The following is a 248,965-nucleotide window of genomic DNA, read 5'->3' as shown; positions in this document are numbered from 1 at the left end:
CTCTCTCTCTCTCTCTCTCTCTCTCTCTCTCTCTCTCTCTCTCTCTCTCTCTCTCTCTCTCTCTCTCTCTCTCTCTCTCTCTCTCTCTCTCTCACTCGCTCTCTCTCTCTCTCTCGCTCTCTGTGGGACTGTTTCCATTCTGAAACATCCTCCCCAGTCTTATAACTCAAGACTGAGAAGTACTGCCTTGAATGAAAAAATAGCACAGTCTCTTTTTTTTTAGGTTTGACTTTTTCAGTGTTTTTCCCTGTGTTTAATAAGTGCTTAGGTTTCATCTCTTGTGCGAGACAAAAGCACTGGAGAGTAATAAGAATATGTAGCTTGGCCAAAGCAATTTCTTTCAAATCAAACCAAATCAAACTATATTTGTCACATGCGTCGAATACAACAAGTGTAGACTTTACCGTGAAACGCTTACTTACAAGCCCTTAACCAACAGTGCAGTTCAAGAAGAGTTAAGAAAATATTCACCAAGTAGACTAAAATAAAAAGTAATAATAAAAAGTAACACAATAACAATAACAATATCAATAACGAGGCTATATACAGGGGGCACCGGTATTTCAATGTACATTTGACCTTTGTTGTTAATCCCATTGTCAACTGCTATAGCAAGACTTTGGACAATGGGCTTTCTTGCCGTTAATCAACCTAAACATTACACAAAACATGAAATAGGCAAACAATGCTGTTGTATTGTGATTTCAAATCCTAATTTTACATCATACTATAGTGTTTTTGTAATATACTGTACCATATATTCTAATTTCAAGGTGTTTTTACAGTATGTGTTCAATAAGTATTTGTTTGTCGGCTTTGTGGAATGTCAAGGTCTGAAATGTCTTCAGGCCATCTCAGTTAATGTAAGTCGACAGTCAGACAGATATCGATAAGATTATATTGCAGAGTTCGAATCATATCTTGGTTGCATTTAATCCTCCAATATGTAGGTCCTTACAGCAAGGATCTCTACACAGTACCGCTTTCATAATCGTTCATGTTAGCTCAGCTTTTCTTTGCAGAACTCCATATGTCGAAACGAGCTCATTTTAAGTTGCCTTACCATTATGTAAAGAAAACAGTTAGGTACATATCTATTCATGTACTCAGCATTATAAATAGGCATTTCAACCCCCATCTACATTCCCTTTGACTAAGGCTTGATTTTATCACAGCCTCACCAGGCCTATAGGTTTTGAATGTGCAAAGGCTTGCAATGACGGTGATTGTCAGTAGCAGACACACACACACACACACACACACACACACACACACACACACACACACACACACACACACACACACACACACACACACACACACACACACACACACACACACACACACACACACACACACACACACACACACACACACACACACACACACACACACGATTAGCTGCCTGCAGATGTATGGGATCAAAGTACACACATTAGCAGCCACATAGCTCAACTGGTGGTTTCCTTGTTAAGCACAGATGTTAATCCACAGGAAGTCTGATTTAAACATAGTGTCCCATATTCAACAGCCGACCACAGCACCACTCAGTACTACAGTCTTAGAGAGAGACACAGTCAGGGAGGACAGATGAGAATGGGAGATGGTCACCTCACCTCTGTAGGGACGTACTGAATCCCCATTCACTGAAACAGCAGACCAGACCTGTGAGGCCCTAGCAGTGGATTCCTAGTCCAAGCTTGGTGTGAGTGGATCCACCCACGTAATGTCATTCTACTTGTGTGAAGTGCTTCATATTGCAAACGATTATCCCTGGCTCTCGGGTTTCAAAATAAAAGTTTGACAGAGTGGTGTAACATGGACACTCGATAGAAGTTTGATGCCTTTTCTCGTCAATCATAGTGGTGCTCCAGGTTAGTACTGATAGGGGGAGTTTTTCAAGAAACAAAAATACCTAACATTGAAGGTTTAAAGAAAAAAATATTGTCACTGTAAAATGCACTTTACAAAAATTCACGCAAAATTTGCAAAATTTTCTTTAAGTCCATAAGCGGACATTTCTTTTCAGGTAAGGTAAAGGGTTTGAATGGGTTATACTGGGATTGAGTTATCTTAGTATTGAGTTCCCAATGCCAAGTCAATGTACAAATGTAATTAATAATCATTCATGAATTAACCTGTTCCAATGACTTAACTTCCAATTTGTTTTTGCAATCGTACAAAAAAACGTAATTACATAAATGAAATGATTAACAAGAGTTGCACATTCTGTATATGTTATTTGGTATTTAAATAACTTATTTGGGGGCTTTTCATATCGACTGTAATTATTAGCTGTACTATACACATAGCAATACCTTCCTGCATATTGCTTTAGCTAGTGAAAAGCTACAGTGTGTAATGTAAAGTATAAGTGTACAAATGATTTTCTTTGGTTTCAACTATCTAATGATTGTCTATAAAGATTTGCTTGTGTATTGAAACAAAAAATGATGTCTATAACTATGTCATTCTGAAATATAATAAAACCCTTTCTTGCCACCCTGTGTTTGTATACACACACACACACACACACACAGGAATGACACAGTGCCCGTCTCTCTGGATAACCCATGGAATAGAATGAGATTCTAGATCTGTGTTTGTACCTATAGAATGAGATTCTAGATCTGTGTTTATACCCATAGAAATAGAACGAGATTCTAGATCTGTGATTACATCCATAGTAATAGAATGAGATTCTAGATCTGTGATTATACCCATAGAAATAGAATGAGATTCTAGATGTGTTTATATCTATAGAAATAGAATGAGATTCTAGATCTGTGTTTATACCCATAGAAATAGAATGAGATTCTAGATGTGTTTATACCTATAGAAATAGAATGTGATTCTAGATCTGTATTTATACCCATAGAAATAGAATGAGATTCTAGATCTGTGTTTATACCCATAGAAATAGAATGAGATTACCCATGGCTTTGGTAGGAATGTTTCACATAGAGACTATGACTACAATACAGCTGCTATCACTAAAAGTGAGTTAGAGGACCGTTATACAGTATGTGTCTAAGTCTGTCACTAGACTGTAGCTGTTACACAATTTGACATACAGCTGATAATTATTTTTTTAAATTTTATAACTAATTTCATGCAATTCTACTTGTTTTGCCATGGGGCGGAGAGACAAATGTGCAGTTGTACAGTTCCTTTTCTGCAATTCTACACATTTTGACATGACGTATGCCATGTTAATATGATATCTGAGTGAGAATGACTAACTAAATCAATGCGGGCCCCCTGGAGGTCAGGGCTCCTGGGCACGTGCTCCTTGTGCCCGATCGGTAATTTGGCCATGATTACTACAAGTTTGGACAGCTGGGTAGACTAATATACCAACACTGCAAATTCCAGTTAACCTTCAATATTTTTGCACATGACATATTATAATATAAAATTCATGACATTATTATACACATATCCCAACATTGTAATATATAAGGCTCTTCAATAACTCACACATTTGTGTAAGCCTCATTACAGTTTCGAAATGTGTCAGTGTACAGCCTTAACATGAGATAACAACCCAACATAACAGATTAACCGGAATGACATTTACTTTCACGGGTGGCCTACGCCTCCAGCCTTCTGGGCGGACCCGCTGGGTGATATCTCAATAACCCAGCTCTCAGCATCGATAAACCAGCAGTTTTTAAAGCAAACAACCCAACTAAGTGACAATCAAATAACCCAGCATTTTGTGGTGTGACATAAAAAGATAATTGCTGATGTACAACCAAATTTCAACATTTTGTATATTCTACAGTCGTGGCCAAAAGTTTTGAGAATGACTCGAATATTAATTTTCACAAAGTCTGCTGCCTCAGTTTGTATGATGGCAATTTGCATATACTCCAGAACGTTATGAAGAGTGATCAGATGAATTGCAATTAATTACAAAGTCCCTCTTTGCCATGCAAATAAACTGAATCCCCCAAAAACATTTCCACTGCATTTCAGCCCTGCCACAAAAGGACCAGCTGACATCATGTCAGTGATTCTCTCGTTAACACAGGTGTGAGTGTTGACGAGGACAAGGCTGGAGATCACTCTGTCATGCTGATTGAGTTCGAATAACAGACTGGAAGCTTCAAAAGGAGGGTGGTGCTTAGAATCATTGCTCTTCCTCTGTCAATCATGGTTACCTGCAAGGAAACATGTGCCGTCATTGCTTTGCACAAAAAGGGCTTCACAGGCAAGGATATTGCTGCCAGTAAGATTGCAGCTAAATCAACCATTTATCGGATCATCAAGAACTTCAAGGAGAGCGGTTCAATTGTGGTGAAGAAGGCTTCAGGGCGCCCAAGAAAGTCCAGCAAGCACCAGGACCATCTCCTAAAGTTGATTCAGCTGCGGGATCGGGGCACCACCAGTACAGAGCTTGCTCAGGTATGGCAGCAGGCAGGTGGGAGTGCATCTGCATGCACAGTGAGGCGAAGATGTTTGGAGGATGGCCTGGTGTCAAGAAGGGCAGCAAAGAAGCAACTTCTCTCCAGGAAAAACATCAGGGACCGACTGATATTCTGCAAAAGGTACAGGGATTGGACTGCTGAGGACTGGTGTAAAGTAATTTTCTCTGATGAATCACCTTTCCGATTGTTTGGGGCATCTGGAAAAAAGCTTGTCCGGAGAAGACAAGATGAGCACTACCATCAGTCTTGTGTCATGCCAACAGTAAAGCATCCTGAGACCATTCATGTGTGGGGTTGTTTCTCAGTCAAGGGAGTGGGCTCACTCACAATTTTGCCTAAGAACACAGCCATGAATAAAGAATGGTACCAACACATCCCCGGAGAGCAACTTCTCCCAACCATCCAGGAACAGTTTGGTGACGAACAATGCCTTTTCCAGCATGATGGAGCACCTTGCCATTTGGCAAAAGTGATAACTAAGTGGCTCGGGGAACAAAACATCGATATTTTGGGTCCATGGCCAGGAAACACCCCAGACCTTAATCCCATTGAGAACTTGTGGTCAATCCTCAAGAGGCAGGTGGACAAACAAAACTCCATAAATTCTGCCAAAATCCAAGCATTGATTAAGCAAGAATGGTCAGGATGTGGCCCAGAAGTTAATTGACAGCATGCCAGTATTCCATAGTAACATCTGTCAAAAATATCTAAAGACACAGAGGCAGCAAACTTTGTGGAAATAAATATTTGTGTCATTCTCAAAACTTTTGTCCACGACTGTACCACTATAACATTCAACAATAGTAAGTCAAATCAAATTTTATTTGTCACATACACATGCTTTGTCACGCCCTGACCTTAGAGATACTTTTTATGTCTCTATTTGTTTTGGTCAGGGTGTGATTTTGGGTGGGTATTCTATGATCTTTCTTTCTATTATTTGTATTTCTATGTTTTGGCCGGGTAGGGTTCTCAATCAGGGACAGCTGTCTATCGTTGTCTCTGATTGAGAACCATACTTAGGTAGCCCTTTTTCCCACCTGTCTTTGTGGGAAGTTTACTTTGTTTGTGGCACTTAGCCCTTAAGCTTCACGGTTGTTTTGCATTGTTTATTGTTTTTGTCGGCGTCATTTTCAAATAAAAGGAATATGTACGCTCACCACACTGCGCTTTGGTCCCGTTCTTTCGACGGCCGTGACATGGTTAGCAGATGTTAAAACCTTTCAGTGCTACCCATCCCGGATCCGGGAGCATCCTCATCAAAAAAGCTGACTAGCATAGCCTAGCCTAATGGGACAGGGATATCATATAATATAATTTCATGAAATCACAAGTCCACTACAGCAAATGAAAGATAAACATCTTGTGAATCCAGCCATCATTTCCGATTTTTTAAAGGTTTTACAGCGAAAACACAATATGTATTTATATTAGCTAACCACAATAGCGAAACACACAATGCCATGTTTTCACCATGTTTCCACCGCATAGGTAGCTTTCACAAAACCCAGAAATAGAGATAAAATTAATCACTAACCTTGAACAACTTCATCAGATGACAGTCTTCTAACATCATGTTATACAATACATTTATGTTTTGTTCGAAAATGTGCATATTTGAGGTATAAATCGTAGTTTTACATTGCAGCCACCATCACAAATAGCACCAAAGCAGCCAGAATAATTACAGAGAGCAACGTGAAATACATAAATACTCATCATAAAACATTTATGAAAAATACATCAAATGTAGAGCAAATTAAAGATAAACATCTTGTGAATCCAGCCAATATTTCAGATTTTTTAAGTGTTTTACAGCGAAAACACAATATAGAATTATATTAGCTTACCACAATAGCCAAACACACAAAGCCATTTATTCACCGCCAACATAGCTTTCGCAAAAACCAGCAATAGAGATAAAATTAATCACTAACCTTTGGACAACTTCATCAGATGACAGTCTTATAACATCATGTTATACAATACATTTATGTTTTGTTCGAAAATGTGCATATTTAGAGCTGCAAATCGTGGTTATACATTGTGAATACGTAGCAACAATTCACCAGAATGTCCGGAGATATTTTGGACAGTCACCTAATCTAACCAAAGAACTCATTATAAACTTTACATAAAAATACTTGTTGTATGTCAAATGAAAGATACATTGGTTCTTAATGCAACCGCTGTGTTAGATTTTTTAAAATAACTTTACTACAACATACAGCATGCGTTATTGTGAGACAGCGCTCACCTATTCTCCGCCGTCTTGGAGCCAACATATTACACAAACATACGAAATAACATCAGAAATATTCTCTTACTTTTGCTGATCTTCCATCAGAATGTTGTGCAAGGAGTCCTATTTCCAGAATAAATCGTTGTTTGGTTTTAGAATGTCCATTTCTTCTGTCGAATTAGCAACTTTGGCTAGCATTGTGGCGCGAACATGCCCATCAACTCTTGGCGCCTGGAACGAAAAATTCCAAAATTCCCAATAAACATTGAATAAACTGGTCAAACTCGGTTGAAAATCCTACTTTATGATGTTCTTCTCATATGAATCCAATAAAATCAGAGCCGGAGCAATTCGTAGTGTATACCGAACGCTTTTCAGAAGACAATGTGAGGTTCCCCGGCGCGCAGCTAAATACTGACGATAGGGCGGACCTGTCCCTCCAAAAGCTCCTATTCGGCCTCACATCAAGCTAGACACCCCATTCAACCTTCTACTGCCTGTTGACATCTAGTGGAAGGCGTATGAAGTGCATACAGATCCATAAATAAAAGCCAGTTGAATAGGCAGCCTGACACAGAGCCTCATTTTCAGAATTTTCACTTCCTATATGGAAGTTTGCTGCCAAATGAGTTCTGTTTTACTCACAGATATAATTCAAACAGTTTTAGAAACTTCAGTGTGTTTTCTATCCAATAGTAATAATAATGTGCATATTGTATGATCTAGAACAGAGTACGAGGCCGTTTAATTTGGGCACGATTTTCTCCAAAGTGAAAACAGCGACCCCCTATTCACAAGAAGTTAATGCGAGTGTACCGAAATGCTTGTGCTTCTAGTTCCGACAATGCAGTAATATCCAACGAGTAATCTAACCTAACAATTTCACAACAATTACCCTATACACACAAGTGTAAAGGAATGAATAAGAATATGTACATAAAAAAATATATGAATGAGTGATGGTATAGAAAGGCATAGGCAAGATACAGTGGATGGTATGGAGTACAGTATATACATATGAGATGAGTAATCTAGGGTATGTAAACATTATATAAAGTGGCATTGTTTAAAGTGGCCAGTGATACATTACATCAAGATGGCAAGATGCAGTGGATGGTATGGAGTACAGTATATACATATGAGATGAGTAATCTAGGGTATGTAAACATTATATAAAGTGGCATTGTTTCAAGTGGCCAGTGATTCATTACATCAAGATGGCAAGATGCAGTGGATGGAATGGAGTACAGTATATACATATGAGATGAGTAATCTAGGGTATGTAAACATTATATAAAGTGGCATTGTTTAAAGTGGCTAGTGATACATTTATTACATCAATTTGTCCAGTGGCTGTAGTGGAGTCGGTATGTTGGCAGCAGCCACTCAATGTTAGTGATGGCTGTTTAACAATCTAATGGCCTTGAGATTTAAGCTGTTTTTCAGTCTCTCTGTCCCTGCTTTGATGCATCTGTAATGACCTCGCCTTCTGGATGATAGCAGGGTGAACAGGCAGTGGCTCGGGTGGTTGTTGTCCTTGATGATCTTTTTGGCCTTCCTGTGACATCGGGTGGTGTAGGTGTCCTGGAGGGCAGGTAGTTTGCCCCCGGTGATGTGTTGTGCAGACCTCACTACCCTCTGGAGAGCCTTAAGGTTATGGGCGGAGAAGTTGTCGTACCAGGCGGTGATACAGCCCGACAGGATGCTCTCGATTGTGCATCTGTAAAAGTTTGTGAGTGTTTTTGGTGTCAAGCCGAATTTCTTCAGCCTCCTGAGGTTGAAGAGGCGCTGCTAAGGTTGAAGAGGCGCTGCTGCGCCTTCTTTACCACGCTGTCTGTGTGGTTGGGCCATTTCAGTTTGTCCGTGATGTGTACGCCGAGGAACTTCAAACTTTCTACCCTCTCCACTACTGTGAGACCCCGATTGAGTTAAAAAAAACAACAATGTGCTCAGGGCCGGCACTGAGGCTAATGTCTCAGTGTCACGCCCTAGCCTTAGTTATCTTTGTTTTCTTTATTATTTTAGTTAGCTCAGAGTGTGACATGGGGAATGTATGTGCTTTTTGGATTGTCTAGGGTTTTGTACATTTAATGGGTCAGAGTCTTGTCTAGGTGTTTGTATGTCTATGGCTGCCTAGATTGGTTCTCAATTAGAGGCAGCTGTGGTTCATTGTCTCTGATTGAGAGCCATATTTAAGGCAGCCATAGGCATTTGGGTTTTGTGGGTAATTGTCTATGTTCTATGTTGCATGTGTGCACTTAGTTCGTTTTAGCTTTACGATCGTTTGTTTTTGTTCGTTTAGTAAGTGTTTGTTTTTCTTCATTAAAAGAAGATGTCTATTTTCCACGCTGCGCCTTGGTCCACTCATTCGTCTCATAATGATCGTGACACTCAGTGTACTCAATCTGGGTCCAGCAGGAGCTTTTCCAGTTGTATCTGGTCACGTGATCAAGAGAAAGCTGTGGTCAGTTAGAGGGAGAGATGCTGTGGCTATATGTTCCTCCTGTCGCCTTACTGCAGACCTGAGGAGTAGAGGGAGTAGCGTTTCCCAAACTAGGGGTCACGAACCCATGTGGGGTCACTTGATTTGAAAATGGGGTCGCGAGACAAACTGTGAAATAAAATAAATGTCACGGATCCCTCTGGAACTTTCATTGTGCACACCTGTCCCCTATTCCCACTGATTGTATTTGTGTGTATGTGCCCTTTGTTCACCATGGTGGTGTAGATTATTGTTACAATGTCCGTTGGTGCGTGTGAGTACCTGTGCTGTGTGTTTTGGGCTTCCGTGCCCTTGTGGATTGCGCAGATCATTACGGGTCTCGTCCCGTGTGTTAATCATTGTGCGTGCGTGTATTATTTATTCTAGATACTCCTCGCTCTTTTGTTTGGGTTTCAACCCTGTGTTTTGTGTACGTGTTTGTTTGGTCTTCATCCCCGTGCCTTTACACGGCACGCCGGAAATTTGGGCTGAATAAAAATAAATATTACGCATTCCTGCGCCTGTCTCCCGAATCTCTTCATACAAGCGTGACAATAAACTAAATTGTGTTTGGTTCATAGAACTGCGGTTACATCAGTAACCTCTGGTAGCTGCTAGATGTGGTTGTAATGAACACCTGTTTCTGTTGTCTTCCTATAAATGTGTCTCTGTCTTTTAAACCGTTTAAGCTACGGAATATTATGACCCCATCACTGAAAGATAAGACTCGGTTTCCCTCTACAATGGCCACAAGCCGCGCAGGACTCATCAGAAAAGAGTGGACAAGACCAGGCACTAAATCAGACTGGCTTCAATGATGATGTTCTTTTCTACACAGAGATCCTAAAAAATGTATGCCTGATGATCTTCTGAACTTCCCAATACTTTTCTGATGCATTTCAGTCACTTCAAACCATACTGGCTTCAGATTGAAATAATGTCAAAAGTACTGTCAGAATGATTTGTAATAGACTGTAATAGCTCCAAGGAAAAAGTAAACATTGCCTGTTGATTACATAACTTATTGTACATGGTGGGGTCGCAGACGTTTTCTGATTTCAAAATAGGTCCGCGGGCCAAAAAAATTTGAGAACCCCTGGAGTAGAGATACTGGACACACACACTCACTGTACACTTAAGTGGGATGGGTAAAGGTTGGAGTTCCACTCACTCTCTAGTCCTTTTGACTAAGTGGACTTGCATCCCCTCAGGTAATTCGCATTTAGGCCTAATAAGCACCTTGCACTCCTTTATTTACTGTACCTTACCACCTGACTATCTTGACTGAGCATGTCTGAGGTAGGCCTATCAATCACCATCTGCAGGATACCTGGACTGCACGCAAATGTAGGCAAATAAAATGTGCCCATTTGGGGATATGATAGTATTTTTTTGATTGGCTTAACACACCACAACTAATGAGCTGTGGAGCTTCTCAAAGTAATGTTTTCTTCACCTCAAACAGCAAGCAAACAAAGTCTTTTTTTTTTTTTTTTTTTTTACATCCATTGGTAATGACAATGGTTCCTCAATGTATTTGAAAAATCTTTTCAACTCTCTCCCTTTCGACAACCACTCAGTGTGAAAGTGAAAAAATGTCTTGCTCTGATCCAGCAGAAACACTGTAAAGTTTGTCTGGTGGTGTATGAACGGACCAAGGCGCAGCGGGTGTTGAATCCATAATGAATTTATTAGACATGACGAACACTGACACGAACTATACTTGGATATTTACAAAATAACAAACAAACAACGTAGACTGACCTGAACATGCAAACTACATATAACGAAGCACGCATGAACAGGAAAGAACGAACGAGACGAGACAGTACCGCGTGGTGCAATAAACACAGACACAGCGACACAACCACCCACAAACAAACAATGTGAAAACACCTACCTTAATATGACTCTCAATCAGAGGAAATGAAAACCACCTGCCTCTAATTGAGAGCCATATCAGGTCACCCTTAAACAAACATAGAAACACATAACATAGACTACCCACCCAAACTCACGCCCTGACCGTCAACCACATACAAAATAACAGAAAACCGGTCAGGAACGTGACAAACACCATAAAATAGGCCTACCTGATTACTTCTTATCCATTGTGCAAATAGCCTACAGTTGTGTTTGCTGAGCTCGCTGGTGCTGAAACTCTGAGGGCCCATAATATTATACAATGCTGCAAGTTTTTCTAGCGCAAGCTTCCGGCTGGTCCCAAGTTATATATTCTACCTGCAGGCTGCAATGTTTTTATTTGTTGGCTTTATGTAGGCTATTTTTACATAATTGGCAATGTCAATAGAAGTTACTTTTTGTATCATAGTAGTTTGTATCATTTTCATTTAGATTTGGATAAAATTTTGATGAAGCACATGACAATCATTTTGAGATATGAAGACGCTATTATCAAAGAAATTAGACTGTTCCATGAAAATGTGCGTGTGAAAACCAGAACTGTCATGCTGATCGGTAGAAATGGTAAGATAAATTGTCATTCCACATAAGAAAGGTTGCCGACTCCTCCTGTAGCCTATTAATGGCAACTTCAGGAGAATCTGCAAAAGCCAGCGGGAGTAGGAGGCGGATGGGAGGGTCAGGTTAAGTTTTTCTTCTTCTGGTTATCTTGACCTCTGGCTCCCTCTTGAGTCATTTGTGTCTTATTTCATCAAACAGTGGTTTCAAAGCATCAGACAAGCTCAATGAATATAGTTGGTTTTATTAAAACACATAGGGTGTGTCTATATATGGAAAAATACACTTTTAAAATTTCGACCAATCGGTTGACCAATATTTTTTTTAGTCGGGGACAGCCCTAAACTGTTAATTGCTAGTGACTTTTGAGAAAATGATACAGACAAACCTTAACCTACAAATGGGCACATTTACTAGGTTTAGGGGGGCCTTGCAGCGGGACACATTCTCTGGTACAGTCCAATCTGTCTTTGGTCCATGGCCATTCATACTGTACTGAATACCAGTGTAACTGTTAATGTGGATATATTCAATTAAACAACCAATTTGTACTCTTTCTCTGCTACTGTATGAAGAACTCCCTATTATTTTTCTCACTTCCTCTGTCAGATTGTTACTGCTGATGATCTACATATTGCATGGTTTGAAACTTAACGTAATATTTTTAACATATAATACTATACTGTAATAATAACCACCAACATACACAGTAAAATCATTTTTTTTTAAAAGGTCAAACTGAAATTAATAAATCTCCAAAATTACAAAAAACAAATATCATCATGGCTGCCTCTCTCCTGCATGTAAATCCACATGCAATACACCCTCTAGACTTAAGCTGCAATCATTTCATCAGAGATAATGAAATGATAACTCAGATTGATTCAGACGATGACAGAACATCAGTCTATGAACTCCCATTAGCTTGAAGAGGCACTATCTTTCCTGTTGGTTTGTGGCCTCTCTCTCTCCTCCTGCTCGGCCTGTCTGTCTGTCTGTCTGTCTGAGTATTATCATGGCTGCCTCTCTCCTGCATTAAGTTAAGGCTGCAATATGTAACTTTTTTTATGACCCAACCAAATTCATGTAGAAATTTGAGTGATAGATCTGTCATTCTCATTGAAAGCAAGTCTAAGAAGCGGTAATTCTGTTCTATGTGCACTATTTCTATACTTCCCGTTCTTACGTTTAGTCTTTGTGTCTTTTACTTCCGGTTTTGTGCACCAGCTTCAAACAGCAGAAAATACAACATTTCTGGTTATTGAAAATATATTTCACAGCGGTTTAGATGGTACAATGATTGCGCAATGATTCTTGTTTTGTTACATAAACAGAAATTAGGCGAACTATTGAAAGTTTAGCTATCATGAAATGACGGAGCGATTTCTGCGTATTGCACCTTTAATACACTCTTTGGACTTAAGATGTTATCCTTTCAGCAAAGAGCATATATGATCATTCAGATTGATTCACACTATGACAGATCATCAGTCTATGGGCATGGAGAGGCAATTCTCACTTTGAAATTCGACGTTTGGAAGAACTTTGACATTTGACGTTTGAGAAACATGAATGTCTAATTTTGACGTGCGAATGTGAGAGCTTGTTGATCTTAGCTTTTGGTTTGTGCCCTCTCTCTCTCTCTCTCTCTCTCTCTCTCTCTCTCCCACTCTATGTCTGTTCATGGCTGTCACTCTCCTGCCATGATCATGATAGCACCAAACAAAGTCTCAACACATGGAACTCACCTTCATGACCCATAATCACTGTGATGAAGTTGAAAAGCACTCAAACATCTAAGCTGAAAGCACTCAAATTTGCAAGCTAGTTTGCCAGGGGCGGTGTGCGGCAGTTGCCAAGGACCTTAAGTAAAAAGTCCTTTGCACTGCTTTGAAAAAAACTCTTATGTCTTCTTTTTTTCTCTTTTTGACTGGTGGCACATCCATTGCTAACTTGCTGACCCTATGATGAAGACAAGGACAGGTATTGTGCAATTCATTCTGTAGCTAGCCAGTATTCTTGCCCTCAAAACATTCACTATAAGTTTTTCACACAACCAGAACTACCCAGAATTAGCGAGTTAAATAAAACTTGACACAGCTAAAAATGATAAAACACTGTAAATGTAACGCTAACTAGCTACTAGCCAGGAGAAAGCTTATATTTGCTCACATTCGTTCTAACACATCAAAATATACTCAAATGCATATACTTTTTAACTTAAACATACTTTGTTTTTGCCAACAACGACTTTACCCAGAGTAATGAGTGAGTAATGATGGTGATGCTGCACACTGTGCTTTTTCTCTCACTCACCCACTGCTTCTAACAACCCAGAGTGAGAACAAGCAGTCAATAGCGTTCTGGTGAAGTTATTTTTTATTGGTGGGGGGGCCTGATTCTAACATTGGGGGGGACATGGGGACATGTCCCCCCAGCTCCTTCACTCTTGCTGTAAAATGAAAGCGGGTCATAACAGAATGAGAACACACCAAATGTGGTCTGTTGCTGTACACACAGTGACGCTGTTTTGCACCTAAACTCACTGCAAATAAGCCTATGTGCTGAACTTTTTTTCCACGTTCAGTAATCTGACACCGCTGCTGGCTCTAAAAAAATCTCAGCCGAAGGATGGACTCGCAACTTCATTTGCAGTAATAGTCCGGCGAGAACAGACGAGAGGGACCGAACGGGAGGCGAAAACCGTGTGCGAAAAAAACAACTCGTGGTGGCGCCGGGTGCCTGAGTTTCTGAATAGGTGTCCGTTTCAAATGATATCAAAGCAAGAAGTTTCACTTTGCACAGGTGGATGGGTGACTACCGGTCTCGGCGGCGCTTTGTGAGGAGGAGATTATGAAGAATTTCAGCAACAGTCCCCTTCACAACAACCAGACTCCAAACCACGTTAGAGATCGGAAAAACAAAAAGTTCGGCTTTCTCTCAGCGGTTCCGTTGCGTTTTTCCCTGAGAGGTTATGGTCTCTGTATGGCTACTCTTTTTCTCTTCTGTTTTGGGTCTCTGTTTTACCAGTTGAATGGAGGACCCCCCAATATTCTGCTGGACATCCGACAGTATCTCGGTAAGAATTTACGCAGTTTTCATTTTGTTTCGAATCACTCTTCTGATGGTGCTGAGGCTATTGAGTAGCCTAGTGTTTTGCAACATTATACCAAGTATACCATTAAAGTTGTTTCGACTCTTTAGCAGGCTACACCACTCTTTGAGGACGTGTTACAGCAAGTTTACTGTTGCATACTGTTACCACTCGTCACCTCTGGCTATACATAATCGTTTTTTTATTTTGTATATATTAGCCCGATTCGAGGCCAATGGGTCCACTTAGATTAATGACCCAGAGACAGTGTAAATGTAAATATGTTTGTTGTGAGATCGATTGCATTATGCCTGTGCGACAATGTCACATCGATTCCAATTGGTGAATGAAGATGCACCTAATTTGTGTGCGCACACAAAGTATTGTAATTTGTAGGTAATGACAGTGATTCTTTGGTTGAGCAGTTGAGGGACATGTTATGGTAACCTAGCCCCGACAACTGTAAAGATGAATACTGTGTTACCTTGGTGTTTCTGTAAACGGGCTGATGCGCACTCTGGACTGTCACATAGCTTTGGTGAGTGACAAAACGGAGACAGGAAGCACCAGATGAAGCGCTGTATTCACATGCAACTTCTTGGAACCCGTCAATCAGTCACTTGTGATCTGCTTCTGATTAATCATCGGTATTCAACCATCATTAATTTCTTTCCAATGACATTCGGTGTCAAAAGACCATTGTGAAACGTTTTAAAATCATGTATGTGGGCTACCCATAGTCAGTGTGTGTTGGGCTCAGTGTTAGATCAATGTTCAGATTCTCATGGTCAGACTTGAGGCCTATTAATTCTCTTTGCACACAATTTCTTTCTACATTTACATTTGAGTAATTTAGCAGATGCTCTTATCCAGAACATTTAGTGAATTCATCTTAAGATAGCTAGGTGAGACAACCACATATCCCGGTCATAGTGAGTACATTTGTTCTCAATAATGTACCTATCAGCAAAGTAAGTGCTGGGGGGAGGGGTGGGGGGGTGTTGCTGTGAGAATATTTAAGATACACTTGGAAGAGGTAGGGTTTCAGATGTTTTCAGAAGATGGACAGGGACACTGCGGTCCTACCTTCAGGGGGAAGCTGGTTCCACCATTGAGGTGCCAGGTCAGAGTGGGATGAGCGGGAGCTGCCTTCTCGTAGGGGTGGGAGGGCAAGAGACCAGAGGTAACAGAACGGAGTACTTGGGTTGGGATGTAGGGTTTTTTAAGCACAGCCTGAAGGTAGGGAGGGGAAGTTCCTCTTGCTGCTTTGTAGGCAGGTGCCATGGTTTTGTAGTGGATGCGAGCTTTGACTGGAAGCCAGTGGAGTGTGCGTAGGAGCAGGGTGACATGGGTGAACTTGGGAAGATGAAACACCAGGCTGGCTGCAGCGTTCTGGATAAATTGAATGGGTTTGATGGCACAAGCGGGGATCCCAGCCGACAACAAGTTGCAGTAGTCCAGACGGGAGATGACAAGTGCCTGGATTAGGACCTGCTCCGCTTCCTGTGTGAAGTAGAGTCGTACTCTACGGACGTTGTAGCGCATGACCCTGCAGGATCGAGTCGCTGCTCTGATGTTTGCAGAGAACAACAGGGTGTTGTCCAGGGTTAAGCCAAGGTTCTTTGCACTCAGTTAGGGGGACACGTTGGAGTTGTCAACCGTGATGGAGTGGGAAGACCTTCCCCGGGAGGAATAGCAGCTCCGTTTGTCGAGGTTCAGCCGACATCCAAGCTGAGAGATATGCCAGGGATGCGTGTTGCCACCTGAGTTTCAGAAGGGGGAAGGAGAAAATGTGTTGAGTGTCATCCACATAGCAATGATAGGAGAGACCATGTGTTGATATGACAGCACCGAGTCACTTGGTGTATGAGAAGAGGAGAGGGCCTAGAACCAAGCCCTGGGGGACACCAGTAGTAAGAGTATGTGGTGCAGACACAGATCCTTTCCACGTCACCTGGTACAACCAGCCTGCCAGGTAGGATACAATCCAAGAGTGTGCAGAGCCTGAGACACCCAGCCCTGAGACATTGGAGAGGAAGATCTGATGGTTCACAGTGTCGAAGGCAGAGGATAGATCTCGGAAATAAATAGTACCAGATAGGGGTTCTTTGGATTGTAACCATAGCAGAACCCTTTTTGGTGCCATGGGCTATAGAACACTTTTCTGAAGGTGAATTATTAAACAAAGAATCATGCTGATAAGGTTCTAAATGGAACCTGTATGGTGCTATAAAGAACCTTTTCCTAAGGTTCTATAAAGAACCATAATGTTTTTCTTCCATATAGCACAAAAAAAGGGTTCTGCTATGGTTTCAACCCTTTTTGGGGCTATAGAGAACACTGTTTTATCATTCTTCATGGAACCTTTATGGAGAATGGTTCTATACAGGGTTTTCTATTCTGGTCAGCCATATTATATTGTTACAATTCCATAGGTGTTATTGTGTTCATTCACAAGTTGAATCAAGTGAGCTACCTCTGGAACAGCTTGGGGTCCCAGAGGAGAGAATTGAGAACCACTGACTGATTTAGTCAACTGTTCTCAATTGTCACAAGGCCATACGCACGACTTTCACAAGACACAGTCACCGGCCATAGTCATACAGTATGTAATAGCACAACACAACACATTAGACAAACTGGAATGACACTCTCACTCAAGGTTGCACAAACAGAGCTGTGTGCAAACCACGACATAAAATATTCTAATGAGCCACCTGTCCTAGATTTTGAATTATCACTAAAAGAGCAAAGAACCGTTTTGTGAACCGCAAATAACCATTGAAGAACTCAGAGGGTTGTTTGAGTCATTACGGTTCCACATAAAATACATCACCCTTCCAAATGAACCCTCATTTTTTTGGTGTGTACAAAACCAGCCTCAAGCCCTGAGGTGACTTCATATCAGCGGGTCACACACAGCACAGTCTGTGTGTGTGTGTGTGTGTGTGTGTGCGTGTGCTACATCCATATGTGTGTGTGTCTGGATTTGTTCTGCACTACTCGTGTGTTCTGTTCTTTTTGTTCTATAGGTTTGGATGAACTGATAAACATCTGGAACAGAACCAGAGGCATTCACCACACAGGCACTAATCCCTCTGGGTCAGATTGATTTTCCTTCACACGCACAGACACACACACACAAACACACTGACTTCAACACACTCAAAAACAGATGGCCACACGAAAACAGTTACACGAGGACAGTCTTCCCTTGCATCCAGATAATCTCCAGACACACAGATGTGTGGAAATTAAAGGGAACCTAGCTAGAAAGATGAATGAAGTCATGGTCCAGAGCATTTTCCAGAAAGCCCAGGCGTCTGTCTAGGTCTACCTCTGGGCCTGTCAAACACTGGGCTACTATAAGGGGCTTCCAGGGGTTGGGGGAACATTATGTAATGGTTACATAACTACACCGCTGATGCATTGGGGTAATGATTAATCACTTACTGGGGAATCTGGGAATCTATAATTTGTTCTAGATCATTTCCATGTAAAAGGACCCATGAGCACCAACACGTGAAGTTCATAGGAGAATGTCAAATGAAAGCCAAGAGTCTATATTTTTGAGAAATTAAGGCATACAGTAATGAACTATTTCAACCATTTTCCATCTCACAAATTTGGAATAAGCAAGCGCTTCGATTTCTTGTTAAACAGATGAAAAAGGGGTCTTAGAAAACGTCTTCCAGAAAAAGTCTTCCAAGGTATTAGAAATACGTCAAAACACAATCGCGTTGACGTAAAAGACCCCTGCCAACTAATATCAACACGTGTATTTCATTTCGGATAGTTTTTTTTCTGCCTTCTGTAAGTTTAATACACATTTCCTTGTGCCTTGAAACCCCACATATCTTTAAGATATTGTCCATTTTCTCCCCTATTGAGGGAGGATAATGAAAGTAAAGGTAGACCTATCAATTAGTTATGGTGTTTTTACCGATATCAATTTTGTTCATGAATTATTAAGTGATTAAAACTCAAAATAATAATACACAAATCTGCAAAGGAGGATATTGCATATTTCTGCCTTTCGGTACCTATTTACATTCATATCCATAATTATGTATTTCTGTGTAGTACAGATCAGGGACCCATGATGAAATCCCGTTACCGCAATTCTGTCATTGGGTGTAAATCCAATTCACTTATTGCAATTCAATAACTAAAAGACATGGAATTGCCCTCTACATATATTACACATTGGGGGAGGGGGAGGGGGGGGGGCAAGAGCAGAGACATTTGGAGAAAGTGCTTCCACAAGTAGATTGTTCATGGAGCACATTTGGCTGTTGCTGTAAGAGCTTCTTCTAGTGTTCTTTAAGGTCACTCAACACAAGGGATGGCAGAATCTCAAAGTTTCAGTTTGCTTTTTTGTCTTGCTCTTGCTCTCTGTCCTTTTTTTGTCTCCTTTCTTCTCCCTCCTTCTCTTTCCTCTTCCCTCCTATCACTTCTCTCTCTCACTCTCTCTCTCTCTCTCTCTCTCTCCTGCTCCCTCTCTTTCCCCCTCCCTCCCCCTGTGGGTTTGTGACAGATGTGATTAACTGAGCCAGGTGAGGGGAGGGAAAATAACACACCTCCCAGGCTGGAATAAAGCTGGAATAAATGGGAAAAATGGGAATTCTGTGGTAATAATGCATTATTGTGTGGTTGTCCCTCAGTGTCACAGAGTGATTTGTATCACAGTGCAGGCCAGCAGGCTTTAATGGGAGTCGGGCGATCCGGCTGATTTATTTACCTTCAGCCGCCCGTGTTACTTTTGGCTGCGCTGTGCCGAGGAGTGTGTGAGAATTCCTGGCGGGGTCCTGACTGTGTGTGTGTGTGTGTTTGGTATGTTTTTCTCTTTGAGTCATACCGAGGCAGGATTGTGTGTTTGAGAATGAGAGTGTGTGTGTGTGTGTATGTATGTGTGTGGGGGTGCGTGTCTCGCTCACTCACTTAGAGGTACTGTAGGAGGAACAGGCCCTGTTTTGTTTGGGCCAGTGGGGAGGTCGGTGTTTGAGGTTGTCACTCAATTCATCGCCGTGGTAACCTACCTCCCCTCCTCTCCGTTCCCTCTCATTAACACACACACACAAACGGATCGGGCCCCAAAATCTCCCTCTAATTCAATTATTTCTGTGGAACGTGCCAAGCAGCCACCACAGATCCGCTTTTTAGATTGTGGTGTCATTTTGATGGAAGATAGTTTGGGCAATTTGCCAAAGTACTGTACAGTTCACTCAGCGGAAGAGAAATGTCAAACGATGTGGGTTCTGAAAGTGAAGCATCAGAGGAATCAGAAGCCTAATGTCTGGGCCAGTGTTGGAAAGTAAGAGCAAGTGTTGAAACATTAGGCTACTCCATCCATCCACTACTCATATGTCACACAAGTGCATATTAACTGACTCTTAGTCATAGTGTGTCATACTGTCAAATCATAGTGTAAAAAAAAACGTATCGTCAAATTAAATCAAATGTTATTTGTCACATGCGCCAAATACAACGGGTGTAGACCTTACAGTGAAATGCCTACTTACAAAAAAAAATATTGAAATAAAAGTAACAAATAATTAAAGAGCAGCTGTAAAATAACAACAGCGAGGCGATATAGTCTCACTATAGGCCGGACGGTGTCGGTGTGTGTGAGAATGGTGCGTGTGTGCAAGCGTGCATGTGCGTGTCTGAGTGTATTTCTGTGTGAGTGCGTATGTTCCTGTGTGTGTTTGTGTGCGCTTGCCTAGGGCGTGTATACGTGTCTGAATGTATTTCTCAGAGGCGTCTCATTGATATGTTAGGTAGGAAGTGTTGCACCAATATTGCATTTTTATAAGCCTGTTATATTAAATGAAGTACCCTTCATGGAGAATTGAATCAATGAAATGAATGAATAAAGATTTGATAAAGTGCCAAAATTCTGCATTTTGACATGTGCACCCTCTATCAAATCAAATCAAATGTATTTATAAAGCCCTTCTTACATCAGCTGATATCTCAAAGTGCTGTACAGAAACCCAGCCTAAAACCCCAAACAGCAAGCAATGCAGGTGTAGAAGCACGGTGGCTGGGAAAATCTCCCTAGGAAGAAACCTAGAGAGGAACCAGGCTATGAGGGGTGGCCAGTCCTCTTCTGGCTGTGCCGGATGGAGATTATAACAGAACATGGCCAAGATGTTCAAATGTTCATAGATGACCAGCAGGGTCAAATAATAATAATCACAGTGGTTGTCGAGGGTGCAACAGGTCCGTAAATGTCAGTTGGCTTTTCATAGCCGATCATTCAGAGTATCTCTACTGCTCCTGCTGTCTCTAGAGAGTTGAAAACAGCAGGTCTGGGATAGGTAACACGTTCGGTGAACAGGTCAGGGTTCCATAGCCGCAGGCAGAGCAGTTGAAACTGGAGCAGCAGCAAGGCCAGGTGGACTGGGGACAGCAAGGAGTCATCAGCCCAGATAGTTCTGAGGCATGGTCCTAGGGCTCAAGTCCTCAGAGAGAGAAAGAAAGAAAGCGCATACTTAAATTCACACAGGACACCAGATAAGACATGAGAAATACTCCAGATATAACAGACTGACCCTAGCCCCCGACACAAACTACTGCAGCATAAATACTGGAGGCTGAGACAGGAGGGGTCGGGAGATGCACATTTGTGGCCTGCTGGAGGTCATTTTACAAGGCTCTGGCAGTGCTCCCCCTTGCACAAAGGCGGAGGTAGCGGTCCTGCTGCTGGTTTGTTGCCCTCCTACGGCCTCCTCCACGTCTCCTGATGTACTGGCCTGTCTCCTGGTAGCGCCTCCATGCTCTGAACACTACGCTGACAGACACAGCAAACCTTCTTGCCACAGCTCGCATTGATGTGCCATCCTGGATGAGCTGCACTACCTGAGCCACTTGTGTAGGTTGTAGACTCCGTCTCATGCTACCACTAGAGTGAAAGCACCGCCAGCATTCAAAAGTGACCAAAACATCAGCCAGGAAGCATAGGAACGGAGAAGTGGTCTGTGGTCACCACCTGCAGAATCACTCCTTTATTGGGGGTGTCTTGCTAATTGCCTATAATTTCCAACTTTTGTCTATTCCATTTGCACAACAGCATGTGAAATTTATTGTCAATCAGTGTTGCTTCCTAAGTGGACAGTTTGATTTCACAGAAGTGTGATTGACTTGGAGTTACATTGTGTTGTTTAAGTGTTCCCTTTATTTTTTTTGAGCAGTGTATTTTCTCTGTAATATTGTGAAACTATTCCGTTAACAAATACGTGCCTTCGGAAAGTATGCAGACCCCTTGACTTAACCAAATTTTTATGTTACAGCTTTATTCTAAAATTGATCAAATAAAATCTCAGCAATCTACAATCTATACCCCATAATGACAAAGCGAAAACAGGTTTTCTAAAGTTTTTGCAAATATAAAAAACCCTGAAATACCGTATTTACATTAGTATTCAGACCCTTTGCTGTTAGACACGAAATTGAGGTCAGGTGTATCTTATTTCCATGGATCATCCTTGAGATGTTTCTACAACTTGATTGGACTGTGGTAAATTAAATTGATCGGACAGGATTTGGAAAGGCACATACTTGCCTATATAAGGTCCCGCAGTTGACAGTGAATATTAGAGCAAAAAACCAAGCCATGAGTTCGAAGAAAGTGTCCTTATAGCTCCGAGACAGGATTGTGTCGAGGCACAGATCTGGGGAAGGGTACCGAAAAATATCTGTAGCATTGAAGGACCCCAAGAACACAGTGGCCTCCATCATTCTTAAATGCAAGAAGTTTGGAACCACGAATACTCTTCCTAGAGCTGGCCGCCCGGCCAAACTGAGTAATTGGGGGAGAAAGGCCTTGGTCAGGTAGGTGACCAAGAGCCCGATGGTCACTCTGACAGAGCTCTAGAGTTCCTCTGTGGAGATGGGAGAACTTTCCAGAAGGAGAATCATGACCTTTATGGTAGAGTGACCAAACGGAAGCCTCTCCTCAGTAAATTGCACATGACAGCCTTTTGATTCATATGTTGATGATGTAAAGAATATTTGCTGGTCTGTGGTGTGTAATGAGGAGCAAGCAGATGCTGCACTGTACACATTTATGAAACAACTTATTCTAGTTACTAATAAACACGCACCCGTTAAGAAAGTGACTGTAAAAACTGTTAAATCCCCTTGGATTGATGAGGAATTGAAAAATTGTATGTTTGAGAGGGATGAGGCAAAAGGTATGGCAATTAAGTCTGGCAGCCCAACTGATTGGCAAATGTACTGCAAATTTAAGAAATCATGTGACAAAAAAAAAAAAAATGCACTATGAAACAAAGATAAATTATATAAAGAATGATAGTAAAAATCTTTGGGGCATTTTAAATGAAATTCTGGGGGGAAAAGCCACCTCGGCTCCTTCATTTATTGAATCAGATGGCTCATTCATCAAAGCCCACTGATATTGCAAACTACTTTAATGACTTTTTCATTGGCAAGATAAGCAAAATTAGGGATGACATGCCATCAACATCAAGTATATCGGACCAAATTATGAAAGACAATTGTACTTTTGAATTCTGTAAAGTCAGTGTCTATCAACAATGACAAGCCACCAGGGTCTGACAATCCTAGATGGAAAATTACTGAGGATAATAGCAGACGATATTGCCACTCCTATTTGCCACATCTTCAATTTAAGCCTACTAGAGAGCGGGTGCCTTCAGGCCTGGAGGGAAGCTAAAGTCATTCCGCTACCCAAGAATAGTAAAGCCCCCTTTACTGGCTGAAATAGCCGACCAATCAGCCTGTTACCAATCCTTAGTAAACTTCTGGGAAGAAAATCAGATACAATGCTATTTTCCAGTAAACAAGTTGACAACAGAATTTCAGCATGCTTATAGGGAAGGGCACTCAACAAGCACAGCACTTACACAAATGACTGATGATTGGTTGAGAGATTGATGATAAAACGATTGTGGGGGCTGTCTTGTTAGACTTCAGTGCAGCTTTTGACATTATTGATCATAGTCTGCTGCTGGAAAGACGTATGTGTTTTGGCTTTACACCCTCTGCTATAATGTGGATAAAGAGTTCCTTGTCTAACAGAACACAGAGGGTGTTCTTTAAGGGAAGCCTATCAAATATAATCCAGTTAGAATCAGGAATTCCCCAGGGTAGCTGTTTAGGCCCCTTGCTTTTTAAATTTTTTACTAACGACATGCCACTGACTTTGAGTAAAGCCAGAGTTTCTATGTATGCGGATGACTCAACACTATACATGTCAGCTACTACAGCGACTGAAATGACTGCAACACTCAACAAAGAGCTGCAGTTAGTTTCAGAGTGGGTGGCAAGGTATAAGTTAGCCCTAAATATTTCTGAAACTTAAAGCATTGCATTTGGAACAAAACACTCACTAAACCCTAACTAAATATTGTAAAAAATAAATGTGGAAATTGAGCAAGTTGAGATGACTAAACTGCTTGGAGTAACCCTAGATTGTAAACTGTCATGGTCCAAACATATTGATGCATTAGTAGCTAAGATGGGGAGAAGTGTGTCTATAATAAAGCGATGCTCTGCTTTCTTAACAACACTATGAATAAGGCAGGTCCTACAGGCCCTAGTTTTGTCGCACCTTGACTACTGTTCAGTCGTGTGGTCAGGTGCCACAAAAAAAGGCACAGCTGGCCCTCGGATGTACACAGGGAGCTAATTTTAATAATATGCATGTCAATCTCACCTGGCTGAAAGTGGAGGAGCGATTGACTTCATCACTACTTTTATTTATGAGAGGTATTGAAATGTTGAATGCACCGAGCTGTCTGTCTAAACTACTGGCACACAGCTCGGACACCAACGCATACCCCACAAGACATGCCACAAGAGGTCTCTTCATAGTTCCCTTTTCACAGTCCCCAGGTCCGAAGTTTACATATACTCAATTAGTTTTTCGTAGCATTGCCTTTAAATTGTTTAACTTGGGTCAAACATTTTGGGTAGCCTTCCACAAGCTTCCCACAATGAGTTGGGTGCATTTTGGCCCATTCCTCCTGACTGATGTCTTGTGATGTTGCTTCAATATATCTCCATAATTTTCCATCCTCATGATGCTATCTATTTTGTGAAGTGCACCAGTCCCTCTTGCAGCAAAGCACCCCCACAACATGATGCTGCCACCCCTGTGCTTCACGGTTGGGATGGTGTTCTTCGGCTTGCAAGCCATCCCTTTTTCCTCCAAACATAACAATGGTCATTATGGCCAAACAGTTCTATTTGTGTTTCATCAGACCAAAGGACATTTCTCCAAAAAGTATGATCTTTGTCCCCATGTGCAGTTGCAAACCGTAGTCTGTCCTTTTTTTACGGCGGTTTTGGAGCAGTGGCGTCTTCCCTGCTGAGTATCCTTTCAGGTTATGTCGATATAGGAGTCGTTTTACTGTGGATATAGATACTTTTGTACCTGTTTCCTCCAGCACTCTCACAATGTCCTTTGCTGTTGTTCTGGGATTGATTTGCACTTTTCGCACCAAAGTACATTCATCTCTAGGAGACAAAATGCGTCTCATTCCTGAGCGGTATGACAGTTGCGTGGTCCCATGGTGTTTATACTTGCATACAATTGTTTGTACAGATGAACATGGTACCTTCAGGCGTTTGGAATTTGCTCCCAAGGATGAACCAGACTTGTGGAGGTCTACAATTTTGTTTTTGAGGTCCTGGCTAATATCTTTGGATTTTCCCATGATGTCAAGCAAAGAGGCACTGAGTTTGAAGTTAGGCCTTGAAATACATTCACAGGTACATCTCCAATTGACTGTCATGATGTCAATTAGCCTATCAGAAGCTTCTAAAGCCATGACATAATTTTCTGGAATTTTCCAAGCTGTTTAAAGTCACAGTCATTTTAGTGTATGTAAACTTCTGACCGACTGGAATTGTGATACAGTGAAATAATCTGTCTGTAAACAATTGTTGTAAAAATGACTTGTGTCATGCACAAAGTAGATGTTCTAACCGACTTGCAAAAACTATAGTTTGTTCACAAGAAATGTGTGTAGTGGTTGAAATGACTCCAACCTAAATGTATGTAAACTTCCGACTTCAACTGTATATATTTTTTGACATTGATCATCTAATAGTCAAATCATATTGTAAAAGCAGGTGAGCTGGTTCTACACTCTTTGGCAATTTTCTGTTTTTTTTTTGTGGTGGAAAACTTAGAGGATTGAGCATAACACTTCAACCCTGTTACCCATAGATAGACAGGCTAGAAATGTTTCAACAAAACTCTGAGGCTTGCATCCGATTGCCACTCCATGTTGCAAACAACAAGCTTCCATTCCCCTTGTCACAAGGGTTTATGGCTGATTTGGGTTGCATTCATAAATTCACTCCGGAGTGTTAGAGTACGCTCAGAGTGCGCTCTGGACGTTCATAAATTCAGAAGGTTGTGTAACAGTCCTGACCTATTTATGTTAGTTTTTATGTGTTTTTGGTCAGGGCATGTGTTTTGGGTGGGCAGTCTATGTTACCTGTTTCTATGTTGGTTTCGGTTTGCCTGGTATGGCTCTTGATTAGAGGCAGGTGGTTTGCATTTTCCTCTAATCAAGAGTCATATTTAGGTAGGGCATTATCACTGTGTGTTGGTGGGTGATTGTCTCCTGTGATGTCTTCGTCGTTGTCGATGTGTTTCACTTACGGGACTGTTTGGCTGTTCGTGTGTTTCGATGTAACGTTCCTGTCCGTGAGTTTACGTTTGTTATGTGAGTTTATGTTCAGGTTCCGTTCTACGTCGTTTGTTATTTTGTAAGTTTTGAAAGTGTTTGTTTTCGTTGTCATCGGTGTTCGTTATAAAATAAAGATGGCATATTTCCCAGACTCCGCATTTTGGTCAGAAGATCCTTCTCTCCTCACCTCATCTGGGTATGAGGAGAGCGACAGTAATTACAGAATCACCCACCAAAATACAGAGACCAAGCGGTATGGGAAAAATGCTCGACGGAGCAACAAGGACTTTTGGACTTGGGAGGAGATCCTGTCTGGTAGAGGACCCTGGGCGCAAACTGGAGGAAATCGCTGCTCTCGTGAGAAGAGGGAGGCAGCCACAGCCCAGGAGCGCTGGTATGAGGAGGCAGCTAGGAGACGTGGATGGAAGCCGGAGATTCAAGCTCGTAACCGGAATTATGAGGGGACACGTCTTGCACGGAAGCCCGAAAAGCCCGTGAGTAACTCCCAAAAATTTCTTGGGGGGGGGCTAAGGGGTTGTGGGCCAAGGGCAGGTAGGAGACCTGCGCCCACTTCCCAGGCTAACCGTGGAGAGCGGGAGTACGGGCAGACACCGTGTTACGCAGTAGAGCGCACGGTGTCTCCTGTACGTGTGCATAGCCCAGTGCGGGTTATTCCACCTCCCCGCACTGGTAGGGCTAGATTGGGCATTGAGCCAGGTGTCATGAGGCCGGCTCAACGCGTCTGGTCTCCAGTGCGTCTCCTCGGGCCGGCATACATGGCACCTGCCTTACGCATGGTTTCCCCGGTTCGCCTGCATAGCCCAGTGCGGGCTATTCCACCTCGCCGCACTGGCAGGGCGACCGGGAGCATTCAACCAGGTAAGGTTGGGCAGGCTCAATGCTCAAGAGAGCCAGTACGCCTGCACGGTCCGGTATTTCCGGCGCCACCTCCCCGCCCCAGCCTAGTACCTACAGTGCCTATATTACGCACTAGGCTACCAGTGCATTTCCAGAGCCCTGTTCCTCCTCCACGCACTCTCTCTATAGTGCGTGTATCCAGTTCGGTGCCTCCAGTTCCGGCCCCACGCACTAAGCCACCTGTGCGTCTCCCAAGTCCTGTACACACTGTCACTTCTCCCCGTACTAGTCCTGAGGTGCGTGCCCTCAGCCAGGTGCCACCAGTGCCGGTACCACGCACCAGGTATAGAGTACGCTTTGAGAGTTCAGTGTGCCCTGTCTCTGCTCCCCGCACTAGTAGGAAGGTGCTTATCATTAGCACGGTGCCTCCAGTTCCGGCACCACGCACCAGGTCTACAGTGCGCCATATCCGGCCAGAGCCATCCGTCTCCCCAGCGCCATCTGAGCCATCCGTCTCCCCAGCGCCATCTGAGCCATCCGTCTCCCCAGCGCCATCTGAGCCATCCGTCTCCCCAGCGCCATCTGAGCCATCTGTCTCCTCAGCGCCATCTGAGCCATCCGTCTCCCCAGCGCCATCTGAGCCATCCGTCTGCCAGGAGCCTGCAAAGCCGCCCGTCTGCCATGAGCCTGCAAAGCCGCCCGTCTGCCATGAGCCTGCAAAGCCGCCCGTCTGCCATGAGCCTACAGAGCCGTCAGCCAGACAGGAGCCGCTAGAGCCGTCAGCCAGACAGGAGCCGCTAGAGCCGTCAGCCAGACAGGATCTGCCAGAGCCGCCAACCAGACAGGATCTGCCAGAGCCGCCAACCAGACAGGATCTGCCAGAGCCGCCAACCAGACAGGATCTGCCAGAGCCGCTAACCAGACAGGATCTGCCAGAGCCGCCAGCGAGCCATGAGCAGCCAGAGCCGTCAGTGAGCCATGAGCAGCCAGAGCCGTCAGTGAGCCATGAGCAGCCAGAGCCGTCAGTGAGCCATGAGCAGCCAGAGCCGTCAAAGAGCCATGAGCAGCCAGAGCCGTCAGTGAGCCATGAGCAGCCAGAGCCGTCAGAGAGCCATGAGCAGCCAGAGCCGTCAGAGCGCCATGAGCGTCGTGAGCCGTCAGCCTGCCATGAGCGTCGAGAGCCGTCAGCCTGCCATGAGCGTCGAGAGCCGTCAGCCTGCCATGAGCGTCGAGAGCCGTCAGCCTGCCATGAGCGTAGAGAGCCGTCAGCCTGCCATGAGCGTAGAGAGCCGTCAGTCTGCCATGAGCGTCGAGAGCCGTCAGCCAGCATGGACCTGCCAGAGCCGTCCAAACAGGACCTGCCAGAGTCCTTCAGCCGGGATCTGCCCCTTGTCCCGGTGTTGCCCCTTGTCCCGGTGCTGCCCCTTGTCCCGGTGCTGCCCCTTGTCCCGGTGCTGCCCCTTGTCCCGGTGCTGCCCCTTGTCCCGGTGCTGCCCCTTGTCCCGGTGCTGCCCCTTGTCCCGGTGCTGCCCTTTGTCCCGGTGCTGCCCCTTGTCCCGGTGCTGCCCCTTGTCCCGGTGCTGCCCCTTGTCCCGGTGCTGCCCCTTGTCCCGGTGCTGCCCCTTATTCCAGTGATGGTCCTTATCCTGGTGCTGCCCCTTGTTTTTGTGCTGCCCCTTGTCCCGGTGCTACCCCTTGTCCCGGTGCTGCCCCTTGTTCCGGTGCTAGCTGATTATTTAGGGGAAGGTAATGTTTGGGTGGTCAGTGGTAGGGGTAGACAGAAGAGGGGAGTGACTATGGTGGGATGGGGACAGCGTCCGGAACCGGAACCACCACCGTGGTCAACTGCCCACCCGGACCCTCCCCTGGACTTTGTGCTGGTGCGCCCGGCGTTCGCACCTTGGGGGGGGGGGTACTGTAACAGTCCTGACCTATTTATGTTAGTTTTTATGTGTTTTTGGTCAGGGCATGTGTTTTGGGTGGGCAGTCTATGTTACCTGTTTCTATGTTGGTTTCGGTTTGCCTGGTATGGCTCTTGATTAGAGGCAGGTGGTTTGCATTTTCCTCTAATCAAGAGTCATATTTAGGTAGGGCATTATCACTGTGTGTTGGTGGGTGATTGTCTCCTGTGATGTCTTCGTCGTTGTCGATGTGTTTCACTTACGGGACTGTTTGGCTGTTCGTGTGTTTCGATGTAACGTTCCTGTCCGTGAGTTTACGTTTGTTATGTGAGTTTATGTTCAGGTTCCGTTCTACGTCGTTTGTTATTTTGTAAGTTTTGAAAGTGTTTGTTTTCGTTGTCATCGGTGTTCGTTATAAAATAAAGATGGCATATTTCCCAGACTCCGCATTTTGGTCAGAAGATCCTTCTCTCCTCACCTCATCTGAGGATGAGGAAAGCGACAGCTATGACAGGTTGTCAGATTGTCAATTCATAATTCAGAGAGTTTCGCTCTCGGAGCGTTCAGAGCTCACACTTGACGCTCTTGTATTTGGTGTTTTATTAGGATCCCCATTATTGTTTGCGAAAGCAGTAGATACACTTCCGGGGTCCACACAAAACATGACATATGACATAATATTATGGCATTACATTAATAGACAAGAACAGCTCAAGGACAGAACTACATCAATTTAAAAGGCACACGTAGCCTACATATCAATACATTCACACAAACTATCTAGGTCAAATTGGGGAGAGCCGTTGTTTTTTAATTATGAATTAAAAAAACTTTATTTAATAGCCTGTTATGGTTGGGGCTTCCGCTAGCGGAACGTTTCGACAACATCCAGTGAAATTGCAGAGCACGAAATACATTTTTTTAAATTAGAAGTATTTTACTTTCATACAATCACAAGTGCAATGCACCAAATTAAAGCTTGACTTCTTGTTAATCCAGCCACCGTGTCAGATTTCAAAAAGGCTTTACTGTGAAAGAAAACCATGCTATTATCTGAGGACAGCACCCCATCAAACAAACACATGACAATCATAATTCAAACCGCCAGGCGCGACACAAAACTCAGAAATAACGATATAATTCATACCTTACGTTTGAAGATCTACGAAGATGTAATATTGGCACTCCAATATGTCCCATAAACATCACAAATGGTCCTTTTGTTAGATACATTCCGTTGTTATATCTCCAAAATGTAAATTTATTTGGCGCGTTTGATTCAGAAAAACACCGGTTCCAACTTGCCCAACATGACTACCATTTATCTAATAAATTACCTGTAATCTTGGTCCAAACATTTCAAACAACTTTCCTAATCCATCTTTAGGTCTTTTAAAAGGTAAATAATCGTTAAAGTTAAGACGGACTATACCGTATTCAATAGCTGATAAAATGAAAGTGGAGCGAGCTTCAGGTCAGGCGCCCCAAACAAAGGAGTACACTAGGCTGGACCCTCGTTCTGAATAGCCGTACTTCTTCATTTCTCTAAAGAAAAACATCAACCAATTTCTAAAGACTGTTGACATCTAGTGGACGCAATAGGAACTGCAACCCTGTGCCACATAAATCTAGGTTCCCATAGAAAACAATTGAAAACACAGTGACCTCCAAAAAATAAATCCTGGATGGTTTGTCCTCTGGGTTTCGCCTGCCAAATAAGTTCCGTTATACTCACAGACATTATTTTAACAGTTTTGGAATCTTTAGAGGGTGTTCTATCCAAATCTATCATCTATTATATGCATATCCTAGCTTCTGGGCCTGAGTAGCAGGCAGTTTACTTTGGGCATGCTTTTCATCAGGAAGTGAAAATAGTGCCCTGTACCCTAGTGAAGTTAAGGTAACACCAAGAAATGTAGTTTCCTCAACTTGTTCAATAGCCACACCGTTTATTACCAGATTTAGCTGATCTGTAGAATTTAGGGAAGGATGTGTACCAAATACAATGCTCTTAGTTTATCCCTGGTCACCCATTCCAAAACAGACTGCAACTCTTTGTTAAGGGTTTCAGTGACTTCCTTATCTGTTGTTGCTGATGCGTATGTTTGAATCATCAGCATACATGAACACATATGCCTTTTTTTAATGCCAGTGGCAGGTCATCGGTAAAAACACAAAAGAGTAGAGGGCCTAGAGAGCTTCCCTGCACTACAGCAGACTTTACATGTTTGACATTAGAGAATATTCCATTAAAGAAAACATTTTGAGTTCTATTAGATAGATAATTCTGAATCAATGATATGGCTGAGGTTGGAAAAGCCACATCAAATAGGTTCTCTCAACAACAGGTTATGGTCAATAATGTCAAAGGCTGCACTGAAATCTAATAGTACAGCTCCCACAATCTTCTTATTATCAATTTATTTCAACCAATCATCAGTCATTTGTGTCAGTGCAGTACATGTTGAGTGCCCCCAGCTTGCTAGCTACTTCGAGTCACAAATGAGAGAACACCTGATTCTGAACATTTTACTCACCCTAGTAGGTAACCAAGTGGGTTAGTGACTTTAACTGTGTTACTGGCAACAATTTTATTCAGTTTTTAGTCGAGTTTAGGGCATTTGTAAGTTCCTCAACTATTCTGTGCTCTGGCACTCTCAAACCAGAGTGCTCCGAAATCGGAGTAGAGTTCCAGAGGGAATTTACGAACAAACAATTAAGATGAAATTGTCAACCCTGTCACTTTATTTGGCACTTTATAGGCAGTTACTCTAGTATTTTTTAAATTGAAGATGGGAAGACATCTATTTTTATGAAGTTGAACATGTGCTATTCATGACAGAATGTTAAAATTAGGTGAAATCAAAAGCTTTTTTTGACCAAGTTACACTTCGACCCGAGTGTGTGTTTACGTGTGTGTGTGTGTGTGTGTGTGTGAGTGTGTGTGTGTGAGTGTGTGTGGACCCTACCACAGAGGCCAGCGGAGGGTGTATGTTATATTTTGAAATGCCTCCTCCATTAATCATAAGAGTTGGGTGAGCTTACACTGTCAGAGTCTCACAAGCTGTCGCAGTGAGCAGTGCTCTTAACCCAATACACACACACACACGCCCTAACACCACCTGGCCAGTATTGTCCAGACTGTATAGGCGATGTTCGGGATTAAATAGACTGTTGTTTATAGGAACATACAGAGGGGTCTCTTTCTCCTTCTTCCTGACCCAGACCTCTCCGAGCCACCAGAACAAGTCAGCAATGGCGGAGGAGAATGAGAACATTTTGGTTTGGAATCCACTCACTCTTTATCCAAATTTCCTACTTTTGCTCTCTCTCGCTTAGGCAATTTCATGTCAAATCAGTAGTCTTTAGTTTGGCCGCCAACCATTTCGGATAAACACCCAACTAAAATACCAGCAATGCCACTCAACTGTGACGGGGAACACCAGTAAAAAGAGAAAGAAGGGAGAGAGAAAAAAAAGAGAGAGTTAGAAGAAGAAAGAGAAAGTGTGTGAGGATTCCCACTGTGACCGAGGACACACACTAACACACGAGCACGTCTAATTGAACACAGTTAATAACAACATCACGCACTGGAGTAAAACCCCGCTGACACATGACCGTCACACACTAGAGTAGAACCCCGCTGACACATGACCGTCACACACTAGAGTAAACCCCGCTGACACATGACCGTCACACACTAGAGTAAACCCCGCTGACACATGACCGTCACACACTAGAGTAAACACCCCTGACACTTGACCGTCACACACTAGAGTAGAACCCCGCTGACACATGACCGTCACACAATAGAGTAGAACCCCGCTGACACATGACCGTCACACACTAGAGTAGAACCACGCTGACACATGACCGTCACACACTAGAGTAAACCCCGCTGACACATGACCGTCATACATGGCTGAGTATCAACACATACACACATGACCATCACACAGGGTTGAGTATCAACACACACACACACACACATGACCGTCACACAGGGCTGAGTATCAACACACACACATGACCGTCACACAGGGCTGAGTATCAACACACACACACACACATGACCGTCACACAGGGCTGAGTATCAACACACACACATACACACATGACCATCACACAGGGTTGAGTATCAACACACACACACACACATGACCGTCACACAGGGCTGAGTATCAACACATACACACATGACCGTCACACAGGGCTGAATATCAACACACACACATGACCGTCACACAGGGCTGAGTATCAACACATACACATGACCGTCACACAGGCCTGAGTATCAACACACACACACACACATGACCGTCACACAGGGCTGAGTATCAACACACACACACACACATGACCGTCACACAGGGCTGAGTATCAATACACACACATAACCGTCACACAGGGCTGAGTATCAACACACACACACACATGACCGTCACACAGGGCTGAGTATCAACACACACACACACACACACACATGACCGTCACACAGGGCTGAGTATCAACACACACACATGACCGTCACACAGGGCTGAGTATCAACACACACACATGCCCGTCACACAGAGCTGAGTATCAACACACACACATGACCGTCACACAGAGCTGAGTATCAACACACACACATGACCGTCACACAGGGCTGAGTATCAATACACACACATGACCGTCACACAGGGCTGAGTATCAACACACACACATGACCGTCACACAGAGCTGAGTATCAACACACACACATGACCGTCACACAGGGCTGAGTATCAATACACACACATGACCGTCACACAGGGCTGAGTATCAACACACACACATGACCGTCACACAGGGCTGATTAGACTGACGTAATCTGTGTTGAACTCACACACACTTTCACTTTCTTACACATTTTGTATGTTCTAGGCTACCCCCAGCTGATTCTGACGTTGACTATAGGCTTGACAAACACACATATACGCACTCAATGAGTTTTGGTGGGTGGCCCTCTCTTGGCAGGTTTGTTGTGGTGACATATTCTTTCCATTTTTAATAATGGATTTAATGGTGCTCTGTGGGATGTTCAGTTTCTGATATTTTTTTATAACCCTACACTGATCTGTACTTCTCCACAACTTTGTCCCTGACCTGTTTGGAGAGCTCCTTGGTCTTCATGATGCTGCTTGCTTGGTGGTGCCGCTTGCTTAGTGGTGTTGCAGACTCTGGGGTTTTCAGAACAGGTGTATATATACTGAGATCATGTGACAGATCAGTTGACACTTAGATTGCACACAGGTGGACTTTATTTAACTAATGTGACTTCTGAAGGTAATTGGTTGCACCAGATCTTATTTAGGGGCTTCATAGCAAAAGCGGTGAATACATACGCACGCACCACTTTTCCGTTTGTATTTATTTTTTAAACAACTTATTTTTTTCATTTCACTACATCAATTTTGAATGTCCATTAAATTAAATCCAAATAAAATCCATTTAAATTACAGGTTGTAATGCAACAAAATATGAAAAACACCAAGGGGATGAATATTTTTGCAAGGTACTGTAGTCAACTGCCAATGTTAACTTTTTCTATTGGGGCTATGACAGTCGATTACAAATCTGTCTGACAGTACTTTTGACATTATTTCAATCTGAAGACAGTATTGTTTGAAGTGACTGAAATGCATCAGAATGTTTTTGGGAAGTTTGGAAGAACATCAGGCAATTATTTTGTATGATCATCATTGAACATCATCATTGAAGCCAGTCTGATTTAGTGCCTGGTCTTGTCCATTCTTTTCTGATGAGTCCTGCGTGGCTTGTGGCCATTGTAGAGGGAAACCGAGTCTTATCTTTCAGTGATGGGGTCATAAAGTTCCGTAGCTTAAACTTTTCAAAAGATAGAGACACATTTGTAGGAAGAAAACAGAAACTGCTCTGTTTATACATTCGCATCTAGCGACTACCGGAGGTTCTATGAACCAAGCTCAATTTATTCATTTCAGAGTTTCTCTCGCAACCCCATTTTCAAATCAGGACCCCTAGTTTGGGAAACGCTGCAGTGGACAGGCACAAGCAAAGCCTTGTTGAGCCAGCCGGTCACGTAAGTGTGATTTTTGCCACTGACTTGGCCTTCTCCGCTCCACTACTACACACACCAGCAGGACCATTCCACACTTCATGTCTAAGGATATTAAAAACAACATGATGATTATACTCATGTATATTTGATTCCCCCATACTGACAGATTTAGTGTTGGAGCCTCTATAACTGGAGGAAAGGGTGCCATCTCATTGGACCAGACCTAGGCGTCACACAGGTTTTAGGTTTCTGTAGAAATGGATTGGCCTGGTCAATGATCGGTTCAGTTGTCATTCAGGACCTCAGGATGCCCAGTAGGGTTGACAGTTGTCGACCAGTCTGGATTCTGTGTGAGGGTTGCCAAGGAATGAGATTGATGGAAAATCCAATTTTCAAGAGGGCCGACGGAGCTCCAGGAGGCAGTGCCTTTTGGCATCGGCCAGTTGTTCTTGTGTTTCAGCAGCAGACTTAGCAACCTTATCCTGACCTGTAGGATAGGGATTTGGCTCCTGTTGTGTACAGTCCAGAGGAATGGCATTACATATTGACTATGGCATTACATATTAATCTGACTTAAAACCAAGGTTGTTTGTCAATATTTTCAAGTTGCTTCTTGTACCTGTCTCCTTTCTTTCTTTCTTTCTTTCTTTCTTTCTTTCTTTCTTTCTTTCTTTCTTTCTTTCTTTCTTTCTTTCTTTCTTTCATACGTATTAACCTGGCAGGTTAAACCAAGCCAAGCAACGGCTTCCTCTATATTGTCTTCACAAAAGTCTCCAGTCAGATTAGTTTGCGATCTATAGAGGAAGGAAAGGAGGCAGGTTTAAACTGTTGAGACACACCCCAAGTGTATGTGCATTATTTTACCTTTATTTTAACAGGGAGTCCCCACTGAGATCAAGGACTCTTTTGCAAGGGAGCCCTAGTCTCGAAAACCCGACCCTACGCAAACCAGTGACTAGGATCTGGTATCAATGATGGAGTCTTTTGGCATAGAGGAACTACGTCACTACTTTATCTGCTTGAATAAAATACAGAATATTAGCTAGCAAGATGGAGATCACGGTGGGTATTTTTAATGAGTGCATTTCACAAGTGGCTAGTTTGCATTATCTACCTTAACTAAAACCACTGCAAAGATTTTGCCTGCAAATGTTGTAAAACCACTGCAAACGAAGCCAGACCCTCGTCATTGTGTTGCCATGGGTTGGGTTTCGAGACTAAGGGAACCGTGCACACACACAATTGACAAAATACAGAATACGATATAATACAAATATACAAAATTATAAAAACACTCAATGAAAACAATCACATTCCTCAGCAAAGAGGTCCCCAATCAGCATTTTTAACTCCCCGAGGGGCACCAGTACATCCAATTGAAGGGAACCCTGTAGACTGTTCTATACATGGGGTGCAAAGAACTGATTTACCTTACTTTTAGGAGACCGAAGGGATTTCCAGAGTTAGCCATCCCTGGTAACTCGGATGTCTAAAAGTTATTATTGATGTTAGGTGTGGCTTGAGTTTTTGTAAGAGAGCTGAACCTATTTCTATAGAAGCCCATTTTTATTCGGAACTTCTTCACTAACTCATCGATATGATTTCTAAAAGACAGCTTGCCTTCTTTTAAAAACATCCCACGGTCACAGAGTGAACACACTGGACATCAAACAGTCCAAAAATCAGCTTGTTTTAACTACATTCTGTGGTAACGTCTCCTGTTTGGGAAAACAACAAGCGGCCCTCCCTAATGTGCAGCGGCTGATGCTCTGTTTGTTGACCTGGTTTTTTGTGCACATGCTGTTTTGTTAACCCGGTTTAGGGGTCATCAAAGAGGGAATGTGCTTCACACGACTCGCTCTGGGCTGGGAGAGCTGCCTGTGTGCCTGCCAGAGAGAGAGCCAGGTGTCAGTCGGGTAGGATGGATTTTTGTTGTTGTCCGTTTTCGTTTTTTTTCTTGCAAAAATTGTTAAGGCAGGTTAGAGGGGTTTGAGGAGTGTAAGCTGATCCTAGGTCTGTGCTTAAGGGCATTTTTTTTACGAGGAAGAGAAGCGAAGACAATGATAACTTACATCCAGAGTGACGATGACAGTGATTCAATGGTTCACAATGGCGATCTTCCACTTCTTTCACCAGGAGCCCGAGCTCACTGTGACTGCAGAAAGTTCTGTTTTTCCTCTGTGTACTGTTGTATATGCCTGCTTTCCTTGTTCATCATCATCAGAGTGCATTTTTTTTATGGTGCATGTGGAGCTGTGACTCAACCTCATGATTCAATAATTGGCATAATTAGAACATCCAATGAATAATGAATGGCTCCATTCTCTGGAGGTTACTAATGCTCTCGCTGGGTATGGCATGGGCCAATGCAGTAACATTGTAATAACGCTGTAATAACACACTGGGTCATTATGATCCATTACTGCATTATGTTTTCAGTGTTAGGAAGGGAAAGCTTCAGGCTGTTAACTGTTATGGCTGTTTAAGGTTTGATGAACGATGACGGACAGAAGTCATAAAACTCTGTGTGGAATCGTGTGACTGACTAAATAGCCCGGCTATAGCCTCTTCTAAATAGCCTACTGTTTTCAAACTTGACAACGAATGAACACATACATAAAGACAATTGTTGAAAGTTAGAAAATGTGAAGTTATTTCGGCAGTGTAGTTGAAAAGTAGTTGAAAAGTAGTTGAACAGTAGTTGAAAAGTAGTTGAAAAGTAGTTGAACAGTAGTTGAACAGTAGTTGAAAAGTAGTTGAAAAGTAGTTGAAAAGTAGTTGAACAGTAGTTGAAAAGTAGTTGAAAAGTAGTTGAACAGTAGTTGAAAAGTAGTTGAACAGTAATTGAAAAGTAGTTGAAAAGTAGTTGAAAAGTAGTTGAAAAGTAGAGCTCTGCTCTCCGTTTTAGAGTGGCTCTCTTCAGCCAAGGAATGCCGGCACAGTTTTCTTTGGGTTGATGAGAGTGTTAGGTGTGGTATTTCACGACTGCCAGATTGAAAACTCTCTGCACAACCCTTTCCAACTGTCCAAAACAGGCCACCAGAAAAAAAACTCTGCTTCCTCCACATATGAAGAAGCAGTCAAATACTTTGTCCAAGTGAACAAATCAGCATTAACCCCAAGAAAACGCAGATTTATTGAGAGTGTTGCAATTTGAAAACTCCCCTACAGCGCCCATCAAGTCTTTTCACCACATCATTTAGGCTTTGGACCTCGATCATTCTGGAAAGAACTGAACAGAATGAGCAGTACATAAAACACTTGTCTGCAAAATCATAAAATATTTCGCCTGTTTAATAGTATGTTTTTTTTCTTATTTTCTTAATACAAACTCTTTGTAGAGAGTCTGTGTTGAGGCCCATATGGAGGTGTGGGTACTGGGTAGAGTTTTGCCCCCAGACTGTGTGCTGTTGTCTAGGGTTGCCAGGGCACTGACAACGGCTGGTTGTGGTGGCATCAATGGCAGTGGTAGTGGATTAGAGGGTGGGTGGCAACAGGTCTGCGGTTAAAGGGTGGGACCTGGCTGGCTGTGCCATCATCAGTCATAGCCTTTGGGGAACAGCCAGGGGTCTGCTGCTTTACTGAACGGCTTTGACTGGCTTTATAGAAAAGCCTGCATGTTGACATGATCTTTGAACAGTCAATATTCAATGCATTGAATATTTGACATAAACAAGTTTATTTTGTCTTTAGATCAATCCCATTATCATATTAATGATCACTCTGTTTCTTAAGGCCCTTGTGAAGAACTAACTGAACCTATTTGGGAAGTTTGGTTTGTTGACTTTGGCTGGTGTTTAAATGCTCCACATTCCTCTGTTTATAGCCATGAAATGCCCACAACATGTTGAGCTGCTGTATCCATAGAACGCCACAGAGCCTAGGCCTGTCATCAAACCCTTGGCTCATGTCAAAGCATTCATCATAGCCAAGTCACTGATGCCCGTTTGTTTACAATTTAAACATTTGCATTCTGGATGTTTCTCCATGGTTGGAGTATATATAGAATGGGGTGGGGGTCGAGCTAGGCTATTTCGTAACGGTCTCTAAATAGAGGCCGGCCGATTATGATTTTTCAACGCCAATACCGATACCGATTATTGGAGGACCAAAAAAGCAGATACCGATTAATCGGACGATTTTTATATATATATTTGTAATAAATGACAATTACAACAATACTGAATGAACACTTTTATTTTAACTTAATATAATACATAAATAAAATGACTTTAGTCTCAAATAAATAATGAAACATGTTAAATTTGGTTTAAATAATGCAAAAACACAGTGTTAGTGAAGAAAGTTAAAGTGCCATATGTGCCATGTAAGAAAGCTAACGTTTAAGTTCCTTGCTCAGAACATGAGAACGTATGAAATCTGGTGGTTCCTTTTAACATGAGTCTTATAGTCCCAGTTAAGACGTTTTAGGTTGTAGTTATTATAGGAATTATAGGACTATTTCTCGCTATACCATTTGTATTTCATATACCTTTGACTATTGGATGTTCTTATAGGCACTTTAGTATTGCCAGCCTAATCTCGGGAGTTGATAAGCTTGAAGTCATTAACAGCGCTGTGCATCTCAGCATTGCTAAGAGCTGCTGTTTGAATGAATGCTTACGAGTCTGCTGCTACCTACCACCGCTCAGTCCGACTGCTCTATCAAATCATATACTTAATTATAATATAATAAACACACAGAAATACACGCCTTTGGTCATTTATATGGTCAAATCTGGAAACTATCATTTCGAAAACAAAACGTTTATTCTTTCAGTGAAATACGGAACTGATCCGTATTTTATCGAACGAATGGCAACCCGAAGTCTAAATATTACCAGAGGTGGGACCAGGTCATTGTTTTACAAGTCACAAGTAAGTCTCAAGTCTTAGCACTCAAGTCCCAAGTCAAGACAGGCAAGTATCAAGTCAAGTCTAAAGTCCTAAACTTTGAGTTTCGAGTCATAATGTGCTCTTCACCAAATGTAATACCATTTCAAATTTTTAACAAGAGTAATAGTATATTACATTTACGCAAATCATGAATGCTTTTAAAAATATCTATATATTTATTACTTTCCAAATAAACGTTATATTTCCATGGAAATACATGGGTAGCCATGAGAAAGACACACCCCCCCCAATAGTGATCGACTATCAAGGATCGCTATGGGGCGCAATAGGCTTGTACACAATCGCCCAACCTTAACACACACACACACACACACACACACACACACACACACACACACACACACACACACACACACACACACACACACACACACACACACACACACACACACACACACACACACACACACACACACACACACACACACACACACACACACACTCTCTCTCTCTGTGTGGTTACAGTAGGCTAACGTATGTCAATGGTTTTAGGAACAGCAGTAACATCAGGCAGGATTTAGGCTACGAACTGCCTAGCCAGTTTTAGCTCAATCTTGGGTGCAATGATCACGTTCCCGCCCTGACTGACTGTGTGGAGGCTCATTGATTTAACGTTACGTTAGCCAACATGATACACCAGTAAAGTAATCAAATATATAGCTGTCGGCTATATTAGCCACAACTTACCGTTCTTTGTGCAGCTTCAAATGTCGAACAAAGTTGGAAATTGTTGAGCCTCCGTCTGTAATTTTCTTCCTGCATGTTTTGCAAGTTGCAATCCGTTTTTTTGTTGATACAGCTTCGTCTTTGTATATAATTATGGGTATCATCTTTCCAAGGGCTTCATCTGAATTCACCCGCCGACGTTCCTCTGCACTACCACGCACAACTTTTTCTCAGCTGGCACAATTTGATTGGTTGTTGTCCGATTCAAACTGTAATCCGTTAAATGAAGAGTTGATGCGCTGCACACCTTTTTTAATAGCATCATTTTTAATATTTGGGCTTGGGGAGGGTGTCAAGTCAGGTCGAGTCCCCCCACCATTTCTCCTTCACCCAAATCCAGATAGCTGATGTTCTGAAAGAGCTGCAAAATCTGGACCCTTACAAATCACCCGGGCCAGACAATCTGGACCGTCTCTTTCTAAAATTAACCCCTATTAGTAGCCTGTTCAACCTCTTTCGTTTCGTCTGAGATTCCCAAAGATGGAAAGCTGCCGCGGTCATCCCCCTCTTCAAAGGGAGTGACACTCTAGACCCAAACTGCTACAGACCTATATCTATCCTACCCTGTCTTTCCAAGGTCTTCGAAAGCCAAGTTAACAAAGAGATGACCAAATCCCACCGTACCTACTCCGTTATGCAATCTGGTTTCAGAGCTGGTCATGGGTGCACCTCAGCCACGCTCAAGGTCCTAAACGACATCATAATCTGCATCGATAAGAAATATTGCTGCGCAGCCGTATTCTTCGACCTGGCCAAGGCTTTCGACTCTGTCAATCACCACATTTTTATTGGCCGACTCGACGGCCTTGGTTTCTCAAATGACTGCTTCGCCTGGTTTACCAACTACTTCTCTGATAGAGTTCAGTGTGTCAAATCGGAGGGCCTGTTGTCCGGATCTCTGGCAGTCTCTATGGGGGTGCCACAGGGTTCAATCCTCGGGCCGACTCTCTTCTCTGTATACATCAATGATGTTGCTCTTGCTGCTGGTGATTCTCTGATACACCTCTACGCAGACGACACCATTCTGTATACTTCTGGCCCCTCTTTAGACACTGTGTTAACTAACCTCCAAACGAGCTTCAATGCCATACAACTCTCCTTCCGTGGCCTCCAACTGCTCTTAAAAGCAAGTAAAACTAAATGCATGCTATTCAACCGATCACTGCCCGCACCTGATCGCCCGTCCAGCATCACTACTCTGGACGGCTTCCTATATCGCAACAAAGCACCCTTCACTCATGCTGCCAAACATACCCTCGTAAAACTGACCATCCTACCCATCCTCGACTTCGGTGATGTCATCTATAAAATATCCTCCAACACTCTACTCAACAAACCGCTTTGTCACCAAAGCCCCATACACTACCCACCATTGCTACCTGCACGCTCTCGTTGGTTGGCCCTCGCTTCATACTCGTCGCCAAACCCACTGGCTACAGGTTATCTACAAGTCTCTGCTAGGTAAAGCCCGCCTTATCTCAGCTCACTGGTCACCACAGCAGCACCCACTCGTAAAACGCGTTTCAACAGGTATATCTCACTGGTCACCCCCAAAGCCAATTCCTCCTTTGGTCGTCTTTCCTTCCAGTTCTCTGCTGCCAATGACTGGAACGAACTGCAAAAATCTCTGAAGCTGGAAACACTTATCTCCCTCACTAGCTTTAAGCACCAGCTGTCAGAGCAGCTCACAGATTACTGCACCTGTACATAGCCCATCTATAATTTAGCCAAAACAACTACCTCTTCTCCTACTGTATTTATTTATTTATTTTGCTCCTTTGCACCCCATTATTTCTATTTCTACTTTGCACATTCTTCTACCATTCCAGTGTTTTACTTGCTATATTGTATTTACCTCGCCACCATGGCCTTTTTTGCCTTTACCTCCCTTATCTCACCTCATTTGCTCACATTGTATATACACTTATTTTTCTACTGTATTATTGACTGTATGTTTTGTTTATTCCATGTGTAACTCTGTGTTGTTGTATGTGTCAAATTGCTATGCTTTATCTTGGCCAGGTCACAGTTGCAAATGAGAACTTGTTCTCAACTAGCCTACCTGGTTAAATAAAGGTGAAATAAAAAAATAAGGCTCAAGTCCAAGTCAAGTCACGAGTCATTGGTGTTAAAGTCAAAGTCGAGTCTGAACTATTAGATTTTTAGCAGCCAGGAAATGGCGGAGCGATTTCTTTATAGTGCATCTTTAATAAGTGATTGGTAGTTAATAAATGTGCTGTTAAGTGGGAGCATCGCCGCTGTACCTTGTCATAGGTTCTCTGCCTATCTTTATGCCATGGCACGGTAACCACAAGCCTGTCTGCTATACTAATTTAATGCCCATGACAAAAATATAGAGATCTAAAATAGCAACCTTAAATATACAGTAGGGCAGATAGAATAGCGATGCCCAGCCCATGTTGTTAAACCGCTAGTTGCTGGTTTGGGGAAATGTAACACTGGGCACTTTTTAAGTTTTATTTAGCTTACCCAATCCCCTCTCTGGTTCTCTTTGTTAGAGGAGAGCCAACCAAGTTGTTTTCCAGTATTCTATGGACGTCAGCTGGGAGACTTGTCTTGTCCAAATATTTATATTCATTCATTTGTCACAGAGGTTTTTTGTGAATGAAGAAAACTGAAATGATACTGTTGCCTACATAGTATGGCCAGTTCTGAAGAATTTGATAATACCCTAACATGTGTGGAATCTTATTTGTGCTTGGCATCAAGGCTATAACATTACATTGCCAGTTGTAGTGACTTTGAAAGCATTGAGGGTCATTTTAAGAAAGTCTTTAAGGCTTCTCTCCTCTGTTGGTGTTCCAAGTGTTTGAAGATGAAACTCAGGACCATTGCGCATTTGGCCCCTCTGTGTGTGTGTGTGTGCGTATCCTTGTGTGTTCGTGCTTGTGCCCCCTCAGGAATAATCACTCCCTAATGAAGCGTGACTCTCTGCTGAGATTAAGGAAATGTTTTTACATGAACTCAGGAATGTTAGGAAAATGGAAAAAGTCTGGACAGTTTACCATTTCCCCATCCCCCTCTCTCTCTAAAGTACCACACTGCTCTACTGAAACAGCCACCTGTTCACCAGTTCAGATGGACTTGACTATTCTTTTCAGGCTCTGTGTTATTCTGTGTAAATGGGGTACAGGTAGTACTTGGTTGCAGGCGACACTAGTATCATTGTCTGCAGATGCTCAAGCTCAGCATTTCAGTGTGTTGTAGCGTTCCAGCTCAAAGGCTGCCTGCTGAGGTTCTGGTTGCTAAGGTTCTGGTTGTATTCTGTGTAACAGCAGCAGACCAGTTTTGTGGCCACTGGCTTTGCCCTGTGTTTAGTCTGAGTGATGTCCTCTCCATGTGCACTGTGTGTGTACGTGTACGACTGGAGTGACGCTTGGTGGTGTGGAGACGACTGCTTGTCCCACTTGCTTTTCTCTCTCTCTTTCTGTCTCTCACTCGCACACTCTCTTTCTCTCTCTCTCTGCACTGTCTTACCACTGTGTGATGAACATGGCCCTCTTGCTCTACTGCGCTGGTGGTATGACACCTTCTCTAGGCCGCTAGCAGACGAATACACCAGGTTCTCACTCTCTGTTCTTTCCGTTTCCCTGCAGACCTTTACCCGGTCTCTATTGTCAAATTAAGCAATGACAACATTTAATATAATATGATATTTAATGACCACAACTCTAAACACTTCTGCGTTACTGTCCAAACACACACACTATGACCCAGCCCACCTTATTTATCCTACAGCAGAGGAGATTTTTATTTAAAAAATTCAACACTGCAAGTTTTTTGTTGTTGAGTAGCTCAAGTCAGACTGCTGCCTGCCAACCTAAATACTGAGGAACATAGAGAAACATCCAATAAAACTGTCAGGCAGCCCACCTCCAAACACAACTTTATGTAACGGCCCTTTAGTTCCGCCTGTCAATCATATAAAAAACGTGATTATTTTGTGTCTGTCACCTCAACTCTCATCTTCACAAGAGGAGACTAAATCAAATTGAGGCTACCACTATAGTAACACAAGTGCTACTTTGACATACTGTTGTGGATTAATTATCAAACTGCCTTGCGGTAGTGTGTCACGCCCTGACCTTAGAGAGCTTTTTTATGTCTCTATTTGGTTTGGTCAGGGTGTGATTTGGGGTGGGCATTCTATGTTCTTTAGTTCTATTATTTGTATTTCTATGTTTTGGCCAGGTATGGTTCTCAATCAGGGGCAGCTGTCTATCGTTGTCCCTGATTGGGAACCATACTTAGGTAGCCCTTTTCCCTCCTTTCTGTGTGGGAAGTTGTCTTTGTTTGTGGCACTATAGCCTTAAGCTTCACGGTCGTTTTTGTATTGTTTATTGTTTTTGTCGGCGTCATCCTAATAAAAAGGAATATGTACGCTCACCACACTGCGCTTTGGTCCTCTTCATTCGACGGCCGTGACATAGTGTAGCAGAATTGTAACCAATACTACAGAAAAACAATTTAAATTACAGTAACAGATTGACAGTAACTATGGTAGGTTCTCAGAGGGGGAACTCTGAGGTAGTTCTGTTGGAATGTGTTCCTTCTCTGTGGAAAGCAAACTTCATCATCCAAAACGGTCACCTCAGTCTGAAAATGTGCTCACAGCACAGGTGAGGAAATGAACACTCGCGTACAAATCAGGTCAAATCAAATTGTATTTGTCATATGCGCCGAATACAACCTTACATCAAAATGCTTACTTCCAAGCCCTTAACCAACCATGCAGTTTTAAGAAAAATACACGTTAAGTAAAAAATAGATAAGGAAAAAAGTATAAATAAAAGTAATAAATAATTAAAGAGCAGCAGTAAAATAACAATAGCGAGGCGATATACAGGGGGTACCGGTACAGAGTCGATGTGCGGGGGCACCGGTTAGTTGAGGTAATTGAGGTAATATACAGGGTAATTCCACGATAATAGAATGATACGGGGACTCAGATTTTTCTATGTAAACATATGCCAAACAAAAATCATTGATTATAAAAGTGAAACAAACTATACAACTCCATGCACTATTACTTTCAACAATTTCCCCATAACATTTTACAAAAATACATTTAGCATCATGGGTCTCTGATCTGTACTATACAGAAATGCATAATTCTTAATCTCATTCTCTTCATCAATCAATCAATCAAGTTTATTTTATATAGCCCTTCGTACATCAGCTAATATCTCAAAGTGCTGTACAGAAACCCAGCCTAAAACCCCAAACAGCTAGTAATGCAGGTGTAGAAGCACGGTGGCTAGGAAAAACTCCCTAGAAAGGCCAAAACCTAGGAAGAAACCTAGAGAGGAACCAGGCTATGAGGGGTGGCCAGTCCTCTTCTGGCTGTGCCGGGTGGAGATTATAACAGAACTATGCCAAGATGTTCAAAAATGTTCATAAGTGACAAGCATGGTCAAATAATAATCATGAATGAATGTCAGTTGGCTTTTCGTAGCCGATCATTAAGAGTTGAAAACAGCAGGTCTGGGACAGGTGGCGGTTCCATAACCGCAGGCAGAACAGTTGAAACTGGAATAGCAGCAAGGCCAGGCGGACTGGGGACAGCAAGGAGTCACCACGCCCGGTAGTCCCGACGTATGGTCCTAGGGCTCAGGTCCTCCGAGAGAAAGAAAGAGAGAAGGAGAAAATTAGAGAGAGCCAAGATTTTCAAAATGTTCATAAATGACAAGCATGGTCAAATAATTATCAGGAATAAATGTCAGTTGGCTTTTCATAGCCGATCATTAAGAGTTGAAAACAGCAGGTCTGGGACAGGTAGGGGTTCCGTAACCGCAGGCAGAACAGTTGAAACTGGAATAGCAGCAAGGCCAGGCGGACTGGGGACAGCAAGGAGTCATCATGCCCGGTAGTCCTGACGTATGGTCCTAGGGCTCAGGTTCTCAGAGAGAGAGAAAGAAAGAGAGAACGAGAGAATTAGAGAGAGCATACTTAAATTCACACAGGACACTGGATAAGACAGGAGAAGTACTCCAGGTATAAGCAACTGACCCTAGCCCCCCGACACATAAACTACTGCAGCATAAATACTGGAGGCTGAGACAGGAGCGGTCAGGAGACACTGTGGCCCCATCCGAAGATACCCCCGGACAGGGCCAAACAGGAAGGATTCATGGTGGTGTATCCTGAATAGGTACACAAAGGTAGACAAATGGTACATCCTCCTTTGCATTTTGGGGTATTATTCTACACACTGTCTATTATTCTAATAAGCTACACCCCCAGACAAGGCCAAATTTGGTTGGTCCGGACTGGACCAAATCTGTACCAATCATATACATCTATATTTCACAACTTTGGACAGCACAGTACAGTATCGTAGAGTACAGTGCAGCACAGTATGGTATAGTATAGAAGAGTTCAGTATAGTTCAGTATGGTAAAGTACAATAGAGTATAGTTCAGTACAGTAAATTATACTGCACTCTACTCTAGCGTGCGCAACTGTACTGCTCGCTTCAAGGCAAGCCACACTGAAGCATGCATGAGAACACCAGCTGTTCCAGACGACTGTGTTATCACGCTCTCCGTATCCGATGTGAGCAAGACCAATAAACAGGTGGTTCACATTCACAATGCCGCAGGGCCAGACGGATTACAAGAGCATGTACTCCGAGCATGCGCGGACCAACAGGCAAGTGTCTTCACTGACATTAAACCTCTCCTTGACTGAGTCTGTAATACCTAAATTTTTCAATCAGACCACCATAGTCCCTGTGCCCAAGAAAGCAAAGGTAACCTGCCTAAATGACTACCACCCCGTAGCACTCACGTCAGTGACTCACATCAACATCATCATCTCGGAAACCCTAGACCCACTCCAATACGCAAACCACCCCAACAGATCTACAGATGTCTCAATCTCAATTGCACTCCACACTGCCCTTTCCCACCTGGACGAAAGGAACACCTATGTGAGAATGCTGTTCATTAATTATAGATCAGCGTTAGTGCCCACAAAGCTCATCACTAAGCTAAGGACCCTGGGACTAAACACCTCCCACTGCAACAGAATCCTGGACTTCCTGTCAGGCCACCCCCAGGTGGTAAGGATTGGAAACAACACACCAGCCACGCTGATCCTCAACACCGGGGCCCCTCAGGGGTGCGTGCTTAGTCCCCTCCTGTAGTTCCTGTTCACCCATGACTGCATGGCCAAGCACGACTCCAATACCATCATTAAGTTTGCTGACGACACAAGTACTGATCACCGACAACAATGAGACAGCCTATAGGGGGGAGGTCAGAGACCTGGCAGTGTGGGGCCAGGAAAACCACTTTTCCCTTAATGTGAGCAAATCGTGGACTACAGGAAAAGGAAGGAAGAACAGGCCCCCAATAACATCAACGGGGCTGTAGTGGAGGGGTTCGAGAGTTTCAAGAACAAACTATCATGGTCCAAACACACCAAGACAGTCGTAATGAGGGCACGACAACATATTTTTCACATCGGGAGACTGGAAAGATTTGTCATGGGTCCCCAGATCGTCAAAAAGTTTTACAGCTGCACCATCGAGAGCATCCTGATCGGTTGCATCACATCCTGGTATGGCAACTGCTCGGCACCCGACCATAAGGCGCTACAGAGGGTAGTGCGTAAGGCCCATTACGTCACTGGGGCTAAGCTTCCTACCATCCAGGACCTCTATACTAGGCGGTGTCAGAGGAAGACTGTACATTGACTCGGTACCGGTACCCCCTCAATATTGTTATTTTATTGTTGCTTTTTATTAAAAAAATTATTTAGTTTATTTAGTAAATATTTTCTTAACCAACAATGCAGTTCAAGAAATAGAGTTAAGGGCTTGTAAGTAAGCATTTCACCGTAAGGTCTACTACTATTCATGATACATTCGCAAAACTCATTGGATTGTTAAATTGTGAAAAACTGAGTTTAAATGTATTTGGCTAAGGTGTATGTAACCTTCCGACTTCAACTGTACCTTCTATTCTAATACAGTTGTGATACCGTACAGGTGAGCAGATAGGATTTGAGTAATCAAGGAAAGGCAAAGTGAGACAAAGCCCTAGTAGCCATCTTGTGGTTATGTCTCTCGCCCTGAGAACTAAAGTACTGTTATCCTAGCCCAACCAATATGTAGAATAATGGACACTGCTTTGTGGGTATGAATAGCTGTTGAAAACCAGGGTTGTATCCTTTTTATTTATTTATTTATTTATCCTTTATTTAACTAGGTAAGTCAGTTAAAACTTGTTATGGCTGCAATCCCGTTAACTGGATGATACAACAACAGCCAGTGAAAGTGCAGGGAGACAAATTCAAACAACAGAAATCTCATAATAAAAATTCCTCAAACATACATGTATGTATTTTATACCATTTTAAAGGTAATCTTGTTGTTAATCCCAACTAACTGTCCGATTTCAAATAGGCTTTACAGCGAAAGCACCACAAACGATTATGTTAGGTCACCGCAAAATCACAGAAAAACACAGCCATTTTTCCAGCCAAAGACAGGAGTCACAAAAAGCAGAGATAAAATGAATCACTAACCTTTGATGATCTTCATCAGATGACACTCATAGGACTTCATGTTACACAATACATATGTTTTGTTCGATAAAGTTCATATTTATATCCAAAAACCTCAGTTTACATTGGCGCCTTGTTCAGAAATGCCTCCAACATATCCGGAGAAATTGCAGAGAGCCACGTCAAATAACATAAATACTCATCATAAACTTTGATGAAAGATACATGTTTTACATAGAATTAAAGATACACTTGTTCTTAATGCAACCGCTGTGTCAGATTTCAAAAAGCTTTACGGCAAAAGCACAATATTCAATAATCTGAGAACAGTGTTCAGCCACAAAAGGAAGCCAAAGTCCTGTGGAAGTGGGAGTCCTGGGAGTTACCCGCCAAATTGTGCAGTCAACAAAACTCATAAATAGTATTATAAATCTTCACTTACCTTTGCTGATCTTCGTCGGAATGCACTCCCAGGACTCCCACTTCCACAAGAAATGTTTGTTTTGTTCGGTAATGTCCATCATTTATGTCCAAATAGCTATTTTTCTTAGCGTGTTTGGTAAACAAATCCAAACCCTAACCAGGACGACGCTGGGCCAATTGTGCGCCGCCCTATGGCTGATCCTAAGTCAGCCATACTGGTATTTATTTTTCTGTCTTGTCTCATCCCTGCAGCTCCCCAATGGGCTCGGGAGAGGCGAAGGTGGAGTAGTGCGCTTAACCTGTTAGCCAGCTGCACCAATGTGTTTGAGGAAACACTGTTCAACTGGCACCGGCCCGTCACAAGAAATCGCTAGAGCGCGATGAGCTTAGTAAAACCCCACCAGCCAAAACCTCCCCTAACGACATTGGGCCAATTCTGTGCCGTCCTATGGGACTCCCGGCCACAGGCCAGGAATGAACCCGGGTCTGTAGTAATGCCTCTAGCACTGTGATGCAGTTGCTTAGACCTCTGCGCCACTCGGGAGGACTATTTAAAAAAATATATTATTAAGAGTCCCTCCAGGATTTCGCAAAACTTTTTGGTGATTTCTGCAGCCGCAGATGCGTGATTTTGCAGCATCTTTTCTGAAATTCTGCCATACATTTTGCAATGGTTTTTCTTTCACGTTCATTTCATATGAAGCCTTAAAAAGTAATATGTGCTCAGTTATAGGACGATTTTAAGTGGGATACAATTAGAAACATTTAAAGTGCTGCATGTTGTTTATTTTCCTAAGCAAACAGCTCTTTTTCTGAACAAAAAAAAGGGGTGGAAGCTAGCTCAGAGTTCCAACATTAAAAAAATGCATGCCCCCATAATCTGTAGGTACTAAAAAATATTAAACTAGGACAAAAGAAACACCGGTGGTCCAATCTGTAATTAAGACATATTATATAAGGTCATCTTTCATGAAAACAATTAGACAAATATTTTGGGCTGTTTCTTTTTTTTAACAAACACATATTTTTCTGCACATAACAAGAGGTGGGGGTGACCAAGGTCCTAGCTCATCTAGGCCTATATCTCAATGTAATCATCCATTTCATCCTCCGTCTCATCCTCCCTATCCTCCTCCATATCAATTGCTCCACTGTGGAGTCGTTGGTTGTGGTACATGAAGACCAAGGCTCGTAGGTTGTTGTTGGAGGTTGATCGCCTACGGCTGGACAACACAAGCTTGTAGATACTGTTGCTTCGCTCAGCATCAGCTGAGTTTGAGAATGCATATTTGTAGCGTTTGGCCAGGGTGCTCAGCACAGGAAGTCTCACTTGATTTCCATCCCAGAAGATATCCAAATCCACCACCCCACTCACTGTGGCTCTAAGTGCTGCTGGTCCTACATTGGTCAAGTAGGCATCCAGTTCATCTCGTGACACCTTACTGAAGCCTGTAATAGCCTTGTAGCTGGACACTCTGTCATCCATAAACGCAATGTGACGTTGATCAAACACCCTAACGTCTTGGAGGAGCTCCAGGGCAGGCTGACTATCTGACAGTTTGCCATGGAGTTTTTCCTCCGCATTGCTGTATGCCTCTTCAACGGTGCTCAAGATTTTTGTTTTCACAGCAAAGGGTACGTCGTCAACTGCGACAAAGCAGTGTGAACAAGCCTCCTACTGTAGTTCTTTGACGGCTGCAATGTTCATCTGCAAGTCCTCTAAATAGTGAAAGATCTTTGTTGTCACGGGCGTCTGCTCTGGAAGATGTCGAGAAGCTGCAGGACGACTTTGAACATGTCTGCCATGATGTTCAGCTGAATCTGCAGCGACTGAACCTGCTCTTGGTCTTGTAGCATCTTATGGGAGTTTCTCTACAGACTGTTGGGGCACCTCGGGCCACACACCTGTGAATGACAAGGAATACAAAAGAGGAACATAAGAAATATAACTTATACTCACTGTGAAATGCCATCACAGCTTTCAAAAAATGTAGGCCACTTTTTTCTCCATAATTACAATGATATAAATGACAATGACTTAAGCAATTGTAGAATGCAAGTAGATTTAAATCATACCTGTATTTCCATCTCTATGAACCCCTTGTAGAGGCCTAACAGCTGTGAGTGGTACTGCACTGCTGAGAACCATGAGTTCCAGCGGGTTGCACATGGATTGGGAGCCATAGTTGCTCTCTTCCGTCCTGCCAGTTTGGTGGTGAGGAAGGTAAAGGTATCTTATTCTGCGTGCTGGTAAAACATCTGCGAAAAAAGTAGCATGAATGCGTCCAGCTGATCAAACGTTTTGCAGAGAGCAATCCTTATCAGATTCATGATGGGAACCATGCATGTTATGGGCAGGGAGATGGGGAACAACGACTGAAGTGCAGCTCTGTCGGCTTTCTTCATGTACGCAGCATTGTCTGTGTCAAAGACAATGACGTCATCATTGGTGATCTTGTAATCTTGTAGACATTTCACCACCGCCGTGGAAACTTGTAACGTTCCTGACCTGTTTTATGTTGTTTTTGTATGTGTTTATGGTCAGGGCGTGTGTTTTGGGTGGGCAGTCTATGTTTTCTGTTTCTATGTTGGTTTTGGGCTGCCTGGTATGGCTCTTAATTAGAGGCAGGTGTTTTGCGTTTTCCTCTAATTAAGAGTCATATTTAGGTAGGGTGTTCTCACTGTTTGTTTGTGGGTGATTGTCTCCTGTGTCGTCAAATGTATGTACCATACGGGACTGTTTGGCTGTTCGTTTCGTTTTGATGTAGTCTGTTCCTGTCCGTGAGTTTTACGTTAGTTATGCAAGTTCATGTTCAGGTTTTTCGTCTACGTCGTTTTCTTGTTTTGTAATTTTGAAAGTGTTTGTTTTCGTGTTGCCATCGTGTCAAATAAAAGATGGCTTATTTCCCGAATGCTGCGTATTGGTCCACTGATCTTTCTCTCCTCTCCTCGTCCGAGGAAGAGGAGAACGACAGCCCTTACAGAATCACCCACCACGCTAGGACCAAGCGGCAAGGGAAAACTCAACGGAGTAAGGGACAGGAAAAGAAGGAGCAATGGACTTGGGACGATATATTGGACGGAAAAGGTTGCTACACATGGGAGGAGATCCTGGCTGGTAGGGATCGCCTCCCATGGGAACAGCTGGAGGCACTGAGGAGAGCAGAGGCTACCGGAGAGAGGAACCGGAGTTATGAGGGAACGCGTCTGGCACGGAAGCCCAAAAAGCCCGTAAGTAACACCCCAAAATTTCTTGGGGGGGGCTAAGAGGTAGTGGGCCAAGGGCAGGTAGGAGACCTGCGCCCACTTCCCAGGCTTACCGTGGAGAGCGGGAGTACGGGCAGGCGCCGTGTTACGCAGTAGAGCGCACGGTGTCTCCTGTACGAGTGCATAGCCCAGTGCGGGTTATTCCACCTCCCCGCACTGGCAGGGCTAGATTGGGTATTGAGCCAGGTGTCATGAGGCCGGCTCAACGCGTCTGGTCTCCAGTGCGTCTCCTCGGGCCGGCATACATGGCACCTGCCTTACGCATGGTTTCCCCGGTTCGCCTACATAGGCCGGTGCGGGTTATTCCACCTCCCCGCACTGGTCGGGTGACCGGGAGCATTCAACCAGGTAGGGTTGGGCAGGCTCAATGCTCAAGAGTGCCAGTACGCCTCCACGGTCCGGTATTTCCGGCGCCACCTCCCCGCCCCAGCCTAGTACCTACAGTGCCTACACTACGCACTAGGCTACCAGTGCGTCTCCTGAGCCCTGTTCCTCCTCCACGCACTCTCTCTGTAGTGCGTGTATCCAGTTCGGTGCCTCCAGTTCCGGCACCACGCACTAAGCCTCCTGTGCGTCTCCAGAGCCCTGTACACACTGTATCTTCTCCCCCTACTAATCCTGATGTGCTTGTCCTCAGCCCGTTGTCACCAGTGCCGGTACCTCGCATCAGTTATAGAGTGGGCTTTGAGAGTACAGTGTGCCCTGTCCCTGCTCCCCGCACTAGTAGGAAGGTGCTTATCCTTAGCCCGGTGCCTCCAGTTCCGGCACCACGCACCAGGTCTACAGTGCGCCGTATCCGGCCAGAGCCATCCGTCTCCCCAGCGCCATCTGAGCCATCCGTCTCCCCAGCGCCATCTGAGCCATCCGTCTCCCCAGCGCCATCTGAGCCATCCGTCTCCCCAGCGCCGTCTGAGCCATCCGTCTGCCATGAGCCTACAGAGCCGTCTGCCAGACAGGAGCCGCTAGAGCCGCACGCCAGACAGGAGCCGCTAGAGCCGCCCGCCAGACAGGATCTGCCAGAGCCGCCCGCCAGACAGGATCTGCCAGAGCCGCCAACCAGACAGGATCTGCCAGAGCCGCCAACCAGACAGGATCTGCCAGAGCCGCCAACCAGACAGGATCTGCCAGAGCCGCCAACCAGACAGGATCTGCCAGAGCCGCCAACCAGACAGGATCTGCCAGAGCCGCCAACCAGACAGGATCTGCCAGAGCCGCCAGCGAGCCATGAGCAGCCAGAGCCGCCAGAGAGCCATGAGCGTCGAGAGCCGTCAGCCTGCCATGAGCGTCGAGAACCGTCAGCCTGCCATGAGCCTCGAGAGCCGTCAGCCTGCCATGAGCGTCGAGAGCCGTCAGCCAGCCATGAGCGTCGAGAGCCGTCAGCCAGCCATGAGCGTCGAGAGCCGTTCAGTCAGGATCTGCCTGAGTATATCAGCCGGGACCTGCCCCTTGTCCCGGTGCTGCCCCTTGTCCCGGTGCTGCCCCTTATCCCGGTGCTGCCCCTTGTCCCGGTGCTGCCCCTTGTCCCGGTGCTGCCCCTTGTCCCGGTGCTGCCCCTTGTCCCGGTGCTGCCCCTTGTCCCGGTGCTGCCCCTTGTCCCGGTGCTGCCCCTTCTCCCGGTGCTGGCCGTTCATTTAGGGGATGTTAGTTTGAGGGTGGTCATTGGGAGGGGAAGACAGAAGCGGGGAGTGACTATGGTGGTGTGGGGACAGCGTCCAGAGCCTGAGCCACCACCGTGGTCAACTGCCCACCCAGACCCTCCCCTGGACTTTGTGCTGGTGCGCCCGGCGTTCGCACCTTGAGGGGGGGGTTCTGTAACGTTCCTGACCTGTTTTATGTTGTTTTTGTATGTGTTTATGGTCAGGGCGTGTGTTTTGGGTGGGCAGTCTATGTTTTCTGTTTCTATGTTGGTTTTGGGCTGCCTGGTATGGCTCTTAATTAGAGGCAGGTGTTTTGCGTTTTCCTCTAATTAAGAGTCATATTTAGGTAGGGTGTTCTCACTGTTTGTTTGTGGGTGATTGTCTCCTGTGTCGTCGAATGTATGTACCATACGGGACTGTTTGGCTGTTCGTTTCGTTTTGATGTAGTCTGTTCCTGTCCGTGAGTTTTACGTTAGTTATGCAAGTTCATGTTCAGGTTTTTCGTCTACGTCGTTTTCTTGTTTTGTAATTTTGAAAGTGTTTGTTTTCGTGTTGCCATCGTGTCAAATAAAAGATGGCTTATTTCCCGAATGCTGCGTATTGGTCCACTGATCTTTCTCTCCTCTCCTCGTCCGAGGAAGAGGAGAACGACAGCCCTTACAAAACTGTTGAATGGTCACACTGCTCCAGAAACACTGTCTCTGTCGAGGTAGGCAAGAATTCTCTCCGAGGTATCCTTTTCAAGTGGTGCGATGAGGATGTTAAGTACACATCTTCCTTCAACATCTGGAGTTTCATCGAAGATGACTGCCACTGGCTTCCCTGCGAGATGTTGCTTGAGTTCTTCCCTTCACCTTCAGGTAGACATCTCCCAAGTACTTTTCCTGTAGCTGGTGGTATCCAGGGATGGCACCTCCTTTGATGACTTTCTCCTTCAGAAACTGCCTCATGGAGGGGTGATCACTTTTGGAAAGGGGCATGTTGACTGCTGTGTAAGTGCGTACCCAATCTTCACAGGTCTGAAAAATAACAATTGCACCAATTAATTAGATAAAATATATATACATATCCGTGTGTCATAATCCACTCACACACACCTCTCCATCAGGCTTGGGGCTTGCTATCAACCTCGAGATGCACCTGTCACAGCCCGATCTATTTCACCCGTCTTGTGCTTGTCTCCACCCCCCACCAGGTGTCTCCCATTTGTCCCCATTATCCCCTGTGTATTTATACCAGTGTTTTCTGTTTGTCTGTTGCCAGTTTGTCTTGTCAGCGTGTTTACCCGTTTTCGAGTCTGTCTAGTCTTCCCGGGTTCTGAGCCTGCCTGCCGTTCTGTACCTCATTGACTCTGCCCTAAATGACTGAACTCTGCCTGCCCTTGACCTGCCCTGGCCTGTCCCCTTGAATAATAAATATTCCAGTGTTTAACACTTTTTGGGTTATTACATGATTCCATATGTGTTATTTCTTAGTGCTGATGTCTTCACTATTATTCTACAATGTAGAAAAAAGAAAAACACTAGAATGAGTGGGTGTGTCCAAACCTTTGACCAGCACTGCATATTTGAGGAAAGAAGCACCTTGCACTTGCTTGTATATAAAATAGGCTACATCGTTGACACATTGAACTGGCAGGGAAGTTTGAATGGCGAGAGCTTCTCTGGTGTGATGTGATCCCATTGGCAGGTGGTAAAAATGCATTAAAGGCGAAACCTCTGTGTTCCCTGCCCCCAATGTTTATGTTTACAATCAAATTTATTAGGCCAATGTTTCCAATCAAATATATGTCTTAAGTTTTCCTATCAGTCTAATGTGCATAAACATTGTGATTTGATAACAGCTGTAATGGTTATCCAATCACGTTCAAATCCTCTGTTCTCCTCAAGCTCATTGATGATAGAATGTCTCTTTGGCAAATGACAGTAGTGGCAAGTGGAATGTAATAGCTGAACGGAGACGGCAACCAGGCTAGATCCGATTCTCATCTCTGACAAGTTTTGGGTCGGATCTGGTCCACCTCGAATCAGGTACAGATTTTGTTTTTAATGAATAGGTCCTGTCGGGGTCGGGTAAGAATTGAATGTGTCCAATAAGGTTCGAGTCTCATTTTTTGGACCCGAGAAGACCTCAACTTGACTACTATGAATTCCGATTGTAGCCAATTTAGTTGCAGTCATTCTGTTACAGATTATGGGGCAATTCTGTTACCGATTTGTTTACAGAATGACACGTTTTAATTACTTAATAAATCATAAACCAAATGACTAGTAAAAACACTATAGGTAATTGTAACGACTCTCGTCGGTGGAAAGAGAGGAGGACCAAAGCGCAGCGTGGTACGTTTCCATATTTATTGAAACACTTTTTTCAATACGAACAAAAAACAATAAACAGACGAAAACCGACGAAGCTACAGTCCTGAACTAGAGAACATAAAACACATGAACGCACGAACAGGAACAATCACCCACAAACCAACAGTGAAAACAGGCTACCTTAATATGGTTCCCAATCAGAGACAATGACAAACACCTGCCTCTGATTGAGAACCATATTAGGCCAAACAACAAACCCAACATAGAAACACAAAACATAGAATGCCCACCCAGCTCACGTCCTGACCAACTAAACAAAGACTAAACAAAGGAAATAAGGTCAGGAACGTGACAGTAATTGATAGGCCTACCTTTCCTTGTTACTTCTGTGAACTTTAATTATCCTTCCTCATTAAAAATAACATTTTTTAAATATCTTAAAGAAATGTGAGTCTTTGGTAACAGAATGACAAGGCACTTTACAATATTTCATAAAATTACAGGAGGCAAATCATTTTTGCAGAACTAAATATAAATGTTGATATTAGTTGGCAGGGGTCTTTTCTTCAACATTATTGTGTTTTGATATACTGTATTTCTAATGCATTTTAAGACTTTTTCTGCTATATTTTTTCTAAGATCCCCTTTTCAATCCGTTCGACCAGAAATCAAAGCCTTTGCTTATTTCACATTTTTAAGATTTTTGGATTTATACGTATATGCCTTTATTTCTTAAAAATAGCTTTAATTTGACACCGTATTTTATTTGCTCCTATGAACCTCACATGTTAGTGCTTATGGAGCTTTTTATATGGAAATGCGCTCCACACACATACATACACACACACACACACACACACACACACACACACACACACACACACACACACACACACACACACACACACACACACACACACACACACACACACACACACACACACACCCTGAAAATGTACACACATAAAGCAAACAGCGCACACACACGCATACATATTATCACCTGGGTCTGGAAATGTACTGCTATACTCTTAAGACTCAGCTGGTCTCTCATTTCAGGTGGGTGATGGGATTTACTTAAAGCCTGGCTCCTTTGACAGACAGAGGGACTTGCCTCCTCCAATCGTCTCTCAATAAGAGCTTAAAACATAGAACTGCCCATTTTAAAGTTACAAGACAAGGAACTAATTTACCTGCTAAGTATTATCCACTCTGGTTACTAACCTCTGAACAAAAGAACCACAAAACCCCAGCTTAAACCTCCTTCCATAGTACGTTACATCCAAGCCCTCTTTTTATGCTGAATAAAGCCACTTTTATCCAGATATTTCAACAAGACATCTTGAGTGCTGCAGAACTTTAGTCCAAAGTTAACAACACTTCCTCTAAAGACACACAAACTCCCCTACTTCCAAGAAGCCATACCGTATTGATTGTAGGACAGAGGGTCATGTCCCTAATCTCACCCAATTGGTCCAGAGAGACCAGTGGTGTGTCTGGCTCTACCTGACAGTTGAGAGAGTGGGTGTTTGTCTGTCTCTGATCTGTAAGACCAAAAGCTCCGCCCTCTTCAGTCAGAAATGCTGAACGTAGAAGTGGCTCTTAACCACAGATCTAAGATCAGCTTAGCCTACTCCCTATCATATCCATAACTACTAGGGGTATGAAGACAAATCTGACCCTGTATCAGTGTTTAAGGACAACTTATACCCTACTCTGTCAGAAACATCCCACTGCAATTGCATTACCTAAGATTACAGTGAATGTAGGAATGTAAGCTGATTTTCAGTTGAATTGGGCCAACTTCCCGCCATAGAGGCATAATAAGAGGTCAAAGGTCATCTCAGAGCTCAGTATAAACTCTGGGTGAAGTGAACTGGTTGATTCTACCACTGAAGAAGCAGACATATTTTCCTCCTGCCAATACTGATCTGTAACACTCAAGCATGTACCCACACACACACTCGCACACACACACACACACACAATCCACCACTATTGCTGCGACCCTTTAAAAGACATCAAGATTTCTCTGGCCTGGTTTACTGGCCCTGATCCAGGTTGTGTAGCGTTTCCACTGGCCTGGTCCAGACTGGCCTGGCCCAGAACCACTACAGTCAGTCAGTCCACATCAGTACACAACAGTCCTTGATGCATGCGTGGGCTGGATCAGGGACTAGCACTGGCTCTGTCTGGTGCCAGCTGGACAGCTCTCGCCTGTAAATACATTTATCACTCGACAGCAAATTGTACAAATTCTTCACGCAAATTCTCACCCCTTGATTTGGTCAAGCCTAAGCAATGTCTAATGTTTCTCACTGTTTCTTACCGTGTCTCTATTTACTGCTCTGTCTCAATTTTTGTATATGTCTTTCCTCCTCAGCGAACCTCTCTCTTCCACTCTTTTTCTCTCTTTCTCTTGTTTCCTCTGTCGGCAGTGTGTGTTAATGTCTTCCTTGTGAAGTATTTCCTGGACAAGACAGTGCAGTAGCCTCCGGATCAGATGTGAAGTCTGTACAAGACTCTGATCCCACGCCAGTCACCCAGAGTACACTGACCACGCTGGCATTTGTTACACGCTCACACTCACTCACTCACTCACTCACTCACTCACTCACTCACTCACTCACTCACTCACTCACTCACCCACTCACACGCACCTATACAACAGCACAGCATTCCATTTCACTTACGTACACTATTATTTGTACAGTGAAGGTCATTGTCAGTCACGCAGAGACACAGTCACACACACACACACACACACACACACACACACACACACACACACACACACACACACACACACACACACACACACACACACACACACACACACACACACACACACACACACACACACACACACACACATACACTGGTTGACTTGGCTGTGTTTACGGCCAGCTGGAGAACAGCGACTGTCTCTAATCACTACATGCAGTTCCATTACACGCCCAGCCAGAGGATTACAAAACCATTGCCTGGAACTGCTGCACTGAATCCTCAGCATCCTTTTGCCCTCTCTCTCTCTCAGTGTGTGCGTGCTTGCATATGTAGGGCTTCATAACCGAACGGGTATGTGTCGTTTTTATTTGCGCGTCCATTCGATCCGTGAGGAATCTCGGCTCGACCTCACACCCCACGTCCAGCGCGAATCTGTGGCTGCGTAGGCTTGCTAATTACGGTTCGAGCTGACTATGAGCAAAGCGGTCATGAGCTGTCACAGTTACGTTTTATTGACTGTCTGTTTGTGTGAATGGCGGAGGTCTTATCGACTGGAGGAAGGAAGGAGAACATGTTGAAGCTTTGAATGTGTATATCCACTAAGGGACCACACTCTGGGGAGTATAAAACATACACAACATTGCTGAGGGATGACTCCTCTCCTAAACAACAGAGACCTAGGCCGGGATTCCATTAAGTCACGGGTTATAGGCATCGCGGCTTTTAAAGGCAATTCCGAATTGAGCCGACGTATGCAGCGTTTACTATGAATGGGATCTCCTTGAAAGCGGGATAATTGTCTTTTAAAAGCCTCAATGACTAAAACCCGCGATTGGATGGAATCCCGGCCCTACTCCATGTCAGTGCTACAGCTCTGAGCAGGGAGAGACTAACCACAGTTCGTTGTTGTTACATATGATACCAGACACCAAATGGACATAGTGTAGATACAGTAGGAGGTGATTAGAGAGAGCTCACTATGTAGACACAGTTTTGAATCATTCTCTACTTGATTTAGTCCATAGAGACAGAGAGTGAGAATTGACTGGAGTGAAGCTGTACTACAGTACTGTAGGTATTGTACAAATAGCTTCCTGAAACGTGAACAGTGAGAAAGCGTTGTCTTATGGATAGGACTGTAACAATACAACACTAGTTTGATGATGATTTTCTGGGGCCTGTCTGTAATTTGCAGCGCTAGGCTGGCTCTGTTGTAATCAGGTGTTTCGGTAAGACTGAAGCTAACCGCTAACCACTGCTAGCTAGCTCCAGCTAGGCCAACAGAGCTGAATTAGAGAGGATTGGTATGCAAGTCCACATTGAGCTGAAGCCGGCACTCACAAACATCGTGTGTAGCATAGTATGCACGCAGTGTGCACAAACACACACACTTACACACACACACACACACACACACACACACACACACACACACACACACACACACACACACACACACACACACACACACACACACACACACACACACACACACACACACACACACACACACACACTGTGAGAGGGCGTGTGTTACTGCTGGTCTATTTATATGTGTAAAAGATCCCAGTCTGCCAGCTAAATTAAGGGGTTGGAACAGCAGGAAAAACGTGTGTGTGGGTTCCTCTTCCCAAGCAATTCCTGGCATTCCCGGCTGCAATGCTCCGTGCATTCAGAAAGCCATAAGGCATTCACCCCGAAATGGTGACGTGTGTGTGTGTGTGTGTGTGTGTGTGTGTGTGTGTGTGTGTGTGTGTGTGTGTGTGTGTGTGTGTGTGTGTGTGTGTGTGTGTGTGTGTGTGTGTGTGTGTGTGTGTGTGTGTGTGTGTGTGGGGGTGTGTGTGTGTGTTCCTTGGGGGTTTGTGTGAGAGAGAGAGGGCGATGATCCCGTCCCCAAAAACAGGCGGCAATCCATCAGAGGCCTGTCATATTCCACTCATGAATATGAATGTTTATCTGCATGTCACCAACTGCATTATGTTGGTTTTATAGATCTTAGGATTGTTTACCCTCTCCACTTCAAAACGCTCTACATTTCCTCTCTATCTTTCTTTCTCTTTCCCAATCTATTCTCTTTCCTTCTCCTCCCTCTCTATTCTCTCTTGCTCTCTCTCTCTCTCGCCCCACCTCCTCTCTTTTCCTTCTCCTCCCTCTGTATTGTCTGTCACTCTCATTATTTCTCTCTCCTTTCATTGTTTCAGTCTTTGATTCCCTCAATCACCCTCCCTCTCTCCTCCCACTAGCACTGTAATTAAGCGGATCAGAGAGTTTGGCCTCCCTCTAACAGTAGAGTGGACAAACAGATTCCTACCTTTGTATTTTAAGACGAGACTAAAAGCATTTCACCCAGCCTTAAGGCCAGACAGCCTCGTGGACGCCTCACTAACACACACGGCACACTGATTACAGAGCAGCACAGGCTGTCCGCAAATGACCGTAGCCCATTGGCCTCGAACTTTTGCTGTTGACTTTCAATGAGTACAGTTGACCGCGAATGAACGCCTTTGAACGCTGATGAGAACCGTTGATCCCGAAAGAATGTCGTTGACCGTAGTTGACTGTGAATGGCCACGATTGACCTCATCAACCACTATAATTGATAGTAAATGAATGCTTTTGACCGGGATCATGGCGATATTAAATTAACAGTGTAGACTGAAGCTCAAACCATTGCCCTATTTCCATAAGGGAGTTATGGGTTAGGGATAGGGTGTTTTCCTCACTCTGACACTGTGCCACCTCCTATTAGCATGAATAAACAGGGGTGGCATGTGTACTCTGTGTGTTTGTTAGTACACTGCGTGCACTTGTGTGTATGTGTGCTGTATCTTTGCGGGCATAGGTGTGTGTATGTGTGTCAGTGGAGGCTGCTGAGGGGAGGACGGCTAATAACAATGGCTGCAACGAAACAAATGCAATGGCATCAAACACATAGGAACCATGGGTTTGATACCACTCCCCTGATTCCGCTCCAGCCATTACCACGAGTCCGTCCTCCCCAATGAAGGTGCCGCCAACCTCCTGTGATCTGTGTGCACTGTATCAGTGCGTGTAAGGCTCGGGGGTGGTGAGAGCCCATAGTGGGGGGTTGTCAGCCTACTCTTAAGCCCTATTCGCACGGGACTATATTACTAGAGAACGTTGGTATGTATTTTTTACCGCAGAATGTCCGTTATTCCAGAGGACGATTTGGACGGGATTGTTTTTTTCCCCAGACTGCCCCCTGTAAATTCTTTTTATTTTCAATAAATTGACAGTTATGGCGGAAGTCTGGAGTTTTTTTTTTTCTAGGCATGAAGATATTTTAACAAGTCTGGGCAATAACAGGCTACACTGAGAACTCGAGCTTGGTTCCCAAGTATCTAAACCGTCTTTGGTATAGTGTCGCCATAATAGTTGAATTGAGGAAGTGTGTCGGTATTTTAGCGAGCCGCAGTAGTAGAAAACGTCCTAACTGCACCCCGGCCTTCAGATGTGAGCTAAACGGAGCACTTGCACTTGATATGCGTTTTTAGGCTAGGGATGAGAACGTTAACGTGTCAATTCAAACGTTGAGCTCAGTTGTATGCTGTTTGCGATCTATTAACAGGAAGGGTATTAAATAGGGGCAATATTTTTTTAGGCTGAATCTGGCGATGTTCATATTCATTCGCACAAAACTTATCAATAAAAGCATTCACTGTGAAGGTTAATAGAGGGCTTGCAGTTGACCTAGAATGCCTCCTGGCGGCCATTTTGGAAGACCACCAAATTCATTCTTCTGACAACTACAGCCAAATGGCTACCCCAAACTGCATGATAACAGTGCCTAAAACTAGTTGAGTCATCACCAGAGTCATTTTCTGTGGAGTATTTTGCTGCTCTAACAAGGAAAGAAAGACAATGGGAAAAAATATGTTTACAGATTCCCTGCAATCATGAAACACCGTTGGTGACACCAATGAGATAAGAACGGTCAGAAAAGCGAAGAAACCTTTTTGCCCGTCAAGACGAGACAGCCGTCAATACAGGGTTTACTAGGGTCATTTCATGTCAAGTGAGATCATTTTCGAGTTTAGTTTCGCTGTTATGCTAACCAGGTGTTAACAACAACACTAAGTTACTGTAGACCAAATTAGCTAGCTCGATATCTTGTAGTCTATCTATTAGCATGTGTTGTGTGATTTTCAAGTTTTGGGGAAGCCATTTTTTCACCATAAAAATGCCCCGATATAACAAAGGATTGCATGCCTCTATCGTCGCATTTGCAGACAAATGTGAACATACAATTCCTAATGTGATGATTAGGTTGGATAGTGATAATTTATGGCTATTAATGTGCACGTAGAGGCATAGGCTTACAGGCTAAATCGGAGACGTTTTTTCCCCTTGTGGCCCTTTCTACGACACTTTATATGACTGAAGACATTAGCAGAATTTTTTTGTAATACGATGGTAGACTAGGCCTACTCAACTAACACTGGCAACAGATCAATACGAACAACCTCTTCTTGAAATCTAAGCCGAAAAGGGTTCATAAAAGAGGTCCAGATTTTGTCAAATGAACATTTAAAATCAATTTTTGCATTTTAGCTAACCCAAACTTTTTTCCTAACCTTCACCTAATCACCCTAACCTGCTGTGTAAATGATCCTAATCTGCTATGAAATGGCAAATATGATGTTCATTTTACACAATCTGGATCCGTTCTGGCCTTGACCAAAAATAGGGGGGACGCAAATTGTGCAATATGACGTCCAAATAGCCTGGAGGACATTACTGTCCCAAAAAACTCCAGTGGTTGTCATATATAAATACATACAGTGGCAAGAAAAAGTATGTGAAACCTTTAGAAATACCTGGATGTCTGCATTAATTGGTCATACAATTTGATCGGATCTTTATCTAGGTCACAACAATAGACAAACACAGTCTGCTTAAACTAATAACACACAAACAGAAGGAATTTTGGACCATTCCTCTTTACATAACTGTTTCAGTTCAGCAATATTCTTGGGGTCTCTGGTGTGAACCGCTCTCTCGAGGTCATGCCACAGCATCTCAAACGGGTTGAGGTCAGGACTCTGACTGGGCCACTCCAGAAGGTGTATTTTCTTCTGTAGAACCCATTTGTTGTTGATTTACTTCTGTGTTTTGTGTCACCCAACATCTGTTGAGCTTCACTTGGCAGACAGAGAGCCTAACAATCTACTGCAAAATGTCTTGATAAACTTGGGAATTCATTTTTCCGTCGATGATAGCAAGCTGTCCAGACCCCGAGGCAGCAAAGCAGCGCCAAACCATGATGCTCCCTCCACCATACTTTCCAGTTGGGATGAGGTTTTGATATCCATGAAATATTTTTCCAGTAGCACTGTGGAACATCCATTTCTGTAAGTCTTTAGCTGACACTCTAGGATTCTTCTTAACCTCATTAAGCATTCTGCGCTGTGCACTCGCAGTTATCTTTGCAGGACAGCCACTCCTAGGGAGAGTAGCAACAGTGCTGAACTTTCTCCATTTATAGACAATTTGTCTTACCGTGTACTGATGAACATCAAGGCTTTTAGAGATACTTTTGTAAACCCTTCCCAGCTTTATGCAAGTAAACAATTCTTCGTCTTAGGTCTTCTGAGATATCTTTTGTTCGAGGCATCAGGCAATGCTTCTTATGAATAGCAAACGTACATTTTGTGAGTGTTTTTTATAGGGCAAGGCAGCTCTAACCAACATATCCAATCTCATCTCATTGATTGGACTCCAGGTTAGCTGACTCCTGACTCCAATTAGCTTTTGGAGAAGTCATTAAGCCTAGGGTATCACGTACTTTTTCCAACCTACACTGTGAATTTTTAAATTATGTATTCAATATAGACAAGAAAAATACCATAATTATTAGTTTAAGCAACTATGTCGCCAGCAGCATACCACCCTGCATACCACTACTGGCTTGCTTCTGAAGCTAAGCAGGGTTGGTCCTGGTCAGTCCCTGGATGGGAGACCAGATGCTGCTGGAAGTGGTGTTGGAGGGCCAGTAGGAGGCACTCTTTCCTCTGGTCTAAAAAATATCCCAATGCCCCAGGGCAGTGATTGGGGACACTGCCCTGTGTAGGGTGCCGTCTTTCGGATGGGACGTTAAACGGGTGTCCTGACTCTCTGAGGTCATTAAAGATCCCATGGCACTTATCGTAAGAGTAGGGGTGTTAACCCCGGTGTCCTGGCTAAATTCCCAATCTGGCCCTCAAACCATCATGGTCACCTAATAATCCCCAATTTACAATTGGCTCATTCATCCCCCTCCTCTCCCCTGTAACTATTCCCCAGGTCGTTGCTGCAAATGAGAACGTGTTCTCAGTCAACTTACCTGGTAAAATAACGGTAAATAATAAATAAATAAATAAATATGTGTGTCTATTGTTGAAGATGAAGATCAGATTTTTCTTGCCACTGTGTGTATATATATATATGGTAACCCAATGATCATTTGATAACTTTTGATAACTTTATTCATAAGAGGAGGGAAACTGTATGGGCATTACAGCGTAGGACAAACCCCTCAATGGGATAGGACAACCTGATGTGTTGACTATGGTTGTTCCAGCCCAACAATAGATGCCATATTATATATGACACTTAAACACCTGAATGATTTAAACACAACCAAACGCCTAAGAGCCCCGATAGGTGACCTGAAGAAGTAATATTCTAACATCAGGTGTGCTCTGAATTGTTTATGTACTGTAGGTTCACCAGCTGACCTATAGGGCTCCCGGGTGCGCAGCAGTCTAAGGCACTGCATCTCATTGCAAGAGGAGTCACTATAGTACCTGGTTTGAATCCAGGCTGTATCACATCTGGCCGTAATTGGGAGTCCCATAGGGCGGTGTACAATTGGCTGGAGTAGGCCGTCATTGTAAATAAGAATTTTGTTCTTAACTTACTTGCCAGGTTATATAAATCAATCAAGACACCCATGTTAACTAGACACTGACTGAAGATGAGCAATGCTGAATCCTTTTCTACTTTGTTCTTTTCCAGATATGAACGGAGACATCCCTCAGTAATACGAGATAGTTGTCACTTGTCATATGCTGTGCTTTGGACAATCTAAATGATTATGTTGCGCCATTTAAGTAGAAAGCACCTTTGTCGTCATGACGACAAACTGTATGAATATATATAATGTAATTTGGAACGTGTAAGAAAGTCTATTGTTGATATTGTAAACATATTGGACTTTAATAATACACTATATTGTTGTATGGGTGAAATGAAAAGTATTTTGTCCTCTCTGCTTTGCCTAGCCCAATTGAAAAGTATTTCTTATAGGCCAACTATTGTCTTTATTTGACAATTGAAACACATTTAGCATAAACAATGTAATTGTTGTGGTAGTCTTAGGCAAACCATCTTCGTTACCACAGTGGCACCTCCAAGTGCCACTCAGACCTTCTGGGAGAGAAGTATCTGGCATTGAACTTGGTAGTAGTAGTAGTAGTTGCATGTTTTAAGCTAAAGATCCCTTCGTCTCTAGCTCCCACACATTTCACCACCTAGATTCTAAAGGTTGGATTTGCACTAAAACATTTCATGTCAGCACAAGGCATGTGCACAATATAGGATCATGATTAGCTTCATACATTGTCTACTGGTATCATTTTTTGATTGAGAAAATATAGCTGAACAATGCAAAACAGTGTGTGAGTTAAGCTATTCTCTACTTCAGATGCACAATGTCAATAGGTGCATTGCAAATAAGGCTAATGCCAGCATACTGTATTCCAGTGGTTCCCAAATTCGGTCCCTGAGTACCCCCGACAGACAGTTTTATTATAGCCCCGGCCAATCACACCTGATTCAACTTGTCAACTAATCATCAGGCCCTCAATGAGTTGAATCGGGTATGTTTGTCTGGGGATACAAGAAACATATTGTGCTGTTGGGAGTACTCAAGGGCTGGAGTTGGGATCCACTGCTGTAGGCCTATGGCTGCATTGGTGTTGCATGGCATTATCAACTGCAAAATGGGTTCACATGGCTGATATCCTGAAGAAATAGTGACAATCAAATAAATCTAATTGGAGAGCTTATGACTGAACAAAAAGGTCATGTTCATTTGAGAAAACAACACAGAAACACAGACAAACTAGAGAGAGGTTCCCTTCCCCTCTTTTTGGGCTCTCGAGTGGCGTCACTGGTTCGATTCCAGGCTGTATCACAACTGGCCGCGATTGGGAGTCCTATAAGGCGGTGCACAATTGGCCCAGCGTCATCCAGGTGAGACTTTGGCCGGGGTAGGCTGTCATTGTAAACAAGAATTTGTTCTTCACTGACTTGCCTAGTTAAATAAAGAATAAATAAATATATATATATATATATAATTTCAAAGTGTACAAGTAAGCTAACGCATATGAAAAGGTTAGACATTTTGGTAACAAGTAGGCTATTACTAAAGCATAATTTCAGGTGAATAAAATACAGTAATTACCCGAGGTTGCCAACCACATTCCACTGATCTACTGGGTGAGCAGACTAACGTTCCAGCCCAGCAATAGCACACTTCATTATTAACTAATTAGGTTTGATACGTTGAATCAGATGTGTTAGTGCTGAGCTGGAACAGAAGTGTGCACACCGAGCAGGTTTGGCCTGCTGCTGGCTTGCTTCTGAAGCTAAGCAGGGTTGGTCCTGGTCAGTCCCTGGATGGGAGACCAGATGCTGCTGGAAGTGGTGTTGGAGGGCCAGTAGGAGGCACTCTTTCCTCTGGTCTAAAAAATATCCCAATGCCCCAGGGCAGTGATTGGGGACACTGCCCTGTGTAGGGTGCCGTCTTTCGGATGGGACGTTAAACGGGTGTCCTGACTCTCTGAGGTCATTAAAGATCCCATGGCACTTATCGTAAGAGTAGGGGTGTTAACCCCGGTGTCCTGGCTAAATTCCCAATCTGGCCCTCAAACCATCATGGTCACCTAATAATCCCCAGTTTACAATTGGCTCATTCATCCCCCTCCTCTCCCCTGTAACTATTCCCCAGGTCGTTGCTGCAAATGAGAACGTGTTCTCAGTCAACTTACCTGGTAAAATAAATAAATAAATAAATTGGCTTAAATGTTGATTTTCCTGCCATGTAAAAATTACTGACATGGCAGATTCGGACGGGACTAATATGACAGATGTGGTGTTTTGTGCTCGTGCACATAATTACATTACCCGACCTCCCCCAGTAAAACTAATCCCATCCGAATAGGGCTTTAGTAAAGAGAGCCAGTGTGTTTACCTAATGCCAGTCCTCTCTAAAAGACTGCTTTATAACCCTGGCCCGAAAGGACGGAGAGAGACAGATTCAGCATCCCTTTCCCTCTCCCTCTCCCTCCTTCTATCCATTATCCCTCACCCCTTCTAGCCCTCCCTCTCTCCATCAGTGATTCCCTCCCTCCTTCCCTCTGTCCCAGCTGACAGAGAAGGGGACTAAATAAGCTTGGCAACACAGTACAGGCTCCAAGCCCTACTGAGCTGGTACTGTAAGGATCCCATGTTGTGAAGAGAGCTATGGCTAATGATTCCTAATCGCTGGGTTTTCACCCTTACTTTAGAACTTGTTTGTGTGTGTGTCTCTGTGTGTGTGTGTGACTGTGTGTGTCTGTGTTAGGGTTGTGGCGGTCATAGAATTTTGGATGACGGTAATTGTTCAGCCAAATGACCGAGGTCTCCATAATAAACCAACCGAATAGCAAATGAAAATATATACACACACTATATATACAAATGTATGTGGGCACCCCTTCAAATGAGTGGATTCGGCTATTTCAGCCACACCTGTTGCTGACATGTGTATAAAATCGAGCACACAGCATTGCAATCTCCATAGACAAACATTGAATGACCTTACTGAAAAGCTCAGTGACGTTCAAAGTGACATTGTCATAGGATACCACTTTTCCAACAAGTCAGTTTGTCAAATTTCTTCCCTACTAGATCTGCCCCGGTCAACTGTAAGTGCTGTTGAAGTGAAACGTCTAGGAGCAACAACGGCTCAGCCGCGAAGTGGTAGGCCACACAAGCTCACAGAACGGGACCGCTGAAGCACGTAGCTCCTCGGTTGCAACACTCACTACTAAGTTCCAAATTTCCTCTGGAAGCAACGTCAGCACAATAACTGTTTATCAGGAGCTTAATGAAATGGGTTTCCATGGTCGAGCAGCCACATACAAGCCTAAGATCACCATGCAGAATGCCAAGCGTCGACTGGAGTGGTGTAAAGCCCACCACCGTTGGACTCTGGAGCAGTGGAAATGCGTTCTCTGGAGTGGTGAATTATGCTTCACCATCTAGTAATCCGACAGACGAATTTGGGTTTGGCAGATGCCAGAAGAACGACACCTGGCCCTATGCATAGTGCCAACTGTAAAGTTTGGTGGAGGAGGAATAATGGTATGGGGCTGTTTTTCATAGTTCGGGCAATGCCCCTTAGTTCCAGTGAAGGAAATCTTAACTCTACAGCGTACAATGACATTCTAAACAATTATTTGCTTCTACCTTTGTGGCAACAGTTTGGGGAAGGCCCTTTCCTGTTTCAGTATGACAATATCCCTATGCACAAAACATGGTCCATTCAGAAATGGTTTGTCGAGATCGGTGTGGAAGAACTTGACCGGCCTGCACAGAGCTCTGACCTCATCCCCATCGAACACCTTTGGGATGAATTGGAACGCCTGCTACGAGCCAGGCCTAATCGCCCAACATCAGTGCTCGACCTCACTAATGCTCTTGTGGCTGAATGGAAGCAAGTTCCAACATCTAGTGGAAAGCATTCCCAGAAGAGTAGAGGCTCTTAAAGCAGCTAAGGGAGTACATATTCCATATTAATGCCCATGATTTTGGAATAAGATGTTCAACAAGCCATATATATATATATATATATACAGTTGAAGTCGGAAGATTACATAGCCTTAGGTTGGAGTCATTAAAACAAATTTTTCAACCACTCCACAAATTTCTTGTTAACAAACTATAGTTTTGGCAAGTCAGTTAGGACATCTACTTTGTGCATGACACAAGTAATTTTTCCAACAATTGTTTACAGACAGATTATTTCACTTATAATTCACTGTATCACAATTCCAGTGGGTCAGAAGTTTACATACACTAAGTTCACTGTGTCTTTAAACAGCTTGGAAAATTCCAGAAAATATGTCATGGCTTTAGAAGCTTCTGATAGGCTAATTGACATAATTTGAGCCAATTGGAGGTGTACCTGTGGATGTATTTCAAGGCCTACCTTCAAACGCAGTGCCTCTTTGCTTGACACCATGGGAAAATCAAAGGAAATCAGCCAAGACCTCAGGAAAAAAAATTGTAGACCTTCCAAGTCTGGCTCATCCTCGGGAGCAATTTCCAAACGCCTGAAGGTACCACGTTCATCTGTACAAACAATAGTGCGCAAGTATAAACACCATGGGACCACACAGCCATCATACTGCTCAGGAAGGAGACACGTTCTGTCTCCTAGAGATGAACATACTTTGGTGCGAAAAGTGCAAATCAATCCCAGAACAACAGCAAAGGACCTTGTTAAGATGCTGGAGGAAACGGGTACAAAAGTATTTATATCCACAGTAAAACGAGTCCTATATCGACATAACCTGAAAGGCCGCTCAGCAAGGAAGAAGCCACTACTCCAAAACCGCCATTAAAAAAGCCAGACTACGGTTTGCAACTCCACATGGGGGACAAATATCGTACTTTTTTGAGAAATGTCCTCTGGTCTGATGAAACAAAAATAGAACTGTTTGGCCATAATGACCATCGTTATGTTTGGAGGAAAAAGGGGGAGGCTTGCATGCCGGAGAACACCATCCCAACCGTGAAGCACGGGGGTGGCAGCATCATGCTGTGGGGTGCTTTGCTGCAAGAGGGACTGGTGCACTTCACAAAATAGATGGCATCATGAGGTAGGACATTTCTGTGGATATATTGAAGGATATATTGAAGCAACATCTCAAGACATCAGTCAGGAAGTTAAAGCTTGGTCGCAAATGGGTCTTCCAAATGTACAATGACCCCAAGCATACTTTCAAAGTTGTGGCAACATGGTGGTTTAAGGACAACAAAGTCAAGGTATTGGAGTGGCCATCACAAAGTCCTGACACCAATCCTATAGAAAATGTGTGGGCAGAACTGAAAAAAACTCAGGTACACCAGCTCTGTCAGGAGGAATGGGCCAAAATTCACCCAGCTTATTGTGAGATGCTTGTGGAAGGCTACCCAAAACTTTTGACCCAAGTTAAACAATTTAAAGGCAGTGCTACCAAGTACTAATTGAGTGTATGTAAACTTCTGACCCAGTGGGAATGTGATAAAATAAATAAAAGCTGAAATAAATCATTCTCTCTACTATTATTCTGACATTTCACATTCTTAAAATAAAGTGATGATCCTATCTGACCTAAGATAGGGAATATTTACTAGGATTAAATGTCAGGAATTGTGAAAAACTGAGTTTAAATGTATTTGGCTAAGGTGTATGTAAACTTCCGACTTCAACTGTATATGTGTGTGTATACAGTATATATGTATATAAAGTGTAATATTGGGACGCAAACTCAAAATTGAACACATTTAACCTGGTACATTATACTTAAAAAAGAAAAGCCGATAAGCATGTCTGTGAGGTGTATTCTTTTGTTTCAAAGTAAATGTGTTGAAGAGTACCAAGAAACATTCTGTGTGAGCCTGATTTGGCCCACTGCAGTAAAAGGTTTGATGATGGAGTCGTACACGGCCACACGGTCTTGGGTGAACAGGGAGTACAGGAGGAGACTTAGTGTTGCCCCTGTGTTGAGGACCGGCGTGTTGTTGCTTACCCTCACGTCCTGGGGGGCGGCCCGTTACGAAGTCCAGGATCCAGTTGTGAATGGAGGTGTCCAGTCCCAGTCCCAGGGTCCTGAGCTTGGTGATGAGGAATGCATGTTAAATGCTGAGCTCTAGTCAATCAACAGTATTCTTACATACAGTGGTTCCTCCTTTAAAAGTTTTGAGCTTACCCCACGGGACTTGGAGGTACCCAGCATCATGGCTTCATTGCTCCAGACCACCGCAAGGGGGAGTTAGAGCACTCATTATGCATTTGGGCAAGTCCGTATGAATTACAAGTAAACACTGCAGCAGTGTTTACCACTCCTGCTCCTGGGACATCAATGATTACACATTGTAACTATGCAATAGACTAGAAACATGATTTAAGTAAAGGCTGATTTGTAAGTCATATATACCGAATAAAAAAACGTACATCCTGCCAGCATGCCCACAAGCGAGCCACTCAGGAGGAGAATGGCGGCGAGGAACGAGATGGGAATAACAGTCCAGACTATTTGCTCGGAGACCGGCATAGTAATGTAATGAAACAAGCAGGGAGCGGTGAGTAAAAATCCCAGAACCACACGGGGGGACCTCGTGAATGACCTGCAGAGAGCTGGGACCAAATTAACAAAGCCTACCATCAGTTACACACTACGCCGCCAGGGACTCAAATCCTGCAGTGCCAGACGTGTCCCCCTGCTTAAGCCAGTACATGTCCAGGCCCGTCTGAAGTTTGCTAGAGAGCATTTGGATGATCCAGAAGAAGATTGGGAGAATGTCATATGGTCAGATGAAACCAAAATAGAAAAAAAAAATCAACTCGTCGTGTTTGGAGGACAAAGAATGCTGAGTTGCATCCAAAGAACACCATACCTTACTGTGAAGCATGGGGGTGGAAACATCATGCTTTGGGGCTGTTTTTCTGCAAAGGGACCAGGACGACTGATCCGTGTAAAGGAAAGAATGAATGGGGCCATGTATCGTGAGATTTTGAGTGAAAACCTCCTTCCATCAGCAAGGGCATTGAAGATGAAACGTGGCTGGGTCTTTCAGCATGACAATGATCCCAAACACACCGCCCGGGCAACGAAGGAGTGGGTTCGTAAAAATAATTTCAAGGTCCTGGAGTGGCCTAGACAGTCTCCAGATCTCAACCCCATAGAAAATCTTTGGAGGGAGTTGAAAGTCCGTGTTGCCCAGCAATCTTAATTTTAATTTGACTTTACAAACAACAAGAGGACTTAGCTGGAGTCTATTTCTTCGGAGCCTAGACCTGTATAAAATAACTTAACTGGCTGAGGTAGGCTTTGAGGCTTAACAATCTAATAGAAGTAGGATTTTTTTTATTAGGCCTATTTACAATTACAACTGGTTAAAAATGTAGCATCCTGCATAAAACAATAATTTAAAGAAAGTCTGCATGTTCGAACTTAAACAATGTAACTAATAATGAAAAGCCCACATTTGTAAATCCCAAAAGTAATTGGAAAGGTAGACAAAATTATTTGTGACATCGTGGTTACAGTAAAGAATGTAGCCCATCATGCATTTTAATCGCCCGGCTACTGTTGTGAAAATCCCCCAACTTGCAATGTATTCGATGCTTAAGTACTCTAAAGTGTTACATTTCTAACTCAAAACAGTATTTCTTCATCAACATCTTTATGCTTTTGTAAATCTTCTCGATCTTCTTCCTTTTTTTCTGTAGCAATTTTCAGCAAATTGCTCAAGGGCCACAGGTGATTCGTCTGTGAAGATGTTATTGAATGTCTCGCCAGCTTTGATCCATGCCTGGGCCTGCAGGACGCAAAGTTATTTGTTTGTCAGACGAATCATTGGGTCGAAACTACAGAACAGTACAAAACAAGCAAACACACATGGTTAATGTTCTGAGAATTAAATAATAAATATATATATATATATATATATATATATATATATATATATATATATATATATATATATATATATATATATATATATAAAACATCTCTTACCGAGCAAGTTTCTTCAACTGTGATTAGAGCAATGTTGATGTTGTGCCGTGATGCCCGCAGATTACAGATGGCCTTTGTCGATCGCTCATAATCTTCAATTAATCATTGAGTCAATGTCTTGAATAGTCATTGACTCACTCACGCGTTGAAAAGGGCAAGGAACGAGATGGAGTGACAATCCATGCCAGGCACACCTGTGAGCTCTGGAACTCCACCTCCGACAGGCAGAGTCAACATACCTGGTGGGTTCATTAGGTCGTTGGTTCACCCTGACATTTCCATTCCTCTTCTGACAACAGAACTTGACCAACTCACCAGGCACAGCAAGGGCCGCCTGAACCATTATGCTGTTCTGCTATTCCAAGGATGTGTAACCGAAGAGAGATACCACGAGTGGGCACAGAATACAACGCCTTCCCGCTGTGGACGTCTATTTCTGTACCGTTTCGTGCTGCTCTGAGACAAGCATTAAGAAACGAAAATGTTGAAATATTCCATGATATTCTTAAGATGTGTGTTGACTGAATATAAGCAAGTGATGTCTGCTAAATAATCAAGTTCGGTTTCTCCAGATTTAAAACAAAATAATTAACAAACTGACGTTATTTACAAATTAGTGAGAATGTCTCACCCCATGTTCAAGAATGGCCTTTTTCTCGCTCACTCTAAGTTAAATGAAAATGAAATCTCCAAAATATTGTTACTTTTTAAACAAAGCAATTATTATTATTATAATTATTAATTCATGTAGAATTATATAAAAGCCTCTTGGGATCTGTGAGAGTATTTGAGAATATCTAACGGAAAATGCCCCTTAGATATTCATTTAGAGTCCTCCAATCCTCTAAATGTAATTATTGGCGGAGCGTCACGTCATTGAAAAAAATATTTTTAGATATACTGTAGGCCTACGATAGGCGAAATGAGTCTCACTAGTGTTGAGTAATGTGCTGTTAAAAATGGTGTAGGTCTTATTTATTTAAAGAGCATATTGAAGTTAGAAGCAAAAGCCTACAACTATTTTAGCACCGTTTCGCGCTGCTCTGAGGCAAGCACGGGGACTGGTCTTGATAAGTCAATGAGATTTTTATTTTCACAAAATCTCCGTTTGGGTATTGGTTAGACAAGAATTAGAAAATTAAGGTGCAGAAATGTTAGGCTCTTAGTGTAACCTTTATTTAACTAGACAATTCAGTTAAGAACAAATTCTTATTTACAAGGACAGCCTACTCCTTCCTCCCGTACAGCGCCATATTTTCCATCCCAATCCTTACAGAAACAATGATTGTTAAATTTTTTGTTTTTCTCTGAATAGAAACACCATAATATTAATCAAATGAAATAAGCCAAATGTCTTAAAATCAATCTCATATACTATGTTATTACAAAAAAAGTTTTAAATTCTCTGGTAATGCCAATACGGTGTACTATCAAATGCTTCTCAAAGATGCCCTCTGGTGGTCAAACTAGCAATAACTTGCATTAACAGAAAAAATGGCTGACAAATAGATAACGTGCCACAGAATGCTGCAGCAGCCCGCAAGGTGTGCCGCAGTATGACCCAACTTTTAAATGAGGAACCACTAAGTGAATCTTTTTTTCAGGTGGGAGAGGGTAGCCAAATTAGTTAAATAAAATCAAGTAAAATTGTATTTGTCACATGCGCAGAATACAACAGGTGCCAACAGACCTTACAGTGAAATGCTTACTTACAAGCCCTTAACCAACAATGCAGTTAAGATAAGAAAATTAAGAAAATACAAAAAAAGGTAAGAGATAAGAATAACAAGTAATTAAAGAGCAGCAGTAAATAACAATAGCGGGGCTATATACAGGGGGTACCGGTACAGAGCCAATGTGCAGGGGCACCGGTGTCGAGGTAATTGAGGTAATATGTACATGAAGGTAGAGTTATTATAGTGACTATGCATAGATAACAGAGAGTAGCTGCAGCATAGAAGAGGGGGGGGGGGGGCAATGCAAATAGTCTGGGTAGCCATTTGATTAGCTGTTCAGGAGTCTTATGGCTTGGGGTTAGAAGCTGTTTAGAAGCCTCTTGGACCTAGACCTGGCCCTCCGGTACCGCTTTCCGTGAGGTAGCAAAGAGAACAGTCTATGACTAGGGTGGCTGGAGTCTTTGACAATTTTTAGGGCCTTCCTCTGACACCGCCTGGTATAGAGATGGCAGGAAGCTTGGCCCCGGTGATGTACTGGGCCGTACGCACCACCCTCTGTAGTGCCATGCGGTCGGAGGCTGAGCAGGTGCCAAATCACTGTCAAATCGCAGTTATGCCAAGATAGCAAGAACCAGGGTCTAGAATATGTTTCATAAGACACTCATTCTACAACACCTTGCTGTGAAAGTAGCTTGCCACTTAGTTGCCCCGTGGTCTTCAGTCAGTTCAGCTGTCCTACAACACAATATTATAACTGGCCAGTTTTGTTTTATTTTTTCTGTCCTTATGTCCACTGTTACATCTTTTCCAGGGGACAAATCCCAGAACTACTAATATCCCTATAGGTGTAGGCTACATGTAGACATTGCACAAACTTTGTCCAGCTTGAGTGTAGATACATTTAGCAACAAGATATCGATGTGTGTGTGTTCGTGTTACAAAGACAAAACATTTTCTGCTGTAAATAACGTATTGATGTGCTTATAAAGACAGTATGCCTACACTTACCTAGCAAAAACTACACTGAACAAAAATATAAACACAACATGCAACCATTTCAAAGATTCTTCTGAGTTACAGTTCTTATATGGAAATCAGTCAATTGAAATAAATTCATTAGGCCATAATAGATGGATTTCACAGATACCTTAAAGAAAAGTTAGGGGCCTGCATCAGAAAACAGTCAGTATCTGGTGTGACCACCATTTGCCTCATGCAGCATCTCCTTCGCATAGAGTTGATCAGGCTGTTGACTGTGGCCTGTGGAATGTTTTCCCGCTCCTCTTCAAAGGCTTTGTGAAGTTGCTGGATATTAGCGGGAACTGGAACACACTCTCGTACACATCGATCCAGAGCATCCCAACAGGATCAATGGGTGACATGTCTGGTGAGTATGCAGGCCATGGAAAAATAGGGACATTTTCAGCTTCCAGGAACAATTGTGTTCATTGTCTGTAGCTTATGCCAGCCCATACCATAACCCCACCATACCCCCACTAATCCCAACATTGACAAACCGCTCACCCACACAACGCCGTATGTCTGCCATCTGCCCGGTACAGTTGAAACCGGGACTAATCCATGAAGAGCACACTTCTCCAGCGTGCCAGTGGCCATCGAAAGTGAGACAGGTCAAGACCCTGGTGAGGACAATGAACACGCAGATGAGCTTCCCTGAGGCGGTTTCAGTCCGGGTGGCTAGTCTTCACCTTCTCCCGCAGGTGAAGAAGCCGAATATGTAGGTCCTGGGCTGGCATGGTTACACGTGGTCTGCGGTTGTGAGGCCGGTTGGAGGTATTGTCAAATTCTCTAAAACGGCTTATGGTAGAGATATTTTAATCCAATGATCTTGAAACAGCTCTGGTGGACATTCCTGCAGTCAACATGCCAATTGCATGCTTCCTTAAAACTTGAGACATCTGTGGCATTCTGTTGTGACACAACTGCACGTGTCTTTTTATTCTCCCCAGAACAAGATGTGTAATGATCATGCTGTTTAATCAGCTTCCTGATATGCCACACCTGTCAGGTGGATGGATTATCTTGGAAATGGAGAAATGCTCTATATTTAGATAAATAAGCTTTCTGTGTATGGAACATTTAATTTCAGCTCATGAAACATGGGACCAACACATTACATGTTGCGTTTAAATTTTGTTCCGTATAAGTTGTGTGTAGAGTACAACTTCAACTGTTTAACCAGAACTAGAATGGCATTCTATTTGTCTATTTGGCCAAATCTAAGGATTTGGCTGTCTAACCACACACTGACATGCATAGCTCTCTGGGTGAAATTCAGCGGGTGATGAAGTTGCTTGCATATACTGTATATAACGTACAGTATTACAGGTTATGAACAGGTTCAGTCAGGTGACAGGAGGGGCATGACACTCCATACTGGATAGGAAATAGTTTTCCTCAACCCATGGGTCCAGCAGACAGAGTTCAATAACTACAGGCAGATGTGAGATGCATGAGGATGGCACTCTTCTCATACCAATCTGTCGGCTACTGACCCATTCGGAGCTTCCTCCAGAAGAAAAAAGCAGTATGAGAAGAGAGCAAATTGCTCAACTTATGTAGGTATTCTAAACAAAGTGTTTCGATAACTTTCAAGTGTAACAGTTCCAAGCAGAATACACCACACTTCGCATAATACTTTTTAAAGTAATGTGCAAGTGTTACACTCATAAGGGCACAAGGCGAGACCCAGATGCAGACACACCTCGCTCCAGAGGAGGTAAACGGGGTTCTCGGGGAGCCGGGGTAGGCTGTATAAACTCGCCACAAATAGGGAAAAAGTGACTGGGTGGTTGGGGTTTCTCAGAGGTGGCAGGCTGCCTCTGAGCTAACTCCCTGATTTGCTCCATTACAGCCTTAAACCCTTGGTCGTGGTGTTCCGTCAAGGAACGGAACCCTTCCAGAAGGTCCTGAAACAACTTATCATGTCTCCCAATGGCGGCTCCCTGCAGGGAGACAGCTTGGTGGAGCTGGTCCAAGTCTGCTGGGTCTGTCATGGCCAGTTCGTACTATAAGGGCACAAGGCGAGACCCAGACGCAGACACAGGAGGCAGATGGTTAAGAGTCCAAGATGTTTATTAACAATCCAAAAGGGGGTAGGCAAGAGAATGGTCGTGGACAGGCAAAAGGTCAAAACCAGTTCAGAGTTCCAGAGGTACAGAACGGCAGGCAGGCTCGAGGTCAGGGCAGGCAGAATGGTCAGGCAGTCGGGAATGGAGTCCAGAAAAACAGGCAACGGTCAAAACCGGGAGGACTAGTAGAAGAGAATATAAAAGCAGGAGCAAGGGGAAAAACACGCTGGTTGGCTTGAACATACAAGACGAACTGACACAGAGAGACACAGGAAACACAGGGATAAATACACCAGGGGAAAACAGTGACACCTGGAGGGAGTGGAGACAATCACAAGGGACAGGTGAAACAGATCAAGGGTTGTGACAGCACTTGTCTTTCATCTTCTATTGTCATTCACAGCCGGTAGAGATAGAGTACCTATCAGCATTTTGTAGAGCGCTGCTGGGGCCACCTTGCCAAACATGTCAGTCATCATAGCTTCCTGTATGGTGTCCCGTATAAGACAGGGGTTCCCTGACATGTTTGAAGAATACACAGGGTCCCCCACCCCCTATTGATAGTACCATTCAATAACAACAAAAGATTATCAAAAGTAATAGATGTGCCATGTTTCCGCTGGGCAATTGGGCCTCATTGGCAAACATTGCCATGTAAGTCATCCGTAACCCAATCCTCCGGAAGATTTCTGACGTACTCGTAATTAACAACGTATTATTTTTTTCCTTTCATCTCGCAAATCTATGCTATTTACACTTTCTATTCAATTCTGTCACTGGAATAAATGTTTCTGAAGAATATCAATGCCACATAGGCTGTTTTCAAAAGGAGAAGTTTTTTTTTTAGGAGCAGTTGCTCTTTAACCTTGCACCATATGACAGGAAATGTATGTTTCCATAGTAAAGCTTCTCATCACATTCTCCTTTTATCATCAATGATATTAAAGAAAAACTCCTATCCTTCAGCTCCTACACATGACCATCATAACCTCACCTCCATGTTAGACATACGCGACCGCTCTTTTCCAGACAATACTCTCATTATATAATATTTATGGTTCTCCATGAAGACTATAGACAGATGTTGAAAGCTCGGGTTCTGAACTCTTATAATAACTGGAACCCCGCTGGGCACACACAGGTTAAATCAACGTTGTTTCCGCATCGTTTCAATGAAATGACGTTGAATCAACATGGAATAGACGTTGAAATGACGTCTGTGCACAGTGTGGTGTCTCCACTTGATTCTACTCACCCTGTCTCTAAGTTCTGTACCTGTCAGCACCTCCTGAATTGTTTTCTTCTCAAACTGATTTAGTATTACAGTAAGCATAAGCAGATTTCTTTCTCAGCCTGTTGTCATACAAAGTGATTGCCATAGAAGTGGTCCCTCAAAAGCCCTATTCCCACTATGAGATATGAAGGAGTCTGAGGAGCAGGGTGGTTAGAGAATTCAACTTTCCAACTCACATTACATCCTTGCCTTACCTTTCGTTGGGACTATCAAATATGATATTCTTGGTCCGTAGCTCAAATTGACAGTAAATATCACAGTAGCCATTAGCCCAGTAAGCACAAACTGTGAATATTCTACAATCCACATAAAGAAAATATGTGCATTTCCCCAACCGTGGTGTGTGTCCACTAAATAGAATTGTTGTGGGAAAAACTGTGTGATGACGTAGTGCACATCCAATTTTATTTTTCGCTTACGTTTTCATGTACCGAATAAAAATCTAAAGTTTAATGTGTTTCCATTGCATTTTCAACTCTACTGATAATTTTGTCACAAAAACGGTTGCGATTAAATAGCAAATGTGCCTACTCTGGTCTTGGCATGTGTGGTCTAGCCAACAGCTCGCAGATACAGTGTGGGTAGGCTATTCCACATGATGAGATTATTATGAGCAAGATTTTTTGTTGTTGTCAAATGGCAGTCAAGCATCGGTCATCATGTCACCAGAATAAGACCCTCGATATTATCAGTGGTGTAAAGTACTTAAGGAAAAATACTTAAGTCGTTTTTGGGGGTATCTGTACTCTACTTTTTATATTTTTGACAACTTTTACTTTTACTCCACTACATTCCTAAAGAAAATAATGTACTTTGTACTCGTTACATTTTGAATGTACTCGTTACATTTTGAATGCTTAGCAGGACAGGAAAATTGTCTAATTCACACACTTATCAAGAGAACATCCCTGGTATCCCTACTGCCTCTGATCTGGTGGACTCACTAAACACAGATGCTTCGTTTGTAAATTATGTCTGAGTGTTGAACTGTGACCCTGGCTATCCGTAAATTAAAAAACAAGAGAATTGTGTTGTCTGGTTTGCTTAATATAAGATATTTTAAATTATTTATACTTTTGATACTTAAGTACATTTAAAACCAAATACTTTTACTCAAGTATTATTTTACTGGGTGACTTTTACTTTTACTTGAGTAATTTTCTTTTACGGTGTCTTTACTCGTATGAAAATTGGGTACTTTTTCCACCACTGGGTATTATTGGAAGGAGCATCAAGATCACCGTGCACTTTCACCACCCTGTGAAGTTTATCAGGACTTATTTCATCTGTAGCCTAATAAACTGCATGATTTCCCGAGTCGTCGTGGGAGGACCACACACCATATCGTCACGTGACTCCAAGTTTACTTTGATATGATGGTTATTCTATCAATATTTGTGCATAAAGGTGTTTCCACCACCATTTCTCGCATGATACATTTTACTGCCACAAAAAGATTCCACCACGTCGAACGACACAAAGGATCTGTCAGCATTTATAAAATTCTAGTAAAACTTACTTCCTGTTTCCATCACAGTTTTCGCTGTGTTTTTTTTAAATACGATATGACTTTACACTCATAACAACTATGGATGGAAACGTGGTGAGTGACAAACTTTTCTTCTGAAACGTATTACACTATTGAATAATTAAACCAAAGCATATTACACTTTTGAATAATGCAACAATTCACAAGACTGTACTGTATGTACAGACAATTAAAGGGTATCCGTAGGCTACACTCGTTACGTTTTAGATTCAAGACAGCGTGTCTTCATTAAGTAACGTTAGCCTATCAAAAATGTACGATTATCCCTCTCACACGAATATAGAAGTACAGTAGGCCTACCTCTACAACATTACAACAAACCATGCTTCATGTCTATCAATTTCATGCAAAGCATTATATGTGGTAAAAGCAAATTACGATTGGAAAATGTGGGTATAAGTGAATTAACCGCGACAAACTGTTTTGTATGAAAGCCCACACCCGCCTCCACATTTTTTAAATAAAATGCCTCATGATTTGCCAACGTGAACAATTAGTCTGTGCTTCAGTCTAATCAACTGTAGCCAACTTATAACAACGACAGCTGCAAGTATCCTATAGAAAAGCCGATGCGCTCTCATACCATCTGGACGTGGCCAGGGGAAACGTAACGTCGTGTTTTTATAGCCTACGGTATGTATTTATAGCCTAAAATAGGCCCATTTTATTTGTGTTCTGAGAACATTTATAACCACACTTCGGGTGGCTAGACTAGCTAGGCCTTTTGAATTCAAAATGATTGACTGGAATGAATCAACACAATAGTGATGACATACTGTGTTGCGTATCTTTTTAATTACAGATGCAAAGGCCTACGCTATGCAACCAAGCATACATTGCGCTCAGCCCTGTTAGTTATTGTGTTCGTTTTTGCCCAGTCGCAGTTGTTGTCTCGTTGTCTTCGTAAAGGGTTTTAATATTTTCATCCTCCCGAGGGACAGGAGTTTTTCCAGATTTCTCTTTCTAACCATATGACCTGATTAGAAAAAGAATATGGTTCCATCATAGCACATATCATAGCCCATATAAAACCATTTTTTACAGCTGATGTATTACTATGTCGTACGCTACTACCAGATCTGGAGAAAATCTGGGCCCCAGGAAAACATTTCTTGTGGTGCCACCTCTGAAATCACCACACAATGTTACAAATGAAAAAAAACATCTCCTATTTGTATGATCTACATTCTACATGTTTTTGGTGGTGGGAACGGGCTTCCATAATTTTAAGTGCAATTTAACAGAATTGAACAGGCTGTTACTGCAATTTCAGGCAAAAACTCACTAAAAGAAGTCTAAAATATTAGGGAAATGTCTATACATTTCAGCTGTATCAAAAACATTGCTCTGCTATTACCATTTATACTGTCGGAGTGTTGGCTCAACAAGACAATTCTGTTTACACTGCCCTGCTTTTAAGGGGGGCAACTGTCGGGCAAGTGTCGTGCTCTAATTCCGGAGGTAGCGGTCGAGACATGGCAAGTATGCAAGTTTACATATGAGTAATATGTGTAGCCAACAGTATTTTTACCAAAAGTGTAGTAAGTGTGAAGAGGCTCATAGTGCCATAATTTCCCGAGAGTGTGAGTGCTGTGGTACAGTTGTGCAAGCTAGGGATGTCTGCTGGTTGCTGTGGAGATAAGATGGCATCGTGGGCCAGAAGGCGCTCCCGAGTGGCGCAGCCGTCTAAGGCACTGCATCTTAGCGCTAGAGGTGTCACTACAGACCCTGGTTTGATTCCAGGCTGTATCACAACTGGCCATGATCAGGAATCCCATAGGGAGGCGCACAATTGGCCCAGCGGCGCCCGGGTTAGGGTTTGGCCGGTGTAGGCCGTCATTGTAAATAAGAGTTTGTTATTAACTGACTTGCCTAGTTAAATGAAGGTTAAATTAAAAAATCATTCAAAAAAGGGGGGTCAGTGAGTCCGTGGTCCTTACTCTATTACCCCCTCTCATTCTGTGGCAGGCTGTGTGAACTGGGTTCATCACACACACACACACACACACACACACACTTACAGACTACAGCCCATGCTAGTCAATGGATCTGAATGTACTCCTTCTCCTTGTGGTATGCCCTCCTCTGACTGGACGGAATTTTTCACACCCTGTGTGTGTGTGTTTGTGTGTCAGTGTGTGTGTCAGTGTGTGTGTGTGTGTGTGTGTGTGTGTCAGTGTGTGTGTGTGTGTGTGTGTGTGTGTGTGTGTGTGTGTGTGTGTGTGTGTGTGTGTGTGTGTGTGTGTGTGTGTGTGTGTGTGTGTGTGTGTGTGTGTGTGTTAGTGTGTGTGTGCGGCGTCATCTCTCCAAAAGGTTTCTACAGTATGATGGATGATGTGAAAATGCTCTGTCAGTTGTCACAGCAAACTCTGTAGTTGGGGTAACTGCCTGTATGTGCTCCTCTCTAAATATTTCTATATTGAACATGTCTATTGTCTCTGACAGATATACAGTACACATGTATTATTATAGTAGTCCTATACATGCCTGGCTTTCAGTACCCCACCACATCATCTGCTTTCTTCATTGTGTCAGTAAGCTCATTGTGAGGTAACGAGGTGTTGAGGAGCTCAACAGATGTGGCTAGTACGCCCAGGCTAGTCGAGGCTATACTAGGCTAAGCTAGCACAGATTCCCCTGACACCAGTGAATACGGCTAGGAGAGTGAAGCCAGACTAGATCATCTATACGTACAGATAGCTAACCATCATTCAAGAGCTATCATCCCCTGTTGACACGATATACATTCTACACCTACGCATTGTATTCATCCTAGAAATTAACTGTGAAGGGGTCGTTCTACATAGATTCTCATCTGTTGTCCCGCAAATAAGCCCATGTCCAGGCTGAGGAGCCTCATATTCAACTAATTAGACAATCAATGTTTCTAGACATACGCATTCCTAGAAAGCTGTCATTTAGCATCCCATAGAGATGATCAATGACTTCATCTTTTATAGTAGAATACACCAAAGTTGTCTTTATTGTGAGCAGCTAAAAAAACACACGAAAAAACATGTGCAGCACACATAGTCTATGGACTTTATTTGGAACCATGGTGTATGTGTTTGTGTGTGTATGTGCGCGCGCGCGCGCGTGTGTGTGTGTGTGTGTGTGTGTGTGTGTGTGTGTGTGTGTGTGTGTGTGTGTGTGTGTGTGTGTGTACATTTCAGGAGGCTTTGTGATGTCATAGGTGTACCTGGTGGTCTACTTCAATGTGCACATCCTGTGGCTTCCGGTATGGGGCACTGTAAGGGACCATACCTCCCTACAAACACACATACACACACACACACACACACACTCCACCCCGCTCTCTCTGCCCTAAAAAGCAGTGACCACCAAACGTGGGAGTGCCTTATGGTACAATTAGGGTTTAACATGACACTGACCGTCTGTCCAGACCAGAGCGATGGTAACCCTGACAGCTGCTTCCTTCCGTCAGACCACTATTTATGTAAGACATGATGCATGCTGGGTAGCCAAGTCTCGACTCTGCCTAGATCCACTGTGTAATTAGGAAGACGTTTGGGGTTTCTATGACTCAAGCAACACGCTCACACCCACGTACGCTACACACATATGCACGCACACATGTACACACGCACGCACGCGCACACAACATGTTGGCATCATCATTTCATCTAGGATTAGGACAGCAATGTGGTTTCAACGGGGGGACATTACTGGAAATATGACACATACAGCATATCGTTTTATGGTAATAAGAAGGAATAGTACCTTGGGACGGTAGTTTACAGTAAAGTGGAGTATCATAACTGATGAATAGATACTATAGATGAGATAGCATCAGAATGACACCTCACTATGTCAGAGAGTACAACAAACTCAATAAAGACAATAATAAGTGTCTCATTCATGCATGGGCCCAGCACTCTCCAAAAGCCTAGTCGCACGTTGAGTATCTCCCTCACTCGTTTTCTTGCATATTTGATCTTTCATGATCCCTCCCTAACTTTGTTCTTCTCTCTTTCTCTCTTTTCACTACTCGCGCGTGCTCTCGATCTCCTCTCCTTAACCATCTCCCTATCTCCCCTCCCTCTCTCCCCTCTCTCTCTCCCTCGCTCCAGTGTAAGACTCGGCTCTAGCCTCTACACGTGCTCTCGATCTCCTCTCCTTAACCATCTCTCTATCTCCCCTCCCTCTCTCCCCTCTCTCTCTCCCTCGCTCCAGTGTAAGACTCGGCTCTAGCCTCTACACGTGCTCTCGATCTCCTCTCCTTAACCATCTCTCTATCTCCCCTCCCTCTCTCCCCTCTCTCTCTCCCTCGCTCCAGTGTAAGACTCGGCTCTAGCCTCTACACGTGCTCTCGATCTCCTCTCCTTAACCATCTCTCTATCTAGCTCCCCTCTCTCTCTCTGCCTCGCTCCAGTGTAAGACTCAGCTCTAGCTTCTACACAGGCTCTCTTTATGTGTGTGTGTTTGTTCTGCTCGGGAAGGTGCACGGACCCTGCTGTGTCAGCCTGGCGTTTAGGTCCAGGGGGTTCGCCGTGTGTGCACACAAGTGTGTGTGTGCTTGTGTGTGTGTGGGAAACCCTATATCCCCTCACTGAATGATCTCCCTCTTTTTCGGGTGGAAAGGGGAATTTTGATTCTGGCTATATGTAGTTCTGTGTCACGCCCTGGCCTTAGTATTATTTGTTTTCTTTATTATTTTAGTTAGGTCAGGGTGGGACATGGGGATTGTTTGTGTTTTGTCGGTTTTGGGTGATTATATGGTAAAGGGGGTGTTGGGTGTAGTGTATGGGTTTGTGTTGAGTGCATGTGTCTAGCTGTGTCTATGTTGGTTTAGTTGTCTAGGAGAGTCTATGGTTGCCTGAATGAGTTCCCAATTAGAGACAGCTGATTTCTGTTGTCTCTGATTGGGAGCCATATTTAGGGTAGCCATAGGCTTTCATTTGATTGTGGGTAATTGTCTATGTGATACGTTTGTAGCCTGTGTGTGCACATCGTTATTTAGCTTCACGATCGTTTATTGTTTTGGTTAGTTCGTAAGTGTGTTTGTTTCGTTTTTGCCTTCTTCATCAATAAAAGGAGATGGCTTATTTTCCTACTGCTGCGTTTTGGTCCGTCAATCCTCCACACGATCGTGACAGAATTACCCACCAATACAGGACCAAGCGGCATGTAAAGCGACAACAGGACCCACCTACACAGGATTCTTGGACATGGGAGGAGATACTGGATGGTAAGGGGCCGTGGGCACAACCGGGAGAATATCGCCTCCCTCGTGAAGAGCTGGAGGCAGCGAAAGCCGAGAGGAGGCGATATGAGGAGGCAGCACGGAAGCAAGGCTGGAGACCCGTGAGTAATACCCAAAAATTTCTTGGGGAGGGGCTCATGGGGAGTGTGGCGAGTCCAGATGGGAGAACTGCGTCAACTTCCCGTGCTACCCGTGAGGACTCTAAGAGGGAACCTGAGCCAGTCGGGCTGATATTGGAGGTGAGCAATGGGAATGATGCAGAGACTGTTAAGGATTTATTGGGGAGGGTGGAAGAGAGTGAAATGAGGGAGCTGCTGTGTTGGTGCGTGAGGCACAACATCCACCCGACAGAGCGTGTGCGGGATGTGAGGTTACCTGAGTCAGCTCTCCATGCTCGTCCTGATGGGCGTGCTAACCGTCTGGGAATGACAGTCCCACGAACCAGGTCTCCTGTACGCCTCCCTAGTCCTGCACCTCCTATATTAGCCCCATGTACTAACTCTCCTGTGACAGTCCCCAGCCCAGTACAACCAGTGCCTCCTCCACGCACTAGCCCTATGGTGCGTGTCTCCAGCCCTTTACCACCAGTGCCTAAATCACGCACCAAGCCTCCTGTGTGTACCCAGAGTCCTGTGCGTCCTGTTGCTGCTCCCCGCACTAGCCCTGAGATGCGTGTCCCCAGCCCGGTACCACCAGTTCCGGCACCACGCACTAGGCCTAATGTGCGCTCCCAGGGTCCAGTATGCCCTGTTCCTTCTCCCCGCACTAGCCCTGAGATGCGTGTCCCCAGCCCGGTACCACCAGTTCCGGCACCACGCACTAGGCCTAATGTGCGCTCCCAGGGTCCAGTATGCCCTGTTCCTTCTCCCCGCACTAGCCCTGAGATGCGTGTCCCCAGCCCGGTATCACCAGTTCCGGCACCACGCACTAGGCCTACAGTGCGCCTCAGCCGGCCAGAGTCTGCCGTCTGCACAGCGATGCCTGAACTGGCCGTCTACCCAGCGCCATCTGAGCCATCCGTCTACCCAGCGCCATCTGAGCCATCCGTCTACCCAGCGCCATCTGAGCCATCCGTCTACCCAGCGCCATCTGAGCCATCCGTCTACCCAGCGCCATCTGAGCCATCCGTCTACCCAGCGCCATCTGAGCCATCCGTCTACCCAGCGCCATCTGAGCCATCCGTCTACCCAGCGCCATCTGAGCCATCCGTCTACCCAGCGCCATCTGAGCCATCCGTCTACCCAGCGCCATCTGAGCCATCCGTCTACCCAGCGCCATCTGAGCCATCCGTCTGCCTCGAGCCATTAGAGCCGCCCGTCTGTCCCGAGCCGTCAGAGCCGTTCGTCAGTCAGGAGCCGCTAGAGCCGTTCGTCAGACAGGATCTGCCAGAGCCGCCAACCAGACAGGATCTGCCAGAGCCGCCAACCAGACAGGATCTGCCAGAGCCGCCAACCAGACAGGATCTGCCAGAGCCGCCAACCAGACAGGATCTGCCAGAGCCGCCAACCAGACAGGATCTGCCAGAGCCGCCAACCAGACAGGATCTGCCAGAGCCGCCAACCAGACAGGATATGCCAGAGCCGCCAACCAGACAGGTTCTGCCAGAGCCGCCATCCAGACAGGATCTGCCAGATCCGCCAGCCAGCCAGGAGCAGCCAGATCCGTCAGCCAGCCATGAGCAGCCAGATCCGTCAGCCAGCCATGAGCAGCCAGATCCGTCAGCTAGCCATGAGCAGCCAGATCCGTCAGCTAGCCATGAGCAGCCAGATCCGTCAGCCAGCCATGAGCAGCCAGATCCGTCAGCCAGCCATGAGCAGCCAGATCCGTCAGCCAGCCATGAGCAGCCAGATCCGTCAGCCAGCCATGAGCAGCCAGATCCGTCAGCCAGCCATGAGCAGCCAGATCCGTCAGCCAGCCATGAGCAGCCAGATCCGTCAGCTAGCCATGAGCAGCCAGATCCGTCAGCTAGCCATGAGCAGCCAGATCCGTCAGCCAGCCATGAGCAGCCAGATCCGTCAGCCAGCCATGAGCAGCCAGATCCGTCAGTTAGCCATGAGCAGCCAGATCCGTCAGCTAGCCATGAGCAGCCAGATCCGTCAGCTAGCCATGACCAGCCAGATCCGTCAGCCAGCCATGACCAGCCAGATCCGTCAGCCAGCCATGAGCAGCCAGATCCGTCAGCCAGCCATGAGCAGCCAGATCCGTCAGTTAGCCATGAGCAGCCAGATCCGTCAGCTAGCCATGAGCAGCCAGATCCGTCAGCTAGCCATGAGCAGCCAGATCCGTCAGCTAGCCATGAGCAGCCAGATCCGTCAGCCAGCCATGAGCAGCCAGATCCGTCAGCCAGCCATGAGCAGCCAGATCCGTCAGCCAGCCATGAGCAGCCAGATCCGTCAGCTAGCCATGAGCAGCCAGATCCGTCAGCCAGCCATGAGCAGCCAGATCCGTCAGTTAGCCATGAGCAGCCAGATCCGTCAGCTAGCCATGAGCAGCCAAATCCGTCAGCTAGCCATGACCAGCCAGATCCGTCAGCCAGCCATGAGCAGCCAGATCCGTCAGCCAGCCATGAGCAGCCAGATCCGTCAGCCAGCCATGAGCAGCCAGATCCGTCAGCCAGCCATGAGCAGCCAGATCCGTCAGTTAGCCATGAGCAGCCAGATCCGTCAGCTAGCCATGAGCAGCCAGATCCGTCAGCTAGCCATGAGCAGCCAGATCCGTCAGCCAGCCATGAGCAGCCAGATCCGTCAGCCAGCCATGAGCAGCCAGATCTGTCAGCCAGCCATGGGCCGTCCCTCAGTCCGGAGCTGCAGTCCCTCAGTCCGGAGCTGCCGTTCCTCAGTCCGGAGCTGCCCCTTATCCTGGTGCTGCCCCTTATCCTGGTGCTCTCCCTTATCCTGGTACTGCCCCTTAGTCCGGAGCTGCCCCTTAGTCCGGAGCTGCCCCTTAGTCCGGAGCTGCCCCTTAGTCCGGAGCTGCCCCTTAGTCCGGAACTGCCCCTTAATTCAGTGGGGTTAATGTGGAGGGGGGTCATTTGGAGGAAGCTACGGAGGCGGTTAGTGACTGTGGTGGGGTGGGGACCACGACCAGTGCCGGAGCCGCCACCGTGGAAGGAAGCCCACCCAGACCCTCCCCTAGACTGTGTGCTGGTGCGCTCGGAGTTCGCACCTTAAGGGGGGGGTTATGTCACGCCCTGGCCTTAGTATTATTTGTTTTCTTTATTATTTTAGTTAGGTCAGGGTGTGACATGGGGATTGTTTGTGTTTTGTCGGTTTTGGGTGATTATATGGTAAAGGGGGTGTTGGGTGTAGTGTATGGGTTTGTGTTGAGTGCATGTGTCTAGCTGTGTCTATGTTGGTTTAGTTGTCTAGGAGAGTCTATGGTTGCCTGAATGAGTTCCCAATTAGAGACAGCTGATTTCTGTTGTCTCTGATAGGGAGCCATATTTAGGGTAGCCATAGGCTTTCATTTGATTGTGGGTAATTGTCTATGTGATACGTTTGTAGCCTGTGTGTGCACATCGTTATTTAGCTTCACGATCGTTTATTGTTTTGGTTAGTTCGTAAGTGTGTTTGTTTCGTTTTTGCCTTCTTCATCAATAAAAGGAGATGGCTTATTTTCCTACTGCTGTGTTTTGGTCCGTCAATCCTCCACACGATCGTGACATTCTGTGTGTATGCATTGTGTGTGTTCTAGAGACAGGTGTTCCACTTCATCCTAGGTGTGGCATCCTGTTTCCTTACGGGGAGGGGAATAATAAGAACCCCCCCCCCCTATCAGGTGGACTCATACACACGCTGTACATAAAAACACGTGTACTCAAACACATACACACATGTGCATGCACATACACACACACACACACACACACACACACACGGACCATTGAATTTGACTGTCCTGAGCATAACCTCCTCTAATGGTATCTGATTGCTTTTATCTGTTCTCAACTGATCCAGGAGCTGTGAATTTTCATACAGCCTGCTGAGTGTGAGCCAATGCTCTCTGTCTGTCAGGAAATTGTAAAAGCTATAGAAACGTCCACAACCACCATGCTGAAGTCTTTAAAATCCTTAAGAGTCTAAGCCTGGGGTTCATCCCATTATGTCTGGCTAAAATCAAACAGTGCATTCCACAGTAAGAACCTCATCCCCAACGATCAAGCATGGTGGTGGTAGTGTGACGGTTTGGGGATGCTTTGCTGCCTCAGGAACTGGAGAATGTCAGGCCATCCGTCTGGTAACTGAAGCTGACGCGCAGCTGGGTCATGCAGCAAGACAATTATCCAAAACACACAATCAAGTCTGTATGAAAAGGGTTAAAAAACAACACATTTGAGGTTGTTGAATGGCCGAGTCAATGTCCAGACCTAATCCCAATTGAGATGTTGTGGCAGGACTTGAAACGAAACTGATGCTTGAAAGTCCACAAATGTCGCTGAGTTAAAGCAGTTCTGCGTTCCAGAGTGGGCCAGAATTCCTCCACAGCGATGTGAGAGACTGATCAACGACTACAGGAAGCGTTTGGTTGGAGTCATTACAGCTAAAGGAGGCACAACCAGTTATTGAGTGTAAGGGGGCAATTACTTTTTCACACAGGGGAACTGGGTGTTGCATAACTTTGTTAAATAAATAAAATTAGTATTCCTTTTGTTGTTTTTTGTAATCTCAGGTTCCCTTTATCTAAAATTAGGTTTCGGTTGAAGATCTGATAACATTCAGTATCAAAAATATGCAAAAATAGAGAAATTCTGATAGGGGGCATATACTTTTTCACGGCACTGTACATGAATAAACAAAAGAAAATCTAAATTAAGTTTGTTCTGAAGTATCTGTCCTATATCTGAGAGATCAGGAAACAATTTCTATATATTTTTGACATGTATTTAATTAACCACTTACAGTACCAGTCAAAAGTTTGAGACACCTACTCATTCAAGGGTTTTTCTTTATTTGTACTATTTTCTACATTGTAGAATAATAAGTGAAGACATCAAAACTATGAAATAACACATATGGAATCATGTAGTAACCAAAACAGTGTTAAACAAATCAAAATATATTTTATATTCTTCAAAGTACCACCCTTTGACTTGATGACAGCTTTGCACACTCTTGGCATTCTCTCATCCAGCTTCACCTGGAATGCTTTTCCAACAGTATTGAAGGAGTTCCACATATACTTGTTGGCTGCTTTTCCTTCACTCTGCGGTCCAACTCATCCCAAACCATCTCAATTGAGGTCGGATGATTGTGGAGGCCAGGTCATTTGATGCAGCACTCCATCACTCTCGGTCAAAGAGCCCTTACACAGCCTGGAGGTGTGTTGGGTCATTGTCCTGTGGAAAAACAAATGATAGTTCTCACTAAGCGCTAACCAGATGGGATGGTTGCAGAATGCTGTGGTAGCCATGCTGGTTAAGTGTGCCTTGAATTTTAAATTAATCACAGACAGTGTCACCAGCAAAGCACCCCCACACTTTCACACCACCTCCTCCATCAGACCAAAGGACATATTTCCTCCGATCTAATGTCTATTGCTCGTGTTTCTTTGCCCAAGCAAGTCCCTTATTATTATTGGTGTCCTTTAGTATTGGTTTCTTTGCAGCAATTTAACCATGAAGGCCTGATTCACGCAGTCTCCTCTGAACAGTTGATGTTGAGATGTGTCTCTTACTTGAACTCTGTGAAGCATTTATGTGGACTGCAATTTCTGAGGCTGCTAACTCTAATGAACTTATCCTCTGCAGCAGAGGTAACTCTGGGTTTTCCTTTCCTGTGGCGGTCCTCATGAGAGCCCTTTTCATCATAGCACTTGATGGTTTTTGCAACTGTAGCAGCGCCTCTTCAACCTCAGGAGGCTGAAGAAATGCGGCTTGTCACCAAAAACACTCACAAACCTTTACAGATGCACAATCAAGAGCATCCTGTCGAGCTGTATCACCGCCTGGTACGACAACTTCTCCGCCCATAACCTTAAGGCTCTCCAGAGGGTAGTGAGGTCTGCACAACGTGTCACCGGGGGCAAACTACCTGCCCTCCAGGACACCTACACCACCCGATGTCACAGGAAGGCCATAAAGATAATCTAGGACAACAACCACCCGAGCCACTGCCTGTTCACCCCGCTATCATCCAGAAGGCGAGGTCATTACAGATGCATCAAAGCAGGGACAGAGAGACTGAAAAACAGCTTCTATCTCAAGGCCAACAGACTGTTAAACAGCCATCACTAACATTGAGTGGCTGCTGCCAACATACTGACTCATCTCTAGCCACTTAAATAATGAAAAAATGTATGTAATAAATGTATCACTAGCCACTTTATATAATGTTTACATACCCTACATTACTCATCTCATATGTATATACTGTACTCTATACCATCTACTGCATCTTGCCTATGCCGTTTGGCCATCGCTCATTCATGTATTTTTATGTACATATTCTTATTCATTCCTTTACACTTGTGTGTATAAGGTAGTTGCTGTGAAATTGTTAGGTTAGATTACTTGTTAGATATTACTGCATGGTCCTAGAAACACAAACATTTCACAACACTCGCATTAACATATGCTAACCATGTGTATGTGACAAATAACATTTGATTTGATTTGAAATTCCACAAATTAGCGTTTAACAAGGCACACTTGTTAATGTGAATGCATTCCAGGTGAATACCTCATGATGCTGGTTGAGAGAATGCCAAGAGTGTGCAAAGCTGTCATCAAGGCAAAGTGTGGCTACTTTGAAGAATCTCAAGTATAAAATGTATTTTGATTTGTTTAACAGTTTTTTGGTTACTACATGATTCCATATGTGTTATTTCATAGTTTTGATGTCTTCACAATTATTCTACAACGTAGAAAATAGTCAAAATAAAGAAAAATCCTGGAATAAGTAGGTGTGTCCAAACTTGACTGGTGCTATATTTTCGGCACTAAACTATCTCCATATATACTTCCATAATTTTTTTTTTACTGGTACTGGCTACCTTACCTGGTACCGGCTACCTCTCGTGAGAGATTCATTTTTCCATAGAGGGGTCATATTGGTGTAGCCCAAACTGTTCAGACGCTACAGACAGAAGTTGGCAGATCGGCTGTACCAACATCAGATGAGTCCTGTGACACTTGTGGAGATCGTAGAGCAACCATCGTGCTCAGAGTGTCATCTTTCAACACAGGGGTCATAATATATATATATTTATTTTATTGAATATGTAAAACATACATTATACTTGCAGTAAAGCTGCTCCACAACTACATCACATTAGTCATCTAACAGCCTCCCATCTGGGGCGATACACAGAAGCAACCAGGGTTAATGCCTTGCTCATGGGCACGTCGACAGATCTCTCACCAGCCCTCCAAGATCCCCCCCACAGTTCCCCAAGAGCTGCTCCTCAACCATCCAAGACCCCCCCCCACCCGAGAAAAAAGAAATACAATAATTCCATTCCCCACCCCCAAGACCCCCCCCCCCCCATGCACCAATAAAATGAACAAAATCAATCAATCAATCAATCAATTTTATTTTATATAGCCCTTCGTACATCAGATAATATCTCGAAGTGCTGTACAGAAACCCAGCCTAAAACCCCAAACAGCTAGAATGCAGGTGTAGAAGCACGGTGGCTAGGAAAAACTCCCTAGAAAGGCCAAAACCTAGGAAGAAACCTAGAGAGGAACCAGGCTATGAGGGGTGGCCAGTCCTCTTCTGGCTGTGCCGGGTGGAGATTATAACAGAACTATGCCAAGATGTTCAAAAATGTTCATAAGTGACAAGCATGGTCAAATAATAATCATGAATAATTTTCAGTTGGCTTTTCATAGCTGATCATTAAGAGTTGAAAAACAACAGAAAAGAGAAAGAGAAAAAGAGAAAGAGAAAAGAGAAAAAGACAAAGGAAAACAGAAAACAACCATGCTAAAAATCTAAAACATCAAGGACAATAAAAATCATAAGCGGAAGGCCAACTGAATTTGTTTCAGTGCATGTATGGCACTATTTACATGTGTGTGTGTGTCCGTGTATGTGCACATGGGTCCATTTGAATGAGAGTGTGTGTATATTGCATGTGTACAAACACCTGCACGGCATCCGACTCATGCAAACCGGCATTAACTGTACCAACACTGCCCCTCAGTGTCATTCAAACTGACTTTTTGTTATGTTTTATTTTGACTTCATTTTTTTTACTTTTATCATTGATCGTCATTCTATCCCTCGCCCAGAAACTCCACTCCCACTTCTCTCCAATTCCACATCCCAACCTTCAGCTTCCCTCAGCCCATCCCACCTATCTCTCCTGGCCACCCTCTTCGGATTTCTCTGCGCCATATATCTTGCAACTATGCTGTGATGTTTAGCATACAATTTCAGTCTATATAATTGAGTAGAATCCACAGATTGCGAGTTGAAGATAAATACTTTGACTACGACTATTAGTATATTAGTAATTGACTGACCCGGCCTCTTCAGATCTCCCAACAGTTCTCTTTCTAGAGTCAATTTTAGATCAATGTTATGCATTTTCAGCCATTGCTGAACCTGAGACCAAAAACAGGCTACCTGAGGGCAATACCAAAATAAATGGTCTATTGATTCTGTATCCTCACAACAAAATCTGCAGAGCTTCGATGAGTGTATGCCCCAAATATTCAACATTTTGTTGGTGGCAAGAATTATATATAATAACTTTAGCTGAAAAGCACGAAGTCTTGAATCTTGTGTCAATCTCTTCCCAACTACAGTATTTTTGCAATCTGAATGGGACAGCTGTCAACATCCTGGTCCTCAAATTAAACTGGTATACTTTCCTATTTATGCTATTTTTATTCCTCTGCCAGTTTTGATCCTTTATATTGGTTAGACAGACCAGGTCCCTACCTCCTCCCGCTGCCACCCGCCTCCTCCATTTTTGGGGTAATGCTGTTATCAATTGGTTGTAATCCTGGAGCAGACCTTCCCATACAATTCTGAACTCCATGAAAGACATAACTCTACCATCACAATTTACAATATAATTTAAAAACAAAGTACCCTTTTCAAACATCTGTCCCATAAATACAGGTATTTTATCAACCATTAATATTTGTTCTATCTTTTCAGGGGGATGAAATTGAAATTGTAGCCAGCTCTGCAATGTACTTTTGAAAGCGAAATATTTTTTGCTCTTATGATTTGAAAAACAAATCATCAGGAGTAGGCAGCACCATAAGTAAGTGAGTAAACTGAGATATGACTAAGGAGTTAATCAGGGCAATTTTTCCATACATACATGCAGGATCTTGTCTGTTTTTCTATTGAAATTCATTGTGGAGAGCTCATTTATATATTTTGTGATATGAATACCAAGTGTGTCTACTTCACCATTAGTCCATCTTATAGGTAAATTGCAGGGTAATGTAAAAAATCGTTTTTTTTTAAGATTCAATACGTAATATTGTACACTTATCATAATTAGGTTTTAGTCCAGAGAGTCCAGAAAAATGATCTAGCTCTTCAATGAGACATTGCAGGGATCTAGCTTGCAGACTTAATATAAAACTTGGGTCATCGGTATACATGAATGCCTTTGTTTTATGCCTTGGATTTATAATCCTCTAATGTTTTTATTTCATCAGATTTTAATAGCTAGCATTTCTATGACCATAACGAATAGATATGGTGACATCGGACACCCTGTTTAACCCCCCTTGACAATTCAAAACTCTCTGAGAAGTAACCGCTATTTACTATTTTTTGGGGATGCATCGATATTAAATTTTTAGCCGATACGGACGATATCTGATATTTTCCTTGCCAAAAAAAACGATACCGATACCCGGTATTTAACATCTTAGGGTCCTTTTAAGCATTCTAGTACAGTTAAATAGTTAACACACACACACACACACATGGATGCAGCGGTCTAAGGCACTGCATCTCAGTGCAAGAGGCGTCACTACAGTCCCTGGTTTGAATCCAGACTGTATCACATCTGGCAGTGATTGGGAGTCCCATAGGCGGTGCACAATTGGCCCAGCGTTGTCCATGTTTGGCCGTGGTAGGCCGTCGTTGTAAATAAAAATGTGTTCTTAACTCACTTGCCTAGTTAAAGGTTACACACACACACCACACCACACTGACCAAAAAGTTATTTTGTTGTCATTTACGTATGTCCCCATTACCAGTAAAATTACCTATTTCTTTCACTTACTTGCTTTGCTGTTTCGTTGTTCATTTGTTCAATCGTTTCATTCTCAACCTGTCAGGTTGGTGGGTGTAGCTGGTTTATAAAGTCAGGCGCAGGAGAGCAGAGATGAGTGAAACAACGGACTTTACTCGACAGCACAAAGTAAACAATTTACAAAGTGCAAAAAGAACGGTTGCCGCAAAGCATGGGTGATAAACAGCACCCGGTACAAACCAGCCGGGTCATACCGACCTGAACAAATAACAATCACACACAAAGACATGGGGGAAACAGAGGGTTAAATACATGACCAATAATTGGGTAAACGAAAACCAGGTGTGTGGGAAAACGAGACAAAACAAATGGAAAATGACAAATGGATCGGCGATGGCTAGAAGACCGGTGACGTCGACCGCCGAACACCACCCGAACAAGGAGAGGCATCAACTTCGGCCGAAGTCGTGACACAACCAGGATTAATCATACATGTCAAGCAGTGAAGTTTCAGCTCTGTCTGTCTGTGGCCTCTCTTCCTCGGTGCCCACTGTCACTGTGTCCGTTTCCATCTTGTCCACCTGTGTGTGTAACATTTCACGTAAACACTTTTTTTTGTCTCTGCATCGAAGTAGCGGTCCTTAACCTAGCATCGAGCATGGTGGCAACACAGTGAAGTGGCTCAGAGAGAATGCCACCGAATCCCTTGTTCACAGCCTCGAGTACTTTTGTAAGTTTTAACCCCACGATCTGTCGGCAGTTTTGTTGAGCAGAGGTTTCAATGCCATGACAGAGGGTATCACATCTGCGGCAGACACAGTTGAATAGCTTATTTCTCGAGTTCGAATGGCCCTAGGAGTGTGTTAATTTTTCCAAGTTTCAAACATGTTTTGAAATGGCAGCAGCGGTATGAGAACCAGCACATTCTTGAGCATGCAATATGGCTTACCTTAGTACAAAGTCTTTGTCGACCCACTGTGCTGTACATGCATACTGTTTGTGAATTAAGTGTACAATTTCACATTGGTATTATCATAGGGGCTCACTAATTAACTATTCATCAAGGACACTGTCAAAGGCTACAATTCCTTTTGTCCTCGGTTGGTCCAGGTCACGGAAAGCTGAGGTGTAATTGTTGGAGTTGTATTTATTAATTTGCTCACATTTGTATGTCTGTGTGCTTGAACGTGTGCAAATGTTTGAGTTTTTGGGGACCACTTTATTTGGATAGTCTGTAGAGCATCTACAGACTATAAATTACATTTCGATTAACTATCTACTAATCCTAACACTAGCTCTAAACTTAACCCTAACATTAACCCTTACCCTAAACCTTATTCTAAACCTAACCCGAACCCTAACCTTAGTAGACAGTTGCTTATCAACAGATAGTATGAAAATCCGGATTATGATAATAAAGTGTGACCTGTTTTTGTGTCTACGGTAACAGCGTCAGGCAAACATGTCACTCCAGCTCCAACATTTCTGATGAGCACTTACTCAGCCAAACACATCCAGACCCCTCTTAATTAGTGTGTGTGTGTGTATGTGTTCGCCAAGTACTGTATATTTACACTACCGTTTAAAAGTTCGGGATGACTTAGAAATGTCCTTGTTTCTGAAAGAAAAGCAATTTTTTTTGTCCGTTAAAAGAACATCAAATTGATCAGAAATACAGTGTAGATATTGTTAATGTTTTAAGTTACTTTTGTAGCTGGAAACAGCTGATTTTTAATGGAATATCTACATAGGCGTACAGAGGCCCATTATCAGGAACCATCACTCCTGTGTTCCAATGGCACGTTGTGTTAGCTAATCCAAGTTTATCATTTTAAAAGACTAATTGATCATTAGAAAACCCTTTTACAATTATGTTAGCACAGCTGAAAACTGTTGTTCTGATTAAATGGGTCTTTCTTCTGAAACTCGTCAGTCTGTTCTTGTTCTGAGACATGAAGGCTATTCCATGCGAGAAATTGCCAAGAAACTGAAGATCTCGTACAATGCTGTGTACTACTCCCTTCACAGAACAGCGCAAACTGGCCCTAACCAGAATAGAAAAAGTGGGAGGCCCCAGTGCACAACTGAGCAAGAGGACAAGTACATTAGAGTGTCTAGTTTGAGAAACAGACGCCTCACAAGTCCTCAACTGGCAGCTTCATTAAATAGTACCCGCAAAACACCTCTCAATGTCAACAGTGAAGAGGCGACTCCGGGATGCTGGTCTTCTAGGCAGAGTTCCTCTGTCCAGTGTCTGTTCTTTTGCCCATCTTAATCTTTTCTTTTTATTGACCAGTCTGAGATATGGCTTTTTCTTTGCAACTCTGCCTAGAAGGCCAGCATCCCGGAGTTGCTTCTTCACTGTTGATGTTGAGACTGGGGCATAGACAGTAAACGTAATGCAGACAGAATATATCCACAAATAATTTTCTCATCCACATACACTATAAATAGCAAAAAATTAATTAATGAGGCTATGCATGGTACGGATGTATAAACAATTTACAATGGATGATGTGCAATAGAGCGTAACTATATATATGCAGTCAGTCAGTTGTAAAGGACACAGTTGTGTACACGTATTACAATTAAATTATTAACGGGCCACCACTTGCTTAAAGCAAGAAAGTATAAAATAGTTACAATTATTGTAACGGCTTTCCTCCTCCTCTTCATCCGAAGAGGAGGAGCAGGGATTCGACCAAAACGCAGCGTTGTGAAATGACATGATAATTTATTAGACAAGACGAACACTGACACGAAATACACTTGATAATATTACAAAATAACAAACGACGTAGACTGACCTGAACGTAAGAACTTACATGAAACGAAGAACGCACGAACCGGAAAAACAGACTACACAAAAGAACGAATGTACAAACAAACCGATACAGTCCCGTATGGTGCGACAAACACAAACACAGGAGACAACCACCCACAAACAAACAGTGTGAAAACACCTACCTTAATATGACTCTCAATCAGAGGAAATGAAAACCACCTGCCTCTAATTGAGAGCCATATCAGGTCACCCTTAAACAAACATAGAAACACATAACATAGACTACCCACCCAAACTCACGCCCTGACCGTCAAACACATACAAAATAACAGAAAAACCGGTCAGGAACGTGACAATTATAGCTACGGTTATAATTCTGAAGGCAATTAAGTTCTTAAAAGGACAAGGTGCAGATGCAGACACGGGAGGCAGATGGTTTGAGTCTCTGATATTTATTAGTATCCAAGGGGGCAGGCAAGAGAATGGGCGTGGACAGGCAAAATATCATAACAAGGTCAGAGTCCAGGAGGTACAGAGTGGCAGGCAGGCTCGAGGTCAGGGCAGACAGTATGGTCAGGCAGGCGGGTTCAGAGTCAAGGCAGGCAAAGGTCAAAACTGGGAGGACTAGCAAAAACAGAGAAAAGGAAAAAGCAGGAGCACAGAGTAACACGCTATTTGACTTGACAAAACAAGACGAACTGGCACAGACAGACAGAGAACACAGGTATAAGTACCCAGGGGATGATGGGGAAGATGGGCGACACCTGGAGGGGGTTGAGACAAGCACAAGGACAGGTGAAACAGATCAGGGTGTGACAGAAATAACCAGGGTGAAGTAATGAAAGTACAGGATGAATGAATAATAGAGATTGTCATGGCAAAAGGATGTAATAATATGATAGGGTACATAATCAGTCACAAACAGGGAATATGGATTAGAGGGCCTAAACTCAAACAAACATTTATTCTTGATATTTCAAATCCGTGGCTCTGTTTTAGTCATCGTCACTCTTCATCACAACCATATTGTGTCCATGTCTTTGACAGTCCGTCTGAGCACCATTTGGTTAAACTGGTTGCCGTGGAGCTGATACAGTAGGAGGAGCTTTGATGTAGATTCGAGGTGTGAGATGAGCAAAGGGGAAAGATGACTCCTGCTTTGGAGATTGCTGTGACTGCCACCCCCCCCCCCACCCCCCCCCCCCCCCCCCCTCTTCCCTTGTTCTCTGGCCAGTGAAGAGAGGTCCTTGTGTATTCTCATTTTGGTTGACGTCTGGCGTGGCTGAGTTCATTTGACACTCCTCTACACAGTACGGGGTGTAAAAAGGCAGGTGCATATTTGCAATAATGTGCAGAGGTACTGTAATGAGCAACATTACAGGACGTTGTGCAGAGAGTAAAGTCCGTGAATGGTCAGTGTCAGAGTGCGTAGTTTGAATCACCGCGGACTGGGTGGAGAGTTGGTACAAGCCACCGCCCTGGCAAAGAAGATTCTCTATCCTTTTCTCTCCCTCCCCTCCTCTATCACTTTCTCTCCCTCCTTCCCATTCTTTTCCTAAATTTCCCTATTTTCATTTCCTCACTGTACTGAATGTAGAGCAGCTGTTTTTCCTGACTCTGTGTTTGTGTGATCACATGACTCCAAACGGATTACGGGAGCTCTGTGGTTATTCAGTAGTCCTCTCTGATTCAGCCTGTATTTGGGACTCTTTTCACTCTCTCTGTCCCTCCCTTCATCCCCGTGTTCCCCTCATTTTCCTTCAAGAGGTTATCCATAGGCCTAGGGGGTCCCATGAGGTAAGGAGTAAGGGGAGTGGGTTGAGGAGAGGGCTGGTGATGCACATAACACACCACAGAAATGTTGTGTGTGAGAAACTTTGCTTGGCTCCTCCTCTTCCTCCTCTTCGCTCTGTGTTTCGGTCCCATGCAAATCAGACTGAAAGGATAGATAGGTAAACAGATAGTGAGGATTAAGCTTTAACTCATAGATATGTATCTACATCTCTCTGTGGCCTCGTTCTCATTCAGCAGACAATGCGGAGGGGTTGAGGGTATGTGTCCGTCTGCGAGTGTATTGTGTGTGTGTGTGTGTGTGTGTGTGTGTGTGTGTGTGTGTGTGTGTGTGTGTGTGTGTGTGTGTGTGTGTGTGTGTGTGTGTGTGTGTGTGTGTGTGTGTGTGTGTGTGTGTGTGCATATGTATTGAGCGCTGTTCGGTCAGTACTCGTTTCATTATCTGACTTGAATATGACTTGCACGTAACTTAATCATTTAACACATACATACGTTTTTACGTAGTAATTACACTATCCCTTTTAATTCATATGTCACAGTGATTCACTGGTACGTATGTTATGATGCTGGTAAAGGTTTGTCTTGCTTACATGCCACTGCCGCACGAAGCAGACACACACTTCCCAAAGCTCTGGAACTGCTAGTCAGAAAAAAGCTAGCTATTTATGAATACAAACAATGTTCTCCTCGTAAATCTGCAAAAACATAACAAAACAACATTATCTGTTTCAGTATAGCTAGTTAGTTAGCTAATTAATGATCTACTAGGTATCATCATCTGGATACTCTGATTTTATAAGACAGTTTTCCTATTTGGTTGACTTCGTCTGGTCAAGCAAGCAACTAGGTAGCTAGCTGACTGAATTGCTTTGTTTTCTAGCTAGCTAGCTAGTTATTTTTGATAACTTGATAACTGATTTTTGATTTCAATAAGAGAACAACAAGTGGCTGCCCATAATAGTCACACGGATTGAAAAATCATTGCGAAGAATATTGAGAATGACTGCAGTTTCAAGTCATTGTTTTCAATCTGTATGCATTGGTGCTAGCTAGATAGGTACCGAGCTAGCTAGCTATCCCAGAAGTTGCTAAGGGACAGATCGAAATTTCCTTTGGGGGAGGGGTGGTCCAAAATATGGGAGTGTTGTCAAACTTTGTTGCTTTGGGGAGAGTTGTGTGTTTTTTTTATTGGGCACAATTGATGGTAGTGTGTTTTTTCCTTAGTTTACATTCACTCTTCTGATCTTATTTTCCCTATAAACAATGGTTTGACTTACTTGTTTTTGATACCAGGATGTATCACAACTGGCCGTGACCGGGAGTCCCATAGGGCGGCACACAATTGGCCCAGCGTCGTCCGGGTTAGGGGAGAGTTTGGCCGGGTGGGCTTTACGTGCTCATCTCGCTCTAGCAACTCCCTGTGGCGGTCATCAGTTGAACGGTGTTTTCTCAGACACATTGGTGCAGCTGGCTCCTGGGTTGTGGGTGGGTGGTAAGGAGGGTGGTTTGTTGGGTCATATTTTGGAGGTCGCATGACTCAACCTTCGAATCTCCCAAGCCCGTTAGGGATTTGCAGCGATGAGATAAGATCGTAATTGAAATTGGGAGATAAAGTTAGTAAAATACTATATATATACAGTTGAAGTCGGAAGTTTACATACACCTTAGCCAAATATTTAATCCTAGTAAAAATTCCCTGTTTTAGTTCAGTTAGGATCACCACTTTATTTTAAGAATGTGAAATGTCAGAATAATGGTAGATATAATTATTTCTTTCAGCTTTTATTTCTTTCATCACATCCTCAGTGGGTCAGAAGTTTACATACACTCAATTAGTAATTGGTAGCATTGCATTTAAATTGTTTAACTTGGGTCAAACGTTTCAGGTAACCTTCCACAAACTTCCCACAACAAGTTGGGTGAATATTGTCCCATTCCTCCGGACAGAGCTGGTGTAACTGAGTCAGGTTTTTGGGCCTCCTTGCTCGCACACACTTTTTCAGTTCTGCCCACAAATGTTCTATAGGATTGAGGTTAGGGCTTTGTAATGGCCACTCCAATACCTTGACTTTGTTGTCCATAAGCCATTTTGCCACAACTTTAGAAGTATGTTTGGGGTCATTGTCCATTTGGAAGACCCATTTGCGACCAAGCTTTAACTTCCAAACTGATGTCTTGAGAGGTTGCTTCAATATATCAACATAATTTTTGTCCCTCATGATGACATCTATTTTGTGAAGTGGACCAGTCTCTCCTGCAGCAAAGCACCCCCACAACATGATGCTGCCACCCACGTGCTTCACGGTTGGGATGGTGTTCTTCAGCTTGCAAGCGTTCCCCTTTTTCCTCCAAACATAACGATGGTCATTATGGCCAAACAGTTATATTTGTGTTTCATCAGACCAGAGGACATTTCTCCAAAAACTACAATCTTTGTCCCCATGTGCAGTTAGTTACAAACCGTAGTCTGGCTTTTTTATGGCAGTTTTGGAGCAGATGCTTCTTCCTTGCTGAGCGGCCTTTCAGGTTATGTCGATATAGGACTCGTTTTACTGTGGATATAGATACTTTTGTACCTGTTTTTCCCAGCATTTTCACAAGGTCCTTTGCTGTTGTTCTGGGATTGATTTGCACTTTTCACACCAAAGTATGTTCATCTCTAGGAGACAACCAGATGGTTGTCCTTCTGGATGGTTCTCCCATCTCTGCAGAGGAACTCTGGAGCTCTGTCAGACTGACCATCGGGTTCTCCCATCACTGCAGAGGAACTCGGCCACCTTGGCCACCTTGCTCTGACATACACTGTCAACTGTCAGACCTTATATAGACAGGTGTGTGCCTTTCCAAATCATGTCCTATCAATTGAATATACCGCAGGTGGACTCCAATAAAGTTGTAGAAACATCTCAAGGATGATCAATGGAAACAGGATGCAACTGAGCTCAATGTCGAGTCTTAAAACTTATGTACACTGCTCAAAAAAATAGAGGAAACACTTAAACAACACAATGTAAGTCCAAGTCAATCACACTTCTGTGAAATCAAACTGTCCACTTAGGAAGCAACACTGATTGACAATAAATTTCACATGCTGTTGTGCAAATGGAATAGACAAAAGGTGGAAATTATAGGCAATTAGCAAGACACCCCCAAAAAAGGAGTGATTGGGCAGGTGGTGATCACAGACCACTTCTCAGTTCCTATGCTTCCTGGCTGATGTTTTGGTCACTTTTGAATGCTGGCGGTGCTCTCACTCTAGTGGTAGCATGAGACGGAGTCTACAACCCACACAAGTTGCTCAGGTAGTGCAGTTCATCCAGGATGGCACATCAGTGCGAGCTGTGGCAAAAAGGTTTGCTGTGTCTGTCAGCGTAGTGTCCAGAGCATGGAGGCGCTACCAGGAGACAGGCCAGTACATCAAGAGACGTGGAGGAGGCTGTAGGAGGGCAACAACCCAGCAGCAGGACCGCTACCTCCGCCTTTGTGCAAGGAGGTGCACTGCCAGCGCCCTGCAAAATGACCTCCAGCAGGCCACAAATGTGCATGTGTTTCTTAAAACCTTTTTGCTTTGTCATTATGGGGTATTATGTGTTGCTGATGATTTATTTTGTTTAAGCTATTTTAGAATAAGGCTGTAAAGTAGCAAACTGTGGAAAAAGTAAAGTGGTCTGAATACTTTCTGAAGGCACTGTATATACAGTACCTGTCAAAAGCTTGGACACACCTACTCATTCAAGGGCTTTTCTTTATTTTTACTATTTTCTACATTGTAGAATAATAGTGAAGACATCAAAACTATGAAATAACATTTATGGTACCATGTAGTAACCAAAAAACTGTTAAACAAATCAATTAGATTTTAGATTCTTCAGTGTTTCCACCCTTTGCCTTGATGACAGCTTTGCACACGCTTGGCATTCTCTCAACCAGCTTCATGAGGTAGTCACCTGGACTGCATTTAAATTAACAGGTGTGCCTTGTGAAATGTACATGTGTGGAATTTCTTTCGTTCTTAATGCGTTTGAGCCAATCAGTTGTGTTGTGACAAGGTAGGGGTAGCATGCAGAAGATAGCCCTTGTCAAAATACCAAGTCCATATATTGGCAAGAACAGCTCAAATGAGCACAGAGAAATGACAGTCAATCATTACTTTAAGACATGAAGGTCAGTCAATTCGGAAAACGTCAAGAACTTTGAAAGATTCTTCAAGTGGAGTCACAAAAACTATCAAGCGCTATGATGAAACTGTCTCTCATGAGGACCGCCACAGGAAAGGAAGACCCCGTTACCTTTGCTGCAGAGGATATGTTAATTTTGAGTTACCAGCCTCAGAAATTGCAGCCCAAATAATTGCTTCACAGAGTTCAAGTAACAGACACATCTCAACATCAACTGTTCAGGGGAGACTGCGTGAATCCAATTTTCATGGTCGAATTGCTGCAAAGAAACCACTACTAAAGGACACCAATAAGAAGAGACTTGCTTGGGTCAAGAAACACGAGCAACGGATGTTAGACCGGTGGAAATCTGTCCTTTGGTCTGATTAGTCTAAATTTTAGATTTTTGGATGCAACCGCTTTGTTTTTGTGAGACGCAGAGTAGGTGAACAGATGATCTCCGAATGTGTGGCTTGTGATAGAAAAATTACATATTTACCTGATTTGTTTGATATTAATAGTTAATGATTATATACTTAACAAATAGTAGTACATTTCTGTTCTGTTTAATTCTGTGTTTCTGTAAAGGGATGGTTTCTACTCTAGTTTCCTGCAGTTGAGCTGACAATGGTGGTAAAAACCTAAACCTAAACCTAAACCATTCCATAAACATAAACCTAAACCATTCCATAGACAAGATGGGGTGTGTGTGACCCGAGATAGAGACGGCCTGGAAGAGTTTAGAACGACGCCTCATTGTCTCATCATCATGGCATCTGGGAAATGGCATCTGGGAAACTAAGCCGGGTTGGAAGTAAAACAACATCCCCTGCAGATAACCAGGAGATGGACGAAGGTGGCTTATGGGGGGGTTGGAACCACGCTGACTAAGCATTTTTAGGTCCTATATAATATATTTTTGTTCATTTTCAGTTAGGCTCTCAGCCCAACAGTCATTATCGCAATAATTAATCGATATTGAATAAAGATGATTGTTTGAAGAAATTACAAATTCTCTCTCAGTTCTGAATTTCCAATGCATTTTCCCACCGTGAAGCATGGAAGATGAGGTGTGATGGTGAGGGCGTGCTTTGCTGGTGACACTGTCTGTGATTTATTTAGAATTCAAGGCACACTTAACCAGCATGGCAGCAATACGCCATACTATCTGGTTTGTGTTTAGTAGGACTATAATTTGTTTTTCAACAGGGCAATGACCCAACACACCTTCAGGCTGTGTAAGGGCTATTTGATCAAGAAGGAGTGTGCTGGAGTGCTGCATCAGATGACCTGGCCTCCACAATCCCCCTATCTCAACGCAATTGAGATTGTTTGGGATGAGTTGGACCGTAGAGTGAAGGAAAAGCAGCCAACAAGTGCTCAGCAAATGTGGTAACTGTTGGAAAAGCATTCCAGGTGAAGCTGGTTGAGAGAATGCCAAGAGTGTGCAAAGCTGTCATCAAGTCAAAGGGTGGCTACTTTGAAGAATCTCAAATATAAAATATATTTTGATTTGTTTAACACTTTTTTGGTTACTACGTGATTCCTTATGTGTTATTTCATAGTTTTGATGTCTTCACAATTATTCTACAATGTAGAAAATAGTAAAATAAAGAAAAACTCGAATGAGTAGGTGTGTCCAACTTTTGACTGGTACTGTATGTGAGAATGTCTCAAAATGTGGTCCCAGAAGCCTCTCAATGATTGGCATGACCAAAACACGTGTCCCACAGTCGCTGGACTTTGGTGGCGTCTCAAACACTTGGGGTCAACATTTGGATATATTGTTGCCAATTTCTCATTGGAGTGATGGAGACAGTGCAAAACTTTGAACTGAATGATCCTATCCATGCTTTATTCAAAATGATGAGGCGTGGATATGCCCAATACTATGTTGCCATATGTCACCGGGGAGTTTGCCACCCATGTCTTGTTCCCATGCAGATTTTGTATTTGTCAAGGAAGGAAGATTAATATTCTGTATTATGTCGTATAATCTGGAGATTGTGCAATTCAGGTACGGGTTAAAGATCTAAGCACCCCTTGACTGGACACTTAGCGGGCTCGAGTGCAAATGAAGGGAAATATAATTATTTTGCATGTACCTAAAAAAAAGTTTTTTTATATATATATTTTTTCGCCTTTTATTAACTAGGCAAGTCAGTTAAGAACAAATTCTTATTTTCAATGACGGCCTAGGAACAGGTAGGTAGTACAGTCATGTTAACAGATTTAATGTGACCTGCTAATGAAATGGGAAGAGACGACCACCTCAGGAAATCCTGCTTAGTGCGCTCCAGGAGTATTTTGAAGTCATGTTAAAACAGAGCCATACATGAGTGTGTGACCTTTATCCCCGAATAAGTAAAGACCTGATGCTCCACCCTAAATGGGAAATCGGCATACCCAATACCTTCTGCTAACTGATTAATTTTTGTTAGGTTTAACTACTAACCAGAGAATTTCCCAAAACTTTGTAGCATGTCCAAATAGAATCAAGCGAAATGCTGATTTAACCAACAATGCTTTAAGAAGTTTTAATAAAAATAAGTGTTATGGAAAAAATTGATAAATACAAAATAAAAGTAACATAATTAAACAGCAACAGTAAAATAACAATAGCGAGGCTATATACAGGGGGTACTGGTACAGAGTCAATGTGCAGGGGCACCGTTTTTTGGTCTTGGATGATTTCTTTTGATTTTCCCATGATGTCAAGCAAAGAGGCACTGAGTTTGAAGGTAGGCCTTGAAATACATCCACAGGTACACATCCATTTGACTCAAATGATGTCGATTAGCCTATCAGAAGCTTCTAAAGCCATGATATCATTTTCTGGAATTTTCCAAGCTGTTTAAAGGCACAGTCAACTGAGTGTATGTAAACTTCTGACCCACTGGAATTGTGATACAGTGAATTATAAGTGAAATAATCTGTCTGTAAACAATTGTTGGAAAAATTACTTGTGTCATGCACAAAGTAGATGTCCTAACCGACTTGCCAAAGCTATGGTTTGTTAAAAAGAACTTTGTAGATTGTTTGAAAAACGAGTTTTAACTTCCGACTTCCACTGTATATAAATAAAGTATTCAGACCCCTTGACTTTTTCCACATTTTGCTAGGGTTCAACCTTATTGTAAAAATTCCCTGATCAATCTACACACAATACCCCATAATGACAAAGCAAAAACAGGTTTGCTAATTTATCAAATAATAAAACTGAAATATCACATTTACATAAGTATTCTGAACCTTTACTCAGTACTTTGTTGAAGTACCTTTGCTATTCATTACAGCCTTGAGTCTTCTTGGGTAGGACGCTACATGCTTGGCACACCTGTATTTGGGGAGTTTCTCCAATTCTTCTCTGCAGATCCTCTCAAGCTTTGTGAGGTTGGATGGGGAGCGTTTCTGCACAGCTATTTTCAGTTCTCTCCAGAGATGTTTGACCGGGTTCAAGTCCGGGCTCTGGCTGGGCCACTCATGGACATTCAGAGACTTGTCTCGAAGCCACTCCTGCGTTGTCTTGACTGTGTGCTTATGGTCGTAGTCCTGTTGGAAGGTGAACCTTCTCCCCAGTCTGAGGTCCTGAGCTATCTAGAGCAGTTTTTCATGAAGAATCTCTCTGAAATTTGCTCCGTTCATCTCTACCTCCATCCTGACTAGTCTCCCATTCCCTGCCGCTGAAAAACATCCCCACAGCATGATGCTGACACCACCGTGCTTTACTGTAGGGATGGTGCCAAATTTCCTCCAGACATGACGCTTGGCATTCAGGCCAAAGAGTTCAATCTTGGTTTCATCAGACCAGAGAATCTTGTTTCTCATGATCTGAGAGTCTTTTAGGTGCCTTTTAGCAAACTCCATGCAGCCTGTCATGTGCCTTTTACTGAGGAGTGGCTTCCGTCTGGTCACTCTACCATAATGGCCTGATTGGTGGAGTGCTGCAGAAATGGTTGTCTTTCTGGAAGGTTCTCCCATCTCGACAGAAGAACTCTAGAGCTCTTTCCGAGTGACCATCAGGTTCTTGGTCACCTCCCTGACCAAAACCCTTCCCCCCCGATTGTGCCTTTCCAAATCATGTCCACTCAATTGCAATTACCACAGGTGTACTCCAATCAATTTGTAGAAACATCTCAAGGATAATCAATGGAAACAGGATGCATCTGAGCTCAATATCGGGTCTCATAACAAAGGGTCTGAATACTTATGTAAATAAGGCATTTTTGCTTTTTATTTTTAATACATTTGCAAAAATGTCCCCTTTTTTTCTTTTCATATTGTCATTATGGGATATTGTGTGTAGATTGCTGAGTTTTTTTATTTGTTTAATCCATTTTAAAATAAGGCTGTAACTTAACAAAATGTGGAAAAAGTCAAGGGGTCTGGATACTTTCCAAAGGCACTGTATATGCCATTTGGCAGACGCTTTTATCCAAAGCGACTGACAGTCATTCTTGCATACATTGTATGTATGGGTAGTCCCAGGAAGTTAAGTGTTCTGTGTTGATTTGCGATTATCTTCTATTCCTGTCACTGCTTAGCATTGACATTTAGTATTGCTCCTGAACTGTTTTTCCAATTCATAGCTTGTTTTCCTCATTCCAAAGCTTGTTACATTTTAAGAGACATTCTAGTCTAGAAGTCTGTGACATATAGCTAGATAAGTGAGGTCCCCATTCATCCACAGTCATACCTGTTCCTGTGGAAAAGTCTGACAGAGAAAAAAAGAGGGGAAAGCCAGAGAGACCCAAAAGCAGGACTCTGTTTACTTCCTTTAAATGGATTACACAAATATTACAGCCCGTAATATCTCTAGACGCTTGGCAATGGCAACAGGCAGGGAATAGGGACAGAACACACTCTGTATCTCTGTATCCTCTGTATCCTGGAGTCACTTTTCCGAGCAACCAAATTTCCCTCCTTTTTTCTGACATCACCTCAGGGTAGGAGGAGGGTAATAGGGTGTACTAGACCTCATGTGGTGGCCATCTCAGAAGACTTGGTTCACTTCAGTGTGATTCAATTGACTTGACTTGATTCCCTTAACTTGGTTCACTTGACCTAATTCAATTGGTTTGAATAGTGCTTGGTATTTTTTTTTGTCTTGTCTGAGCGTCATCTTTATTGGACACAAAAGCAACCTAGAAAGCAGTTTAATCTCTCCGTCAGCCGCACTACCCATGGCTCTCTATAAGTAATAGATGCTGGATCCCTATTTCATAGTCTCACACAGCTTTCTGCCAAATATCACAGGTCGTCTCCTAAAATTCCTTCACTTTACAGCTCTACTTCATCAGTGTTGACAAAGTAACAGGAGAGTGTTTTAAGTGTGTTTCATCTGGCCATCATCATTCCCAGTGTGCCCTGCTCTGTCCACTTCGTCCCAAGGCTGCTGGAGCCTCTCCATTCCTCATTGACACACTTGATACATTGATGTCTCTTTCTGTGTTCCTCCAAGCCACAAGTTTTATGTAGATTCCTCTGATTCACAGAATGGGTGTTTTCTTCCAAAGCCACCAAAGTCAACAGCAAAGATCACTTTGCTGGATCATCATCATCATCATCTCAGCCAAGCACTGTGTGTGTGTGTGTGTTAGACCTGGCACAACTTTAGTTTTAACTATGCTTTGTGGAAAGTAACTATTTTTTACAGGGGAACAAATAGTTACTTTGGAGGTGACTACAACTATTTGAATACAGATCCCCCCCCAAAATACTACTATTCAGATCTCAGAAAGTAACTGTCTTTGTACTATTTGAATACAAATATGAGGAAGCAACTACTTAAACAGTATATTTGAATACAGATCTCAAGAAGAGTACATTTGGATTGGCTGCTTTCAACTAATGACAGGGCTGGAGCTGAAAATGCATGTTGAAGGTAGAAATAGAATGAATAGAGCACACACAATTTCCTATACTATTCCAATTTATTTGACAGCCATTTTTTTTATATTATAGTTTTTTCACCATTATTTAACCAGGTAGGCTAGTTGAGAACAAGTTCTCATTTACAACTGCGACCTGGCCAATAATAAAGCAAAGCAGTTCGACACATACAACAACACAGAGTTACACATGGAATAAACAAACATATAGTCAATAATACACAAAAATATCTATATACAGTGTGTGCAAATGAGGTAAGATACTGTAAGGGAGGTAAGGCAATAAATAGGCCATGGTGGCAAAGTAATTACAATATACCAATTAAACACTGGAGTGATTGATGTGCAGAAGATGAATGTGCAAGTAGAGATACTGGGGTGCAAAGGAGCAAGATAAATATATAAATACAGTATGGGGATGAGGTAGTTGGATGGGCTATATTACAGATGGGCTATGTACAGGTGCAGTGATCTGTGAGCTGCTCTGACGGCTGGTGCTTAAAGCTAGTGAGGGAGATATGAGTCTCCAGCCTCAGTGATTTTTGCAGTTCGTTCCAGTCATTGGCAGCAGAGAACTGGAAGGAAAGGCGGCCAAAGGAGGAATTGGCTTGGGGGTGATTAGTGAGATATACCTGCTGGAGCGCGTGCTAAGGGTGGGTCCTGCTATGGTGACCAGTGAGCTGCGATAAGGCAGGGTTTTATCTAGCAGAGACTAGTAGATGACCTGGAGCCAGTGGGTTTGGCGACAAGTATGAAGCGAGCACCAGCCAACGAGAGCGTACAGGTCGCAATGGTGGGTAGTATATGGGGCTTTGGTGACAAAAGTGATAGGCTGCATCTAATTTGTTGAGCAGAGTGTTTGAGGCTATTTTGAAAATGACATCGCCGAAGTCGAGGATTGGTAGGATGGTCAGTTTTACGAGGGTATGTTTGGCGGCATGAGTGAAGGAGGCTTTGTTGCGAAATAGGATGCTGATTCTAAATTTAATTTTGGATTGGAGATACTTGATGTGAGTCTGAAAGGAGAGTTTACAGTTTAACCAGACACCTAGGTATTTGTAGTTGTCCACATATTCTAAGTCTACTCAGAACCGTCCAGAGTAGTGATGCTGGACGGACGGGCAGGTGCAGGCAGCGATCGGTTGAAGAGCATGCATTTAGTTTTACTTGAATTTAAGAGCTGTTGGAGGCAATGGAAGGAGAGTTGTATGGCATTGAAGCTCGTTTGGAGGTTAGTTAGCACAGTGTCCAAAGAAGGGCCAGAGGTATGCAGAATGGTGTCGTCTGCGTAGAGGTGGATCAGAGAATTGCCAGCAGAAGGAGCGACATCATTGATGTATACAGAGAAGAGAGTCGGCCCGAGAATTAAACCCTGTGGCCCCCCATAGAGACTGCCAGAGGTCCGGACAACAGGCCCTCCGATTTGACACACTGAACTCTATCTGAGGTAGTTGGTGAACCAGGCGAGGCCGTCATTTGAGAAACCAAGGCTATTTAGTCTGCCGATAAGAATGTGGTGATTGACAGTCGAAAGCCTTGGCCAGGTCGATGAATATGGCTGCACAGTAATGTCTCTTATGGATGGCAGTTATGATATCGTTTAGGACCTTGAGCGTGGCTGAGGTGCACCCATGACCAGCTCTGAAACCAGATTGCATAGGTACGGTGGGATTCGAAATGGTCGGTGAGCTGTTTGTTAACTTGGCTTTCGAAGACCTTAGAAAGGCAGGGCAGGATGGATATAGGTCTGTAACAGTTTGGCTCTAGAGTGTCTCCCCCTTTGAAGAGGGGGATGACCGCGGCAGCTTTCCAATCTTTGGGAATCTCAGACGATACGAAAGAGAAGTTGAACAGGCTACTAATAGGGATTGCAACAATTTTGGCAGATCATTATAGAAAGAGAGGGTCCAGATTGTTGATTTTGCAGCTCTTTCAGAACATCAGCTATCTGGATTTGGGTGAAGGAGAAATGGGGGAGTCTTGGGCGAGTTGCTGTGGGGGGTGGCGGGCAGTTGACCGGGGTAGAGGTAGCCAGGTGTAAAGCATGGCCAGCCGTAGAAACTTTGGATCTACAAAATAGATTTCTGTCTGAACATTTTGTAAATGTCCATTGTCCTGAATGTCCATTGCCCCAGGTGTACATAATAAAATCAAACCAATTAACCAAATATATTTTGTACAGATAAGTATGAATAAGTTGTGATGCTCAACTACTGTAGGACTCTATCAACATGCCACTGAAAAGGCTGAAAGCTGCAATTAATAATAAGATACCTTGAAATAGTGCAGAGTAATTCAAAGCCATTTGTCAACATTGCAAACAGCAAGTTGGATGCTTAGCAAAAACAACTTGCAACCTCTTTGTCCATCTGAGGGTGTGTTCTTGTTTCAAACACACACTACTACGCATACCATCTTTAAACGGATTGTTTACTCAGAATACAATACAATCTAACCTTTGCCTGTAGTTGATTCTAGAAGGCAGTCTGGGGTTATTTAGTTTCCTTTTGACACTTAATAGCCATATTTTGTTACTTTTAGCATTCCCAGTAACACTTAACATTACACTGCTCTTGTGCATGTGTAATAAAAATGTAATTACGTTTGGAGCAACGTTATTAGCATGTTGTTACGTAATACTTTGGTAATTACATTTAAATGGCATAGCAATGAGCGGAGTGTTTTTGTAACTACTGTGCACAAGAAGAATAGTGACTGTTCCTTATTACACTAATGTAATAACACCATTACTATGCAATTATAAAGTAATTTCAAAGTCCTATGTAACAACAACCTCCCAGAGCGCGAAGAACCTTGGCGTGATCCTGGACAACACCCTGTCGTTCTCAACTAACATCAAGGCGGTGGCCCGTTCCTGTAGGTTCATGCTCTACAACATCCGCAGAGTACGACCCTGCCTCACACAGGAAGCGGCGCAGGTCCTAATCCAGGCACTTGTCATCTCCCGTCTGGATTACTGCAACTCGCTGTTGGCTGGGCTCCCTGCCTGTGCCATTAAACCCCTACAACTCATCCAGAACGCCGCAGCCCGTCTGGTGTTCAACCTTCCCAAGTTCTCTCACGTCACCCCGCTCCTCCGCTCTCTCCACTGGCTTCCAGTTGAAGCTCGCATCCACTACAAGACCATGGTGCTTGCCTACGGAGCTGTGAGGGGAACGGCACCTCAGTACCTTCAGGCTCTGATCAGGCCCTACACCCAAACAAGGGCACTGCGTTCATCCACCTCTGGCCTGCTCGCCTCCCTACCACTGAGGAAGTACAGTTCCCGCTCAGCCCAGTCAAAACTGTTCGCTGCTTTGGCACCCCAATGGTGGAACAAACTCCCTCACGACGCCAGGACAGCGGAGTCAATCACCACCTTCCGGAGACACCTGAAACCCCACCTCTTCAAGGAATACCTAGGATAGGATAAAGCAATCCTTCTGCCCCCCCCCCCCTAAAAGATTTAGATGCACTATTGTAAAGTGGCTGTTCCACTGGATGTCATAAGGTGAATGCACCAATTTGTAAGTCGCTCTGGATAAGAGCGTCTGCTAAATGACTTAAATGTAATGTAAAATGTAACAACACTGTTGCTATTGTAATACTCAAAGTTACTACACATGTATAAGAACTGTATGTCAAGTGTTACGATATTACCTTAAGTCTCACTCGTTATGAAAATATATGTGTTAGTCATTTTGTAGCCGCAAAAGTGGTCTACTCTAATGTTGAGGTGATCCCTCATGTATTTAATTCATGGCTATAGGCCATATTAAGATTCACATCTAAGAGCCCTCCAAACCATGTGCTTATGATCACACAGTATATTCAGACTAATTCAACTAGCTGTTCTTCATCAAATATTTGTCACCCCGTCAAATAAATATATATATTTTTTGTTTTCAATCATTTGCATATATTCAATACCTTAAAATATGATTTTTCAAAATACTTTGAATATCAAAGAAAATAGTTACCTTTTAGTTTAAACTCTATTTCACTACCTTGAGTATTTAAAAAGTTGGTATTTCCAAATAAAGAACAAAATACAACTATTTTCTGCCCAGGTCTGCACTATCCATGATGTAAGTGTAGTTCACCAGGTATCATTTCCAGGTATAATTTCTGCCCAGTTCTGGTGTGTGTGATATACAGTGGTAACAAATGACATGCTGCCACTTTCTGAACCATCCTAACCCTGACATGGGTGTGTGTGAGTGTGTACATGTGTGTATGTGTGTATACGTATGTGCATGCATGTCTGCATAGGCTGGTGTGTGTGTATGTCCAAAGCAGAGTCACTCAGACTGAGCTCTGAGGCCAAATAAAAAGGTGAATGAATGAAGCAGAAAATGCATCTATAATAACAAACAGTTACTCCCTAAAAAAGAGAGACCCCGCCCTCGACCACTGGACCATGCGGGGGGAACCAGACCAGTACAGAGTGGGTGGAGACTCTAACCTTCACCCTAACTCCCCCCTGTAATTACAGAGATGGATTGAGCCACAGGTCTTAATGGAGGGCCACTCCCACACACCAATCAAATGGCTGGGTGACCACACAGAGACACACACCCACACAGACACTAGTCTCGGATATCTCCGACCTTGGAGCTACGTAAACCTATAGGCAACGGCACAAATGATTCTTTAGTTAGATTTTCTTTAAATCTAAAGGCACAACCTAGATTGAAGCCAATGTCTTAAGTAGTTGAACATGTTATTACTCCAACCTTGAAAAAGTGCCAAACTGACAGGTTTTAATGTTCGTTGAAAACAACTTTATATATCGAAGGTGCCTTTGATTTGACGGCCTGCACATGCGCAGTTTGAAGCGAGACGACCGTTAGACCCGATGACATGTTTCTACGCATGAGCTTAGCTAGCCAAGTGTGATCGGGGATTTCTATTGGAGAAGCAGTTTCTGCCTATCTTCCTACTGTATTGTCTTTGATTTCAGCTTCTCCCTAACATTTTGAATGGGGGATTTTTTGTTGTTGTTGATAAACAAGGACCCCAAACTTTTGAACGGTAGTGTACATTTTGTAAATGTTAGAATAACCCTTCTATACTAAAATGAAGGACATATTAGACAACGGCAACCTGTAAAACGTTACTATCTGGTATCTAGCAACTTATGCTAGCTAGCTACCTAGCATTGTTCAGCCCATAGCAAAGTACATACTGATCACACCACTCGCGTCACGTGCGTCACGTACGTCACGTATCGCGTTGCATGTGCACATACATGTTATTCAACCCTTGCACCCACACTGCTCGCGCGCCTCAGCGAGCGTCTGCGTGGCCAGGCGCTAAAATAGAACTTGGTTCTAAAATAGAACTTGGTTCTATTTGTGACGCTCAATGCGCTGCAAGTCCGGCCTCTCCCATCTCCTTATTGGTTTTTAGGAGCATATACCCACGTGGGTGATTGAAAGATGAACTGATGTCCACACTACAGTCGTTGTAGTAGTGCACCGTAAAGTTGGTTTCCAACCACCATATAAAGTTCAAAGAAGTAAAAAAGAAGTCTGAGGAAAAAGGAGAGATGACGAGAAAGGAATTCGGTTTACCGTTTTATCTGTGGATGAATTGACGGAGTAGAGGACCTTGTGCATTTCAGGTAAAAGAACAACCCAATGTTTATATCCCAGGACAAATGAGCTAGCAACAGCAAGCTAGATACAGTGCCTTGCAAAAGTATTCATCCCTCTTTGTTGTTTTTCCTATTTTGTTGCATTACAACTGTCACGGCCTGACCAGACTAGAGAGCTTTTTATTCTCTATGTTGGTTAGGTCGGGGTGTGATTAAGGGTGGGTTATCTAGGTGAATTAGATTTCTATGTTGGCCTGGTATGGTTCCCAATCAGAGGCAGCTGTTTATCGTTGTCTCTGATGTTTATCGTTGTCTCTGATTGCCGTTCATATTTAGGTAGCCATTTGCCCATTGTGCTTTGTGGGATCTTTTCTAGGTATAGTTGCCTGTGAGCACTACTCTGAGCTTCACGTTTCGTTTGTTCGCTTTATTGTTTTTGTTCTTTAAGTTTCTCTTCCATATAAAAGGATGGAAACATACTACGCTGCATCTTGGTCCACTCCTTATAACGATTGTGACAACAACCTATAATTTAAATGGATTTTTATTTGGATTTCGTGTATTGGACATACACAAAATATTCCTAATTGGTGAATTAAAATGAAGAAAAAAACGTGTTTAAATTATTATTTTTTTAATTGAAAAGTGGTGCGTGCATATGTATTCACACCCTTTGCTATGAAGCCCCTAAATAAGATCTGGTGCAACCATTTACCTTCAGATGTCACATATTTAGTTAGATTGCACACAGGTGGACTTTATTTAAGTGTCACAGGACCTCAGCATATATACACCTGTTCTGAAAGGCCCCAGAGTTTGCAACACCATTCAGCAAGGGGCACCATCAAGCAAGCGGCAACATGAAAACCAAGGAGCTCTCCAAACAGGTCAGGGACAAAATTGTGGAGTAGTATAGATTGGGGTTGGGTTATAAAAAAATATCAGATGCTTTGAACATCCCACGGAGCACCATTAAATCCATTATTAAAAACAGTAAAGAATATGGCACCACAACAAACCTGCCAGGAGAGGGCCCCCCCACCAAATCTCACAGACCAGGCAAGGAGGGCATTAGTCAGAGAGGCAACAAAGAGACCAAAGATAACCCTGAAGGAGCTGCAAAGCTCCACAGCGGAGATTGGAGTATCTGTCCTTAGGACACATTTAAGCCATACACTCCACAGAGCTGGGCTTTACGGAAGAGTGGACAGAAAAAAAGCCATTGCTAAAGAAAAAAATAAGCAAACATGTTTGGTGTTCACCAAAAGGCATGTGGGAGACTCACCAAACATATGGAAGAGGGCACTCTGGGCAGATGAGACTAAAATTGAGCTTTTTGGCCTTCAAGGAAAATGCTATGTCTGGCGCAAACCCAACACCTTTCATCGCCCCAAGAACACCATCCCCATTGTGAAGCATGGTGGTGGCAGCATCATGCCTTGGGGATGTTTTTCATCGGCAGGGACTGAGAAACTGGTCAGAATTGAAGGAATGATGGATGGCACTAAATACAGGGATATTCTTGAGGGAAACCTGTTTCAGTCTTCCAGAGATTTGAAACTGGGACAGAGGTTCACCTTCCAGCAGGACAATGACCCTAAGCATACTGCTAAAGCAACACTCAAGTGGTTTAAGGGGAAACATGTAAATATCTTGGAATGGCCTAGCCAAAGCCCAGACCTCAATCCAAAAGATTGCGGAACCGATCCAACTTGAAGGAGCTGGAGCAGTTTTGCCTTGAAGAATGGGCAAAAATCCCAGTGGCTAGATGTGCCAAGCTTATAGCGACATACCCCAAGAGATTTTCAGCTGTAATTTATGCAAAAGGTGGCTCTACAAATGATTGACTTTGGGGGGGTGAATAGTTATGCACGCTCAAGTTTTCAGTTTTTTTGTCTAATTTCTTTACTGTTTCACCCAAAAATATTTTGCATCTTCAAAGTGGCAGGAATTTTGTGTAAATCAAATGCTCACTACCCATTAGGAATCGGCTAGCTAATCAAATGTATGTTTTGGTTATCAATTAGCTAGTTAGCTAACTCTACTGCAGTATAATCCTTTCCCTTGCGTTCACTGAAGTTATTGTTTCTTCTTGGATGCCCTCTGTTTACATAAACCAATGTCAATCAGCCATGCATTCTACTGTAGCTAGGTACAGTACTATATATGCTCAGTTGCACGTTTCTTTCCTGCCACCTAATTTTGACAAGGCTTGAAGTAGACATTGATTAGTTAGGAACTCCTCTCACCTCTCCCGAACAGTGAAAATCATGTATTTTTTCAAATTGGATGATATTTCGATGAAACCAGTTCAAAGTAGAGTGGCCAAGTATGAAAAATGACTGTAGCTGGAACATTAATAAAGTTTGATCATAAAGTTACTGGTGTCAAACACTTGGATTCAGGAGGCAGACATTACCAATAATTTACTTCCAGCTTTATGCAACGTTACATAAAGCCGAAAATGTAATACGCTAATGGTAGTAATGGCTGCCCAGTGTTAGAAGCCTGACAAGGAGTACGGCATAGCTGGATATGTCTCCCGCTTCAATCTCGGGGTGACTGAAGTCAAGCTGGTACCCTTCCCCAGATCTGTGCCTCGACACAATCCTGTATCGGAGGTCTTTGACAATTCCTTTGACCTCATGGCTTGGTTTTTGCTTTGACATGCACTGTCAACTGTGGGACCTTGTATAGACAGGTGTGTGCCTTTCCAAATCATGTCCAATCAGTGGAATTTACTACAAGTGGACTCCAAGTTGTAGAAACATCTGCAGGATGATCAATGTAAACAGGATGCACCTGAGCTCAATTTTAAATCTCATATCAAAGGGTCTGAATACTGTATTAATAATACATTTGGCAACATTCTAAAAAGCTGTTTTCGCTTTGTCATTATGGGGTGTTGTGTGTAGATTGATGAGGATTTATTTTATGTGAAGGGGTCTGAATACTTTCCTAATGCACTGTATGTGTCTCCACACCTCGGCCTATGCTATTGATGGATTCAAGGTCGCTTTTATTGATCTCAGATTTTCAGTTTGTCAGTGTCAAAGTAGCCTGTCGTTTCGATCATTTGTGCATATTATAAAATAATCCAAAGTCTCCAGTCATGTAAAATGATGTAGAATTGCATGAAATGCGTTTGTAAATGGCCACATTTTTCCCGGACCCTAGGCTACTAAAATGTTTCCCATGTGTACAACTTCTGTAAGAGTCTATTCTCTACTGCTCTATGCCACGATGCAAATGTGATGCCATGCATGCAATTCTTTATTATAAATATTTTTTTATGCGTTCCTGTACCTCAGAGCTCCAGGTGAACCCCCTCTCGCACTCACTTTTAATTCCGGCACCACCCGATTTACACTTGTTATGAGGCCACTTGGACGTACATGTACTGCCAAATTCTCAAAAATGACTTTGGAGGCGGCTTATGGTAGAGAAATTAACATTAAATTATCTGGCAACAGCTCTGGTGGACATTTCTGAAGTCAGCATGCCAATTGCACTGTGGTTTTGTGTTGTGTGACAAAGCTGCACATTTCAGCGGCCTTTTATTGACCCCAGCACAACTTGCACCTGTGTAATGATCATGCGGTTTAATCAGCTTCTTGATATGCCACACCTGTCAGGTGGATGGATTATCTTGGCAAAAGAGAAATACTCTCTACCAGGGATGTAAACAAATTGCTGCACAAAATTTGAGAGAAGTACGATTGTTGTGCTTATGGAAAATTTATGGGAGAGTTTATTTCAGCTCATGAAACATGGGACCAACACTTTACATGTTGCAATTATATTTTTATTCAGTGATAATGCGAATGCAGAGGCACCAATACATTTTCTAGTACACTTATTTCATGCTGTTTTCATGTACATTCCCATATGTCTAGGCTTCTAAGGTGACTCCGGCTTTACTAATCATTGTGAAGAAGTGTATCAGTGAACTGTATTCTGTAATTAGTTACAAAAAAATTGAAACGCAATTGTGTGTTGATGCTCTTTGTCTGATATCCAGCAGTTCATGATCAGCTCTGTTGACCATGAGAACATTTTGGCAGAGAAAATGGTTTGAGTCATACTGTTTATGCTCGGGAATGACATGTGGCCCATTGTTTACCTTTTTTACCTGGCAGCGACCACAATGGTGTTTCAAACAACTGTCAGTCAAGACAAGCTCATGAATATAAGCTCCCCACCTACTCAGCCTGTTCTTTCAGGCTCCCTGATTGTTATAGATGAGAGAAAAGGTAACATTTTCTTCAATGCTGAGCAATAAGAAGACTGTGCGGGAAGTTTAATTGGATTCAAATTGAGAAGAAATAGCCTAAACCAGCAGACACATGGTCCTCCAGGAATTGAGTTTGACATCCATGATCAAATACAACAGAGAGCATGTACAAAAAACACGTTATTGTACAGGATGATATAATGGTGCATGGAGAAAACATGGCATGTGAAGGTGTCTCTTTTTTTTATCCTTCTCAGTCCCCTGGTGCAGTGGAACAATTCTTGTATCAATTCCCCCACAACCTCCATCCTCATATTCAGCAGAACACTCTGATCCACAGCCAGTCTGGGTAGCATACATACAGATGTTATAACATGACATAATCAGGTAACCAGAACAGCAGGTACAGGCTCATACTGTCCCCAAAACTTCAGCAAGTCTGAGGAGCATAAATATACAAATTACAACAAACTGTTATTACCCAAACCCACAGCCAGTCTGGAAAACATGCATACACACATACAGTACATACAGAGGTTATAACATGGCATAGCCAGTCATCACTGAAACCCTAGGCACTTGCAAAATGCAGTCATTAAAAACAACCTTCGTGATGTCTATCTTGCTAGCTACTAGTTCCTCTCCGTGTCCGGTGGATGTTTAAGCTAGGGCAATAAGCGCAAAGGCAGCGATGCCAGAACGTATTACAGGCTTCCCATTTCCGACTCCTCCCAGGTCCGTACTTACTCCGGAACTTGTACGTGTGTTAAATCAGTGTATTTGAGTGTGTGTGTGTATCTGTGTGTAATGTGCATCTGTGTGTCCATGTGTTCGTCTCTCGAGCCAGACGGCTTACTTTCGCAATTTTTGAACGCTTCAGTTTAAGACGTCTGGTTCGAGAGACTAACACATAGATACACATTACACACACTCATACACATATACATACTCAAATACACTGATTTACCACCCACCCACACAAATGAACGCTAATTAACACACTCCTACACACACACACACACACACAAACACATACACACACACTACACACACACACACACACACTACACACCCCCACCAACCACTATTTTGGGATGTAGCGCAACCAAACAACCTTGCAATATAAAACAGCAAACATATACTAGCCACACATGTTCACTGAGGCTTATAAAATGTAAGCATAGCTATGTGTGTTTAACTGGATGTGTTTTATACTGCTAGAGCTGACTGCTGTGATTCAGTGATCTAACATGCACTAGAAGCCTATATACAGTTCATATAGGATCCTCACTGATGCTTTACATTGGGGAGGGGGGGGAGGGCGTGTGTGTGAAAGAGAGAGAAATGACAGGTATAGCCTTCTGTCGACCATCGCTGACACACACACAATGATCTTGGTTGCGGCGTTGCAGGAATCTTGGAAACAGTACAGCGAGCTTCTGGAATGTGCCATGGCTGCAGAGTTCTGGAATGTTCTCCCATGTGGCACTCCAGACAGTGACTGCAGATTGGATCCTAAAGTAAAGGTTGTTAACCTCAGTTTTGTGGCTGTTCTCTAGCTAGCCGGTGTCCCAGCAGCCATTCCATTCCTATATGGTTTCGTCTCCCACTTTGGTCTATTTCAGGATGCCTTCCTTCCTGCGCCATACTTAGCTAAGTCCCCAATTTCATAAAGCAAATAAAATGGTTTATGCCGTTAAGTACATGGTTATGAAATTCCCAAACTCACTCAAGCATTCCTAACTGGGGCCAGGAACCCCAAAGAGAATATTCCAGCACCTAAAGGGATTTTTTGGGTCTGCCTCAGGGAAGGATTGTCCTCTCTCCTGAATACACTCTCCTTAACATAAACTTTTGATGCATGGTATTTGTCAGGTTCTGATTAAGACCAGCTTATGTCGATGTTGAGCATTGCTGAATGCATTAACAAACTGGCACCCAGGAAACAACTATGTTTCTGTGTTGTGTTATTCAGGTTGTCCAAGCTTGTGAATTTTGGAGAGTGAGCAAGTGACAGAAGCCCCAATCCAAGCTCTTTTGGTGTGTGTGTGTCTGTGTGTTGTTTAATGAATACTGTAATTATGACTTGCGATCAAAGGCTTTCGGAGAAATCAAATACACTATACAGTATGAATGCCCATGATTTGTTGATGTTCGACGAGAAGGTGTCCAAGTACTTTGTAGTATCATGTAAACTCAGCAATAAAAGAAACGTCCTCTCACTGTCAACTGTGTTTATTTTCAGCACACTTAAAATGTATATATTTGATATTTGTATGAACATAACAAGATTCATCAACTGAGACATAAACTGAACAAGTTCCACAGACATGTGACGAACAGAAATGGAATAATGTGTCCCTGAACAAAGGGGGGGTCAAAGTCAAAAGTAATGGTCAGCATCTGGTGTGGCCACCAGCTGCATTAAGTACTACAGTGCATCTCCTCCTCATGACCTGCACCAGATTTGCCAGTTCTTGCTGTGACATGTTACCCCACTTTTCCACCAAGGCACCTGAAAGTTCCCGGACATTTCTGGGGGAAATGACCCTAGACCTCACCCTCCGATCCAACAGGTCCCAGACGTGCTCAATGGGATTGAGATCCGAGCTCTTCGCTGGACATGGCAGAACACTGACATTCCTGTCTTGCAGGAAATCACGCACAGAACGAGCAGTATGGCTGGTGGCATTGTCATGCTGGAGGGTCATGTCAGGATGAGCCTGCAGGAAGGGTACCACATGAGGGAGAATGATGTCTTCCCTGTAACACACAGCGTTGAGATTGCCTGCAATGTAACGGTGTAACGCTCATTCCTTCAATGATAAACACGAATCTGACCATCACCCCATGTGAGACAAAACCGCGACTCGTCAGTGAAGAGCACTTTTTGCCAGTCCTGTCTGGTCCAGTGATGGTGGGTTTGTGCCCATAGGCGACGTTGTTGCCGATGATGTCTGGTGAGGACCTGCCTTACAACAGGCCTACAAGCCCTCAGTCCAGCCTCTCTCAGCCTATTGCGGACAGTCTGAGCACGGATGGAGGGATTGTGCGTTCCTGGTGTAACTCAAGCAGTTGTTGTTGCCATCCTGTACCTGTCCCGCAGGTGTGATGTTCGGATGTACCGATCCTGTGCAGGTATTGTTACACGTGTTCTGCCACTGCGAGGACGATCAGCTGTCCGTCCTGTCTCCCTGTAGCCCTGTCTTAGGCGTCTCACAGTACAGACATTGCAATTTATTTCCCTGGCCACATCTGCAGTCCTCATGCCTCCTTGCAGCATGCCTAAGGCACGTTCACGCAGATGAGCAGGGACCCTGGGCATCTTTCTTTTGGTGTTTTTCAGAGTCAGTAGAAAGGCCTCTTTAGTATCCTACGTTTTCATTACTGTGACCTTAATTGTCTACCGTCTGTAAGCTGTTAGTGTCTTAACGACCGTTCCACAGGTGCATGTTCATTAATTGTTTATGGTTCATTGAACAAGCATGGGAAACAGTGTTTAAACCCTTTACAATGAAGATCTGTGAAGTTATTTGGATTTTTTACGAATTATCTTTGAAAGACAGGGTCCTGAAAAAGGGGTTTCTTTTTTTGCTGAGTTTAGTATCTCGCCATGTAGTATCTATCTCACTCCCCCTCTCTCTTCTCTCCCTTTCCCTCTATTTGTATATTAGTGACCATGTTAAACCTCCACAGCCCAGACTGGAACCCAGTCTCTCTCTCTCAGAAAATACCAGTGCTGCATGTTGAATTCTGCTCCTGTGTCGCTTGGGTTGTTGCTGGCTGGGGAAGGATATGCTGGGCTCTGGGCCTTGTGGATCCATGCTGGATCACCTTGACGTTGGCGTCTTGGTATGGATGGATGTTTAATTTTAGTAGACTGTGATGCACATTGTTTGGATAGCTTTCAATACCCTGCATTGGCAAAGCTATTTTTCTTATTTTTTTATTTAACCAGGTAGGTCACTTGAGAACAAGTTCTCATTTACAACTGCGACCTGGCCAAGATAAAGCAAATCAGTGCGACAAAAATAACAACACAGAGTTACACATAAACAAATGTACAAATGATGTCAATTTGCCTATCAGAAGCTTCTAAAGCCATGACATAATTTTCTGGAATTTTCCAACCTTTTTAAAGGCACAGTCAACTTAGTGTATGTAAACTTCTGACCCACTGGAATTGTGATACAGTGAATTATAAGTGAAATAATCTGTCTGTAAACAATTGTTGGACAAATTACTTGTGTCATGCACAAAGTAGATGTCCTAACTGACTTGCCAAAACTATAGTTTGTTAACAAGAAATTTGTGGAGTGTTTGAAAAATTAGTTTTAATGACTCCAACCTAAGTGTATGTAAACTTCCAACGTCAACTGTAGATGTGCAGATGATGATGTACATGTACATGTACAGAGATACTGGGGTGCAAAAGAGCAAGAGGGTAAGTAATCATTTGGGGATGAGGTTGTCGGGTGTGCTATTTACAGATTGGCTATGTACAGGTAAAGTGATCGGTAAGCTACTCAGACCGCTGATGCTTAAAGTTCGAGAGGGAGATAGACCCCAGCTTCAGAGATTTTTGCAATTCGTTCCAGTCATTGGCAGCGGAGAACTGGAAGGATAGGCGGCCAAATAAAGTGTTTGCTTTGGGGATGACCCATGCAATGTACCTGCTGGAGCGCGTGCTACGTTTGGGTGTTGCTATGGTGACCAGTGAGTTGAGATAAGGCGGCGCTTTACCTAGCAGAGACTTATAGATGACCTGGAGCCAGTGGGTTTGGCGACGAATATATAGTGAGGGCCAGCCAACGAGAGCATACATGTCGCAGTGGTGGGTAGTATATGGGGCTTTGGTGACAAAACGGATGGCACTGTGATAGACTACATCCAGCTTGCTAGGTAGAGTGTTGGGGCCTATTTTGTAAATGACATCGCCGAAGTTAAGGACCGGTAGGATGGTCAGTTTTACGAGGTTATGTTTGGCGGCATGAGTGAAGGAGGCTTTGTTGCGAAATAGGAAGCCGATTCTATAATTAATTTTGGATTGGAGATGCTTAACGCGAGTCTGGAAGGAGAGTATACAGTCTAACCAGACACTTAGGTAATTGTAGTTGTCCACATATTCCAAGTCGGAACTGTCCAGAGTAGTGATGCTAGACGGGCGGAAGGGGGCGGGCAGCAATCGGTGGAAGAACATGCACTTAGTTTTACTAGCATTTAAAAGCAGTTGGAGGGCGTTGAAGCTTGCTTGGAGATTTATTAGCAGAGTGTCCAAAGAAGCGCCAGACCTGTACAGAATGGTGTCGTCTGCGTAGAGGTGGATCAGAGAATCACCAGCAGCTAGAGCGACGTTGTTGATATATACAGAGAAAAGAGTTAGCCCGAGAATTGAACCGTGTGGCACCCCCATGGAGACTGCCAGAGGTCTGGCCAACAGGCACTCCTTTTTGACACACTGAACTCTATCTGAGAAGTAGTTGGTGAAACAGGCGAGGCAGTCATTTGAGAAGCCAAGGCTATTGAGTCTGCCGATAAGAATGCTGTGATTGACAGAGTCGAAATCATTGGCCAGGTCGATGAATAGGGCTGCACAGCACTGTCTTTTATTGATGGCGGTTATGATATCGTTTGGACCTTGAGCGTGGCAGAGGTGCTCATGACCAGCTTGGAAACCAGATTGCATAGTGGAGAAGGTACGGTTATTATTTACAATGACGTCCTTGGAACGGTGGGTTAACTTCTAGTTCCTCCCAAACCCGGATCCGGGAGCACCCCCATCAGTAAAAAAGCTGACTTGCATAGCCTAGCATAGCGTCACAAGTAAATACTAGCATCTAAATATCATTAAATCACAAGTCCAAGACACCAGATGAAAGATACACATCTTGTGAATCCAGCCATAATTTCTGATTTTTGAAATGTTTTACAGGGAAGACACAATATGTAAATCTATTAGCTAACCACGTTAGCAAAAGACACCACTTTCTTACTCCACCATTTTTTTACTCCATCAGTAGCTATCACAAATTCGACCAAATAAAGATATAAATAGCCACTAACCAAGAAACAACTTCATCAGATGACAGTCTGATAACATATTTATTGTATAGCATATGTTTTGTTAGAAAAATTTGCATATTTCAGGTATAAATCATAGTTTACCATTGCAGCCACCATCACAACTCTCACCAAAGCGACTAGAATAACTACAGAGAGCAACGTGTATTACCTAATTACTCATCATAAAACATTTCTTAAAAATACACAGCGTACAGCAATTAAAAGACACAGATCTTGTGAATCCAGACAATATTTCAGATTTTCTAAGTGTTTTACAGCGAAAACACAATATAGCGTTATATTAGCTTACCACAATAGCAAACATCACAACAGCATTGATTCAAGGCAAAAATAGCGATAACGTATAAACCACCAAAATATATTAATTTTTTCACTAGCCTTCTCAGAATTCTTCAGATGACAGTCCTATAACATCATATTACACAATGCATATAGAGTTTGTTCGAAAATGTGCATATTTAGCGGCACAAATCGTGGTTATACAATGAGAATAGTGGCCAAAAATTCAAGCAATCTGTCCGGCGCCATCTTGGAGAGGCACCTATTCTAATCGAAAACTATTCATAAACAGGACTAAAAAATACAAGTTGGACAGCAAATGAAAGATAAATTAGTTCTTAATGCAATCGCTGTGTTCGATTTTTAAAATTAACGTTACTGCGCAATACAGCGTGCGCCAAAGCGAGACCGCACCATAATTCATGGCGGAATTATTATTTGACATTTGTCAACATAAGTACGAATTAACAGCATAAAGACTGCTTACTATTAGCTGAGCTTCCATCAGAATCTTGGGCAAGGTGTCCTTTCTCCAGAACAATCGTCTTTGGGTTGAAAGATGTCCTCTTCTCCTGTCGAAATAGCAGCTAACGATAGCCACCCACTGGAGACGTGTCCAACTCGTGAAAGCGCATGACAAAGAAATCCCAGAAAATCGCAATAAACTGCTATAAACTGCTATAAGTCGGTTTAAATTAACTACCTTATGATGTCTTTAACACCTATAACGAATAAAAACATGATCGGAGATATAGAACTACTAAAACGAAAGCGTTTGCAGGACGCCATTGTGATGTCTTCGTGCGCCAGGCGCACCGTTGAAAAGGACGGTACTTCCGTTCCACGGTCTTATATAGGGTCCCAGATTGCGCAATCCACTCCATTCAAATTCTCCCCGCTTACTTACATCTAGAGGAAGACGTATACAGTGCATGTAGCCCGATGGCTTACATGGGGACTTATAAACTGACCTCAGAACAGGGACCTCGATTTCTGAAATGTCACTCCCTGACAGGAAATGTGCTGCAGAATGAGTTCTGTTTCACTCAGATAAATAATTCAAACGGTTTTAGAAACTAGAGAGTGTTTTCTATCCAATAGTAATAATAATATGCATATTGTACGAGCAAGAATTGAGTACGAGGCAGTTTAATTTGGGAACTCATTTTTACAAAGTCGAAATGGCGCCCCCATAGGCTCAAGAGGTTAACTGCCTTGTTCAGGTGCAGAACGACAGATTTTTACCTTGTCAGCTCGAGGATTCAATCTTGCAACCTTACGGTTAACTAGTCCAACGCTCTAACCACCGGCCTCTCATTGCACTCCACGAGGAGCCTGCCTGTTACACGAATGCAGTAAGAAGCCAAGGTAAGTTGCTAGCTAGCATTAAACTTATCTTATAAAAAACAATCAATCAATCAATCATAATCACTAGTTAACTACACATGGTTGATGACATTACTACTTTATCTAGCGTGTCCTGCGTTGCGCATTCGCGAAAAAGCACTGTCGTTGCTCCAATGTGTACCTAACCATAAACATCAATGCCTTTCTTAAAATCAATACACAAGTATATATTTTTAAACCTGCATATTTAGTTAATATTGCCTGGTAACATGAATTTCTTTGTGTCACTTCTCTTGCAACAGAGTCAGGGTATATGCAGCAGTCTGGGCCGCCTGGCTCGTTGCGAACTGTGTGAAGACAATTTCTTCCTAACAAAGACAGCCAACTTCGCCAAACGGGATGATTTAACAAAAGTGCATTTGCGAAAAAAGCACAATCGTTGCACGACTGTACCTAACCATAAACATCAATGCCTTTCTTAAAATCAATACACAGAAGTATATATTTTTAAACCTGCATATTTAGCTAAAAGAAATCCAGGTTAGCAGGCAATATTAACCAGGTGAAATTGTGTCACCTCTCTTGCGTTCATTGCACGAGTATATGCAACAGTTTGGGCCGCCTGGCTCGTTGCAAACTAATTTGCCAGAATTTTACGTAATTATGACATAACATTGAAGGTTGTGCAATGTAACAGGAATATTTAGACTTATGGATGCTACCCGTTAGATAAAATTCGGAACGGTTCCGTATTTCACTGAAAGAATAAATGTTTTGTTTTCGAGATGATAGTTTCCGGATTCGACCATATTAATGACCTAAGGCTCGTATTTCTGTGTGTTATTATGTTATAAATAAGTCTATGATTTGATAGAGCAGTCTGACTGAGCGATGGTAGGCACCAGCAGGCTCGTAAGCATTCATTCAAACAGCAATTTTGTGCGTTTTTCCAGCAGCTCGTCGCTGTGCTTCAGGCCTTCAAGCCTGTTTATGACTTCAAGCCTATCAACTCCCGAGATTAGGCTGGTGTAACTAGCTAGCCATGTCAAATGGCTAGCTAGTTAGTGGGGTGCGCGCTAGTAGCGGTTCAAATGTCACTCGCTCTGAGACTTGGAGTAGTTGTTCCCCTTGCTCTGCATGGGTAACGCTGCTTCGAGGGTGGCTGTTGTCGATGTGTTCCTAGTTCGAGCTCAGGTAGAAGCGAGGAGAGGGACGGAAGCTATACTGTTACACTGGCAATACTAAAGTGCCTATAAGAACATCCAATAATCAAAGGTATATGAAATACAAAATCGTATAGAGAGAAATAGTCCTATAATAACTACAACCTAAAACTTCTTACCTGGGAATGTTGAAGACTCATGTTAAAAGGAACCACCAGCTTTCATATGTTCTCATGATCTGAGCAAGGAACTTAAACGTTAGCTTTCTTACATGGCACATATTGCACTTTTACTTTTTTCTCCAACACTTTGTTTTTGCATTATTTAAACCAAATTGAACATGTTTCATTATTTATTTGAGGCTAAATTGATTTTATTGATGTATTATATTAAGTTAAGCTAAGTGTTCATTCAGCATTGTTGTAATTGTCATTATTACAAATACATTTTAAAAATCGGTACCGGCTTTTTTTTTGGTCCTCCAATAATCGGTATCGGTATCGGCGTTGAAAAACCATAATCGGTCGACCTCTAATTACAATCTATTTACAGTATTTATACAACCACATTAATTAATCTAGCTTAAAATTTTCTGATGAGTAAACATACTAACTACATATGGGTAGCTAATTAGAAAAATAACAGTTAGGTTTGATGGCACCTCCTAACTTGCGGCACCCTTCATCTGTATCTCAGCCAGTAGCACTACCATGTGTCCCATGACAAATTAATCCTATTATCCTCTTGGCCACACAAACACACACAAACACACAAATACAGAAAGAGAGAGACACCTACACTCACCTCTCTGTAACTCTCTGTAAGGTGTTATCTGAGGGTCAAGGAACATCAACCTCTCTTCCTGTGTCACGATCGTGTGGCGGATTGACGGACCAAAATGCAGCATTTGGAAAATAAGCCATCTTCTTTTATTATACCACGAAGATGAACACGACACAAAAACACTTTAACAAAATAACAAAACAACAAAACGACCGTGAAGCTACAAACGTTGTGCACATACAAACAGGCTACAAACGTTCTTACATAGACAATTACCCACAACCAATGAGAGCCTATGGCTACCCTAAATAAGGCTCCCAATCAGAGACAACCGAAATCAGCTGTCTCTAATTGGGAACTCATTCAGGCAACCATAGACTCTCCTAGATAACTAACCAACATAGACAACTCTAGACATATACACTCAACACAAAACCATCTACTACACCCCATAACCCCTTTACCAAATAAACACCCAAAACCAACAAAACATAAACATTACCCATGTCACACCCTGACCTAACTAAAATAATAAAGAAAACCAATAATACTAAGGCCAGGGCGTGACATAACCCCCCCCTTGAGGCGCGAACTCCGGGCGCACCATACACAGTCTAGGGGAGGGTCTGGGTGGGCTTCCATCCACGGTGGCGGCTCCGGCTCTGGTCGCGGTCCCCACGTCACCACAGTACCTAAACACCTCCTAGGCTTCCTCCAAACGACCCCCCTCCACCTTAACCCCATTGCATTCAGGGGCAGTTCCGGACTAAGGGGCAGTACCAGGGTAAGAGGCAGTACCAGGGTCAGGGGCAGTACTAGGGTCAGGGACAGTACCAGGGTCAGGGGCAGTACCAGGGTAAGGGGCAGCACCAGGGTAAGGGGCAGCACCAGGGTAAGGGGCAGCTCCGGACTGAGGAATGGCAGCTCCGGACTGAGGGACTGCAGCTCCGGACTGAGGGACTGCAGCTCCGGACTGAGGGATGGCCCATGGCTGGCTGACGGATCTGGCTGCTCATGGCTAGCTGACGGATCTGGCTGCTCATGGCTAGCTGACGGATCTGGCTGCTCATGGCTAGCTGACGGATCTGGCTGCTCATGGCTAGCTGACGGATCTGGCTGCTCATGGCTGGCTGACTGATCTGGCTGCTCCTGTCTGGTTGGCGGCTCTGGCAGATCCTGTCTGGTTGGCGGCTCTGGCAGATCCTGTCTGACGGACGGCTCTAGCGGCTCCTGTCTGGCTGGCGGCTCTAGCGGCTCCTGTCTGGCGGACGGCTCAGTGGGCTCATGGCAGACGGGCGGCTTTGCAGGCTCATGGCAGACGGGCGGCTTTGCAGGCTCATTGCAGACGGATGGCTCAGATGGCGCTGGGGAGACGGATGGCTCAGATGGCGCTGGGGAGACGGATGGCTCAGATGGCGCTGGGGAGACGAGCAGTTCAGTCATCGCTGTGCAGACGGCAGACTCCTGCCGACTGAGGCGCACTGTAGGCCTGGTGCGTGGTGCCGGGACTGGTGGCACCGGGCTGGGGACACGCATCTCAGGGCTAGTGCGGGGAGCAGGAACAGGGCATACTGGACCCTGGGGACGCACATTAGGCCTAGTGCGTGGGGCCGGAACTGGTGGTACCGGACTGGGGACACACATCTCAGGGCTAATGCGGGGAGCAGCAACAGGATGCACAGGACTCTGGAGACGCACAAAAGGCTTAGTGCGTGGTGCCGGAATTGGTGATACCGGGCTGGAGACACGCACCATAGGACGAGTGCGTGGAGGAGGAACAGGGCTCTGGAGACACACTGGAAGCCTGTTACGTGGTGTAGGCACTGGTGGCACTGAACTGGGGCGGGGAGGTGGCGCCGGAAATACCGGACCGTGCAGGCGTATTGGCTCCCTTGAGCATTGAGCCTGACCAACCTTACCTGGTTGAATGCTCCCCGTTGCCCGACCAGTGCGGGGAGGTGGAATAACCCGCACCGGGCTATGTAGGCGAACCGGGGACACCATGCGTAAGGCTGGTGCCATGTAAACCGGCCCGAGGAGACGCACTGGTGGCCAGATATGTAGGGCCGGCTTCATGACATCCGGCTCAATACTCAATCTAGCCCTGCCAGTGCGGGGAGGTGGAATAACCCGCACCGGGCTATGCACACGTACAGGAGACACCGTGCGCTCTACTGCGTAACACGGTGTCTGCCCGTACTCTCGCTCTCCACGGTAATTACAGGGAGTAGGCGCAGGTTTCCTACCTGACTTCGCCACTCTCCCTTTAAGCCCCCCCCAAAGAAATTTTTTGGGTTTTCCCACAGGCTTCCTACCGCTTCGTCGTGCTGCCTCCATTCGCCGGTATCCCTCCTCGCACTGCGCCAGAGAATCCCAGGCGGGCTCCGGCACTCTCCCTGGGTTGATCGCCCACCTGTCGATCTCCTCCCACGTAGTGTAACCCAGATCCTTTGTAGGTTCCTTTTCCTGCCTCCGAGCTAGCTCCTCATATCGCCGCCTCTCTGCTTTCGCTGCCTCCAGCTCAGCTTTGGGGCGGTTATATTCTCCTGGTACCTCCCGGTCTAAAATTTCCTCCCATGTCCATAAATCCTTGTATTGCTCCTGTTGCCGCTGGTCATGCCGCTTGGTCCTATGGTGGGTAATTCTGTCACGATCGTGTGGCGGATTGACGGACCAAAATGCAGCATTTGGAAAATAAGCCATCTTCTTTTATTATACCACGAAGATGAACACGACACAAAAACACTTTAACAAAATAACAAAACAACAAAACGACCGTGAAGCTACAAACGTTGTGCACATACAAACAGGCTACAAACGTTCTTACATAGACAATTACCCACAACCAATGAGAGCCTATGGCTACCCTAAATAAGGCTCCCAATCAGAGACAACCGAAATCAGCTGTCTCTAATTGGGAACTCATTCAGGCAACCATAGACTCTCCTAGATAACTAACCAACATAGACAACTCTAGACATATACACTCAACACAAAACCATCTACTACACCCCATAACCCCTTTACCAAATAAACACCCAAAACCAACAAAACATAAACATTACCCATGTCACACCCTGACCTAACTAAAATAATAAAGAAAACCAATAATACTAAGGCCAGGGCGTGACATCCTGTGTGAACCCAAGCCCTTCTCCCCATCTCTCCCTTCCTCCCCCATCTCTCCCTTCCTCCCCCATGTCTCATGTTCTCCCCCATCTCTGCCTTCTCTACCTTCCTCCATCTCTCCCTTCTTCCCCATCTCCCTCTTCCTACCCCATCTCTGGCCTCAATTATTGAGTGTCATATTGAGTGTCATATAAGAAAGAGGGCTGTTCATCAAAGATCATCATGGCTCCAGTGTGAGAGGATGTATACCATAGAAGTTTCCACTCTAAACCGCCATGGAACTTATAGCCATAGCATGAAACCAAAGAATCCAACCATAGTTTAAGTCTATGTGGGCTGTGTTCAGTTGTGAATGCAGCCAAAATGGCTCTGATTTAGGTGACAATGAACAGCGGACTAAAGAAGAACACAACTCCATGGAGGCTCAGTAGATTCCACCGCTCCTGTCATTGTGGGTGGTGTGGGTGGATGGCAGCTGTCTGTTTTTACGAGCATGTGCCCTGGAAGAAATTAGTTCCAATCCCGATGCACAGAGCAAATGAGAAACATACAAAGGAGGTCGGCCCTTAAGATGAACGACAGGGAGGATCTGTCTCTCGTTTTCCCTACCCTGGAACGACCTCAGATACCTCTACACGACAAGCCTCCCTCAGCATTCCTCAGCAAGAATGCATGCGTGTGTGTGTGTGTGTGTGCAGCAGACACACCTGAGGGTGTGTGCACAGTGCAGCTGTCTCCATGTTAATATACTGTAGCAGCTGATAAACTAATGTACTAAAGAAGTGCTGTAGGAAGTCACGCTGGCACTATATAACTCAGACACCTGCAAGGATACTTGCTGGGATGTGTGTGTGTGTGTGTGTGTATGTGTGTGTGTGTGTGTGTGTGTGTGTGTGTGTGTGTGTGTGTGTGTGTGTGTGTGTGTGTGTGTGTGTGTGTGTGTGTGTGTGTGTGTGTGTGTGTGTGTGTGTGTGTGTGTGTGTGTGTGTGTGTGTGTGTGTGCGTGCGTGCGTGCGTGGTGTGTGTGTGATTCTGACACCAGGCCACTCTTTAGAGAACTAATGTACTAATGAGCCCAAGCCAAGAGAGAAGGCTTTGGTCGACATAGCTCAGACCAATGAATAATGAGTCTGTTCCTGTATGCATTAGAAGCGGTTTCAACGGTTGCACTCACTCTCCTAGGTGTCATCAAAGCATTATTGCCAGCAAGACTCAAGTAGAGGTTCTCCCTTCTCTTTATGTTTGAGAACTACCCTGCCGACCTCCCCTCTCTCTCTCAATTCAATTTCAGAAGTTTACATACACTAAGTTGCTGTGCCTTTAAACAGCTTGGGAAATTCCAGAAATGGCTTTAGAAGCTTCTGATAGGCAAATCAAATTGACATCATTTGAGTCAATTGGAGGTGTACCTGTGGATGTATTTCAAGGCCTACCTTCAAACCCAGTGCCTATTTGCTTGACATCATGGGAAAATCATAAAGAAATCATCCAAGACCTCAGAAAAAAATGTGTTGATCTCCACAAGTCTTTCTAATCGACCTGGCCGAGGTATCCTGGAAGGATATTGATCTCATCCTGTAACGGGTGACGCTCTCCTCATCCTCGGAAGAGGTGAGGAGAGAAGGATCTTCAGACCAAAACGCAGGCCCAGGGAAATAAGCCATCTTTATTATAAATTACGATGGCACACGAAACGAAACAAAACACTTTCCAAACTACAAAATAAGAAAACGACGTTGACGCAACCTGAACATAAACTTACATAATTAAACATAAACTTACGTACAGGAAAACAGACGACATCGAAACGAAACGAAACAAACAAACAAACGCTACAGTCCCATGTGGTACGAACAGACATACGGACACAGGAGACAATCACCCACAAACAAACAGTGAGAATGCCCTACCTAAATATGACTCTTAATTAGAGGCAAACGCAAACCACCTGCCTCTAATCAAGAGCCATACCAGGCAAACCAAAACCAACATAGAAACAGATAACATAGAATGCCCACCCAACCTCACGTCCTGACCAACTAACACACAAAAACTAACATAAATAGGTCAGGAACGTGACAGTACCCCCCCCACAAGGTGCGAACTCCGGACGCACCAGCACAAAGTCTAGGGGAGGGTCTGGGTGGGCATCTAACCACGGTGGTGGTTCAGGCTCGGGGCGCGGTTCCCACCCCACCATAATCCATCCTAACTTCCTCCCTCCAAGAATGTCCACCCTCTTTTGACCCCCACAAAATTCCCTTAACAACATATCTAATAGGGACAACACCGGGACAGAGAGATAAATCAAGAAAGAGGGATAGATAAGAATATAGAGATAGATGAAGATAGAGAGGGAGATTAGGATAGAGGGGCAACTCCGGACTGAAAGGCAGCTCCGGACAGAGAGACAGCTCTGGATTGATGGGCAGTTCTGGGTATCCAGCCTTTTCAGGCTGAAGGACAGCTCATGGCTGACTGACGAATCTCGATGCTCATGGCTGGCTGACGGCTCTCGACGCTCATGGCAGGCTGACGGCTCTCGACGCTCATGGCAGGCTGACGGCTCTCGACGCTCATGGCAGGCTGACGGCTCTCGACGCTCATGGCAGGCTGACGGCTCTCGACGCTCATGGCAGGCTGACGGCTCTGGCTGCTCATGGCGCTCTGACGGCTCTGGCTGCTCATGGCTCTCTGACGGCTCTGGCTGCTCATGGCGCTCTGACGGCTCTGGCTGCTCATGGCTCGCTGGCGGCTCTGGCAGATCCTGTCTGGTTGGCGGCTCTGGCAGATCCTGTCTGGTTGGTGGCTCTGGCAGATCCTGTCTGGTTGGCGGCTCTGGCAGATCCTGTCTGGTTGGCGGCTCTGGCAGATCCTGTCTGGTTGGCGGCTCTGGCAGATCCTGTCTGGTTGGCGGCTCTGGCAGATCCTGTCTGGCTGACGGCTCTAGCGGCTCCTGTCTGGCTGATGGCTCTAGCGGCTCCTGTCTGGCTGACGGCTCTGTAGGCTCATGGCAGACGGGCGGCTTTGCAGGCTCATGGCAGACGGGCGGCTTTGCAGGCTCCTGGCAGACGGATGGCTCAGACGGCGCTGGGGAGACGGATGGCTCAGATGGCGCTGGGGAGACGGATGGCTCAGATGGCGCTGGGGAGACGGATGGCTCAGATGGCGCTGGGGAGACGGATGGCTCAGATGGCGCTGGGGAGACGGATGGCTCTGGCCGGATATGGCGCACTGTAGACCTGGTGCGTGGTGCCAGAACTGGAGGCACCGTGCTAATGACAAGCACCTTCCTACTAGTGCGGGGAGCAGGGACAGGGCACACTGTATTCTCAAAGCCTACTCTATCCCTGATGCGTGGTACCGGCACTGGTGACGCCGGGCTGAGGACAAGCACATCAGGATTAGTAGGGGGAGAATATACAGTGTGTACAGGGCTCTGGAGACGCACTGGTAGCTTAGTGCGTGGGGCCGGAACTGGAGGCACCGGGCTAGATACACGCACTACAGGGAGAGTGCGTGGAGGAGGAACAGGGCTCAGGATACGCACTGGTAGCCTAGTGCGTAGTGTATACACTGTAGGTACTAGGCTGGGGCGGGGAGGTGGTGCCGGAAATACCGGACCGTGGAGGCGTACTGGCACTCTTGAGCATTGAACCTGCCCAACCTTACCTGGTTGAATGCTCCCGGTTGCCCGACCAGTGCGGGGAGGTGGAATAACCCGCACCGGCCTATGTAGGCGAACCGGGGAAACCATGCGTAAGGCAGGTGCCATGTATGCCGGCCCGAGGAGACGCACTGGAGACCAGACGCGTTGAGCCGGCCTCATGACACCTGGCTCAATACCCAATCTAGCCCTCCCAGTGCGGGGAGGTGGAATAACCCGCACTGGGCTATGCACTCGTACAGGAGACACCGTACAGGAGACACCTGCGTAACACGGCGCCTGCCCGTACTCCCGCTCTCCACGGTAAGCCTGGGAAGTGGGCGCAGGTCTCCTACCTGCCCTTGGCCCACTATCTCCTAGCCCCCCCCCAAGAAATTTTTGGGAATTACTCACGGGCTTTTTTGGCTTCCGTGCCAGACGCGTTCCCTCATAGCTCCGGTTCCTCTCCCCGGTAGCCTCTGCTCTCCTCCGTGCCTCCAGCTCAGCTTTGGGACGGCGATTTTCTCCTGCCTTAGCCCAGGGACCTTCTCCATTCATTATTTGCTCCCATGTCCAGAAATCCTTTCTCTCCTGTCCTTTACTCCGTTTAGTTTCCCTTTGCCGCTTGGTCTTAGCGTGTTGGTGGGTGATTCTGTAACGGGTGACGCTCTCCTCATCCTCGGAAGAGGTGAGGAGAGAAGGATCTTCAGACCAAAACGCAGGCTCAGGGAAATAAGCCATCTTTATTATAAATTACGATGGCACACGAAACGAAACAAAACACTTTCCAAACTACAAAATAAGAAAACGACGTTGACGCAACCTGAACATAAACTTACATAATTAAACATAAACTTACGTACAGGAAAACAGACGACATCGAAACGAAACGAAACAAACAAACAAACGCTACAGTCCCATGTGGTACGAACAGACATACGGACACAGGAGACAATCACCCACAAACAAACAGTGAGAATGCCCTACCTAAATATGACTCTTAATTAGAGGCAAACGCAAACCACCTGCCTCTAATCAAGAGCCATACCAGGCAAACCAAAACCAACATAGAAACAGATAACATAGAATGCCCACCCAACCTCACGTCCTGACCAACTAACACACAAAAACTAACATAAATAGGTCAGGAACGTGACACATCCCGTCAGTAGAGGATGCCTGGATATTTTTTTTAAATGCCTTCCTCACCATCTTGAATAAGCATGCCCCATTCAAGAAATTTAGAACCAGGAACAGATATAGCCCTTGGTTCTCTCCTGACCTGACTGCCCTTAACCAACAGAAAAACATCCTATGGCGTTCTGCATTAGCATCGAACAGCCCCCGTGATATGCAACTTTTCAGGGAAGCTAGAAACCAGTATACACAGGCAGTTAGAAAAGCCAAGGCTAGCTTTTTCAAGCAGAAATTTGCTTCCTGCAACACAAACTCAAAAAAGTTCTGGGACACTGTAAAGTCCATGGAGAATAAGAACACCTCCTCCCAGCTTCCAACTGCACTGAAGATAGGAAATACTGTCACCACCGACAAATCCACATAATTGAGAATTTCAATAAGCATTTTTCTACGGCTGGCCATGCTTTCCACCTGGCTACCCCTACCCCGGTCAACAGCACTGCCCTCCCCTCTGCTACTCGCCCAAGCCTTCCCCATTTCTCTTTCTCCCAAATACAGTCAGCTGATGTTCTGAAAGAGCTGCAAAATCTGGACCCTTACAAATCAGCCGGGCTAGATAATCTGGACCCTTTCTTCCTAAAACTATCTGCTGAAATTGTTGCCACCCCTATTACCAGCCTTTTCAACCTCTCTTTCGTGTCGTCTGAGATTCCCAAAGATTGGAGCTGCTGCGGTTATCCCCCTCTTCAAAGGGGGAGACACTCTAGACCCAAACTGCTACAGACCTATATCTATCCTACCCTGCCTTTCTAAGGTCTTCGAAAGCCAAGTCAACAAACAGATAACCGACCATCTCGAATCCCACCATACCTTCTCCGCTATGCAATCTGGTTTCAGAGCTGGTCATGGGTGCACCTCAGCCACGCTCAAGGTCATAAACGATATCTTAACCGCTATCGATAGGAAACAGTACTGTGCAGCCATATTCATTGACCTGGCCAAGGCTTTTGACTCTGTCAATCACCACATCCTCATCGGCAGACTCGACAGCCTTGGTTTCTCTAATGATTGCCTCGCCTGGTTCACCAACTACTTCTCTGATCGAGTTCAGTGTGTCAAATCGGAGGGTCTGTTGTCCGGACCTCTGGCAGTCTCTATGGGGGTGCCACAGGGTTCAATTCTTGGACCGACTCTCTTCTCTGTATACATCAATGATGTCGCTCTTGCTGCTGGTTAGTCTCTGATCTGGCCCTTCTTTTGACACTGTGTTAACAACCCTCCAGGCGAGCTTCCATGCCATACAACTCTCCTTCCGTGGCCTCCAATTGCTCTTAAATACAAGTAAAACTAAATGCATGCTCTTCAACCGATCGCTGCCTGCACCTGCCCGCCTGTCCAACATCACTACTCTGGACGGCTCTGACTTAGAATATGTGGACAACTACAAATACCTAGGTGTCTGGTTAGACTGTAAACTCTCCTTCCAGACTCACATCAAGCATCTCCAATCCAAAGTTAAATCTAGAATCGGCTTCCTATTCCGCAACAAAGCATCCTTCACTCATGCTGCCAAACATACCCTTGTAAAACTGACCATCCTACCAATCCTCGACTTCGGTGATGTCATTTACAAAATAGCCTCCAAAACCCTACTCAATAAATTGGATGCAGTCTATCACAGTGCCATCCGTTTTGTCACCAAAGCCCCATATACTACCCACCACTGCGACCTGTACGCTCTCGTTGGCTGGCCCTCGCTTCACACTCGTCGCCAAACCCACTGGCTCCAGGTCATCTACAAGACCCTGCTAGGTAAAGTCCCCCCTTATCTCAGCTCGCTGGTCACCATAGCAACGCCCACCCGTAGCACGCGCTCCAGCAGGTATATCTCTCTGGTCACCCCCAAAACCAATTCTTCCTTTGGCCGCCTCTCCTTCCAGTTCTCTGCTGCCAATGACTGGAACGAACTACAAAAATCTCTGAAACTGGAAACACTTATCTCCCTCACTAGCTTTAAGCACCAGCTGTCAGAGCAGCTCATAGATTACTGCACCTGTACATAGCCCATCTATAATTTAGCCCAAACAACTACCTCTTTACCTACTGTATTTATTTATTTTGCTCCTTTGCACCCCATTATTTCTATCTCTACTTTGCACCTTCTTCCACTGCAAACCAACCATTCCAGTGTTTTTTTTTTTTTTACTTGCTATATTGTATTTACTTCGCCACCATGGCCTTTTTATATTTTTATTTATTTATATATATATTTTGTTTGCCTTCACCTCCCTTATCTCACCTCACTTGCTCATATTGTATATAGACTTATTTTTCACTGTATTATTGACTGTATGTTTGTTTTACTCCATGTGTAACTATGTGTTGTTGTATGTGTCGAACTGCTTTGCTTTATCTTGTCCAGGTCGCAATTGTAAATGAGAACGTGTTCTCAATTTGCCTACCTGGTTAAATAAAGGTGAAATAAATAAAAAAAGTCTGGTTCATCCTTGGGAGAAATTTCCAAACACCTGAATGTACCATGTTCAACTGTACAACCAATAGTGCACAAGTATAAACACCATGGGACCACGCAGACATCATACCGCTCAGGAAGGAGAAGCGTTCTGTCTCCTAGAGATGAATGTACTTTGGTGCGAAAAGTGCAAATCAATCCCAGAACAACCGCAAAGGACCTTGTGAAGATGCTGGAGGAAACAGGTACAAAGGTATCTATATCCACAGTAAAACAAGTTCTATATCGACATAACCTGAAAGGCGGCCGCTCAGCAAGGAAGAAGCCACTGCTCCAAAACCGCCATAAAAAAGCCAGACTACGGTTTGCAACTGCACATGGTGACAAAGATCATACTTTTTGGAGAAATGTCCTCTGGTCTGATGAAACAAAAATGGCCATAATGGCCATTAAGACCATCGTTATGTTTGAAGGAAAAAGGGGGTGCTTGCAAGCCGAAGAACACTATCCCAACCGTGAAGAACGGAGGTGGCAGTATAATGTTGTGGGGGTGCTTTGCTGCAGGAGGGAGTGGTGCACTTCACAAAATAGATGGCATCATGAGGGAGGAAAATTATGTGGATATATTGAAGATACATCTCAAGACATCAGTCAGGAAGTTAAAGCTTGGTCGCAAGTGAGTCTTCCAAATGGACAATGACCCCAATCATACTTCCAAAGTTGTGACAAAATGGCTTAAGGACAACAAAGTCAAGGTATTGGAGTGGCCATCACAAAGCCCTGACCTCAATCCTATAGAAAATGTGTGGGCAGAACTGAAAAAGCATTTGCGAGCAAGGAGGCCTACAAACCTGACCCAGTTACACCAGCTCTGTCAGGAGGAATAGGACAAAATTCGCCCAACTTATTGTGGGAAGCCTGTGGAAGGCTACCCGAAACGTTTGACCCAAGTTAAACAATTTATAGGCAATGCTACCAAATACTAATTAAGTATATGTAAACTTCTGACCCACTGGGAATGTGATGAAAGAAATTAAAGCTGAAATAAATAATTTTCTATTATTCTGACATTTCACATTTTTTAAATAAAGTGGTGATCCTAACTGACCTAAGACAGGGATTTTTTACTCTGATTAAATGTCAGGAATTGTGGAAAACTAAGTTTAAAACTGAGTTTACATAAGGTGTATGTAAACTTCCGACTTCAACTATATATATATATATACACTGCTCAAAAAAATAAAGGGAACACTTAAACAACACAATGTAACTCCAAGTCAATCACACTTCTGTGAAATCAAACTGTCCACTTAGGAAGCAACACTGATTGACAATAAATTGCACATGCTGTTGTGCAAATGGAATAGATAAAAGGTGGAAATTATAGGCAATTAGCAAGACACCCCCCAAAAAAGGAGTGATTCTGCAGGTGGTGATCACAGACCACTTCTCAGTTCCTATGCTTCCTGTCTGATGTTTTGGTCACTTTTGAATGCTGGCGGTGCTCTCACTCTAGTGGTAGCATGAGACGGAGTCTACAACTCACACAAGTGGCTCAGGTAGTGCAGTTCATCCAGGATGGCACATCAATGCGAGCTGTGGCAAAAAAGTTTGCTGTGTCTGTCAGCGTAGTGTCCAGAGCATGGAGGCGCTACCAGGAGACAGGCCAGTACATCAGGTGACGTGAAGGAGGCCGTAGGAGGGCAATAACCCAGCAGCAGGACCGCTACCTCCGCCTTTGTGCAAGGAGGTGCACTGCCAGAGCCCTGCAAAATGACCTCCAGCAGGCCACAAATCACTTCACTGTTGACGTTGAGACTGGTGTTTTGTGGGTACTATTTAATGAAGCTGACATTTGAGGACTTGTGAAGTGTCTGTTTCTCAAAATAGATACACTAATGTACTTGTCCTCTTGCTCAGTTGTGCACCGGGGCCTCCCACTCCTCTTTCTATTCTGGTTAGAGTCAGTTTGAGCTGTTCTGTGAAGGGAGTAGTACACAGCGTTATACGAGATCTTCAGTTTCTTGGCAATTTCTCGCATGGAATGGCCTTCATTTCTCAGAACAAGAATACACTGGCCAGTTTTAGAAGAAAGTATTTTTTTCTGGCCCTTTTGAGCCATTAATCGAACCCACAAATGCTGATTCTCCAGAAGGAGAAGGACAGTTGTATTGCTTCTTTAATCTGTACAACATTTTTCAGCTGTGCTAACATAATTGCAGAAGGGTTTTCTAATGATCAATTAGCCTTTTAAAATCATAAACTTGCATTAGCTAACACAACGGGCCATTGGAACACATGAGTGATGTTTGCTGATAATGGGCCTCTGTACGGCTATGTAGATATTCCATAAAAAATTTGCCGTTTCCAGCTATAATTGTCATTAACAATGTCTACACTGTATTTCTGATCAATTTGATGTTATTGTAATGGACAAAAAAATGTGCTTTTCTTTCGAAAACAAGGACATTTCTAAGTGACCCCAAACTTTTGAACGTTACTGTATGTATTTAGTCCTTGCCTGTGAATGTTCTAAAGGTGATGGAAGTATAGTGTCTCTAGACAGGCTCCGCGCGCAGAGTGGAGAAGAAGAGGCCCGCTGTCTGAAGCCTTGGTCTGGAGTTGGAGAGCTGGCTGAAAGGAGAGCATAGATCCTCAATGTGAGGCGGCCTTGAAAGAGACCCTTTGTCCAAGATTAAATGGCTCCGCACTGGCAGATACTATATAAATGGGCTGTACAGTGGTTCCTCCTTTAAAAGTTGTGACTTTGCACCGCTGGACTTAGAGGTACCCAGCGTCACGGCTTCATTGCTCCAGACCACCACAAGGGGGAGTTAGAGCACTCATTATGCATTTCGGCCCCAAGATTTTTATGTAACCAATCATATCGAGTGGTTCCAATGATGAATTTTGACCCGAGCCACCCTTGCCTTTGTTGCGTTCTTCAACAAAGATGGCTGACAAAACATTACGGTGGAACCAGACGTAAGTTGTTATACCGTCATAATGAGTCAAGCCAAAAATGTACAATTGAGAGGAATATGTTAGTTAATGTAGAGACAAACGTTTGTGCGTATTTTTTGTCATAAAGTTAATTTACGAAAATTGCTAATTAGCAAGTTATCTGACTAGCTAACATTAGCCAGCTAGCTAGTGTTAGGTGAATGAATTTGTAATTCGTGTTGTTTTAGGGACTCCTGAGAAAACCAGCAAACCAGGCTGTTATCTTGTGAAACAGTGGATGTAAAGAATCTAACTAGCTAAAGTATTTACTGCAAATTGAATGTACAATTGTGTAAGCTTGCCTTGAAATGCAGCTGAAGTAACATAGCTAGCTAACTATTTACTTGCTTGTTGTGTAGTGGAGGATAAAAATAACTGTATGCCTATGGATGTGTAGCTAGCTACAGTATGTAGCCGATCTGTGTATGGACCCTAAAACGTTAGGTTCTGAACTAATATTCATACCAATCTATGAACCTCAGCCATCATAGTTCTTGTATCAACTTCAAGTCTGAATGGCATTAATGAAGCCTATGGATAGAGTAGAATATAATAACTTTATTGTGCCAAGGATGCAAGTCCTATATACACATGTACTGTAGTTATTACCATGCATGAGATTCCCACATTGTAGCCTGTACATTGAATATATTCACTGATCATATACTCTTCCTTAGCAAATAAAGGTGCGGTTCAGGTATTATTATAACTTCAGTCATATCAAACTCCATTCTTTGAATGATGCTGTGTCTGCATGTATGTATTACAATTATACACTTCAACAGTGTTTACCACTCCTGCTCCTGGAACATCAATGATTACACATTGTGACTATGCAACAGACTAGAAACATGATTGATTTGTAATTCATATATACAGAAAAAAACTATGCATATCTAACTCCCTTCATCTGCATTCATCTGAGGACACAGGATAGAATTTCAATGAGACACTTCATTTCAACCAGTGGAGAATGTGAAACGCTTTATTGAAAGAAGTTCATTATTCAGGTGTTATAAATACATGATACATGCATTATAATTATTGTAATGAAACAGCAGAGAGCAGGTCTCGAACCCTCGACCTTCTAGCCCGAAGTCCGGCGCGATATCGACTGGGCCGCAAAAGCATGCTCATGTGGCAAAGTCGATGTCCGCGCTTATAAACCCAGGGTCGTTACACTACTCCCTCCTTTCAAAGAGCGCGTCCTCACGCTAGCTTGCGACTCTACGTCTTACAGGAACGAGCTCACCGGCCAAGCACACGCACTGCCGTGGATGCAAGGTCCGATCACTTCTGACACCAGTGTAATGAAACAGGCAGGGAGCAGGTCTCGAACCCTCGACCTCCTAGCCCGAGGTCCGGCGCGCTATCGACTGTGCCGCAAAAACATGCTCAAGCGGCAGAGTCGATTTCCGCACTTATAAACCCAGGGTCGTTACATTATGATAATTGTAATATTATAAATACAAGTTCAAACTGTACTTAAATGCACATATGGTGTGCATTGAAGAAAGACGAGGTGGGGAGAGAGGTGTTGAAGACAGAAAGGGAAAGAGAACAGCGACAGACAGCATATGATTAATGAATTACAGTGCTACCCTAATATTCTCTCAGTTCATTACAATTACGGTGTCTCCTAACCAGCCTTGGGCCCCCAGTTGGATCGAAAGTTATCTTATTAAGAGCAGGTGAGGTGGCGATGACGGGACTGGCTTCCTATCTCACATCAAAACATACCTGCAGACGAGAGAGCTTGATTAAGCATTGTTTTTTTTATTCTAACACGGTCAGTCATCTTAAATCAGGAGGTGAAATGCAAAACTGACCTTGGATCATTAACTCTGGGACTACTACATCTCTGTCTGTATTTCAATGTAAAGCATCTCTTTAATAATACTTCCTGTTGACCCGACCAAGTGACATCTCACCTATGATCATGCTGTGCCCTCTATGTAGCCAGTTCAGATGCGGGAGGGGTTCACCAAAACAGCTGATATAGCCTAGAGGATTTAGGGAGAAGGGGGAGAGGGATGAAGTGAAGAAGAGAGACTGTTATTGTGTGTGTGTCTGGTCTCACCTGGTGTCCACACTAAGTGACTACAGAGTACTTTATGCTGAAAAACAGACACATGAGGACAAACAATAGAAGATAATGTCAATAGAAGATACTGTATGTGACGCAGTTACCTATCAGAGTGTACCTGAAACATTTAAATATAGAGGGCTATGTATCTCACCACTTGGATATTGCAAGGCTAACCCCCAGGGAAATCATGACTTAGCAGCAACAGATAGTCCAGTGACAGATAGTCCAGTTTATGTGGTGTAAATCTGAAAATTAACAGCTGACATCTTAAAGGTTTTTTAATTAATGCATGTGAGACAGGTTCCATGTACAACAAGACAGGCAGAGATGGAGAAAAAGAACACAAACAAGTTTACCTCTGGTTATTAACACTTTTGCTAGCAATAAAGCTTCCACGGCGGACAGTGAACATCTGGCAATATCTAAATTTTTGACCCCTTTGTCAGCTCGGTCTCTGAAAGTAAAGACAACAGCTTATTTGTTATAGATATGAAAACAATAACAGATATGACCATTCAATCTAATGCAGCAGATGTCATTTTTAGGATACGTCAAAACAGCCCAGTGCTGCTTACCTGAGATGCCATCTTCGTAGGATTCCGCTTTGACTTCCTTTGTGTCGGAAAAAAGTTGCTTCCAGAACAATTCTTTTTGATTGAAAATAAAAAAGGTTTTGCTCTCGACAAAAAGACACAAATGTACCTCAATAGCATATAACAATTTGCCTGTGAATAACCACACTTTCATACAGACGTGCTACTGTTTGCAGAATTCTTGACGCACGACCGAAGATGCTGCCATATCCTGCCAGCACGCCCACAAGCAAGCCATTCAGGAGCAGAATGATGACCCGTGAAAGAGGGAAAGGAAATAGATGGGAACAGCAATTTGTTGCAAGTTGGGGAGGAGGGCTAATAGCTGAACAATAGACTATTCAACCTTTACTAAAGAATAGTCTAATAGCCGAGCTAAGCGTGAAAAAAAAACTCCTATCACAGACCAGATTTGCCATAACGACCAAGGGGTAGCTTGTAATAAAGTAATGACTTTTCAAATAAGTTACCTTACATGTTATGTTGGCTGACAATTTGTTAACTATGCTCTCCTTACGAACCACATACCATATCATTACAGCAGTATGTACCGGGTATGTTAGCTAGCTACCTAACGTTAGTAGTTATACATCATACTTGCTATCTAACTATAGGCTATCTAACTACCCTCTTGACTTGATTATTCTCGTCATTCTTAGCTTAGCTAAATGGTATAGTCGTTGTGCTTTCTCAATGGACATTCGGGTGCTTTCGTAAATTCGCTCTGGCTAGCTACCGGCTGGACAATAGAACGGGCCGAAAAACGTCTTAAGAACGTTGGCTAAACTGGAACACTATGGCGAGCCCATAGCAAATTGATGTAATCGAACGTTCGCAGAGACAGTTTTAACTGGAGTGATGCTTAGAATTCCATAAAAAATGTAACCCTTTTTATTTTACCACTACAATGTGTTCGTCGGACGAAACTGGAAAAAAAACACTTGTGTAGAAAGTTAACATCCGCACCTCGATGGTGTCAACTGTGCGTATTGAAAAAGTAGGGAAAAAATCAAAACCTCTGACTATTTCTGGTCTTGCGATCGATTACAATGGTGCCTGTATAACAGTTTTGCTTCCGTCCCTCTCCTCGCCCCTACCTGGGCTCAAACCAGGGACCCTCTGCACACATAGACAACAGCCACCGTCGAAGCACTGTTAGCTTGGGTGCTTGACTGCCCTTGTAAGGCCAGAATGCTCAAATCAACCCTACTCCTCGGCCCGAATGTCCAGTGTGCGAAACGTCTGAATTTACAAACTGACAATTTTTCTCTGAATGGAAACACCATAATATTAATCAAATGAATTAAGCCAAATGTCTTAAAATCAATCTCATATACTATGTTATTACAAAAAAGGTTTTAAATTCTCTGGTAATGCCAATACGGTGTACTATCAAATGCTTCTCAAAGATGAACTCTGGTGGTCAAACCAGCAATAACGTTTAGTAACAGAAGAAATGGCTGAGAATGAAACGACGTGCCACAGAATGCTGCAGCAGCATGCAGGGTGTGCCGCAGTATGACCCAACTTCTAAAGGAGGAACCACTGTAACTCACTCATGACGACATTCCCACACTTTATGTGGACGTGAAGGCCTCTCTTTTTTTCTTAGAGGGATCGTGACTGACCACCCCCTAGGTGGCTATTGAAGATTGTTGTGGCTGGACATAGATTTTTTATTACACCTGTGGTCTGCCTGTCTGTCTGACATTTATTAAGTACTTTGGTCACCCTTGACTTGCGTTCACTAGCCTGTGAATCTGTGCTGCCAGTGGATTTGCCATAATACGACTGTTGGACTGTAGTCCCTCTGAATATTATCACATCCTACATATCTATACCTGTTTCTTCACAGGAGAGTCCACGTATCTCGATGACCATGGACCCCCAGCTCCCAGGGTAAGACCATTACTACAGCAGTCCCTCTTTATATTTCATCCCTCCATCTTTCTATACCTCAAACTACATCTTACCCATGCTCTGCACCCTCTTTCTCTTCCCCTCTCCTTGTGCTTGTCTTTATTTTACACTCCCCTTTTCTTTCCCCCCATCTCTCTCTGATGTGCTGCCCTGTGTTGTGTGCCAGTCCAGTCCAGGCAGGATAAGGGTGAGGTCTATGTCTGGAGGAGCTGTGAGTGAACTCACTCTAAATACTAAATACTGACAGACAGACACACTGGGGCCTTGTGTCTGGCCAGCTGCATCGGTCTGCCTCGATCTCACTTCTATTTCTTCTCACCCTTTCTATTTCTATCCTTTCTTTTTCAACCTTTATCCACAGTTTCTTTCATCCACTAGTTGCGCCCTTCTACCTACCACCTGTCTAGATCATCCTCTCTTTGATCCACCTCTCTTTCAGTCTCTTTTTCCTGTCTCACATTCTCCCTTCTCGCAGTCTCTGTGCTGCGGTGACAGATTTATCAATCCAACTCACAAATTGGATAATTACTGTGTTGTGTTCTTTTGGTGGGAGACACATTTCTGTGTTCGTGAACGTGTCTAGGCTAGCTATATTTGGCTATGTGTTCAGAGTTTATCGGGTGTGTGTGTGTGTGCTTGTGTGTGAGGAGAGGTCTGGCTACGTGTCTGTTTGGAGTTGACCTTAAGGTCTGGCTGTTTTGATTAATCCTGGCAACATCTGGCCCATGTTTATATGTTATTATGTTGACTTGGAGAGGTCTGTTGTAGTGTTGGCCACTAACCCAGGCTAACTTTGAGGTAAAGTACAAGCCATGGTATTTTCTATCTGAACAGGGGCTGGCGTGAACTGTGGCATAACTGTCTGGACTGTGGTGATCAGAAGGGCTGAGATGGACCAGGAGTTTTTCCTGACCACTTGACCAAGATAACATGGTCACATGGACAGGAATAACTGTGGATGAGAAAACTGGTGGCTGGCTCATATCAACCTTGCTTTTGTACTGCTAGGATTTAACGGAGAGGCTGTTGGCCATCTGGAAAGGCTGACTGGTCAGAGTCGGGATAAGCCAAAGGCAGCCAGGAACAGCTTGTCTGTTTCCTAAGTCATAATGATGAATCCAAACTATTTCTTTACCATAGAACACGGACACAGTAGCACTGCAATCTGTTAAATCACTGACTAGTGGGATTATAATGGAGAGAAAGGACTGATAGACTACTACTGTAAAGCCCTGTGCTCTTGTGTGGGCTATACTGGCTGGTACTGTATTACTAATTATACTTGTGGTTAACCCCCTCTTTTTCTTCCCTCCTTTCAGCTCAAAGTTTAGCCGCTAGCTACCATTAGCAACCACATCAGATGGTTTATACTGGGGTGGCTAAGCCCCTAGTTTTCCCTGCCCTCTGTGACGGCAACATTGCTATTAGCCGCGTCTGTCATTATGTCCTCCTCTCAGACAGTGATGGTAATGCTACGTTAGCGGCTAACGCTACGTGAGATGTGGCATCCTCTAATTTGCCCCTTAAACTGAAGTTGCTTGGCTATTTCTGACAGAGGCTTAGTTAAGTATACCTTAACTGGTTATGGCAAAGCATGTTCTTAATGGAAGGAATTTCTGTTTTGAAGGTATTTGAAAAGTGTAAAAAGAGCTAAACTTAAATAAAAGCAAAAGCCCTCAAACTATAAGGTGTAAGGAAACGCGCAACGGTATGCAAGTCTCTCGTGTTTTGGGACACATTTCCCTGAAATTGGCTGTTTGGATTCATGGCATGCACACGTATGAATTTAGCCCTGTATCTGAGCAAGACGAAAAACCCAAAATAACAAGTAGCGACTGTTTTCCTGTTTCTTAACATATTTCATTCCCCATTGGCCAGTATTGCAATAGTTTGCTTGTGCTCTTTTTTATTGTCTCAGATGTTCTCTAATGTGAGATGATGTTCCATTAACCGTGTAGCTCAGTGACTCCGCTCCACTCTGGGTAGGAAGGGAGAGGAAAGAGATAATCAGGCAGACAGCGGGTTAACAACAGGAAGTGTGGAGTACTCCAGCATGTCTTGCCCGAGATGTCGACATGCAGAGCAGCCAGGGATGAGAATCTCTGTGCCAGCAGTGATGTACACGCAGCACAGCCACGCTAACTCAAAACAGAAGTACTGCACACTATTCCCATGGTAGGCCGAGTTACAGGCCTGGCACTACGGTTTGTTTCTAGGAACTACAGTTAAGTGTGTGTCAGGAAGTAGTGTGTGTGTGTGTGTACAGTATGTGCTTAGTCACAGTCTGCTTGCTATTAATCTTTATTTGTAGATTGTATCTCAGCCATAAATACAATAACAGTTCTACCCCAGAGAGTCCAGACAGCTCTGCTCAACATGAGAATGTTCAAAACAATGACAAAATGCATTCTTATATAGGTCGTTGTCACTAAAACATCACAATAAGGTCAGATGTGCCTGCTGAGGGGCAAGGAGAACCCCAGTGCCGCTAAAACCATTGATGCCGTTTTCAGGGATTGTTAAATAAATGTATACTATTTGGTTGTTATATCATCACATCTTGAAGAGCATAGTCAGAACAACAAATATCCAATTATTCCGTGCGAAACAATTGCACACTTCAGGACGTATACAGGAAGTAACTGCATGCTTGTTGTGATCAGTAAACATCAATTGATCGTGTCATTTCAGATGCGTGAGGGTAGCGATCTATCAATATTGGCCACCATTAACTGGATGTTTGAGTGATATAAAAGCGAACTATACCTGACAAGTATGATGGCTCTGGCTGCTCCTGTCTGGCGGGCGGCTCTGGCTGCTCCTGTCTGGCGGGCGGCTCTGGCTGCTCCTGTCTGGCGGGCGGCTCTGGCTGCTCCTGTCTGGCGGGTGGCTCTGGCTGCTCCTGTCTGGCGGGCGGCTCTGGCTGCTCCTGTCTGGCGGGCGGCTCTGGCTGCTACTGTCTGGCGGGCGGCTCCTGTCTGGCGGGCGGCTCTTGCGGTTCCTGACTGACGTACGGCTCTGAAGGCTCAGGACAGACGGGCGGCTTTGAAGGCTCAGGACAGACGGGCGGCTTTGAAGGGTCAGGACAGACGGGCTGTTCAGACGGCGCTGGGCAGACGGATAGCGCAGACGGCACTGGGCAGACGGGCAGTGCAGGCGGCACTGGGCAGATGGGCAGTGCAGGCGGCACTGGGCAGACGGGCAGTGCAGGCGGCACTGGGCAGACGGCAGACTCTGGCCGACTGAGGCGCACAGTAGGCCTGGTGCGTGGTGCCGGAACTGGTGGTACCAGGCTAAAGACACGCACCTCAAGGCTAGTGCAGGGAGCAGCAACAGGGCGCACAGGGCTCTGGAGACGCACAGGAGGCTTGGTGCGTGGTGCCGGAACTGGTGGTACCGGGCTGGAGACACGCACCACAGGGCTAGTGCGTGGAGGAGGAACAGGGCTCTGGAGACGCACAGGAAGCCTGGTGCGTGGTGTTGGCACTGGTGGTACTGGGCTGGGGCGGGGAGGTGGCGCCGGATATACCGGACCGTGCAGGCGTACTGGCTCCCTTGAGCACTGAGCCTGCCCAACCTTACCTGGTTGAATGCTCCCCGTAGCCCGACCAGTGCGGGGAGGTGGAATAACCCGCACTGGGCTGTGTTGGCGAACCGGGGACACCATGCGTAAGGCTGGTGCCATGTATGCCGGCCCGAGGAGACGCACTGGAGACCAGACGCGTTGAGCCGGCTTCATGGCACCTGGCTCAATGCTCAATCTAGCCCGGCCAGTGCGGGTAGGTGGAATAACCCGCACCGGGCTAAGCACACGTACAGGAGACACCATGCGCTTTAACGCATAACACGGTGTCTGCCCGTACTTTCGCTCTCCACGGTAAGCTCGGGGAGTTGGCGCAGGTCTCCTACCTGACTTCGCCACACTCCCTTGTAGCCCCCGCCCCCCAAGAAATGTTTTGGGCTGACTCACAGGCTTCCTACCGCGTCGTCGTGCTGCCTCCATTCGCCGGTATCCCTCCTCACACTGCTCCAGAGAATCCCAGGCGGACTCCAAGAGCGACATCATTGATATATACAGAGAAAAGAGTCTTGAGTATTGAACCCTGTGGCACCCCCATAGAGTCTGCCAGAGGTCTGGACAACAGGCCCTCCGATTTGGGGGCTTGGGCAAGTTGCTGCAGAGCTGTTGGCCGGGGTAGGGGTAGACAGGTGGAAAGCATGGCCAGCCGGAAAGCATGGCCAGCCGTAGAAAAATGCTTATTGAAATGATCAGATATTTATTGGTGGTGACAGTGTTTCCTATCCTCAGTGCAGTGGGCAGCTGGGAGGAGGTGCTCTTATTCTCCATGGACTTTATAGTGTCCCAAAACTTTTGGGAATTAGTGCTACAGGAAGCAAATTTCTGTTTGAAAAAGCTAGCCTTATCTTTCCTAACTGACTGTGTATATTGTTTCCTGACTTCCCTGAAAAGTTGCATATCGCAGGGGCTATTCGATGCTGATGCAGAACGCCATGGGATGTTTTGCTGCTAGTCAAGGGCAGTCAAGTCTGGGGTGAACCAAGGGCTATATCTGTTCTTAGTTCTACATGTTTTTTATGGGGCATGCTTATTTAAGATGGTGAGGAAAGCACTTTTGAAGAGCAACCAGTCATCCTCTACTGACGAGATGAGGTCAATATCCTTCTAGGATACCCGGGCCAGGTCGATTAGAAAGGCCTGCTCACTGAAGTGTTTTAGGGAGCGTTTGACAGTGATGAGGGGTGGTCGTTTGAACGCAGACCCATTACGGACGCAGGCAATGAAGCAGTGAATCCGGTTGAAGACAGCAGAGGTGTATTTAGAGGGCAAGTTGGTCAGGATGATATCTAAGAGGGTGCCCATGGTTACCGATTTAGGGTTGTACCTGGTAGATTCCTTGATGATTTGTGTGAGATTGAGGGCATCTAGCTTAGATTATAGGACTGACGGGGTGTTACGCATTTCCCAGTTTAGGTCACCTAACAGTATGAACTCTGTAGATAGATGGATGGAAATCAATTCACATATGGTGTCCAGGGCACAGCTGGGGACGGGGGTCTATAACAAGCGGCAACGGTGAGAGACTTGTTTCTGAAAAGGTGGATTTTTTTAAGTAGAAACTCTAATTGTTTGGGTACAGACTTGGATAGTATGACAGAACTCTGCAGGCTATCTCTGCAGTAGATTGCAATACCTCCCCATTTGGCAGTCGGAAAATGTTGTAGTTGGGGATGGAAATTTAGGACATCCGGGTTGGCTGAGTGTGCTTAAGCAGTGAATAAAATAAACTTAGGGAGGAGGCTTCTAATGTTAACATGCATGAAACCAAGGCTTTTACGGTTACTGAAGTCAACAAATGAGAGTGCCTGGTAAATGGGAGTGATGCTGGGGGCTGCAGGGCCTGGGTTAACCTCTACATCACCAGAGGAGGAGTAGGATAAGGGTACGGCTAAAGGCTATCAGAACTGGTTGTCTAGTGTGTTCGGAACATAGTGTAAAGGAGCAGATTTCTGGGCGTGGAAGAATAGATTCAAGGCATAATGTACAGACAAGGGTATGGTAGGATGTGAGTACAGTGGAGGTGAACCTAGGCATTGAGTGACAATGAGAGGTTTTGTCTCTAGGGTCAACAGTTAAGCCGGGTGAGGTCACTGCATGTGTGTGGGGGGGGGGGGCGGAACAAAAAGGGCTATCTAAGGCATATTGGGCAGGGGTCTCTACAGTGAAATAAGACAATAATCACTAACCAAAACATCAATGGCAAGGCATATTGACATTAGGGAGAGGCATGTGTAGCTGAGTGATCATAGGGTCCTCTGAGTAGCAATAGATGAGTCAGGGAGCCGATTCAGTAGTCACTACTACACTAGGCGAGCTGGAGACACGGCGATTCAGACAGCTAGCGGGCCGGGGAAAGCAGATGGGCCTCCGGCGACGTCGCAGCGGAAGAGCCTGTTGAAACCACCTTGGACGGTTACGTCGGCAGACCAGTCATGATGGATTGGGGGGGCTCCGTGTCAGAACTAAAGGGTCCAGGCCAATTGGCAAAAGGTATTGTAGCCCAAAAATGGTCTGGTGGACCTCTTTGTCTAGCGGGGAGATGGGCCTAGCTCAAGGCTAACTGGAGCTTGCATCGGGACAGAGACGTTAGCCAGGAGTAGCCACTCGGATTGCAGCTTGCTAGCTGCGATGTTCTGGTGTAAAGGTTCAGAGCTTGCAGTGGGATTCCGAAGATGTGGTGGAGAAAAAGCAGTCCGATATGCTCTGGTTGATATCGCTCTGTGCAGACTGGCAGGTATTGACCAAGCTGAGGCTTGCTGGTGTCCGAGTTAACGGTGAGGACCGCTAGCAGTGGCTAACTGACTGGTAGTTAGTTAGCTGGCTAGCTTCTGATGGGGTTTCCAGTTCTAAAGTATAAAAATAGCAGATCCGTACCACATTGGGTGAGGTGGGTTGCAGGAGAGTATATTCAGTCTGTAGATGGTAAGTGAGATGAAAATATATACGAAAAAAACGAGGAAAGAAATCATATTTACTTGGGACAGGACAAGACAAAACACATGTCCGACTGCTACGCCATCTTGGAACATTTGTGGCTACATTGATTGATGGACCACGTCAAATTGGCTAGCTAGATAATAACATCAACATCTGACCAACCAGCTCGATTCGGTCTTGTGTAGCAAAATTTGAAATTGTGTTTTTTACACTGGATAAAAAGTAGAGACTCAGAGCTAGAAAATAATATATCATACACTTCAACAGAGGAACACTGGGGAAGTAATTCTGCTTTGAACGTTGATAAACTTGTAACCTCAATTTTGAGAAAAATGGCCCTTGAATGTTTTGGTAAACCTACTAGAGAGCTCTTCTTTGTCTACACCCATTCAGCATCGTTCACATCCTCTTAAGCAGTTAAGATGGCGCTGAAGAGGATGGCTGATGTTTTACATGCTCCTAAACAACTGTGCTTTTTTGTTAGTTTTTTTTTCGTTGCTTGTAACTTTTTTTGTACATAATGTTGCTGCTACCGTCTTTTATGACTGAAATGAGCTTCTGGACATTAGAACAGCGATTACTCAGCTTTTTCCTTTAACGAGTTTAACGAGTACTGCTCTCCCAGGAACAGGCCCAAATCTCCGTCATTTGCGCGAAGAAAAGACAGAGAAAAGGAGGACGCAGATCGGGCTGCCTTCTGAGATTCCGAAGGCAAGCGAGTAAACTCCCACTGCCATCCATTCAACTTGTTAACCTGTTAGGGGTGCAGCCCGACACCGGTACACTTATGACAACATCCAGCTCAAATGCAGGGCGCGAAATTCCAAAGATATTTTTTTTAAATATTTAACTTTCACACATTAACAAGTCCAGTACAGCATATGAAAGGTACACATCTTGTGAATCAAGCCAACATGTCCGATTTTTAAAATGTTTTACAGGGAAGACAAAATATGTAAATCTATTAGCTAACCACGTTAGCAAAAGACACCACTTTTCTTACTCCATCAGTTTCTTACTCCATCAGGTGCTATCACAAATTTGACCAAATAAAGATATAAATAGCCACTAACCAAGAAACAAATTCATCAGATGACAGTCTGATAACATATTTATTGTATAGCATATGTTTTGTTCGAAAAAATTGCATATTTCAGGTATAAACCATAGTTTACATTTCAGCTACAATCAGAAATTGCACCGAAAGCAGCCATAATATTTACAGACACCAACGTCAAATAGCTAATTACTCATCATAAAAAAATTCTGAAAAATACATAGTGTGCAGCAATTGAAAGACAGGCATCTTGTGGTTCCAAACAATATTTCCGATTTATTAAATGTTTTACAGCGAAAACAAAATGTTGCGCTATATTTGCGTAGCCACAATAGCCAGATACACTTGGGCGCCCATGACCAATTCACATGCACGACAGATATATGAAATAACATCATAAATTGGTTCTTACTTTTGCTGATCTTTCATCAGAATGTTGAACAAGGTGTCCTCTGTCCAGATGAGTCGTTGTTTGGATTCAGAATGGCACATTTCCCTCTTCACTTAGCATTGGCACTAGCCGAGTGGCACAAATCTCTCCGACGTAAACACAGTCAGAGGACGGAACACGGCAAAACTCCCGAAAAAATTTCAATCATCTGATTAAACTATATTGAAAAAACATACATTACGATGATATGTTCACATGTATCAAAAAAATTCAGAGCCGGGGATAGTTGTCGTCTATTACGGCAGCAAAACAGAAGGCAATGACACTTCCTTGTCGCGCGTTTCAGAGTAACGGAAGTGGACGGTCACGTCAAAGAAATAGCTTTTATTCCACCCTAGACCAAGATGAACACAAAATTTCTTCTCTCACATCCTGTTGACACCAAGAGGAAGGCGTATGGAGTGTAAGTAGACTCCTAAGTGTCATGGCCATATATAGGCATCAAGTTGAACAGAACACATATTTCTGACATTTCACTTCCTGGTCAGGGAAAGTGCTGCCAAATGAATTCAGTGTCACTCAGAGAAATAATTCCAACGGTTTTAGAAACTAGAGAGTGTTTTCTATCCAATATTAATAATAATATCCATATTGTACGAGCAAGAATTGAGTAGGAGGCCGTTTGAAATGGGCACGATATCACTGGCTACTCAACACATTCCCTTGCAGCCAGAAGAAGTTTTAACATGCAATCATCGGAAAATAAAATTGATGACCTACGATTACCCTACCAACGGGACATTAAGAACTGTAATATCTTACGTTTCACAGAGTCGTGGCTGAACGACGACACGTATAATATAGAGTTGGCGGAATTTTCCATGCACTGACAGAGAAGCTATGTCTGGTAAGACGAGGGGTGGGGTGTGTGTGTCTTTTGTCAATAACAGCTGGTGTGCGATGTCTAATATTAAAGAAGTCTCGAGGTATTGCTCGCCTGAGGTAGAATACCTTATGATAAGCTCTAGACCACACTATCTTCCAAGACAGTTCTCAAATATATTATTCGTTGCCGTCTATTTACTACCACAGACCGACGCTGGCACTAAGACTGCACTCAAACAGCTGTATAAGGCCATAAGCAAACAAGAAAATGCTGCTCCAGAAGCGGCGCTCCTAGTGGCCGAGGACTTTAATGCAGGCAAACTTAAAACAGTTTTACCAAATGTTTACCAGCATGTCACATGTGCAACCAGAGGGGGGAAAAAACTCGAGACCACCTTTACTCCACACACAGAGATGCATACAAAGCTCTCCCCCACCCTCCATTTGGCAAATCTGACCATAATTCTAAACTCCTGATTCCTGCTTACCAGCAAAAACTAAAGCAGGGAGTACCAGTGACTCGCTCAACACGGAAGTGGTCAGATGATGCGGATGCTACAGGACTGTTTTGCTAGCACAGACTTGAATATGTTCCGGGATTCATCCAATGGCATTGAGGAGTATACCACCTCAGTCATCGGCTTCATCAATAAGTGCATTGACGACGTCGTACGTACATATCCCAATCAGAATCCATGGATTACAGACAACATTCACATCGAGCTAAAGGCTAGAGCTGGCGCTTTCAAGGAGCGGGACACTAATCCAGACACTTATAAGATATCCCACTATGCCCTCAGACGAACCATCAAACAAGCAAAGCGTCAAGATTGACTCCTACTACACCGGCTCTGACGCTCGTTGGATGTGGCAGGGCTTGAAAACTATTATGGACTACAAAAGGGAAACCCAGACGCGAGCTGCCCAATGACGTGAGCCTACCAAACGAGCTAAATGCATTGTATGCTTGCTTTGAGGCAAGCAACACTGAAGCATGCACGAGAGCACTAGTTGTTCTGGATTACCAGGATGTGTACTCAAAGCATGCGCGATCAAACTGGCAAGTGTTTTCACTGACATTTTCAACCTCTCCCTGACTGAGTCTGTAATAACTATATGTTTCAAGCAGACCACCATAGTCCCTGTGCCTAAGGAAGCGAAGGTAACCTGCCTAAATGATTACCGCCCCGTCGCACTCACGTCGGTAGCCATGAAGTGCTTTGAAAGGCTGGTCATGGATCAAATCAACAGCATCGTCTCGGATACCCTAGACCCACTCCAATTCACATACCGGTCCAACAGATTCACAGATGATGCAATTGCACTCCACACTGCCCTTTCCCACCTGAACAAAAGGAACACCTATGTGAGAAAGCTGTTCATTGAACGCTGAGCTGTAGTCAACACCATAGTGCCCACAAAGCTCATTACTAAGCCAAGGACACTGGGACTAAAAATCTCCCTCTGCAACTGGATCCTAGACTTCCTGACGGGCCACCCCCAGGTGGTAAGGGTACGCAACAACACATCTGCCACACTGATACTCAACACTGGGGCCCCTCAGGGGTGTGTACTTAGTCCCCTCCTGTACACCCTGTTCACGACTGCGTGGCAAAACACGACTCCAACACCATCATTAAGATTGCTGACGACAACAGTGGTAGTCCTGGTCACCGAAAATGATCACCGATCACCGACATCAACAATGAGACAGCCTATAGGGAGGTCAGAGAACTTGCAGTGGGGTGCCAGGACAACAACCTCTCCCTCAATGTGAGCAAGACTAAGGAGCTGATTGTGGACTACAGGAAAAGGCAGGCCGAACAAGCCTCCATTAACGTCGACGGGGCTGTAGTGGAGTGGGTTGAGAGTTTCAACATGTGGTGTCCACATCACCAACAAACTATCATGATCCAAACACACCAAGAATGTTGTGAAGAGTGAAGAGTGCACGACAAAACCTTTTCCCCCTCAGGAGACTGAAAAGATTTGTCATGGGTCCCCAGATCCTCAAAATTTCTACAGTTGCACCATCGAGAGCATCCTGACCGGTTGCATCACCGCCTGGTATGGCAACTGCTCGGCATCTAACCGTAAGGCGCTACAGAGGGTAGTGTGTACGGCCCAGTACATCACTGGGGCCAAGCTTCCTGCCATCCAGGACCTATATAATAGGTGGTGTCAGAGGCAAGCCCATAAAATTGTCAGAGACTCCAGTCACCCACGTCAGACTGTTTTCTCTGCTACCGCAAGGCAAGCGGTACCGGAGTGCCAAGTCTAGGACCAAAAGGCTCCTTAACAGCTTCTACCCCAAGCCATAAGACTGTTCAACCATTATTCAAATGGCCACCGGACTATTACATTGACCCCACCCCCTCCGTTTGCTTTGTACACTGCTGCTACTCACTGTGTATTAAATATGCCTAGTCACTTCACACCTACCTACATGTACATATTACCTCAACTAACCTGTACCCCCGCACACTGACTCGGTACTGGTACCCCCTGTATATAGCCTCGTTATGTTATTGTGTTACTTTTTAACTTTAGTTTATTTAGTAAATATTTTCTTCACTCTTCTTGAACTGCATTGTTGTTTAAGGGCTTGTAAGTAAGCATTTCACGGTAAGGTCTACACTTGTTGTATTCTGCACATGTGACGAATACAGTTTAATTTGATTTGACTTTAAGCTTTAGCCCCAACCATCTCTTTGTCACGACGTCCGCCAAAGTCGGTCCCTCTCCTTGTTCGGGCGGCTTTCGGCGGTCGACGTCACCGACCCTCTAGCCATTGCCGATCCACTTTTCATTTTCCATTGGTTTTGTCTTGTCTTCCATCACACCTGGTTCCAATTCCATCAATTACATGTTGTGTATTTAACCCTCTGATGCCCCCCATGTCCTTGTCCGTAATTGTTTGTTGTCAGTGCTTGTGCACGTTATGTTCTGGTGTGCGTCGGGTTTTGTACCCATTTATTTCATTGTTCTGTACCCGGTGGGTTTTTATGATTAAACTGAGCCGTTGGAAACACAGTTTTGCTCTCCTCTGTCTGACTTCTCTGCTGCCTGTATGCACCCCTGACACTCTTTAATGATTCACATGAGGTCATGTACAAAACAACCAAAGATCAAGACTGAAGGCTGGTTTATACTGTCTATCGACAGTTGTCACAGTGACATCATGAACATTCAATTGTCGTCCGACATCAAACTTGTCATTGTTGTTATAAAAAAGGTATAAACACAAAAACTGAAGGCTGCATGATATCAGCAGCCTGGTGATCCAAAATAGTGCCCTGCTAGAGCTGACCCGGTCAACTGTAAGTGCTTTTATTGTGACGTGGAAACATCTAGGAGGAACCATGGCTCAGCCAAGAAGTGGTAGGCCACACCAGCACTCGGCAGTCCCGTTCTGTGAGCTTAAGTGCCTGTCCTCAGTTGCAATACTCACTACCGAGTTCCAAACTGCCTCTGGAAGCAATGTCAGCAAAATAAAATAAATACCTTATTTACATACTGTAAGTGTTCAGACCTTTTCCTGTAAGACTCAAAATTGAGCTTAGGTTCATCCTGTTTCAATTGATCATCCTTGAGATGTTTCTACAACTTGATTGTAGTCCACTTGTGGTAAATTCTATTGATTGGACATGATTTGGAAAGGCACACACCTGTTTATATACTTTAAGGTCCCACAGTTGACAGTGCACGTCAGAGCAAAAACCAAACCATGAGGTTGAAGGAATTATCCGTAGAGCGCCGAGACAGGATTTTGTCAAGGCACAGATCTGGGGAAGGGTACCAAACAATGTCTGCATCATTGAAGGTCCCCAACAACACAGTGTCTTCCATCATTCTTAAATGGAAGACGTTTGGAACCACCAAGACTATTCCTAGATCTGGCAGCCTTGCCAAACTGAGCAATGGGAAAAGAAGGGCCTTGGTCAGGCACGTCACCAAGAACCTGATAGTCACTCTGACAGAGCTCCAGAGTTCCTCTGTGGAGATGGGAGAACCTTGCAGAAGGACAACCATCTCCACAGCACTCCACCAATCAGATCAGGCCTTCATTGTGGAGTGACCAGATGGAAGCTACATGACAGCCCGCTTGGAGTTTGACAAAAGGCACGTAAAGGACTATTAGACCATAAGAAACAAGATTATCTGGTCCGATAAAACCAAGATTGAACTCTTTGGCCTGAATGCCAAGAGTAATGTCTGGAGGAAACCAGGCACCTCTCATCACCTGGCCAACACGATCCCTACTGTGAAGCATGGTGGTGGCAGCATCATGCTGTGGGAATGTTTTTCAGTGACAGGGATTGGGAGTCAGAGTCAAGGGAATGATGAATGGAGCAAAGTACAAAGAGATCCTTGATGAAATCCTGTTCCAGAGCGCCCAGGACCTCAGACTGGGGCGAAGGTTCACCTTCCAACAGGACATCGACCCTAACCACACAGACAAGACAACGCAGGAGTGGCTTCGGGACAAGTCTCTTGAATGACCTTGAGTGGCCCAGCCAGAGCCAAGACTTGAAAATCACTGGAAAGACCTGAAAATAGCTGTGCAGCGACGCTCCCCATCCGACCTGACAGAGCTTGACAGGATGTGCAGGGAAGAATGGGAGAAACTCCCCAAATACCGGTGTGCCAAACTTGTAGCGTCATACCCAAGAAGACTTGAGGCTGTAATCGTTGCCGAAGGTGCTTCAACAAAGTACTGAGTAAAGGGTCTGAATATTTCTGTAAATTATATATTTTTTAATAAATTTGCCAAAAATTCTTAAAACTTGTTTTTGCTTTGTCAATATGCGGTATTGTGTGTAGATTAATGAGGGGGGAAACACTATTTAATACATTTTAGAATAAGGCTGGAACTAAGGAGCCTGAACCATTATTCCTAGTCCACCAAACTTTACAGTTGGCACTATGCATTGGGGCAGGGAGCGTTCTCCTGGCATCCGCCAAACCCATATTCGTCCGTTGGACTGCCAGATGGTGAAGCGTGATTCATCACTCCAGAGAACATGTTTCCACTGCTACAGAGTCCATTGGCCGCAAGCTTTACACCCCTCCAGCCGACGCTTGGCATTGCGCATGGTGATCTTAGGCTTGTGTGCTGTTGCTCGGCCATGGAAATCTAATTCATGAAGCTCTCAGGCGAACAGTTCTTGTGCGAGTGTTGCAGCCGAGGACAGACGATTTTTACATGCTATGCGCTTCAGCACTCGGCGGTCATATTCTGTGAGTTTGTGAGGCCTACCACTTCGCGGCTGAGCAGTTGTTGCTCCTAGACTTTTCCACTTCACAATAACCGCACTTACTGATGACCGGGGCAGCTCTAGCAGGGCATAAATTGGATGAACTGACTTGTTGGAAAGGTGGCATCCTATGACGTGCCATGTTGAAAGTCACTGAGCTCTTCAGGATGGCCATTCTACTGCCAATGTTTGTCTATGGAGATTGCATGGAGGTGTGCTCAATTGTATACACCAGTCAGCAATGGGTGTGGCTGAAATAGCCGAATCCACTCATTTGAAGGGGTGTCCACATACTTTTGTATATATAGTGTATCTGCAGGATTGCAGGGCATCTGGGGTCGAGTGAGAACAGCCCATGGGAAGTCAGAGAGGAAGGACAGAGTGACAGTTGAGGGAAATGAGAGATCCAATCCCATTGTCAGTTTATTTCCATTTTCTTACCTGGTGTCACGTTTAAGTTCCACCTAACATCATTCTTAGCCTTTACCTTATTTTTCCTTCCCAAGGCAACAACAGTGGCATTGATGAACTAATTGTTCTTTGATTATATAGTTGTTCAATCTCCTCACTCAGCAGTGTGTGTTTTCTTGTGTTCCCCTTGCAGGTTCTGCCGTTCCCCAGTCAGGTGGTGTATAACCGCGTGGGGAAGTGTGGCAGCAGGACAGTGGTCATCCTACTGAGGTTGCTGGCAGAGAGACATCAGTTCAACCTTGTCTCCTCGGACATCCACAACAAGACACGCCTCACCAAACATGAACAGGTAAGACGGGGGTGGGGAGAGAGATACGGGTGGAGGGGGTGTACGTTAGTGATGTTTTCTGTAGCAACCGCCCAACTATATGTGATAAAGGGAAAATCTGAGGCCCGCACCCGACCCTAACCCACAAATCTAGAATACTTTTTTCTTGAACAATGACAGAGGAGTGGGGAGGGTTGCCTTGTTGTTTGATGACTGGAAGAAGCCACAATACATTTGTGCCTTTATTGAGTGATGTTCTAATGCTACCACTTTAAGCTGTAGATAAGCAGGCTACTGTATTGTCCATCCGTTTTTAAATGAGTAGGCTAAAGGGATGGGGATGTCTGTTCATGATTTCTGAGAGCATCTTAAGGACATCAGCACAGCATTTATAGAGGAAGTGCTGCGTGTGTTTAAAGCCGCATCCCTCGGAGGCGTGTTGAAATGCCAGGCTGTGCCACTGGAAATACCAACACAAATGCCAACGTCAATGATAACATGACTGAATGGCAGGATTTCTGAAGGATTAAAAAACGGTCATTCTCTCAGAGGGGAGGGATCCCTGGCTTTCTCATCCAATGGGTTTTGAGAAGTATGGGAGGGGAGGATGTGAGGATTATGCAATTGAGATTCTCCCTACATCTCTCTCTCTCTCTCTCTTGTTGTTCATCTTCCTTTATTCTAGTGGTATTTTGGGGAAATTAGAAAGCTAACTAGGCACTAGTTCATTAGTGCCAGACCGATAAAATATGCCCTCATATTCCCTTCTATAAATTACACTTCCTGCCGTCTAACACCAATGTAAGCAGGCATGGCTTGTTAGAGGCCCAGTGCAGTCAAAATTATGTTTTTTCTGTGTTTTGTATCATACTGTACAATAACTGATGAAACCAACACTGTAAAAATTGTTCATCAGTGTTATTTCCTGATAGTTGCTGGTTGAAAATAGCAGGCTTGCTTTGGCGGGTGTTTCGGCGTGCCTGGTGGCATTGCCAGGATGTAATTTGGTTAAAAGACCAATATCAAAGAGTTACAAACCTCTCTGCCAATAACGGCTAGTAATAACAGCTTTCAGTTTTCATCCTCCCCACTCAGACCCTTCCCAGACAGTACTAGCAAAATATTTTTTTGCTAAAACTATTCCAGTAAGGTACTTGTAATTGTTACTGATCAATTATTTGATATTGATATAAAAGAAAAACAGCTGCATTGACAGACTTTCTCAGACTCCTGAGAGAGGAAGAGAATGAGGATGAATAGCTGTGCTATTCTCTATGTGGTTTGGTTTCATATCCTCATAGGATTTATCCATCAGTGCTTAAGTGTACTGGAGAAATGTGTTTCTCATTATTTCAATCAGTTTTGAATGGTCAGTCAATGCTAAATACTTATAAACATTACTGACCCATTTAGATTTGAAGCCCATATTTAATTAAAGCTAATATTTAATAAACTGTTAGTTGTTTACTCATTCATCAAGCCTGAACGCGTGGCAGTACACAGTGTCAGAACACCGCAAGAATCATTAAGCCTCTGGAAAAGAGAGACGTAAAACACTTCTGTTAACGGTCTGCTAACACGTCCTCTCAGAGCAGCTGTGTGTGTGTGTGTGTGTGTGTGTGTGCGCGTGTTGACTTATGCAGATCCCGATTGCATGCGCTCTAAGTTTAGAGACGCTGGTCTCCTTAGCTCCAGTCTGGCTGGGGACTGGAGTGTTAGACCATTATCCTTTGGCAAGCCAGTGGCCTGCTAATGCATTTACCTAGAACCAATGCTCTCAGCCTGGGTAGCCGAGTAGCCGAGGTCCCCTAGACTCTGGAGCCCTACTTACCCACATTGCATAGTGACCTGTGTGTCTCTCTCTATAGCAGAGGTACAGGACCTGAGGGAGCGATGGGTTTATTTCAGCTTGGTCAATCATAGCAACACAACTTGTCTCTGAATTTGTCTGTGTTGCTGTGTGATGCTGTGTTCTCTCTCTCTCTCGCCAAATATGTTACACAGCAGACGCTGTTCTGCCACGGATCGCATGTACCTGTATACTAGCTACCACGGATACCCAAACATTGAGAAGGTCCTGCCGGACCTGGCTTGGAGTAGCAGACTTTTTCAATAATTTCCAATATATATATATATATATTTTTTAAAGAGGAATGTCTGACAGTTTTGCTGCGCTGATATTTTTATCAACATTGGTAATGTGCATAAGAGTACTGTGTGTGCCTTCACTGGCAAAATCAATGTCATAAACAATTGCGTTACCACTAAAACCAGATGTTGGTCGGTCTATGTATCCCTAGTTGCGCTCACTGAAATTGGCATATTTGCGCACGTTTTAAGGACACACCTTCCCATCTCAGCGCAAGTGAGCGGGTGTTAGACAGGCAAATTCCTGAACCTGTCGTAAGGAATGGAAAATGCTAGTGCACCACTTTTTAAATTACGAAATTGCTCACTAACGCGCGCCTTCTTACCGCCAGACGAAAATAGAGCCGTTGGTGTTAATTTGCAGCTAAACAAAAAAAAAAACAGCCTATGTTGCATCGATATTAGTCAGAAACATTGATTACATTTAAACTTTTATACTACAAAGTTTAAATAGCATACTTTTGGTCGTGAAGTCAGTATCTTCCTAAACGTAGATTTGTGACGTTGTGTTCCTAGATCCGTTGGATATTTGAGAGTTGGGTTTTGATTTCGATCATTCCCACTTGCCCACCACAAGCACGGGCTTGGCTTTATGTACGATAGTTTGACAGCTTGCTGAAGTTGTAGACATATTTCTTACCATTATAAGCGCAGCAATGCGCAACATGGTACTAGGCTGTCAGGACGCAACATGGTACTAGGCTGTAATCGCGAATGTTCTATTAGCGGAAAACACCATTATCAAAAGTGACCGCAAATGCATTTATGCATTTTTTTATATAAAAGCATTACATGCATTTTTATGGTGAATATTATCTTCCCCAAACTTGAAACTCACTCGCTGCTTGTGTATCCCACTTAGGCTCTACATTCCTTGTAAAACGGATTAATGTGCTATATTTTAAGAAGTTATTTGTCAACTTTAGTTGTGATACAAAACTTATTAAAACATGTAGGCCTATGGGCTAGGATACATGAGGTGTGCGACTATGATTCGAAAAAGTCGGGGGGGAAAGGCGTTGTTTCTTACGCTGGGCATCATTCACAAGTGGTAATAGCACATTGAGGTGGAACCTTCTAATTGATTTCTCTGCTGAAAGCAACATGTGAAATTAATGTGTAGTAAATCACAGCTATTCCATCATCGCCTATTAAGAGCACACAAAGGTTGAGTAAATATGGGTCTAAATGAACTCTGTGTTTGGTTCTGGTTCCATCCTGGAGAGAAATACTGTTTTTGATACAAGTATAGACTAGTAATAGTGCAGTCATTTCTCTCGATGTGTGTGTTCAGGTGGATCTTATGAGGAATATCAGCAACATTCCTCAGCCCTTCCTGTACACCAGACATGTCCACTTCCTCAACTTCACCAGGTAACTACAGCAGAGCACACCACATATGACAACTGACACAGTGATGCCCAGATCTCAATGGCACACATAATCACCTAAAACAGTGGAATGTACTATTCTTACTATGCCTGGACAAAGTTTATTTTTAAACAGTTTCTATAGTTTACATTTTCACAAAAGCCTATTTGGACAGGAAATTTCATTTTATGCGCGTCTCCTTATGATCTAGGGCCCAATACTGCCCCACTGTCGAAAGCCTTATACTGCGTGTGCACCGTATAAATGTGTGTCCATCCATCTGTCCCTCTGTCTGTCAGGTTCAGGATAGAGCAGCCCGTCTACATCAACATCATACGGGACCCCATTAACCGTTTCCTCTCCAACTACTTCTTCCGACGTTTCGGGGACTGGAGGGGTGAGCAGAACCACCTCATCCGAACACCAGGGATGAAGGATGATGAGAGATACCTGGTGAGATTCTTCCTTTATTGATAGAACTGTATCATCTTCTCTCCCTGCCTTTTTCCATCTGTCATGTTCGGGGCCAACAGCCTTTGCTCTCCTCGCCTTCTTTCCATCAGCAGCATCAGTATGAAGGCTAATGGTCCAGAATATTAATGAAGTCCAGTGTCATTCTGACTTCAACAGTAACTGTATGACTGAGTTATTGGCGGTGTACACAGTCCTTCCATGTCTCCATCTGTTCCATCGTTAGTCAGGCAGGGGCGAGTCTAGGATTTTTTTAGTGGGGTGGCAAGGGGGGGGGGGGGGGGGTCAAGAACCAGTCATGGGTGGCCATGGGAAATCAGCAAATTGTGTCACAAATAGCATTGGAAATGTGCTAAAACTACGATGCATTCTGTTGAATAATTGTTTTAACTGTTCAGTTGTATATGTCCTAATTTATTCAAATCCATTTGGAAATGAACATTCACTTTAGATACATCATCAGTGGTAACTGCCCCTCCAAGGATTTATTTTATCCCTCCAAGGACTTTTTTAGAACGCTTATTTAGGTCCACTGCGTTTCTACACCATTTAAAAGCTCTAAAATGCTATTTGGAGTACAGAAAAAAACAAGCAAAAATTAACCACTTTTTTTCTACTCACCATAATGGCATAATTTATAACTAATCAGGTGAGCCAAAGCATACTATACTGTATTAGTTACAGCCTTGTGGTATTGGATTTAGGGATCCCTGAAAGAGTTCCTTATAGCAGTTCTACAAAACAAAAACATAGGTATAGTACTTGAAGATAAAGGGTACGTGATGTGGCATGGGAAGGAAGGGTAACCAATTGTTTGCCCCTTGTGGGCTGTTGCCATCCCTCCCTCTCTACCATTCTCCTATCGTTCCTTGCTCTCAACCCAGAACTGCCCAGAACTCAATTACAGACTTGACTGAGTTAGACCACATCTGAAGGTTAGTTAGAGACCTGAACTCTGTCTCTGTCTCTGTCTGTCTGTGTCGTTTCCCCCCCGCGGTAGGCAACTCAATACTCTGTGGTGGGATTTGACGTCTCATGCTTTTCTAATGACATTTACTGCTTTCATTTAATCCTCAAACTGTCGTTCCTATGTGATTTGTGTGCGTTTTTCTTTGGAGTGGAGGTCCCATTTAAGTGAGGTTCAAAAGGTAAGACGTGCAGTGTCATTAAGGGTGGGCTTGATTGGTATAATCTGTGTAGATATAGTTTGTCAGCTGATATGCGATAGGAATTCCCCTTACTGCTCCTCCAATCACTCATGTTTGTGGGTAGACACACACACACCAGTGCGTTGTCAAAGGCCCTCACAACAACCATAAAACGCATTGAGCCGGCAACATTAGCAAACACACATAGTGAAGTGAATGTCATCGTAGCTGGAGTGAGTCTGAGTCTGACTGTTGGTAATTAAGTTCTGCTCAGCGTCCCAGGAGTACCGGAGCATGTGAGTTGAGTTATTAAAGAATGCAGCGCAAGAGGCCCCATCCTACAGTAAAGGGGGACTGGCGCTGTGCTACCCTGGCAGGCTCACCTGAATGTGTGCAGTGTGCGTGTGCGCGTGTGTGTATCCTGTTAGCACCCTAGCCTGGCCTATATGTCCCAGTGTGTGTGCTGAGTTGCTACTGTGTCAACACCCTTAGCCAGTCCAGTCTGAGCCATAGAATTCAGCAGGGTCTTTCCCCTCTCTTCCCCCTGTAGAGCAGCAGCAGAACAGCAGGCCAGCCTGGTGTACATTAGTCCAGCGGAGCCCTGCTCTGAGCACTGCTCTGTGACTACAGGAAGTGTCAATGAAAGAACACTGTCAGTTTCCTCAACCAGGCCTTGGCTCTACTAATGCATGTCTTATTGAAACATTCCTGTGGTAGACTTCGTACCTTTTCCATCGGCCCCACTCTCTCTTTACACACTAACACGCATGCACGCACGCACGCACACACACACACACACACACACATACTTATACACACCGTCATGTGAACATACGCACATTCTCTCTCTCATAAATACAGTCATGTGAACACGCACGCACACGCTTTTGTAGTGAGTTGTTTGGCTATGAATCATGTGTACCCCCCCCCCCCCCCCCCCCCACACACACACACACACACACAAACTTCAGAGAGGATGCCCTGGCGGACACACAGCATTGTTCATGTCAAGGCATGCCTTGCCTACGCATTAGATAGTGAAAGAGAAACAGTGTTGGACTTGCTCCCACAGTAACCAGTTGAGAGCGTAGCATGGCATGGCTCCCTGTGTGTGGGGGGGGACCAGCCAACGTTGCACGTGTAATTTCCTGTACGTACTCTTCCTCTGCCCTCACCTCTCCTTCACAGAAAGGTTTTCGTCTTCTTGTCCACAGTCTGTGATTACGGAGGGAAGGAGATGAGGCCCAGAAGGGCTTTAAGAATTGAGACACAGTTGTCGTGGAAATTCACAGGGACACTCAAAGTCAACCTTAAATTAATAATTGTTTGTTGTCAGCGTGCGGGACAGTTTCCAACCAACTCATTGCACCGTAGTACACATGTCAATCAGGAGCTCTGCCGGGGCAGACCCAGCAGTTGTCCGTGTATAGCCGTATATAAAGACAAGTTATATTTGCATGATTTAGCATAATTCATTAATCATTACTGTTTTTTTTTCATTCATGTGACGACCAATACTGTTTCATGACATGTGACAGACCAACACCTCACAAGGCTTCTTTCTCTCTATGCTTAGACCTTGAAACTGAGATATCTCTAGTTCGTTTTTCAAAACAAGATCTACCAAATTGCAGCTACTGAGAGTGAGGATTTGTACAGTCAGCCACTTGCGTAAACACAGAAATTGGTTATTTAGAAAAGCACATGAATAGAACACAGAAATTAGTTAAGAATAGCACAAGCATTAACATTGTTAAAAATTCCTCCTGTTTGCTGCCACTGGAATTTTCAGAGGCCATTTCATAGACACAGCAGAGTCAGATAATTAATAGATGACGTTCATTCCTTTATCCTGAGAGAGACAGACAGCGGTCTTAGCCAAAGGGTCTCTTGACAGTAACACAATGCTTGTGTGTTCTGCCAGTGTTCTGGGTTCTATTCAGTTCTTGTCGTTCATTTGAAGCCTCTTCCAGTTGTTCTGCTGGCTGTTGTCAGTGAACATGTAGGTACTAGGGATGCACAATATATCGGTGAACATATCGGAATGGCCGATATTAGCTAAAAATGGCAACATCGGTATCGGCCCGATGTCTAGTTTAACGCCGATGTTAAAAACCGATGTCAAAGCTGACGTGCATATAACGTATAACGTAGGTACATGACGTAATGACGCCACGTAAAATTTAGCGCTAAACGTGCATCACAGCTTTCCGAACCTAGCCCACAATGTCTGCTGTGTGGATCGAGCAGTCAACAAGTCAAGCAGTCATTTGAAAGAGCAAGAACATTTCAGCGAGACAACTCAGGCGAAATCCATTAACGCCAAGATAATGGAATTCATTGACCTTGACAATCAACCGTTCTCTGTCGTGGGTGAAGTTTGCTTTCGACCGACTGGTCGAGCACCGTTACACAGTGCCCTACCGGAGTTACACAGTAATAGCGTCACTGCTATTAGCTTCACGATATAGATACTATGGAATGTGGTTGGGTCTTTCGCGTGTCAAAATTGATACACACTAACACTGTCTTATAAATTAGGGTTATTTTAGATGATGACTCCAAGATTATGTCGTTTTACTTTGTTTTTGGGGAAGAACATTGTTTGCATCCATGAGCTTTTTTTTATGACCAGCACTGTAGGTGCGCGAGACAACGGTACCAGCGTCATAGCATACGTATCGATGAATCTTTGTGCCTTATGAAATACGAGTGATAGTGTAATAACTACTGAACTGAACGCATTCAAATATGTGACATGCAGTCATATTCAGGTCCTGATTGGTCAACAAGCTTATTCGACACGTCAAATAGTGTTATTTGACACGTATCTTTTTGGACACGCAAAGACCCAAATGGCGTTCCATAGAAATCCTGAGAATATTGCTTCCTGTGTTAACAGGTCAGTCAGTCCGAGAGGCTTATGGCCCACTGGTGGGCTACTGAAGAAATGAAATACTCTAAAACTATCATCGACAAAGACAGGAATAGACGGGTGTCTTTTTCTGTCATATTGCGTTGACTGCAGGGTTTGTGGGTTTAAGACAAAATGTATTATGTTTTTTGGTGGGAGGATTCGAGAGTTTTAAAAATTAAAGAGGGGGGGGAAGCGTAAGAATGAGCTTGGTCTGGTCTCAAAGCCCCAGTACATCTAGGTTTTATAGCGCTTCCGTTAGTGTTACATCATCGTGGCTTGGCCCCAGTCTGTCCCTGTGTGAATACAGGTGTCCACTCAAAGCTAATGAATGATTAATGAAGCTGATATGTCATGTTTCCTGCAAGGTCTGTGTCATGGGTTTTGATCTGACTGTACACCAGGTGTCCCAGTATCATTAACACCACAAGAACCCCAGACAGGACCAGAGCTGGGTGAGAGGTTGTAGTGTTTAACCCATTACTTCCTGCAACCCCCCGCTCGTTCTGGGCCCCGAGAACACAAGGCCTGGGCCTCTGGTTCTCATTCTCTCTGTCTGGGTGTTTCTGGCTTAGCTTACCCTCTGTGGTGAGGCGCCTAGGCTCCCGCTGTTAACTTGACAAATTGCAGTTTTCCAAGCAAAGCAGAGGACATTCTCACCGATCAGCATGTAGGCCACAGTGAAATAAACCAACAGAACACTCACACAAAAGACCTCCTGCTTTTTAAAATGATCAACACCCTTTTACCTGTACAGATTGGTACCTGGTTCAACTGAGAAACATTTTTTAAATGTTTTTATGTGTGTGTGTGTTTTTGAGTGTTGTGTTGTCCAGGTCCTGTTGCCGTCTATAAAGCTTACGTCACCTGACATGGGTTTAAACTCTTGTGTTTGTAGCAGAAAGAAAGAGAGAAAATGGCTGACTTCACTCCTTTATGTGTTTCTAATCTTTCTCGTTCTTTTTTAAAATTTGGTCTCAGTGGGCCTCCCTCGTTCAGTCCACTGGTTAAACAGAGAAGTGGTTTAGTGTTTCACTGCTACACTCCAGTGGCTCCCATTTTTTCACTGAGGCGGTGAGTTATTTTGACAGGAGGGAGAGAGGATGGGGGAATTGGATTGGGATGTTAGTAACATGGCCAACATAATGTGGCTAGCTGAGGAGACCAAAGGTTGCCATCGTTTCTGTTTGATTGGTCTGCATTACTAGTCAGTTAACTGTCATCATTCTGGACATATAATAATAGCATCAACCTCTAACTACATTTTGCTCTTGAGGTAACCTACACTCCCAGATGAGCTGATATCTGAATTGTAACCTTGTGGATATGAAGCTGCATGTCTTATTTTTAGGCTGTCAGAAAGTGGTTTGGAGCTAGACTGTCTTTACCAATGATAACCACGAGAAAAGCAGTACGAGTTCCTAAGAGAGAAAAATACTTGGTGAAGGGTTCCCCCTAGTGAGAGTAATGTAGAGTTATAGTAAAGCTGGAGATGGTTGTCTGACTTTCTGATTGTGTTTCTGATTGGCTGTCTCTTCTGTCTCCCTCCTGTCCAGGACATCAATGTCTGCATCCTGGAGAATTACCCAGAATGTTCCAACCCCAGACTCTTCTACATCATCCCTTATTTCTGTGGACAGCACCCACAGTGCAGGTAAGACGATCTGTATTGCATCAGAGAATCAGGCTCCAAATTTGGAGTCATGACATTTTATAATAGTCACACATTGTCCTGGCTGGTATTCATATTTTTGCGACTGATAATGTTTACTACATTATTAGTGGTATTAGAATTATCATTGGTTATCATTTCCTCTGGGTTGACAGATATTTTCTTCTGACTGTTGTTCTGTGTGTTTCAGAGAGCCGGGAGTATGGGCTCTGGAGAGGGCCAAACAGAACGTTCTAGAAAACTTTCTTATCGTGGGGATCCTAGAGGAGCTGGAAGATGTCCTGCTCCTTTTAGAGAGACTGTTACCTCACTACTTTACTGACGTACTCAACATTTACAAGAGCCCAGGTACACACGCAAGCACACCCTGGCCTGTGAACACCATGTTACACTCCGTTTAAATAATTCACATTTTAAAATAATAGTTCACTCCAAAATCAAAGTTTGTCAGAAGTTTCTTTTCATACCTCCAAAATGGTCTACAGCATTAGACGGCATTAGAAGAAAGGATAATTAGCGAAATACTACATCTTCAAATATAAGGAACTGGAACACAAAAGTACTCAATCAACATGGGTGATAAAACATAAAAGGTAAAACACAGAGGACATAGAAGGCGCAGTACGTGTGAATGTATTGTGATGAAAGGTGGGGGGGTTTGGTGTTTGGAAAAATGTGGAGTTAAGTGAGAAAAAGGATAGGGGTTGCCGACCCCAGAGCCCATGTGTGTTTGTGAGCAGGGGTTGTGAGAGAGAGCTTTCAATTTTGTGCAGATATGGGATATACATTTTAAAATAAATTATTCATATTTATTTATTTACTGTCCTATGATGATGGAATGGTCCCCAACTCTATACCTCAGACACCCACCTGAGTGACCCATACACTAAGGAGAAGTCCTTATTTGTTTTGATGGGCCTACTGTAAGTAGCCTATATGCAGCAAAATCAGAAGATGAATGTGGTCAGAGACCTACTAAAGCAGCACTGCCCCCTCAAGATTCTGAGCCTGCCTGGCAGAGTTGGTCTTACAGTACAAAGTCACAGCCCCCTGATGGGAGAGCATAATATGCAAGGAAATTCTCAAAGCTGCTAAGGAGAACCTTGACGACCTTATACCTAGCCAATGGGGATTCTGGTGGGGTGCCCCCACCCAGGTAGTGGCAGTGCTGGGAACACTAGCTGCAGTAACCCATGGGGAGGGGGTCACACTCCGACAATCAGAGAGGGGGCATATTATTGTGGACCCGTTGGCACAAAATCATCAAAGGTCTGACTGCACCGAGATGCTTGGGAATATGGTCACAACGGGGGACCACGTGTGGGTGTTTCAGGGGAAGGTGGTGGATCTGGTCTCCATCACCTAGGACTTGACAATGGTTAATCAAAGCTCCCCATTTTTGCCTGTTTTTGTTTACTTCTGCATGCCTTCTCATACAGCTGCAACTGTATATGCATTGGTAAATCAAGTTCTTCCTTGAGTTGGGCTCTGGGATGGAACAACTCTTGAGCATCTGAGTTCATGGTTGTTTGTAGGGGAAAGGGGTTGAGAATGTATGAGTGCGTGTGTCCCACAACTGTTGCTAGGGAGTAAAGATGTTGGGGACAATATAAGATGAATCACAATAATTGTTTGCTAAAAAAATAATTGCTTGCCAAAATGTAAGGTTACAATCCTTTGCATGTACTACCTACGTTACAAATATGAATTGTTAATTATAGAAATTAAGATGAGCAGGATTTATTTATTTATATATAATATGAATTGCTATATATCATACAAATTGAGATGAGGGAGATGGAAATGCTTTTGGCTGGATGGGTAGATTTAGAACTGCTATTTCATTATGGTAAATGGTGAAATAAGTATTGTCAGTTATAATTGCAATGGCTTAGCAGATAATAAGAAAAGACGGTCAGTATTTACCTGGCTAAAAGATAAGGATTATAATAGCTATTGTTTACAGGAAACCAATTCAACTATTTTAGATTAAGTTGTGTGGAGAAGGACAGTGGGTGTTGAATGTATTTCTCCCATGGGCAAAGAAATTCAAAAGGGGTGATGATATTAATTAACAGTTACAGACGAGCCACTCTTCTTTGAAAATATATATAATAATTGATCAACCCCACAAGCAATACGAGACTATTATTATGGTGGGAGATTATAATACGGTTTTAAATTGCTCTATGGACCGTGAAGGAAATCACACTACAAACTATCATCCTCATGAATGTCATGGATTAATGGATACAGTTGAAGTCGGAAGTTTACATACACCTTCTCCAAATACATTTAAACTCAGTTTTTCACAATTCCTGACATTTAATCCTAGTAGAAATTCCCTGTCTTAGGTCAGTTAGGATCACCACTTTATTTTAAGAATGTGAAATGTCAGAATAATAGTAGAGAGAATGATTTATTTCAGCTTATTTCTTTCATCACATTCCCAGTGGGTCATTAGTTTACATCGACTCAATTAGTATTTGGTAGCATTGCCTTTAAATTGTTTAACTCAGGTCAAACGTATCGGGTAGCCTTCCCTCAAGCTTCCCACAATAAATTGGGTGAATTTTGGCCCATTCCTCCTGATAGAGCTGTTGTAACTGAGTCAGGTTTGTAGGCCTCGTTGCACGCACACACTTTTTCAGTTCTGCCCACAAATTTTCAATAGGATTGAGGTCAGGGCTTTGTGATGGACACTCCAATACCTTGACTTTGTTGTCATTAAGCCATTTTGCCACAACTTTGGAAGTATGCTTTGGGTCATTGTCCATTTGGAAGATCCATTTGCGACCAAGCTTTAACTTCTTGACTGATATCTTGAGATGTTTCTTCAATATATCCACATATTTTTCACATGATGCCATCTATTTTGGGAAGTGCACCAGTCCCTCCTGAAGCAAAGCACCCCCACAACATGATGTTGCCACTCCTGTGCTTCACGTTTGGGATGGTGTTATTCGGCTTGCAAGCCTCCCCCTTTTTTCCCCCAAACATAACGATGGTCATTATGGTCAAACAGTTCTATTTTTGTTTCATCAGACCAGAGGACATTTCTCCAAAAAGTACGATATTTGTCCCCATGTGCAGTTGCAAACCATGGTGTGGCTTTTTTATGGCGGTTTTGGAGCAGTGTTGTTTTACTGTGGATATAGATACTTTTGTACCTGTTTCCTCCAGCATCTTCACAAAGTCCTTTGCTGTTGTTCTGGGATTGATTTGCACTTTTCGCACCAAAGTACGTTCATCTCTAGGAGACAGAACGCGTCTCCTTCCTGAGCAGTATGACGGTTGTGTGGTCCCATGGTGTTCATACTTGCGTACTATTGTTTGTACAGATGAACGTGGTACCTTCAGGCGCTTGGAAATTGCTCCCAAGGATGAACCAGACTTGTGGACGTCTACAAAAAACAATTCTGAGGTCTTGGCTGATTTCTTTTGATTTTCCCATGATGTCAAGCAAAGAGGCACTGAGTTTGAAGGTAGGCCTTGAAATATCCTGACCTAGTGAGATATACATGGCGGGGGCTCAATCAAGCTAGTCGTTTTGATTATGTCATTCTCTCTGGCACCAAAAGTTTAAAAAGTGTTGATAGGGGACAGAATGCGTTCGGACCATCACATAATTCGCATATTGATATTATCGCATATTATTGCATATTACTCTAACAAAATTTCCACGTGTGCGAGGATATTGGAAATTTTATTAAAACCTATTGGATAATAACTTGTTTTACTAGGACAGAAGAATTTACAACTGACTTTTTCCTGACATTTTATAGATCCCCTTATTGTATGGGACACTTTTAAATGTGCCTTTAGAGGCCATGCAATTCAGTACTCATCTCTAAAACAAAAGCAATTTAGGTCAAGTCCATATTAACAAAGGAAATGGAAGGAATAATTGTACAGTTAGATAGCAATAACAACTGTACCATAGAGGCTCAGAACAAGTTAAAGCAAAAACCAAAAGAAATGGAGGAACTTATTCAAGAAAGATCTAGTGTAATATATTATTCTTTTTAAAGCAAACTGTATGTTATTTGGGGAAAAATGCACCAAATTATAATTTTTTATCTTCAACATAGAAATGCTACCAAAAATAATTTACTGAAACCTTTACTCATGATTCACCAAATTATATTTTGAAAGAGGAAGTATAGTACTTTAAGCATATATTTTCATTTCACTCTCCTCCATCTCCACTAACCGAAGCTAATTGTATAGATTTTTTCCCTGTTAATAATGTAAAATTAACAGCTGTACAGAAAGATTACAAAGGAGGAACTTATTGATGCAATTAAAGCCTTTAAGCCCGGGAAATCTCCAGGGCTGGGTGGCATACCAGTGGAGGTGTACCAAACCTTTGTTGATATACTTAGAGGACCGTTAATAGTATGTTTTAGCCACTCCTATATAAATGGTAGATTATCGGACACTCAACAAGAAGGTCTGATATCATTAGTACTGAAACAGGATCCAAGTGGTAAATATAAAGATCCAGTCAATTTAAAAAAATTGGAGGCCTCTTACACTTCAGTGTTGTGATGGAAAAATTCTAGCAAAATGCTTAGCACATAGAATTAAAAAGGTTTTGTCAGATATTATTCATCCTAACCAGACAGGTTTTTTTTACATGGATGATACATTGAAGATAATATAAGGCTGAAACAACAGAACACTATGAAATATCTGCGAAGCCAGGCCTGGTATTCATAGCTGACTTTGAAAAGGCATTTAATAAAGTACGACTGGAGTTTATATATAAATGCCTGGAATATTTCAATTTTGGAGAATCTCTTATAAAATGTGTTAAAGTTATGTATAGTAACCCTAGGTGTAAAATAGTAAATAATGGCTACACCTCAAAAAGTTTTCAACTGTCAAGAGGAGTAAAACAAGGTTGTCCACTATCGGCACATCTATTTATTATTTCCATTGAAATGTTAGCTGTTAAAATCAGATCCAACAATAATATTAAGGGATTAGAAATCCAGGGCTTAAAAACAAAGGTGTCATTGTACGCTGATGATTCATGTTTTCTTTTAAATCCACAAAAAATTGAATCCCTCCACAGCCTCAGAGGATCTAGATACTTTTTCTAACCTCTCTGGATTAAAACCACATGATGATAAGTGTACTATATTATGCATTGGATCAGTAAAAAATACAACTTTTACATTACCGTGTAGTTTACCAATAAAATGATCTGACGGTGATGTGGACAGACTCAGTCTACGTATCCCGAAATAAATAAATAATCTCACTGCAATACATTTTAATAGAAAGTTATCAAAAATAGATAAGATCTTGCTACCCTGGAAAGGAAAAGACATGTCTCTTTGGGGAAAAATCACCCTGATTAACTCTTTAGTTATATCACAGTTTACCTATTTGCTTATGGTTTTGCCTACTGGGGAAAAAAGTCACCCTGATTAACTCTTCAAACATATCACTATTTGCTTATGGTTTTGCCTACACCTAGCGAACTGTTTTTTAAATTATTCAATTTTATTTGGAATGGCAAGGCAGACAAAATTAAAAGGGCCTATTTATATAATGAATATGATTTCAGAGGGCAGAAATGATTAAATATTAAAGCATTAGACCTCTCACTAAAGGCGTCAGTCATACAAAAGTTATACTTAAATCCAAACTGGTTCTCTAGCAAATGAGTAAGAATGTCTCACCCTGTCACTGGTGTAGAGAGGAGTAGGCAGGAGGCAGTCGCAGGTTTAGACCTACTGAATTTATATAAATGTAATTAAATATATTTTTTAAATGTAACCTTTATTTAACTAGGCAAGTCAGTTAGGAACAAATTCTTATTTACAATGAAGGCCTACGGGGGAACAGTGGGTTAACTGCCTTGTTCAGGGGCAGAACGACAGATTTTTACCTTGTCTGCTCAGGGATTCGATCTAGCAACCTTTTGGTTACTGGCCCAATGCTCTAACCACCAGGCTACCTGCCAACCCCCCCTTAAGCACCATAGATCAAAGTGGGACGGAAACCAAAGGCTGTTGTGCTCAAAATATATCTTCATGAACAAAACAGCACAGGGCGAACTAAAAGTGCAAAATGTAAAGTACTCAGGAAATAGTAGGAGAGATTCCACTCAGGAAAACAAGTAACATTTACAGTGACCGACAAAGATAAATGGCAGAGGGAGTGTATATATACAGTGATAGAGTGGGGATTTGAAACTGGTGTGTGTAATGATGATAAGACAAGTCCGGGGTTGATGAGTAAAGGGCGTTTGCCAGCAATAGGTTCGGCAGCAGCTAGAAGGCCGGCAACGCCGAACGCCTGAGCTGGACAGGAGGGGGAGCCAAAGCGAAGGCTGCTGTGACACACCCCATGTTCAAGAATGGGCTTTTTCCCTTTATTCAGATTACAGCCGCTCACTTTCGTTTTTTTGAAAACGAAATCATCTCAAATATCGTTATTTTTTAAACAAGCCATAGAAAGTTAGTTGCAATTTCAGTTTAATCCACCAGAAAAGACAGAACAAATAATACAACAAATATTGTGGTTAAACTCAAATATAGTAATTGATTAAATTATTATTTCTAAAATAAATTAAATGATTTTCGGTAAAAAAAATAAAAAGGTATAATCTTTGTAAATTATATCATAAATAGGACTGGTTGAGTTATGTCACACATGCAGCTAACAACTATATGGAAATGTATGCTCTACCAAAAATACAACCAACTAATTGCAGCATTACCACAAAAATGGAAGAGGCAAGTGGAAGGGGGGAAAAGTAAGGAACTTGTCTGTCGGCCCTGCATTAAAGACCAAAATCGGTCAAAGAAAATGGTGGGGGAAAAAATATATACCCGTTTCAATTAAAGACCCCAAAATTGACAGCTGTGCCATATAGATTGCAAAATAGTTGGGAAGAGATCTTCTATGTACCGATTCCATGGCACACGGTTTATGAATTGACACGCAAAACGACGCCAGATTCAGAACTTAGAATTTTTCTATTTAAATTATTATACAACATTCTTGCAACCAATAGAATGTTATCTATATTGGGATACAAACTTCCCAGCTCTGCACATTTTGTTGCGAGGAGGCAGTGTCATTAGATCATTTATTTTGGTACTGTCCATATGTAGCTCGTTTTTGGTCACAGGTCCAGGAATGGTTGAAGAATTACAACATTTATCTGGCGCTACCGCTGCAGATAGCAATACTGGGTGATTTGAAAAGTCATAGTCAATCGATCAATAGTATAATACAAGTTTTAGCAAAATGTTTATCTTTAAATTATAGTCTGTAGAAACTGAGAATAGAAATGTTCAGAACCTTTGTGAAGCATCACAGCACAGTTGAAAAATATATGGCGGATAGAAATCTGAGATAGGTGAGAGGGGTTGAATGGAGCTGAAGGGTGGGACTAATAACAAGATAACAAACGTAAAATATACTGTCTGTAAAATGTATATATGTTCAGAACTTTTGTGAAATAGCACAGTTAAAAATATATGGCAAATAGAAATCAAACTGGATCTACATCAGAAATAGAGGAAGGACTAAAAACAAACAAAATATAACTATTGTAAAATAGATTGTGTGCGTAAAATGTATATAATATGTATAAACTGGAAGTAGAAACTTACAGTACCAGTCAAAAGTTTGGACACACCTACTCATTCAACAGTTTTTATTTATTGTTACTAGTTTCTACATTGTAGAATAATAGTGAAGACATCAAAACTATGAAATAACACATATGGAATCATGTAGTAATCAAAAAAGTGTACAACAAATCAAAATATATTTTTGATTTTAGGTTCATCCAGGTTATAAGGTGGCTGTGTTGAAGAATCTAAAATATATTTTGATTTGTTTAACACTTTTTTGGTTACTATAGGATTCCATATGTGTTATTTCATAGTTTTTATGTCTTTGCACACTCTTGGCATTCTCTCAACCTGCTTCACCTGGAATGCTTTTCCAGCAGTCTTGAAAGAGTTCCCACATATGCTGAATACTTGTTGGCTGCTTTTCCTTCACTCTCCGGTCCAACTTATCCCAAACCATCTCCGCACGCCCGACTAGCATCACCACCCTGGATGGTTCCGACCTAGAATATGTGGACATCTATAAGTACCTAGGTGTCTGGCTAGACTGCAAACTCTCCTTCCAGACTCATATCAAACATCTCCAATCCAAAATCAAATCGAGAGTCGGCTTTCTATTTCGCAACAAAGCCTCCTTCACTCACGCCGCCAAACTTACCCTAGTAAAACTGACTATCATACCGATCCTCGACTTCGGCGATGTCATCTACAAAATAGCTTCCAATACTCTACTCAGCAAACTGGATGCAGTTTATCACAGTGCCATCCGTTTTGTTACTAAAGCACCTTATACCACCCACCACTGAGACCTGTATGCTCTAGTCGGCTGGCCCTCGCTGCATGTTCGTCGTCAGACCCACTGGCTCCAGGTCATCTACAAGGCTATGCTAGGTAAAGCGCCGCCTTATCTCAGTTCACTGGTCACGATGGCAACATCCACCCGTAGTACGCGCTCCAGCAGGTGTATCTCACTGATCATCCCTAAAGCCAAAACCTCATTTGGCCGCCTTTAATTCCAGTTCTCTGCTGCCTGCGACTGGAACGAATTGCAAAAATCTCTGAAGTTGGAGACTTTTATCTCCCTCAACAACTTTAAACATCTGCTATCTGAGCAGCTAACCGATCGCTGCAGCTGTACATAGTCCATCGGTATATAGCCCACCCAATTTACCTACCTCATCCCCATACTGTTTTCATTTATTTACTTTTCTGCTCTTTTGCACACCAGTATCTCTATTTGCACATGATCATCTGATGATTTATCACCCCAGTGTTAATCTGCTAAATTGTAATTATTCGCTCCTATGGCCTATTTATTGCCTACCTCCTCATGCCTTTTGCACACATTGTATATAGATTCTTTTTCCCCCTACTATGTTATTGACTTGTTTATTGTTTACTCCATGTGTAACTCTGTGTTGTTGTCTGTTCACACTGCTATGCTTTATCTTGGCCAGGTCGCAGTTGCAAATGAGAACTTGTTCTCAACTAGCCTACCTGGTTAAATAAAAATAAAATAAAAAAATAAAATAAATCTCAATTGGGTTGAGGTCGGGATTGTGGAGGCCAGGTCATCTGATGTAGCACTCCATCACAATCCTTCTTGGTGAAATAGCGCCTAAACAGCCTGGAGGTGTCACATGTAATGCACCCCCACACCATCACACCTCCTCTTCCATACTTCACGGTGGGAACCACACAAGTGGAGATCATCCGTTCACCTACTCTGCATTTCACAAAGACACGGTGGTTGGAAACAAAAATCCCGAATTTGGACTCATCAGACCAAAGGACAGATTTCCACCGGTCTAAATGTCCATTACTTGTGTTTTTTGGCATAAGCAAGTCACTTCTTATTGGTGTCCTTTAGTAGTGGTTTCTTTGCAGCAATTCGACCATGAAGGCCTGATTCACACATTCTCCTCTGAACAGTTGATGTTGAACTCTGTGAAGCATTTATTTGGGCAGCATTTTCTGAGGCTGGTGGACTTCTTCTCTGGACTTCTTCTCTGGACTTCTGAACTTCTCTGGACTTCTTCTCTACAGCAGAGGTAACTCTGGGTCTTCCTTTCCTGTGGCGGTCCTCATGAGAGCCAGTTTCATCATAGCGCTTGATGGTTTTTGCGACTGTACTTGAAAAAACTTCTTGAAATTTCCGGATTGACTGACCTTCATGTCTTAGAGTAATGATGGACTGTTGTTTCTTTTTGCTTTTTTGAGCTGTTCTTGACATAATATGGATTTGGTCTTTTACCAAATAGGGCTATCTTCTGTATACCACCCCTACCTTAACTTTTAACAAGGCACACCTGTTAATCGAAATGTATTCCAGGTGACCACCTCATGAAGCTGGTTAAGAGAATGCCAAAGAGTGTGCAAAGCTGTCATCAAGGCAAAGTGTGAAGAATCTCAAAAATAAAATATATTTTGATTTGTTTAACCCTTTTTTGATTACTACGTGATTCCATATGTGTTATTTTATAGTTTTGATGTCTTCACTATTATTCTACAATGCAGGAAATAGTAAAAATAAAGACAAATCCTGCAGTGAGTAGGTGTGTCCAAACTTTTGACTGGTACTGTAAGTGTTTATTGTTTATTAGATTTCTTCAATTAGGTGAGGGGTTGTAGGGTTTGCAGGAAATAATACAATTAAATATATATTTTTAAAAGATGTGTGTGTCTAATATATAATATACATACACACATAGTGCCTTGAAAAACTATTTATCCCCCTTGGTGTATTTCCAATTTTGTTTCAGTCTTAAAGAGATTTGAGACTGGGCAGAGGTTCACCTTCCAGCAGGACAATGACCCTAAGCATACTGCTAAAGCAACACTTGAGTGGTTTAAGGGGAAACCTATACATGTCTTGGAATGGCCTATTCAAAGCCCAGACCTCAATCCAATTGAGAATCTGTGGTATGACTTAAAGATTGCTGTACTCCAGAGGAACCCATCCAACTTGAAGGAGCTGGAGCAGTTTTGCCTTGAAGGGCAAAAATCCCATTGGCTAGATGTGCCAAGCTTATAGAGACCGACTTGTAGCTGTAATTGCTGCAAAAGGTGGCTCTACGAAGTATTGACCTTGGGGGGGGTGAATAGTTATGCACGCTCAGGTTTCAGATTTTTTTTTGTCTTATTTCTTGTTTGTTTCATAATAAAAATATGAAAGTGGTAGGCATGTTCTGCAAATCAAATGATACAAACCCCCCAAAATTTTTATTCCAGGTTGTAGGGCAACAAAATGGGAAAAATGCCAAGGGTGGTGAATTATTTCGCAACCACTGTATGTGTATATATATATATATACTGTACCACTGTATGTGTATATATATATATATATATATATATATATATATATATATATATATATATATATATATATATGCGGGTATGTATATTTAAGCAATAAGGCCCAAGGAGGTGTGGTATATGGCCAATGTACCATGGCTAATGCGTGACACAGCCCTTAGACGTGGTATATTGGCCTTATACCACAAACCCCCCAAAGTGCCTTATTGCTATTATAAACGGGTTACCAACATAATTAGAGCAGTAAAAATAAATATTTTGTCATACCAATGGTATACAGTCTGATATTTATTACATTTTTTATTGAACCTGTAACAAGGCAAGTCAGTTAAGACCAAATTCTTATTTACAATGATGGCCTACACCGGCCAAACCCGGACGGTGCTGGGCCAATTGTGTGCCGCCCAATCACGGCCAGATGTGATACAGCCTGGATTCGAACCAGGGACTGTAGTGACACCTCTTGCACTGAGATGCAGTGCCTTAGACCGCTGCACCATTCGGGATTTAACACAGTTGTCAGCCAATCAGCATTCTGGGCTTGAACCACCCAGTTTATAAATATAAATATATTTTTACCCCAAAAATATATGGGGGATTGGAAGTGATGCAGACAATTACATTGAAAGAAGCTACAATCTATCCACAATATTAAAGCTGATCTAGCCACACAAAAAAACTTTGATGGCTGACAATATGTCTCCTCTTCACATTTTAACCATACATCAGTAACTTCCTGGTCTGTTTCTTTGTCTCCTCCCCTTCCTGCAGACTACATGAAGATGGGGAACATGACTGGCACGGTGCGTAAGCACACACCTACTCTGGAAGCTCTTCAGGTGCTATACCACCGCATGCGCTACGAGTACGACTTCTACAACTTCATCCGAGAGCAGTTCCACCTGATGAAGAAGAAGATTGGGCTCAAGTCGGTCTCCCGACCCACTGCCCACCAGGCCTCCTTCCTAAGAGAGCTGGCCGTCCGAACCCCAGAGCCCCTTGACGAAGACGAGGAGCTGGAGACCGACCTCGATGATGCCAACAGCTGGTTCGTCCAGCCCTGACAGTTCCCGTGGCGACTGAAGACTTTACCAGCGGCTGGTTGGCTGGAGGTGGCAATGAGAAGGGGGCGGGGAATACGCCCTGTCTGTCAGCATTCCCAGGAGGACGATTGGTTGGGGGTGTGTGGATCCTGTTGCCCGTTTTTTTGCGGGTTCCATTTTCCGTTTGGCTCGGACTCTCTGCTCACGGCTGAGGACCTTGGGAGTGGGCGGATGGTTGGATGGATGGACTAACTGCCATATTTAAAGATTGACTAGAATAATGGGATCTTTAAAAATATAACTTTGGTTGTTTTAAGGTTTGATTGGACTTGGTTTAGCTCAAATGTGACAGTGTCTATGGATAACAGAGTCAGTTGACTTTGCTTAACAGATGTCGAAATGATATAAGACGGTCAAATGGCAAGAAGAGCACCCAACTATGAATTCAGAGAATTCCATATGTGTGCCTATGTTTGGATTTGACATTTGTCAAACTGACAATATATGAAGATGTGTTGAATATTTTGGGACATAATTAGGGAAATATTGAGGAAATATTATGTTGATTGGTGAAAATGTATGTTTGTCCTCAATTGTCGATGATTCCATAAGACAGAGCATTAATGTTTGACATCCTACAACAACAACAAAAACAACACTCAAATAAAAATATATTTTTTAAAGATAGAGCTGAAGGATGAAACATTTTAATCCAAAGCTTTACCTGAACTCACCAAAAGAAATAGCCATTGGTTAAGTCTTAACACACCGCACTTCATCTTATTTGATGTGGTTCAACTTCAGATGTCTACTTTGTTTTCTCTGTCTCCAAACTCTCTCCTGACTCAGTTCCACAGTATTTCATAGTGCAGCCATGGTTTTACACTTTGGACATTTTAGATAACTCAACATCCAGATAATGAATGGCCACAACAACAAGCTATTACCTAGCATTAGTACCTACAGTATGCCATACGACATGCCAATCTAATATACAGATTGTGTTAAGGCCTATGTAGTCATTGTCATTGTCTTCCGTGTGGATTTTCTTTTTGACAGTTTAATTTATTATTATTACTATTATGTATTCATTTGCATTCCAGATAAGATTCTCAGGAAAAAAAAGGTTTCTTACAAAGCTTTGTACTTTTAGGATTCTTACAACTATCTAGTTATTCATACTATCTAAAGATGAGTCAAAGGTCCAAAATAAAATATGAACAGCTTAAGGAAATGGCTAAACTGTTTTACAATGAATGGAATCCATGTATTTCAATCTCCTCAGACAGTTTTCAAAATAAAAGCCTAACAATTGCAGCTGCTGTCTGTGCTTTCCCTCTCGTTCTTAATGAAACAACAAAGAAGTGCTAACCTATTGTTTTCCAATTCGAGGGGATACATTTAATGTACATTTACCCACCTATCTCTGGATCCATGAAAGAAATGCAGCCTCTGTTATGTGCTAACAACATGATGAACCAGAAGTACTCGGTTATTCCGGTGTAAGTGCTGTTCCAGTTCCACCTGATTAAGAAGAAAATTGGCCTCAAGTCGGTCTCCCGACCCCCTGCCCACCAGCCCTCCTTCCTGAGAGTAAAGGCCCAGTCTTCAACACCCCAGAGACCCTGAAGAAGGATGACCAAGACCCCAACAGCTGGTTGGTTACTCTAGGAAAAGATGACTCAACCATTGAGCAATGATCAAATCCGGAAAGAAAAGTTTACGTCAGAACACTGTCAGTTTCCATTGACACTAACTGATAACCGCCATTGTCGCTATTTTGGAGTCGGAAGCTTACTCCTCCATCAGATGTCACTGTGAATCTCTCGGGTGCCCTGAGAACTGCTGATATGGACAGGGGATGAGATTGGCTGGACGTGGTGTGATGAGGGGGCGTTTGCATTACAATCACAGAAGTAAGATTAGCCAACGCTAATCCCAACTTCAGGGGGAAATTAGAGACATGGATAGAGGGTTTGTGGGGGGGGGTTGAAGGGATGAAGGAATTGGTGTGTTGAGAAGAAGACCAGGAGTTGGCCCACAGAGAAATCAGCTCGCTTCCATGCATTTGAGTGTAGCTCCCACGTTGACCAGCAGATGGCGGCATCTCCAGTTCAGCTTGACTGACAGGTCACCCAAGACTTCAACGCTCTAGGTCTCCTCTGGTGAACTCTGAAGACATTGTCCATATGGAAAATGAATATGAAGTAGCTAGTCCACTATATCAAAACTCCACAAACAATGTCCATATGAAAAATATAGTGAATATGGGTTTTAATGTGTGTCGCATACAACAGCCTTCTTGTCTATGGGCCCTTTATTTCCACAGAACAGTGGTCACATTTGGCGGGAATATGGAGGTCAAGGACATAGGATTGTTTTGGGATCAGTGCCAATAAAATACCAATGAAATTGACAGGGAACCTAGTTTGTTCCTGTTTTGGAATAATGACTTAATGAGGCTCTCTGCACATCCACACTGCCTGTCAGACACTGCATAATGGGACCAATTTATTCCTGTTACTGCGTTATGTGGACATGTCACCATGGGTGTGTGCGTGCCTGCGTTTGTTCACGGGTGTGTGTGGGTGGGTGTGTGTATGCTTGTGTCAGTATGCTAGTCTAAGAGGGGTATCCTACGAAGCGAGCTCGATCTACTTAGGGTTTTCTGAAGCTAGTCAGCTTCAGTTGGCTTCACATTCCTATCCGGCTTCATCTGCACTATGACGGTGGGTATTGCTCGTCCACCTGCCGCTAACTCTAGCAGGCGTATAACTGTCACACATGGCTAGTCGAACGCCAAACTCTTCATTGAGACAATCCTGAAACATCAATCGATGGGCGAGTCAGTGCCACATTTTGTGCCAAAATCAAAATGAAATAGTAGTTATCTTGCATATTCAGCAGGCTATGTTGTGAAATAGGATTTTAGAAGTGCTGTCTTTACACGTTAATGCCGCGTTGGTGTGCTTATCAATGCACAAATACCTGTTTTCCCATTCCTATTGATCATAGAAAAGTTTTACATTGCTTGAAGTTTAAAATGCATTCTGTATGTGTAATGTGATATATTTCAACATTACTGTTTTTTTAACAACAAAAAAAGTATTTGATTAACCAAATATTTAATCAGTCGTCTTCCTCAAATAGGGGGATGATGATGCAATGTTTGCAAGAGGGAGGGAATCTGATTTCACTGGTCCTCAACTCGTTGCTCAGTCATTTAATTCAGGGTGGAGTTAGCCGTGAGTTAGCCTGCCCCTGAGCAGGTTCGTTCTGAAGGATTCGTTTCCATAGAAATTTACCTGGATAAAGGTGAGCCACTTTCGTATGACCGGTTATCCCGAGTTGCCCAAAGTGCTAACTCCTCAAACCTTTGCTAACTCCTCAAACCTGCTTCGTAGCATACCCATAAGGTCAGTATGCCGTAGATCAAATGAGCCTGACTTAGGTATTTATGTTGCTGCTATTTCTGTTACATACTGCTCCTCACACACACATTCCTCTCCCTCTCTCTTTCTCCCACCGGGGCCCATGCACGAGCTCATCACTCTTTCTCAGAAACCAGCAAGCGCTGGTTTCCTTCTCTTTCTCTCCCACCCTCTTTTCATGACCCTTCGCTCTGTCACAAGCCTCACTGCATAGGGTCTAATGGTGACCAGGCTATGTATAGGTCACCACTACAAAGCCTACCAGTGATAGCATAAAATGTGTGTGTACATGTGAAGTCTGTATCAGTCAATGTGTCTGGTAGAGACACATACACCACAGATACTTGGGAAGCTAATACTTGAGCAATCCAGATGAACACACTGACTACTGTGTTTGAGGTAGTGTGTTTGTGGCTGTGGTGTAGAAGATGGAGCTGGCAGTGAAGACTCCCTTCTCCTCCCCTCTCCAGCAGCGAATGGAAAGCTGTGTGTGTCGATGGGCTGGTCCTGGGCTCACTCCGCACACACATAAACTCTGTATACACACTCTGTCCTCCACACACATAATAAAAAATTAAAGGCACGAGCTGGCGCACACCAGTGGCAGTCGATGTCAATTTTTTTTTATGTTCCTCATTTCTATTACAGCATATTGGATGACTGTCATTCATATTCCATTCACCCAGCTCAATGTAACATCGATGGGTTTGGACTACTTACTACATAATACCCACATTTTACCTATACCCATCATGAGGTTGCTACAACCTAGCCTACTAATGAAAGTGTAAAATGTAGGTGCACGGGGTCGAGAGAAATTAGAGTAATCAAGGTGACAGACAGTGACACATTCAACACCGCTTGCCTGCATCTAGCTGATGTAGGGTGTAATCATTAGTCCAACAGTTGCAAATGTGAGTTTCTACTGGACAAATTCCGGTATGTTTATCTCTGTTTTGTTCCGTTTGAGAAATGTTTTTGTGCTGGGGAAGAGAAGCTTTCTCTTTTGGAGCTGTGAGATTATATAGAATACAGTATAAAGGCTTTATGAACACATTTTATTTAACTAGGTAAGTCAGTTAAGAACAAATTTTTATTTACAATGACAGCCTACCAGGGAACAGTGGGTTAACTGCCTTGTTCAGGGGCAGAATGACCAATTTGTACCTTGTCAGCTTGGGGATTTGACCCAGCAACCTTTCTGTTACTGGCCCAATGCTCTAACCACTAGGCTACCTGCTACCCAAAGGACAATAAGAAGTCTAGAAACCTAGCTACCTGAATGAACCAGGAGAAAGGCCACAATATTTGTTAGACATCTCCTTTTAATTTCCCTTCCAATGAAAAATGTTAATAATAATACAGAAATACACATTAACAATCAATTCAATGATTGTTAGACTGTTAAAACGAACAAAAAACAGATGACAATTGCATCAGTTGCTTTTTTTGATTTTGTTTTATAGATTTCCAATGTCACGATACCAAATATCAGAGCCGTGTGTGTTCGTTTACACAGTATATTTCCTGTTTATGTTAAAGAATGGTTTTAAAGCAGATCATAGGGTTCATCGTCACATCTTTGGTCAAAAACATCATGGTAGAAAGAGTCATCAGAACTTTTCAAAACATGAACAAAATCCATTCTGTCTTTTTATAAATACAGCAATGTCTTTCTTCTATCTTTTCATCCAGCAACTATGCTCCCGACACAGAGAAAGAAGTCTACTTGATCCATTTCTGGATGGGAGACTCGAATGTAGCTTACTTCATTTATATTCATGCACACCCACACACACACTCACTTCTTTAAGGTAGTCCATCGCATCAGAACACGCAAAAACAAACACAAGTGCACACGTCGGGACGTCGGGCGATGACATGGAAAGCGTCCACTAGGGGCAACAGTGAGCGCTGTTACCCTCAAGCTGGTTTCGGATTTGCTAGGGAGTCGTGGATGGAGATGGTGGCTGGGAGTACACATCTGCCTCTGGTGCATAAGCATATGCCTCTGGTGCCGAAGGTTGTGTGTTTGAATCTAGCAATAGATTTTCGTTTTTTGAGAGAAAAAAATTCCCGCCTATCCCAAACTTTTCCCCTTACCTTAACCATTAGGAGTTAATACCTAACCTTAAGATTTCTGAGTTAATGCCTAAACTTAACCCTCACCTTAAACATGTGGAGTTAATGCCTAAACCTAACCTTTAGCACTTTGAAATGTAAAGTTTGGAACAACTTCAACATTTGACGTTTGAGAAACATGGATGAAAGTCTAACTCTGACGTGAGACTGTGAGAGCTAGTTGGCACACACAAAGTAAGTGAAGGGTATTATCAAAGGCATCGTAAATTACATGGATTTTTTTTTTTTAACCATCACAGTGATCTAGAGAGAAACAACTACAGATACAGCACATTCTGAAAGTATTCAGACCCCTTGACTTTTTACACATTTTGTTACATTACAGCCTTGTTCTAAAATGGATTATATTGTTATTTTCCCTCATCTACACACAATACCCCATAATGACAAAGCAAAAACAGTTTTTTAGAAATGTTTGCAAATGTATTACGAATAAAAACTGCAATTTCACATTTACATAAGTATTCAGACCCTCTACTCAGTACTTTGTTGAAGCACCTTTGGCAGCAATTACAGCCTCGAGTCTTTTTGGGTATGACGCACCTGTATTTGGGGAGTTTCTCCCATTCTTCTCTGCAGATACTCTCAAGCTCTGTCAGGTTGGATGGGGAGCGTCAGCTATTTTCAGGTCTCTCCAGAGATGTTTGATCAGGTTCAAGTCCAGGCTCTGGCAAGGCCACTCAAGAGACTTGTCCCAAAGCCACTCCTGCATTGTCTTGGTTGTGTGCTTAGGGCCGTTGTCCTGTTGGAAGGTGAACTTTCACCCCAGTCTGAGGTACTGAGCGCTCTAGAGCAGGTTTTCATCAAGGATGTCTCTGTAATTTGCTCTGTTCATCTTTGGCTCAATCCTGACTAGTCTCCCAGTCCTTGCTGCTGAAAACAGACCCACAGCATGATGCTGCCACCAGCATGTTTCACCGTAGGGATGGTGCCAGGTTTCCTCGACGTGACGGTTAGCATTCAGGCCAAAGAGTTCAATCTTGGTTTCATCAAACCAGAGAATCTTGTTTCTCATGGTCTGAGAGTCCTTTATGTGTATTTTTGCAAACTCCAAGCGGGCTGTCATGTGCCTTTTACTGAGGTGTGGCTTGCGTCTGGCCACTCCACCATAAAGGCCTGATTGGTGGAGTACTGCAGAGATGGTTGTCCTTCTGGAAGGTTCTCACATCTCCACAGAGGAACTCTGGAGCTCTGTCAGATTCACCTCCCTCCCTGCCCACCTCCCGATTGCTCAGTTTGGCCAGGCAGCCAGCTCTAGGAAGAATCTTGGTGGTTCCAAACTTCTTCCATTTAAGAATGATGGAAGCCACTGTGTTCTTGAGGACCTTCAATGCTGCAGACATTTTTTGGTACCCTTCCCCAGATCTGTGCCTTGACACAATCCTGTCTTGGAGCTCTACGGACAATTCCTTCGACCTCATGGCTTGGTTTTTGCTCTGACATGCACAGCCAACTGTGGGACCATATATACAGTGGTGAGAACAAGTATTTGATACACTGCTGATTTTGCAGGTTTTCCTACATACAAAGCATGTAGAGGTCTGTCATTTTTTTATCATAGGTACACTTCAACTGTGAGAGACGGAATCTAAAACAAAAATCCACTGGTCTAAAAGAACTGGTCTAAACTCCACTCGCCGTGTTTGGAGGAAGAAGAAGGATGAGTGCAACCCCAAGAATACCATCCCAACCGTGAAGCATGGAGGTGGAAACATCATTCTTTGGGGATGCTTTTCTGCAAAGCGGACAGGACGACTGCACCGTATTGAGGGGAGGATGGATGGGGCCATGTATCGCATGATCTTGGCCAACAACCTCCTTACCTCAGTAAGAGCATTGAAGATGGGTCGTGGCTGGGTCTTCCAGCATGACAACGACCCGAAACACACAGCCAGGGCAACTAAGGAGTGTGCCTCGACACTCCAAGCGGGGGAGCGTCAGTCTCTTCAATGTAAGAAGCATCTCAAAGTCTTTGAGTGGCCTAGCCAGTCTCCAGACCTGAACCCAATAGAAAAACTTTGGAGGGAGCTGAAAGTCCGTATTGCCCAGCGACAGCCCCGAAACCTGATCTGGAAAAGGTCTGTATGGAGGAGTGGGCCAAAATCCCTGCTGCAGTGTGTGCAAACCTGGTCAAGAACTACAGGAAACTTATGATCTCTGTAATTGCAAACAAAGGTTTCTGTACCAAATATTAAGTTCTGCTTTTCTGATGTATCAAATACTTATGTCATGCAATAAAATGCAAATGAATTACTTCAACATCATACAATGTGATTTTCTGGATTTTTGTTTTAGATTCCGTCTCACAGTTGAAGTGTACCTATGATAAAAATGACAGACCTCTACATGCTTTGTAAGTAGGAAAACCTGCAAAATCGGCAGTGTGTCAAATACTTGTTCTCCCCACTGTATACAGGTGTGTGCCTTTCCAAATCATGTCCAATACATTTAATTTACCACAGGTGGACTCCAATCAAGTTGTAGAAACATCTCAAGGATGATCAATGGAAACAGGATGTACCTGAGCTCAATTTCGAGTCTCATAGCAAAGGGTCTGATACTTATGTAAATAAGGTTCCTTTTTTTTTTGTAAAAAAAAAATATCTAAAAACCTGTTTTGCTTTGTCATTATGGGGTATTGTGTGTAGATTGATGAGGATTTTTAGTTTTTTAATCCATTTTAGAATAAGGCTGTAACGTCACAAAATGTGGAAAAAGAGAAGGAGTCTGAATAGTTTCCGAATACACTGTATATTATCACAGTGAGATCCTATGGTGGATGCCCTGAGATAGATTCAGTATAAAGTACTTATAGAAAACACAAACACTATAAACTTTTCTGTCTGTGTGTGTGTGTGTGTTTGTGTGTGTGGACTTCAGATAAACAAAGTACACTTTAAATGACATAACAATAGCATTGTCTGTAACACATAGCCAAAATCAGCTGCACTAGATGATCAATGGACTGAATAGAGGTAACTAAATCACAGTCTCAGTCAGTGTAATATCAAATTTCACACGCACGCACACACACAGGCATGCACGTACGCACACATGCACACACACACACACACTTCCTACATAGAACCTGCACACTCTTTCTTTCTCGCTCCCAATCTCTCACACACACATTCATTAGTGGCTGTGATTGGAAGGCACACGTGACGTGAATGTCGACCATGAGGCTCAGTTCATGTGGCTCTCATCAGGAGACTGAGATGTGCTGAATAAAGGGCCTTCACTTCCCTTCCCTCTGTCTCTGTCTGAACAGCTGCAGCCAAGGAACTCAGAGGTTGGCTGCGGTTGGTTGGCTCAACCAGAGCATACCAGCTCTGAATTTGGCCACTTTGCAGAACAAAATGTAAAAAAACACTTTATTACAAAAGGTCCTACTAAGGTTCCAAATTCGATGTTGTTTGTTTTTGCGGTTGTTTGTTTTGTTGGTTTCTTGGCATCGCTTCCAGTAGTCTCTTTCCTTCTCTCTCTCCTCCACTTCCTACCCCCTCTCTATCCCTGGCCGCCTCCTTCTCTCTGATTGGTGGTGAGGTGTGTCCCTCAGGGCTTGCCGTCCAACTAGTTGCTCTGGATCTAGTTCATCTCCATCCCCTCCTCAGGGTCTTTCTTTCCCTGATCAGGGCTATTCTTCCTGCCTAGAGCCTCAGCCTCCTCCATAGTGCTGGTCAAGGGCTCACCCAGGGTCTCTGGTAACAACAGGGTCAGAACGCCTATTATAAACGCCAGGATCCCCACAATCAGCTATGGGAGAGGAGAGGAATGCAAAGAGAGGAGAAAGGGAACATGTTCGTGGAGGAACTAAAATGTGTCATCATAATCACAATACATGCTCTATCTACAGTGTCTGTCTGTCTGTCTGTCTGTCTGTCTGTCTGTCTGTCTGTCTGTCTGTCTGTCTGTCTGTTACCTGTGGTAGGTATTGCCAGATGTCAGCTAGGTAGACACAGAAAGGGGCCACGATGCTGCCCACACGACACATCATACTGCCACTGCCCACCGCCAGGGACCTGAGGGGAGAACACACACACACACACACACACACACACCACACACACACACACACAGTTCTATCATTGATTGCATCTGTTAGGATACATGAAGAAGGGTTGGATACATAAAGCTGACAGTGTGTACTGTACCTGATGATAGTTGGGTAGAGCTCACAGGTGTAGAGGTAGATGAGGCCAAAGGCTATGGCAATGGCAAACTTCCCTGTCATACTGAGGATGATGACTAGCACCTCAATGTCCTGCAGCCCAGAGGGAGAGGGGTGGGACAGAGTAGAGGAATAGATAGAAGAGAGAGAGAGAAATAAGTTGAAGATAAATAAATAGAAGAGAGAGAGAGAGAGAGAGAGAGAGCAATCAACACCAGTGCACGTCTAAACACTAACAGCCATCTGTTACCTGATTACCCAGGTCCCAGCCAATCACATCACAGCATCAGTCAACAATACGTTATTCGAGCTGGAACACACCATTTCAACATGAGGAAAAACGCTACAATGTCTGATCTTTAAAGTGAGATATTTAGTAGTAACTCTGTGATTGAAAAAACGGTTTGACTTGAAGGTTTGCTTTGCTTTAAGCCCAGTCAAGGAGGGAAGTACAGCACCACCCCTTTCTCTCTCTCCTTCTCCTTCTCACTTCTCTCTGTCTCTGGTATCCTTCCCTGGCTGAGCTAATTGCTCATGTAATTGGAGCTGTGTGGTATGTGACCTACCCCACTCCACAGCAAGCACCCAACACATTGCCTCACATCTGAGCAATTCCATGTGTGCATATGTGTGTGGGCCTGCATACATTCATGTGTTTGTGTGTGTGTGTGTGTAAAAGAGGCTGGGGTTGCAGTAGTACTCCACTCCAGCTCAACCAATCAGACCCAGTGCACCTGCAGGACTATAACTCAGGCTGTTGCCATGCTGCAACAGATCCACAGTAAACTATACTGTTACAGGCCCCTCTCTCTGTTGGCCAGGAGCTCTGGCCTGCAGCTGCTATGGACCATTACTAACAGATACGGAGATCCCTCCCTGCTGATGATGAAAAACAAGTGGCTACTGCTGGAGCAAACCTGTTAAAGCAGAATCCCACCACTTAAACATTTGTGCATGCACACAAGCACACAAAGACATGTTGGCCTTTGTCACATGTAGCCTATAGGGCAGGGATCATCAACTAGATTCATCTGCAGGCCAATTTTTTTCCATGAGCGGTTGGTCAGGGGGACGGAACATAGTTTTCAAATCATTTGTAGACTGAGCCCAAACAGTAAGCAAAGTTTGAAATGATTATGTTTCAGTCAGATATTTGTGATTGTGTACAATAATATCTCTCTATTATGCGTGGGAAAACTTTAGAACAGATTTACAAAAATTAAAATCGCTTGGAGCTGATTTGCTGGTCTTTTATGTCCATCAATAAAAAAAAATGTAAAAAATGTTTGGAGGGACAAATAATAAAATCACCAGCAGGCCAAATTCAGCCTGGTGGGCTGCAGGTTAGGGAACACTGCTTTAGGGTATGACTCCTTGTTGGCCAGGTCTGGTTAATATCAACTCAATGGGTGCGTTCGAGTGGATCACTTTTTTCAAGTCGATGGTCACCTCCTTTCAAAGTGCGTTGCATTATGGGGATATCATTTGTCCGACTTACGTATGTCGACTGCATGAATTCGACAAACCTCATGTGATCAAAGGTCATCAAGTTGACTGCAGTCGACTGCAAGTTTCTGAAGTTGCTCTTCACCGACTTCATGCTGCAGCCATCCCCTGTATTATGGGAGGCGCTATTGTGAATCAATCGTTAGGATGTTTTTGTTTGACCCACGCGAACAGGACCAAAGACGTGACTGAAACAGGAACCAACTCTGCAGATATTCATGTATACAGTGGATATGTACAAATTAATGTGATATTTGAGGCTTTCCCTCTCACCAATGGAGTGTACAATGTGCACACATATATTTTCAGTTTGTGAGTGTGTGATATGGGGGTTGAAGACCTCTATGTCCTTGGGTCGCGCGTCAGCTAGGCTAGTTGGAGACATGTTTATTTGGACATGATAAAAAATATAAAAAAATATAAACAATGGCAATACTACCATGTTGCGCTGAGCCTTGCAGTTGGAAAACCACATCTGTGTCCGACTGTCACAGATAAAACTCCCCCGACTTCTCTCCTCGACTTTCGTCTACAGTCAGCTGCTTTCACCTGACCACTAAACCAGCCACTTTTTGGACCCTTTCAAAAATGGGGGTATTAAAATATTTGACATTTGTATCACAAATCAACGTAAGGAGAAAAAAAAAATGACAAAAACTTTACAAAAATGTTGACATACCTTTAAAAAGTAGTGTTGTGACCAAATGATGCAACGTTGGATTATATCGTTTTTCGACCATAAAACCTAATTGAATGGATATGCTATTGGAGCAGAGTTCAGAGTTCAGAATTCAAAGTTTGGATGTAATTGAGCGGTAAGGTACAGGGACATGGGGTGCTGAAAGGGATTTTTGAGAGGGACAATGGGGTCTGTGATAAGCAAGAAGGTAGAATGGGTCAGGTAAGGGTTAGGGTTAAAGTTAGGGCTAGGGTTAAGTCCAAGGATATTGTTAAGGCTAGGGTAAGGCCAGGTGAAGCAGTGATACCCAATTCCCCACCTGCTGATTACTGGAAATTCACTACAATGATAGTAAAAATTCCCTGTCTTAGGTCAGTTAGGATCACCACTTTATTTTAAGAATGTGAAATGTCAGAATAATAAGAGAGAGAATGATTTATTTAAGCTTTTATTTCTTTCATCACATTCCCAGTGGGTCAGAAGTTTACATACACTCAATTAGTATTTGGTAGCATTGCCTTTAAACTGTTTAACTCGGGTCAAACGTTTCGGGTAGCCTTCCACAAGCTTCCCACAACAAGTTGGGTGAATTTCGGCCCATTCGTACTGACAGAGCTGGTGTAACTGAGTCATGTTTGTAGTCCTCCTTGTTCACACACGCTTTTTCAGTTCTGCCAACAATTTTTTTATAGGATTGAGGTCAGGGCTTTGTAATGGCCCCTCTAATACCTTGAATTTGTTGTCCTTAAGCCATTTTCCCACAACTTTGGAAGTATGCTTGGGGTCATTGTCCAAAGGGAAGACCTGATGTCTTGAGATGTTGCTTCAATATATCCACATGATTTTCCTCCCTCATGATGCCATCTATTTTGTGAAGTGCACCAGTCCCTCCTGCAGCAAAGCACCCCCACAACATGATGCTGCCATCCCCGTGCTTCACGGTTGGGATGGTGTTCGTCGGCTTGCAAGCGTCCCCCTTTTTCCTCCAAACATAACGATGGCCGTTATGGCCAAACAGTTCTATTTTTGTTTCATCAGACCAGGGGACATTTCCTCTGACAAACAGTGCGTTCTTTGTCCCCATGTGCAGTTGCAAACCGTAGTCTGGCTTTTTTATGGCGGTATTGGAGCAGTGGCTTCTTCCTTGCTGAGTGGCCTTTCAGGTTATCTCAATACAGGACTCGTTTTACTGTGGATAGAGATACTTTTGTACCTGTTTCCTCCAGCATCTTCACAAGGTCCTTTGCTGTTGTTTTGAGATTGATTTTCATCTCTAGGAGACAGAACGCGTCTCCTTCCTAAGCAGTATGACGGCTGCGTGGTCCCATTGTGTTTATACTTGCGTACTATTCTTTGTACAGATGAACGTGGTACCTTCAGGCATTTGGAAATTGCTCCCAAGGATGAACCAGACTTGTGGGGGTCCACAATTTTTTTCTGAGGTCTTAGCTGATTTCTTTTGATTTTCCCATGATATCAAGCAAAGAGGCACTGAGTTTGAACGTAGGCCTTGAAATACATCCACAGGTACACCTCCAATTGACTCAAATTATGTCAATTAGCCTATCAGAAGCTTCTAAAGTCATGACATCATTTTCTGGAATTTTCGAAGCCGTTTAAAGGCACAGTCAACTTAGTGTATGTAAACTTTTGACCCACTGGAATTGTGATACAGTGAATTATAACTGAAATAATTTGTCTGTAAACAATAGTTGGAAAAATTACTTGTGTCATGCACAAAGTAGATGTCCTAACCGACTTGCCAAAACTATAGTTTGTTAACAAGAAATGTGTGGAGTGTTTGAAAAACTAGTTTTAATGACTCCAACCTAAGTGTATGTTAACTTCCGACTTCAACTGTACTTGCTCAGACTATTTTTGCACTATCTTTCCTAAAGAGTAGTGAGTGAACTACCGTTGATGTATGTGAAGTTTGAATCCTTCAGAAAAGCATGGGATTTCACACACGTCACCACAAGCCCGCATTACCTTCAAAGTAATGGACTTGCTGACCTGAGCTTCAACCCGAGGTCGTCAGCTACAAGGAAATCCATGCGAAGCGTGCACAGAGACAACACCAAAAGCGATACTACGACAGGTCAGCTAGACCACTGCCACCACTGAACGACAGAGAGTCAGTTAGAATCCAGGAGCATGGCTACCAGCAGTGATCATCCAGCCAGCTGACACTGAACGTTCATATCACGTCCTCACCGCAGAAGGAGCGGTGTACCGCTGCAATCGGCCTCACCTACTGAACACGAAAGAACAACACACCAGATTAACTGTTTCTCTGAAAGAGAACGTGATGGACTAAACACACACACACACACCATACTTACCTGCAACACCACAAACAATGTTGACTGACACAGAAGCATGCTCAGCTTCATACCACACAGGGTCAGGAAGAGAGGTCAAGCTGTAGAGCTGTCCTAGACCTGTAAAATGTCAAAGGGTGTAGGCGGATCGCTGCCCTAAAAGAGTTACAGACTATAAACTTGCTATTGAAAAGTTAACTTGAAATGCTTTGGTATTGTATTTGCTTGAAATGTAGAGATGTCATTGCTACAGTGTAAAGCTGAGTTGCTGAGAAATCTTGGCTCTAAAAGTAACAGTATGTTGAATCATTGTTTCAGAGTCCCCTTTTTGTTTCCAAGATGGCGTAGCAGTAGTCAGTTATCCATTGCTAGGCCAATCTGCTAGGCCCATCTCCCGGCTAGTTGAAGAGGCCCATGAGCCACTCCTTGGGCTACAATACCTATTTTGCCAATTGGACCGGACTACCAACGTAATTCTGCCCGAGGGGGATTTTTCAACTGGCACCTCCGTTGCGGCGTCCTCTGAATGCCCACCCGCTAGCCTAGCTAGCCTTGCTAGGCCCATCTGCTAGGCCCATCTCCCGGCTAGCCATAGAGGTCAATCAGCCTCTCCTTGGACTTCAATACCTATTTTGCCGACTGGCCTGGACCCCCACCGACCCATCACAACTGGACCACCGACGTGATTCGCCCGAGGCGGTCTCTCAACTGGCTCCTCCGTTGCGACGTCCCCTGAATGCCCATCCGCTAGCCTGCTAGCCGCGGCCCGCTAGCTGTCTAGAGCACATCGGACTGTTAGCTTAAGAGGCCCATCGGACAAATTATTTGGCCACTATACCTATTTTGCCAATTGGCCTGGTTTCCCACACGGAGCCCTGCTGATCCGTCTGCCGACGTAACTGCACGAGGGCAATAATTGGAGGTGGAACTAAAGTGTTAACTAAGACGTATTGAGCAGGGTTAGAGGCTCTACTGTGAAATAGGGCAATAATTACTATCTAAAACAGCAATGGACAAGGCATATTGACGTTAGAGAGAGGCATGCGTAGCCGGGTGATCATAGGAGTCCAGACATTCTTTCGCCGCGATGTCCCTCAAAGGCCCTTCTGCTAGCTTGCTATCCCAGGCCCGCGAGCTGCCTGAAGCCACTCACTGGACTCCTATGATCACCCGGCTATGCATGCCTCTCCCTAACGTCAATATGCCTTGTCCTATGCTGTTTTAGATAGTAATTATTGCCATATATCACAGTAGAGCCTCTAGCCCTGCTCAATACGTCTTAGTTAACACTTTAGTTCCACCTCCCACACATGCGGTGACATCACCTGGTTTAAATTATATTTCTAGAGGCAATATCTCTTTCATCGTCACTCCATCCACTGTATTCACATCCTACCATACCCATGCCTGTATATTATGCCTTGAATCTATTCCACCGTGCCCAGAAATCTGCTCCTTTTACTCTATGTTCTGAACGTACTAGACGTCCAGTTCTTTTATCCTTTAGCCGTACCCTTATCCTACTCCTCCTCTGTTCCTCTGGTGATGTGGAGGTTAATCTAGGCCCTGCAGTGCCTAGCTCTACTGCCATTCCCCAGGCGCTCTCATTTGTTGACATCTGTAACCGTAAAAGCCTTGGTTTCATGAATGTTAACATTAAGCCTCCTCCCTACGTTTGTTTTATTCACTGCCCTAGCACACTCTGCCAACCCGGATGTCCTAGTCATGTCTGAATCCTGGTTTAGGAAGACCACCAAAATCCCTGAAAATGTCATCCCTAACTATAACATTTCCCGACAAGATAGAACTGCCAAAGGGGGCGGAGTTGCAATCTACTGCAGGGATAGCCTGCAGTGTTCTGTCTTACTATCCAGGCCTGTGCCCAAACAATTCGAGCTTCTACTTTTACCTCTCCAGAAACAAGTCTCGTACCGTTGCCGCTTGCTATAGACCACCTTCTGTCCCCAGCTGTGCCCTGGACACCATATGCGAATTGATTGCACCCCATCTATCTTCAGAGCTCGTGCTGCTAGGTGACCTAAACCGGGACATGCTTAACACCCCGGCCATCCTACAATCTAAGCTTGATGCCCTCAATCTCACACAAATTATCAATGAACCCACCAGGTACAACCCGAAATCCATAAACACGGGCATCCTCATAGATATCATTTTAAACAACCTGCCCTCCAAATACACCTCTGCTGTCTTCAACCAGGATCTCAGCGATCACTGCCTCATTGCCTGCGTCCGTCCCATCATCACTGTCAAACGCTCCCTAAAACACTTCAGCGAGCAGGCCTTTCTAATCGACCTGGCCCTGGTGTCCTGGGAGGATATTGACCTTATTCCGTCAGTAGAGGACGCCTCGTTGTTCTTTAAAAGTGCTTTCCTCACCATCTTAAATAAGCATGCCCCATTCAATTTTTTTTAACCAGGAACAGATATAGCACTTGGTTCAATCCAGACCTGACTGCCCTTGACCAGCACAAAAACATCCTGTGGCGTACTGCATTAGCATCGAATAGCCCCCGTGATATGCAACTTTTCAGGGAAGTTAGGAACCAATATACACAAGCAGTTAGGAAAGCAAAGGCTAGCTTTTTCAAACAGAAATTTGCATCCTGTAACACTAACTCCAAAAAGTTCTGGGACACTGTAAAGTCCATGGAGAATAAGAGCACCTCCTCCCAGCTGCCCACTGCACTGAGGTTAGGAAATACTGTCACCACCGATAAATCTGTGATAATTGAGAATTTCAATAAGCATTTATCTACGGCTGGCCATGCTTTCCACCTCGCTACCCGACCCCAGTCAACAGCCCTGCACCCCTCACTGCAACTTGCCCAAGCCTCCCCCATTTCTCCTTCACCCAAATCCAGATTGCTGATGTTCTGAAACAGCTGCAAAATCTAGACCCCTACAAATCAGCAGGGCTAGACATTCTGGACCCTCTCTTCCTAAAATGATCTGCCGAAATTGTTGCAACCCCTATTACTAGCTTGTTCTCTTTCGTCTCTTTCGTATTTCTGAGATCCCCAAAGATTGGAAAGCTGCGGTCATCGCCCTCTTCAAAGGGGGAGAAACTCTAGACCCAAACTGCTACAGACCTATATCTATCCTACCCTGCCTTTCTAAGGTCTTCGAAAGCCAAGTTAACAAACAGATCACCGACCATTTCGTATCCCACCGTACTTTTTCCGCTATGCAATCTGGTTTCTGAGCTGGTCACGGGTGCACCTCAGCCACGCTCAAGGTCCTAAACGATATCATGACCGCCATCGATAAGAGACAATACTGTGCAGCTGTATTCATCGACCTGGCCAAGGCTTTCCACTCTGTCAATAACCATATTCTTACTGGCACTCAACAGCCTTGGTTTCTCAAATGACTGCCTAGCCTGGTTCACCAACTACTTCTCTGACAGAGTTCAGTGTGTCAAATCGGAGGGCCTGTTGTCCAGACCTCTGGCAGTCTCTATGGGGGTGCCACAGGGCTCAATCCTCGGGCCGACTCTTTTCTCTGTATACATCAATGATGTCGCTCTTGCTGCTGGTGATTCTCTGATCCACCTCTACGCAGACGACACCATTCTGTATACTTCTGGCCCTTCTTTGGACACTGTGTTAACTAACCTCCTGGCTTCAATGCCATACAACTCTCCTTCCATTGCTTCCAACTGCTCTTAAATGCAAGCAAAACTAAATGCATGCTCTTCAACCGATCGCTGCCCAGACCTACCCACCCTTCCAGCATCACTACTCTGGACGGTTCTGACTTAGAATATGTGGACAACTACAAATACCTAGGTGTCTGGTTAGACTGTAAACTCTCCTTCTAGACTCACATTAAGCATCTCCAATCCAAAATTAAATCTAGAATCAGCTTCCTATTTCGCAACAAAGCATCCTTCACTCATGCTGCTATACATACTACAGGTCGACCGATTAATCGGAATGGCCGAATAGTTAGAGCTGATTTCAAGTTTTCATAACAATCGGAAATCTGTATTTTTGTACAACGATTTGGCTGATTTATTTTATATATATATTTTTTTTTACAGCTTTATTTCATCTTTATTTAACTAGGCAAGTCAGTTAAGAACACATTCTTATTTTCAATGACGGCCTAGGAACGGTGGGTTAACTGCCTCGTTCAGGGGCAGAACGACAGATTTTTACCTTGTCAGCTCGGGGGATTCAATCTTGCAACCTTACAGTTAACTAGTCCAACGCTCTAACCACCTGATTACATTGCACTCCACGAGGAGCCTGCCTGTTACGCGAATGCAGTAGAAGCCAAGGTAAGTTGCTAGCTAGCATTAAACTTATCTTATAAAAAACAATCAATCAATCAATCATAATCACTAGTTAACTACACATGGTTGATGATATTACTAGTTTATCTAGCGTGTAATGCGTTGCATATAATCGATTCGGTGCGTATCGTTGCTCCAATGTGTACCTAACCATAAACATCAATGCCTTTCTTAAAATCAATACACATAAGTATATATTTTTAAACCTGCATATTTAGCTGAAAGAAATCCAGGTTAGCAGGCAATATTAACCAGGTGAAATTGTGTCACTTCTCTTGCGTTCATTGCACGCAGAGTCAGTGTATATGCAACAGTTTGGGCCCCCTAATTTGCCAGAATTTTACGTAATTATGACATAACATTGAAGGTTGTGCAATGTAACAGGAATATTTAGACTTATGGATACCACCCGTTAGATAAAATTCGGAACGGTTCCGTATTTCACTGAAAGAATAAACGTCTTGTTTTCGAGATGATAGTTTCCGGATTTGACCATATTAATGACCTAAGGCTCGTATTTCTGTGTGTTATTATGTTATGACTAAGTCTATGATTTGATAGAGCAATCTGACTGAGCGGTGGTAGGCAGCAGCAGGCTTGTAAGCATTCATTCAAACAGCACTTTCCTGCGTTTTGCCAGAAGCTCTTCGCTGTGCTTCATGCCTATCAACTCCCGAGATTAGGCTGGTGTAACCGATGTGAAATGGCTAGCTGGATAGCGGGGTGCGCGCTAATAGCGTTTCAAACGTCACTCGCTCTGAGACTTGGAGTAGTTGTTCCCCTTGCTCTGCATGGGTAACGCTGCTTCGAGGGTGGCTGTTGTCATTGTGTTCCTGGTTCGAGCCAAGGTAGGAGCGAGGAGAGGGATGGAAGCTATACTGTGACACTGGCAATACTAAAGTGCCTATAAGAACATCCAATAGTCAAAGGTTAATGAAATACAAATGATATAGAGAGAAATTGTCCTATAATTCCTATAATAACTACAACCTAAAACTTCTTACCTGGGAATATTGAAGACTCATGTTAAAAGGAACCACCAGCTTTCATGTGTTCTCATGTTCTGAGCAAGGAACTTAAACGTTAGCTTTCTTACATGGCACATATTGCACTTATACTTTCTTCTCCAACACATTATTTTAGCATTATTTAAACCAAATTGAACATGTTTCATTATTTATTTGAGGCTAAATTGATTTTATTGATGTATTATATTTAGTTAAAATAAGTGTTCATTCAGTATTGTTGTAATTGTCATTATTACAAATAAATGTTTTTAAAAAATTGGCCGATTAATCGGTATCGGCTTTTTTTTGGTCCTCCAATAATCGGTATCGCTATCGGCGTTGAAAAATCATAATCGGTTGACCTCTAATATATACCCTTGTAAAACTGACTATCCTACCGATCCTTGACTTCGGCGATGTCATTTACAAAATAGCCTCCAACACTCTACTCAGCAAATTGAATGCAGTCTATCACAGTGCCATCCGTTTTGTCACCAAAGCTCCATATACTACCCACCACTGCGACCTGTATGCTCTTGTTGGCTGGCCCAGGTTATCTATAAGTCATTGCCAGGTAAAGCCCCGCCTTATCTCAGCTCACTGGTCACCATAGCAGCACCCACCCGCAGAACGCGCTCCAGCAGGTATATTTCACTGGTCATCCCCAAAGCCAATACCTCCTTCGGCAGCCTTTCCTTCCAGTTCTCTGCTGCCAATGACTGGAATGAACTGCAAAAATCACTGAAGCTGAAAACTCATATCTCCCTCACTAGCTTTAAGCACCAGCTGTCAGAGCAGCTCACAGATCACTGCACCTGGACATAGCCAATCTGTAAATAGCCCATCCAACTACCTCATCACCATATTGTTATTTATTTATTTATTTTGCTCCTTTACACCCCAGTACCGCTACTTGCACACTCATCTTCTGAACATCTATCACCACACTGTTTAATTTGCCATACTGTAATAATTTCGCCACTATGGCCTATTTATTGCCTCACCCCCCTTATCTTACCTCATTTGCACACACTGTATATAGACTTTCTCTATTGTATTATTGTATGTTTGTTTATTCCATGTGTAACTCTGTGTTGTTGTTTGTGTCGCACTGCTTTGCTTTATCTTGGCCAGGTCGCAGTTGTAAATGAGAACTTGTTCTCAACTAGCCTACCTGGTTAAATAAAGGTGAAATAAAAAATGTAAAAAAAAGTTTGTTATGTTGATGCAGTAGGTGCAGTATACATGGTTACTTACCTTGATTTCAAACTAAAGAGCACGTGTTCAAAAGAAACGCTTGAAAGTATGTAGAACATTTTTCTTTTTTTAAAGAAGGGGGATGGTCAACAAACAGAATCTTTTTCTTTTTTAATCTTTTTTTAAAGATATTAATTGGTCAACAAACAGAATTTTGTAATTGGTTGCATTTTACCGTCATTGCATACTGCGCAAAGAATGCATGATTAAGACCACCCAGGTCGTGAGGTCATTTCAGTTGATCATGGCCAGAGACAAATGAACATGCCAGTTATAGCTAGCTAATAAAGAACTACATTTTATGAAGATCTTGTCGTACTGCATTTTATTATTTTGTACAAAGCGTGCAAAACAAGACAGTGAGTACAGTATTTGTTTCCTTATGTTTCCTGTCGAAGTTGCCAATGTTTTAATCCTATTTCCGTCATATATTTTTTTGCTAGTTAAGAAACTACTGTTATCCACATTTTGCCTGTCAGCTGACGAGCTAGCTAGCTAAGTTGTAGCCATTTTTGTATGTCGTTTTTTAATCACTATATTGTTATAGCAGATGATAAATGTTTTTTCTTCTTTGTTATTGCTAAATATATGTGCCTTATAATAGGCAAGTCAACCCTGTTTTCTTGATTACTGTTAAATCCAATCAGATTTTGTAACCAGTCCTATTGGACTCTACCCTATAGGATTGTATCATATAGAATCCAATAGAAAAATCATATCATATATCCTGCCTGTTTGGCCCTGTCTGGGGGTATCGTTGGACAGGGCCACAGTGTCTCCCGATGTCACGCGGAACTAGGTTGGCGAAAGAACCAGACGCAGAGAGAGAGAGAGCCGCTTTGGAAAAAAATATTCCTTATATTTTTTCTTAATTCAAAACTGAATAAGCCCGAACATCAAGGGCGCAGAGAGAAACACTTGCCAAAACCCAAACATACACACACGTAACCAAAAACAATCCCGCACAAAACAAGGGCGGGTCAAACTCCTAATTATAGGGATACTCATTACGAAACAAAAAACAGGTGCAACTAATAAGACAAAACAAACAGACAAACGAAAAAGGGATCGGTGGCGGCTAGTAGGACGGTGACGACGACCGCCGAGCACCGCCCGAACAGGCAGGGGAGTTAACTTCGGCGGAAGTCATGACAGTACCCCCCTCCTGACGCGCGGCTCCCGCAGCGCGCCGCCACCGGCCTCGGGGACGACCCGGAGGGCGAGGTGCCGGGCGATCCGGGTGGAGGCGGTGGAAGTCTCTCAGTAAAGTAGGATCTAAAATGTCCCCCACCGGAACCCAGCATCTCTCCTCCGGACCGTACCCCTCCCAGTCCACGAGGTACTGTAGGCCCCTCACCCGGCGTCTCGAGTCCAGAATGGCACGTACTGTGTACGCCGGGGACCCCTCGATCTCCAGAGGGGGTGGAGGGACCTCAGGCACCTCACCTTCTTGCAGGGGACCAGCCACCACCGGCCTGAGGAGAGACACATGAAACGAGGGGTTAATACGGTAATACCTAGGGAGTTGTAACCTATAACACACCTCGTTTATTCTCCTCAGGACTTTAAACGGCCCCACATACTGCGGCCCCAGCTTCCGACAGGGCAGGCGGAGAGGCAGGTTTCGGGTCGAGAGCCAGACCCTGTCCCCCGGTGTGAACACGGGGGCCTCACTGCGGTACTGGTCAGCGCTCCTCTTCTGCCGTTGTCCTGCTAACTTTAGCGATTCCTGGACGGCTTTCCAGGTGTCCTTGGAGCGCTGTACCCATTCCTCTACCGCAGGAGCCTCGGTCTGACTCTGGTGCCATGGGGCCAGGACCGGCTGGTAACCTAACACACACTCAAACGGGGACATGTTCGTTGAGGAGTGGCGGAGGGAGTTCTGAGCGAGCTCAGCCCAAGGAACATACCTCGCCCACTCACCAGGCCGGTCCCGGCAATATGACCGCAGAAACCTGCCCACATCCTGGTTTACGCGCTCCACCTGCCCATTACTCTCGGGGTGAAAACCCGAGGTCAAGCTGACCGAGACCCCCAGTCTTTCCATAAACGCCCTCCAGACTCTGGACGTGAATTGGGGGCCCCGATCAGAAACGATATCCTCAGGCACCCCATAGTGCCGGAAGACATGGGTAAACAAGGCCTCCGCAGTCTGCAGGGCCGTAGGGAGACCGGGCAACGGGATGAGACGGCAGGACTTAGAAAACCGATCCACAACGACCAAAATCGTAGTACTTCCCTGGGACGGGGGAAGATCGGTAAGAAAGTCCACCGATAAGTGTGTCCACGGCCGTTGTGGAACGGGGAGGGGCTGTAACTTCCCTCTAGGCAAGTGCCGAGGAGCCTTGCTCTGAGCACACACCGAGCAGGAGGAGACATAAAATCTCACGTCCTTAGCCAACGTGGGCCACCAGTATCTCCCTCTAAGACTCCGCACTGTCCTCTCGATGCCAGGATGACCCGAGGAGGGGAGAGTATGAGCCCAACGGATTAGTTTATCCCGGACCCCTCCCGGCACGTACTGAACCCCTGCTGGACAGTTAGGAGGGGTCTGCTCTAACCGTGAGGCTCTCTCTATCTCCGCGTCCACCTCCCATACCACCGGTGCCACTAGACATGAAGGTGGAATGATGGGAGTTGGCTCAACGGACCGCTCCTCGGTATCATAGAGACGGGACAGCGCATCGGCCTTGGTGTTTTGGGAGCCTGGTCGGTACGAGATGGTGAACTGAAACCGGGTGAAAAACATGGCCCATCTAGCCTGACGCGGATTTAGTCTCCTCGCTTCCCGTATGTACTCGAGATTACGATGGTCAGTCCAGATGAGAAAAGGGTGTTTCGCCCCCTCAAGCCAATGTCTCCACACCTTCAAAGCCTTGACTACAGCTAACAACTCCCGGTCCCCCACATCATAGTTTCGCTCCGCCGGACCGAGCTTCCTCGAAAAGAAGGCACAAGGGCGGAGCTTGGGTGGTTCGCCCGAGCGCTGGGACAGCACGGCCCCGACCCCCGCCTCGGACGCGTCCACCTCCACTATGAACGCTAAAGAGGGGTCCGGATGCGCCAACACGGGCGCATTGGTAAACAGCTCCTTCAGACAACTGAAAGCTCTGTCCGCCTCTGCTGACCAACGCAAGCGCACCGGTCCTCCCTTCAGCAGTGAGGTAATGGGAGCAGCCACCTGACCAAAACCCCGGATAAACCTCCGGTAGTAATTGGCAAACCCTAAAAACCGCTGCACCTCTTTCACCGTGGTCGGAGTCGGCCAATTACGCACGGCTGTAACGCGGTTCTCCTCCATCACCACCCCGTAGGTGGAAATACGATAACCCAGGAAGGAAACGGCCTGTTTGAAGAACTCACATTTCTCCGCCTTGCAATACAGGTCATGCTCCAACAGTCGCCCAAGTACCTTACGCACCAGAGACACATGCGCCGCGCGGGTGGCAGAGTAGATCAAGATGTCATCAATGTACACTACCACTCCCTGCCCGAGCAGGTCTCGGAGAATCTCATCTACGAAGGATTGAAAGACAGCTGGAGCATTTTTTAACCCATATGGCATGACGCGGTACTCATAATGGCCAGATGTAGTACTAAATGCAGTTTTCCACTCATCTCCTCCCCGGATACGCACCAAATTATACGCACTCCTCAGGTCCAATTTTGTGAAAAAGCGTGCCCCGTGAAATGATTCCACCGCCGTAGCGATGAGAGGTAGGGGGTAACTAAACCCCACTGTGATGGAATTTAGACCTCGATAATCAATGCACGGGCGTAAACCGCCATCCTTCTTTTTCACAAAAAAGAAGCTCGAGGAGACAGGTGATGCAGAGGGCCGAATGTATCCCTGTCCCAGTGATTCAGTAACATATGTCTCCATAGCCGCTGTCTCCTCCTGAGACAAAGGATACACGTGACTCCTAGGAAGTGCAGCGTTCTCCAGGAGGTTTATCGCGCAGTCCCCTCGTCGATGGGGTGGTAATTGGGTCGCCTTCCTTTTACTGAAGGCGATAGCCAAATCGGCATATTCAGAGGGAATGCGCACGGTGGAAACCTGGTCTGGACTCTCCACCGTAGTCGCACCAACGGCAACTCCTAGACACCTGCCTGAACACTCCTCTGACCACCCCTTCAGAGCCCTCTGTTGCCAGGAAATCACCGGGTTGTGCTGAGCTAGCCAGGGAATTCCCAACACCACTGGAAACGCAGGTGAGTCGATAAGGAACAGACTAATCTGCTCCTTATGACTACCCTGCGTTACCATGTCCAGTGGTACCGTGGCCTCCCTGACCATTCCTGACCCTAATGGTCGGCTATCTAAGGAGTGCACGGGGAAAGGTAACTCTAACGACACAAGGGGAATCCCTAGCCTTAATGCGAGCCCCCGATCAATGAAATTCCCAGCTGCGCCTGAATCGACTAGCGCCTTATGCTGTAGAGAGGGAGAAAACCCGGGGAAATAGGTTAACACAAACATATGACTAACAGGAAGCTCTGGGTAAGTCTGGTGCTGACTCACCTGGGGTGATCGAGTAGTGTTCCGCCTGCCCTCCCGACTCCCAGAAGAGTTCCTCCAGCACCGGTCGGCCGTGTGCCCTCGCCGACCACAACTGGTGCAGGAGGACACTCCTCCTCCGGTCCCCCTTGACGCTGCCCCCCCTAACTCCATAGGGATAGGAGCAGGAGAGCTGGGAGGTGGGAACGACAGGACCTGTTCCGAACGTCCGCGGGCAGCCAGCAGGTTGTCGAGACGGATGGCCATGTCAATAAGTTCGTCCAGCGTGAGTGTGGTGTCCCGACACGCTAGCTCCCTGCGGACGTCCTCCCTAAGGCTACATCGGAAATGGTCTATTAAGGCCCTGTCGTTCCACCCTGCTCCTGCAGCCAAGGTCCTGAACTCCAGGGCAAAGTCCTGTACGCTCCTCGTCTCCTGACGCAGGTGGAACAGCCGTTCACCCGCCGCACGACCCTCTGGTGGGTGGTCAAACACAGCTCGGAATCGGCGGGTGAACTCAGGGTAATGATCCCTCGCCGAGTCTGGGCCATTCCACACTGCGTTGGCCCATTCAAGAGCTCGTCCAGTCAAACAGGAGACGAGGGCGCACACGCTCTCCTCTCCGGAGGGAGTAGGACGAACGGTCGCCAGGTAAAGCTCCAGCTGAAGAAGAAACCCCTGACACCCGGCCGCCGTTCCATCATACTCCCGTGGGAGCGCCAGCCGAAGAGCCCCGGAGCCGGATGCTGAAACAGGAACAGGAGGTGTTGGAGGAGGGGGTGCTGGAGATGAGGTGGGAAGGCCACTCCTCTCCCATCGATCCATCCTCTCCATCATTTGGTCCATAGCCGACCCAATACGGTGGAGAACACTGGTGTGATGGAGGACCCTTTCCTCCATCGATGGGAGAGGAGACGCGGCTGCTCCTGCTGGTTCCATTTTGTGTGGTGCGGGATTCTGTCACGCGGAACTAGGTTGGCGAAAGAACCAGACGCAGAGAGAGAGAGAGCCGCTTTGGAAAAAAATATTCCTTATATTTTTTCTTAATTCAAAACTGAATAAGCCCGAACATCAAGGGCGCAGAGAGAAACACTTGCCAAAACCCAAACATACACACACGTAACCAAAAACAATCCCGCACAAAACAAGGGCGGGTCAAACTCCTAATTATAGGGATACTCATTACGAAACAAAAAACAGGTGCAACTAATAAGACAAAACAAACAGACAAACGAAAAAGGGATCGGTGGCGGCTAGTAGGACGGTGACGACGACCGCCGAGCACCGCCCGAACAGGCAGGGGAGTTAACTTCGGCGGAAGTCATGACACCCGACCCCTCCTGTCTCAGCCTCCAGTATTTATTCTGCAATTGTTTGTGTGTTGGGGGGCTAGGGTCAGTCTGTTATATCTGGAGTATTTATCGTGTCTTATCCGGTGTGAATTTAAGTTTCCAGTTTCAACTGTTCTGCCTGCGGCTATGGAACACTGACCTGTTCACAGGACGTGCTACCTTGTCCCAAACCTGCCGTTTTTGACTCTCTCTCTACCGCACCTGCTGTCTAACTCTGAATGATCGGCTATGAAAAGCCAACTGACATTTACACCTGAGGTGCTGACCTGTTGCACCCTCTACAACCACTGTGATTACTATTATTATTATTATCATCATCATAAGACCCTGCTGGTCATCTATGAACGTTTGAACATCTTGGCCATGTTCTGTTATAATCTCCACCCGGCACAGTCAGAAGAGGACTGGCCACCCCTCAGAGCCTGGTTCCTCTCTAGGTTTCTTCCTAGGTTCCTGCCTTTCTGGCGAGTTTTTCCTAGCCACTGTGCTTCTATATCTGCATTGCTTACTGATTGGGATTTTAGGCTGAGTTTCATCGGCTGATGTAAAAACGGCTTTATAAATACATTTGATTGATTGATTGATTCGATTTTTGAACAGAATCCAATAGAAAAATCATATCAGATTTTGGAACCAGTCCTATTAGACTCCTATAGGACTTCATACTATATGATTTTTTTGGTTTTTATTCTATAGGATATAATTCTATAGGATTGTAATCCTATAGGATAAAATCGTGTAGATAGAATAGATTTTGTAACCTATTGGATAAGTAGCAATTATGCACCAATATTGAATGTTAAAATCCTGTTATATGAAATGAAGTGCCCTTTAAAATAGACCACTTGAAGTATTCAATAAATCAGATTTTCACCATTATTGTAAAGCCCTATTTAGGATTATGAATTACTTCACGTGATTAGTCATTCATTTACAGCTGTCTCTCATTTTAAGGTCACGTGAACTGATCTCTCATTTTAATTTGGTGAAACTATTCCTTAGAAAAATGTATTTCAAAAGAAACATGGAAAAATCTAATAGTCAAATCATAGTGTAAAAGCAGATGCTGGTTATACTCTTTTTGGCCATTTTCTGGTGTTTTGTGGTGGAAAACTGAGCGGGTCAAGCACGTCCACCCTGTTACTGATAGATGGACAGGCTAGAAACCTTTTAACAATGGCTTGGTGGCCCTAAAACATTATCTCCATTCAACAACTCTAAAGAGTAATTGAAGAAGCGGAATTAGGAACCCCTTTGGCCACCCTGTAGACTAGATGTCATATCCATGCATTTCTGGAATATTGTCAGGCATTACATGCATTTGAGAAAATATATGTACATGTATCTCTGGAATACATTTTAAGGCATTATATGCATTTTACGTGATGTTAAATGCACTGAGTGTACAAAACATTAGCAACACCTGCTCTTTCCATGGCATAGTCTGACCCGGTGAATTCAGGTGAAAGCTATGATCCCTTATTGATGTCACTTGTTAAAGCCACTTCAATCAGTGTAGGTTAACGGGAGGAGACAGGTTAAAGGAGGATTTTTAAGCCTTGAGACAATTGAGACATGGATTATGTATGTGTGCCATTCAGAGGGTGAATGTGCAAGACAAAAAATTGAAGTGCCTTGGAACAAATCAAATGTTATTTGTCACATGCGCCGAATACAACAGGTGTAGGTAGACCTTACCGTAAAATGCTTACTTACAAGCCATTAACTAACAATGCAGTTTATAAAATATTTACTATATTAACTACATTTCAAAGTAACACAATAAAATAACAATTACGGGGCTATATACATGTGGCACCGGAACCGAGTCAATGTGCGGGGGTACAGGTTAGTCGAGGTAATATGTACATGTAGGTAGGGCTATTGTGACGATGCATAGACAATAAACAGAGCGTAGCAGCAGTGATGGTGTTGGAGTCGTGCTTGGCCACGCAGTCATGGGTGAACAGACAGTACAGGAGGGGACTAAGCACGCACCCCCGAGGGGCCCCTGTGTTGAGGATCAGCATGGCAGATGTGATGTTGTCTACCCTTACCACCTGGGGGCGGCCCGTCAGAAAGTCCAGGATCCAGTTGCAGCGGGAGGTGTTCAGTCCCAGGGCCCTTAGCTTTGTGATGAGTTTTGTGGGCACTATGGTGTGAAACGCTGAGTTGCTTTAACTTCTCTAGGATAGGGGGCAGCATTTTCACATTTGGATGAAAAGCGTGCCCAGAGTAAACTCCCTCCTACTCAGTCCCATATGCTAATATATGCATATTATTAGTAGTATTGGATAAAAAACAATCTAAAGTTTCTAAAACTGTTTGAATCATGTCTGTGACTATAACATAACTTATTTGGCAGGCAAAACCCCGAGGACAAACCATTCATTTTTTTTTTTTTTGAGGTCACTCTTTTAAATGGGTTTTCATTTGGGATCGAGATTTCTAAGGGACCTTCCTGCAGTTCCTATTGCTTCCACTGGATGTCAACAGTCTTTAGAAATTGGTTGAGGTTTTACCTTTGAGAAATGAAGAAGTAGCCATGTTCAGAATGAGGCTCCAGTGAAGTGTACCGTTTGTTAGAGGCGCGTGACCAGAAAGCATGCTACACATTGTTTTCCTCCGGTATTGAACACAGATTCTCCCGTCTTCAGTTTTATTGATTATTTACATAAAAAAATACCTAAAGTTGTATTACAAAAGTAGTTTGAAATGTTTGGACAACGCTTAACGGTAACTTTTGAGATATTTGGTCGTCACGTTGTGCAAGTTGGAACCGGTGTTTTTCTGGATCAAACGCACCAAATAAATTGACATTTTGGATATATATCGACGGAATTAATCGAACAAAAGGACCATTTGTGATGTTTATGGGACATATTGGAGTGCCAACAGAAGAAGCTCGTCAAAGGTAAGGCATGAATTATATCTTTATTTCTGGGTTTTGTGTCGCACCTGGAAGGTTGAAATATGATGGTCTGTGATTGTTAGCTGGGGTGCTATCCTCGAAGCGAGCATAAAAGGCATTTAGCCCGTCTGGTAGGCTTGCGTCACTGGGTAGCTTGTGGCTGGGTTTCCCTTTGTAGTCCGTAATAGTCTGGAACATCCGACGAGTATTAGAGCCAGTGTAGTAAGTGTCAATCTTAGTCCTGTATTGATGCTTTGCCTGTTTGATGGTTTGGCTGAGGGCATAGTGGGATTAGTGTTCCGCTCCTTGAAAGCGGAAGCTCTAGCCTATAGCTTGGTGCAGATGTTGCCTGTAATCCATTGCTTCTGTTTGGGATATGTACCTACGGTTACTGTGGGGACGATGTCATTGATGCACTTATTGATGAAGCTGGTGACTGAGGTGATATACTCCTCAATGCCATTGGATGAATCCGGGAACATATTCCAGTCTGTGCTAACAAAACAGTGCTGTAGCGTAGCATCTGCGTCATCTGACCACTTCCGTATTGAGCGAGTCACTAGTACTTCCTGCTTTAGTCTTTGCTTGTAAGCAGAAATCAGGAGGATAGAATTAGAGTCATATTTGCCAAATGGAGGTTGAGGAAGAGCTTGTAAGTGTCTCTGTGTGTAGAGTAAAGGTGGTGTAGAGTTTTTTTTCTCCATTGGTTGCACATGTGGCATGCTGGTAGAAATTAGGTAAAAGTCCCCGGCCACTAGGAGCGCACCTTCAGGATGAGCATTTACATGTTTGCTTATGGTCTTACACAGCTCGTTGAGTGTGATCTTAGTGCCAGCATCGGTTTGTGGTGGTAAATAGACAGCTACGAAAAATATAGATGAAAACTCTTGGTAGATAGTGTGGACTACAGCTTATCATGAGGTACTTTACCTCAGGCGAAAAATACCTCGAGACTTCCTTGATAGTACTTTGCGCACCAGATGTTATTGGCAAATAGACACACACCACCCCCCTTCGTCATACCGGAGGTAGTTGTTCTGTCTTGCCGATGCACGGGAAGCCCAGCCAACTGTATACAGTGCATGTGGAAAGTATTCAGACCCCTTCCCTTTTTCCACATTTTGTTACGTTACAGGTTTACTCTAGAATGGATTAAAGAAAAAAATCCTCATCAATCTACACACAATACCCCATAATGACAAAGTGAAAACAGGTTTTTAGAATTGTTTGCAAATGTATAAAAAAAGTATTCAGACCCTTTGCTATGAGACTCGAAATTGAGCTCAGTTGAATCCGATTTCCATTGATCATCTTTGAGGTGATTCTACAACTTGATTAGAGTCCACCTGTGGTAAATTCAATTGATTGGACATGATTTGGAAAGGCACCACATTTTCTATATTAGTTCCCTCAGTTGACAGTGTATGTTAGAACAAAAACCATACCATGAGGTCAAAGGAATTGTCCATAGAGCTTTGCAAAAGGATTGTGTCAAGGCACAGATCTGGTGAAGGGTATCAAAACAGGTGTGAAACATTGAACGTCCCCAAGACCAGTGGCCTCCATTCTTAAATGGAAGAAGTTTGGAACCACCAAGACTCTTCCTAGAGCTGGCAGCCCGGCCAAACTGAGCAATCGGGGGAGAAGGGCCTTGGTCAAGGAGGTGACCAAGAACTTGATGGTCACTCTGACAGAGCTCCAGAGTTCCTCTATGGAGACGGGAAAAACTTCCAGAAGGATACCATCTCTGCAGCACTCCACCAATCAGGCCTTTGTGGTAGAGTGGCCAGATGGCAGCCACTCTTCAGTAAAAGGCACATGACAGCTCGCTAAGAGTTTGCCAAAAGGCACCTAAAGGAGGCACCTAAAGAACTCTCAGACTATGATAAAAAAAGATTCTGTGGTCTTGTGAAACCGAGATTGAACTCTTTGGCCTGAATGCCAAGCGTCACGTCTGGAGGAAACCTGGCACCATCCAGATGAAAGGAGCAAAGTACTGTACAGAGAGACCCTTGATGAAAACCAGTATTTTCTTTGCTATTCCTACACGATGGCACTTATTAAAGGCTTGAATCTCATAGGGACCTCACTGTCACCACTGGTCATCTAGCTAGCGACGTAGCCAGCAGGGTTGCATCGGTTCCCATTGGACTACAGCTAGTTAGGTGGGCTAACTAATGCTGGCTAGCTAACGTGGGCTGATTATCATGTAGCAGCCTATGCTGACTAGAGTCGCTAGCATGCTAACGTTTGCTAGCTAATTTTGATACACCATAGTCATGGGTCTGCAAAAATCAAGGAAATGGTACTCATGACAAAATCATGTTTCAATATTGTAGAGGCTATGGATGTTTTGGTTGTTTCTTTCTTGCTCAGTGACATTGGAAAATATTATATTTTGGCATTTAACTACAGGTATGTATCTAAAAAGATTTTGACATGATTTTGATTTTGACATTCCCTGTGAGATACTGCGAGAATCTGCACAGTCACGGGTACGGAGCATCAGAAATAAAATATCCAGTCACAGATTAGAAGCCAGAGAAACTTAAATGTTTCTCTAATATCACATGCAGTTATCTAAGTAATTTTACAGACTTTATCATTGGTAACATGCATAACAAACACATTGTGATTCCACACAACAGAACATTTTAACTGGAACAACACTCTCAGTAATGGTTGAACAAATATACTTTTGTGAACTTTGAACTACAAGGTTAAAATATTCTTTTATATCTTTTCAGAGATAATTGGCTTTAAAGATCCAAACTCTCCTTGGTTGTATTCTTTTTTAGCTTAACAACATGAATTAACGCATATGCAAACCACGGCCCAAAATATTGTAATGAGCCTCTGCATTATGAAGTAGCTGGGCTTAGTGTGGGTTAGCCTGTGCAGGGCTTGGTGTGGCCTGGCCCATGTTGGGCTGGTGTCCGCTAGCCTATGCTGGACTGGTGTAGGCTACCCTGTGTTTGGCTGCTGTGGGCTTGGTGTAGGCTGTGTGTTGGCTATCCCCTGTACATCTTGTCCACATTGGGCAAATGGGATCATATTTTCTGGGTGGATCATATCCTTTGATTTCTCTCTAGCTCACACACAAACACACGTGATTGTTGGTACATACTTTTGGCACCACAATGATGAGCATGCAGGCCGTTCCAGCCAGCAGCAGAGCTGGGGCACATGTCCTCTTCCTGCCCACCCGGTCCATCGCATAACAGCCAATCAGGTAGGAAGGGAACTCCACTGCACCTAGAAACAGCCAATCACAGAAGATGTCAGGGCAAGGGGGCAGGCATTGCTGGCATGGGGACATTATGTGTGGTGACATCTGGTACTGGGCCAGCTGTGGCTGTTATTTGACTGAAAGGCCCTGGTGATGAGACTGTTTATCCTTTGAGATCATTGAGAGTATCAATGGCACTAGCTAGAGTCTAATTCCAACATGTTTTAAGCAACAACCATAGTCCCTGTGCCCAAGAACACTAAGGTAACCTGCCTAAATGACTACCGACCAGTAGTCTTCACGTATGTAGCCATGAAGTGCTTTGAAGGCTGGTCATGGCTCATATCCACACCATTATCCCAAAAAACCTAGACCCACTCTAATTTGCATACTGCCCCAACAGATCCACAGATGATGGAATCTTTATTTCACTCCACACTGCCCTTTTCCACCTGGACAAAAGGAACACTTATGTGAGAATGCTATTCATTGACTACAGCTCACCTCAAAGCTCATCACTAAGCTAAGGATCCTGGGACTAAACACCTCCCTCTGCAACTGGATCCTGGACTTCGCGACGAGCCGCCCCCATGTGGTGAGGGTAGGTAGCAACACATCTGCCACGCTCATCCTCAACACTGGAACTCCACAGGGGTGCGTTATCAGTCCCCTTCTGTACTCCCTGTTCACCCACGACTGCAAGGCCAGGCACGACTCCAACACCATCATTAAGTTTGCAGACGACACAACAGTGGTAGGCCTGACCACCGACAACGACGAGACAAGGAGGTCAGAGACGTGGCCGGGTGGTGCCAGAATAACAACCTATCCCTCAACGTAACCAAGACTAAGGAGATGATTGTGGAATACAGGAAAAGGAGGACCGAGCACGCCCCCATTCTCATCGACGGGACTGTAGTGGAGCAGGTTGAGCGCTTCAAATTCCTTGGTGTCCACATCAACAACAAACTAGAATGGTCCAAACACACCAAGACAGTTGTGAAGAGGGCACAACAAAGCCTATTCGCCCTCAGGAAACTAAAAAGATTTGGCATGGGTCCTGAGATCCTCAAAAGGTTCTACAGGTGCAACATCGAGAGCATTCTGACTGGATGCATCACTGCCTGGTACGGCAATTGCTTGGCACTACAGAGGGTATTGCATACTGCTCAGTACATCACTGGGGCCAAGCTTCCTGCCATCCAGGACCTCTATATCAGAGGAAGGCCCTAAAAATTGTCAAAGACTCTAGCCACCCTAGTCAAAGACTGTTCTCTCTGCTACCGCATGTCAAGCGGTACCGGAGTGCCAGGTCTAGGTCCAAGAGGCTTCTAAACAGCTTCTATCCCCAAGCCATAAGACATCTAATCAAATCTAACATCTAATCAAATGGCTACCCAGACAATTTGCATTGCACCCCCCCCCCCCGTCTTTTACGCTGCTGCTACTCCGTTTGTTATCAATGCAGAGTCACTTTAATAACTCTACGGCACATTCACATTCACATTGAATACTCGTTTGATTTCAGATAAGACTTGACTTATATTCATTTAAGCAACTTTGAAATCTCTTGTCCAACTTTTCAATAGTCACATGTTTAAAAAAAACTAATTTCAGTATTTATTTTCAAATATTTGCTCATACGTTATGCATGTGATCATTCAAACTATTAAAAGGACAATAGGCTAAACCCTCGTGAGTTGAGAAAATCTGACATGGTAACAGGGTTGAAAGGGTGGCGCAAAGTAACAAGGTTGAATGGATTACATGTTTGATTGTAGATCATGACATAAACGTGACAAATAAATACCCAGGACCACAGGAAAGTTGTGTAATAATATTGTATATATCTTTTCGAAGGAGGATCAACAGGATGAGTAGGAATGATAAAAAATAAACACGTCAACAAGACCACAAACTGGATCTGATCAAATATTCAATGGACAAACGTAAAAATGTGTCATATTACAGTGGTCCGACAACCTGGCATTAAAATGAATGAGCATATCAAAAATAGTCATGAACTGATCAATATTTTAGAAAGCTGTTGTTATAATGTTCAGATGTAATTTTAGTGGCTGGCCAGAGTATCCCATACCTCACTTGCGATGACCATGTGGCGTGAGGTAACGTTCTCTGGGGGAGGAATGAGGGTCAGCACATCCTCAAAGGGATACCAAAGGAGATCGTTTTTTTCTGGCCGCTGAGGGACGGTTCACCCACTCTATGCATACATTTCACTTCTTGGTTTGATCCCTGGGTAGATGGCGTGGTCCTACACCAGGGCACACCATATCCCCACAACCTCTGGACTGTGCCACTACACTTCTTATGGGGTCTTCTGTGTGGTCATCTGTGGGATTAAAGTTGAAGCACTTTGTTTTTTGGCAATCACACTCCAGATTCTCTGTTGCAGAGCGCATGCAGCTGACGTCGCGGTAGAGAATTTTCCCAGGCGGGGCCTCATCGTGGACGGTACGGCTGGAAGCTAGCATTTCTTTCACTGCATCCTCCATAGCTTGCTCCTGAATGTAAAACAATTTCACCTTTGATCGTCCCTCACTCAGAGTTTGATACAGGGACAACGCCATGGGGATATCAACTCCTTGGCTGACAAGGCGGCCCTCCTCTTGAATGTGCCACCCACACCATCTGGGGCACCTTTGCCCTGACTGGCTTCGAAGTACTTCCAGGATCCTCTTGTAAACCCCTTCTTGAAAATGTCAGTACAAAAGAGGTAAAAATTCCCACGCTACTTCTACTGTGTGCAGGGACCGTCGCTAAAAAAAATGGATGGTTGTCACATCCGGGCATCTCTCGAATTTCCCTCAGGATGGGCTCCAGGTGTTGCCGTATGGCAGGTGGTCCCTTCAGTCTGGATGCCGATACAGTGCAGAAGGAGGTAGGGGCAGATGCCTCCACCCCACACACATAGTAAACCCCAGTGTGCAAAGTGGCCTGTTGGTGTGATGCATCAAAATGGACAGCTTGTACTTGAGCGCTGTACTTGCAGCCGTAGTTCTCAGAGAAGTCAATATGGACTGCACTTTCATTTGCAGGGAGGTTCAGCTTCAGGGCCCGAGAGAAAGCATATTGCTGTCTGATGTTATAGAGGTGGCAACTGAACTTCTGGAGCTCTCAATGGTGTGCCAGACCTCTGTCGAATGACATGGCAAATCGCAGTTCTAGTGTTAATTTGACTATAGATAATAGATTGTCCCTTCTTAGTGAACTGAAGGAGATACAACCCTGTTACTGCAGTGCAACACTGTTACTTGAATTATAGGAACACGGTTTTAAGTAACAGGGTTGTAAATCAATGCTAATGTTAGCTTTTTCTCAGGAATAGATGCTAGCTGTGGAATGTAGCGTTACTGTCAAGGTCGAGGACAAACTTAGTTATATATATATAAAAACAGAAAACTTTGAAATGAATTTGTCTTATTCTGATTATATGAGTAACAGGGTTGTGTTGGTTAGAGTGACACACTCAATCAAGGCTGAAAAGATTGGAAAAATAGAAGAGAGGACTTAACTTTGGTTTACCTATGGTGTTAGCAAATGGCTTGACGATGCAATTTCCTCTGTCTCATGTGACTAACTGTTTTTTCTCTTCCTCTGCCAGGGTAGATTGGTTTCATTACCAGGGCTGCTTGCATGTTGTGGCACACAACTTGATATCAAAACAACTTTGATATCATTTAAAAAATGTTGATGATTAAACAAATAGTTTTAACAATTACAAGAGACATATATAAACAAAATCATACCAAAAAAAGCAGATTGAAATCTTATTTTAAGTGTTATATTTGATGTGCAAGTTGGTCATCAAGAAGGCGGGACAAGAGAAAAATGCAATTTTAAGGGGTGCTCGAGAGTTATTTGGTATTTTAAATAATTTTGGAACCACTTTTTTTCCGACAACTATAATTACATTTTGTCTCAGGACAAATATTTTGGGCATGGATTATTTGAAATTTCATGTGTGGGACAGAAAATGTCCTCTAATTCTGGAATGACCCAAGTAAGCGTTTCACTGTAAGGTCTACACCTGTTGTATTCAGCGCATGTGACAAATAAAAGTTCCCACGTTTGCGGAGACAGCATTCCTGGTAATGCTGCATATGTAGGTGTATGTAAACTCACTCCATAGCTAGCTTGAAATGTCGCGGAATTAGCCACTCTAGAGTGGCTTAACCCGTTGGTAACTTTGTCAAGAAGGGCAGTCACATTTGTTGCGGCGCAGAACCTCCCTGGTTCGGGACAACAAGGGGGGCTAGCTGTTAGTAGCACACCTGTTTTGAGCCCCAGCGGTTTAGCTAAAAAAAATGTTTTTTAAGTATTCCTGTTTTGCTTGTTAATAAAGCCGCATACAAACATGGTCTCTTTTTCGCTTTCTCGCTTTCTTAAAGCAGCTCCAAAATGTAGGTGTTACAGCCTAGCTCAGTGCTTTCTGTGGTGGTGGGGCAGCCAGTGGAAAATACAAAGCGTAGGGGTTGGTAATGTTCTCTAGTTGTGCCGTGATTGGCTCAGCTTTCTGTCGGTCATGGGGACACTACGTCACCGCAAAATCTACGGGTAGAGCTCGAAAATTCAATCCCCTTGGTTGCTGCCATATACTTACATTGGAAGTACCCATACATGAAGGCTCAAGGTCATTGGCCAAAAGATAAAATGACGTCAAATCATGTTATATCTACCGTAGCTTTGATTGGACTGATCATGTCAACATCATACTTTCAAAATCTTAGCTAGCAATCTAGACAAGGAGTCATCATCACGCATTAAGTCGGTAATTTACTGGCAAATCCTTGTCATATGAAGAGAAATTATAGATAAAACGTATCGGTGCTCATCGGCCATTGAACATAAATATTACACAACAAGTTAGAAATCGGAAATTCAACAATGAGTGCAAAAGCGCCACTGCAGCCCCAGGTTCGATCCCAGGCTGTCACAGCCGGCCGTGACCGGGAGACCCATGGGATGGCGCACAAATGGTCCAGCGTCGTCTGAGTTAGGGGAGGGTTTGGCCAGCCGGGATGTCCTTGTCTCCTTGTGCTCTAGCGACTCCTTGTGGCGGGCTGGTCGATAGACTACGGTCGTCAGTTCGACAGTTTGTCCTCTGACACATTAGTGCGGCTGGATTTGCCGAGGTCGTAGGGGAGTTCCAATGATGAAACAAGATCGTAACTACCAATTGGATATCACGCAAAAGGGGGTAACGCATTTTGAATACATTCGCCATGTATTTGAATACATTGTCAATCCAGCATGACTTCTGCCACGTTCAAAACAACTGGAAACTCTGAACTGGGAAATCACAGACGTCAGTGAGTTCAAGGCAACTGGGAACTCGGATAAAACTAGCTCCGACTGGGAAAATACAGAAAATCAAATCAAACTCGGAATTCCAAGTCAGGATTTTGGGCTTTTTTCTAGAGCCTACAAGAAGGTCCGCCACCAACCTTCCTGTTCAAGTGAGCACGGCACAACAAGGTGGGTCCAAAAACGTCTTGCATGCTGCTGCATAAATGATGTCATATGTCAGGGAGATATGTATACTGTAGCTAAGAAAGTAATACTAAGTGTATGTTGTGTAGTAAGCTGTTAGTAGCCCATGTGCCTCACAGTAATAATTTGTTCCCTTTTCCCATCATAACTTAGCCTACTGTTCTGACTTGGTGGTGCACATGTAGCCTATCGCCTGTTATAGAGAAATGTCATCATCGAATATTGTAAGAGCTTTCCATTGTCTGCTTATATGCCCCATTTATTTAGCCTATGGTTCTGTATTGGTGTACTAGAACATTGAAGACGTTTAAGCTGTCTATCAATCATTGTTTTTGCGAACAATGGATGCCAGTGAAAAATGCATACTTGCAACAGCTGCATAGTGTGGATCCCAGCCTATGGAATACAATTTAGATGGAGTTCCTCCCTTCTAAACTCCTCTGTGGTATTGTGCTCCATACTGTCAAAAACAAGTTTTAATTTAAGACCACGAGTGGGGCTTTTATTGCTCAATCAAATTTTTGCATAGGCCTAACGGACACATGCTCAAACCCACACACTTTTGATAGACTTAAACACCCGAGCTATCATATAGGTTAGAAGAAGCCTACATAACCAACCTATAAAGTAAAATGCGACATCCATATATGGCCAGCTATGTAAACTCTAACATTGATTTAGTCTGCAATGGATGTCGTTCAATTGGTAATATACATTGTTGTGTTCTTCTAATGCCTCAAGGGAGAAGGAAAAGGAAAAGTCAAAGGAAGTAATCAGATTACGTTACTGAGTTTGGGTAATCAAAGTTACATTACCGATTACAATTTGACAGGTAACTAGTAACTAACAGATTACATTTAGAAAGTAACCTATTGAACCCTGTATACGTCCTCCAAGACATATGATAAATTACATAATCCCAAAAAGTAGTTGAAAAGTAGCTAATATGCTAAAGTTGTCCGTGATGAGATTCGAACTCAAAACTTTTGGGGTGCTAGACGCTCCCGTTATATGCCAACCCATCTGCCCCGACCAACCACTGTCCTTTTGTTTTTGCCTTATGTAATCTTTTTTGCCTTATGTAAATGTAATCTGTTAGTTACTAGTTACCTGTCCAAAATTGTAATCAGTAACCTAATTTGATTACTTTTTGTTATACGTTACTTTCTCCTTAAAAGACATTAGACGACAAAAAGGATCAATCTAACGCATTTGGTGTGTAATGATTGCTCAGGTGAAACAAACTTAAACTTGTAGCTTTTTTCAATGCTGAATTGAATGTCATTGAGAAAACATAAAGGTGTCAAAAAATATTTTTCGCAAACATCCTTTCTGAATTTAAAAGTTATCCAAGAAGTAATCATCTAGTTTCTCAAAAATATCTGTCATCCAATTACAATATTTTTGCTGGTAAGGTAACTGATGAGTTCGTTTTTTTGTAGTCAGATTATATGTAACAAACAATTACTCCCCAACTCTGAGTAACCATCTGTCTTATGTAACCATACCAAACATAATATACACTACATGACCAAAAGTATGTGGACACCTACTCGTTGAACGACTCATTGCGAAATCATAGGCATAATCATGGTCCCCTCTTTGCTGCTACAACAGCCTCCACTCTTTCCACTAGATGCTGAAGCAATGTTGCGGGGGACTTGCTTCCACAAGAGCATTAATGAGGTCGGGCACTACTGTTGTGCGATTAGTCCTGGCTCGCAGTCGGCGTTCCAATTCATCCTGAAGGTGTATGACGGAGGGCAGAAATTATTAAATCATTAGACCACCCACTAAAGCCATCAGTCATATGAAAGTCACATTTAAGGGGCCTCCTGAGTGGCGCAGCGGTGCTTGAGGCGTCACTACAGACCCGGGTTTGATCCCAGGATCACTTCCGTGACCGGGAGTAACATAGGGTGGTGCACAATTTGCCCAGCGTTGTCCGGATTTGGGGAGGGTTTGGCCGGAGGGGGCTTGTTGAATGGTTGAATGGTGTTTCGTGCAGCTGATTTCCGGGTTGTCTCAATGTCAACAGTGTCTCAGTGTCTCAATGTCAACAGTGAAGAGGTGACTCAGGGATGCTTGGCTCACCACACTCTAGCGACTCCTTGTGGCGGGCCGGGTGCCTGCAGGCTGACCTTGGTCATCAGTTGAATGGTGTTTCCTCTGACACATTGGTGCAGCTGGTTTCTGTGTTAAGAAGCGCTTTTTGGCGGGTCATGTTTCGGAGGACGCATGACTTCAATTAGGGGAGATAGGGTAAGGGGATAACATATTACACACACACTATATGGGGGATTGAAAATGATGCAGACAATTACATTGATGGAAGCTAAAATCTGCACTCATAAAGCTTCCCCCTCAATGGGGTTGAGGTTAGGGCTCTGTGCAGGGCAGTCAAGTTCTTCCACACCGATCTCAACAAACCATTTCTGTATGGACCTTGCTTTGTGCATGGAGGCATTCTCATGTTGAACCAGGAAAGAGCTTTCCCCAAACTGTACCCACGAAGTTGGAAGCACAGAATCGTCTAGAATGTCATCGTAAAATAAATGTAAATCAAATTTTATTGGTCACGTACACATATTTAGCAGATGTCTGCTGTAGCGTTGAGATTTCCCTTCACTGAAACTGAGGGGCCAAGGCATCCTATGAAGGTGCGACGTTGAAAGTCACTGAGCTCTTCAGTAAGGCCATTCTACTGCCAGTGTTTATCTATGGAGATTGCATGGCGATGTGCTCGATTTTATACACCTGTCAGCAATGGGTGTGGCTGAAATAGCCCGAATCCACTAATTTGAAGGTGTGTCCACATACACTATATATACAACAGTATCATACTAAATGGGGTGTCAGAATAATGCTAAATGCTCTGAGACCAGTTTTCTATAATAAGCACACATACCCATAGTACATACGGTGCACACACAAACCAACCCCCATCCCCCTCTCACCAGCCAGGAAGAGGTTGATGTACTGGTTGCCCCCCAGGTTGACGGAGCCCAGGGAGAAGACGTAGTAGCCCAGGCTGCCAATGAACCACACTGCCCACACTGTCACTGTCCTCCAGGCCATCCTCCATGTCCCAAACAGGTCCAGGATGCTCAGCTTTCTCTCGGGCTCCGCTGGCTGTGCTCTCCCCGGTGCCACCTCCTTCTCCAGCAGAGCCTCCTTGGGTTCCAGGAGGTCCTCGGCCCTCAGGCGGCCAGGCTCCAGGCCGTTGAAGCGGGCTATGGAATCCAACAGGACCTGGGTCTCCTGGAGCCTCCCGTTAGCCATCAGGTAGAAGGGTGTCTCGGGAAACTTCCAGCAGAAGAAGAGGAAGGGCGAGGTGCAGGTGGAGAGGATGATCTGGTAGATCCACCAGGTACGCACTAGGTAGCCCGTGATCGCCACCATCATGACGCCTGCGGCGAAGGCGGCGTGCACGTGCATGGAGGTCCACGTGCGTACCTTGTTGCCGGTGAACTCGGTCACGTACACAAACACCACTACAAGGTAGCCGCTGGACACCTACCGCGAGAGAGGGAGGGAACATTACAATTAGATCAAAAAAGGGGACACAACGCAAGGCCAGAGCTTCAAATGCTGATCACACACACACACACACACACACACACACACACACACACACACACACACACACACACACACACACACACACACACACACACACACACACACACACACACACACACACACACACACACACACCTCGCATTACTGTTGATGCAGAAAGTTCATCTAAGGCCTGAAAACAAGTCTCATAAATCTTATCTACTTATCCTGTATTTAGTAAATGGACCGTGAGAGCAGACTGTGGTTAGAATATACTGTAGATCAAACTTATCTTCAGAGAATTACTCAGATACTAGCCTAGGCTAGCCATATCAACATTCTCTAAGGCTGACTGCTTTGCATCCAGATGGAGAGAGGAAGACAGTCATACAGTCCACAGACCTATACACGTGCAGTAAATATTTGCACAGTCACATAGCCCGGACATTTTATTGTGGTTATGCTTTTTGTTTTCAAGGTATTTTAAACAATCTTACGTGTAGCACTGCCATGAGCTATTCTGCTGATGGTCACCTGTTCCTCAGCTATTCTTTAAACATAAGCCACAACCTCTACTGACAGGGCTGGCCCACAGAGAGGCATGTCACAGGAAAGCCAAAAATATCATCAAGGACATCAACCACCCGCGCCACGGCCTGTTCACCCTGCTGTCATCCAGAAGGCAAGGTCAGTACAGGTGCATCAAAGCTGGGACAGAAAGACTGAAATACAGCTTTATCTCAAGGCAATTAGATGGTTAAATAGCCTTCACTAGCCGGCCTCCACCCAGTACCCTGCCCTGAACTTAGTCACTGTCACTAGCTGGTTACCACCCGGTTACTCAACCCTGCACCTTAGAAGCTGCAACCTTATGTAAAGTGCATTTGGAGAGTATTCAGACCCCTTGAATTTTTACACATTTTGTTTATGTTACAGCCTTATTCTAAAATTGATTAAATCATTTTTTCCCCTCATCAATCTACACACATTACTCCATAATGACAGAGCAAAAACTTTTTTTTTTTTTTTAGCAAATTAAGCTGAAATATCACATTTACAGAAGTATTCAGACCCTTTACTCACTACTATGTTGAAGAACCTTTGGCAGCAAATTACAGCCTCAAGTATTTTTTGGTATGATGTTACAAGCTTGGCACACCTGTATTTAGGGAGCTTCTCCCATTCTCTGCAGAGGCTCTCAAGTTCTGTCACGTTGGATGGGGAGCGTTGCTGCACAGCTATTTTCAGGTCTCTCCAGAGATGTTCGATTGGGTTCAAGTCCGGGCTCTGGCTGGGCCACTCAAGGACATTCAAGAGACTTGTCACAAAGCCACTCCTGCATTGTCTTAGCAGTGTGCTTAGGGTCGTTTTATGGTTGGAAGGTGAACCTTCGCCCCCAGTCTGAGGTCCTAAGTGGTCTGGAGCAGGGTTTCATCAAGGATCTCTCTGTACTTTGGTCTGTTCATCTTTCCCTCTATCCTGACTAGTCTCCCAGTCCCTGCCGCTGAAAAACATCCCCACAGCATGATGCTGCCACCACCATGCTTCACCGTAGGGATGGTGCCAGGTTATCTCCTGACGTGACGCTCTGCATTCAGGCCAAATAGTTCAATCTTACTTTCATCAGACCAGAGAATCTTGTTTCTCATGGTCTGGGAGTCTTTAGGTGCCATTTGCCAAACTCCAAGTGGGCTGTCATGTGTCTTTTACTGAGGAGTGGCTTCCGTCTAGCCACTCTACCATAAAGGCCTGATTGGTGGAGTGCTGCAGAGATGGTTGTCCTTCTGGAAGATTCTACAGACTAACTCTGGAGCCATGTCAGAGTGACCATTGGGTTCTTTGTCACCTCCCTGACCAAGGCCCTTCTCCCCCTTGCTCAGTTTGTCTGGGCAGCCAGCTCTAGGAAGAGTCTTGGTGTTTCCAAACTTCTTCCATTTAAGAATGATGGTGGCCGCTATGTTCTTGGGGACCTTCAATACTGAATAATGTTTTTGGCACCCACCTGTTATTGTAATGGTGAAGTGTATCATGTCTTGGGGGTTTTGCATACACCATACAACTACTGTATGTTTATGGGAGATTATTCTCGAAATTTCAAGTAAAGTGCATGTCTCAAGATAGGATTTGCCCATAAAATAATATTGAATTACGTGTCTCCTTACGTCATCCTGCATTCCTTACACTCCACGTGTTGATAATTAGGCTTTTTCTTACAACTCTTACACGCGCACACACACTTACCATGGCGAGGAGGAAGCGGACGACCATAAATAGGTAGTAGTTTCCCATGAATGCCACGCTTACACCAAACACAAACTGGCAGAGGCTGGTGATCATTAGGACCCTCCGTCTGCCAACCCTGAGAGAGAGAGAGAGAGAGAGAGAGAGATAAAACACTAGTAAATACTACAGAAATGTCTACAAAAACACTACTTTTTTTACTATAGTAAATATGACAGTATTTAATTTGTATGTACCCTGCCCATCCCCCTCCCCCATATCCCAGTTTGTGCCACCAATAAATGAGAAATCTACATGCAGAGAATAGAGCATATATTGTGTTCCCTACAGGTTACAGTAGAACTTGCTGTTCAGAACCCAGTCCTACTTACCTACCTACTGGTTATGGGAAAAACTATATTTTAGTATTTCTCCAGTAGGTTTCCTCAACAAGAAAACCCCCAACTTTGATGTCAAAGATAATACAATGTCTCTAAAAACACTACACTAAACACTACAGTATATTGTATTACAGTCCACAAAAGCACTATGGTAAATACTACAGTACATGAATACAACACACCAAAAGCTTGATTTTTATGGTCATTATGGACATTTTTAAACAAATTTCCTGAAATTCCACGTAGTACTGATTTATGTCAACTGATTTGATGGCATGTTGAATCTATGCAAATAAATTCTATGACTTGATAGTTCACCTCTCTGTTTTCTTTTATTCTATAATAGGGTATATGTGTTAAGCAAATCAACATTTATTTATGATACAGCATGTAAGCTACACAATACAATGAAATGTTACAGTATACTACACAATTCACTGTAGTGTTATTACCACAAAACACCACAGTGAATATTATAGTATTCCTACCATAGTATACGCTATAGTATTTTTCATGTGGGGAGCCATAGGTTTTAATGACATACTTCCTGTATTTTCAGAAGGACCTCTGCTATTTACTGTAGCTGACGACATGGGAAGAGTTGAGATAAAAATATTAAATGTCACACAAGCTCATATGATGTGTTTGAAATAATACATGGGGTGGCAGGTAGCCTAGTATTTAAGAGCGTTGGGCCAGTAAACGAAAGGTCACTGGATGGAATCCCTGAGCAGACCATGTGAAAAATCTGGTGATGTGCCCTTGAGCAGGGCACTTAACCATAATTGCACCTCTGCTAAATGACTAAAATGTAAATAAGGAGCATTGTATTGTTGACTGGGAATTGCACATTGCCACATAGAAGGTTTGTGACTCATGGCATTGATCCAGAACAAATATTGGTTGAAATACTGGAAGACATGGCCTCCCGAGTGGCGCAGCACTCTAAGGCAATTCATCGCAGTGCTAGAGGCGTCACTACAGACCCGGGTTTGTTCCCAGGATGTGTCACACCCGGCCGTGACCGGGAGTCCCATAGAGCGGCGCACAATTGGCCCAGCGTCGTCTGAGTTAGGGGAGGGTTCGCCCGGGGCGGTTTTACTTGGCTCATTGCGCTCTAGAGACTCCTTGTGGTGGGCCGGGTGCCCGCAGGCTGACCTCGGTAGTCATTTGAATGGTGTTTCCTCCGTTACATTGGTGCGGCTGGCTTCTGGGTTAAGCTGAAGGGTGTTAAGAAGCACTGTGTGGCAGGTCATGTTTCAGAGGACGCATAACTCGACCGTGGCCTCCTGACCCTGTTGGAGAGTTGCAGCAATGAGACAAGATCAAAAATGGGGAGAAAAAGGGAGTAAAATACCACACAAAAAAATAGATTTAAAATATAAATACTGGTTGACACAAGCTGGGAGCAGCAGAGGGGCAGCAGCCCTAGGAGCAGATTGTGTTGAAATTGCACATCGCTAGTATCACTACACAACAGGAGTTGCGGGGTTTATAGGTGTTTGAGTGAGTGAGTATGGGATTTGCATTTGACTCTAGGCCTCCAGACTAGACAGAACAAATCAATGAACAATTTGGCTGATACACGCATACTGTCCTAGTGTGTGAGTCTGGAATTAGCAGTTTGCTTAGTTGTAAGAAACAATCGTCCTCTTCCCCCCCACTGAATACAAATAATGTAATCTTATAAAGCTATACTATACTGTATATATAGTTGAAGTCGGAAGTTTACATACACTTAGGTTGGAGTCATTAAAACTTGTTTTTCAACCACTCCACAAATTTCTTGTTAACAAACTATAGTTTTGGCAAGTCGGTTAGGACATCTACTTTGTGCATGACACAAGTCATTTTTCCAACAATTGTTTACAGACAGATTATTTCACTTATAATTCACTGTATCACAATTCCAGTGGGTCAGAAGTTTACATACACTAAGTTGACTGTGCCTTTAAACAGCTTAGAAAATTCCAGAAAATTATGTCATGGCTTTAGAAGCTTTTGATAGGCTAATTGACATAATTTGAGCCAATTGGAGGTGTACCTGTGGATGTATTTCAAGGCCTACCTTCAAACTCAGTGCCTCTTTGCTTGATGCTTGACATCATGGGAAAATCTAAAGAAATCATCCTTGGGAGAAAATTCCAAGCACCTAAAGGTACCACGTTCATCTGTACAAACAATAGTAGGCAAGTATAAACACCATGGGACCACGCAGCCGTCATACCGCTCAGGAAGGGGATGCGTTCTGTCTCCTAGAGATGAACGTACTTTGGTGCGAAAAGTGCAAATCAATCCCAGAACAACAGCAAAGGACCTTGTGAAGATGCTGGAGGAAACAGGTACAAAAGTATCTATATCCACAGTAAAAATATTCCTATATCGACATAACCTGAAAGGCCGCTCAGCAAGGAAGAAGCCACTGCTCCAAAACCGCCATAAAAAAGCCAGACTACGGTTTGCAACTGCATATGGGGACAAAGATCTCTTCTGGTCTGATGAAACAAAAATACAACTGTTTGGCCATAATGACCGTCGTTATGTTTGGAGGAAAAAGGGGGACGCTTGCAAGCCGAAGAACACCATCTCAACCGTGAAGCACGGGGGTGGCAGCATCATGTTGTGGGGGTGCTTTGCTGCAGGAGGGCTGGTGCACTTCACAAAATAGATGGCATCATGAGATAGGAAAATGATGTGGATATATTGAAGCAACATCTCAAGACATCAGTCAGGAAGGTAAAACTTGGTCGCAAATGGGTCTTCGAAATGGACAATGACCCCAAGCATACTTCCAAAGTTGTGGCAAAATGGCTTAAGGACAACAAAGTCAAGGTATTGGAGTGGCCATCACAAAGCCCTGACCTCAATCCTATAGAAAATGTGTGGGCAGAACTGAAAAAGTGTATGCGAGCAAGGAGACGTTTGACCCAAGTTAAACAATTTAAAGGCAATGCTACCAAATACGAATTGAGTGTATGTAAACTTCTGACCCACTGGGAATGTGATGAAAGAAATAAAAGCTGAAATAAATCATTCTCTCTACTAGTATTCTGACATTTCACATTCATAAAATAATGTGGTGATCCTAACTGATCTAAGACAGGGAATTTTTACTAGGATTAAATGTCAGGAATTCTGAAAAACTAAGTTTAAATGTATTTGGCTAAGGTGTATGTAAACTTCCGACTTCAACTGTACGAATTAAAGGATGTCTAGTATCATACGGCTTACCCGGTCGTACAATAGCATACTAATTGGATGACTTACCCTTTCATACATCTTGGAGGCTGTATAGTATGTCTTTATTTGAGACCAGGTTGCTTTTTGCGCCGTAACAAAAGGAGAATTACGGGGAGAATTTATGTTGGCAGTTACTACAAAATGTAGGAAAACTAAAAAGACAAAGGTTAGGTGAATTTACGTAGCAGTTTAGGTGAATTGGGTTAAGTTTAGAATAAGTGCTAGGGGAACGGTTAGCTAAAATGCTACAGTTGTCCCCGACTCGAACATGCAACCTTTGAATTGCTAGACTGTCGTGGATTACGCCTAACCCATCCTCCCCGACCAACCTCCTCACTTATGTTTCTGCCTCAAATAACTAGACCATTAATATCATAGATCTAGCAGGTGCTCAGAACTACATACAGTATATTTCATATGGCTCTGAGGCCAGGCTTGAAACAGACATTCAAACTATTCAGCAGCCCATGATGATACAGCAGGGAGTGGGGCACACCCTCTCTCCTCAACCTAGCTCACGTCTTGGGTATGTGCACATGAGGCGTTCAACTGAGTACCCTATTCTCTGCACAGTGGACACCTAGCCCCTAGCTAGACCAAAGGACTACTGGCCTTGGCAAGCCTCTTCTACCCTGTCCTTGCTGGACAACTGGATAATAGCCTACCAGTTGACTTGATATGTCCCCACTGTCCCAAGAGTCTTAATCTGTCTCTGTGGCTGTGGACTGGCAGTCACCCTGTAGTGTCAAATGACGGGAACACCTCTCTGAACTGGCACACACTGCTATCCAAACACACACTTGCACACTCTGTTTGCCTGTTTCGGGTTTGAGAAACAAGGATGTTCTAAGGACCTGCTGAGAATAAACCCTCACCCCTAACCCCTCACCTATACCCTCCTCACCCCTCCTTACTCAATGCTCACCTCTCACCCCTCTCCCCTCACCCATAACCTTGGCACTCCTCATAAACCAATCATAGCTTGCTCCAGACTCATAGCTTTTAAAAAATACATATATATTTTTTTCACCTTTATTTAACCAGGTAGGCCAGTTGAGAACAAGTTCTCATGTACAACTGCGACCTGGCTAAGATAAAGCAAAGCAGTGAGATAGTTACACATGGGGGGGAAAAAGTACAGTCAAAACCCCCCCAAAAATTCTATATACAGTGTGTGCAAATGTAGTAAGATTAGGGAGGTAAGGCAATAAATAGGCCATCGTGGCAAAATAATGACAATTTAGCAATTAAACGCTGGAGTGATAGATGTGCAGAAGATGAATGTGCAAGTAGAGATACTGGGGTGCAAAGGAGCAAAGAATAAATAACAATATGGGGATGAGGTAGTTGGGTGGGCCATTTACAGATGGGCTGTGTACAGGTGCAATGATCGGTAAGCTGCTCTGACAGCTGATGCTTAAAGTTAGTGAGGGAGATCGAAGCTTCAGTGATTTTTGCAGTTCGTTCCAGTCATTGGCAGCAGAGAACTGGAAGGAAAGGTGGCCAAAGGAGGAGTTGGCTTTGGGGATGACCAGTGAAATATACCTGCTGGAGCGCGTGCTATGGGTGGGTGCTGCTATGGTGAGCTGAGATAAAGCGGGGCTTTACCTAGCAAAGACTTATAGATGACCTGGAGCCAGTGGGTTTAGCAACGAATATGAAGCGAGGGCCAGACAACGAGAGCATACAGGTTGCAGTGGTGGGTAGTATATGGGGCTTTGGTGACAAAATGGATGGCACTGTGATAGACTACATGCAATTTGCTGAGTAGAGTGTTGGAGGCTATTTTGTAAATGACATCGCCGAAGTCAAGGATCGGTAGGATAGTCAGTTTTACGAGGTTATGTTTGGGATCATGCTTTGTTGCGATATAGGAAGACGGTTCTAGATCTAATTTTGGAATGGAGATGCTTAATGTGAGTCTGGAAGGAGAGTTTACAGTCTAACCAGACACCTAGATATTTGTAGTTGTCCACATATTCTAAGTCAGAACTGTCCAGAGTAGTGATGCTAGACGGGCGAGTGGGTGTGGGCAGCGATCGGTTGAAGAGCATGCATTTAGTTTTGCTTGCATTTAAGAGCAGTTGGAGACCACGGAAGGAGTGTTGTATGCCATTGAAGCTCGTCTGGAGGTTTGTTAACACAGTGTCCAAAGAACGGCCAGAGGTATACAGAATGGTGTCGTCTGCATAGAGGTGGATCAGAGAATCACCAGAGGCAAGAGCAACATCATTGATGTATACAGAGAAAAGAGTCGGTCTGACAGTCTCTATGGCACCCCCATAGAGACTGTCAGAGGTCCGGAAAATAAGCCCTCCGATTTGAAACACTGAACTCTATCTGAGAAGTAGTTGGTGAACCAAGAGAGGCAGTCATTTGAGAAACGAAGGCTGTTGATTCTGCCGCTAAGAATGCGGTGATTGACAGTCGAAAGCCTTGGCCAGGTCGATGAAGACGGCTGCACAGTACTGTCTTTTATCGGTGGCGGTTATGATATCGTTTAGGACCTTGAGCGTGGTTGAGGTGAACCCATGACCAGCTCGGAAACCAGATTGCATAGCGGAGAAGGTACGGTGGGATTCAAAATGGTCGGTGATCTGTTTGTTAACTTGGCTTTCAAAGACTTTAGAAAGGCAGGGTAAGATAGATATAGGTCTGTAACAGTTTGGGTCTAGAGTGTCTCCCCCTTTGAAGAGGGAGATGACCGCGGCAGCTTTCCAATCTTTAGGGATCTCAGACGATATGAAAGAGAGGTTGAAGAGGCTAGTAATAGGGGTTGCAACAATTGCGGCGGATAATTTAAGAAAGAGGGTCCAGATTGTCTAGCCCAGCTGATTTGTAGGGGTCCAGAATTTGCCGCTCTTTCAGAACATCAGCTATCTGGATTTGGGTGAAGGAGAAATGGGGGAGGCTTGGGCAAGTTGCTTCTGGGGATGCAGAGCTGTTGTTCGGGGTAGGGGTAGCCAGGTGAAAGCATGGCCAGCCTTAGACAAATGCTTATTGAAATTCTCGATTATCGCAGATTTATCAGTGGTGACAGTGTTTCCTAGCCTCAGTGCAGTGGGCAGCTGGGAGGAAGTGCTCTTATTCTCCATGGACTTTACAGTGTCCCAGAACTTTTTGGAGTTTGTGCTACAGGATGCACATTTCTGTTTGAAAAAGCTGGCCTTTGCCTTCCTAACTGCCTGTGTATATTGGTTCCTAACTTCCCTGAAAGTTGCATATCGCAGGGACTATTCGATGCTAATGCAGTATGCCACAGGATGTTTTTGTGCTGGTCAAAGGCAGTCAAGTCTGTAGTGAACCAAGGGCTATATCTGTTCTTAGTTCTACATTTTTGAATGGGGCATGTTTATTTACGATGGTGAGGAAAGCACCTTTAAAGAATAACCAGGCATCCTCTACTGACGGAATGAGGTTAAAATAATATTTCTCTCAAAATGTTGATTCCTAAAAGATGTCCGGTAATTTGGTTGATTCCATAAGATTTGTCTAAAATCCTAAATGAATCAGGAATGAGCAGGGTCGGGTATACCATAAGGACACGTTATTCATGTCCTCATTACATGTAATGCAACAACATTCCGCATGGTCTGTAAAGTTCTCTACTTTTGAAAGATGTAAACAAACAATATTGGAATCACCATGGTCACAACCATAAACTGTCAACTAGCTGCCTGATAAATTAAAATAGAATATTAATTTTGGTTCAAGTATGTTACATTTAATTTGGTGGTAGAGTCCTAAAGCAACTGAAGAAAAACTAAATTGCTACTGTGTATATCGTTTGAATAAATAAGAAAAATGCAAGTTTTGTCAACTCCATAAAACATCAACTGTCAGAGCGCTGAAAGATCTGATAGCATGGTTATGTTTTTATTAGGGATTTTCAAATGAATAATTGTCTATATTTTATAAATGTTTCTATTGAACTTTTATCTTTAGAGGCAAAACTATGTCTGTTTTGAGTATCTATTGTCAACGCTGTCAGTGGCTTGTCAACTATGTAACTGATGGTTAACCCTTATAAGACCCTTTTCAATATTCTCCCAAAAAATTGTAATCACTGTTCTGCAAAATACAGTGCCTTCGGAAAGTATTCAGACCCTTGACTTCTTCCACATTTTGTTAGGTTACAGCCTTTTGGAGATTTGTATTACATATAATGTTAGAATTAAACAATCAAGGCCAATAAACACTTGTTGCACAATCATTGTAAAACTGAAATGCCTTTTATGGTGTCTGACAGAGTTGACATAAATCCAGTTAGTTCCATGTATTATGTTTTTTTTAAACAAAATTAGGTAGTTCCTTTACATGGTGTGACAGCTGATACTTTGATCTATCAAGATATATATTTCAAATTGTGTCAATATTAAGACAAATATATAGCTCAAAAACCGCAACATTTTCTCTCTGTGTAACAGTTTAACTTTACGTCCGTCCCCTCACCCCCGACCCGGGCACGAACCAGGGACCCTCTGCACACATCAACAACAGTCACCCACGAAGCATCGTTACCCATCGCTCCACAAAAGCCGCGGCCCTTGCAGAGCAAGGGGAACCACTACTTCAAGGTCTCAAAGCAAGTGACGTCACCGTTTGAAAGGCTATTAGCACGCACTGCCGCTAACTAGCTAGCCATTTCACGTCGGTTACATCTGCCTCAAGGCAAAATGTATAAAATAGCATGAGATCAGCTATAAAACTACACACTTTTCTCTCTGCCCTATGGCAAAAGGGGGGGGCTTTACTCAGACCTCATGGGGGGCCCGTGAAACTACACTACGCCACTGATAGTGTACCCTTCTTCTGCATTACACAGACCGTCCGACCAAGTGACCGACCGTTGTATCTTACATTGGCAATTGGTTGAGACACAGGGCCCGTTCTAGCTTGGTATGTCAGGGTGGGCAATTGGAAATGTAAATTGGGCCAAGTTGGAGGCAACATGCATTTAGGCTATAGTTTATTGAGACGTAGTAATGATTTATGTTCACTACTTGGACAATTGATTTGATAGCATGTTTAATCCATGCAAATAAATTCTAGGAATTGATAGTTCACCTCTGTTTTCTTGTATTCTGTAATATGGTATATTGTAACACTGTCTTCAAGCTAATCAAATGTAATATATGATACAGTCTGTGAGCTACACAACACATTGAAATACCTCCTACAAAATCCTCGCAAACAGTGCAATGATATTAAAGGGAAATTTCACAGCTGCTCTAGTGAAAAGTTTGGACACCTACTCATTCAAGGTTTTTTCTTTATGTTTACTATTTTCTACATTGTATTTTAATAGTGAAGACATCAAAACTAAGAAATAACACAAATGGAATCATAGTAACCAAAAAACTGTTAAACAATCTAAATATATTTTAGATTTTAGATTCTTCAAAGTAGCCACCCTTTGCCTTGATGACAGCTTTGCATACTCTTTGCATTGTTTCAACCAGCTTCATGAGGTAGTCACCTGGACTACCTCATGAATGGTGGATGGCGCTAAATACCGGGAAATTCTTGAGGGAAACCTATTTCAGTCTTCCAGAGATTTGAGACTGGGAGGAGGTTCACCTTCTAGCAGAACAATGAACGTAAGCATACTGCTAAAGCAACACTCAAGTGGTTTAAGGGGAAACATGGAATGGCCTAGTCAAAGCCAAGACCTCAATCCAATTGAGAATCTGTGGTATGACTTAAAGATTGCTGTACACCAGCAGAACCCATCCAACTTGAAGGAGCTGGAGCAGTTTTGCATTAAAGAATGGGCAAAAATCCCAGTGGCTTAATGTGTCAAGCTTATAGAGACACACCCCAAGAGACTTGCAGCTGTATTTGCTGCAAAAGGTGGCTCTACAAAGTATTGCCTTTGGGGGGGTGAATAGTTATGCACGCTCAAATTGTCTGTTTCTTTTCTTATTTCTTGTTTGTTTCACAATAAAAAAATATTTTGCATCTTCAAAATGGTAGGCATGTTGTGTAAATCAAATGATACAAACCCCCCAAAAATCTATTTTAATTCCAGGTTGTAAGGCAACGAAATAGGAAAAATGCCAAGGGGGTGAATACTTTCGCAAGCCGCTGTATGTCCAGTTATATGTTATTAACATATCATACTGTATGTGTCATGAAAATGTTGAAATTCCTCACTACACGCAAATACGAGCATTTCTGCATCTCACCGGTAGAAACGGGCCAGCTACATTGCTTGGTTGTAAACAAATCACAATATCCAGAATTCATAGCTAATTCATGAGGTGGAGAACCGCCCTGTGGATGTGTGAGCTCTTCTTGGAAAGAGGAGTCATCAGAAGCAGACATTGTGGCTATTCATTTATCTATAGACAGTGCACGGTACAATAGCTCCTGTTAACCTGTAAACTAGTACCGGCCCCGTTTTGAAAAGCCTTTGAGGGTGGGAACAAGGAAGTATGGCTCCCATTAGGCTGTTGTCTTTACAAAGCCAGAGAAAATGAGTCAACCTACACTGAACAAAAATATAAATGCAACAATTTCAAAGATTTTATGGAGTTACATTTCCAATGAGAAAATATGTCACTTTAAATAAATTCCTTATGACCTAATCTAAGGATTTCACATAACTGGGAATACAGATATGAATCTGTTGGTCACAGAGACCTTTAAAAGAAGGTAGGGGCGTTGTTCCGAAAACCAGTCAGAATCTTCGCATAGAGTTGTGGAATGTTGTTCCACTCCTCTTCAATAGCTGTGTGAAGTTGCTGGATATTGGCGGGAACTGGAACACACTGTCGTGCACGTCGATCCAGAGGATCCAAAACATGCTCAACTTGTGACATGTCTGGTGAGTACGCAGGCCATGGAAGAACTGGGACATTTTCAGCTTCCAGGAATTGTGTATAGATCCTTGCGACTTGGAGCCGTGCATTACCATGCTGAAACATGAGGTGATGGCGGTGGATAAATGGCACGACAATGGGCCTCAGGATCTTGTCATGGTTTTTCTGTGTTTCAAATTGCCATCGATAAAATAAAATGTTGTTCGTTGTCCGTAGCTTATGCCTGGCCATACCATAACCCAACCGCCACTATGGGGCACTCTGTTCAAAACATTCAAATCAGCAAACTGCTCGCCCACACGACGCCACACACACTGTCTGCCATCTGCCCGGTACAGATGAAACCGCGATTCATCTGTGAAGAGCACACTTCTCCAGTGTGCCAGTGTCCATCGAAGTTGAGCATTTGCCCGCTAAAGTAGGTACACCGAACTGCAGTCAGGTCTAGACCCTGGTGAGAACGACGAGCATGCAGATGAGCTTCCCTAAGATGTTTTCTGACAGTGCGCAGAAATGATTTGGTTGTGCAAACCTACAGTTTCAACAGCTGTCTCAGACCATCTCACAGGTGAAGAAGACGGATGTGGAGGTCCTGGGTTGGTGTGGTTACACATGGTTTGTGGTTGTGAGGCTGGTTGGACGCACTGCCAAATTCTCTAAAATTACGTTGGAGACAGCTTATGGTAGAGAAGGAACATTAAATTCTCTGGCAACAGCTCTGGTGGACATTCCTGCAGTCAGCATGCCAATTGCATGCTCCCTCAAAACTTGAGACATCTGTGTCATTGTGTTTTTGACAAAACTGCACATTTTAGAGTGGCCTTTTATTGACTCCAGCACAAGGTGCAACTGTGTAATTATGATGCTGTTTAATCATCTTCTTGATATGCCACCTGTTAGGTGGATGGATTATCTTGTCAAAGGAGAAATGCTCACTAACAGGGACGTAAACAAATTTGTGCACAAAATGATTAGAGAGAAATTAGCTTTTTAGTGCATATGGACAATTTCTGGGAACTTATTATTTAACTTGTGAAACATGTGATCAACACTTTACATGTTGCGTTTTATATTTTTGTTCAGTGTAGATATCCTGCAATGTTCTGGCAGATAGGACCAACGTTGAGACAAGTCCAATGGCTCTACTGAACAAGGACAACTATATCTACTCGCATGATCGTGCAATCGGTGAAACACAAAGGCCACAATAATTGCTACAAAACATGACTCCACAAATGTTTTGAACAGCAGGCTCAATCAACCAATGAAAGAAAACACAGCTATTGAGCATAAAATGTTTGAAACACTTTCTCATCACTCATCAATGATTAGGGAGACTGGAAAACCACCCCAAATAGTGTATAGCGGTGAAATTTCACTTTAAGCTGTATGTATTTGTATTTATCCCGTTTAGGGAAGTTCACGACAGTGTCGAAGTTTATTACTGGAACAGGAGGCCGGCAAAACGACAGGTCAAGGGCAAGAGGAGGTCAGTAATCCAGATCAGAGTCCAAAAGGTACAGAATGGCAGGCAGAGGCAGAGGTCAATAATCTGGTGTGGCGTGACAAGGTACAGAACGGCAGGCAGGCTCAGGGCAGGCAGAATGGTCAAAACTTGGAAAACTAGAAAACAGGAACTAGAAACAGACAGGCGCAAGGGGAAAACTGCTGGTAGGCTTGACGAACAACACAAACTGGCAACAGACAAACAGAGAGCACAGGTATAAATACACTGGGGATAATGGGGAAGATGGGAGACACCTGGAGGGGGGTGGAGACAAGCACAAAGACAGGTGAAACAGATCCGGGTGTGACAGTATTTACATTAGGCTATAGCCTACAAATTGCTATGCCACGTAGTTGTAGGACTATTAGGCTATAGGCCTACTGCAAAGTATTCTTGTTTGTTCCTGAACTTGTCCCTCCAGCTATCCTTCAGCTCCAAAAGTTGGTTCAACTTCTTTAACGTCGTTGCATGACCCTGGCGCTGTCCTTTCAGTACCACGAAGGGCACGTCAATTGTTTAAAATGACCTCTCATCAAGATCTGTTGCCTACGCCCAATAGTCCTGTTCATCACTTATTATTATTATTATTATTATTATTATTATTAATATTATTATTATAATAAAAAGAAGATGGTCACTTCTCACAATGGTGGTTGTTTAGGAAAGTTAAATCGAAGCAGAATCAATGTCTCGCAAGATCACATAATGATTCATTCGCATTTACATAACAGAACCGAATATAATACCATAGCAGAGCAGGCCTATAACGTTACTGTTACACCAAAAACACCTACTCATTTCTCATGAGATTTTAGGATGGCTAGCTGAAGCTGAATAGTTGAATATTTTCTCATGCGCCAAAACTCAACAGAGTGTGCCACTAGGCTGGATATATGCTTTGATTGAAACAAAATACAAGAAACGCTAATAGTCTGTTAACACCATCTGCTCTAATTCTCTAACGAAACAGTCGTTCAAAGAATGCATACTCCCACGAAACTACTGAGATCAATCAAATGATTGGTATGCAAATGTAATTTCGACGTTTCGCCGGTAAAACGTGAAGAATTATCATTCACGAAGGACAGTGATGATGGCCTATTTTGAAATTTGGTAGCCTATGCCTGACTTGGTGTTTGAGGGTATTACAAATGTACATTTGTCTTGAGACAATATGTGTGGGCATAGACAGACGTGGCAATTAGTATGCATATTTTATAATGATAGGCTATGCAACTGGCCACGTCTGTCGGGTACAAACTTTGATTGAGGAAATGATGACGTCATTTACGTATTTCTTTTGCTCTCCCTCACGTAAAACAAATTGCTCTACACCACTGATGAGGACATCCACGTTTGGTCATCGACACCCTTGCAGTTATCAAGGTTCTCCAGGGCACAGGGACACCGCAGGGGACAGACACGATCCCCATATTTTGGGATTAAGTAGGTGGGGAGAGCCACTCTTACCGGTCAGCGATGTCCCCGAACACCAGCGCTCCGACCAGCACCCCCATCATAAACGTGGGCTGACACAGCTTGGCCAGCCATTCCCTGTCACACACCAGGTCCCAGTCCGTCACGATGCTCTGATACACCTCGCTGTGGTCGTACACGTAACGGTCGTTCTCGTCACACTTTTCCGTCGTCCTGTTGACGACCTGCTCGTAGGTGAAGTCTGTGGGGTTCATCCGCTGAGTGCGCTGGCAGGTGCTAAGCTCCCACTGTTGGCCCACAGCCGTTTGGACCACCATGGGCCCGTTCGCCGGTTTGAAGAATGGTAGCACCTCCTCCAGGGAAGCACCAGTGTGGTTCCCGTACAGGACGTCAGTGATGTTACCTGGCGGAGCACAGACAAAGTTTGGGCTCTCCACGAGGAACACGGAGGCCAGGTAGTGGATTCCGCAGGCTATGGCCTGGAAGACAGCAGCAAAGTACAGACATGCCTGGAACCTAGGAGGCGGAGAGAAGGATGAGAGTGAGAGAGGAGAGGAGAATCTAGGGGTTTAATAAAAGGATAACATGAGGAAGTTGCATTGTAAAACTTTGCCCTGTAAATGTACAGCATTATACTGGCAGCAGAGTTGCCAGTTAAACACTGTAATTTAGCTTTACAGTAGGGATGCTTAACCCTAAGAAGGGTTTTCAGGTCATAGCTTGGGTACTACAAGTGTGAACTACAATTCCGAGGCTGTTTTAACGTTTATAAATGTCAATAATCATCGCTTTCAAAACGGTTTTCGAAACATATGCTTATATACCTTTATCTTTCATATCAGCGAGAAAGAATTGTTTAAATATTTTTTTTTAAATCAAATCTACATTTAATTGTCAAAAAGGTAAAATTACTACTTTCCTTTATAGGGTTTGGTTTAGTGTTCCCACACGGGTCATATCTCCATGTTACAGTGCTTGTTTACAGAAGACAGACAGAGGACACAGGCAAATTAACTATCTAGCAGGCTGTGCAAATTAGCTATCTAGCATGCTCCGAACACCTGTGTGTAAGCGTAACTGGGGAGGAAGTGTAGTTTGTCAACTGAAGGAACACAGCGTATGGATCTGTGCAAGACCCCTACACTGTTATTTCTCCCTGATATAAGAGATATGTTCCTTATGTTTTCACGCAAGCGAAGTGTTTTAACACTCAGAGGCTCGTAACAAAACTCCCCTGGCCAGAACATACTATGGTCAATAGGCTCCAAAGATAGTTAGCGTCTATGAATGGGTTAGGATGCTGTCAAATGTATTACAGTAAGAACAACAATGCTGTGTTGTACAATACAGCATTATACTATAAATAAGCCTGTTGTAATCATTACAGCAACACAGCTGTATTATATATTGAGAGTAATTTGCTGGCAACTCTGCCGCCAGTATAATGCTGTAAATTTACAGTACAGCATATTATGGTAATCAGTTTTACGGTACCAATACTATTACAGTAATCTTTTTACCATACATGTAATGAATGAATTTATAAATTAATTTAATTCATTGAGGTGTTTATTTTACATTATTAAACTGTAATTGCATGGGATTGGTGCAAACAGGTTGGCTCCTAGGTAATGTGTTTTCATTTTATATATACAGTTAAAGTCGGAAGTTTACATACACCTTAGCCAAATACATTGAAACTCAGTTTTTCACAATTCCTGACGTTTAATCCTAGTAAATATACCCTGTCTTAGGTTAGTTAGGATCTCCACTTTATTTTAAGAAAGTGAAATTTCAGAATAATAGTAGAGAGAATTATTTATTTCAGCTATTATTTATTTCATCACATTCCCAGTGAGTCAAAAGTTTACATACACTCAATTAGTACTTGGGTCAAACATTTTGAGTAGCCTTCCACAAGCTTCCCACAATAAGTTGGGTGATTTTTGTCTCATTCCTCCTGACAGAGCTGGTGTAACTGGGTCAAGTTTGTAGGCCTCTTTGCTCGCAAACACTTTTTCAGGTCTGACCACACATTTCCAATAGGATTGAGGTCAGGGCTTTGTGATGGCCACTCCAATATCTTGACTCTGTTGTCCTTAAGCCATTTTGCCACAACTTTGGAAGTATGCTTGGGGTCATTGTCCATTTAGAAGACCCATTTGCAACCAAGCTTTAACTTCCTGACTGATGTCTTGAGATGTTGCTTCAATATATGCACATCATTTTCCTACCTCATGATGCCATCTATTTTGTGAAGTGCACCAGTCCCTCCTGCAGCAAAGCCTCCCCACAACATGATGCTGCCACCCCCGTGCTTCACGGTTTGGATGGTGTTATTCAAGCCTCCCTCTTTCTCCTCCAAACATAACGATGGTCATTATGGCCAAACAGTTCTATTTTTGTTTCATCAGACCAGAGGAGATCTTTGTCCCCATATGCAGTTGCAAACCTTAGTCTGGCTTTTTTATGGTGGTTTTGGAGCAGTGGCTTCTTCCTTGCTGAGCGGCCATTCAGGTTATGTCGATATAGGACTCGTTTTACTGTGGATATAGATATTTTTGTACCTGTTACCTCTAGCATCTTCACCCACTAGTGGTCAAAAGGTTTTTGGTGCTCGAAAAAGATGTTAGTGTACTGTATTCTGGGGGATGTAATTATAGTACCATTTGAAATACGGTACTTATTTACAGTAATGTACTGTTAAACCAACATTTTACTGGAATTTATGGTATTATTGACCAGTTACTCTGAAATCAGTGTGTTGCAATTTACGTCAATATACTGTAAATTATTTATACGGTACATAGCTGTTAGTTTTATTGTATAATACTCTAAAAACAAAGAAGAGCATCATTACAGCACAGTTTCAAGACATATTGTGTGCCTGTGTGTGTGGGGTGGGTGTTGGGAGAGAGAGACAAAGAGAGAGATGGAGATTTGAGTTAAAATTGGGATTGGGTACAATCCTAGATCTATGATAGGGACAAACCTATTCGGGGTAAGGGGGTTCATGGGCGCTTAAACACACAACGGGCCGGAGAGCATCCAATAGAGGGAAGTCAGCAGCTGCTGAAAATATTCTTCCATTGCCCTTTCAAGAAGATATTTACTGAGAAAAAAGAAGAAACCGGCACACTGCTCTTGCTAGTGTCAATGCTCTTTATTAAGCTTCGGGTATATTTTATTACGCTTTAGGTAGCCGATACGTAAAGCTTAATAAAGAGCAGTGATACTAGCAAGAGCAGTGTGAGGGTTTCTTCTTTTTTTCTCATCTTGTTTAACTGTTGCCATGCACCTGCAACAAAGAAAGCTCAGATGTGCAAGTGCCTTTTGAAGAAGATATTTACTAAAATAGTCTGCTTCATGCGTTTCACCCGGCATGATGTTGGTGCCTGGAACTGAACATTTTAATCTACAGTAGGCATAAACTATTACTGTAAAGCAATACAGTACGTTAAAGTCATTTTTACAGGAGGCTTTCAATTTCAGTTAAAAACAATATTTTTCAGCATTTTACCCATAATACCATGCAATATACAGCAATAATTCTGTAAAACACATTTACATTTATTTTACCACGCATTCTACAGTGTTTTCCTGTTGAAATTACAGAAAAGTCTTAGTGTACATCAAAGGAATGAAACCGTTACTATCCAACATAATTGATACATACGTTCTTATAAAGTAGCCTAACAAAAAATATTCTTCGTATGCAAAAAATCCAAACATTAACTATACAGCAGGTGTACATTGAGTGTTATGGTTGCATAGTGAGAATGAAAAAAATTATATATTCTAAAAGAGAATGTTTATACAATTTTAACGCGTCAATGATGCAATGGACTACACATCCGTCTCTCTAAAAGCAAGTTCATACCAACTTGAAGAAGGAAGAAAGCTGCTATATTTTGTTTGCAGAGAGAAAGAAACATCTACTTTAACGGCTGCCATATTTGCGGCTACTATGTAGGCTAACCAGAAATATAACCATAATCCCCACAGAGCTATTTAAAAAAAAAAAAACATGTTGACTACAAGAGGGTATACGGTCATCATATTCCTATGGAGGGTGGTCGAGTGAACAGGACACATTCTTATAGTTTATGATAGCAGGGATATACTGATTCAATGCAATACACATGTATTGTTCCGGGTAACCTACCTTTTGAAGTGTCCAAACTCATCGAATATACGCTCCACGCTCATAACTCGTTGACAGGTCTGGCTCGCCACTGACAATTTGTAAATGTTGGCTTTCACTGGAACACGGAGTAGGAGGGGCGCGCGAATAGGGGACATTTCCACTCAGTGCGGCTAACAGGAGAAAAAAAAATCCACAACTATGCTCAAGAGTGTGGCCAAGGGTGAATTTGACAGCCCCGTAGGCTGGGATTTTTTCATATTTTTTTCTCCATGATATATATATTTTTTTATCACTGCTATATGGATAAAGGTTACACATTTGGCCTAGCCATGATGTTTCCTCGGCTAAGCATTTAGGCCTAACACCTCATCAATTCACTGCTTTCGGAGAATCCAGGGATTCATCATTCTAGCACTCCAAAATAATACCGTGGCCTTCTGTTTTCTTTGATGAAAGACATCACATTCACTCAATCAATTATCCTACGACTTAAATCATTCATAGACGGTAACTGTCTCTCTCTGTCCCTCTGTCTCTCACAGACACACACCTGCGCTTTTTCCAGGCTTGTGTTTTATGCTTCTTGTGCCTGACACACACAAACTTGCCATTCACTGGCGGTCCTATGTGTGTGTCAATCAATCAAATGTTATTTGTGACGTGCCGAATACAAGAGGTGTAGACTTTACCGTGAAATGCTTACTTATGAGCCCTTTCCCAAAAATGCAGAGTTTAAAAGTGAAACATTATAAAATAAATAGTAACACAATAAAATAACAATAATGAGGCTACATTAAATGGTACCAAGTCAATGTGCTGGGGGTACGAGGTAGTTGAGGTGATTGAGGTAATATGTACATGTAGGCAGGGGATAAAAAGTGACTAGAAAATTGTGTGTGTGTTCGGGTGTGTGTGTACTGTGCTTGTATGTGCGTGTCTGCTGCATGTTTGTGGTACTTTCTGACTATAATATGTTATAAATGAATCCATAGCTCATATCAATGAATGATTGTTAGGCAGAGTGTGCCTCT

The 248,965-nt window shown here is 43.7% G+C and overlaps 2 protein-coding genes across 2 annotated transcripts; one reads left to right on the top strand and one right to left on the bottom strand.

The window, feature by feature from the left end:
• The first annotated feature begins 14,272 nt into the window (after positions 1-14,272).
• On the top strand, positions 14,273-187,663 carry LOC129817151 (uronyl 2-sulfotransferase-like). The gene is made up of 8 exons (XM_055872100.1): positions 14,273-14,717; positions 149,667-149,710; positions 164,444-164,599; positions 168,021-168,100; positions 168,397-168,550; positions 174,187-174,284; positions 174,493-174,650; positions 185,990-187,663. The coding sequence occupies exons 1-8, from the start codon at positions 14,492-14,494 to the stop codon at positions 186,280-186,282; spliced, it is 1,209 nt and encodes a 402-aa protein (XP_055728075.1). The 5' UTR covers positions 14,273-14,491; the 3' UTR covers positions 186,283-187,663.
• A 4,102-nt stretch (positions 187,664-191,765) lies between these two features.
• LOC129817150 (solute carrier family 22 member 16-like) lies at positions 191,766-248,057 on the bottom strand. Its single transcript, XM_055872099.1, has 8 exons — positions 247,953-248,057; positions 243,821-244,303; positions 230,400-230,517; positions 227,555-228,113; positions 218,982-219,109; positions 195,989-196,098; positions 195,757-195,856; positions 191,766-195,590 (listed from the first exon to the last, which is right to left on the bottom strand). Exons 1-8 carry the CDS (start codon positions 247,994-247,996, stop codon positions 195,423-195,425), a joined length of 1,710 nt encoding a protein of 569 aa, XP_055728074.1. The 5' UTR covers positions 247,997-248,057; the 3' UTR covers positions 191,766-195,422.
• Positions 248,058-248,965: the final 908 nt, after the last annotated feature.

The sequence above is a fragment of the Salvelinus fontinalis genome, chromosome 20, assembly GCF_029448725.1.
Source record: "Salvelinus fontinalis isolate EN_2023a chromosome 20, ASM2944872v1, whole genome shotgun sequence".
Taxonomy (NCBI): domain Eukaryota; kingdom Metazoa; phylum Chordata; class Actinopteri; order Salmoniformes; family Salmonidae; genus Salvelinus; species Salvelinus fontinalis.
Note: the sequence above shows the minus strand (reverse complement) of the source record. Positions and strands in the feature narration are given on the sequence as shown.

Coding starts and splice junctions, on each gene's coding strand:
- LOC129817151 (XM_055872100.1), top strand. CDS start 14,492: ATGAAGAATTTCAGCAACAGTCCCCTTCACAACAACCAGACTCCAAAC. Junction 14,718..149,666: donor GGACATCCGACAGTATCTCG/GTAAGAATTTAC, acceptor GTTTCTTCACAG/GAGAGTCCACGTATCTCGAT. Junction 168,101..168,396: donor CACTTCCTCAACTTCACCAG/GTAACTACAGCA, acceptor TCTGTCTGTCAG/GTTCAGGATAGAGCAGCCCG.
- LOC129817150 (XM_055872099.1), bottom strand. CDS start 247,996: ATGAGCGTGGAGCGTATATTCGATGAGTTTGGACACTTCAAAAG. Junction 228,114..230,399: donor TCCGCTTCCTCCTCGCCATG/GTAAGTGTGTGT, acceptor CTCTCGCGGTAG/GTGTCCAGCGGCTACCTTGT. Junction 219,110..227,554: donor CATCAACCTCTTCCTGGCTG/GTGAGAGGGGGA, acceptor GGCTGTTTCTAG/GTGCAGTGGAGTTCCCTTCC.